Source organism: Pleurodeles waltl, chromosome 3_2, assembly GCF_031143425.1.
Source record: "Pleurodeles waltl isolate 20211129_DDA chromosome 3_2, aPleWal1.hap1.20221129, whole genome shotgun sequence".
Taxonomy (NCBI): Eukaryota; Metazoa; Chordata; class Amphibia; order Caudata; family Salamandridae; genus Pleurodeles; species Pleurodeles waltl.
Genome location: NC_090441.1, coordinates 117,644,666 through 117,859,095, shown reverse-complemented (window position 1 = coordinate 117,859,095; position 214,430 = coordinate 117,644,666). Strand labels below are relative to the sequence as shown.

At 46.7% G+C, this 214,430-nt stretch overlaps 1 protein-coding gene across 5 annotated transcripts; it reads right to left on the bottom strand.

Annotated features, from left to right (window-relative positions):
- Window positions 1-35,755: 35,755 nt before the first annotated feature.
- Window positions 35,756-207,793, bottom strand: PSPH (phosphoserine phosphatase). Of its 5 annotated transcripts, none has more exons than XM_069226939.1 (6): window positions 207,772-207,793; window positions 111,976-112,134; window positions 89,156-89,290; window positions 82,720-82,865; window positions 45,628-45,776; window positions 35,756-35,958 (listed from the first exon to the last, which is right to left on the bottom strand). In XM_069226939.1, the coding sequence occupies exons 2-6, from the start codon at window positions 112,113-112,115 to the stop codon at window positions 35,815-35,817; spliced, it is 714 nt and encodes a 237-aa protein (XP_069083040.1). In that variant the 5' UTR covers window positions 112,116-112,134; window positions 207,772-207,793; the 3' UTR covers window positions 35,756-35,814. The 5 variants fall into 5 exon arrangements, with proteins under 5 accessions (XP_069083040.1, XP_069083039.1, XP_069083038.1 ...); XM_069226938.1 differs by lacking the exon at window positions 207,772-207,793 and adding an exon at window positions 132,932-133,132 and having other exon boundaries at window positions 111,976-112,131; XM_069226937.1 differs by lacking the exon at window positions 207,772-207,793 and adding an exon at window positions 132,932-133,131.
- Between the last annotated feature and the right edge of the window lie 6,637 nt (window positions 207,794-214,430).

Sequence of the window (214,430 nt, the reverse complement as noted above, 5' to 3'; positions counted from 1 at the left end):
CTCTCTCTTTCCCACTTACACATGTTGGCATTTATGTATTCCTCACTTACAATGTGAAATAGGCCTATTTTAGAAAAAACATTAAGCTAATATATTTATGCAAGATTGTGACAAAAAGAATGTTTTGGATTTACGTTTTATAAATAAGATATATTTCCACCTTTTAGTATTGAATTGAGCTCAGAAATAGCTGTAAGGGGCATTCCTTTTAAACAAACGTGTGGAACTCGAGATTACATTTTATCTGTGAGTAAGTCGAAATATAAAATCAATGTTGAAAAAAGTAGAAATGTTGGTTTAAAACAAGCTAACTTAAGGCCTGATTTATGAAAAGTTAGCGCCGCCCTTATGTCATTTTTTGATGCAAAAGTGTTGCAAACTTACAAAATATAACTATATTTTGTAAGTTTGCACTGCTTTCGCGTAAAAAAATGACGCGAAGGCGGCACTAACTTTTCATAAATCAGGTCCTTAGTGTTTGTCATCATTCTTTAATGTGATGTAGCACTACACCGCATGATTAACTTGCTGCTTCATTCTCCGCTAGAATAAACATTTACTAAGGTCCACGGACCAAACTAAAGACTTTACTGAATGCTGTGAACGAACTGTAATTTCCCAAGTTTGAATTTAGCTGTCTCGGGCTGAATAACATGCTATGTAACCATTGTGTCCCCATGTAGTAGACAATGTAAAAACAGAATCCAATGCAGTGTAAGAAAATCCTCAAATATAACATGTTGCAACTGTTTCTCTTTTCTTGATTCCGATTACCTACGTGCCAACATTTTAAAAGAGGAAGGTGGAAGTTTTTAAACAATAATTGGGAGAATGTATTCCTCCCATTGACTTTTATTGAAGCAGAGACAATTTCAGACAGCTAAAAAGTCAGTTTTGGCTTCAATAATTAGGAGTTTCATGCCTGAGCTGGGTCTGTTGACATATATTCATGAGAATCATGTGCTAATGCTGTGAATGTATGAGCCTTTTGTCTAAAATACTACAAAATAATGTGATTTGGGGAAAAACAAAGGAGTCTTTTTTCCACTCTTAGAACGCAAATCTGGGTTAGTTTGGGGTCTGAACGCTCCTCAGTTTAGGACTCTCTGTGTGTGGGCTTAGCACTTTGACTTAATTTCCATTTGAATAATATGCAAGTGTGCCTTGTACTTTGAATAAACTTGAAATAAGTCTTTAAACTTGAGATCTTGGTGTTTGTCCTCCTTTAACTCCATTGTGTTGGCATGACAAGGCATTTCTACACCACTCCCGGTCGGAGATCGCCAGCACGGAGAGGGGTGAACAAAGACAAGAGTGGGCTTGCGCACTGTCACCTGCATTTTTGAGAGTAAACCAAATGTACTAGATCTATTTTTTTTAAACAGTCTAACGTGCTGTTCATGCATGTTTGATTCCTGCTGGTTTTCTTTTACCCAGCTTCAAAGTACAAAATTACTGGTTATTTGATATCTTTGGGAGCCATTCAGGCTACCAAATTAATTTGACCAAATCACTAATCTTTCCCCTGTCCGGGGGAATCCTGAACCACCCAACCAACTGCGTGGCACCTCTGGTTCTAGAGGGCTTCCAATACTTGTGAATCTACATTACCTGGGACCCAAAAGTATATTTACAAAGGTATTTGTTACTGAAACTAGACAGGCTTAAAAGAGACATGGTACACCGGAGGACCCTTCCTCTCTCCCTAATGGGCAGAGCAGCACTCTATAATATGATGACCGTCCCGCACCTCCTCTATATCCTCCAAAATATGCCCTTACCAGTTCCTCCTGAGTTAATCAGGAAAATTGACCATCAAGTCTGTCTCCTGCTTTGGAACGGAGGGGCCCGTGTATTGTGCCGATTACGCTTCAGACGGTGGCTTTGCAGTACCTCATCTCTCAAGTGCTACTAGGCTATGCAGCTGTTAGTGGTTGATGACTTCGTATTCTTGGACCATCAGGAACCAGCCTAATAAGTGGACTGGGAAGCCATGAGTCGCAGAGGACATGAAATTATCCTATACCTTAGGAAACAGGAACAAGCGTTGCCGACACACACTCAGGCGGTGGTCAGGGTATGGAGGGAGGCCACTGACTACGATGACTCCACTGTGGGACTGTGTCTTGCTGTCTGAGGTGGGAGGCCTGACTGGTTTCTCGAAATTGGAGCTAATTGGAATAGAATAGCTGGGGGATGTCTGGCGGGGACAAGCCTTTATACAATTTCAGAACCTTCACCAAGAGTTTGAACAGGCTGAGATGGAGAAATATAGGTACGTGCAATTGGGACATGCCGTTCAGTGTCATATAGTGGAGGGAAAGCAACTTCCTGAGGCATCCCCCCCCTAGAAAACCGTCTCATCATGGAGCCCATTTCCAAAAACGCGATTTCCGTGATCTATAGAAAACTGGTGAATAACTCCCAGGATCCACTGGTAGCACTGAGAAGGGCATGGGGTGAGGATCTAGGAGACATTCAGGACGATGACTGGCCAGAAGCCAAAGTCTGAGGGAAATAGAGATCTGGGCCAGGTTCCAGCTAGTTCAACTGAGGACACTGCACAGGTCCTACAACTCCAAAACCTCCTCCACAAAATAGGTAGAGCACACTCTCCAGTATATCTCCATGGGTGTGACTGGGAAGATACCCTCTTCCATATTCTGTGGGAATGCCCAGTGATATACCTGTGTTGGCTGGAAGCTACGGAAAGGACGTCCTGAGTTCTATCACAAGAGGTTTTCCTGAACCCCAAATGGCTCCTTCTGATGCTATCAATGGAGAAATCCCGGCCGAAATACCAGGGGATCTGGCTACTGATGGCAGCAGGGGCAGCAGGGGTAGTCAAGTGCAATATTGCAACAGCTTGGGGGATGACCACCCACCTAAAATTGAAGATTGGGAGTCTGACCTAGACTAGTGCCAGAGGGTGGAAAAGGTGATTTACCAAAGTTGTGGCTGTCCCAAAAAATGGGAGAAGGTGTAGGGGGCATGGCGAGTCTATCAAGGTTACTGAAGGTAGGTAAAGAGGATCGGGGGATCGGATGGGATAGTTACTGTTAGTTATCACATGGCTGACCTTAGGATTGTGCAGAGGTCTTCTTTTCATCATGAATTGGTAAACATATCTGGTGGATGTTTTACTGTGGCGTGCATATACATTTTGGCATGCTAAGTAACCCCTGGATATTGTTTTTGGATTTTGTTCTGGAGTTGTTCATGGGATCAATGTTTGTTTTTTGTCTGTTTCCCCTCCTTGTTCTCTTGTCTTTGTCTGTCTGTCATATTCCATATAAATTACAGTTTTAACTCTGAAGGGACATTCAGTCCCGAAATGCATTGAGTTTCACGAGTTACCAGCAACGATGTTTGGATGAAGGAATTGTGAACCGTGAATATCATAACACATGTTGTGTTGATTTATTTATGAAAATATGGACATATGATGCAGTGAATTAACTTGCATTGCCATTGAACAATAGATGTACTTTTGATATAGTGATATATTGTGTTTATCTTGTACGTAACTCAACTTTTGGAGAGGTTCCTCACCATGTGGGTGGTTTGGCTGTTCAATGTTGTAATTACGAGCTCTAGCCAGGGCATGCTCCTCTATAGCACGCAAAAATGGAATATAGTGAGGTCGAACATTTGTTGCATTGTACATTTGCTGGTTGTGCAGGTCACATTCTTTTTGGTTAGATACTTTGCCACGTTTCCTTGCATAACCTGGACAATGAACAATGTTTCTATAACAAAATTTATAGAAAAAAAACCTTTTAATTTGCAGTTCTTTAGGCGATAGAGGGGTTAATGGTGTGAAGTTATTTGTGATTTTTTAAGATAACCCCCTAATAGGCCTCTCTTCCACATGGGATGCTACCAGTGGGAAGGAGGATTTAAAAACACTCTGAGACCAGGTTGCACATTCAGGCCCATATTTATACTTTTTGACGCAAACCAGCGCCAGTGCTGGTTTGTGTCAAAAAATGTACTGCCGGCTAATGCCATACCAAAGCACAAGGCGGGCGCCTTATTTATGGATTGACGTTAGCCGGCGCTGCGGGCTGGTCAGAGTAAAAAAAAAATGACTCTAACCAGGCAGCGCCAGCTTAGGGGAAAATGGGGGTTGTGCGTCAAAAAATGGTGCAGGTCAGGTTAGAGTAAAAAATCTTGGCTCTAACCGGACTTGTGCCATTTTTTGACGCACAACCCCCATGGAAATGACTCCTGTCTTAGAAAAGACAGGAGTCATGCCTCCCCTGCCCAATGGTGATGCCCAGGGGACTTCTGTCCCCTGGGCATGGCCATTGGGCACAGTGGCATGAAGCGGGGCCCAAGTTAGGCCCCCCTATGCCACTAAAAATTGTAAAAGAAAATACTTACCTTAACTTACCTGTACTTACCTGGGATGGGTCCCCCCATCCATGGGTGTCCTCCAGGGGTGGGTGGGGGTGGCAGGGGGTGTCCCTGGGGGCAGGGAAGGACATCTGGGGACTGCGTCCATGGTCAGAGACCATGGACATGAGCCCACAGGTCCCTTAACGACTGCCCTCACCCAGGCATTAAAAAACGGCGCACATCAGGCTGGGCGCCATTTTTTAAGGCCCGCCCCCTCCTGTGCGTCAAAATGACACAGGAGTATAAATAAGGCGCACAGGCCTTAAAGTCATTTTTTGGACGGGAACGTCTACCTTGCATGTCAATAATGCAAGGCAGTTTCCCGCATCCAGAAAATGACGCACATGGAGGAATTTTGACGTTTGCGGGGTCAGGCATCATAGTATAAATAAGGTGCAAGGTTTGCGCCGAATGTGCGTCAAAATTTTTGATGCACATTCGGCACCAACAGATTATAAATATGCCCCTCAATGTTTGCAAATTCAAGCAGCTGCTGGCTGCAGTGCAGGGGGTACAAGGTGGTTTCTCTCAACCACATTTGGCTAAGAACATTTGTGCTTTAGAAATAGTAGGTGGGGCACTACTGATCTATTTAGACAAATAGACTTTTATTTTACACACACACACACACACACACAAGTGACCCAGCCCCATTCCCTGCTTTTTTAGGTTTTGCCTGGACAATGCATGTGCTATCTCTTAGAGACTTTTTTTTCTATTGATGGGCTTGGAGACTGCCCACAACTAACCACTGGTTAGCTTCATTGTCGCTGTCATTACTTGCTACCTATAGGTCAGCTTATATAGTCTTCCTTCCTCTTTACATATTTGTACCTCCCCTGGAGCATGGCTGCATTACTTGTGTCCTTCCATTGCCCATTTGTATAGGTGCTACTTTTCTCTTAAGGCTTAAACACTAGCTGAGCGCAGCATTTTCAGTATGCCTCTTTGAGTACTTCTTTTCCCTCTGTTACACGGTTCCTACTGAAATAATAGGACTGAGTATTAGGACAGCAGAATTTCAGAATGTGAGGGACTAAGGACCTGATTTAGAACTTGGCAGACAGATTACTCCGTCACAACAGTGACAGATGTCCCATCCACCGAAATCTAAATCCCATTATATCCAATGGGATTTAGAGTTTGGCGGTCGGGATATCAGTCACCATTGTGATAGTGTAACCCGTCTGCCAAGTGCTAAATCAGGCCCTAAGTACTTCCACAACATCAGAAACCGCCAACCCAATTCTGGGCTAGCTCACAGTGCTTCATCTACATCCCTAACACTGCCGGGGTGAATAGTGATTATGGCAACCTGAACATGACACTCTGACACCCAACAAAGTCATGGACACTGGGCTCACCCTTTCGTTGTATTACTCATGCATGCCCAGGTGAAATACAAGAGAGATACAAGATACGTTTTCAATACATTTATTGTAACAATCATACTCTTGCATAGAGAGAATGAGCTGCAATAATTAAGCAGATGAAACAAAGCAAAGTAACCACCATTATAAACATGGTAAAGATAACGAACAATCCAGCCATGATAAATGATTTGTATCTAGCCATAAATCTATACTGGGAGCATAGCAAGTATACCCTCTGCTTTGCCCGATCTAATGGTTTAGCTGTACCCCCATGCCTGAAAACTGCATCATGAGTCAGAATGTAGTGTGGATGTCAATCCTTTTGGGAGGCTGGTATGTCAGTGCCAGCAAAGCTCTATGTCGACCACAGCATTCGTCCCAGGACAGTTGCGGCCAGAGTGCCCATTTGCCCTTTCCGAGTCAGTGCACAATTTATATAATAAAAGCCACACTGGGTTAGAATAACAGCTCTGATGCAATGCTATGTCCAGATGTTAGAAGCTGTCTCTTGAACGGGCAACACAAGCACTAGGATATTGTATACTGTGTTACTAGCCTTTAACGGAATGTACTGATTATATGTCAAAAAAAGGATAACTAAAACAAGCAACTGGTACAATATATTCCTAGAATAATATGCAAGCGAAATGTGTAAAATGTCACTGCTAAAAAACTGTGATTAAAACAAAGTAGCTAAAACATGTAAAGTATATAACAAAAATGCTAAAATAGGGAACCAGCGTGGGTCCAAGAGGGGCTAACCACACCCTCCCCTCGGTCATGAAAAGATAGATTCTGAAGAACTCATGTTATAACATAAATACAATGTTCACTCCGACAAGCAAAGTAACAAGCTGAATTAAAAATATAAAATCTATCAGAACAATTTGCTTAAGAGTAAAGACCAAATTTAGAAATTAGTGGAGGCTTCCAGGATGTCATCCATATTATCAGTGTCAATAGAATCCAGAATGTATCCAGCTTCTGTAGACTACAGGACCACAAAAGTCTCAGTGAGCAAATCGAAGGAACAAACAAGGTCAATAGCCTTAGCCGCCGCCAAGGTTGCAGCATCCCTATGTGGTGCCTGCGTTGGAAGAACCAGAAGTAAGGAATCCTGGAGCCGTAGCATCTATATCCAGGTAGAATGGCTCATAGAAGGTTTCCTGAGCAATGGCGAAAATAAACCCTTAACAGGAACATCAGCAGATTCATGTACATAGATTGTAACAATTTCGTTGCAAGACAGATGCTGAGTGCATACTTGACAGGGCACCAAAGACAGAGAATATAGGCCACACACAGTAGAAACATACTGGCCGAAAAGGACAAAGACCAGTTGCCATTTAGTTCCTCCAATAAAGGTACACCAAAGTACTGTATCATACATTCACACCACAGCTGGACGTGCAGTGGCTCCATCATCATTTGGCTTTGAGATGGGACATCCACTGCAGGGCAGCAAAAGTAGAATTAACATACCACCAATTAGGAATAACATAAGTTGTATGCCTCTAAATACACTTGAAAACGAAGAATGTATAAAAGATGGAATCACTCCGAAAACAGCCTGAAAAGTACTAACAAATACAGACACAACCAATTAAAAAAAGGTCACAACACCTGTGGTGTTAGATGCATTAACGATGAAACTCAGAAGCTCACCAAAGTGTTGAGGAAAGTTGATGCTTAACACTGATTGCATTTCAGAAGACAACCTTGCAACTTGCAATTCGAAGGTTTCATGGGCAGATGTAAGTGCCACATTTTTCTGAAACATTAGTGCTTTCAGATGTCAATAGGTAGGAATGGAAAGCCACAAACTAGCTACCCTAATCTCATACACGGAAGGAAAAAGCATGTTATTACAGAAGGTCATTATTTGAGAAACAGAAACCACGTAGAGGACACCTGCTCTGATCCCACAACAGCCTTAATCATTCAGCATCAAGTAACTTCCAATTGAAAATTACTGAAACACTGGTCGAATGAGGGAAACTGGTACTCCCTACAAGTAACATGCTACATTGGCCACGGAGACATTATAGACTCCCTGCAATGTCACCTGTTTACAAATCATGGCGTGGCTTAGAGAAGTGTCACATTTGTTTCCACTAAGAAAAACCTCTTTTCCCCACTCACACATTTGTAATCAAAGGGTAATTCCCACACCTCGTGTATGAAACTTTCCCCCGAAGCATCGTATATGCCTTCTGGAAAATGTTTAAAACATGATGTAAACTGAAATGTGGAAATTGGCAGTGAGATAACTCCATGTATTAGCCATACTGCTGATGGTGTTTCAGCTACTGTGAAAGGCAACTTTTCTAATTTCTCCATATAAGCATTGTGTAGGTAACATCTTTCTTTGCCAATATTAGTTGTTTACATGTTAAACTGAATGGCAAGAAAAATTCTGTAGCGTTCCCATGCTATCAGGGCATGCAGTTAAATTTTAGAACCTGTAATGTCCAACTCAACTGCATAATAGATCTAAGTTGACTTTGCTCATGTTGTAAAAAGGGCATATCATTTTGTATAATATCAATTGCAGAAGACACAATGTAATTTAATATGTAAATACTACTCAATAATGCATTCATTCCATTACAAACAACAGCCAATGCTTTTTCCAAATTAGCCTGATCTATTTGACTTATATAGGCAGCATCTTCCATTTGAGAAAGCTTCCAAATTTCATTGTGTATGGAATACAGGAATATTTTGGAGCATGGTGACATAGAACATAACAAGAAATCCTGCAAATCCATGTAATCAGAGAGGAAAGAGAGGTGCTCTTTTACAGTTGATAAACTGGAATGTTGCAACCATTACTGACAAAGCTATCCCACGCCTAGGTAGTGATCACCCCTCGTGCTGTGACTAAATATAGTGAAGGTCTGGTCTGCTTGCTTTAAAACCCTGTGAGGAATTAAAAAAACGTGCATGACAACCATTTGTGTCCACTGGCCACAATAACCACCTATTAGGACCTGAAAGTGTAGAATTAAATGTGCCATACCATACCATACCATTGAACTGCTCTTCAGTATAGTTTCCAAATGTTGCCAATTGTTGAAACATGCTATTGGAGGAATATTGTGCACATTCATTTCTTTAATTTTTGCACAACCTAGGCAAGTGGTCTGCTACGCCATGTCATCCAGTAAAATCATCTGTAGTGGAATTAGGTACGCTTTAAATAGGATATCCATACCCTGCACTTGCCAGCTTTTTGTTCCCCAAACCAATTTTAAAACAATCATGTTGTTCCAATATTCCTAGCCTATAATTACTAATTGGGAACCAAACCAATTTGAATAAACTGATTTAGTATGGGTCAACATAATTTTCCTTGCTTTCAAATGTGATATTTTAAAATAAGTCTTATGATCTGAAGTATCATGCCCAGAAGAATTTGTGAATTTATCTAAATACGTTTTTGAACTTCCAACTGTTGGAGTTGGGCAATGTTCCCATTGTGTATAGGTGAAAACTGTACATCGAGTGCTAGCACTATGTAGGTAATGGTATGCATAGTGATGATGATAAAACATGTCATTGTAATTGTCAGAATTCATATACATATCCTCACTTTAGAATGCAATACAATATTCAAGCTCAAAGAGCTTTGCAGATAACGTCCCATTCATCAGACATCACACTTGGGGTTATTACACCATCCATAGCTACTTTGAAAACATATGTAATTTGTATAGTCTCTGTAAAACCAGAAATATCATTCTGTCAGGAACTGGAATGGCAAAGATGTTCACAAAGGACAGGTCTCCTTGCATTTTGTGAGAAGAAGAATGAGGCTTCAGCACCTCAGATACCAGATACCAGTTGTACAGCAGAGCGTTCTGGAAGATAATTGTCATTTATGAGCAAGAATGAAACAGTCACAAATCCAATCAATGGGAGCAAAGAACACAGTACAAGTGTAACCCACAATAGGACTACTGATGATCAGATAAGTGTGTTTCAGCCAGTGAAGGAAACCACGTACATCATGAAGTGAAGTATGAGAAGAATCAGAAGAGAAGTCATCAATGTTGACAAACTACCCAGAAGCAGTCTGTGTGAAGACAGGAGCTTCAGCAGGTAAAAGAGTAATGGAAGACACCTCCAAAGGTGATTCATGATAAACAACTCTGTGGCTTTGAGAAGTAGTAGAAAACTCTAGACTTACATCTGGTATGTTTCTTACATTTTCAGTGGTAATAGGAATCAACAAAAGTTCATTTTCCGCCCTCCCCAGCTCGGGAGAACCAATATTGTTGTTGTTTAATGTTTGAAGAGCTATTTCGTGTAGGGTAGTGAGAGGGTTTAGGAAACTACCCAGGAGTCCTCAGGGCCTACTGTTTAGGATCGGCCACATGATGCAATTTTACTTGATCAATGGAGACAAAGGGGGTCATTCTGACCCCGGCAGGCGGCGGGAGCCGCCCGCCTAGAGGGAACTGTTGAATGACCGCACCGCGGTCAAAAGACCGCGGCAGCCATTGTGGCTTTCCCGCTGGGCCGGCGGGCGACCCCCAGAAGGCCGCCCGCCGGCCCAGCGGGAAACCCCCCTCAACAATGAAGCCGGCTCCGAATGGAGCCGGCGGAGTTGTAGGGGTGCGACGGGTGCAGTGGCACCCGTCGCGATTTTCAGTGTCTGCAAAGCAGACACTGAAAATCATTATGGGGCCCTGTTAGGGGGCCCCACGACACCCGTTCCCGCCATCCTGTTCCTGGCGGTCAAAACCGCCAGGAACACGATGGCGGGACGGGGGTCGGAATCCCCATGGCGGCACGGCAAGCAGCGCCGCCATGGAGGATTCCCTGGGCCAGGGGTAAACCGGCAGGAAAACGCCGGTTCCCCTTTTCTGACCGCGGCGGTAATGGGCCAAGAAGCACCGCCAGCCTGTTGGCGGTGCTTCCTCTGCCCTCTGCCCTGGCGGTTTCAAACCGCCAGGGTCAGAATGAGGGCCAAAGTGTTTGTCTTTACATCCAGCAAGCAGTGGCAAAATCAGTTTTGGTACCTTGAATTTCAAGTACTGGTGCACGGTATGCTGGACCAAATTCTTTCTTCACCACAATCTTTTCTCAAACCAGATCCCCAACCTTTAGAATCCAGCCGGTAGGTGCTAGTTGCTCCTTCACCCCTTCAACAGCGGCATGCATGTTTGAATGCTCATCTCGGAAGTCTTGGAGTTTCTGTAAGACAGCGAAATGTTAATTGATGTCAAGAGGAGTGTCTGCTGCCACTGTGCCAGGACCATTAAGATCTGGAACATACATCTGGATGCCAAACAAGACTTCATATAGGTTCCGGCCACGCAAAGATCATCTAGGCAGATTATTTGAAGCTCTCTAGACTCCATACTGGTGATGGATCCATCTGCAACCTGAACATAATACTCTGGCTGTTAAGGATTGCTTTAAGACTCAGTTTTACTTCCCCATAATTGAATTTCCCTTAGGATGATATGGGGAGGAATAATGCACAGCTACATCCAGGGTTCACATGGTGTTGTGTAAGCCAGAGAGACAAAAGCAGAGCCCTGGTCTGAGTGGAAAGCAGCTACTGCATATGTCCTGATAAATACTTGCAAATCTTTAATAAAGTGCAAGCGTCAGTTGATCGCAATACCAAACATAGAGAAATCTGGAGCAAGAATCTACAGCAAGTAGAATGTATTTAAATGCACCATTTAAATTTAATGGGCCGCAATGGTCTTGGTACACACATTGTATCGGTTTGTTCAAAACTAAGAGGGGTGTCTGCGGTGGGCATTTGATAGTGAAGCCTTTAATTTGTTGGCAAATGTCACAACTAAGGACATACTGCTTTGTCTGTTTGTACTGACCATGCAACCAATAGCATTTTTGTAAAAGTTAAACTGTGTCCGCCACACCAGCATGGGCAGATGCTACAATCTCATGTGCTTCTTTAATTAATTCTAGCCTGTGGACTTGGTTGGGGATCACTCGATCACCCCCTCAACCTGAAATGGCAGCATAAGTAATGTTTTGGGCACTTAAGTGGTAGGAATATTTTGATGAATATGCTTTTGGTGGAGGAGTGGCATTGCTAAAAGCATTAATGACAGCCATAACTTCTTCATCTACCCTCGTATGAGAACGAGTAATCGCAGCTACAGTAGCAATCTTAACTGCATATTTGACTGCTTCATCAGCCAGTGAATTCTCTACAATGTGTATTCCACTATGTTGGTGACTCAGTGTATGAATTACATGAGCCTGTGGCAGACTGTCCTTAAGTTCTGCCACATTCCCCCAAAGCACTTTGGTGGTCATTATGACCCTGTCGGCCGGCGGTATGTTGGCTGTAACACCGCCAACAGGCTGGCGGTGTTCCACCAGCAATTATGACCGTGGCAGAATTGCCACGGTCATACCGCTGGCCCCTCCACTTTCCCACCAGGATTCCGCCTGGCGGTCATAATCCCCAGGGCAGCGGTGCAAGCATGCCCCGACCGCTGGCCTGTCCATGGCGGTACACACTGCCATGGAAAGGCTGGCGGTAAGGGGACTTGGGGTGCCCCTGGGGGCCCCTGCACTGCCCATGCACTTGGCATGGGCAGTGCAGGGGCCCCCAGGCATGGCCCCGTCGCGCATTTCACTGCCCGAATTTCGGGCAGTGAAATGCGCGACGGGTGCTACTGCACCCGCTGCACATCAGCATTGCCGCCGGCTCTATTACTATCCGGCAGCAATGTTGATGTGACATTTCCGCTGGGCCAGCGGACGGTAACACTGTTACCGTCCGCTGGCCCAGCGAAAATGTCATAATAGGGAGATAGAAATACCGCCGGCAATGGCGGTATTCTGTCTCCCGCGGCCTCGGCGGTCTTTTGAAAAGACCGCCGAGGTCGTAATGACCCCCTTTATGCTTTATTGTATTCCCTGTTGAGTCTCTGAATCCATTTAGGCACCAATAATGAAAGTTTTCATTGAAAGACTGGCCACAGTAATACAAATCACACACTATAAGTGTGGGGAATTCAGGATTCATATGCTCCAGTGGCAGAATCAAAGCTTTGAGTTCAACCAGCTGTGTGGTGCAGTCCCCTAGGGAATGCGTGAAAGTTTGTTGAGGGTGGAACTCTTCATCATTCATTGCTCCATATACAGCTGTACAAACCACTGAGTATTGGTGCTTGGTGCCTAAAGCAGGCTGAGCTTAATCATCAGTATATATATTTATACTGATCAAGAGGTGATGTGTTGGCTGGCATGGGGTATTTTTGTTCATAATGGAGAAATTTGTGAGTTCGTAGTATAGGGTCAAACACTTAGTCCACATCAGTAGCAATCAATTAAGTTGCCTATTGTATCCATCTACGATGCAAGGACTTCACATTCAGATGCTGACCTTTTTGACAGCGTCTAAGGCAGGGATGGGAGTAATGCAATGATGTGTTTCCCTTGAGCCAGTGGTCTTTCCTTTATGAGAGCCATCTGAACTGCAGTAGGAATTTTTTCAAAGGATGCAAAACACATTTCTGCATTAGAATATAAATGGGATTTATATGTAATCTGCACTGTATCACTTTCATTGAATGTGACATATGTGAATGCAATGGCACCCGGTATGATCCAGATTAACAAGTTTGTTTTATGTACATGTTTGTAGGTGTTGTGCTGCAAGCATGTCCGTCTGTAGTGATCTGGGAATTTGTGTATGTTCCTGTGTCCAATGTTTACTGAAAAAATCTGGATGAATTAAATCCTACAGTGGTTTTATGCATTGTGCATAGTCTTTGATATATGTTCGGCCAAAATTGAAAAATCCTAATAAAAATTGTAATTTTTTAATAATGTTTGGTGGTTATAATTGGGCACACTTCTCTAAGAAGTGTCGTGCCAGGCTATTTCCCTCAATTGATAACTTGTATCCTAAGAAAAGGACATTGAGAAAAGCAATTTTACTTTTTCTGAAATTGAATATGTAACCATGTTCAGCAAACCCCAAAACAATGTGATCTACCCTGGCTCTGTGTGTATTTAAGTCATCATCTGCAAGATATATATCATCATCCAATATTGATGTTACGCAGGCAGCAAACAGTCCAGAACTGTTCTTATATACCTGAGGGAGCTAACAAAAATGGCACTGAGAGTAGAGCGCGAAAAAAACACTTAAATCCCTGCTTTCAGGCGCTATGTTTTGGCAGAAAAATCCATTCGAGATATCCAGGGTTGTTTTGTATTTTTTGGGACAATATTGTTAATTGAAGTCATACTGTGTGACTTTTGTATTGCAAATGTATGTGTGTTGCTGCTTAAATGTCTATGATCTAAGTCTATTCTATAGGGGTGATCTGGCATAGCTACTGTAAACAAAGGGGCAAATTTAAGAAAAGTGGCACGGCATCTAATGCAGTGCCACTTTTTTAGCCCCCCCCTACCGCTACCATATGTGCACGGTATTTAATATACGGCGCAAGGTAGGGGCAATGGTGTCAAAATTGTTGATGCTATTGATGTACTTCTCAGGACTAGCGCCAAAAATGTTGGCGCTAGTCCTGCAAAGTACATGGAGGCTTATTTTAATAAATGGTGTGCCTCCTTTTAACACCTGCAAATGCTGCAAAAAATGGAGCATTTTTTTGGCCCCCTCTAATGAAGGAACGACCCCCTTGCATACATTATGCCTGGGAGAGGCATATTGTGGCGCAACAGGTTACAAAGTGGCTCAAATCTGGTGCGGCGATTTTTTGAGCCTAATGCCACATTAGCATTAAAAAAATGAGGCTAATGTGGTGCTAGGGTTTCTTAAATCTGGACCAAAAGATTGTTCATGGGAGATACACAGGGATCAATTACTCCCTGGTACTTGAGTTGTGAGAGAATTTCCTTAATGGGATCATTTGGTTCCATGTTTAATTGGATATTGTGGTTGCACTTGCGGCTTGGACCTTATGGGTATTAAATCCCAGTCCACATGGATGCAGTATAGTGCAGGGGCTTGTGCAAGGGCCCGTTCTGCAGTGTAAGCTTGCTTTACTTCTTCAGTAATGAAGACACAAAAAGATGGTAATATTACACCTTCCCCTTGTCACAGGGTTCTAACAAACTCCTAAGTCCATTATACCTTAGATAAGTTCTTGGTGTCTATATTCGCAGTGGAAGGAAGGTAGGTAGGTGTTCCCCGTTCTATCTTTTGCGCTATAGATGTTTTTGCTGTAATAGCAATTATGATGGCAAATTATGTCTTCTCTTAGTACGCAGTACTAAGTGGGTAGTATTTTGAATCTTATGTGATAGTGATGGTAAAGCTACGAGATACAGAATAATGTTGTGGTAAGCAATGAGTATTCATCTTAGCACCATGCACATAACTGCATGGTGCATGCTGGGAACATGTTGGTACAAGTACAAACACAGATACTGGTGAAGGTAGTGTGTGTAGGGTGCACATGACCATCACATATGTATTTTCTGTTGGCACTCCAACTTTTCCTCTCCAGCTGACCTCACTCCGTCAATAGCTATCTACAGTTTTCTATATATTTATTTATTATTTCTTTTGATAATGTGTGCCTAGGATTTGGAGCTTGTTTGTTTATTATTTTTTGCATCATTTAGAGACAGCCTTGGGGTCTTGCACTTATTCTTTTAATGGTTACGCCCTGAGGAAGGTGGTTCCGCGGAGTGTGGCATTCCACCGAAACACACGTCGGTGCTCAACATCGGTCTGCAAGCTACTTTTCGGATCATCTACTAGTATAGTCATAGTAGTTATTGAAGTTGCCAACTACTAATTTAGACAGTTGGATGACAGACCCACGCATGGCTTAACAACGTGGTCGGAACCACAACCCTGTCTTAACTACGCATGCCTTTACAATGCATGTGTGACACAACCTCCCCGACCCCCTTACCTCTGCCCTAAACCCTAAAACCTATCCTGTCCTAAAAACTACCCCACTCTGTCCTAAAAACTACCCCAACCCCCTACCCTAAACCCTGAAACATATCCTGTTCTAAAAAAAAAACAGCCCCACACCCCCACCCTAAACACTAAAACCTACCATGCCCTGTCCTAAAACCTACCCGCCCTCTCCTAAAAACTACCTTACCCCCTCACCCCAACCCTAAACCCTACCCTGCCCTAAAAACTACCCTACCCTGTCCTAAAAACTACCCTGTCCCCCCAACCCTAAAACGTACCCCACCCTGTCCTAAAAACTACCTTGCCCTTCCCACCTCGCCCGCCCCGCCTTAAACCCCAAAAGCTACCCTGTCCTTTCCTAAAAAAAACCCCACCCTGTCCTAAAAACTACCCGACCCCCGCCCTAAACCACAAAACCTACCCGTCCCTCAAAACTACCTCACCCTATCCTACAAACTACACGACCTCCCCACCCCTGCCCTAATCCCTAAAACCTACCCTGCCCTGTCCTAAAAACTACCCCAACCCCCTGACCCCCCCGCCCTAAACCCCAAAAACTACCCTGTCCTAATATCGACCACACTCTCTCCTAAAAATGACCTGACCCCCTGTCCTGAACCCTAAAACCTACCCCATCCTATCCTAAAATCTACTCCAACACCCACTTCACTCTAAACCCTAAAACCTACCCTGTCCTAAAAACTACCCTGACCCCCTGCCCTGCCCTAAACACTAAAACCTACTGTGCCCTGTCCTAAAAGCTACCCAGCCTCCGCATCAAAGCCTAAAACCTACCCTGACCTGACTCAAAAACTACCCTGACCCCCAAAATAAACCCTAAAACTTACCCCACCCTGTCCTAAAAACCATCTCACCCTGTCCACAAAACTACCCCGACACCCCACCCCTGCCCTAAACCCTAAAACCTACCCTGTCCTAAAAACTCCTCCACCCTGTCCTAAAAACTACCCCGACCCCCACCCTAAACCCTAAAACCAACCCTGACTTGTCCTTAAAATTACCCCAACCCTCGCCCCCACCCTAAACCCTAAAACCTATCTTGTCCTAAAAACTACCCCACTACCACCCTAAACCCTGAAACCTACCTTGCCATGCCCCAAAAACTACCCTGACCCCCCCGCCCTGAACCCCAAGCCCTAAAACCTACACCACCCATTCCTAAAAATGATCCTGCCCTGCCCTGTCCTAAAAACTAAAAACTACCCTTGTCCTTAAAATTACCCCGACCCTCGCCCCCACCCTAAACCCTAAAACCTATCTTGTCCTAAAAACTACCCCACCCCCCACTACCACCCTAAACCCTGAAACCTACCTTGCCATGCCCCAAAAACTACCCTGACCCCCGCCCTGAACCCCAAACCCTAAAACCTACACCACCCGTTCCTAAAAATGATTCTGCCCTGTCCTAAAAACTAAAAACTACCCTTGTCCTTAAAATTACCCTGACCCTCGCCCCCACCCTAAACCCTAAAACCTATCTTGTCCTAAAAACTACCCCACCCCCCACTACCACCCTAAACCCTAAAACCTACCTTGCCATGCCCCAAAAACTACCCTGGCCCATGCCCTTAACCCCAAACCCTAAAACCTACACCACCCGTTCCTAAAAATTATCCTGCCCTGTCCTAAAAATTACCCTGACTCCCTGACCCCACCCTAAAACCTACCTCAGCCTGTCCTAAAAACTACCTCGACCCTCTGCCCTCTCCCTGAACCCTAAAACCTACCCCACTCTGTCCTAAAAACTACCCCGACCCGCCACCCCACCCTGAACTCTAAAACCTACCCCACCCTGTCCTTAAAAACAAGCCGTACTTACCCGGCCGACGCGTTCCTCTTTTGGCTGTTCCTCCTATGTGCCTGAACCACACAAATGCATGGTGCCTTAACCACACATTTACGTGGTTCAGGCACATGTGTGGTTCAGGGCAAGCGTGAGAACGCTTGTGTGCTTACGGCCTGCATAACTCCGGCCGTGTTGTAAAGGCCGCTTCCCAATTTATACAAATTGATCTGCGTATTAGATGGCGTTTTATGTTTATGTAATCATCAAGTATTAGTTTATCTATGTACTGTTTATAGAATGAGATCTTGATGTTATATCAGGTCATTGAAATGTAAAAATTGGCAATAGGTTTGAGCAACTGTATAGACAGTCCTCTGTTAAGTGTATCACAAAATCTATGTTTTATTTAGGTTGAATGCTTTTTGAGTCTGTATAGTTGTATAGATGTGGATGGTGTGATTTAGTTTAGGCTGTGTGAGACTCCCAGGATTGATAAGTACTGGTTTAATAAGCATGTTTTGGGGTTTGATGATTTGTATAGCATGTGTTTATATATGCATATCAGATGTATATACAAAAAAAGCATATATCATTACATAAAGATAATATTTTGATATATATTTCTTTTTTGATCATTTGTGGCTCCAGTTCCAATGCAAAATTGTAAAATTGTATCATATATGAGTTATAATCATACTCAAGTACTAACATTTGTAGGAGACACAGGGCCTCATTCCTACTCTGGCGGGGGGCGGTCGCCGCCCGCCAGGCGGGAACCGCCATATGGCCGCTCCGCGGTCAAAAGACCGCTGGGGCCATTCTGACTTTCCCGCTGGGCCGGCGGACGCTAGCCAATATAGCGCCCGCCGGCCCAGCGGGAAAGAGGCCTGCAACACTGTGTGCGACGGGTGCAGTTGCACCCGTCACGCTTTTGAAAAGCATACTGGGGCCCTGTTAGGGGGCCCCTGCCCAGGGGCCCCAGGACACCCGTTCCCGCCAGCCTCTTCCTGGCGGTAAAAACCGCCAGAAACAGGCTGGCGGGAAGGGGGTCAGAATCCCAAGCAGCGCCGCCATGGAGGATTTGGCCAACCGGGGGAAATCTGGCGGGAAACCGCCGGACCCGGTTTTCTGACTGCGGCTGTAGCCGCGGTCAGAATGGCCCAGGAAGCACCGCCAGCCTGTTGGCGGTGCTTCCGTCATTTTAGCCCTGGCGGTCTTGGACCGCCAGGGTTAGAATGACCCTCACAGTGATTTGTTTTTAGGTGTTATCTATTTTCCCCTGGAGACTGCTCTCCGTACATGTACAGGTACCTTATTTGTTTTGATGTTCCAATCCTTTTCAGCCAAGAGAATGTCATAGCTAAGTGTTAATGTTTCCCAGGAATATTACTTTAATTGTGTGCATTATGTCCCCGTCGGTCTGTATATTTCATTTGTACAGTCTGTTGTAAGGGGTGACCCGATGATCTGGGCTTTCGACTTCTATGTAGTGGTTAGTTGTTTTCACACCAGAAGCTCATGTAGATTCAGGTGAACTATTGTGACTTCTGCGGCGCTTTCTAGCAGAGCCACTGCCCAGGTCTTATCCTTATCTCAGTATGTGCAGCATATTTTGCTGAGATTTTCGTAACCTTCTTCTTTTTGAATTGGGGTTTTGTTGTGGAAGTTTCTCTTCCTTTTTTATGATGATGTCAGATGAGTGTTGTGAGTCCTTTTTCGGTTTCACATACTCTTCTTGTCTGCGATCTGACCGCCCTGCTCTCTCAACCATTTGTCAAATGAGTGCTGAATGAAATGAGAAGGGCGTGTATCAGTATACTGATACCTGTCAATTTTTCTTAAAGTATCACGGCTATCTGCCTGCAGAGATTCTCCCCATGATTTTTTTATTTTTTATTATTATTATTTTTTTGTTTATCTCAGCGTTTCTTAATATCCTGTGGTGCTTACTTGGTACTGACATTTTCAGAACTACCTTTAAGCTGTGGCTTATTTGGTCTGGCACCCAAATTATCTCCACCTATAGTTGTATAGGTTTCAACAATAGTTTTTGGTAACTCGTGCTCCTGGTCTATTAATGGAACCTGTCCGAGGGGTTGGAGAACTGCCAGTGCTAAAACAGTGCTTCAAGCTGGTTTGTTTCTATGAGCAATGCAGAATGGAATTTCCTGCAGTCTCGTGGATACTTTACCCATAATAGCATTAATGGTCACTGGGTTAATTCCAGGCATAGCCAATTGTGGTTGGACACCTTGAGCAGCCCTCACTGGGGCAGCCATTAATGTACGTATAACAAGATGCATTAAACATCTGTATAATCTACTTAAGTTATTATATAAGGGCCGCAAATCGCCCACAGCCAAATTCTGTATATCAGGATATGGTGTGAGGCCAGCTAGAACTGGCCATGTGGCCCGTCATTGCTGAGGTGACCCAGTCTGACATTTTCTAAATTGTGTAGTAGGGCACCATTTAACCTATTTTGATATTCCTGAAATGTTAAGGGTATTTTTAAATTGTGATGTGGTCTGTATTGACCTGGTGCCTAGGCCACTGTATATGTATGAAATGTGCTTGTATTAGTATTTACTGCAGGAAACGTGACCCATGACTAAAATATTTCAGTTTTGCACGCATCGTGTGCCTTAACCACTAAAGTAACATCTTCACCCCCACTGGGTAGCCCATGCATATTTAAATGTGCTGTAACAGCATGTCTGCAGTTAGCAGGGATATTAATTGGATTTGCCATCTCAATATATGGAATTTGGAGAGGGAAATACTAAGGTGGGGTACCATTTTAAAGGTTCAAGCTTGAACAACCTACAGACAAATATAGGTGCCTCAAGTAATGCTGAGGAGGATAGAATCCCTAACACCACGAACCTCTCGACCTCTAGATGTATAGCTTTGAGCAATAGTTTTTGGTAAGTGGCGCTCCTGGTCTATTAATAGAATCTATGCAAGGTGTAGGTGACCAACCAGTGCTGCTGCTTCCCCTGTATTATTTCCTAAAGTAATTAAGGATGCTGTGGTGAAGTTACTAATTAGTTTCATCCTCATATCTAGGGCAGGGGCAGCCCCATATTCATTTTGAATTTGTTTTAACACATCAGGTAAGACAGCAAGAGATGGTGTACCATGAGTTATGGTATAGACAGCAGCAAAGACTGAACTCCTTGTGGCACAGTCATCAATAGAGGGTACCTTCCCAAGTGACAAGTAAATTGTGAGAATTCTATATTTATCTTGGGGCCCATTATGGGGAACAGTGCTTCAAGTCGGTTTATTTCTGTGAGTAATGCAGAAACAAATGTCCTCCCGTCTCGTGGGTACTTTACCCATGATAGCATTAATGGTCATTGGATCAATTTCAGGCGTAGCCAAATGTGGTTCTTGGACCATTATGTTTTCCCTCTTCCCCCTGCTAATGGGCTGTGGTGAAGTTGTTGTAGGGGACTTAGTGGTCTTGTACTCCTATGACTAATCCACAGGCCAGATTGGCCTTTCTTGGACTTGAGCAACTACTTTGCCTGGCACATGCTGTGGGGTCACCTGTGAAGACCGGGCTGATGGAAGCAATGACATCAGTCCATAGTTGCCTTTCAATGGTGGTTCCCTATTATTGGTTATCGTTGTTTTTGAGAGGTGAATGATATTGGGACATCTGTTAAATTTTTGACTCCACCAGACTCAGCCATGGCCATGAGGGCAACCTGCAGGCCTTTTGTCCTGTGGATGGAGGGACACCTTGGCTAACAGTGCGAGGACTCGAGTGAAGGGTGGCTGAGGACCATGTGGTGGAGATGGCTGAATCCAGAGATGCGTGATGAGAAAATATGTGAAGGAACTCCCTTATCGAGCCATAGGTGTTCTGCTTTGGTGCCTCCCTTCCACCAAATCACAAAATAAGAGTACGGGGTTCTTATCACGAAGGTAGGTTGGTAGTGTATCAATTGTGACACTAGACCACTCGTGACCCTCAACTAGAGGCGAAATGTGGGTGAGCTGGTTTGTGGTGTGTGGTCTGGAAGGGGGATTTCCTTTACGGACTAGGTGGTCTCACACACTATATAGTGTCATGCTTCATCATATGACCACCTAGCCCCACCCAGGTAGGACAGTGCCACCAGGGCAGACTCAACCTCACTGTTAAAAGAACAGGAGGGAGTGCGTAAATTAATTTTATTTCTGGAAAAGGGATCCAGCTATGCTAGGGAATTAAAAACACCTACTCCGTTACCCGGGTGAATTTTAATAGAGGGTTCTGTGTGGTGTGATTAAAAAGGACTGGGGAACCGGTGTGAGAGCAATGACTCACAAGGTCACCTATCTAAAAGAAGTAGCCGACATGTTTCTACCCTTGAAATTGAGCTCTGGAGGGTCTCTGGGCATTCATCAGGGTGTTGGATCCCTGTTGCATATGCTTTTTGAGCGCTGCATAAATAATTACATTAGAAAAGGGGTGAAGGAAGGGCCTACCTTTACCAAGGGAATACCTGGAGAGGACCCTAACACTCGAGGCTAGTGGCCTCTGGTATCCTGGAGAGGGAGCTCCCCTTATAGTCAGACTTGCATCAAAGGTGGGCGCTCTCTGTGCGCCTATACCGACCTCTCCTCAGGACCGCTTGCCTCCCTTCCACCCCCAGATCACCAGCCTCAAGTATGGGGGATATAAAGGAAGCTCAGGGTGATGGTGGCATAGGCGGTAAGGGGGGTACATCTGCTTGGTCTGTTTTCCGACACAGGTGTTTCTTTTTGGGCATGATAGCTTGTTTTCTTTTGACTTATGTGGGTCTACTTTTCCTCCACTTTCCCTAGGGAGTCGGGGGCTCTTTGGGAGGCTATTTAGCTGCAGAGCTGTATGGTATGTAGCATCAAAGGGCCAGGTTTCACCATTTCTCCTCACCGCTGCTGCTTGCTACTCACTAGCATGGCTTAATGCAGCAAGATTTCCCACTTCACTCCACTCTTGCTGCCCCTCACCCATCCATCACCTCACCTCTGTTTTGCCGTCACCTCCTTTGCAGTCCCCTGATATCCCAGACAGTGAGAGGGAGGGAGGGTTGGGGTAAAGTGGGGTGGGACGAGGGCACCAGAGATGAGATGCTCCAGGTGAGGAGGAGAGCTTGTTACCTTTGTGCTATTTCTTTCTTTCTTTCTTTTTGTCTTTCTTTCCTTCTTTCTTTTGGTGTGGTCCAGTCAGGAAACGATGTTTAGATAAAGGCAGTGAGGTGGGGGGATTGAGCTGAAGCTCACCAGGAACTCTGACAAGCCACCAGCACCCAGACCTTGATGGGTCGCCTCTGTTGGGGCTCACTCTTGCAGTGGTTATGTACAACCACCAGCTCAGTCCCCACATGCTCTGTGCTTCCTGTCCCTTGCCTTCTCCATGCCTCCCTTGGCCTCGGCCTGGTAGTGGGTGAGCCCCCTGATCCCAGTCAGCCCCCCGGCCCTGGCCGCACAAAAAGTGAACCCCAAAAGTGAGGTGGGAGGAATAGTGAGCGGAATGTGGCTGGCCACGGCGCACGTAGGGTGACTATAGGGTGGACAGCTTCCTAGCGTCGCTCCCCTGTCTGGTAGGAAATGGCCTGGAGGGGCCTCCGTACTGGCTGAGGGTGGTTCCCCTCTCGTTTATGGCCCCCAAGGTGTGAAGAGGGAGGAGTGACGCCAGAAGGCCTTTTAAGGGGCGACCTTACAGGACTGGGCCTCTTTGGGTGAATGGCCTACAACAGGAGGAAATAGAAGGATAAAAGGTCAGGTAGGTGAAACATAAGTATTACATGACTTTCTTTACAGGAAACTTAAGAACCGTCGTAAAGCGGAGTTACAGGGCGATCCTAAAGCTTTAATATTGATTAAAAGGCCTCCAGATGGTGATTCCTGGAGCCAAAGCTATTCCTCAGGCTACTGGGAGCCTTTACGGTGGGGCCCGGGATGACGCAACGGCGCTCCTTAATCCTGCAAGGGACAGTTGGAATCCTGAGCAACTGTGGAGACTGGCCGGGATCTCACTCTGACTTGTCAGGAGCATGACTAAAACTAATAAAGTGGTAAACCACGATAAAGGAACGAGCTGTAAGATGCTAAGCATGTTGGTGCAGAGAACACAAGACGGAACATCTCTATCTTTCTCAGGTTGGGTGTCGGCCAATTTCAATAAACTCATCTCTGACACCGGGATCGCCCGTAAGCTAACCCTACCCGTGTAATCAATAAACTTGCGACATATTATACCCGCAAATATTGTCCTGGCATTTATTATGTTGCATGCATGATATTGTGATAAACGCCAATTGTACACACCCTAAAGGGCTGGGGGTAGCAGCGTTATGCAGGATGAACAATGGGCAGTGGGTAGGTCCGAAGGAGTTGAGGCTTGGTCCTTTCAGGTCACCAAACGCAGTGCTGTGCAATTGCTGGGCCGGGTGTCAGAAGCTGAATCCTGAGTAGCGGCTGTGGATCCTGATGGCACAGTGTGGCTCCTCCCCTGGGTCTCTGCATCTGGTCAAAGGTAACACTCGGAAGTCATGCGAAAAAGGGTATGGTCCACTCTACTCTTATCAGTTCCCATAATCATTCACTATGCTCACATTTAAAGTTTCTTCAATGCCCACAGTGGTCCCATATGCAGCCCTGCCAAGTACCATGCAACACGGAACAGACTAACGCATTTTAGTGATGGTTTTCACATCACCATACTAAAATGCATTAGTCACGCATTTACAGAACTGCTGGACAGAGTCGGGATCATGAGAACCTCCACTGCTGCTGGAATAATTATTGACAAAAGTTGGCCTCGCACAGGCTTCGGCCATAGCTTCCAAGGTTTCAAATAGCTATGTGTGACATTTTCCTAATTTCAGTGACATTTCAACGACTATGAGTGACACTTTATCGTGAGCAAAACATAGCTGCCAATTCTTCAGATTGCTTTTGTGCGACAATTGCATGGTTTCAGTGTACTTATGAGTGACACTGTACAGCCAAACGTGTGACAGTTTGAGTGACACTTATACTGCTAGTAATGCAGTTTTAAAATGATGACTTTCATATTGGCAGTGCCTTCTCAGCCACAGGCTGGAACATCATAGCACAATGAATATACAAGTAACTATTCCTCACTGCGCAAATCAGGATTAATTTCGGTTACTCTTTGTTTACGCATGCCATGCTAACCCTCGCTGTCAGCGGATCAGCACCTGTCCTACAATGTTGCACATACCTAGCAAGAGCCTGGCAGCTGCACCTCAAGGCATGGGTACTGTCCTTGGCCAAGTGGAAGATCTGGTACTCAGGGTGGGTGAGGGGGAATACAGAGGTCTATTTAACACACAAATCTTAGACTGAACACTTCACAAGACCACAAAGGGCTAAACTGTGCCTCTAGAAATAATGAGTGGGGCCCAAATGCCAAGTGACTACACCTTCAAAGTAAAAAACAAAGCGTTGCACAGAGTGACTTTTCTTTACCAGTGTTATGCTGTTTACAGTAGAAATCATTTTCTATTTAACACTGAAGGAATTTGATGAATTATCTCTAACGCCACTAGATGGCAGTGTCTAATTGTAAAAGCTGAAAACGATCATTAAAATGGTGCTTGATGACAGTGAGCCGTAGGACCTGCTATACAAAAATGAAATGGTGTCAGTGCAAGGGAGACGCAAAAAAAGTGGCGCATCGGGACTGATGTGCAACTTTCTCGTAATCTGCCCAAAATATTTTATAATGACACATTCCATATTCAGAGAAGCTGGAAGTGCTACGCATCATTTGATGAGTGTCCCGCCAAATCTCAATGTTTATCTGATAATTGCTCCAACTAGATCATTTATCCATTCATTTCATACTTTCATTGGGAGTTACTCCTCATAATACCTTATATACATTTAACGCATTGGTTATTTTGCTTTATTGAACTATGATGAATTACCAGGAACGATGTGAATCAAGCAATGTTGAACATTTGGGGCCAGATTTACAAGAAAGTGGCGCATCCACTGTGATGCTCCACTTTTCTTGTGCCACTCATGTCATTTAATGCCTGTTCTTAGAAGGCGTTACGCTAAAAATGGCAGTAAAATGTTGTTAATTTCACTGCGCCATTTTTATGGGCCTCCTTTTGGGGGAACACCCCCTTGCATACATTATGCCTAGTGCACACATAATGCAAGCATTGTGCCACTTTGTAAATATGGCGAAGGAGAATAGCCTCCTTAACGCCACAGTAGCATAAAAAGAAATACACTAATATGGTGCTAAGAGGCGATAGGGCCTTGTAAACCTGGCACTTGGTGTTCGTACTGGAGTTCGCTTTCTATCTATCTTCTCTTTCTCCTAACCTCAAGTATCATCCGTAGCCTTGGACTGGAGCATAGGAACATACTGCCACGCACCCACAGCACATTGACAGGCACAGTAATTATCTTATAACAAGAATGCCAATGATGGAATCTAGAGCTTTGAATTCGCAACAGGAAGTATTGTGGGATGGAAGCAAAAAAAAAAATAATGGGGGTCCTGGTGACATTACTGCGTCTGTTATACTTCAAATACTTCCAAAAAATAGTACTTGAAATTTGACAAGCCCAGCCCATGACTCTGCTTTTATTATTCAATACAAATGTAATGATGGCTGAGGTTACATGAATAAAAAAACGAATAAACATATATTGGTAAGGCTCTAACTAAATAAAAAATGTTGGGTAGGATAGACGTTCTTACTAACTTAGCTCAAGAAAATGCTGTCAAAGATATATTAAGCCGCAATTTCATGAGACAACCGCATTCCTACTGCAATTGGTTTTAGTTTTTTTTCAAATAAATACTGATATATATTTGTCAGTACCATTTCTATACACTTTGCATTGCAAGTAATTCTAGAATCTTCAGAAGAACTGGGTCGTCGGAATTGAGGGCCATAGACTGCGGCCAGTATGACCTATGAAGAAACCCAGCGAGTAGGACCCCAGTGTATGACTGGTTGCCTATGAAGAAGCCAGAGAGCAGGACATTCCGACCTGCCTCGTCGCATAATGAGTATTTCAATTACTCCCTGTTGGAGTAGTATAGCATCCCCCTAACCACAGTTAGGCCCATATTTATACTTTTTTAGCACCGCATTTGCACCGCATTTTGACTCAAAAGCGGCGCAAATTTACAAAATACAATTGTATTTTGTAAGTTTGCACTGCTTTTGCGTTAAAAAAATTATGCAAATTCGGCACAAAAAAGTATAAATATGGGCCTTAGTGTAAAGGAAAGTGTAGGACTCCCCGCACTAACGCGCACAGAGTCCGGTGCAGAGGGTTGCGTCAAATGTGTACTCTTGAAGGAAGCAGATGCCTATGCTGTGTCTATTAAGACATGCATGAACTAAATGTGCTTTCCTGCAGTCGTTAAACCCATGGATGTTCCGGGTAAGGCAGTTAAGAGTGGTCATGGCAGCATGAAGAGAGGACGCAGTGGGAGCGTAGATCAATGTGGTGGCATCAGGTGCCTGCAGCAGGGTAAGCATGGAATTAGTCACCATGTCAGGGGTCTGTGATGGAGAAAGAGCAGGAACAAACAGCAACAATGGCAAAATACCCGAACCCCACCACCTCCCACTCCAACTCGAGAACGAGGAGACCAACAAACCCACGCCCCACCCTAACAACCCATGAAAACTACTAGAACAAGGTTGTGAAACATCCCTGGAGACAGAGCAGAACTGGGTGGACGAACCAGCCAAGGTCTGGCAGGGTGGCTGGATGGGTGGCAAGCACCCCAGAGTCAGCCAGGGGGTGCATCAGGACTTAAGTGGAGCATGGTGGACGTGGCGGCAGTCCGACTTGGGGCCCAGCGACAGTCATAGGCCGTGGTGATTGTGGGCCAGGAGTCTCTGCCAACCCAGCAATCTTGACAGGGCCACACAGGTAGCTTCCACAGAAACGCTGGAAGAGGGCCATCAATCAGTCATTGTCGCTAAAAGGTTACCCCTGTTTCTACTGGGGCTTCCGGCGAGGTTCCACGGTAAACTCCAGGGTGACGATTTCTTTGCAGTGATGTGATTGGCAAATTTCAGAGCAGATTTGGCGTCCGTGAAAAATTGACATTTCCACTCATGCGGGATACGCAACTTGGCTGGGTACAGGAGAGCATGGCTGGGTACAAGAGGGCATAGGAAATATATGCTTTTTGGAGGAGCTTTTTGACTGGTAGGAATTCACGTCTGGCTGCCTGCACGGATTGGGTGAAATCAGGGTTAAACGATAGGACATTCCCTTGATGGCTGATTGTCTGGCACTCACGGGCAAGTTACAGTATTGTGCCCATGGCATGATAATGCAGCAATTGTATCACTATCAGACTGCCAGGTGAGCTGGGCGGGGGGAGTCTTGGACCCAGTGAATGATGTACCCACTCGACTATAAACAAAACTGACTACGCACAATAATTAATCAAAACATTAAGGGAAACTGTTCCTAACAGAGAAGATCCTAGAAGGCTACACACTCACTCAGGTCAAACAGTAGGGGAATTGCTCCCTTACGTTTTGGTGCCCTCACACATCTCAAAAGCGATGTCATGTTTCATCATCCGGCTGCTCTTTGTAGGACCGGTGCTGCAGTGTCCTACGGGCCCCACGAAGGGTCCCTTTAGTGGAGATCCTTTTATTAGACGCCATATTGTGAATCCTATAAGTGTGAGGGTGTCCTAAAATATGAGATCAAATATGCAGAACTAAATGTAAGAGAAGGGAGAACTGAATAACTAGAACCGTCTAGGGGTTACCAAAAAATTTCATTTTATTTACATGGTACTCCTGGCAGGATTAAAAAAAAGCCACCAAAGAAAGCAAAAGGATGCTGCTGGATGTCCCCTGCATGATCCTCTGCTCAGAGGCCTGAGGAGAGGATCATGGAGGGTGCTTCGAGGCACGGAAGCCAGTCTTTTTTTTTCTTTTATCTGCTGCAGTACGGAACAAACACAGTTGCACAAACACCGTATTGACACAGTATCAGAGTATTAATCAGACATTATGATACACATTTTTATCCCCATCTACCCCCCTGCTATCCCATATCCGCAATGTCTCTTGACTGTGTGGGTGGCTGATTATAAAGTCCTAATGAGTATTTGTCCATTACATGTTCCCACCTTCCAGTCTTTCCATCATATCCTTGCCCTTTGCCCCTGACTACAGTCATCCACTTACTTGCTGATTAGAGCATTTCCTCTGATTCCCAGGTCCCCTAAATCTTCTCATACTTTTTCCTCACAACCCCTACCCTTGTAGACCTTCCTCTCCAGTGATTTGCAGCGTACCATGCCCTCCTCCCATCCAAGTGTCAGGGAGATCTCATTTCCCCATAGCTGAGTGATGTCCCTTTTTGCCATCATACAACCTAGGTTCACCAGAATCTTTTGATACCTTGTGAGGTCAGAGGGGTCCCATATACCCAAGAGAGCCTTTCGGGCGTCAAATCAAAAGTGGTTCCCACCGCTCCTATAAGTGAGTTCATTACTTGCTCCCAAAAGGGGCGTAATTCAGGGCAGGCCCACAATGTGTGTAGGAATGTTCCTTCTGCCCCACATTTCTGGAGACACAGAGCGTTTCCCGCCTTCCTCATTTTATGGATCAGCATTCTAGTGTAGTAAGTTCTATGGAGGAGTTTCAATTGTATTAACTGGTAGCTAGCCTGGATAGCTCCTTCAGAAGGGAAACTCAGCGCCTCTTGCCACTCCTCATCGTCAAGCTCCCTGACATCTTGTTCCCACCTCTCTTTAAGGCAAGCCAGATTTCCCAAAGTGTTTCTCATTAGCGTGCCATATGTAAAGGATATCAGTTTATATTTCATTTGTCCGTCCAGTACTCTTTCTGTGTTTCCTCAGCTATATCTATACTTGGATGAGTGTGTGTCTCAGTAGTCTATATTTTGAGCCACTGTGCGATAGGCATCTCATATTCCATTTAGAGGTGTTCGAAGGGAGTCATCCCATTACCATCCCACATCTCTGCTGGGGTAGATATGCCAACCATGCGCCACCCTAGAAAGCCCCGTAGAGCGAACACTTGTCGCAGCCGTGTCTCTTCCCAAAGTGGTGTACAGGGAGTAAATCTTGTTTCCCATTTCAATTCCTTCTATAGACCGTTCCATACCTTTACAACTGTGCCCATTGCCGGGTATGCCCCTTACTCAATTGGCCTCCATATAATGCATGCATGCAACTATAATCTTCCGTTCCCCATCTGTCCATTCGGAAAGCCGGATCTTCTCTATCTGCATACACCAAGTCGTTCACTATGCCGATTTGCGCTGCCTCATAGTGTGTTTTGGAGCGCTATCCCTCCCTCAAATTTGGATCTCTGTGGTGTCCATAATGCTATGCAGGGTGGTCCACCCACCCAGAGTAGCATCCTCAGCAGGGCATCTACTTGTTTAAAGAAGGACATCAAAATCTCATATGGGCTATTTAGCAAAACATATAGTAATTGGGGCAGAGCAATCATTTTAAACATGGTCGCTCTACCCAGTAGGTTCAGTGGCAGTGTAGACCAGTGTTTCATATCTCTTTCCCATATCTGTAGCAGCGGACTGAGACTTTCACGGGTATGGGAGGTTGCATCTCTGGTAACCCAGACACCTAGGTATTTGAATTTGTAGTGCTCCACCCTTAGTGGCAGTGGTAGTGGGTTTGGTGACTTCCATCCTCCTATTGGGAAGAGACATGACTTCTCCCAGTTAACTGCGAACCCTGAGAACTCCCCAAATATGTGAAACAGTTCCTGCACACGGGCCAGCGATTGTGCAGTGTGGGTCAGGTATAGCTGTATATCATCTGCGTAGAGTGGCACTCTCTCCTCCCATCCTGATTCACCCATCCATCCCCAAATTTGTGCGTTCACCCTCATAAGTGTTGCCAGGGGTTCTATCGCTAGTGCGAATAGCATCGATGAGAGAGGGCAACCTTGTCTCGTACCTCTTCCAAGATATGCAGCCATTAACCTTGATCCTAGCACAGGGTCTTTACACAGCAATTTAACCCAATTAATGTAGTGAGGCCCAAATCCCATTATTTCCAGTAGCGAGAACAGGAGAGGCCATTCCACCGAGTCTAAGGACACCACAACCCACGGCATCCCCCTGCGTCTGATTGTTCTGCGTTATTGTAGTGACATCATAGGTTCAATTTGGTTAAGCAACAAGGCATGAAGCCCATCTTGTCAGGGTGCACCAGGTCACTGATCACGGTGTGGAGTCTGTTAGCCAATACTTTTGCGAGGATTTTGGCATCAACATTTAACAATGAGATTGGCCTATAGGAATCCCTCCTTTATTCCGGTTTTCCGGCATTATGTAAAAGTACAATTGTCACCATGCACAAATCAGCTGGGGGTGATCTCATTGGTAAAGCATCTTTGTACATAAATAGCATTGGTTTTGACACCCTTCGAGTCTGTTTGCAGAAAAATTCTACTGGTTGTCCACTCGGACCTGTGGCCTTCCCGGCTTGCATCTGAGCCAGTGTCACTGTTATTTCTGCCGCTGTGAGATCTAGATCTATTGCTTCTTGCTGTTCCCGGTGTAGAGTTTTAACCAAACAATCACGTACAAAGCTTTCAAGCTCGGTTTGCGGGGGCTCAGCTGTGAGGGTGTTGAAAGTAGCCATATGTGTCACAAATGTTTCTGTGATTTGTCCGCGTTCCCTCACAATTTCTCCTGATTCTAAGCAGAGTTCCCCTATATGCATGGATGCCCTTTCTCTAGCCACCATCCAGGCTGTCAGTTTACTAGCTTTGTCACCAGCTTCGTAAATGCGCTTCTGTTTGGGAAGATAGGAGACCTTTACCTCATGGCGCGCCACCTTTCGATGCGTTTGCCCTCTACGTTTCACTAAGTCCATGCCGTAGCATGGGTGGTATATTGTTTCTCTAGGGTCTCCATTTTGCGTTCTCGTGTCTTCAGGTGTTGTAGTCTGGCCCTTTTATCACTCACATCTCCTGCTATCGGTACACCTCTAAAAGTCGTCTTGTATGCCTCCCAAACTATGCCGGCACTAGCTACAGTTCCTTCAGTTTCTCTGAAATAGAGTTTAGTGGCCCTGTCTAGCGTCTTCACTACCTATTTATTTACCAGTCTCCAAGTAGCCATTCTCCAATGCTGGATTTCTTTTCTCTACTTGTATTTAGGATGACCTTTAGCGCGATCCCTCGTGCCAGATACCTGCCCTCCAGGTATCTTCCCACTGTGTCCCTAGGAGTTAGAATTGAGTCCGGTCTAGAGGACATGTTATGAAGGTGCGAGTTAAAGGAGAAGCCCCTTTCCTGGCCATGCAGTGCTCTCCAGGCATCTGTCAGTCCAAATTCCCATTTGTGGCCTCTCCCTCTGGTCTGGTGCTCATTCTATCTAGGTACGTATTGTGCACCAGGTTGAAATCTCCCGCTACTATGGTGCAGGCCTGTGGAAACCCAGCTAGGAGTTGTCCTACCTTCTGCAGTGTCAGTGGTTGAAGGCCTGGTGGGGCTTATGTGTTGAGAAAAATCACATCCTTTCTCTCCCACCCTCCCATTATGGTCTAACCACATTCGGAGGACATGGATTGGTAATGACTGCTGGAGCAGTAGGGCCATCCCCCATGAGCTGGAAGCGTGCTGATGCATAGGATGCCAACTTGTATTTACCCTGTCCTAGACTTTGTGTTGCCCATCCGTCAGGTGGGTTTCCTGGAGGAATAGCACATCTGCCTTATATTTGTTGAGGGCCCTTGTCCCCGGTCCTCTCTCTTCACCGCCTTGCCAAGGCTTTTGACATTCCACAATTCCAGGTTCAAGGTTTGTGTCTTTGCCATAAGGCACTCACATGGCTATATGGGCAATCTGTGCCCAAGCAGGGGTTGTACCTCCTGTGTGAGCACAGTGAGTAGAACATCTCCTGAACTCAACTCCCTCCACCCTACCTTACTGTGCTCCGAACATGACCACCCCCCAATTCATAGTATGTGCAACCCTTTAACCAAGTAAACGTGTTTCTAAAGAATCTTGTGCACCATTCTATGCAAGAGTAGGTCCCTGCAGGTGCTGAGTCGAAGATATATAAGAAACACATGGCATGCTGTGCACTGGCTGCCCTATCAGGGATCACAGGCATGCCTTCTTCTTCAGTCTCCGTGTTGGCCCCCGCAGACTCTGACCCAATCTCCCCCCACGCGCTACTGCCCTCCATTTATTGCTGTTGAGAAGTCCTGTGCTGTTTTTGATTGCTTCCACTACTTTCTCTTGTTCTGTCTTCATCTGTGTGTTCGCCGGGAAGGATCTGCTCCTCTACTCTTCCTGAATTTCTGCTGCTGCCACGCGTGGGCGTCCGCCAACGAGGCAACCGGCTCACATCCCAAGCCTTGTTGTTCCATCCACTGCCATGCCTTCTGTGCAGACATCAGAAAGTGGACCTTGTCTTGTGGACTACCCTCAGATTCGCTGGGAAGATCAGAGTATTCAGTACCTAGTTGGTGCGGCGTCTTTTTGACTGGTATAAATGTTCCTCTCTGTCTTTGGATAAATGTCATACAGTCAGGGGAGACCAAGTGTCCGGAGACCATGTTTGCGGGAGAGCTGAAGTATATCACCTCAGTCTCTGGCTATAATCGGTCGCGGGGTGCCTTTGCTGGTATTTGCTTGGGGTGGGGTCCCTCTTTCTGCCCCTTCCTGATGGGTGTCCAGTGGTTTGGTCTTCCTCACTTTTGATTTACCCGTGTTGTGTATGTGAAGGGAGCTGAGGACGTGTGATCTGAGGGGGGTGAGTTTCCTCCTAGGCCATGCTGTCTCTGCCCCTGGGCAGTCTCTACACCCCATTGCCCCTTTGGGGTCCCGGTTGCGTCCAAAGTGTGGGGGCCATACCCTTAACTGTGGTTTATATGAGGTATGCGGCGGCCCCAGGTAAATTCAGATTATTCCACCAGCTGGTCAGTTGTTGTCACCTCCTAATCTTCAATGGGCCTATATGTCTCCAGAGTGCGGCCCCGGTAGTTTCTAGCCTTGCCGACCGGCTCCAGCATCTCCAGAGCCCCTCGGGCTTCCCCCGCAGTTACCGCTTCAAGGTGAGCTTCAGGCTTCGTATGCTACATCCCCGGGACCCCCTCTGTCGCTAGGGCTTCTCTTACCCCTCTCAGGGTGGCAGGGCGCCTGCAGGAACCGAGCAGCAAGCCGCACTGTTTAACCCTCGGCGCCGGGCCCAGGCGCTCGCTCACGTCCGGCCGCTCACAAGCTTCTTCGCGCTTGGTTCTGGGCTTCGGCTGGTTGCACTTCCTGGCGCGCCTCCCTCCCGCCACCGTCCGCCAGGCCCCAGACTGTCTCTAGGAGCTACCGCGCTCCTGTCGGGTTACATGCCCGTATTCGGCCCGCTCCGGCCGTCATCTTGCCGGCCTCTGACGGAAGCCAGTCCTAATATTCCCCCCGAGGGTGCGTCTTTCACTGGGGTTTATTCCCATGGAGGGCGCATACTCCACTGGGGTTTATTCCCATGGAGGGCGCATACTCCACTGAGGTTTATTCTCATGTGCTGTTTGCATGAGGGGCGCATACTCCACTGGGTTTATTCTCATGTGATGTTTGCATGAAGGGCGCATCCTCACTGGGTTTATTCTCATGTGATGTTTGCATGAAGGGCGCATCCTCACTGGGTTTATTCTCATGTGCTGTTTGCATGAGGGGCGCATCCTCCACTGGGGTTTATTCTCATGTGCTGTTTGCATGGAGGGCGCATACTCCACTGGGTTTATTCTCATGTGCTGTTTGCATGAAGGGCGCATCCTCCACTGGGGTTTATTCTGATGTGCTGTTTGCATGAAGGGCGCATACTCCACTGAGGTTTATTCTCATGTGCTGTTTGCATGAAGGGCGCATACTCCACTGGGTTTATTCTCATGTGCTGTTTGCATGGAGGGCGCCTACTGCACTGGGTTGATGGCCTATGTGCTTTTTGCATCGCGCGTGCATAAAGTTGAAACAATCTTTGAAGACTTCTGCGTGAACGTTTCTCTGATCTTTAATGAACATCACTTCTTATACTTTGGAAAAATACACCCAGTGATATACGTGCTCTATATCTATTCTACACCATTCGCTATCACGCCCTTTTCTACCAGTGGCGGTAAGATGCGCGTCGACATGTTTCTTTCTACCTGTATACATGTTAAAGGCTTGCGCAGTTGCCCACTTCTGTGTGGCACCTGGAGGTGGAGAGACAGTCAAGTCCAAAGGATGAGCACAGTCGCAGGAGTGTAACTTTATCAGGTATCACTCATTCATCCATGGGAACCATTCCTTCATCCACGAGGCCTCATTCACCATTCATTCATCCATACATCCATCACTCACTCCCTTGGGAATTTATTAATTTCTGAAATGCACCCAATCTTTGATCTGTTTATTGGTGCACTGACCCACTCCGTTCATTCGTATACTCAGTCATTCACTGTGAACTCGTATAAGCGAAATAGGACGGCTGCTATGAAGCTCTGACCGCGCGGTACAGCGTGTTTACATTTTAAAATTCGATGTGGAGAAGCTACCTTTAAAGTTACACGGTTTTTCTCCACCTCCTCTGCTGCACAGACTACACCCGCCCGTCGTAAACTTGCCGAAGACCTCGGAAAGACTGTTCGGGCTGTGTACATAAACTATGGACCTGCAGGGGGCCTACTAGGTACTGGGAAGAGATGGGTGTGCTGCTGAGGGAATACCATCTAATTCAACATTAAAATTGTCATTCTTGGCCTGAATGTGAGACCTCATAAAAGGAAGAACAGACACCAGTTTAGACCCTTTGCCTGTTATTCGCTCGTTCCAGGGCGCCAACGCACTGGCTGCAAGTGAGTCGCCCCCTCTCTGGACCTGTGGGATAAAGATGCCTCAGAGTGGGTACATACCTTGCTGTACCCTATGGATGCCCCGCGAGCGCATGTACTGCAATGCCTGGGTGCTCATTCATCCACCCCTTGATTCATTCTGGCATTCACCTACTCGTCACTCTGACCAACCACACATCCGAAATGGCCAACCAATGAAAAACACTTTCATTTTAAAAATCCAGACCTATTGGTTATGCCAGTTCGTGTTTGTGAGTATTTAGTAAATTATTAATACTGTACCAGTTAATTGCATGAAAACGGCAGTGTGTTTGCGTAGCTCGTGCCGTGGAATCCGGATCACCTTTTTGTACAATTTTATCTTCGCCTCTCAGATAATTCTCGTGGTGCTGTAATGAAAAAAACTGCACCGCGCATTTTACATAAACAATAAAAAATATTTGTTTATTTTCTATATAACAATCCATAGGAGCAATCAGTAAAATATATTATTCTGTTTCATTTTACAGTTTTTGTTTTCCAGTTCTCTTAGCAGTTCCTCGAAATCTGTGATGTACCATTTTGCATTCTCTTTGACCTGCTGCCTTACGACGTTACCTCCAAATCCAATGAATCCATCCTGCAGAGCAAAATACAAAGAAGAGCAATGGGTGTATAATATTACATTACTTATGTGGAGTTTAGTACAGTGCCATATGTCCCCGAAAACTGCTCTGATGCTTTACTTTATGACATTTCACAATAACCTGGTAACTCAGTCATTAGCATCATTTAAACACTTAGAAATAAAGGAATTGAGAACGAGGCGTGAAATGACCTAATAAATGTTTGATACTTTCTATCACCTGAAACCTATGGGTCCCCCCCGAGCATTTATCACTTCTGGTACCCACCTACTAACCACATGAAACCAAACACTGAGTGAACCTTAGTAGAGGGTGACTTTATCTTTTATATGGCCCCCTTAGGGCAAAACCTTTCTTGCAATTCAGAAACTTCTTTCTCTTTCTACTTTCTTCCAGTCCCTCCCACAACTATGGTCACTGTCTCATCAGAGACATTGTCATCTTCTTGGACTTCAGCCCAGTGATGTGTTGGGAGTGCTCCCTTCTCCTCTCAATGATCCAGAGTCACACCTCTAAAGAGGAGAATGAGCCCCATCTAGGTCTCTGAAGGATTAAGTTACATATCTCTACAACAAGTACTTTAGCCTACCTACGCCTTGACAATGCACAATCAGATACTGCATAAAGCAGGATATAAAGTGTAACGTAGCTCAACTACGCACCATCTCCATCAGTCTTCAATGTCAAATATATTTACCACAGCTCTACCAACCACAAATAGCTATTGCATACATCCTGTTCTAACCCACCATCAAACAAATTATCTGAAAGGCCACATTGCAAGCACAAATACTGACCCAGCCAAACACAAAATCGAAAATGCTTCAAATAAGTCACAAGAACTTTCTGCAAATAATTCAAAGTTTCCTCAGACCCATCTGTACACAATAGCTAATAACCCCATCTCATGATCTATGTTCAAGCCTGAAGAACTTATTCCGGGAAAAAGACCTGCTTAGTCTCAAGATTGTGGCATCTATGTAATCTTTTGAGCAATCTTTACACCAATTTTGAAAGCACATAAGGACAACTCCCTTTCAGTTTTTTTCAATCCTCCCTACCCAATGCTAAGCCTCCCTCCTCACGCCCGAGTGATTGCAAGTTCGAGGTGGCACCAACTCCTCCCTGACTGAAGAATGACACACATAGTTTTAGCATTCCCGTGAAAAGCATTGGTAACAGCTCCTTTGCCACAAACACTGAAACAGCAAAAGGCACACAATTAGAAAACTCTGCCAAAAGAGCATTCAACTAGTTCACTGCAAGGCAACCACTCTAACTAGTTTGGTATAAAGTCCAAGCGGGCACCAGTGCCTTGAGCCTAGTCTTCTCCATTGCCTTTGGCAGTGTCAACCACCAAATGGGTTTAATTATTATCCCAGCATCAATACTGAAATCGTTCACAACATTCTTGAGTGACCAAAAACAAAAGATCTATCTGAACTGTTTTTTCACCGCTGCCAAACATACTACCTGGCTCCATGAGTGAAAAGGGAGAAGCTGTCATATGAAGCTGGATAATATGAGCCAGAAGAGAGAGGCAGCAAAAGGCAAACGTGGTAATTTTCATGATAAACACCATGATAAGTATTTATATAATCATAAAGAAACCCATTACAAGGAAAGTGTTACCTTGACCTTATTACCAAAATACATTGCATTTTTTTTGTTTGTCACCATTGCCCCTTTTATTCTTGGGTGGTTATTGTAGAGGTATTTTTTAATCGCTATATTCATGTGGCCTCGGGCTGTACTTTTTTCCCTGGGCAATAGCTGTATTTGATTATATGGAAAATGTCACTTACCCAGTGTACATCTGTTCGTGGCATGAGACGCTGCAGATTCACATGCTGTGCATTATCCTGCCATCTTGTGTTGGGCTCGGAGTGTTACAAGTTGTTTTTCTTCGAAGAAGTCTTTTCGAGTCACGAGACCGAAGGACTCCTCCCTTTCGGCTCCATTGCGCATGGGCGTCGACTCCATCTTAGATTGTTTTCCCCGCTGAGGGTGAGGTAGGAGTTGAGAGAATACTAGATGTGCCCATGCAATGGAGTAGGTATGTATGTACATAATGGGGGTCATTCTGACCCCGGCGGTCTCAGACCGCCGGGGCCAGGGTCGGCGGGAGCACCGCCGACAGACCGGCGGTGCCCCGCAGGGCATTCTGACCGCGGCGGTTCGGCCGCGGTCAGACAAGGAAAACCGGCGGTCTCCCGCCGGTTTTCCGCTGCCCTTGGAATCCCCCATGGCGGCGCAGCTTGCTGCGCCGCCATGGGGGATTCTGACACCCCCTACCGCCATCCTGTTCCTGGCGGTTCGCCCGCCAGTAACAGGATGGCGGTAGGGGGTGCCGCGGGGCCCCTGGGGGCCCCTGCAGTGCCAATGGCATGGGCACTGCAGGGGCCCCCGTAAGAGGGCCCCACTGTGTATTTCAGTGTCTGCAATGCAGACACTGAAATACGCGACAGGTGCAAACTGCACCCGTCGCACCCCTGCAACTACGCCGGCTCAATTCTGAGCCGGCGTCCTCGTTGCAGGGGCATTTCCTCTGGGCCGGCGGGCGCTCTTTTGGAGAGCGCCCGCCGGCCCAGAGGAAATGTCTGAATGGCCGCCGCGGTCTTTTGACCGCGGTGCGGTCATTTGGCGGCTCCCTCCAGGCGGGCGGCTCCCGCCGCCCGCCGGGCTCAGAATGAGCCCCAATGTGTCTTAAAATAATATTTATTTACAAATTTACAATTCTTATTCAACTAACAATGGCTACAGGCTCCCGGGGAGGTGGGAGGGCGCATGTGAATCTGCAGCGTCTCATGCCACGAACAGATGTACACTGGGTAAGTGACATTTTCCGTTCAGTGGCATGTGTAGCTGCAGATACACATGCTGTGCATAGACTAATCAGCAGTAATCTCCCCAAAAAGCCGTGGCTTAGCCTGTAGGAGTTGAAGTTGTCTGAAATAATGTTCTCAATACAGCCTGTCCTACTGTGGCTTGTTGTGTTGTTAACACATCTACACAGTAATGTTTTGTGAATGTATGAGGCGTAGACCAGGTGGCTGCCTTACAAATTTCTGTCATAGGTATATTCCCCAGAAAAGCCATTGTGGCGCCTTTTTTCCTAGTGGAATGCGCTCTTGGTGTAATAGGTAGATCTCTTTTTGCTTTAATATAGCAAGTTTGAATAAATTTAACTATCCATCTGGCAATGCCTTGTTTGGATACAGGATTACCTGCATGAGGTTTTTGGAAGGCTACGAACAATTGTTTTGTTTTACGAAATTGTTTTGTCCTGTCAATGTAATACATTAGTGCTCTTTTTATGTCTAATGTATGTAAGGCAATTTCGGCTACTGAGTCTGGTTGTGGAAAGAAGACTGGGAGTTCCACTGTTTGGTTTAGGTGGAATGGCGATATGACCTTTGGTAGGAATTTGGGATTTGTACGGAGAACCACTTTATGTTTATGTATTTGTATAAAGGGTTCTTGTATAGTAAATGCTTGTATCTCACTTACTCTTATAAGTGCTTGTGTCCATTGTTTTGCTAGGCACTGTTGTAAGGGCCGCATGTGTAATCTCGCGTTTGGGACAATGGCTATGCATGAAGACATCATGCCTAGAAGTTTCATTACAAACCTTACTTGGTAGTGTTGGTTTGGCTGTATGTTTGATGTTATATTTTGGAACGCTTGGACCCTTTGTAGACTTGGAGTGGCAATCGCTTTTTGTGTGTTGAGTGTTGCTCCCAAGTATTGTTGTATTTGGGATGGCTGCAGATGTGATTTCTGGTAATTTATAGAAAATCCTAGTTCGTGTAGAGTTTCTATAACGTATTGCGTGTGAAGAAGACACTGTTGTTGAGTGCTGGTTTTTATTAGCCAGTCGTCTAAGTATGGGAATACGTGCATGTGCTGTCTCCTTATGTGAGCGGCTACTACTGCAAGGCATTTTGTGAATACCCTTGGGGCTGTTGTTATCCCGAACGGTAACACTTTGAATTGATAGTGCACGCCGTGTATTCCAACCCTTAAGTATTTCCTGTGAGAAGGATGTATGGGTATGTGAAAGTAGGCATCCTTGAGATCTAACGTTGACATGTAGTCCTCTTTTTTAGTAAGGGAACCACGTCTTGAAGTGTTACCATGTGGAAGTGATCCGACTTGATGAAGAGATTCAGTGTTCTGAGGTCTAATATAGGTCTTAACGTTTTGTCCTTTTTTGGAATTAGGAAATATAGTGAGTAGACGCCTGTTCCTTTCTGATGGTTGGGTACTAACTCTATTGCTTGTTTTTGTAATAATGCTTGGACCTCTATTTGTAATAGGTCTAAGTGTTGTTTGGACATATTGTGTGCCCTTGGGGGCACATCTGTCGGGAAATGTCTGAATTCTATGCAATAACCATGTTGGATAATGGCTAGGACCCATGCGTCCGTAGTTATGTGTGTCCAGTTTTGGTAGTATGCGGTAAGTCTCCCCCCCACTGGTGTTGAGTGTTGGGGTTTTATGACATTGAAGTCACTGTTTGGTTTGACTTGTCTTAGGTGTTTGGAATTTTCCCCTTCCTCTTGGGAATTGTCCACTTCTATATGAGCCACGAAACCCTCCCCTCTGGTATTGTCCCTGATAGGTAGGTCTGGTTTGCGAGGTGGAAGGCTCTGGTGTTTGCATTCGAACCCCCCCTCTAAATTGTGGCTTTCTAAATGTGCCTCTGCTCTGTGGGGAGTAGAGCGCGAAAATGGCTTTGGCCGTGTCCGTGTCCTTCTTTAATTTTTCAATTGCTGTGTCCACGTCCAGCCCAAACAATTGTTCCTGGTTAAAAGGCATGTTTAACACAGCTTGTTGGATTTCTGGCTTGAATCCCGAGCGTCGTAACCATGCATACCTGCGAATGGTTACCGCAGTGTTGACTGTTCGTGCTGCTGTGTCTGCCGCATCTAATGCGGACCTTATTTGGTTGTTGGATATTGCTTGTCCTTCTTCCACAACCTGTTGGGCACGTTTCTGGTGTTCTTTGGGCAAGTGCTGTATAATGTGTTGCATCTCGTCCCAGTGTGCCCTGTTGTAGCGAGCCAGCAGGGCTTGTGAGTTTGCGATCCGCCATCGATTGGCTGCCTGTGCTGCCACTCGTTTGCCCGCTGCATCAAACTTCCTACTCTCTTTGTCAGGCGGTGGAGCATCTCCTGACGATTGAGAGTTTGCCCTCTTTCTTGCTGCTCCTACAACCACCGAGTCTGGTGTAAGTTGCTGTGTTATAAACACAGGGTCCGTTGGGGGGGGGGCTTGTATTTTTTTCTCCACTCTAGGCGTGATAGCCCTTCCTTTAACTGGCTCTTGGAATACCTGTTTTGCGTGCTTGAGCATGCCCGGGAGCATTGGCAGACTCTGGTAGGAAGTGTGGGTGGATGCCAAGGTTTTGAACAGAAAATCATCCTCTATTGGCTCTTAATGCATTGCTACATTGTGGAACGTAGCTGCCCTTGATAGTACCTGCGTATATGCAGTACTGTCCTCTGGAGGTGACGGCCTTGTTGGGTAACAATCTGGGCTGTTGTCTGATACTGGAGCATCATATAAGTCCCATGCATCCGGATCATCCTGTGTCATCCCTGTATGCGTAGGTGACTGCATTGGAGGTGTTGTTAATGGGGACAGCTGTGGTGAGTGTAATGGGGAAGGTTGTGGCGAAAACCTTGGTGGTGGGGTTTTATCTCTGGCCACCTTCGCCTTCGGCTGCATTTCTGACTCATGAAATGGCAGCTTTCGTTTGGCTTTGATTGGAGGAAGAGTTTGTATTTTTCCAGTCTCTTTCTGGATATGCAACCTCCTTTGCATATGGTCTGGTTCCCCCATACTTATTTCCTGCTCAAATCTGTGTTTTTCATGCATTTGGCTGGAAAGTCCTTGCTCTTCTGTGTAAGAGCTTCTTTTCGGCTCCGAAGCCGCTTTTTTCGGTACCGATGCTTCCGATAAAGTCTTTTTTGGTTCCGACGTTACTTTTCTCACCTTGGGTGAGTCGAACTCTCGGTGCCGAGATTGTTCGGTGCCTGAATCTCGACCGGAGTCGTATGTCTTCGGCAATTGTTTGGCCTTTTTCGGTGCCGATGTTTGGTCACCTTCTTTTCGATGGGTTAAGCCATGGCCTGCTGGCGGTGGCATCCCCTTGGCCTTAACGATCTTTGTGTGAGTCTTGGACGGGGCAGTTTTACTCACTGTTTTCTGCATCGTCGTGGATCGCTCACTTTCGGATTCGTCTGAGTCCGTCCCCTGGATGGAAATTCTTTCCTCCTCTTTGACGTCGAGTTGTTCTCTCGGTGTCGACGCCATTTGTAGTCTTCTCGCTCTTCGATCACCTAGGGTCTTTTTTTATCGAAACGCCGACAGGCCTCACAAGTATCCTCCCTGTGTTCTGGTGATAAACACAGATTACAGACCAAGTGTTGGTCTGTATAAGGATACTTCGAGTGGCACTTCAAACAGAAGCCGAAGGGGGTCCGGTCCATTAGTTTCGTCGATGGATGCGGTCGGGCCGACCAGGCCCCGCTGAAGAGCGGAAGCCCCGAAGAGCCGCCGAAGCGCTTCTACTATCGTTGTCGATACGCTAACACTAAACCGGTACCGAGCGCGAACAATACCGTCAAATTTTCGATATTTAGCTAACTTTCCCGATTCGAAATACGGAGCGAAGAGGAACACGTCTGAACCCGATGGCGGAAAGAAAACAATCTAAGATGGAGTCGACGCCCATGCGCAATGGAGCCGAAAGGGAGGAGTCCCTCGGTCTTGTGACTCGAAAAGACTTCTTCGAAGAAAAACAACTTGTAACACTCCGAGCCCAACACTAGATGGCAGGATAATGCACAGCATGTATTTCTGCAGCTTCACATGCCACCGAACATATATATATACCACCTAAAATGGCTTAGCTTTATGCTGTTGCCCTGTTTTTCCTAGCTTCAATTCCCTTGTTCCTTATCACTCACTATCCCTTCACATCTCAATGTTTACAACGTTAGGATATTAATCCCATGAGGATTCTATATTTGTCAGCCGGTGACATGACAGTTTTTGTGGGGCGGTTGATGGTATAACTCTATATATATTGAATTTTCTTCAAGACAACCTTGTTGATTGCACATTTTAGGTCTGCGCTAGAAAAGATCTTTTGAGTTTACTAAAATGATATATATTTTATACATACTTAAAGGGGCTTTAAGCCACCTCTCTTCTTCAATTGGGCTTTTGTTGTGTCATTCACATTTTGCTTACACCAACAACAGCATCCAGTATGGCAGGATGGATCAACCTATTTCAACCACTGGTTAACTTCACTTTGCATGACTGCATTTTGCTCTTTCACAATTAGCACATCCGCTCATGAGTCGTTCCTTTCAGTGCCAGGGTTTTTGTTTTGACCCTATAATAGCTTTAGTGTTGCCTTTGTGTTTAGAGTGTGGGGTGAAAGCAGGATTTTAATATGGGATGTAAACACATGTTCCATTCTAGCTTTCAATACCACAAACCACAACAAGAAACCACAGTGGATCTCTACCACACATCAGGCACAGCTCAGCTATTAAAAACTGCCATCACCCACTGTTCGTGGCATGCTTCATCATAGGGCTTTTGCTTCCACACCCCTCGCGCTAACCAACGTCAGGGATGGAGCAATAGGGGGGGGGGGAACAGTTCAATACAAAACAAAACAAACGGGGATCAGTCATACAGAATACCACTAACAACTATTAAAACTATCTCATGGGTGTCCACTCCTAATCTTTATTCCGGGACCACCTGGATAAGGTCAAAAAGATAGATTCATGGTGGTGATATTAGGATACAATCACACTTTCACCCCAAGTCTCTGCTAATAAGTCAACTTGTTTCGGCCGCTTCCGTTGCCCATATGGGTCAGTCAGCCTTCATCAGGACCATCCATCCCCTTTCAATTAAATCCCTTACCTGTTGTCAAAAAAGCTTCGATCAACAGGAGTGCTTGGGCTCAATTGTCCCCTATTGTTGTGCTGCCATTTTAGTTAAAGCTCCATGCACGTTATTTTAGCAAACTAGGCCTGCAGCTGTGCACTTTAATCTAGATATATCTTATTCAGCTTTGTTTATTATTTTAACAATAGCCACATTTGCGCTCTTGTTTTATTTCACTCTATCTAGCTGTTCTTTGCCTAGGTTAGCACTGTGTTCTGAAACAAGACATTTCTTTCACTCTGTGCTTCTCTCAAGGCTGCAGTAAGATAGGTTGCCAGTAAACGTAGTAACGCTTTGTCTCTAGTGTTCATAGAAACATACACATCCTTACCTAGGGACATTTTCTCAGAACATCAGCTGTTTTACTATAAAAACACTTCTCTGTCCCATACTCATTAGAGGGAGATTCCAGCCAGATGACCACGACTGTATGCGGATTGCTGAACGCTTAACTACAGCTGCTTATGTAGGCTACAGGCCTCTTGCTCAGGTATAAGGGATGATGTCTTCCCAGGGGAACCTGAAGGGCAGAACTAGAGCTTAACATGCTGTGTTCTAATATAGCCTAGGTAGGAATTATTTCAATGCTTCTAGTGACAATATGATAGCGTTATGTTTATGCTTTACTCTCCTTGTCACAATTTTAATCCTGTCATGCTTTTTCATCCTGGTTATTGCAGACATGCTTTATTATCTAAGATGCATTTGCTTCATTAAAACCTTATTGAAACATATACTGCCTCTGATTGTCCTTGTACATGTGAGACTAATGTAACTTAGAGAAACAGATGCGATCTGAGTGACCACGATTTCCCTGAGGAGTCAATTGTGTCATGCGCTCGGCTGCCCAATCATCCCTGCTCTTGGGTGGAGATGAGGCACTGCTAGTTAGCCGGAGCAAAACCCGGATTAGGCCGTCAGGTGTCACCTGTAGTGGGTTCAGGCTCAGTCCCCCACACCGCAGGCGATTCTGCCGCTCAAATCCAGTAGTCTCATTAGAATAATGAGAGCCTATGCGACACTATCAGTACACAGGCTCTGGCTTATCGAGTATTCATTATGTAACTCCTAAACTGGAGCTCAGTGGGAGCACCTCCCTGTAGTCATACACTCAAGGGACTGGTGCCTCTTATTAGTCACTCATAGCTCCGTGGAGACATTCAAGCTTTATCAGTTCCTGCCTTCTGCCAATGCTGTTGTAAATTCCTTTTGAAGTGTCCTTTGTTTATCAGACTGCTGGTATTTCACAGCAAAACAGATGTAATCATTTGAAACTGTTCTGTATTAAGATATTCTCTTTTAACTATGCATACAGTAAGCAAAACAAGAATTGTCAAGTGGCTGGCGGACAACGTCAGAACTATTGGCTTTGCCAAAGCTTGTTTATAAAAACGGACCCAACAGCCCCTTCAAACGCCATCCACACTTTACTGTGAAAATCCCAAATGTGTGGTTATGGTTTCAATGGTAAATATTTTGTGGTAGTGAGTAACTTAGGTATGAGTTCGGGATTTTTATATAATTGCAAAAATGAGGCTGAAGGGTAGACGTCTAGCAATGAGGTGGTATTCCTACTTCTAGCACATCTGTGAATGTCGTGGCTGATGCAATCTGAAGATGGACAGAAACCACAGTAAGCACATTTCTTAAGCTAGGTACAGTTTTCTCTTCGTATTACTTACTGCAGGTGGACACGCTTCCATGTCGGTGGCACCGTCTCCAATCATAACCATCTTTTTGAAGCGGAACCGCTCCTTCAATAGTCTTATCACCTTCCCCTTTCCACCAGATTCGGCTGTGAGCTGCGTCTCGTCAAACCCTGCATACTCCCCTGAAAATGTAGGAACAGTCAGTACAAAGTACGCATAAAAAGCAACACGCATAAAAAAGTTATTTCTGCTGGTGAACAAAATATTTACAGTTGTAGAACCAGATCAAATACCGGGCAAAGGTGTTCAAGTCCATAGGGAACATGAAGCCACTTTCTTGCTTTCTTTCCTCCCTTCTTTCCTTTATATTTCCTTCTTTGCTTGTTTCTTTCTTTCCATCGTTTCTCCTCTCTTTCCGTCTTTCCACTTCTTTCCTTCCAGCCTTGTTTTTCATCTTTCTTTCTTTTTCATCTTTCCTTCCCTTTTCCATCTTTCTATGCTTTCTTTCATTCCTTCTTTCTTGCTTACTCTCCTTCTCTCTTCCCCGGATATCCCGTCCTCTGTATTACGATCCCATTATATCCTACGGGGATCCTAAACAGGCGGACGGGATAACAAATCATGTTTGTGATAGAGTATTTCCTCCGTCGACATCTAAATCAGGCCCAAAGTGCGAAAGCAAAATGCGCCTTTCCTGTAGGACCTTAGTATTCCTACTGATTGCAAATGGATTGGTTTGTCCACAAGGTACCAAGATAGTGTCAGATATTAATGGGGCAGTGACAGACAGTTGAACATAAGCTATCTAATGTTTTGTGTCTGGCATCAGAGACTTGCTGGGTGTACCTGAATATTGTAAACTGTACTCAGGGTCGGACTGGGCTATATTACAATCAGGCAGTGCCCGATGGGCTGGTCTGACAGATCAGTATGTAGGTCGTTTTTTTGCAGTTTGTGGGCCTGGGAATTCAGTCTTCCATACCTTGCAAAGTACCTTTGTAGCGTGTCTTTACAAGTTCAAACCTGCCCTGATTTGCAAATGCGGGCTATTTTTCAGCTATCTGGTTCGCTACTTGGTCCCACTTTTATTTCGGTGCCCAGGCCTATTTTTTGTCCCAGTCCGATCCTGGCCATACGCTGTGACAAACGTCATTGTGGAAAGTGTGTGAGAGAGAGAGACTGGCTAGCTATTGACAGCCAATAAGACCAGGTCACTCCATTGCAGTGAGGTTCCGTGCCATTGAGACATGCTATTTACTGACAGCCAATAAGACCTGGACACTCCAATGCAGTGAGGTTCAGTGCCAGGGACAGAGACAAATATCTACTGACAACCAGTTAAGGCTGATCACTCCAGTGCAGTGAGGTTCAGTGCCAGGGAGAGAGAGAAAGACATGCTATCTAGTGACAGCCAGTAAGACCAGGTCACTCTGGTACAGTGAGGTTCAGTGGGGGCGAGTGACAGGCTATCTACTGACAACAACGAAGACCCGGTCACTCCAGTGCAGTGAAGCTCAGGGACAGAGACGTGCTATCTACTGACAGCCAGTAAGGACCGATCACTCCAGTGCAGTGAGGTTCAGTACATAGACAGGATACCTACTGACAGCCAGTAAGGCCCGGTCACTCCAGTGCAGTGAGGTTCAGGGACAGACACAGGCTACCTCCCAACAGCCAGTAAGGCCCGGTCACTCCAGTGCAGTGAGGTTCAGTGCCAGGGACATAGACATGCTATCTACTGACAGGCGGTAAGACCCAGTCACTCCAGTGCAGTGAAGTTCAGGGACAGAGACGGGCTACCTCCCGACAGCCAGTAAGGCCCGGTCACTCCAGTGCAGTGAGGTTCAGGGACAGTGACATGCTATCTACTGACAGCCAGCAAGGCCCGGTCACTCCAGTGCAGTGAAGGTCAGGGACAGTGACAGGCTACCTACTGACAGCCGGTAAGGCCCGGTCACTCCAGTGCAGTGAAGGTCAGGGACAGTGACAGGCTACCTACAGACAGCCAGTAAGGCCCAGTCACTCCAGTGCGGTGAAGGTCAGGGACAGTGACATGCTATCTACTGACAGGCGGTAAGGCCCGGTCACTCCAGTGCAGTGAAGTTCAGGGACAGTGACAGGCTACCTACTGACAGTCAGTAAGACCCGGTCACTCCAGTGCAGTGAAGGTCAGGGACAGTGACATGCTACCTACTGACAGTCAGTAAGACCCGGTCACTCCAGTGCAGTGAAGGTCAGGGACAGTGACAGGCTACCTACTGACAGTCAGTAAGACCTGGTCACTCCAGTGCAGTGAAGGTCAGGGACAGTGACATGCTACCTACTGACAGGCGGTAAGGCCCGGTCACTCCAGTGCAGTGAAGGTCAGGGACAGTGACAGGCTACCTACTGACAGCCAGCAAGGCCCGGTCACTCCAGGGCAGTGAAGGTCAGGGACAGTGACAGGCTACCTACTGACAGCCGGTAAGGCCCGGTCACTCCAGTGCGGTGAAGTTCAGGGACAGAGACATGCTACCTACTGACAGGCGGTAAGGCCCGGTCACTCCAGTGCGGTGAAGTTCAGGGACAGAGACATGCTACCTACTGACAGCCAGTAAGGCCCGGTCACTCCAGTGCGGTGAGGTTCAGGGACAGAGACAGGCTACCTACTGACAGCCAGTAAGGCCCGATCACTCCAGTGCGGTGAGGTTCAGGGACAGAGACAGGCTATCTACTGACAGCCAGTAAGGCCCGATCACTCCCGTGCAGTGAAGTTCAGGGACAGAGACAGGCTATCTACTGACAGCCAGTAAGGCCCGGTCACTCCAGTGCGGTGAGGTTCAGGGACAGAGACAGGGTATCTACTGACAGCCAGTAAGGCCCGATCACTCCCGTGCAGTGAAGTTCAGGGACAGAGACATGCTACCTACTGACAGCCAGTAAGGCCCGGTCACTCCAGTGCGGTGAGGTTCAGGGACATGGACAGGATATCTATTGACAGGCAGCAAAAATTCTACACGTTGCCCTCAAGTGCGCTAAACCAATGTTTGTCTAAGAGATTGCACACAATAAAGGTATCCACTGGCATGTGTGCTCAGGCTGTAAAACGTCGCCTCTGGTTTGATAAAGTACTTGGAAACGGCTTCCTGGTCACATTTCCTAATGAGCGCGCAAGAACGAGATTACAAACGCCGCGCATGTTACGGCGCAGCAGGTCCTATGAAGGTGAACGCGCAGTCAGTGAAAGCGTGCACCGTGCACGTGTGTTTTTTCTCACACAAAGCTTACGGTTCCACGGGTTTATGAGCCATCCCAAGGCGAGTAAATAAGGAAAAATAGGTTAAGGTATTAAATGGCCGATTCCAGTGCTTAATTTGTAAATTAAGAGGTGCGGTGCTCAAAGCCCTTCTCTTAAACACGAGGCTGCTGTAATTAAATCTTGCAGCACTGAATACTGAGGCAGCGTAATCCTGAAGCCATCTCGGGCCTCTTTAATCCATTTACGGCCACCCCTGCCCCTTCAGCTCATCCTGCAACTTTCTACTTTCTCCCTTTATGACCCTTTTTAGTTTTTCCTTCTTCCGTCTTTCACATATGTTTCTTTTGCTCGCAGCAAATTCTTGAGGCATAAGAATAAGCCCCGGCCCTCGCAAATAAGTGCCGGTGCTCAGCACCGGAATCAACAAGCACAAATTAAGCACTGGCCGATTCACAAACCTGTTATTTCGAGCTTCACAAAGAAAGCAGAGGGCTTCTCATGGAAAACTATGTAAATGGTTCCATCCTTCTTCCCCATCCTTGCAGGGTATCAGTCCGCATGTTGCTTCCATTCCCAAAGCGCACCGTGTAGCCCTAGGATGGCTTCCTAGCACTACACGTGATTCACTGCAGTCTGATCGGACTTGTGATAATCTGTTACTATTGTGCGCCAGTGCATCTCTCTGTTTGGCTGTTATGCCTTACTTTCTGTGTGCTGGCAACGTGAATTTGTGCCCCAGAATGCTACAGCAATGTGCACTGTCAAATAAACTATTTCCTGGTTTAAAATATGAATTTCTAGTTTCCCTGTGAAGTATATGTTTGGGGATATTTTCAACCATTTCCCACCCGACTTACACACCTACTCCAACCTTGTGTAAAAAGTATGTGCACCTGTGCAAATGGAGTACAAAACAAACAATGGAAACATATGTTTAAAAACTATAAAGTTCGGTTTGGTACTAGTTTTCTAAAGGGCCTCCACTGGAGACACCCATGTTTCCCCCCCTAAAATGTACTACATTCTGAAACTCCATCTTACCTATGGATTTTCCATGGTTCTAAGTTCCATCTGCTTGTGTAAATGTCCACACATGCTGATTCTCTGAATTAGGACCTACCATTTGTGACCATAGATGACCTTCTGTGCACCTAAGGTGGACAAAAGATGTGTACTTTGGGCTCAAGAGAATAGGTAATGGTTTAACAAGTCTGTTGTGTTATGTGGATTTGTAAAGTGCGCTATCATCTGGTGGGGGGAAGGGTGGGGGGTTATCCTGGCGCTGGGTAGCTGAAAGTCTAGTGAAGCCAAGGGTAGGCAGGGAGCTATTCAAAGAAGAGGCTCTCATGTATAATGACAGAACTTTTCCACGCTTTAGGTGCGATGCAGAAAAAAGCCGGGCTGCCGGATCTGGTTTCGAGGATGCGTGTAATGTGTGCAACTAGGAGTCCGGCCAAGCACATGTGTCTGAACAGTGTGTGGAAGGAGATGCAGTTGTTGAGTTATGCTAGCCAGTGTTGTGTAGTGCTTTAAAGATGTGGGTGAGTGTTAAAGGCTAGGGAGAGGTCCAGAAGGATGAGGGCTGTTGTGTCTCCTCAGTCTAGGATTGCACAGATTTTTATCTTTGGCTCCGACGAGGGCAGTTTCTTTTCTGTGGTTGGGTCTGAAACTGTACACTGTTAGGTTGAGGAGTCGGTGATCGCTGGGATGCACGGTAAAGCACCTGTTGATGAGTTTCTCTTAGGCTTTGTCTGGGTACATTAGTATGGAGATTGGTCTGTAATTAACAAGCAAAAATGAGTCTGAGGTGGGTTTTTGAGCAGGGGGAGATTAGTGACATGCTTCCAAATGTCCATGAAGGTGGCTGTAGAGAAGGAGGTGTTCACAGTGGTTAGGGGTGCTGCACTGATGAGCTGGAGACCTTTGTTGAAGGTATGGTAGGGGCCGTGGTCCAAAGAGGCCCCAGAGTAGATAGACTGACCATGGTAATGGTGGGCCATGTGGTTAAGGCTGCTTCTTTGGGCGAGATGGGAAGTCAATAGTGAGTTCTGATGGGTCCGGTTGAGGGTTGAAGTTGCCCTATATAGTGGTTATCTTCCTGCAAAAAAAATGAGAGATTGTTGCAGAAGTCCTGTGCGGGAATGATGGTATTGGAGGTGGCTGCTGGGGAGGTGAAGTCTTTCTTAACGGCAAAATCTCTTTACTTCTATTGGTGCTGGCATCAATGCGGTCAGCTAGAGCAGTGCGTTTGGAGGTCCAGATCTGTTAGTGGTAGTGTGTCGGGTGGATTTGAAGGTGTTTTTGTCCTTGTTGCTGTTGCTTATTCTCCTTTTGCACTCCAGTTGCTTGCAGTGTTGCTTCATCGTGCTGAGTTCTTCCATGTACCAACTGACGTATGGTCAGAATATAGTGGCTCTGAGTGTTTGAGGTTGTTGAGACTTCAGGAAGCTGCAGTTGTGGCCGGGTCAGTATGTATTGAGTGTGATGGTTCAGTCTTTATCTGGGATGTTGTTCCAGTTTTTGGTGGCTGGTCTTGGAGTTGTAGGTCTGCAATCGTGTAAGATAAGGATGCTGAACTTGATTAGGACATGGTCTGTCAAGCTGATTGGTGTGGTTTTGTCAGTCGAGATGTTGTCGAAGGAGGTAAAGGTTGAGTCAAGGACATTTTTTGCCAATGGGTGAGCCCAGGTTTCCAAGGTCGTTAAGAAGTGCTTTAAAGTTCAGTTTGTGCATGGTCTTCTAAGTGGAAGTTCAGTCTCCGAGAAGGAAGGCGCTTGTATCAAGGAAAAGGGGTACGATGAAGTCAGCAATGGTGTCATCGATCGAAGTTGGAGCGTGGTCTCAGGTGGTTTGTAGATGAGGGTGTCAAACAGGGTGAAGTTGTCTGTGATGTGGAGCTTGAACGAAAAGTGTTCCATGTTGGTTGAGGATATGTTCATGGAGGTGGTGCAGCTGATGGCATCTTTGTAGATGATGATCATTCCACTGGGCTTGTCCTGACTGTCGATATTATAAAGCTCTCCCTGTTGAGCAGTAGGTCCAGTACGTGGTGGAGCAGCAGGTCCCAGATCTCTGTGCCTGATTGGTAAGAGAATGGATGCTGGGAAGCATGCCTGAGAGAGTTGCATGATGTGTGATTGGTTGCTAAGCAGTGCAATTGTCAGTGCGGTTGAGGGAGAGATGGCTGTTGAGTAAAACTGGTGTGGGAGAGGTGGGTCTTACCGACATAACACAAAGGGCGGTAGTTGCTGGAAATCCCAGCTGCTATGGCCATAACAAACAGAACATGAGGTGCTATTATGCTTGTGCAACTCCTATCACTACGTTTAAAAAACCTTTTATGAAGTGCTCACAACTTCCCAGCCCCAGATTTTTACCACTAATTTTAAGGAGCATCTCTTGGGTCAGATACGTTTTCAACACCCAAATATCAAAGAGATGGAATCATCCTCACTGTCTGCAGGTCCTTCTATATCAAAGAACCTTTCTCAGTGCACCATCCTGGACTCTTAATGCTTCCAGAGGGACATTTTTTAGATTCCAATTCAACTGTATTACTTGGTTGATCAAAGGATTTTATAAGACTCATTCTATCATTTGAACCAAACACCACTGTTTTCTGTATGTTTTTCAGACGTTGGCTTGTACACTGGAATGGCCCATTGTAAAAGGAAGATGCTTTGGGTTATATGCCTCTAATGATTGAAAAAACAAGAGGGAAACTCAGGTCATAGATTGACCTGGAAAGAAGAGTACTAATGCCCAGCCGCAATGAAGGCTTATACTTATGAAGTAAGTAAATGTGGAGATATGCCAGTCTTTGCCATTGTGAATGAAAGGACCTGGAACTACAAATAATATAGTGCAATACAAATGGCAACTATAGCCTGCCTTCCCTGATGAAAGGTGGAAATGTGACAGTATGATCATATTTGCCGTTGTGAAAGAAAAGGCTCAGAACTTTAAATACCATAATGTCTTGCTTGTAACTTAAGTGACACCCAACAAGAAAACACTGCTACTAAATCCCTACCTGCGTGTGTTTACCAGTTCTACCAGACAACCCTGTTTGTTTTGGATCTCATGGGTCTGCAGATTCACCTGCACACATCCAGGCACAAGGGTTCCTGTTAGAGAGTGTTGAGAAAACCAAAATTTTCTGTCAGGAACTTAAACATGTTGGCCCTTCTACACCCAAGGGTTTATTGCTGAGCACCACATCCGTCACTTAAACCGGGCCTGTCATGTAAAGTATTTCACAACACAATGCAATTCATTTGATTTGTGGTGCACAGGGGCACTCTGGCCAGGAGTGTTAGGGCCCCACAACATCAAAATTAATACTGTCTACAATGTCATCAGAAAAACAAGAAAGGTATACTTTGATTATGTTTGACTGTTCATAGGTGGAATTTTTATTGGACATTAAGAGCTTAAGATGGTCAGTTTTGGGTGTGGCTTGCTGGCCGAAGATGGCAGCCGAGCTTCCTTGAGCCCCTGTGGTGACGCAGCAATCCGCCAACATCTGTGGCTGAAGCTTGCAGAAACGGGTGGGCGCCCCACATACCCCTTTTTCCTGTGGGAATCCCAGGAAGCTTGTGCTGTGCCATCCTCTGCAATTGCCATACTGTATGTTAGGGCTGAAGTGGAGAGGAGGTGGCCCTGAGGACTGGGGCGTGGTGGGCAGCGGCTTTGGGATGGATTACTGGATGGGAAGCAACCTTTCTCCCTCCCCCCAGAGCACCAGGCAACTATTGGTGATGCGGTGCTCTGATGAGGGAAGGCTGCAAGGCGACGCTCCCAGGGAGGGAGTCCCGAGGTGAGATGGCACTGACGGGCTGTGCAGTCTGTTGTCCCAGGTGCCGTGCCTCTTTCCTCCTCCACCGAGCAGCACGCGCTGAGGGCCCAGATGTGAGGAGACTGTGACCCACTTGAGAGGAGGCCTGAGCAGTAAGGAAGGATCTGGTTGCGCGAGGTGTGCGGTGAGGAGCCCATTGGAGAGGGACAGAAGTGGCTGCTGGGGAGCAGTTGGGGCCCAATGGAGCAAGCAGCTGTATGTGCCCCTCAGGAGCTGCTGAGGTGAGGGGGGCTAAAGATCATCTTCTAGGGAAAGACACTCTTTTTCTACTAGCCTGAGGAAGCATAACAATGTGCCTTGGAAAAGACACCGCTGACCAGGCAGGCCACTGCAGAAGCCTCCTGGGATCTGGACACCTGCCAAAGGACCCTGTCTTCTAGAGCCAAGAGCCATTGGAGACGGGTGCGGTCAGCGACTGCCTCTCACGGATTTGGCAAGGGTCAGCGCTGAGACTCTTCCATATCAGGAGAGGGGGTCTGCGTCCAGACTAGGGGATCAAGAGGTGAAACAATTAGTACTAAAAAAAAATCCCCATCTCTATGTTGAGTAAACATGGCATGACCCACTGGGCAGATTTGTAGGTGTATTGGGCACTAGGACCCGACAAACGTTACTGGTCCTCAGTGTCTACTCTCCCCCTAGTCTTGGTAAACAGGTGTTCAAGGCCTTAAGCCCAATCCTGCTGGGGGCGGCAGCAGACATACATATAGTGGGTGGAGACTTTAACTTTGTAATGGATGCCTCAGTTGACAGGCCTCCTGCAGGCACAGCATCTGTGCAAAACCATTAGCGCAGTTTTAATTCGCAATGGGTTTACTGCACCTGTGGAGGGTTAGACGCCCAGGGGAGAGGTCCTACTCCTTCTTCTCTGGGGCACACAGATCATTCTTTTGACTAGACTACATAATTATGCCCATGAGGGAATGCCCGGATAATAAAGTAGGAGTAGTATTCACACCCAGAGGCATTTCGGATCACACTCTGCTTTGACCAGCGTTTAGGGCCGGCACTAGGACCAGAGGGAGCAAACTCAAGACTAGACAGCTGGGACCTTCAGGATAAAGAGGTACTGTGCAAACTCTGTACTGATTCCAAGCTTTACTTCAAGGAGAATAAAGACTCAGTGAGCTCCATAGTGAAACCCTGGGAGGCGTACAAAGCTGAACTTCGAGATAAAGTTCAAAACATTGTCTCTTGCAACAAAGGCAAAAAGAGCAGGACCTGCTTACACCAGAACACCGAATTAAGCTGTGCCACATCGGGGGATGAGGTGCAGCTGCATCACTTGGCAGTCCTAACGAAAAAATATCACAACTTAACTCAAGACTCGGCCAAACAGCAGTTCCTGGCTACCCAACGCAACTTTAAGAGGTGGATGCCAGGCTTGAAGGTTACTGGCATGGCTTAGTAGAAGGAAACATGAGGCCAGGTGTGTGGAAGAGTTGGAAGAATAAGATGGTTCCCAGATTTGGACGGACAAGAACATAGCCGAAAGGTTTACACATTTCTACCAAGAACTCTATAGAGTGCAAGCCCTGACCTCTGAGGCAAAGATCAAGATCTTTCTGGGAGAGCTGCCTCCAGCTTCACTAGAGGATAGGGAGAGTCCAGACCAAGGCCTTGTCCTGGAGGAACTGACAGAGGCATTGGGGTTAATGCAGCCAGAGCGGATGCCAGGACCCAATGATATCCGACTGGAATTTTATTTAAAAAAAGCCTTCTCAATAGTGGGCCCATACATACTTTGTTCTACGTTCACAGGGGCCCTGGAGAGGGGTGTTCCCGCCGGACTGCCACAGAGCGACGATAGTGGTACTGCCCAAGTCCGGGAGGCCTGGTTCCAGATATTCCTTTTATAGACTGATCTCCTTTCTGAACATAGAGGTTAAGATCCTGGCTAAGGCCCTAGCGCTCCAACTAGCGAAGGTTATACCTGGGTTGGTTCATCAGGATCATACCCAACAGAGCCACAAGACAAAATCTTACTGACTCCACTGTTGGCTGTACCACCTATGGGATACACGACCGCCCCTGGCGATTGTGTCCCAGGATGTGGAAAAGGGGTTTGATTCCATACGGAGGGGCCACCTCTTCCGGGTCCAAGGCAGGATGGGCATTGGCCGACATTCTGCAGATGGCTATAAACCTTATACCCCAACCGGTGGCAAGTGCCACACCTTATCGTAGGAGTTAAGACTTGAAAGAGAGACCTGTCAGGGATGTCTCCCTCTCACCACTACTGTTTGCACTGTGCCTGGAACCACTGCCTTGCTGACTGAGGATCCGAGAGGATGTGGTAGGCTTTCCAGATGTCATAGGGAAACCGGAGAAAGTGGCTCTGTATGCGGACAGCATATTGTTGTATCTCTCTGATCTGGTGGTATCTATCCCTGCGGTCTGGTCAGTTTTCTGTAACTCTGAAAATTACGCAGGATACAAATATGGACTGGGATAAGTTGGTACTCTTCCAACTGGGCCCATGGCCACAGGTGATAGTGATCTTGCCTCAGATGGTGACAGCCAGAGAGGGTTTCTGCCATCTGGGAATAGATATCCGAAAAGCAGTTCTTTGAATGGAATATGGAAGTAGTCTACCAGACCGTCCAATAAGATGTTGACCGCTGAAGACAATTACCTCTCTTGATTATGGGAAGAGCCCCTATTTTTTTAAGATGATCACTCTGCCCAAAATCTTGTATGTCCTCCAGAACACCATACAGCCAGTGCCAGAGGAATTCTTTAATAAAGTTGACAGCATGCTTTAGACCCTGCTCTGTAACGGCGGGCCTCTGCGCACTGCACTCCAAACCTTGCAGAGAAATTATACAATGGGGGTATATTGCTTTCAGATTTAAGGGCGTACTGCTAGGCATCTCATCTCCAGGCGGACAACGAGTAGTGCTTCACACTCAGGCTCAGCTCTGGGACACAGTTGGAGAGGTTGATCATGCACCATAAGTCCCATCTACTCTATCTGTACGGCAAACCATTCCGCTCACATTTGCTTGGCCCCACAAAAAGTGCCCTGGAGGGTTGGGACAAGGTGATTTCCTAAGAAGGCTGAAGGGGCAAACTCTCTCTGATGACCTGGCTAAGGTTAGGGGACACACTAAAAGAGCTCTGAGGCTGTCTCTGTGATACTTACTAGTGATCTTGACACTTTAGGACCTGGGGGGAAGTAGGGGATTAAATCCTTCCATGATTTGCAAGTAGATTATGATCTGCACAACACAAATGTTTCACTAAATTCAAATACATCATGCCCTGCAAGCAGAGGGAATACCGAGGGAAATGATTGAGGGCAGCAACCCCTTGGAAAAGAGGCTACTTGGTGACAAAATACTGCCTTCCAAAGCTATTTCACTAACATATAGTACTCTTCTCAATAGCAGGCCAGATGACCTTGGTCCTAAGTGGGAAACATACTTGGGTCCTATGGAGAATACTGCCTGGGAAGCAGTGCTGATGCATCTTTGGGAGGTGGCAATAAAAGCTCAAACAACTCAACATCCTGCACATGGTATATTGCATTAGATCACGCGTGTTCACAATGGGTACTGCATGAACCCTCAAATGTGAAACGTGTGGGGAATATGTAGGCACCTTTTTCCAAATTCTTTGTTTGCTCGTAGATTCGGGAGTCCTTCCTCCCTTTCGACGACCAGTGACGCGCGAGACCCATGGAAACAGAGTTGCTTCCGGGTCCGCAGCGTCTTTTTGAGCTCCGACGGCGCTCGCCTTGCACTTGTGCGAGACGCCGCTTCGGAGGGTAGGTCCACAGTGACGGACCTGGAATATTAACGTGAGTACAGTGATTGTTAGTTACGCGACCCCCAGGACTTTATAGCTCGTTTTTCGAGCTTAGAAACGCCTATTGTTGTACTATTTTGGTACACTGCGTATCCCAGTGTTCGGGCAATTATTCTAATTACTTACAGTAACGGCCATTATGACACAGAGACTCCAATGTATAATTCTAGGATACACGAGTGTAGGAAGTTGGCTCTGTATGTGCTATTTCAAAGTAAGGAATAGCATGCACAGAGTCCAAGGGTTCCCCTTAGAGGTGAAATAGTGGTAAAAAGAGATAATACTAATGCTCTATTTTGTGGTAGTGTGGTCGAGCAGTAGGCTTATCCAAGGAGTAGTGTTAAGCATTTGTTGTACATACACATGGACAATAAATGAGGTACACACACTCAGAGACAAATCCAGCCAATAGGTTTTGTTATAGAAAAATATCTTTTCTTAGTTTATTTTAAGAACCACAGGTTCAAATTTAACATGTAATATCTTGTTTGAAAGGTATTGCAGGTAAGTACATTAGGAACTTTGAATCATTTCAATTGCATGTATACTTTTCAAGTTATTGACAAATAGCTATTTCAAAAGTGGACACTTAGTGCAATTTTCACAGTTCCTGGGGGAGGTAAGTTTTTGTTAGTTTTACCAGGTAAGTAAGACACTTACAGGGTTCAGTTCTTGGTCCAAGGTAGCCCACCGTTGGGGGTTCAGAGCAACCCCAAAGTCACCACACCAGCAGCTCAGGGCCGGTCAGGTGCAGAGTTCAAAGTGGTGCCCAAAACGCATAGGCTAGAATGGAGAGAAGGGGGTGCCCCGGTTCCGGTCTGCTTGCAGGTAAGTACCCGCGTCTTCGGAGGGCAGACCAGGGGGGTTTTGTAGGGCACCGGGGGGGACACAAGCCCACACAGAAATTTCACCCTCAGCAGCGCGGGGGCGGCCGGGTGCAGTGTAGAAACAAGCGTCGGGTTCGCAATGTTAGTCAATGAGAGATCAACGGATCTCTTCAGCGCTGCAGGCAGGCAAGGGGGGGCTTCCTCGGGGAAACCTCCACTTGGACAAGGGAGAGGGACTCCTGGGGGTCACTTCTCCAGTGAAAGTCCGGTCCGTCAGGTCCTGGGGGCTGCGGGTGCAGGGTCTTTTCCAGGCGTCAGGACTTAGGTTTCAGAGAGTCGCGGTCAGGGGAAGCCTCGGGATTCCCTCTGCAGGCGGCGCTGTGGGGGCTCAGGGGGGACAGGTTTTGGTACTCACAGTCGTAGAGTAGTCCGGGGGTCCTCCCTGAGGTGTTGGTTCTCCACCAGCCGAGTCGGGGTCGCCGGGTGCAGTGTTGCAAGTCTCACGCTTCTTGCGGGGAGATTGCAGGGTTCTTTAAAGCTGCTGCTTTGGATAAAGTTGCAGTCTTTTTGGAGCAGGTCCGCTGTCCTCGGGAGTTTCTTGTCGTCGTCGAAGCAGGGCAGTCCTCAGAGGATTCAGAGGATTCAGAGGTCGCTGGTCCCTTTGGAAGGCGTCGCTGGAGCAGAGTTCTTTGGAAGGCAGGAGACAGGCCGGTGAGTTTCTGGAGCCAAGGCAGTTGTTGTCTTCTGGTCTTCCTCTGCAGGGGTTTTCAGCTGGGCAGTCCTTCTTCTTGTTGTCGCAGGAATCTAATTTTCTAGGGTTCAGGGTAGCCCTTAAATACTAAATTTAAGGGCGTGTTTAGGTCTGGGGGGTTAGTAGCCAATGGCTACTAGCCCTGAGGGTGGGTACACCCTCTTTGTGCCTCCTCCCAAGGGGAGGGGGTCACAATCCTAACCCTATTGGGGGAATCCTCCATCTGCAAGATGGAGGATTTCTAAAAGTTAGAGTCACCTCAGCTCAGGACACCTTAGGGGCTGTCCTGACTGGCCAGTGACTCCTCCTTGTTATTCTCATTATTTTCTCCGGCCTTGCCGCCAAAAGTGGGGGCCGGGCCGGAGGGGGCGGGCAACTCCACTAGCTGGAGTGTCCTGCGGTGCTGTGACAAAGGGGTGAGCCTTTGAGGCTCACCGCCAGGTGTTACAGCTCCTGCTTGGGGGAGGTGTTAGCTTTGTTACTGGCCTCAGAGTGACAAAGGCACTCTCCCCATGGGGCCAGCAACATGTCTCTAGTGTGGCAGGCTGCTGGAACTAGTCAGCCTACACAGATAGTCGGTTAAGTTTCAGGGGGCACCTCTAAGGTGCCCTCTGGGGTGTATTTTGCAATAAAATGTACACTGGCATCAGTGTGCATTTATTGTGCTGAGAAGTTTGATACCAAACTTCCCAGTTTTCAGTGTAGCCATTATGGTGCTGTGGAGTTCGTGTTTGACAAACTCCCAGACCATATACTCTTATGGCTACCCTGCACTTACAATGTCTAAGGTTTTGTTTAGACACTGTAGGGGTACCATGCTCATGCACTGGTACCCTCACCTATGGTATAGTGCACCCTGCCTTAGGGCTGTAAGGCCTGCTAGAGGGGTGACTGACCTATACTTGCATAGGCAGTGAGAGGCTGGCATGGCACCCTGAGGGGAGTGCCATGTCGACTTACTCGTTTTGTTCTCACTAGCACACACAAGCTGGCAAGCAGTGTGTCTGTGCTGAGTGAGAGGTCTCCAGGGTGGCATAAGACATGCTGCAGCCCTTAGAGACCTTCCTTGGCATCAGGGCCCTTGGTACTAGAAGTACCAGTTACAAGGGACTTATCTGGATGCCAGGGTCTGCCAATTGTGGATACAAAAGTACAGGTTAGGGAAAGAACACTGGTGCTGGGGCCTGGTTAGCAGGCCTCAGCACACTTTCAATTGTAAACATAGCATCAGCAAAGGCAAAAAGTCAGGGGGCAACCATGCCAAGGAGGCATTTCCTTACACAACCCCCCCCCAAACGAAAGAGGATGAGACTAACCTTTCCCAAGAGAGTCTTCATTTTCTAAGTGGAAGAACCTGGAAAGGCCATCTGCATTGGCATGGGCAGTCCCAGGTCTGTGTTCCACTATAAAGTCCATTCCCTGTAGGGAGATGGACCACCTCAACAGTTTAGGATTTTCACCTTTCATTTGCATCAGCCATTTGAGAGGTCTGTGGTCAGTTTGAACTAGGAAGTGAGTCCCAAAGAGGTATGGTCTCAGCTTCTTCAGGGACCAAACCACAGCAAAGGCCTCCCTCTCAATGGCACTCCAACGCTGCTCCCTGGGGAGTAACCTCCTGCTAATGAAAGCAACAGGCTGGTCAAGGCCATCATCATTTGTTTGGGACAAAACTGCCCCTATCCCATGTTCAGAGGCATCTGTCTGCACAATGAACTGCTTAGAATAATCTGGAGCTTTTAGAACTGGTGCTGAGCACATTGCTTGTTTCAGGGTGTCAAAGGCCTGTTGGCATTCCACAGTCCAGTTCACTTTCTTGGGCATTTTCTTGGAGGTGAGTTCAGTGAGGGCTGTCACAATGGATCCATATCCCTTCACAAACCTCCTGTAATACCCAGTCAAGCCAAGGAATGCCCTGACTTGAGTCTGGGTTTTTGGAGCTACCCAGTCCAGAATAGTCTGGATCTTGGGTTGGAGTGGCTGAACTTGGCCTCCACCTACAAGGTGGCCCAAGTAAACCACAGTTCCCTGCCCTATCTGGCATTTGGATGCCTTGATAGAGAGGCCTGCAGATTGCAGAGCCTTCAAAACCTTCTTCAGGTGGACCAGGTGATCCTGCCAGGTGGAGCTAAAGACAGCAATATCATCAAGATAAGCTGTGCTAAAGGACTCCAAGCCAGCAAGGACTTGATTCACCAACCTTTGGAAGGTGGCAGGGGCATTCTTTAAACCAAAGGGCATAACAGTAAACTGATAATGCCCATCAGGTGTGGAGAATGCTGTTTTCTCTTTTGCTCCAGGTGCCATTTTTATTTGCCAGTACCCTGCTGTCAAGTCAAAGGTACTTAGGAATTTGGCAGCACCTAATTTATCTATGAGCTCATCAGCTCTAGGAATTGGATGAGCATCTGTCTTGGTGACAGAATTGAGCCCTCTGTAGTCCACACAAAACCTCATCTCTTTCTTTCCATCTTTGGTGTGAGGTTTGGGGACTAAGACCACTGGGCTAGCCCAGGGGCTGTCAGAGCGCTCAATTACTCCCAATTCCAGCATCTTGTGGACTTCCACCTTGATGCTTTCCTTAACATGGTCAGACTGTCTAAAGATTTTGTTTTTGACAGGCATGCTGTCTCCTGTGTCCACATCATGGGTACACAGGTGTGTCTGACCAGGGGTTAAGGAGAAGAGTTCAGGAAACTGCTGTAGGACTCTCCTACAATCAGCTTGCTGTTGGCCAGAGAGGGTGTCTGAGTAGATCACTCCATCTACTGAGCCATCTTTTGGGTCTGATGACAGAAGATCAGGGAGAGGTTCACTCTCTGCCTCCTGATCCTCATCTGTTACCATCAACAGATTCACATCAGCCCTGTCATGGAAGAGCTTAAGGCGGTTCACATGGATCACCCTCTTGGGGAACCTGCTTGTGCCCAGGTCCACCAGGTAGGTGACCTGACTCTTCCTTTCTAGCACTGGGTAAGGGCCACTCCATTTGTCCTGGAGTGCCCTGGGAGCCACAGGCTCCAGAACCCAGACTTTCTGCCCTGGTTGGAACTCAACCAGTGCAGCCTTTTGGTCATACCAAAACTTCTGGAGCTGTTGGCTGGCCTCAAGGTTTTTGGTTGCCTTTTCCATGTACTCTGCCATTCTAGAGCGAAGGCCAAGTACATAGTCCACTATGTCTTGTTTAGGCTCATGAAGAGGTCTCTCCCAGCCTTCTTTAACAAGAGCAAGTGGTCCCCTTACAGGGTGACCAAACAGAAGTTCAAAGGGTGAGAATCCTACTCCCTTCTGTGGCACCTCTCTGTAAGCGAAAAGCAGACATGGCAAGAGGACATCCCATCTCCTTTTGAGTTTTTCTGGGAGCCCCATGATCATGCCTTTTAATGTCTTGTTGAATCTCTCAACTAAGCCATTAGTTTGTGGATGGTATGGTGTAGTGAATTTGTAAGTCACTCCACACTCATTCCACATGTGTTTTAGGTATGCTGACATGAAGTTGGTACCTCTGTCAGACACCACCTCCTTAGGGAAACCCACTCTGGTAAAGATACCAATGAGGGCCTTGGCTACTGCAGGGGCAGTAGTCGACCTAAGGGGAATAGCTTCAGGATACCTAGTAGCATGATCCACTACTACTAGGATGTACATATTTCCTGAGGCTGTGGGAGGTTCCAGTGGACCAACTATGTCCACACCCACTCTTTCAAAGGGGACCCCCACCACTGGAAGTGGAATGAGGGGGGCCTTTGGGTGCCCACCTGTCTTACCACTGGATTGACAGGTGGGGCAGGAGAGGCAAAACTCCTTAACCTTCTGGGACATATTGGGCCAGTAGAAGTGGTTGACTAACCTCTCCCACGTCTTGGTTTGTCCCAAATGCCCAGCAAGGGGAATATCATGGGCCAAGGTCAGAATAAACTCTCTGAACGACTGAGGCACTACCACTCTCCTAGTGGCACCAGGTTTGGGGTCTCTGGCCTCAGTGTACAGGAGTCCATCTTCCCAATAGACCCTATGTGTTCCATTTTTCTTGCCCTTGGACTCTTCAGCAGCTTGCTGCCTAAGGCCTTCAAGAGAGGGACAGGTTTCTTGTCCCTTACACAGCTCCTCCCTTGAGGGTCCCCCTGGGCCCAAGAGCTCAACCTGATAAGGTCCAAGCTCCAAAGGCTCAGTTCCCTCAGAGGGCAGAACTTCTTCCTGAGAAGAGAGGTTCTCTTTTTCTGACTGTGTTGCAGTTGGTTTCCCAACTGACTTTCCTTTTCTCTTGGTAGGCTGGGCCATTTTTCCAGACTCCAGCTCTACTTTTTCACCCTGTGCCTTGCATTGTGCTCTTGTTTTTACACACACCAGTTCAGGGATACCCAGCATGGCTGCATGGGTTTTTAGTTCTACCTCAGCCCATGCTGAGGACTCCAGGTCATTTCCAAGCAGGCAGTCTACTGGGATGTTTGAGGAGACCACCACCTGTTTCAGGCCATTGACCCCTCTCCATTCTAAAGTTACCATTGCCATGGGATGTGCTTTAGTTTGATTGTCAGCATTGGTGACTGTATAAGTTTTTCCAGTCAGGTATTGGCCAGGGGAAACCAGTTTCTCTGTCACCATGGTGACACTGGCACCTGTATCCCTCAGGCCCTCTACACTTGTCCCATTAATAAAGAGCTGCTGCCTGTATTTTTGCATGTTAGGGGGCCAGGCAGCTAGTGTGGCTAAATCCACCCCACCCTCAGAGACTAGAGTAGCTTCAGTGTGGACCCTGATTTGCTCTGGGCACACTGTTGATCCCACTTGGAGACTAGCCATTCCAGTGTTACCTGGATTGGAGCTTGGAGTGGGACTTTTCTTGGGACAGGCCTTGTCTCCAGTTTGGTGTCCAGACTGACTACAGTTTCGACACCAGGCCTTTTTGGGATCAAAGTTTTTACCCTTGTACCCAGGATTGTTTTGTGAAGAGGCTCTGGGCCCACCCTCCTGTGCAGGATTTTGGGGGCCTTTAGAAGACTCTTGACTATTTTTATTTTTGGCTGTCTCACCACCTTTCCCCTGGGGAGGTTTTGTGACCCCTTTCTTTTGGTCACCCCCTGTGGAAGTTTTGGACACCCTAGTCTTGACCCAATGGTCCGCCTTCTTTCCCAATTCTTGGGGAGAAATTGGTCCTAGGTCTACCAGATGCTGATGCAGTTTATCATTGAAACAATTACTTAACAGGTGTTCTTTCACAAATAAATTGTACAGCCCATCATAATTACTTACACCACTGCCTTGAATCCAACCATCTACTGTTTTTACTGAGTAGTCTACAAAGTCAACCCAGGTCTGGCTCGAGGATTTTTGAGCCCCCCTGAATCTAATCCTATACTCCTCAGTGGAGAATCCAAAGCCCTCAATCAGGGTACCCTTCATGAGGTCATAAGATTCTGCATCTTGTCCAGAGAGTGTGAGGAGTCTATCCCTACACTTTCCTGTGAACATTTCCCAAAGGAGAGCACCCCAGTGAGATCTGTTCACTTTTCTGGTTACACAAGCCCTCTCAAAAGCTGTGAACCATTTGGTGATGTCATCACCATCTTCATATTTAGTTACAATCCCTTTAGGGATTTTCAACATGTCAGGAGAATCTCTGACCCTATTTATGTTGCTGCCACCATTGATGGGTCCTAGGCCCATCTCTTGTCTTTCCCTCTCTATGGCTAGGATCTGTCTTTCCAAAGCCAATCTTTTGGCCATCCTGGCTAACTGGATGTCCTCTTCACTGGAGTTATCCTCAGTGATTTCAGAGGTGTTGGTCTCTCCTGTGAGGGAACCAGCATCTCTGACTATTATTTTTGGAGTCAGGGTTTGAGAGACCCTGTTCTCCCTAGATAGGACTGGTAGGGGGGAATTGTCCTCCAAGTCACTATCCTCTTCCTCTGAGTTGCCACCCTCAGAGGGGTTGGCCTTTTCAAACTCTGCCAAAAGCTCCTGGAGCTGTATTTTGGTAGGTTTGGGGCCCATTGTTATTTTCTTTATTTTACAGAGTGACCTTAGCTCCCTCATCTTAAGATGGAGGTAAGGTGTGGTGTCGAGTTCCACCACAGTCACATCTGTGCTAGACATTTTGCTTCTAAAAGTTGGAATACTTTTTAAGAATCTACAACCGGTTCTAGAATCTAATTCAAACTTTTACAAACTTTTAAACTCTAAAAGAAATGCTAAACAGGATCTAACACAAGGCCCTAGCAGGTCTTTTAAGAATTTAGAAAACTTTTCAAATTGCAAAAATCAATTTCTAATGACAATTTTGGAATTTGTCGTGTGATCAGGTATTGGCTGAGTAGTCCAGCAAATGCAAAGTCTTGTACCCCACCGCTGATCCACCAATGTAGGAAGTTGGCTCTGTATGTGCTATTTCAAAGTAAGGAATAGCATGCACAGAGTCCAAGGGTTCCCCTTAGAGGTAAAATAGTGGTAAAAAGAGATAATACTAATGCTCTATTTTGTGGTAGTGTGGTCGAGCAGTAGGCTTATCCAAGGAGTAGTGTTAAGCATTTGTTGTACATACACATAGACAATAAATGAGGTACACACACTCGGAGACAAATCCAGCCAATAGGTTTTGTTATAGAAAAATATCTTTTCTTAGTTTATTTTAAGAACCACAGGTTCAAATTTAACATGTAATATCTTGTTTGAAAGGTATTGCAGGTAAGTACATTAGGAACTTTGAATCATTTCAATTGCATGTATACTTTTCAAGTTATTGACAAATAGCTATTTCAAAAGTGGACACAGTGCAATTTTCACAGTTCCTGGGGGAGGTAAGTTTTTGTTAGTTTTACCAGGTAAGTAAGACACTTACAGGGTTCAGTTCTTGGTCCAAGGTAGCCCACCGTTGGGGGTTCAGAGCAACCCCAAAGTCACCACACCAGCAGCTCAGGGCCGGTCAGGTGCAGAGTTCAAAGTGGTGCCCAAAACGCATAGGCTAGAATGGAGAGAAGGGGGTGCCCCGGTTCCGGTCTGCTTGCAGGTAAGTACCCGCGTCTTCGGAGGGCAGACCAGGAGGGTTTTGTAGGGCACCGGGGGGGACACAAGCCCACACAGAAATTTCACCCTCAGCAGCGCGGGGGCGGCCGGGTGCAGTGTAGAAACAAGCGTCGGGTTCGCAATGTTAGTCAATGAGAGATCAACGGATCTCTTCAGCGCTGCAGGCAGACAAGGGGGGGCTTCCTCGGGGAAACCTCCACTTGGACAAGGGAGAGGGACTCCTGGGGGTCACTTCTCCAGTGAAAGTCCGGTCCGTCAGGTCCTGGGGGCTGCGGGTGCAGGGTCTTTTCCAGGCGTCAGGACTTAGGTTTCAGAGAGTCGCGGTCAGGGGAAGCCTCGGGATTCCCTCTGCAGGCGGCGCTGTGGGGGCTCAGGAGGGACAGGTTTTGGTACTCACAGTCGTAGAGTAGTCCGGGGGTCCTCCCTGAGGTGTTGGTTCTCCACCAGCCGAGTCGGGGTCGCCGGATGCAGTGTTGCAAGTCTCACGCTTCTTGCGGGGAGATTGCAGGGTTCTTTAAAGCTGCTGCTTTGGATAAAGTTGCAGTCTTTTTGGAGCAGGTCCGCTGTCCTCGGGAGTTTCTTGTCGTCGTCGAAGCAGGGCAGTCCTCAGAGGATTCAGAGGTCGCTGGTCCCTTTGGAAGGCGTCGCTGGAGCAGAGTTCTTTGGAAGGCAGGAGACAGGCCGGTGAGTTTCTGGAGCCAAGGCAGTTGTTGTCTTCTGGTCTTCCTCTGCAGGGGTTTTCAGCTGGGCAGTCCTTCTTCTTGTTGTCGCAGGAATCTAATTTTCTAGGGTTCAGGGTAGCCCTTAAATACTAAATTTAAGGGCGTGTTTAGGTCTGGGGGGTTAGTAGCCAATGGCTACTAGCCCTGAGGGTGGGTACACCCTCTTTGTGCCTCCTCCCAAGGGGAGGGGGTCACAATCCTAACCCTATTGGGGGAATCCTCCATCTGCAAGATGGAGGATTTCTAAAAGTTAGAGTCACCTCAGCTCAGGACACCTTAGGGGCTGTCCTGACTGGCCAGTGACTCCTCCTTGTTATTCTCATTATTTTCTCCGGCCTTGCCGCCAAAAGTGGGGGCCGGGCCGGAGGGGGCGGGCAACTCCACTAGCTGGAGTGTCCTGCGGTGCTGTGACAAAGGGGTGAGCCTTTAAGGCTCACCGCCAGGTGTTACAGCTCCTGCTTGGGGGAGGTGTTAGCATCTCCACCCAGTGCAGGCTTTGTTACTGGCCTCAGAGTGACAAAGGCACTCTCCCCATGGGGCCAGCAACATGTCTCTAGTGTGGCAGGCTGCTGGAACTAGTCAGCCTACACAGATAGTCGGTTAAGTTTCAGGGGGCACCTCTAAGGTGCCCTCTGGGGTGTATTTTGCAATAAAATGTACACTGGCATCAGTGTGCATTTATTGTGCTGAGAAGTTTGATACCAAACTTCCCAGTTTTCAGTGTAGCCATTATGGTGCTGTGGAGTTCGTGTTTGACAAACTCCCAGACCATATACTCTTATGGCTACCCTGCACTTACAATGTCTAAGGTTTTGTTTAGACACTGTAGGGGTACCATGCTCATGCACTGGTACCCTCACCTATGGTATAGTGCACCCTGCCTTAGGGCTGTAAGGCCTGCTAGAGGGGTGACTGACCTATACTTGCATAGGCAGTGAGAGGCTGGCATGGCACCCTGAGGGGAGTGCCATGTCGACTTACTCGTTTTGTTCTCACTAGCACACACAAGCTGGCAAGCAGTGTGTCTGTGCTGAGTGAGAGGTCTCCAGGGTGGCATAAGACATGCTGCAGCCCTTAGAGACCTTCCTTGGCATCAGGGCCCTTGGTACTAGAAGTACCAGTTACAAGGGACTTATCTGGATGCCAGGGTCTGCCAATTGTGGATACAAAAGTACAGGTTAGGGAAAGAACACTGGTGCTGGGGCCTGGTTAGCAGGCCTCAGCACACTTTCAATTGTAAACATAGCATCAGCAAAGGCAAAAAGTCAGGGGGCAACCATGCCAAGGAGGCATTTCCTTACAACGAGTGTGGGCATAATTGTGGACATCTGTTTTTAATTGTGTGGCACTTCTGGTGACTTGTACTAAATCTGACGGAGTACTCGTTTTCAATGATTGTTACTAATACTTTTCACGCACATAATTGCTGTGTTACTTTTGGCACCAACCTTGTCTCACAATGCAGCGCACCTATCACAGAGCGCATGGTGCTACTCATATTATTTGTGTAAATGGATTACATGGTTATCTTGTGCTTGTTGATGACTTACATTTACCATTAGGCAACGTGTTTTCAAGTCCCCGAAACGTGCCTCTCAAGGAGCCCTTTCCTGACTTGGGGATGGTAAGCCCATTTGTTACATTAAAGACTGCTTGATCTACCTTATGAGAATAACACAATTACACCATGATATTCACAATAGGAGATATTATTAGGTGTATGAATATACTTCTGTCTGTGTGTTTTTTTGATTTAACACTACTCTGTCCCCTAGGGCGACCTGACAGTGACGTAGCCAGTTTTACTTAAAATGTAAGTGACCGGTATATATATTTAATTTTCGTCACATTTTTTTCCCTTTTTTAATTGGAGAAGAACTGTTATAATAATTCCCTTTTTTGGTCCTGATGAAGCGTCACTGGATCCTTAAGGACCACACGACGCAAAACATGTCGACCCTAACCTGAGGGTACTGTTAAAATTACAGACCCCGGTAGCTTGTTGCTCTTTGAAAGTAATTGAGCATCAACACTCAGTTTATTACTTTCATTCTTTGATTTTAATCTTGGTCTTCATCCAAGTATATTGATTAAAGGAATATAACATTTTCGGGATGAATAACCAATTTTAGTCTTACATCTTATTCTCTCCGAGCGTATGCTGGTGCCTGAATATAGGCATACCTGTCTGATGAGTTACCATTAGAACAGTACGGCTGAGTGCTTCCCTTTTTAGGGAAGCCCGTCAGGCGTTGCAGCGCCGGCCTGGCGAGGAGCAATTCCCAATGATGATGCCAGCCATCCATTGTGATGCTTGAGGGTTTTTGATCCTGACACCTCGGGTGCCCTAGGTTATTTGAGCACGTTTGGAACAGTGTACCTTTTGTATATTACATTATTGGGAGACTGTACACTGGACCATAAAAACTCCGGGTCCCTCTCCTTTGCCTTTTGACCTAGCTAATGTTCTGGAGGTTGAAGTCCCTCCACGCCACAGATTCTACTACTGGGAAGTCCAGGCGATGTAGACCTACTCAGAAGACATCTCATATTCTGTGCCCTGGGCTTCTGTATATCAAAACGAGACACAGCCAGTACTAGGGGAAGCCATGATCCCCCCCCAAGGGGACAGGGGTTGTTCAAGGAAATTCCAGAAAGTGTGGGGGCAGTAGCGGGCCTATCACAGTCTGGAATGCGAGACCAAGGCACCTGTGTATGCCCCAGCGCTGGCAGGAAGGAGTGGGATGGCTAGAAATGATGAAAGGCTGGGGTCGAGTTCAGCTGCATGGGGAGGCCCCCCGGCTCAGTGAACCTCTATGGCAATAGCAAAGCCGTGATGACTACTGTAAAGGACTGTGTTGATGATTTGGCAAATACTGTCAGTGATATGCTGTTTTTTTTTATGTTGCTTTGTTGCTTTTGTGAAACACGAAAGCTAATAAAAATGAATTTTAAAAAAAGAAGGTCAGTTTGGAATTTTATCATAGGTTTGATGTACTGCCCTAAAAGTGTAGACAAAGCTATTACAACTCTAGCCTACTAGATCACATTTCTGTCTACCGTGAATAGTCAGAAATGTGATCCAGTAGGTGAACTGCAAAATTTCAGGGCAGAAAACTAGATCTCCCTTCCTGGCTTCCTCAGTTGAAACAAATGTAATGTTGGGCACATCACTGTTCTTGGTCTTCACTTTCCTAATTGCCTTAAATAGGAGTGATCTGAAACTGACTAAACGAACAAGTTGCTTACGCATTATCTGGTAAAGACTCTATCTAGCTCCAGATTCCTTACCCTAGAATTTCCAGGCATCAGCTTGGAATCCAGAACTTTTCCTGAGCAGTACCCAGACGGCGAGCAGCAATACCCCTGTGTAGGAGGCTGGACTGGCTTGTAGTGAGTACCAAGGGGTACTTACACCTTGCACCAGGCCCAGGTATCCCTTATTAGTGTAGAGGGGTGTCTAGCAGCTTAGGCTGATAGAAAAGGTAGCTTAGCAGAGCAGCTTAGGCTGAACTAGGAGACGAGTAAAGCTCCTACAGTACCACTAGTGTCATATGTACAATATCATAAGAAAACACAATACACAGATATACTAAAAATAAAGGTACTTTATTTTTATGACAATATGCCAAAGTATCTCAGTGAGTACCCTCAGTATGAGGATAGCAAATATACACAAGATATATGTACACAATACCAAAATATGCAGTAATAGCAATAGAAAACAGTGCAAACAATTTATAGTCACAATAGAATGCAATGGGGGCACATAGGGATAGGGGCAACACAAACCATATACTCTAGAAGTGGAATGCGAACCACGAATGGACCCCAAACCTATGTGACCTTGTAGAGGGTCGCTGGGACTGTAAGAAAACAGTGAGGGTTAGAAAAATAGCCCACCCCAAGACCCTGAAAAGTGGGTGCAAAGTGCACCTGAGTTCCCTAAAGAGCACAGAAGTCGTGATAGGGGAATTCTGCAGGAAAGACCAACACCAGCAATGCAACAACAATGGATTTCCAGATGAGAGTACCTGTGGAACAAGGGGACCAAGTCCAAAAGTCACGATCAAGTCGGGAGTGGGCAGATGCCCAGGAAATGCCAGCTGTGGGTGCAAAGAAGCGGCCACCGGATGGTAGAAGCTGAGGATTCTGCACGAACGACAAGGGCTAGAAACTTCCCCTTTGGAGGATGGATGTCCCACGTCGTGAAGAGTCGTGCAGAAGTGTTTTCCCGCAGAAAGACCGCAAACAAGCCTTGCTAGCTGCAAGGGTCGCGGTTAGGGTTTATGGATGCTGCTGTGGCCCAGGAGGGACCAGGATGTCACCAATTGCGTGAGGGGACAGAGGGGGCGTCCAGCAAGACAAAGAGCCCACTCAGAAGCAAGCAGCACCCGCAGAAATGCCGGAACAGGCACTACGAAGTGGAGTGAATCAGTGCTCACCCGAAGTTGCACAAGAGAGTCCCACTCCGCCGGAGGACAACTCAGGAGGTCGTGCAATGCAGGTTAGAGTGCCGGGGACCCAGGCTTGGCTGTGCACGAAGGAAATCCTCGGTGAGTGCACAGGAGCCGGAGTAGCTGCAAAACACGCGGCTCCCAGCAATGCAGTCTAGCGTGGGGAGGCAAGGACTTACCTCCACCAAACTTGGACTGAAGAGTCACTGGACTGTGGGAGTCACTTGGACAGAGTTGCTGAGTTCAAGGGACCTCGCTCGTCGTGCTGAGAGGAGACCCAGAGGACCGGTGATGCAGTTCTTTGGTGCCTGCGGTTGCAGGGGGAAGATTCCGTCGACCCACGGGAGATTTCTTCAGAGCTTCTAGTGCAGAGAGGAGGCAGACTACCCCCACAGCATGCACCACCAGGAAAACAGTCGAGAAGGCGGCAGGATCAGCGTTACAAGGTCGCAGTAGTCGTCTTCGCTACTTTGTTGCAGTTTTGCAGGCTTCCAGCGCGGTCAGCAGTCGATTCCGTGGCAGAAGGTGAAGAGAGAGATGCAGAGGAACTCTGATGAGCTCTTGCATTCGTTATCTAAGGAATTCCCCAAAGCAGAGACCCTAAATAGCCAGAAAAGGAGGTTTGGCTACCTAGGAGAGAGGATAGGCTAGCAACACCTGAAGGAGCCTATCAGAAGGAGTCTCTGACGTCACCTGCTGGCCCTGGCCACTCAGAGCAGTCCAGTGTGCCAGCAGCACCTCTGTTTCCAAGATGGCAGAGGTCTGGAGCACACTGGAGGAGCTCTGGGCACCTCCCAGGGGAGGTGCAGGTTACGGGAGTGGTCACTCCCCTTTCCTTTGTCCAGTTTCGCGCCAGAGCAGGGCTGAGGGATCCCTGAACCCGTGTAGACTGGCTTATGCAGAGATGGGCACCATCTGTGCCCATCAAAGCATTTCCAGAGGCTGGGGGAGGCTACTCCTCCCCAGCCCTGACACCTTATTCCAAAGGGAGAGGGTGTAACACCCTCTCTCTGAGGAAGTCCTTTGTTCTGCCTACCTGGGCCAAGCCTGGCTGGACCCCAGGTGGGCAGAAACCTGTCTGAGGGGTTGGCAGCAGCAGCAGCTGCAGTGAAACCCCGGGAAAGGCAGTTTGGCAGTACCCGGGTCTGTGCTAGAGACCCGGGGAATCATGGGATTGTCTCCCCAATACCAGGATGGCATTGGTGGGGCAATTCCATGATCTTAGACGTGTTACATGGCCATATTCGGAGTTACCATTATGAAGCTACACATAGGTAGTGACCTATATGTAGTGCACGCGTGTAATGGTGTCCCCGCACTCACAAAGTCCGGGGAATTGGCCCTGAACAATGTGGGGGCACCTTGGCTAGTGCCAGGGTGCCCACACACTAAGTAACTTGGCACCCAACCTTTACCAGGTAACGGTTAGACATATAGGTGACTTATAAGTTACTTAAGTGCAGTGTAAAATGGCTGTCAAATAACGTGGACGTTATTTCACTCAGGCTGCAGTGGCAGGCCTGTGTAAGAATTGTCAGAGCTCCCTATGGGTGGCAAAAGAAATGCTGCAGCCCATAGGGATCTCCTGGAACCCCAATACCCTTGGTACCTCAGTACCATATACTAGGGAATTATAAGGGTGTTCCAGTATGCCAATGTAAATTGGTAAAATTGGTCACTAGCCTGTTAGTGACAATTTGGAAAGAAATGAGAGAGCATGACCACTGAAGTTTTGATTAGCAGAGCCTCAGTGAGACAGTTAGTCATAACACAGGTAACACATACAGGGCACACTTATGAGCACTGGGGCCCTGGCTGGCAGGGTCCCAGTGACACATACAACTAAAACAACATATATACAGTGAAATATGGGGGTAACATGCCAGGCAAGATGGTACTTTCCTACACCCTGTGTGCCATCAGGTTGCTCGGTTCGGCTCCATGTGACGTCATTGGCCTCGTTGGAGCCATCTATCATGTCACAGTCAACTATAAAGGTGCCACTCAGGTACGTCAGTTACTTTTCCACAAACATCTACACCAGAAGCACAGAGCCATGGAAGAAAGTGACAAGTTTTGTCTGTGCCAAAACTAGGGCCCTGAAAGGGACAACTCTCTATCCTAGTAAATGAGTCTGCAGAGCGGGAAGGCATGGGTGGGCGTAAGGAACCTGCAGGTAGACAGAGTCTCTACCAGATAATGCATTACCGAAGGTAAGTAACTTGTTCATCGGATAGAGACTTTTAGCTGCAGATTCCTTACCTTAGAATAGATGCCCAAGCCATAACCTCCTGGCGGTGGGCTGAGGACAAATTCACTTCAGACTAAAAATTGTCCAGGCAGTAGTGTTTGGCAAACGTGTGTAGAGACGCCCCCGTTGCTGTCTGACAGATGTCCAGGACTGGTACACCTTGTGCTAACCCTGTGGTATCAGCTTTGCCCCTGGTGGAAAGGGCCCTCCAGGTCTCAGGAGGATGCTTTTTGGCCAGAGCGTAGGAGATTTTTATGCAGAGAAAGACCCAGCGTGACCTTTCTGCCTGACCTTTCTTTGCTCCCACATACCCGACAAAGAGTTGGTTGACCACCCCGAAATCTTTTGAGCAGTCAAGGTAGAATGAAAAGGCTCTTTTTGGGTCCAGTCAGTGGTTGGCTCCTCTTCCTTAGAGGGATGCAGGGGAGCAAAGAAGGTGGGCAGGGTGATATTCTGACCTAGGTGAAATGGGGTCATCGTCTTAGGGAGGAAGGAGGCACGAGTGCGAAGCACTACCTTGTCCGGAAACACTGTGAGATACGGAGGCTTGGATGACAAAGCCTGCATCTCCATCACCCTTCGTGCAGATGTTATTGCCACTAAGAAGGCTGTTTTGATGGTGAGTCGCCAGAGGGGACAGTTGTGCAGAGGCCAGAAGGGAGAGCACATAAGATAGGTGAGAACTAGATTTAAGTCCCGCTGAGGCATGACCAAGGGCGAAGGAGGAAACATCTGTACAAGACCTTTGAGAAATCTACGTACAATAAGTGATTTGAACAAAGAAGGCTGATCAGGCAGCTGTAGAAAAGCAGACAAAGCAGATAGATATCCATTGATTGTGCCTAATGCAGAACCCTGCTGGGCCAGGGATAAAATAAAGAGAAGATTATCAGGGAGAGTGGCAGAAAGAGGATCAATAGATCTTTCTGTACAATAATCTACTAATCGTTTCCAATGGCAGGCATATACCGTCTTGGTGGAGGGACGCCTGGCTGTCAGGATAACTTTACAGACTCTGGGAGGAAGGCTGAAGGCTGTCAATGGCCGCCGCTCAATCTCTATGCATTGAGACGCAGAGTTGACAGGTTTGGGTGGAGAAACTCCCCTGCTGCTGAGACCTAAGATCCTCCCAAAAGGGCAGCCTGATCGGAGGATCGATGCTCATTTTCAGAAGCTTGGGATACCAGACTCTACGTGCCCAGTCTGGGGCCACGAGGATTACTTGGGTCCGGTCGTTCTTGATCTTCTTGAGAACTCTGGGTAGAAGTGGTATGGGCGGAAAGGCGTACAGAAGGCCTGAGCACCACTTGCAACGAAAAGCGTTGCTGAACGAGTGCTGCCTTGGAAAGTCAAACGTGCAATACTGTTGACATTGTGCATTCTCTTTGGAGGCAAACAGATCTAACCAAGGCTCTCCCCATTGCTGAAAGAGTCCCTGTGCCACCTCTGGAGGGAGACACCACTTGTGATCCGCTAGGCATCGACAGCTCAGTTTGTCCACCCTGGCTTTCAGAGAACCTGCCAGGTGTTGAGCCACCAGGGTTTTGCGCTGCTGTTCCAGCCATGTCCTTAGGTTCAAGGCCTCTTGACAAAGGGTCCACAACCCCACACAGCCCTGCTTGTTACAGTACCACATTGCTGTGGTGTTGTCTGTAAACACCTGCTCTATCTCCCACTTGACAAAAGGAAGAAATGCCTTTAACGCTAGCCGGATTGCCTGGAGCTCCAGTAGGTTGATATGGGGTCCGGAATCTGCCAGAGACCAGAGTCCCCTGATCTCCACCTCTCCCACATGGTCACCCCATCCCAGAAGTGAAACATCTGTCACTACTGTGAGATCTGGTTGGGGAAGGGAGAGTAGTCTGCCACTGACCCAATTGTGGTTCGTTAACCACCACCGCAGGTCTTTTGCAGTTCCATCTGAGATCTGGACCGTGTCGGAGAGATCCCCCTGATGATGCGCCCATTGGAACTTCAGGTCCCACTGCAGAGCCCACATATGCCATCTGGCATGATTTACTAACAGGATGTTGGAGTCCATGAGACCCAACAGCCTCAGCGTCTGTCTCATCAAAATCCAGGATAGAGGCCGAAACATAAGAATCATAACCTGTATATCCTGGACTTGCTGCTTGGGAGGATAAACCCGAAACTGCACTGTGTCCAGAAGAGACCCAACGAGAGGGAGCATCTGAGAGAGAGTCAGGTGTGACTTTGGCGCGTTCATAGTGAACCCCAGCGAATGCAGGAGGTTCGTCGTAGTCTGGAGGTGGGGGACGGCAGCCTTGGGTGAAGGAGCCTTTAACAGCCAGTCGTCGAGGTAGGGAAAGGCTGAAACCCCCAACCTGCGTAGATGAGCTGCAACCACCACCATCACCATGCTGAACACCCGAGGGGCACTGGTAAGGCCAAAGGGGAGCACGGTAAACTGAAAGTGCTTGTGGCCTACCTTGAAAAGCAAGTAACGTCTGTAGGCAGGCAGGATGGGAATGTGGAAATAAACATCCTGCAAGTCCTACACTACCATCTAGTCTCCTTGGTCTAGGGCAGACAAGTCCTGAGCTAGAGTGAGAATTTTGAATTTCTCCTTTTTGAGGAAGAGATTGACGCTCCGCAAATCCAGAATAGGGCGAAGACCCTTGTTGTTTTTGGGCATCAGAAAGTAGCGGTAATAACAACCACTCCCTATTTCTGATATTGGGACCCTTTCTATGGCTCCCTTGGCCAAGAGAGCCGTAATTTCTTCCCGGAGCAAAACCAAATGATCCTCCATCAGCTGTTCTTTTGAGGGAGGCATTGGAGGAGGTAAAGACTGGAAGGGGAGGGAGCAGCCCTTCTGTATGATCTGTAAGACCCATTTGTTTGATGTCATGGACCACTAGTGAGGGAGATCATGATGTATCCTCCCTCCAACTGGACAAGTATGGTCTTGCAGAATCACACTAGGAGGGCTTGGACGCTGTACAGGCAGGGGGCTGGGTGGCGGATGATTTCTGGCCAGACCCTCTGAAGGCACCATGACTGCGTCCTCGCACAAGCTGTGGGCCTGGTGCATGATGGTAGCTGGCATGTGGATGGTGTGGTGCCATGCCCCTTCCGTAGCCATGTAAGGGTTGAAAGGCATACAATTGGAGGGGAGTCCTTAAGGGGCTCCAGTGCTGAGTCTTCCTCCTCACCAACTAGGTGAGACCCATCGAAGGTCATGTCCATAAGGTTTGCCTGGACATCCCCCGAAGAGCCAGATGTTCGTAGCGGGTAAGGCGCCGAATGGCCATCGTCAACAAAATCGCTCTGCCCAGCAAATCAGTCATATCTAAGCCACACCGTATGGTGAACTTTGGTGCATCTCTCCCGTCCTTCACTGCCTGGGAGAGAATGGGCCGTGTGTCCTCCGGGGCCTGGGGCAGCACTTGTGCCACCATATCCCACAAAGTGTGGGAATAACAGACCAATAAGCATGAGGTCTTTACTGACTGCAATGCCAGGCTGTTGGAAGAAAACATCTTCTACCCAAGCTGGATTCCCTATCCATAGGTGCGGATGGGAAGGTGCCCTGGGAAGTGGAGGCTTGGACTACCAAGCTCTCGGGGTAGGGTGCTGGGAGACTAAACTAGGGTTGCCTGGAGCAGGGCAATGGTGGTGGCCTATTGTCCTGTTTACAGGAGCCCCTGTGCTGGGTTTGGACAAGGTCCCCAGCAGGACATCAGTGAGGGCTTTCTTAAAGGGCACCATTGGTTTGGAAGAGGAAGACACTACTGAAGCACCTCGGTCAGGAGGTTGGTCCTGACTTGCACCGAGGGCAGTTAAAGGTCCAGGACCTCCGCTGCCCTGCACACCACAATTGCATAGGACAGCCCCTCCTCTATATCCACAGAAGGGGGAGAGAGCAAGCCAGAATCTGGAGGGGTGCCCAGTCCACTGGCTTTTCCTACTGCCTCAAACCAGTCCAAAGGCTCTATCTGGGTTTCTAAAGGGTCCAGAGATGCCTCCCATTCTTCTCCAGTGCCTAGCTGGTCTAAGAAATGCTCAGGCGATGATCTGGCACCTGTGGGTGTCATCCGCGCCAGAATTGGTAATGTGTGTTACCATTCTTGCTTTGGATCATTGGAGATTAGAATGGGTCTGGCGCCACCAGTGGGCGCTGGTGGCACCGAGAGCGTGGACTTCGGGAGCGGTGGCAGAGAAGGTCGACTGTGTGTGACCAGTGCCATTCCAGATCCGGACTCGGATCCATGAGGCCCCATCGAAGCGGAGGCTGAAGCGTCCAGTGCGAAACCCGATGGGGCCTCCTCTGACTCCACGGGGCCCCAAGGAGCACCCTAAGGGGGTGGTCCGCTCAAATATGTGGCACATGGCCTCATAAAATTCTTTCAATTGAGCAGGGTTGCTCTGGCTCCCGGAAAGGGGTGGTGGCTCAGAGTCAGCCCTGGCAATAATTCCACGGAACCGTGCGTGGAATATTGATGTTTCCCCCTTGCCTTATCGGCCGACGGGCAAGTTAAATTTGAAGTCCGTTTGGATTTCTTCTTTTCCTTGTGCCTCTTCCCCGAGTGCCCGAAGGACCTTGAGTGGGATGAAGAGGACTTGGTGCTCCTAGTGTGGCCCCATGACCTTCTCCTCGACCGGGACCGTGACCTCCGAGGAGTCGCGCCTGCTGATGTCGACTGCCAGGCTGCAAGGAACTTCAGGGACCGCTCCCTTAAAGCTTTCAGGGCCATATCCTGGCAGTCCGAGCATGACTTTGAGTCGTGGTCGCGCTCGAGACACCAAAGGCATACAAGATGAGGATCCATCACCGACATAGTACGATGGCAAGCAACACACAGCTTGAATCCCGTCTTCCTTGATAATATCCTTGGCCCAGACAAAAAAATCTCTGACAAAAAGTTTTTTTTAAAAGGCCTGTCAACTGCCAGGACAAACTTTTAGATCTGGTAGGTCCGTTGGCCAGAATCTTCGATATGGCGGAATCAGCCAAAACAGAGAATATAGACATTGATCCTTCGGAACTGTCTTTGTGGATCCAAAGAGCCTCCTCGGCAACGCCAATTCGGCCATCATACATGAGAGACGGAAAGGTCTCCTACTTAAATTAGACCCAAAATTGGCCAATCTAGCTTTCATCGACCCCGGCATAAAAGCAGACGGTCTCCTCTTCGGGGATTCATTCATAAAAGACTTAGGAAAATTTGTCTCCACTTTCGCCTCTATAGACAAGGCACAACAATCAATTAAAAAAGTGTTCCACCAACGGGTTTTTGGAAAGGCCGGTACAGGCAGGAGCCGCTTTACCGGCCGTTCCTTCCGATCACAAGGATCTAGAGGCTCCTACAATTCCTACAATTCCAACTACGACTCACAACCCTACAAACCTCAGTTCTATCCTCAGCGTGGCAGAGGCTCCCGTGGTCGTGGACAACGCGGCTCCAGGTTCAGTTACCAACAAGGTAAGCCACAATTATGGCCTTCCTCCTGTAGGGGGCCGTCTTCGCCATTTCATAGAAAAATTGAAAAGTATTACTTCGGATCCATGGGTACTCAACACAGTTCAAGGTTACACCATAGAACTTTATTCAGTCCCACATCAACGATCCCTTCCCCCCCCCCTCTTCTTCTCCTCAGAGATGGCGTCCCTAATTTAAACAGAAATCCAGTCACTTCTTCTCAAACAAGCCATACAGATTTCCCGACCGGGTCCTTCCGGTTTTCTCAGTACCCTCTTTTTAGTCCAAAAGAAGAACAAAAAACCAAGACCAGTCATCAACTTAAGAAATTTCAATCGCTTTGTCGTATACAGACATTTCAAAATGGAAACCATTATTGACTTAAGAGATATTCTTCTCCCTCACAATTACATGGTTCGTTTGGACCTTCAAGACGCATACTTATCCGTACCCATACACGTGTCTCACAGAACATTCCTCCAATTCCAATGGCAAGGACAAACATACAATTTTTCCCTCCCTTCCGTTCGGCCTTTCTTCAGCACCCTGGTGCTTCACAAAAATAATGAAACCGGTTACGGCTCACCTCATGTCCCTGGGAGTCAGATTGCTCATTTACCTAGACGATATCCTGCTAATGCACCAGGACTGTCGCTCCCTTCAACACCACCTTCAAATTACCTGTTCTCTCTTATCCCAATTGGGTTTTCTTATCAACAAAGAAAAATCTGTCTCTACTCCGTCAAAAAGGATAGAATTTTTGGGTTTCATAATCGATTCCTCAACAGCTATCCTGCAACTTCCGCAACAGAAGGTAAGATCCACGAAATCAGAGATTCTGAAACTGCTTCGGAGCTCTCAAATCTCTCTCAGATCCCTAGCCAGAGTTGTGGGTCTCCTCGCCTCCTCAATCCAAGCCATCTTCCCCGGCCCACTTCACTATCAGGCCCTTCAAAGATTAAAAATCCGACACCTCAGAAGAGGACTTTCCTACTCAGAGACCATCAATCTTGACCAAGAGTCCCATCTAGAACTTCAATGGTGGATAAACCATTTAGATGCCTGGAACGGCAAGACTATCTTTCTGTCAGCCCCAGATCTTGTGTTAGAATCAGATGCAAGTCTGATGGGCTGGGGCACCCGATGTGGCGCAATCTCGACTGGAGGTTTCTGGTCTTCAGAGGAGTCCAAATTGCATATCAATTATTTAGAGATGCTTGCGGGCTCCTTTGCAATCAAAAGCCTCGCAAAAAACAGAGTCCAGTGTACCATCCTCCTCCGCATGGACAATGTGTCAGCTGTCCGCTACATAAACCATTTAGGGGGCACCAGATCAAAACCCCTAGCAGATCTGGCAAAAAGCCTTTGGGAATATTGCCTTCACAACGAAATTCCCTGTTGGCAGAGTATCTTCCCGGTTCCCTCAACGATGTCGCAGACTGGCACTCTCGTTACCTCAGAGATTCCAGCGATTGGAAACTTCACCCCTCAGTTTTCCAAACTCTCTTTCACAAATGGGGTCCCTTCAAAATAGACCTATTTGCGTCTCGTCTAAATACCGAACTCCATCTGTTTTTCAGTTGGTGCCCGGATCCTTCAGCCCTGGCTTCCGACGCTTGCCTTCAAGACTGGTCATCCACACTCAATTACGCCTTTCCTCTATTCCTGATGATTACCAGAGTTCTCGCCCAAGTCAGGCGCCAAAAAGCTTCTTTAATTCTGATAGTTCCATTTTGGCAATGTCAAGTGTGGTTCCCCCCTCTCCTCAAATTAACTATCAACTCTCCAGTTCTCCTTCCAATTTTTCCTTCCCTTCATCGGAATCCTATCGGCTCTCCTCATCCTCTCATCCTCAACAGTACTCTCACTCTATCGGCCTGGAAGGTTTCAGGCATCCCCAACCTCCCATCCCGATTTCGACAGAAGCTTCAGACTTCATTAATAACGCCTGGGCTCCCGGCACAAGAAAGGCATACAATTCTGCATGGTCTCTTTGGTCAAGCTGGTGTATGGGAAGGGATATCGATCCCTTTTCAACCGATTTAAATTACATTATAAATTTCCTTGCTGCACAGGCCGGTGCAGGTAAGTCTTACAGGACAATCAACCTTTATAGGTCAGCTATTTCCCTACAGCATGCCCACATCAACAGAAAACTGATCGGGGAACACCCCTTGATCTGCCGCCTTCTTAAGGGAGTAAAGTTTTCTTTCCCACCGTTACCCAAATATTCCAAACTATGGGATGTCAATGTTGTCTTAAACTTATTTATTTCCTGGCAGGACAATGCAGACCTTTCTCTAAAAATGCTTTCAGCCAAACTAACAATGTTACTATGTTTAGTCTCTATTAAACGTTTATCAGATGTCAAAGCACTAGATATTTCATCTCGCCAATTTTCCCCTACAGGTGTTTTGTTTACTATTAACAGACGTACCAAAACAAATATACGTTCAGTGTTTTACCCTTATTTTCCTAATCAACCCAAATTATGTGTAGGACAATGTCTCAAAGTCTACGAAGACCACACAGCCAACCTCAGAACGTCCTCATCCCAACTCCTCATTTCTTTCCGCAAACCCCATAAACCTGTATCATCTGCTGCTCTAGCCTGATGGGTACGCTGGATCATGACCTTAGCAGGTATAGACACGTCAGCGTTTGGTGCTCACTCTTCCAGAGGTGCCATAGCTTCCAAAGCGTTTTGGGTAGGTTACAGACTCGAGGACATTCTGAGATCGGCTGACTGGTCTAATGATTATGTTTTCAGAACTTTTTATTGTAAACGAATTCATACAGCAACCTCAATAATAATTAACATGCTTTAAAAAAGCATAATAGGAGCCTCCGGTCTTGCCATAAAATGTAGATTTTCCTAGTAATTTATGACGGAAAGTCTTAATTTTATTAAAGACACGGAGGTGAGTATTATCCCACCTCAGATTCTCTAATCTTTGTTGATTCTTCTTCCCTCCCACAGCAACAACCAACCAACCTCAGAACTCTTCCTGATCACCGGATGATGCCTCCAACATCGTCAAGTTTGATCACCCATCTGCCTAATGTTCATCACAAGCTGCACTCATCTGCCTGGGCTTTCCCGCTCCTCAAGTCATGGATGAACTTTTGCCAAGAACTTTGTTCTCTAATTTTGGCGGTTGCCATAGTCGTTTCTATTATTCTGTTATTTTCTCACACAGACTAGCCTCCTCGCATCAAGAAAGAGGGCTGGTTGCAGTCAAGTATAGTGTTTATAGTATGTTCGGTGTTATTATTGGTGGTCATGCCGGTACGTTTTCTTTTCCCATTGGCTGCCTGTTCCTTTAGCCTCCTGGGAAATGTAGTTTTCTTGACTGCTGCTATTTAAAATAAAGCAAGATCGATAAGCATAATACTCGCCTCCGTGTCTTTAATCAAATTAAGGCTTTCCGTCATAAATTACTAGGAAAATCTACATTACAGTGTCCAAATTATCCATAGTCATTTTGCATTTTCCGTTTACCAACACACTGGAATTCTGCCAAATATATAGTTTATGTTCTTCATCACTTTATTCTAAGTTGTGCATCACTTTATTCTAAGTTGTGGGATGAACACCTGCAGTAAATCATTTATAAACACCAATTGTTTTTTCTGTAATGTTCTGTTCGCTTAAATCTTGAGATAATGCCAGGCGGTTACTGCCACCTGTGGGCATTAGCGCCAGATTTGGCGCGAGACTCTGAACAAGGTTGTTAATGTTTTTACCGTTGAAGTAGAATTTCAGCCGGTTGGCAAACACGTTGGTCAGCGGGATGTTCAGCTTGATGGCCACATGCTCCACTATACTCTGGAACCCCCCGGAGATCAAGAACACCTGCACGTTTCGCTGGTGGAGCTTGTGCACCAATTCCCTGTCAAGAAACAACCAGAGGCGGCCAAGGAATTCAGGTTAGGAACGGAACAAGCACACACGTTTCATCAAACAACATGGCAGCTTTGATTTCGAATCTCTAAGCATCCCTGGAAGCCATTAGTAAACTAAAACAAAATCACCCTATGACCTAGCAAGCTCCTTAGGCTCTTTAGGTTCCTGTGAAAACCCTTGGGGACAGTAGCAGCAGATCTAGAGTGTTTCCTTTTGGGCCTGGCCCCATCCTCACTTACCAAATAACTGCTCTCTGACCACTGTCAAACAAAAGAGAGAGAGAGAGAGAGAGAGAGAGAGAGAGAGAGAGAGAGAGAGAGAGAGAGAGAGAGAGAGAGAGAGAGAGAGAGAGAGAGAGAGAGAGAGAGAGAGAGAGAGAGAGAGAGAGAGAGAGAGAGAGAGAGAGAGAGAGAGAGAGAGAGAGAGAGAGAGAGAGAGAGAGAGAGAGAGAGAGAGAGAGAGAGAGAGAGAGAGAGAGAATGAATGCCTATTTAAAATAGAGAAGCGTGATTGCCATTTAAAACTGTTCTAGGTTAAACTGCTTGGGCATGAAAATAAGAGTTAAGCACATATAGAACCACCATTCATTAAATATACAATTTCTTATCTAGAAAGTACTTATAGAGAAATACCACTCACAAGAGTCAGATGTGTCACCATTAGCCAATCACAGTGTTCTTTTTAGCTGACCACTTTTCATGCTGGATTTTGTTTTTCCGTTTTGAACCCATTCGTAATCCATTGTTTCAAGTGAAAGAGGAAATTCCATAAGACCACATGCTCTTAGCTGGACTTCCTGTTTCACTTAGGATGGAGAGGCAGGGCTACCAAGTGGCAACATGGGGTGGACCAGCTCGAGGATTCAGACATACTATGTTGCCACTTGGCAGGTACACAACTCCCCGTATGAAGAATTTTGCAAAACTTGTTCTAGACATTTGCTCAAAAAATGAATGATAATTCGTTTTTGTTTTGGTGCTGAATAAAAAAATGTATTATTTCCATTTACAAAGATCAATGTTTTCCCCATGGCAGGGTAGATTTAGTGAGGCCAAGTGACACCATGGACAGCTGCAGCCAGGCCTTGCAGTCTAGTCAAGAGTACTTTGCATTCTGGGCCTTGCAGCTTTGCTTTCCCCATTATGGGTATGGGCCTAGACGACCCCATTCAAGGCGCTGGAGGCTAAAGAGTCAACACTAGCTGAAAGTCTTTTATTCCTGCAAATATTTGAGGCGTGGTACTTGGCTGTGAGCGGGATCCACTCTTTGCAGAAGACACTCATGACATTGACCCCGCGCCCCCTTAACATGCAGCCTTTAATGTCACTCCAAGCCTAAGCACGCAACGTGAGCTTCCTTCCTGCCACAGCCCTCCAGCTCCCCCGCAGAGTTCCCAGATGTTGCTGTGTATACTTAAAGCTCTGGATACAGACACCTCCTGGGGCAGAAGATGAGGGGTTAGTGTCTTTCTACGCAATGCTTAATGGTTTAACATTACTGTAATTATTTTCGTAACCCCCCCACCCCACTCTCCGCGTTCAGTTCTCTTGTTGGCATTTTCTCTATACTTGGGGATGATGGGTGTTGCTGCACATGGATCACTATTTCACTGCAAACATCTCAGTACAATGCATCAGCTGTAACTGCTGAGCCACCTTTGTTCAGTGCATGCTAGCAGTATGCAATGCTACGGTATGCTCTGTTAATATGCGCAACACTGACAAAGTCTGCAGGGCACCCATGCTTGAGCCCTACCCGGAAGGGGAAGACCAGGCATGGTGTTGGAGGCTCGTTGTCTCCTGAAAGTAATACAGTGCTGCACATGGCACCAGAACAGTGCATTTTCTCCCCAATGCTGCTTTTTTGGTTTCTTTCATGTGCCCTTCTCAGGCTCCCTGCCCTGTTTAGAGTGATGCTTCTCACTACAGGTAGCACCGGGACTGGCTCCAAGCAGGAGTACCCCCAAATGAATGTCAGATCTCTCCTTCTGAAGCAGGAAATAGGGAAGACAATTGGCAGGCCTGGCCTAGAAATGTCCTTGCCTTGAACCACAGAAACTACAGTCTCACCCCTACCACCTACCAAATAGTTGTGCTCAGGAACAACTAACAGACTCCCTCCTCACTTTATTGTCAGGTTCTCTACATTCCAGCTACAGGAATGCAAGTAACGCACATCCACAGCTATCTACACCCCATCTTATGCCATGCCACAACAGGGGTAATACTATGATAAAATCAGAGGATATCCACTCCAGCATCTGCAGAATCTCCTTTTAGATGTTTTCTTTATTTACCCCCAGCGCCGGCTACTCTGTAATAGAGGAGGAGCGTCGCCCCACTGCGCCGGCAGATTAACAATAATGATAATAAAATAATGTTATTATCATTTTATTTTTCACTGGGTGAGCCGATCCGAGTCTATGGTGGGGCGGGCCAGGCAATCCTCGATGGACAGCAGCAGGGACTGGGAGGAGGAGTGAAGGGCACTGTAAGTGTCCATGTCAGTTTGGTCGGCCGTCTTAGGATGGCCAAACCGTCATGCGCACCTATATTTCTCCAACCTAGCTGTGTTACACAGCCGCGTGGAGATTAGGCACAGGCTTTCAGTCCCTTGCTGACCACTTAACCAGGCCACTCAGACCAATCATGTCATTGCTCTCATGCTGGGTAATAACATAAGAGCAGCATCTGGATCGGGTGGGGTGTGCTGGCCCATGGACTTCTGGAGCACTAAGGCGGCCGGCAGCGGTAGCAGCAGGTTAGTCTTTTTTTAATTATTATTTACCCCTCAATACTTCTCGCTGCCCCACCACTTTGTATTGGCAGCAGACGCTACTGATTACCCTATATACTGTCTCACGTTGCTATGATGGTGAAGTTGCTGCTGCCGTTTAGCGCTGCCTAAACTCAATACTTTCTTTTATTTGCGTCCAGCCATAACTTTACGTTACACTTCCAGTCCTTGAGAAGATCGGCTGTTCTTGCTAAACTGGTGGTCCAGCAGTAGCTTTTCAGGGCACAGACTGTTCGGTCCTGCTATACATTGTGGTCAGAGCCTGCTGCACAGACCCTCCACCTTGGAAGGTACTGCTTTGGTGTCTATTCTAAAAGTGAGGAGCATGCAATTAGAAGTATCCATCAGAGGAACCAGTTACATATCTTCAGTAACGCTCTTTCTGGGATATACTCTGTTTAACCATAGATTCCTCACTGCCCTCACACCTCCCCTTTCTGTGTAGCGGTCTGTTTTGACTATGTAAAAAGATCCCAAATTGGAGATCTGCACACTGGTACTGACCACTGGTTTGTGCTCTGTGTACAAGGGCGTGGAAAGTGTCAAGCAAAAAACTGACTCTGGCGAAGAGGGAAGTGCTTATATGTGGCTCTGCTCCTTCACTTCCAGAGCGGATTGAAGTCATCATGGAGCCACATGGCGCCAACAGGTGGTACGTGTGAGTACTGCTATGATATAGTCTGGCGTCTGAGGGATATTTTATTAAAGTCATATCCCCTCACCTCAACAATACCTAAACTCCTACAAGCTCATCTATTAATGCTGCCAACTATTTGTATGAATTTACATACACCGAACCTCCACTAAAGATCACAACTACTATTAATTGAATCTACCACATAGGAAATTGAGAAAATGCATGGGATAGTTTCCTTAAGAGGAGAATAATAATCCCAATAACCAGTAATAACCACTAAAAAAAGACACTAACCATGGGTTATGGAGTTGCTTCCTGTCCGGCATAAAGCACTTAAGAGCGTCACCAGGGGTAATATGTTTTATTAATGCAATTTCAATACAATGGAATATTAATGCACAATCTGGCAATATATTTGCCCTATAACTTCTTCTGTAGACATCCATTTAGTAAACTTTCTAATTCTCCACCCCAAAGAACATGGGCCACAAACTGCACAGATTGCAGCATTGTATTTTTGCACCAAATATTTGGTTACAAAGGCTACTCCAGTGGTTCCCAACCTGAGGTCCGGGGACCCCTGGGGGTCTGAGAAGCCTCCTCAGGGGGTCCGGAACGGCTTAGAAAATTAAATAATATTAACAGATTAGGACCCCAGCTTTCAGTAATGACTCAGTGGGGGGGGGGGGTCCCCAGATTCCAATAATGATTCAGTGGGGTTCCCTGTGTTCCATTAATGATAAAGTGGGGGGTCCACAGAAGTCAAAAGGTTGGGAACCACGCTACTCCCTGACTGTGGAATTTCGCATCTGCTGTAATACCACTTGACAAGTATAAAAACACTTAAACCGAATGAGCATTGCAAACCTTATTTTTTGCACCAGTCGCTCAGTCAAAATGTCAGGGCAAATTTGCACCAGCATCAACACAATCTATGTGATCCACATATATTGGTGTAAAAATGAACACTATCGCAACCAATGCAATATATCCCCAGGATGAATTTTATAGCATGCTTCCCCATTTTTGCCATGCTTGCTACATCCCTGCAGATAAATGTTTATTAGAATAAAGAGATTTGGTGAAGTGCTAGTGCTCTGACAGTCTAGTTATGCTGGGGCAGAATTATACTTAATTCTCTGGCCTTCCCTAAGATTATAATAGGCAGCAGCCTTGTGTAATCACCACAAATGTCCACAAGAGGTCAACTGACTGCTAGAAATGGCCTCATAAAATTGCCTTGTTGTGGAAACTAACAAAACAGCAAGACATAATTTTGTCTGACTCTCTGAAAATGCTTGCACTAGAGTTTTTAGAGCTGTAGGTGTTAGTCAGTGAAAAACACCCACGGCCCCTCTCACAAATAGTTTCATTCCCCTGTAGGTCACTGTGAGTGTAGTGGGTTCAACCGCCTCAGCATGCTTTTTGTTCCATATGAATTGTATGAATCATGAATAGAATGAGAAAAATCAATCCATAAGGAAGACCGGGGAGCAGGTGTAAAAGTCTACACTAGTCACTGGAGACCACTATTGTAGAAAAAATAAACATTTATCAGCAAGTATGCTGCCTCTCATAGGCAGCGAACCTAGAAACATGGCCATGTTTCTTGCAGGCTGCTACAGTCTGCTTCCTCGACTCACGGATGACACAGGGAAGCATTCAGAACTCAGGACCAGGCAGAGTCTGCGTTACCGAAGCCGGCTGGGACACCGGCAGGCTAGGTGGGCTAGTCCACCATAACACCTGTTGAGTAGACAAACCAATCCCTGAGCCAGGGATACTACACCTCCTTCATGTGTCACAACTCATAGAGGTGGAAACTTGCCGTCCACTTTTCAAAAGTGGTATGCTACTTTTCACAAGGTTCTCACTTCACAGAAAAATTTGCTACCTTTTTGATGTGCTCTACTCTCATCCTTCAGACTGTTTTCATGTGCTGCTCCACTTTGATGCATTGCACCAAACCTTCATCTCTCCTCGTTCAAAGCTGTCCCAAATGCCAACGCACCGCTTCAGTATTACTCCTCTCAGGAACCTGTGCTACTGCATCCAAGGCACTGATGATAGCTATGCAAGTGCCACAGAACTCTAGTCTACCACTAATACCCCCATAATCACCACCACTGCCACCAATATCAACACCACAATATCAGGGTCACTACACCAATACTACCAATTCTACACCACCAACACCAAGAACAGCACCACCAATAACAATGCCACCACCAGTGCTGATAGTACCACCAATTCCACCAGCACCAATACACACCACCAACACCAAGAACAGCACCACCAATAACAATGCCACTACCAGTGCTGATAGTACCACCAATGCCACCAGTACCAATACACACCACCAACACCAAGAACAGCACCACCAATAACAATGCCACCACCAGTGCTCATAGTACCACCAATGCCAACAGTACCAATACACACCACCAATAACACTGCCACCAGCACCATTACACACCACCACCAAGAATACCACCACAAATAACAATGCCACCAACAGTACCACCAAAGCCACCAACACCAATAAACGCCATCACTGCCAATCACTGCAAAAGCCAATAGTTCTGGCTTTAATTTGCTATCTAATGGAAACATCATTTCTGCATGTGTTTTCATGCCTTATCACAACAAGCCCAGACCGTACTGGCTTTGCCAGTCATTGCTTTTGTTTTCCTCAGTGATGTGCTGTGGGTTCATGGTGCCAACCAGAGAGGGTTACATCGTTTTAAGAGGCTAACGGCGCTAGGGACGCACAAAAAAGTTTATATACAAGCGATAGCAACCGGTAAAACATGACAGAAAGTCCTCAGACTTGGCTCGCTTACTTTATTCCCTCGGTGAGGCGGGGAGGGTGGTCTAGTATCAGGGACTGGACCTGGTCCCGGGACGGCCGGATGAGTGCGAGTCGCTCCGTTAAGGCGGCCTTGAATGTCACCGACCCACCCATGGCTCGTCGAGTCCTGGAGCAAACACATTGCAAATGAAAAAAATAAATTAAATCACGCATGCCCCGTTACTTCGTAAACGCTTTGTAACTAAGACCGGCAGGATATAATTTTTTGTGCTTTTTATACAAACCTAGAGAGAAAACACGGGGGGGTTCCCTATCAGGATTTATTTTTAAAAACAGAAAACACAGAAAGGTTTTTTTTTAAAGTGACTCCCTTGATGTACTCAAACCACACCAATATCCCTGCAGAACGCCACCACGGGCAGTCAATTCGAGTTTCTTAAATGCTTTAGATTTGCACGTGGTTGTAATACAGTGCTAATTACAGATAAGTGTGTCCTTGCATTATGTTAAATAAACGTGGAATATACTAGTACAGCTTCATTTTGTCCCCAGAAAACAAAATAAATATGAATGAATACCGACATAAGTAACACAAATGAAATATGGATAAATACTTCCAGAAATATTAAAAAAATATTACAAACCCGCAAACCTAAGTGCACTGTTAAACATCCTAAAACGAATCTCTAAAATGTGTGGAACACATATAAGGAACACAACAGGCCTGGTTCTCAAAGATCAGTGAAAGTCATGGCATGGTGACGTGGCACCACGTCTCTTGTGTATCTCTGAAGGGCTGCATGTCCAAGGTCGTCCAACCTGCTGGGATAAGAGCGCCGAACGACCTTGGCACAGCTCCAATGAACGATTCATCAACCCCTGCAGACCTCAACTTTGCTCTGCACACCAAGACAGTCGGGTGTCTCATGGATACACGTGCACTGTCTCAGCCTCTAAGAATGTTTTTGAAACCTTCTCGTCTAGCATTTCAAGGACACAGCAAATATGTTCCAGTCCTTCTTTTGCTGATAGGTATGCAAAGTACACCCCATGGAATCTGTCAGAGTTTTTCGACCTGATTATCCCCTCAAAAGTGTATCACAACATGCACTCTCTACAGGTGTTAACACACTGGGCCCAGCAATGTGAGGGTGCAGCAGTGCTTACTCTGGAAAAAAGTAAGTGCCAAGGCCCTGCAAGAGAGGTCTCAGCAGACTGCACCACCTATTGCCCTTGCCAACAATGCGCTTTAATTTGAGACGGTGGTTTCCGGTGTTGGGGCACTGGCACTTATTTTTGAGGGGTGAAACTTATTTTTCTGCCTCAAGCAAAGCATTTACTGCAAGCAAAATACACATATGGGAAAGACGGAGGAAGAGAAAAATGAAAAAGCATCAACGGAGAAAGCAGAAAGCTGCAAGAGTGAGCTGAAGGGGCAGGGAGTGGCTGTAAATGGATTAAAGAGGCCGAGATGGCTTTAAGATTACCCTGCCTCTGTATTCCGTGCTCACACATTTAATTGCAGAAGCTGCGTGTTTCAGAGGTGGGCTTTGGGCATCGGCACGTTTTTATTTACAAATTAAGCACTGGCATCAACACAACTGCTGACCATCACACACCTACAAGTTTCACAATTCAGATGATTCCACACCCTAAAAGCTATAATCATGGTGTGAGCGGCAGGTATTGTTTTATGCATATTCACGTATTAAAGACTCTCGTTGTGCTCATCTAAAAATTTGACGGACAGCACCACCATGTGGTGGACTGACACTAGAGCCGGTGCTGACACTTAAGTGCTGAGCACCGGAAACCACCATCTCAATTTAAGCACTGTGGTCCAGTCATTCAGTTGTGACGTCATTCAGTTGTGACGATGTAAGAGTCTGTATCATCGTGATTAGTGTCACCGCCTTCATCACAGGTTATACTTGTACTCAGGCTCCACCACTCACAAGTGTGACGTACACAATGCACACCAAATACGGTCAGTCTGACTATCATGCAAAAACACTGGACGTGCAGAGAAGTCCCCGCCTTCAGGATAGAGGGGTAAAGAATCTTGGGATTTTGGGTGTTTCATCCGAGACCATCAGCCTGGTGTGAAACACTTGTACTCTAGCCAACCTTTATGGTGCCAGGGCCACGAAAAAGCAGATTTCAAACCTCACAGTACTGAGCCTCAAGATGGATAGAATATGGTCAAGGGGCCAATATGTAAAAACATACTACCAGCTTCATCATGCGCTTCAAGCATCTCCAGAGATTCATGAGGTGGTCTATCGAGGTTAATTCTGTATCTCTGACATGCCTTTAGGAGGGTTTTGGTTTGATCATTACAAATGATAAAAAATCACAAGCAGGCACAAGAGGGCACAGTCCATGGAGAATAGCTAGACAATATGCCCATGAAAACAATTTAACTACAACAAGGAGCTGCCTGAGCCTACGGTCACTTAATACTCATTCGTGGCAACTCAAACAAAGGAGATTGAACAGTCCACAGAAATCAAGAGGCAGCCATTACACACATCAAGATTATCTCACACACCCCAGATTATACAAACTCAAAGAAGCCACTTTGATTCATGGTTGCAGTTTGTTTAAACGTGCCTCAGATAGGTAAGGTTAGAGATCATAAGATTATCAGTCTGCAGGTCTAGAGGCAAAATTGGCCTCTAAAGCATGATAATGGATTATTAACTGGGGAGTACAAAGCATGAATTCCCACCAAGTTAGTAATCCAGTGCCTTGTTAGGAAACATTTAAACACTAATGAGTAAAATGACCAAAAGCAACAAAAACTTGAGAAGGGGATCAGTGTGTATGGATTTTGAATAGAATGAGAAAAACGTTCATACTGGGTGGTGGGGTGTAAAGGTCTACACTAGTCACTAAAGACCACTAATGTAAAAAAAAATGAAAAACTTATCAGCAAGCTATGCTGCCCCTCATAGGCAGCGAGCATACAAACATGGTCATGTATCTCGCAGGCAGCTAGATTCAAACACCCCAACTTCTTTGAGTTCTTCTGGGGTTCCAAATAATGGAATTCAAGGGGAACATATTTCTTTCCTCCTGCTCCAGGGGAGCAGGAGGAAGAAAGGCAGTATTTTAAGTGGGTGGCTTCCTTGTGGTTACTCTTGAACATTACAAAGTGCAAGGGACAACTTTTGGGATACCAGGGACACTGTCTCAACCATTCTCTTCAGCCAGGTCCCAACCAATGTACACTGTCAACTTTTTAGGTTAGGGACTATCTTCCTCCTAGTCACTCCTAATTCTCCCAACCTGCTATGAACAGCTGGTAACAGAAAGAAGTGGAAAGCAGGCTCAACAACTCACTTCAGCCAAGGCTTCGCTAAGGTCTTAGGTCCCACTGGTCATCTGGTTTCTCCTGTCAATTACACTTGTCAATCAATCAATCAATGCATTTGTAGAATGCGCTACTCACCTGTGAGGGTCTCAAGGCACTTGAGGAGGGGGGAGTGGGAGCTGCTACTGCTCGAACAGCCAGGTCTTGAGGAGTCTCCTGAAGGTCAGTAGATCCTTGGTCTGCCGTAGGTGGATGGGGAGGGTGTTCCAGGTCTTGTCCGCGAGGTTGGAGAAGGATCTGCCACCGGTTGTTGTCCTGTGGATGCGTAGGACAGTGGCGAGGGCGCGGTCGGCGGAGCGGAGCTGCCGCTTTGGGAAGTAGAAGGTGAGACAATCGTTAAGGTATGCTGGTCGGGCGTTGTGGAGTGCTTTGTGGGCGTGGGTTAGGAGTTTGAAAGTGACCTTTTGTTGATGGGAAGCCAGTGTAGGTCTCTCAGGTGGGCTGTGATGTGGCTGTGGCGGGGGATGTTGAGGATGAGGCGTGCGGAGGCGTTCTGTATCCGTTGCAGTCTTTTCTAGAGAGCTGCCGTGGTTCCCGCGTAGAGAGCGTTGCCGTAGTCCAGTCTGCTGCTGACAAGGGCCTGGGTAACCGTCCTTCTGGTTTTGGTGGGGATCCACCTGTAGATTTTGCGGAGCATGCGGAGGGTGTTGAAGCAGGAAGATGAGACGGCGTTGACTAGTTGGGTCATGGAGAGCGATGAGTCAAGGATGAAACCCAGGTTTGGTTGGTGGGCGTTGGTGCGGCTCCCAGCGTAGGCGGCCACCAGGATGCGTCCCAAGAGGAGGGGGTGGGGCCGAGGATGAGGACCTCTGTCTTATCTGAGTTTAGTTTTAGTCGACTGTTCTTCATCCAGTTGGCGACAGCCTTCATGCCCTCGTGGAGGTTGGTTTTGGCTGTGGCGGGGTCCTTGATGAGGAATAGGATCAGCTGGGTGTCATCGGTGTAGGAGATGATGTAGAGGTTGTGAGATCGGACGATTTTGGCAAGCGGTGCCATGTAGACATTGAAGAGTGTCGGGCTGAGGGAGGAGCCCTGTGGTACACGGCAGATGGTCTTGGTGGCTTCAGATAGGAATGGAGGGAGGCGGACTCACTGTGTTCTGTCGGAGAGGATGGAGGTGATCCAGTCCAGGGCCTTGTTGTGGATCCCTGCGTCGTGGAGGCGTGTGCGCAGGGTGTGGTGGCAGACAGTGTCAAAGGCGGTCGAGAGGTCCAGGAAGATGAGGGCTGCGGTTTCGCCTTTGTCCAGCAGGGTCCGGATGTCGTCGGTGGCAGCGATAAGGGCGGTCTTGGTGCTGTGATTGCTGTGAAAGCCGGATTAGGACGGGTCCAGAGTGTTGCTTTCCTCTTGGTGGTGGGACAGTTGCCTGTTGACGATCCTCTCGAGAACCTTTGCCGGGAACAGAATAAGGGAGATGGGCTGGTAGTTTTTGAGGTCCTTAGGGTCTGCCTGGGGTTTCTTGAGTAAGGCGTTGATCTTGGCGTGCTTCCAGCTTTCTGGGAAGTTGGCGGTCTCGAATAAGCTACTGATGATCATACGGAGTTGGGGGGCGATGATGGAGCTCGCTCTATTGTAGATATAGTATGGGCAGGGGTCAGATGGAGAGCCGGAATGAATGGTGCTCATTACTTTGATGGTGTCAGCGCACTGACATGTGTCCAGGAGAGCAGGAGGTTGGTGTGGTTGGGGCAATGAGTTGGAGGTGTTGGTGGCTCCTGGTGGGGTCTTTTTGTTGAAGCTGTCGTGGATGTCTGTGATCTTGCGGTGAAAGAAGGTGGCGAGGGAGTCGCAGAGGTCTTGTGAAGGTGGCATGTCGTTGGTGCTGGAGCTGGGGTTGGAGAGTTCCTTCACGATGTTGAACAGCTCTTTGCTGTTGTGCGCGTTGTTGTTGATATGTTTCTTGAAGGAGGATCTCTTGGTGGCCCGGATGAGCTGGTGGTGCTTGCTGATGGCGTACTTGAGGGCCGTGTGGGTGGCTGGTGTCTGTTCCTGGTGCCACTTCCTCTCGAGTTTGCGGCAGGCCTGTTTAGAGGTCCGGAGGTCGGTGGTGAACCAGGTGGCCTTTCTGATGGCGCGGTTGTGAGAGGGTTTCTTGATCGGGCGAGAGTGTTGGCGCAGTCGTCGATCCATGGTAGTGGGTGGTGGGTTTATTGAAGGTGAAGTGGACACGACGGTGGTCAGTCCAGTGGAGTTTGGTGGTGTGGCTGAAGGTGATGTGTCTGCTGGCGGAGAAGATGGGGTTGAGCGTGTGTCCGGTGGAATGTGTGGGTGATGTAACGAGTTGATTGAGTCCAAGGTTGGCGAAGTTGTCGAGCAGGGCGATCGAGTTGCTGTCACTGGTGTTTTCGAGGTGGAAGTTCAGGCCCCTGAGGAGGATGTAGTCTGTAGATGCAAGGGCTTGAGTGCATATGACGTCAGCGATGGAGTCACTGAACTGAGGTCGAGGTCCGGGGCGTCTGTAGATGAGGGTACCCCTGAGGGTGGTCTTGGGGTCGATGTGGATTTGGAAGTGCATGTGTTCGGCAGTGCTGAGGGTGTCTTTGTTGTTGGTTGAGATTTTGATGGTGTTCCTGTGGACGATGGCGATCCCTCCTCCTGGTCTGTTTATGCGGTCTCTGCGGGTGGTCTTGTAGCCGTCTGGGATGGCTATGGCGATGTCGGGAGCTGAGGAAGGGTTCATCCAGTTCTCTGTCAGGAATGCGATGTCCGGGGAGGAGGAGACGAGAAGGTCCCAGAGCTCGATGTGTGTCGTCTAGATGCAAAGGCCCACAGAAGGCAAGCTGGTTTGACTCTTGGGAAGCACTTCCAAACTTGGATACAAACATAGTAGTCAAGGCCTTATATCTTTCCACATAGGCACACACACAACATGCTCTTCGTGTTCTGTTTTTCACCAAGACCAGTTGTGTTCTGAAGACTCAGATGTCATTTAATAGCAGTGGCTGGCTACTGATTGCTGATAAGACCTCAACCTACCCAAAGAAAGTTCCACACTTAGGTTATCCCTTTTTTGCAGCACCTTGTCTAACTTTTTTGGAAAACAATCCCAGACACCATATTCTGAAGGTCTTCCAAGATAAGAGGCTCTTTCAGCCCTCCCAGGAGCTGGCCTCCCAGGGCATACCTATTAAAATGAAAATCTCTCTTCCCCCATGAGGAAAATACCAACTCAGACTGGTTCTGATGGCACCTCCTGGGGTGATAGGGGCAGCCTTGTAATGGGGACCAGTTATAAATTCTGCACCGCTCCAATGGGGCGTTACCTATGCAAATTGGAATAAACCATTTGTTATCCTGTTTAAGGCGTATGACGTGCGGGTGTTTAGCCACATCCCCGTGCGCAGGGCCAAAATATACTGATAAACTCAGTACTCTAAAAACAAAAATGTAGCAGATCGCAAAGAAGAGCACATTTCTGTACAAGAAGCAACAGCATGACTATCACTTTTAAAATTGAAGGGCTTTGCAGTGAGCATTCAGAAGGCAAGATGGCTCATAGAACCACCATGACGATCATGTGTAGCCAAATAAGGCAGCCCTCTGCCACAAACAGGCCAGCTCAACTTTGCAAAAATCTAGTCACAGTTAAGCTGAGAAGGAAATCGAAAAAATCCTGGGATTAGATTTGCCTCAACGTAATGATGGACAATGGACTAATTATGGTGGCTTTTTTGTAGGTAATCTTAATCACAAAACAGCAAATTATTTCTATAATTTCCAGGATACACTGCCTTGACAATTGTGTTTCAGACATGCATGGGGCCGTGCACCATCCTGGCCTTGCTTCGTTTTACTTAAGATTCTTTCCACTGCGTAGAGTGTCATGACACGTGCAATGATACAAGCCCTAACACTATGTAGAAAGTGGTGCAACCCTGCCTCTTTGTGGACTTTTAGGCTTACTTTCTGTTCCCCGAGTACACTCTGTGGGAAAAGACAACACTGATGTGTAGTTGCAAGTTCACTTTTTGTTTTTTTTCCTAAGAGGGGAAAACGTTTTCCCCTGTGCAGAAATCCCTTTCTTTAAACTCCCAGTAAGTTTGTGGTTGTTCAATTCTCCCTACTACTCTGTAAGTTTCAACCATGTGCAGGGTAGGGAAGGGTCATTCAAGAGATGGTGAATGCTTACAAACAGACTTGCTTGTTAGCATTCACAAACTCAGAAGTCTAATTATCCTTTGCGTGGGATCAATTCCAGCGCAAGTAATAGGATTTCCACCCGCTAGGTATCACTTTGTCAATACCGCCATGTGATCCATAAACAGGCTTATATCCCCAAAACGCCTTTGTGAGTCACTCCAATGATCCTTGAAGCCTGTAATCTGCAGGATTCACCTGACATGGGGACATGGTAGATGACTAGTGGTTCGAAGCACCACTTGTCCTTTGGAATGATCATTGTGAACCAGAGTTGTATGAATAAATGTATGTTTACTGTCTTATGTCTATTTCCTGCTTATGACTTGTTGAGTTTTTGGATGATATATTTAATATTTGAATTGTTACATATATTGCGCCGTATTGTGGGGAGGAGTTTTTTTTTACATATATGGATAGTGATTTGTCTAAAGCGAGAAATTGTGTCTATGAGAGAAAAGTCCAGTTAAGATGCTTTAATGTATTATGCATATGATTATGTCAATACGATGTGGTCGCTATAAATGTGATATCAAATCTTTGTGCGAATTTAATGTTCATGTTGTATGACCTATGTTTTGAAGCCTCCTGAGGTGCATAGTGGGAGGTGGGAATTGTATATTTATAGACTGAGAAATTGACCGGTGTTCCCAATGGAAGAATTTATTTATTTACGGACTATAATATCATACACGCCAATAGACCTGATTTGGGCAGGAGACTCCCAATTTTCGAAGCCAAAAATGGCTTATTTTTGGCCGTATCTTGCTTGAAATTGTCTCCGTTTCAATAGAAGTCCACGGGGAAAATCCATTCCTCTGATTTTTTTCCAAAAAAAAAACAATTTCTTGCTCTAAAATGTTGGCATATATCATAATTCAAAATGCATTAAATTGTTCTGCAGATGTTTTTTACTTGGCAGAGGTGCGCAATAATTTAGCTTCCCTTGTAGTAGTATAGTTCAGTATCCTTTCCCAAATAGTTAAGTCCTACACTGTCACATAATCTAAGTGGCCTTGCACAGAACGAAATACAATGACAATGATTTATTTTGATTCCAAATACATGTTGGAACTGATATGCATTTTTGCCTTATGGTTTCAGAAGTTATATTTCTAACCCCGAGGACTGGCAAAACCCATTTGCTCTAAGTAGATTTAGGAGCACCCATTTTCAGACAGCCGTTTGCCCATGCCTTTTCATGTCACAACCGGACTCTTTGTAGGGACAATCTAGCAAATATTGTCACAGTGGGTTTCACAACCAAACCAGAGAACATCAAACAAAGAGGCATTCCAGGACTCTTAGTGCTGGTGGTTGTGAGTGATGTAAGATTGGGTAGGAGGGTATGCTTTTCACCTGGCAGAGTGGGGGCTGGTATGACTGCTCATGAGGGCCTGTTTATTAGCTGGGGACGGGGTGCCCGCGTTTCCTGAATACAGTGCTTTGGCGCTTTCAAAATAGGCAATGGAAAGTAACTGTTTTTAACACATGCTTTAAAACTTTCAAACTGCATTTGAGTGGTTACTGTCACCTGCACCATTGGTTAATTTGAGATGGTGGGGCCCACCAGCACCTATTGTTGGGCACCGTAACACTTTTTAACTTCGACGCACAGCACATGAAAGCTGCAGTCACTGCTTTCATTTATTTTCCAGAAAGTTGTTCCGGTCAGCACTTCCCTTTACTGTACTCTGAAATAGATGACTGTGCCACATGAGGAACTTTCTCAGTTTCAGCTTTTAAATAAACAACGCACTGAAGTTTTGCCCCACCTCCCTTTCATTGATACATTCATTCAGTAACTAAGCTCCGTCGGGGAAGCCATGCACACATTTCCCCCTGTCCTGCAGTCTGTGCATGCCTTTCTATCTGTGAGTTAGTGCTTAATTTGAGCCAGTGGTTTCCGGTGCCCAGCACTGGCACTTAATTGTCAACACCAGCAGTTATGACAGTCTGCCACATGGTGGTGCTGTTGAACTAATTTACATATAAGCATGAAGGTTGTTTATTAAGTATACATATAAAATGACTAATACCTGCCACCTTAGGCATTTTATAGCATAGGGCTGTCTGGAATAGTCTGAATTGTCACACTTGTAGGAGTGTGATGGTCAGAAATGATGTTAGTATTGTCATTAGCAGCTCTGGCAGGTGCTATGGGTGGTGTGATCTACAGCTAGCGTCCTTCGGATCTAACAAGGGTCCTGGCACTTTTGTTTTTAACAAATTAAGCGCTGCTGTCTGCATCCAAAAGTGTGCCCATCCTGTACACAAGACCACCAGGATTCTCTGGCGTGGAACGTCGTACTTCTGCACCGCACTGAAGAATAGTTAGCGATGCAGGGACAAGTATAGAGAGATTTTAACAGCCACTTTTGCTAGGGAAATTATCTTGTAACAATAAATGTATCTTTCATGTTTTAAGAATTAATTCCTTTGGCTGACTGGTATTCTTTTTAAACAGTGTGATATTTGATACAAGAGCATCAGTGCATCCTGCTCCCTCGAGGAGGGTTTCATTGCAGGAGTGCAGCTGCATCATGTTCTTATAACTGCAGTTGCTTCCAAGAGTAAGCCTCAGGGCAAAGCACACTACAGGGTGCAAACAATCTTAGTGGTGTGGAGGGTGCAAACAACCTCTTCACCAGTATAGTGCATGAACTACATTGACACTGGCAAACAGTGTGACTTACGAATTTGATGGATGCTGAATGGGGTTCTTGGTTTTGAACTTCAGGTGCCCATGATGGCAGCGACGACCATTGATATAGCGACCGACTCTGTAAAGTCAACTTTTTCAGACACTGTTCCCAGGTGTAAAAATGACATCTATAGTAGGTAGTACTATAACGATGTGGTATTATGCTGCACAATTTGCCTGTTCTTGCCGCATAATTTAGTCAACCTTGCCACATAATTTAGTCCTCCTCTGCTGCATAATTACAGTGGCCCTGAATATGTAGCTCTGAATGCAACAGCAGTGGGTGGTGCCAGCAACAAAAGTGGCTTTGCTGTCTAAACTGCAGGCAGTGAAAAAAAACTGCAGTCCAACTTGTGTGCAAGTCCCCATCTGGTTCTCTCTCTGCTCCACTATTACATGCTCTGTATTGGTAACCTACTAGCAAAAGGTTAATTTTTAAGGTGTGCCGTGTCACCTTACCCATAAAGCCTTGAATGGCAATGCTCCATCCTACTTACAAAACAAACTAAGATATTATCACCCAACTCGATTGCTGAGATCCACAGATGATGCCCTACTTCAAATTCTGCAGATCCTTACTTCCAGATTCAGCGGAAGGTCTTTCTCGTATATGGCCCCCTTCACTGGAATAAACTACCCCTACAAATTTGTCTGTGTACAGCGCAGAGAAAGTTTTTAAAACATCTATAAACGTGGCTGTTTAGTTAGTCTCGCTAGTCTCATACTCCAGCTGAGCGCCAAGGTATTTCTCCGGGAATGATTCGCTGCGCTCTACTAAGTGTTGCTAACATAACAAGCAACAGATTCTTATCATGACCTTAAAAACATTCATGTCCCAATATCTCTGCTCTGACAACGATGCTATTAGTGAACCAAGAGCAAAAAGCTGTCTTTTGCACCCTCTATCTGGCATATGGCATTGCTATAGAGTAACATTGTAGTCTTTTGCTTTTGTGCAGGGCTCATCCCGAATTGATCTATTTAAGGTGCTGCCATGTGATGGTGATGGAAAAGGAGGCACTGTGAAAAAGGTAATTGCCTAGGATCACATAGTGTGGGCAAGTGAAAGCTAGAATTGATGCAAGATATTTGTGCAACTCAGCTGCTGCATGATTATCTCATTCTCTCTCGCATTTCGCATTTCACGTGAAAGCTTATTGCGTTGTTGTTAATTCTTTGAGGTGCTAGTTCAGTACACTTTGTTAAATGCATCCTGTGCATATTCATAAGAATTGGTGGTTGCAGTGTTGGGGGAGGGTAATGTTTTAAAGCTGAAGCTAAAATGAAAGCAATAGCACCCGCTCTTAGTGCATCGAGATCATTTGCTCCACATACCTAAAGTATTATTTCATTGTCATCCATTCTTGAAACAATTAGTCCACCCAGTCCTTGCCATTCAACTATTCATTCACTGAGGCATGCAGACCTTCCTCCAAACTCTATCTATCCATTCAGTGACAGTGCAAGGTTTTGCAAAACACACATTAGCAGGTTTTTTCAAACATTTCTTGGGGGAAGAACACCCCGCTCCTGCAAAAAACCCTCTGTAGTGGTCAGGCTTGCTGTGCTCGCTCTCTACATCAGGAAGGGGGGTGGTCTGAAGAAATCTGCCAGGGTGCTTTTGGTTCCGAGCCCGGCCCTGATTTCCACCAGGGAGATCTGACAGGACTACATGTGCCATTGTAAATAAAGTGCTAGCTACAGGAATGAAAGAAAAAGTGCTATTATAAATAAAATGGGTTGCCATCTGGTGAACACAGGGGAAAGGGTGTGGCGTAATTCCTAGAGCTGCTGCTGACTTTAGAACTGAGGAACCAGGTTTGAGTCTCGGCAATGGCACAACATCCTGTGATTCTGGGAAAATCACTTAATCTCCCCTTGCCAAAAAATACATTAACGAATGTGTCCTTGTGTAATGTAACTAGTGCTCACATACATGCCAACCCACTGATTCAGGAGGGAGACTACCAGTTTCAAGGCTAATCTTTCACCTCCTGATTCCTATATGCAGAATTCCAATGTTTGCAGAATCATGATCTGCTGGTGACAGGCAAGGCAGCTTGTGTATAACCCCTTTGTCACCCTCTCTTCCTGCCACAGCGCTGACTCTGTGCTCCTGCCAGGTAAGGGAAAAACACAGTATATATGTTGCCATTGATCTGATATCAGATACTGAAGCAACACAAATCCAAAGGGTCCTTTTGCTGTGTTAATGCAGGTTCGAATCACAGGCCTCAGATCTAAAGTCAGGGGTGGTTCCTTTATAGGAGCATTGGGGGCATTGCCCTGCTGTTTTTGTGCCCCCAGAGTGACCCTCTCTTGCCCCTCCCTTACTTAGTATAAATAAATAAATATATTTACAACATATTTTTTGGGCAGCAGCCTTGTTTTTCAAGCTGCAGGCGGGGTGGGAGGATCTGAGTGTCTGAGAAAGAACATGAGGAGTGGGCCTTATACTTAACGTCAGAAAGCCGTGACTGCCATGCAGGCTCCAGCTTACCTGTGTCGCTGACACATACTCTCAAAGTGGGCATGTCAGGTTGGCCAGCTGCCTTTCTACGACCAGCCTGATATGCGCACCAGAGGCCTTTCACTGCCAGCACACATAGAGAGACAGGGGAGGGGGAATCCCAGCTGCAGCCCCCGGACTCCAAATGAGACTGGGTTTATATGACCAAGCGAATACTGATGCTGCTCTCATGTTGTTCTGTTAACATAACAACAAGAGAGCAGCATGTAGATTAGCTCAGGACCTGTGTTATGCCTCTGGCCTAGTGGTCCTGCACATGAGGCAGCAAGGGAGTGGGGAGATTCAGGTCCACGGACCAATGGCAATCCCTGCATGGCTTTATTATGAAGCCATGCAGGGATTGGCCATTTCTGTTTCTTGCTCTCTTCCTCCCCCTTTGTGTGCTGCGCCAGTAACAGCATTGCGCACAGGGGAGTGGTGCGGAAAACAGATAAGTGTATATTCATGTATTTTGTCAACTTTGTAAAGAAGTGCATTTGTACTCATAGAAGAATCCTCATTAACTGCAAAACGTGGGTATCAAGTAGAGTTCCAAAATCATGTTTTGTTTGCATTACGTAACACTTCCAAAAATAAAATGTGGATACCTCATGAATGCCAACAGACCCGATTCAGACGGGGGCCTCCCAAATGTTAAAACCATGTACGGTTTAATTTTAGCAGTCTCCCGCCTGAAATTTCCACTGCTTCAATAGATGTTAATAGGGATGATACATCACTCCGATTATTATTTTTTTCAAAATCTCCCTCTTTCTAGTTCTGAAATCTCCCAAAAAAAACACTGGATCGGTGACTCTGATAGGTCTGGGTGTCTGAGGCACGCGGATGCCACGAACCTCAACCCTCCTGCGTGGTGAGTTTTTGAGTCTTCCTGATATACCCATAGGCTGGCCTCAATTATTATGCCATTTCCAGCGGGATTTATACGCCTCACACGCCGTGATAATGACGATGATATAGTCGGACAGGACTGCAGAGAAGGAGATGCGCTTGAGTTACTCGGAAGCCGGTCCACACACGGTGCCCGGCCCGGAGCGCGCCAACTGGTGCATGAGCGCGAGCCTCTCCGCGGGCTCCTCGGTTGCCATGGCAGCGGCTGGAGCCTCGGCGCGCGCAGCAGACTCGCGCCCTTCTTCGCCATTTGCTGAGTCAGGCCGGGCTGCTCGGCCCGCGTTCATTCCGGTCCTCTGGCCTCGCCTGCTCCCGCTGCGAGCCGAGGGAGTGCTGCGAAGGCCAGCTGTGATAATATTCATGCGGCGCTACCTTGTTATCGAGGCCTCTCCAGTCTTGGTCTTGCGCTTCTGCAGAGGCGGGGCTCTGTGGCATGTCTGATGACGTTACTCGACCTTCGGGTACCAGGTGATCTCTGATCTTGGCGTCAGAGCACTTATGCTTTCAATGAGAAAAAAGATGGGGTAGGGCTCTGCGGCATTTAGTATTATTGTATAAGACAGTGGGAATATGGCATTGTGACATTCGAGCATGTTTGCATCACTATGCATACACTGCTAATCAAAAAACTATGAAACAATACGAAATATTGTGTAGCAAAATTTACTGAATTACCATATTACCGTGTATCCATATAATAATGGCCAAACGAATGCCCTTTAGACATCGAGCCGAAAAAATAATTCCCCGTTATACTCCCTGCCAAGCCAAGATAAAATGTACCCGTAAGATTTTCTGTTATATCAGTGCTACTTCTGCAGATACTTTGGTTGTAAAACAACCCCTTAAGATTAACTACCTGGCATGGAGAAAAAATGCAATTGGTAATGGTCTACTAACAAATATATGGTTCCCTGATCTCGTTCCAGCAGAAGAATGGGCATCTGATACCACGCTTAGAGGACAGTGCTCTCCAGACTGCGCAACACAAATGTTCTTCCAGTACGCTGACGGGAGAATCATTCCTGCCATGGTCTATGTTATGATGCATGAGGAAATGCCCATCCGATGATGTGCACAGAAAATAATGTCAATCAGTTATTTTGCCAGGAGCATAATGTCATTAGATACTGTGTCAGGAGAATAACTGTACATCCTGGACGGTCTCACAGAAAAATCTTCCTCAGATTCTTTGCTGGAAATATAAAACCCAACAGGTATTGTGCCCGGAGAATATCGCCTTTCATGTACTGAGTATCTACAGGCTGCGCCTCCAGCAAGGTGGCTTCAGCAGCATCACCGACCTTGGAAGAGCTGCTCCTATTCTAACCACATTGGGCGGATGATGCCTCTGTGGATCAAAGTCTGTTTAAATCCACAAGGCATTGCATATCTTAGGTGTCAGCATCTTCTAGCTGCAGAGGAACTTCAATTCAAGCCTTCAGTCATTTCCTGTTTGATTCAAAATCACATATCAGAACATTATTACAAGACTTTATCATTATCTAATCTTTATATTTTCAGATTATGTCAGTGGGTGGTTGATTACCAGCAAAGTCAGTCATATACTACACAGGCCAGTATAGCTAGGTATAGCAAATGCAGATGCAAATGCAGATATAATGTGGGTGGAGGTGATTTCATATCGTTGGACAATCATTTAATTATATATTTATCTGACTGAGTTAGGCTGAGCTTAATCCATCCTTATTGTAGCCAACAGTACTGCCAAAATCTTTCCTCCCATACCTGAGCCAAGGTCTTCTATCCCTCAATCTTGCAATGCTCTTATCACCCAAACTCTTGCCAAGGCCTTCTCTTCCACAGCAGGGCCAAGGTTCTGTTCTTGACTCCCTGGCCGAGGTATTTTCTTTCATAACCTGTCATCAATGTCTTTTGTACCACACTACAGTCAAGATCTTCTATGCACTGTCTGACCAAGGCAGCCCCTTTCCCACAACATGGTCGACCCTTCCAGAAGTTGACCAGTTACTTATCTCACAACCCTCAGCCAAAGCCTTTGCTAACCACACACAGGTTACGGTCTTCTCTCGAATAGCCTGGCAATGATATTGTTTTTCAATTCTCTGATGGTATTTTGTCAGTCAATATAGCCAAAGTCTTCTCTCTTACACCGTAATGCAGGCCTTTACATCAACAGCCTGCCCAAGGGACTTCCCTCCCATACTGTGGAAAATATCTTCCCTACCACACTCTGGTCAAGGCCTTCGTTCCTACACCCTCTCAGAGGACTTTTCTTCCACACCCTGGTAAAGGTCATCTCTCTCGTACCTTGACCGAAGATTTCTCCACCTCCCTCAGGCCAATGGCTCTCTCCTACCACTTTTGCCAGGGGGCTCTCTCCTAAGACTTTGGCCAGGGTCAACTCTCACACCCTGGTCTAGGTTTAATCCTTAAAACTCTCACTAATGGCTTCTATTTTACACTCCTGGCAAAGTATCCTCTTCCTCATGGTGCCAAAGAGCTCCTGTAACACACATTGGCCATTTCCTATTCAGAGTTGGTGACCTTTCAATATTGCAAAAATAGGAAAAACATATTTTTGGGTGGGGTACCAGTAGGATGTATCATAGAGTTTTTACATTTTAATGTTTTTGCCCCTTCTAGTATTTGAACAGGCTCTAACGTCCTTTCTGCCCACAAACCCTCCTGTTTATCTTCTTTTTTTCCATCTTTACAGAATTAGTTGTTCCTAAACTGCCACCCCACCAACGGGTCTTTTTTTCTTTCTTTTTGTCATGGAGGAAGAGCATTATGTCAGGCGGGTGCCAGCTTTTTAGCCCCCTCTTGGCGTACTTTGCTTTTTTTTTTTTTAAATAAAAAAGTCCTGATTCTGAACTTTTCTCCTTGTATGCGAGGGGCAGTGAATGATTGCAATGCACTGATGATTGACCATCCACGGCAGGGTGACCATCACTACGATCTGGCAGGCTGATTGGCTGTCAGGTTAAGGGTTTCCAATCGAGGTGAGCTTTAGCCCCGCACTTGGGTACTGTGTAGCGTACCTACCCTAACCGGGGTGGAGGAGCTGTGTCTGGCAGGCGGTACATCTGCCCTTTGATGAAGGATGCCCTGATCCGCCAAACTCAGAATAACCCGCGTCATCTCCTATACTGTGTCCAAGAACAATCACTGAGAATGCCCGAGTGATCCTCAGAGTACTACCACGGTAGTTTTGTTTGACAGATTATCAGGCATTGGTGTCGCCTTCAAGGGAAGAAGGAGACACTGATGGCAAAAAGTGAAATCACGGTTGGCACTTCAAGCTCCTCTGGCTGAGTTAAGGTGTCATGCACGGAGAGGAGAAAACAGATAAGTAAGAATGCAGTGGCAATCACTTATGTGAGCAGGAATTAGTCGAGTTTGTGAGAAGTGGCCGAACAGGTAGGTAGGCGTAGAGCAGTAAGTGGCATAAGAGGTTTTCAAAGTACGAACTTAAGAGACCTAACACAGTTATGTAAGAGTGCAACAAAGTGCACTGGGTCACAGGGGATGCTGATATTGCCTCAGTTGGCTCTATAAGACTTTGGTAGCAGCAAGCAGAAGAGAGGCGGCGGGATAAATGCCAAAGCACTGATTTGTGAAGAGAGTATAAGCAGTGCAGAGAATTTTTACTGGGGACTGTGAAATGGATGGGGACAGGGGAATGGCAGTGGCTGAGTCACTGCGCTGACTGTTAGGGCGGGTGACTTCTATGGTAACATATTTGGTTTGTGCCCTGAAGGTGAGGGAAGTGTTCCACAAAACCTATCCTTGCCTAAGGAATAGGGAAGAGAAAACATACCTGTTAATCAAGTGCCAATGACGAACGAATGCAAAACGCCTATGTGGGTGCAAGACTCGCACAATTGACACCAGAAGGATAAAAGGGTGAATGGCAGGGATTGCCATGGGCTACAGGATAGAATGGTGACAGAAGATCAAAGTTACTGATTAAATATCATATTAACCAATGGCATGCAAAGGGCACCTCATACAAAATTGACATCCACTTGAGTAATGGGCAAGCGATCATCAAGGCATTAAGATGAGTCTTCAGCGTGTGTGAAAAAGTTGGTTATGGTTCAACCTTCAAGGTAGTTATTCAATAAGAGAGTCTTAAGCTCTTTAGGAACAGAATGGCGGATGGGCCAGAGCCCTGGGTGCAGTACAGTCCCAAATCTGGGGCAAACCTGAGATGCCCTAATTAAGTGTTTGGTGTTTTCTAATTCTCAGGGTCCACAGCCACAGTTCTTCCTTAGAAAGTCGGGAGCATGTGCATGACTTAAGAAGTTAAAAAGATGATGACATCATGCTTTCCTGATGCTGAAGGCAGGGCTGGCTTTAGGGCAGTGCGACTGGTGCGGCTGCATTGGTCGCTGACCTGGAGGGGGGCACTGACCTCAGGAGGGGCGCTGTATTTAGCAAAAACTACAATTTGAAACACCTGCTGCAGAGTTCCTTGTGTGTCCAGCTTTAAGGTAGCAACAAAAATGTCATGATAACTCTTGTGATTAATGTTCCTGCCATAGAGAGAGAACAGAGTTTTGTCTAGTGGCAGTTTGATTTGCAATAAAATAGTGCCAAGGGTTGATATACCTGCTCCAAAGAGCAGATCTGTATTTTACATAGGTAGCTGAGTGGATTAGTAAAGCTGTCCTTTATCACGCTTTAAAACAAATGCAATGTATTTGAGAGATGGGCAATGGAGAGATGAGGGGCACTTTTGCTGAGCTGTAGTGAGGGAATCTGAGGAGGAGGTCATATGGGGGGGTGGTGGTGCCAAAAAAAGTGTCACACTGGGCGCCACCAGCGCTAAAGCCGGCCTTGGCTAAAGGCAAGGGAAGTGTACAACAAAACCTATCCTTGCCCAGGGAACTGGGAAGTGAAACCATACTTGTTAATCAGGTCCTACATTACAACAAGGAAAGTCAGGAAAATGCTGATGTGGGTGCGGGACTTACACAATTGACACGTGCATGACTAAGCAGTGAAACAGAAGATAACATAATTCTTTCCTAGTGATTTACAGCTCAGTATCACCAGTCTAAGGTAAGAAAAAAATAAAGCACCTGGAAGAGGGCTTTCGGCCTTCAAGCAATTGCAGAGGAGTTATCTCCTACTTAGCCAGTTGAGCTTGGTTTTGTAGGACAAAAAGAACCAAATGAGCTATAGATGGCAGAAGCCCATGATAGACTTCAGAGTTTGAAGGAGTGTGTGTTGAGTGATTAAGTGTATTAAATGCACCAGACAGGCTTGGCAGGATAAGCAAGCAGGCCTCCCTTTTTCTAGTGTAAGGGAATTTCCTTCATAGCTTGCATAGAGACAGCTTCTGTACGGCCGCCAGATTGTTACTCTGACAGGCGTTACTTGTGACATGCTTCTCCAAACACCAATAGGACATACAATCAGCAGCAGGGTCCTTAAGCAGATAACTGAAATGTGTCATATCCAAAGAGGCAGGGTTTATCCAGAGTTTACAGCAAGTGCAATATCACTTTAAACTATAAGATGCTTCACTAAGTGAAACAGAGCTAGAAAGGAGGTTTCATAAGTCATGCACTTTCAGAAGCAACATATATTAAATTAGATACATTTGGGATAGAGCCAGTGAGTATTAAGAATATTTGACGAATAGCAGCAGTTCTTTGATGGGCAGCGGGGAAATGGTTTTGTAGGGATGACGCTCTCTGAGCATTAACTAAGGGGAGAGCGCGAGAGGGAGAGACAAGAATGAAAGAATATGAGGACGGCAATCCTAAACTGGTGAATCTCTAATTTGGTGAATTGCCAAAATGGTGAAAAACATTCTTCACTAAAAGCTGATGATTTTTGGTAGAACAATTTACGAGATGTAGTACTGAATAATGGGTCAAGTAAGACAACAAAAATAAAGTAAAACTATTTAAATCATAAAGATTATTAAAAAAAAAAAAAAAAAAAGAATGGGAAGATTTCTCCCCTCCTAAAAAAAAAAAATCACAGTAGTCTGTTCTCCTTGCGTACTCGTAAAACTCATGCAATAAGAAGAAATAGGGAAGGACATGCCAAAGGAGCAAGACAACAAGAGTAAATCGAGTGCAATAGATTTCTGGTTGGGCATACAGAGAAGGAGAGGAAGAGAAAAACACGTAGAGACAAAAAGGATAAAAGAGACAGGGAACTGAGACAAAAAAGGTACTTAAGAAGAATTTCAAGATGAAAGGTATACTCCATTTTAGACTCGACAACTAATGACTGTCTTATGTTTGCAGAAATCTGTGGAAACAAGGTTGTGCAGGAAGGAATCTTCAGAACAGATGACCACAAATCAGAAACCAGAATGCTGTGGTTGAAGGCCATATGAGTGAAATAGAGTAGGAAGAAGAAAGGAGAGCTCTGAGGGAAAAAATAGTGAAGTCAGAGCCAGTAATGGTGATCACCTTGAATTAGACTTGCACAGCAACTGAGAAAACAATGATAGTCTCTGTTTTAGTGTAGCTTAGCGTGAGCTTGGATTCATGTAACTTTACATACATTTAAAATACAGCAATTTCTGGCAGGAAGGGAGAAGAAATGTTGCGAAGGAATAGTTGAGAGAGTTCACTGATTAAACTCTTCATGTCAAGTGAATTTAGGGTTCATGAGGAAATATGTCAAGCGAAGTCCACGAGTCCACATGCCACCTTTCACAGCTACACAGCTGTAATAAAAGCAAAAGTCAAACCTACCTGAGTGAAGAATGCAGGTGGTAGGTAGTAGCTACACAACTCTCCACAATTATCCTTGACCAGGAGAATTAGAACTGATCAGGGGATTAGTGGTGGGCAGTGAAACCACCGGGCAGCCAGAAGATAAATCTGAAATGGAAGTGGAGATAAAATGTTAACAAGTTTGAGACAAGGTGCTCTGAGTCCAGGTGGGTATGGAGAGGATGCTAATGCTGGATACCAAGAGCATTAAGATGCTTGGGCCTAACAAGTCTGAGAATTCAATCCTCTTGGAAGAGATTAGGTGAATTTGTACTGTAGGGTAGCGGAACAGAACCTCTCAAGTGTACCAAACACAAAGAGGCAAGGCCAGTACTAACTGGCAGGTGGAATGGCTAGAAACAAGCCAGCAGAAGCAAAGATACCAAAGTGCTTAGAATGGTTGGAATCGGTGGTCAGAGTCCCTGAAGTACAATATTGCAAAGGTTTTAATACATCGAGGAATGACCGATTTCTGTGGCAGGTTGAAGTACAACCTTTCGGAGGCAAACGTCGGGCTCCACAGATTGGCAATCAATGCAGGTGCAGAAAGACCTCTTCCTACAGAAAAGACAATGAAAGTTGTGAGGATGTATAGTGTTTGAATATATTTAGCATTTTTCGCCAAGGCTTAGGTTTGTATGCATGAGGACGAACAGGGGCTAAAGAGAGAGAAGATACTAGAATGCAGTCTGAGTGTGTCTGAGCAGCAGAATGTATAGTAAATAATCTCTAATGGGTTTAAGGAGAGTGATGCATGTATGAAGCATCCAGCTGAGAGAGTGGGAACTTGGGGTTTGGGCAGCGGTGGCTCCTCCGCTATGACCCCACTAGCAGCAGCTGCTGCAAATCCTTTAACAGGGAAAGGATAATAAACTAGGTTTATTATCCTTTCCCTGTTAAAGGGGCGGGACAATGGGAATGACAGGGAAGAGGGAGTACACTGTGCACTCCCGTCAGTTCGCTTGTGTGTTTGGCCAGTCGTCTCGGGCCGGCCAAACACACATGCGCACTGTGTTTGTGCTGTCTCTAGCCCGGCAATGTGTTGCTGGGCTGAAGAGAGCAGGCACAGGCTCCCAGTCTGCCAGGGAGCGCCCTGGCTGGGCACTCCCAGCCAATCCTAACGCCTAGAGCAGCATCAGGATTGGCTGCAGGGCAGGCTGGGAGCCTGTGTTTGCCTGATGAGAACACGGATGAGAGGCAGCGCGTTGTGCAGGTAAGTTTTAAAAACATATATTTTTACATTATTAATATTCCCCTTCCCCTGCACGCCGCCCCACCCCTTGTGACCCCCGTGAGCCGCGACTGAGTTTGGGAACCAAAGAGATGAGACAAATATTTCTGTTGGGTGTGAATTCTAGCCATTCCAAAAATAAGATGAAAAGAAAATGTGTACAGCTTACACCGTTGCGAGCAAAGAGGTGAACAGCAAATGACTGGTTGTAGTACATGGTCCTAAATATAGTAGAGTGGATTAAATACATAATAAATGGATGTTAGCAGAATATATCAGAATAACATTAGTTAGAACGGATGAGAAATTCTAAATTCTAGGAAGACTTACATATATGGAAAGAGGTGGCTAGAAATTTGGAATACCCCCTGGCATGTTAGCAGTTAATAGAAAATTACCTCTTTCTGCTTATGATGTAAATGCACGTGGACACTTGCAAAATATACTACAATGACAATCTTTTCAAACGGTTGTTGTTATAAAGGCAAAACACATTACATTTTTTGTAAAAAAAAAAAAACACAGCCACAATCTTCAGGCAAGGAAAGAGGATCAGTGTGATTATATTTAACAATCGGTAACATTCCTATGCAGGCAGACACAGCTGCAGTCAGTGCTTAATTTGAGGTGGTTGCAGGTGGGGCCCAGAAGCCCTAATTTCTATGCACCAGAACTAATTTTTCATCATCAGACTTTGACCCAGAGCAAGACAGAGAAAGGCAGAAAGTAAGGAAAATAAGAAAACAGTAACAAAGGGAGAAAGCAGGCAGGAAAAGGAACCACCAAGAGTGGTGGGTGAGAGGGACATGGAGTGTACGGTGGTGAAGGTCTGAGGCTTTAGATGGAATCAAGAGGAGGCAGCCTTGGTATTTGGCAATGCTGGCGGCGGACTACTAAGAAAAACTTAGAGCACTGGCGCCTGAGAAAAACTTCGGGCCCGGCACTTATTCCTCTGCAAATTAAGCACTGGCTGCAATGAGAAATTAGATATAGGCATGGAACCCACCACACGGCATGTTTCCTGTGACATGTGCAGTGCTTTCAGTATACTAACATATATGCTATCTGAAAAGAATTTATTATCAAGAAAGTAAATATTGTTCATTTTAAGATATGTGAAGGACAACATGAAATATTGCATGAATTCTCATTTGCAAGATGCACAAGTTGCATTACTATTGTAATTGTTAACTATTTAATGCATTCAAATATTTTAAAAAGGATCAAAACGGAAGTAGGTGCTATGCATACATTTCAGCCACGGCATCCCCAACGCCACAGAACTTGGCCAGCTCGTCGATGCCCTCTTCTTTGATGACGGTGCTATCCACATCGAAGCAGACCGCGTCCGCGTTGCGAAACAGTTCCTTGAGCTCCGTTGTGGTGGTCATTTTGATGGCTTCGTTTCTGCTGCAAGAGAGCGAAAACAGTGGTGAGATAACCTAACCATCAGTGAGAACAGACTGCTGTTGCCCTCACCTGGAGATTGGGTGCTAAGCCAAACCTGACGACCACCCTGCCACGAGGGGCGTAATGCAAGCCCCTGCGGCCTGTGGGACGCAGGAGGGCCTGCAACCCTTTGGGGGACCACCCAACACTTCAGGGGAGCTCAATGTGGCCCAAGACTAATGGATATCTGTGAGATATGGGAGATTCAGGGCCCCCCAATCACATTCTGTGCGGGGTGGGGGGTATCATGTTTTGTTGCACCACTGCAGCTAGACTCTACTACGTTCAGTTGTCTGCTGACCTCTTGGAAAGGTCACGTTACCTCAGAAGGACTCAACTGTTGAGCACCTAGAAACTGGATCATCTGTTTATGAACTCAGATAAGTTCTATTCAAGAACTGTCAGCTGAGGCGGCTGTGGTGGACTCCCTCCCAGACAGGCTCACCAGTAACTACATTTCTTACATTATTAGTGAATACGTAAGGATATGTACACCATGTGTACATCTTAGTGGCATTGATACATGAGCGAAACCAGTGCTTGGAACAGCAGGCCTCAGGCTCCACTGTTTCACCGATGCTGGGCGAGGGCTGGCAGAAACTTTTTCAAAAGCTCCTAATGTCATCGATGCCGTCTGGACACAAACACCGGTAAACAAAGGTCCGGCTTCACCCGAGGGCATTCTGGGTTTCAAGCAGGCGCCTCGCGCTGCCTCAGCAACGAATAAGAAACTAGGGATTTGGCAGCAGATAAAGAATATCTGGCTTCAGATAGTCACCTTGGTTTCTTCAACGACTGGACAAAATATTTTCGAGTTCATTCATTTTTTGGTGTTCGTGGCTGTGCATACATAGGGGGCTTGTATGTATGTTTTGGTATTCACGTACTGGAAACCTATCTCGAGAGCAACGCCTTAGGATTTCGAGTCTGCGTCCGGAGGGCTTTTAAGTTAATAATGTTCCCTCTGCATTGAGCTGTCTGCGCGCTGCCTCGGTCTTGCAGTAAAGGTGGGCTTCAGAACTGAAGAGAGTCCAGAAATGGAGGCAATATTACAGACGGGACCCCCAGGGCTGTGCACAATATTGCAGATGTAGTTTCAGTACTGAATACAATACTCCAAAACCGGACACTTCGTTAAACATGCGACCTCGACAGCTGGGTACATTACTTCAGATGGGAACTCCAGGACAGGACACAACGCTCCAGGTGCAGCCGCCAGAGCCGGACATGACAGGACAGATGTGGCCGCTAGAACTGGACACACTAGTCTACGAGTGGCCTCCACGACAGGATACACTCACCCCAGATGTGACCTTTAAAGCTGGACTCGTTACTACACCTGAGGCTTCGAGTATTGGACTCTCCACTCCCGAGGTAGCTGCAGAGCGGGAAACTGTAGTCCAGGCGCGCCCTCCAGAACTGGACATGTTACTCCAGGTCTGATCATCTGAACTGAACACATAACACTAGATGAATCCTCCCAAACTGAGCACATTAATCCTTATGTGGCTCTCAGAACTAGACACTATACTCCACGTGTGGCCTCCAGAAATGGACACAATCCTACACAGGAGGCCTCCTGGCTCCATGTCATCACAGACACTTTCCGGAACTTTAATGTGGTAACTACAGGCATTCTGGATGTTGTAGTCTAAGTTTGCTTCCACTGATTTTATCAGACTAACACACCTAATACCAATGATTTGTGGCTTTAAAGACTGGAAACAATATCCATGGTGGCATGGAGAAAGGCGATAGCCCTATCCAGATCTGTTCATGGCACTCCAGACGTGCCCCCTTCCTGGGCACAATAGTCCAGAAGTACTCTCCAACGCCGGGCTCAGTGGTCCAGACGCAGCCTCCAGGAGTGGACTGAATATTCTACGTGTGTTCAGGAGCTGGACACAATACTTTATAAACCCGGGCTAGACAGTGGTGTCAGTGTGGTAACACAACTTACCACTCTCCATGCGTCCCAGCATCCCCCTTCCTTGCCTCAGAGCCCTGTCAGTAATTCTTTATCTGTTTGAGGTCAGCACACGCTGCAGGTCAGCAACAAAATCTCTCCCTTGTTCTATAGCCTTCAAGCCCTCAACTCCCATCATGTCCTGCGTACTTGGCACCCACACCCTAAACCCACATCTTTGCACTTGTCTGCATTACACTTTGGCTCTGCCTGCCTGACCACACTCTTGGCACTTGTATTTCAAGCCTCACATTTTCCTCTCCCTCTTATGTATAACCCTGAGGCAGATCTTTGCTTTATCAGCAAGCAGGGCTCCAGGACCTCCCACGACCTCTGTAATATGCCACATATGATGCACTGAAGAGCACCAGGTCAGGACAAATCCACGCCACCCTTTCACAGCACTCATCACCTCCTTCTGTGGCTTACACTCAGCGATGAGCTTGCCTTGTTTACAAACTCATCCCCCATCGAAAGGGTGCTCAACCTGTTAGTCTTCTCACACCTCTTGATAACTAGTTGTAGGCCTCAGGAATCCATGCACGTCATATAATTGGCAGCTCTGCGTGTGCTAACGGCATCTATGTGCTGTCACCGCAGGGCCTGGAAAACAAACAGGAAGGCGACAAGATGTCAATTAAGGGTAGTCAACTGCGACCTCTGTCTTGCTCTTTGGTGCCCTGGCAATGTCATGCAGGTGAGGAACAGAAGATAAAGAGGAATCTTGGGGACTGAACTCCTTACCCTTTTCCTAGCCCTCAACTGCTAGCTGGAGGCTGTTGAGGGACTGAGCTTGAAGTAGCACAGGTGACGATGCTCATTAATTTGTGAATTAATTACAAAGGAGTATTTATTCCCACGTCATATTAGGACTCCCCTTGGCATATCCTGCGGTAAATGTTATAGAAGGACAAATAACCTGTGTCACTAAACAAATGTAATTCTTACCAGAGCATAACCAGCAAGTAAACCAGGGTAACTTCCTATCTGAAATCCCCGGAGTGAAATGCGGCGTGCCCCACGGGCCTTCTTTACCTCCCGGACCCTTTAACATGCACTTGGCTCCTTTAGTGACCACCATTGGCCACAAGGTAGATCACCATGTGCACACCAACAATACCCACAACCATACTAGGATGTCACAAATGTGGCTAGCCACTCTACTGTGGATGTTTACTGCCCTTCCGTGCACAACAGCCAGTGAGCTGGGCTACACCCCACAGGAGCAAATAATGAGAACATGGTAGGTCTCCAGATTGTGCTCCAGGGGAGGGTCCAACACAAGATGGACAAGCTGGGACAAGCAACGCCTTTGATTAAGAAGCAAGCAAATGAGAGTGGCAATAGCGTGAACTGTAAGCCCCTGTAAGGTCTTCCTAGGCCTACAATAGGCATTTTGCAACAAGACAGCGTGCGATGTTTTGCTGCCGCAACCTAAAAAGGTGGAAAGATGAATGTGTTTGCTAAGTTCTATGTGAAAACAGTGTAATATCCTTGTAGGAAGTTGGCTCTGTATGTGCTATTTCAAAGTAAGGAATAGCATGCACAGAGTCCAAGGGTTCCCCTTAGAGGTAAAATAGTGGTAAAAAGAGATAATACTAATGCTCTATTTTGTGGTAGTGTGGTCGAGCAGTAGGCTTATCCAAGGAGTAGTGTTAAGCATTTGTTGTACATACACATAGACAATAAATGAGGTACACACACTCGGAGACAAATCCAGCCAATAGGTTTTGTTATAGAAAAATATCTTTTCTTAGTTTATTTTAAGAACCACAGGTTCAAATTTAACATGTAATATCTTGTTGAAAGGTATTGCAGGTAAGTACATTAGGAACTTTGAATCATTTCAATTGCATGTATACTTTTCAAGTTATTCACAAATAGCTATTTTAAAAGTGGACACAGTGCAATTTTCACAGTTCCTGGGGGAGGTAAGTTTTTGTTACTTTTACCAGGTAAGTACGACACTTACAGGGTTCAGTTCTTGGTCCAAGGTAGCCCACCGTTGGGGGTTCAGAGCAACCCCAAAGTTACCACACCAGCAGCTCAGGGCCGGTCAGGTGCAGAGTTCAAAGTGGTGCCCAAAACGCATAGGCTCCAATGGAGAGAAGGGGGTGCCCCGGTTCCAGTCTGCCAGCAGGTAAGTACCCGCGTCTTCGGAGGGCAGACCAGGGGGGTTTTGTAGGGCACCGGGGGGGACACAAGCCCACACAGAAATTTCACCCTCAGCGGCGCGGGGGCGGCCGGGTGCAGTGTTAGAACAAGCGTCGGGTTCGCAATGGAAGTCAATGAGAGATCAAGGGATCTCTTCAGCGCTGCAGGCAGGCAAGGGGGGGCTTCCTCGGGGAAACCTCCACTTGGGCAAGGGAGAGGGACTCCTGGGGGTCACTTCTGCAGTGAAAGTCCGGTCCTTCAGGTCCTGGGGGCTGCGGGTGCAGGGTCTTTTCCAGGCGTCGGGACTTAGGTTTCAGAGAGTCGCGGTCAGGGGAAGCCTCGGGATTCCCTCTGCAGGCGGCGCTGTGGGGGCTCAGGGGGGTCAGGTTTTGGTACTCACAGTCGTAGAGTAGTCCGGGGGTCCTCCCTGAGGTGTTGGTTCTCCACCAGCCGAGTCGGGGTCGCCGGGTGCAGTGTTGCAAGTCTCACGCTTCTTGCGGGGAGATTGCAGGGTTCTTTAAAGCTGCTCCTTTGGATAAAGTTGCAGTCTTTTTGGAGCAGGTCCGCTGTCCTCGGGAGTTTCTTGTCGTCGTCGAAGCAGGGCAGTCCTCAGAGGGTGCAGAGGTCGCTGGTCCCTTTGGAAGGTGTCGCTGGAGCAGAGTTCTTTGGAAGGCAGGAGACAGGCCGGTGAGTTTCTGGAGCCAAGGCAGTTGTTGTCTTCTGGTCTTCCTCTGCAGGGGTTTTCAGCTAGGCAGTCCTTCTTCTTGTTGTTGCAGGAATCTAATTTTCTAGGGTTCAGGGTAGCCCTTAAATACTAAATTTAAGGGTGTGTTTAGGTCTGGGGGGTTAGTAGCCAATGGCTACTAGCCCTGAGGGTGGGTACACCCTCTTTGTGCCTCCTCCCAAGGGGAGGGGGTCACATCCCTAATCCTATTGGGGGAATCCTCCTTCTACAAGATGGAGGATTTCTAAAAGTCAGAGTCACCTCAGCTCAGGACACCTTAGGGGCTGTCCTGACTGGCCAGTGACTCCTCCTTGTTTTTCTCATTATCTCTCCTGGACTTTCCACCAAAAGTGGGGGCTGGGTCCAGGAGGCGGGCAACTCCACTAGCTGGCGTGCCCTGGGGCATTGTAACACGAAGCTTGAGCCTTTGAAGCTCACTGCTAGGTGTTACAGTTCCTGCAGGGGGGAGGTGTGAAGCACCTCCACCCAGAGCAGGCTTTGTTTCTGTCCTCAGAGAGCACAAAGGCTCTCACCGCATGAGGTCAGACACTCGTCTCTCAGCAGCAGGCTGGCACAGACCAGTCAGTCCTGCACTGAACAATTGGGTAAAATACAGGGGGTATCTCTAAGATGCCCTCTGTGTGCATTTTTTAATAAATCCAACACTGGCATCAGTGTGGGTTTATTATTCTGAGAAGTTTGATACTAAACTTCCCAGTATTCAGTGTAGCCATTATGGAGCTGTGGAGTTCGTTTTTGACAGACTCCCAGCCCATATACTCTTATGGCTACCCTGCACTTACAATGTCTAAGGTTTTGCTTAGACACTGTAGGGGCATAGTGCTCATGCACATATGCCCTCACCTGTGGTATAGTGCACCCTGCCTTAGGGCTGTAAGGCCTACTAGAGGGGTGACTTACCTATGCCACAGGCAGTGGGAGGTTGGCATGGCACCCTGAGGGGAGTGCCATGTCGACTTAGTCATTTTCTCCCCATCAGCACACACAAGCTGGCAAGCAGTGTGTCTGTGCTGAGTGAGGGGTCCCTAGGGTGGCATAAGACATGCTGCAGCCCTTAGAGACCTTCCCTGGCATCAGGGCCCTTGGTACCAGGGGTACCAGTTACAAGGGACTTACCTAGGTGCCAGGGTTGTGCCAATTGTGGAAACAATGGTACATTTTAGGTGAAAGAACACTGGTGCTGGGGCCTGGTTAGCAGGGTCCCAGCACACTTCTCAGTCAAGTCAGCATCAGTATCAGGCAAAAAGTGGGGGGTAACTGCAACAGGGAGCCATTTCTTTACAATCCTTTTACACATGACTTCCGCCATTCCATTCCGAGAGCCAGCTTTTCTAGAACAGGCATTTGTTTAGACTGCCACGTGTGCCCCTCGGCAGAAACTGGCGCTGGGTAGCATCCGCGACACAGCAATGGCCTTCACCTGCAGCAAGATACGAACCAGCTATCTAGGGGTGAAAGTCTGTCCAATCTTCACTCAAACTGCTGAGTGGCTGGATACTGGGCTATAAACAAAGCTCCTCCGCTGAGAAGCAGGTGGAACTCACTAACCCACACCCAGCAGCAAACACACGGTGCACAATCAGCAGACATAGCATCGCAGTGAAGGAGATGACGGTCCTGAGTCAGAGGAAGATGGGGACAGGGGTGCTACCATAGCAGGCTGGACCCCAATCTCCTGTCTTCTGCATCTCCACGTCCAAATACAAGGGCGTACCCAACTGCAAAGCATCCAATGGCTTCGCCATCGGGTCGTAGTGATGCCAGATATGCCAGCTTGGCCTTCCAATTTAGGGTAGACACACTATCGCCAATTCCACCTCCGTGGAAGGGGCACAGTTTACGCCCTCCTTGCTTTGCACACCCAGAGTATATGCTGCTTCCCTCCCTATGTTTGTTACACTGATTATAGAACAGACTAGCTGCAGGAGATGTATGAATGAATGCATGAATGACTGGAGGCGTTTACCATCGCAAGAAGAGGTGACTGATCTAAGAACTTACTGCTGACATCTGTGTGTGACCCAGAGGTCACGAGTCCCCACGGGCCTGCTTAACTTTTCGTACCTCTTATATCGATAAACTGGGTGATGGTAACATCCGTTACTGATAGTGCTCGGAAATACAAAAAAACAACATTAAGCACTATATGAAGAAGTTATTTTCCCTCTACCATGCTTCGCCATTTGGAGGTTGTACATTGAGGAGGTTTGGCAAATGGAAGATTTGAAGAATATTAGGGCAGCAACACTTGGTCATGACCATCTACTTATTATAGTTATATATTCTGGGGGATTTGTTAAGCACAGCACGCAGGCACTAGATCACCTCTAATGGTTGGTGGGGACGCAGGGTAAGAGGTTTAGCAAATGCACTGACACACACATTCTTGTGCATGAGAGAACTCCTGAGAACACTTGTTCCTAGAGTTCACTGTGAATTCTAAGAAAGTCAAACCACTATGGCAACTATCGAAATAATACAACTTTTGTGAATTTCCGACTTTGCGACCAGGCCTGTTATTCTCAGTGAAGCACTGACTCCTCCAAGGAATCCAAAGAAACATAGATGCTTTCTCAAGGGAGGACAATTACTTTCAATACCAAGGGAAGAGCTGGAGCTGGCGCCCTCTATCGTGCTGTGTTAAAGTAAGGCAGAGTGACCTACTGTTGTGAGAATGAGGGGAATTCTGAGTCTAGGGAAGGAGCCATTGAGGCTAAATTATACTGCCTTAAGGGGAGGCAAAGAATGTGTGGAATCACACAAAACAGGTTAGAGGCAAGCTATGGCACATGGCGGTTCAGAGGAAAGACGTCGAGTCCCATCTGAGTGTGTGATAGAGGATTAAGGGCCAGATGTAGCAAGCGTTTTGCATGGTGCAAACGGCGAATTTTGCTGTTTGCGCCATTGCAAAACGCACATCGCGATGCTCATTCCCATTTTGCGAGTCGGTAACCTGGTTACCGACTCGCAAAATGGGAATGCGACTCGCAAATAGGAAGGGGTGTTACCCTTCCTATTTGCGATTCGCATCGCAATCTAGAATTGCTTTGTGACCGCGAATGCGGTCACAAAGCAATTCGCAGTTAGCACCCATTTCAAATAGGTACTGACCCATTCGCAAAAGATAAGGGGTCCCCATGGGACCTGTTCCTCTTTGTGAATGGCTCTGAAAAAATTAAACAAAAACGTTTTATTTTTTTCGTGTGTATTGCAACTCGTTTTCCTTTAAGAAAAACGGGCTGCAATACAAAAAAAAAATGCTTTATTAAAAAGCAGTCACAGACATGGTGGCCTGCTGTCTCCAGCAGGCCACCATCCCTGTGAGTGCTGCGAATCGCAAGGGGGTCACAAATTGCGACCCACCTCATTAATATTAATGAGGTGAGTCTTTGCGACCTCCTTGTGATTCGCAGATGGTGTCAGGGACACCATCCTGCATCTGGGTTTGCGAATTGCAAATTGCGAGTCGCTCAGACTTGCAATTGCAAGTCGCAAACTCAGACTTACCTACATCTGGCCCTTAGTCTCAGCTGAATCAGGTGTCTTGACTTCTAGCCTAGAGACCACCTTAAAGCCATCACTGATAGGGGCATGACCGAACGTGGTGCCCGCCATCACTGCGGGGCTCGTGCCAGGCCTCACTGATGAAACACAATAGGACTGCAGTGCTCTGGAAGACACTTGTGTTCCCATGAAGAATGGTCGTGGACCGGGCTCCTGTGAGTGCAGACGGATGTGCATGCCATTGGTTAACCTGTGTAGTGGCATAGATGAGCAGGGATTGTTCCTTGTGATTACGAATTATAGGCTCCAGGCAATTAATGTATGACTTCTCAGTGGGTCTCCCTAAGTGTGAGGGATATGCCCAGAGCTGGAAACTGAGCGCTGTGTCTGCAAACTTAAGATGCAAATGACTGATAAGATTAAATGCATCGGTGTTGCCTGTTATCTTGTGCACGGGACACATTGTCTAGCAATTTGTCCTGGGCAGATCCTCGAGGGTAGATTTACATAAGGGTGAATATCTTTGCCTTGACAAAGACAAGCTAAAAGCAATGAAACTGAATGCACAAACTGAAAGCAAAAACAAAGTAAAAGTGAAGTTATGTTCTAGTCCAGATTCCTTGTAGATTTCAGGGACATCGCTGTTGTGCTCATTTTTCATGAAGGCAACTATTGTTAAGCTGTTTACAATTAAGTTACCGTTGTGGTCTCTCTGCAGTCCTACGAGTCACCTCATGTACCCATACAACCACCATCCCACAACAATATACCAACCATCACACATTCACACAGATGCCTAACAACTGCACAATTATTATCATACATCAACACACCCATCATCATACATTCAACCATTATGTACATACACACACCATCATATAGCCACACATCTACCATCATAAAACACTGCGTAAGCAACTACACAGACCAGCACACACACCATATACGATTACTGGTCCACATGCCCACCTTCACATGAAAAGGGCACCTGCCTTTTGTTGCCTTCTATTATATACCTCCATGCAACCAATAACATAGGCCCACACACTCACCAAGAGATACTGACACACACATCATCATACAACCATCCACATACGCCAATATACCCTCACACAACCACTATAAACATTCACACACTCGACATGTCGACCCACCCACCATCATATGGCCATACACCTGCCACATATATCCATGTACCCACCATAAAATGGCCACACAACTAACAACCTATGTCTCACATAACATACACAGTGTAAACTGTTCTATCACACACCAACACACGCAGACCGTCATTTATTTATTTATATAGTTTTATACAGCGCGGTCAGTGTCTAATTTGTAAAAGAATGAGTGCTGGTGTCCAAAGGTCTACTCAGAACATCAGGGATGGTGCAATTAAATATCAGTGCGTCCAGTACCAAGGCTTCGTAGCGTTGAATCCACCTCATGTCTCTTTCACTCACTACCAAACACTCCTTACACGCTTGTAGGCTCCTGCTTTCTCACTTTAAGACGTTTTTTACGTCTTTCTCGTTCTCCTTCTTTCTGTTTTGTTTGCTTCTTGTTCCCAGTAAATATCTGATGCAGGAAAACAAGTGACTGTCCCCCAAAATGAGTGTAGATGGCAAACACTGGCTCAAATGAAGTACTGGGCATGGACAGAACCCGATGGCGATGGAGCGCTATTCATCGAAGTTTGTTTTCCAAGTAGACTTTGTAGGTTGCTAAATTAAAAAAAGTTTTAGTCGAGTTTATCCATAGCATGTAATTCAAGAGGCATAACATTTACATCCATAAGACAGTGCAACAGTATTAACAGTTACAAAATAAACATTCTTATAGTGCCTATAGTAGCTATCAAGGAGATCATCTCTCCAAATGGTAGAACACCTTTGAAGAAAAACTATAATGTCTATACGCAGGGGCGGCTCCTTTGCTATGGCGAAGGAGCGTCGCCCCACTGGCTGAGCAAGAAGCAGAAAAATAAAACAACAGTCTACTATTGTTTTCTTTTTCTGCTTCTGGCACAACCAGCAGTGCAGGGAGGGGTGGGGCTAGTCCACAGTAGGTGGGAGGAGGGAGGAGGGAAGAGTGCACCTAAGTGCACATGTGTGTTTGGCTGACCGTCTGAGGCCAGCCAAACACACATGTGCACTTAGGTTTCTCCAGCCCGGCTATGCTTAACAGCTGGGCTGGAGAAACTGCACAGACCCCAGGGCTGTGTCTGAGCAGCAGTCCTAGCTGCTCAGCCCAATTCTGGCACTGCTTTCATGCTAAGTTTAGCATGAAAGCAGCACCAGGATTTCTGGAAAGCCTGTGCTGGGGTCCCAGCAGTGAAGTCTGGGACACCACAAGAGGAGCGACGAGCGAGGTGGCAGGGACGGAGGCAAGGTAAGTGTGTTTTATCTTTTATTTTTTTTTCTCCTCATCTCCGTTCCCCCCCACCCGTCCCCTTCAGTTAAGCAGCAGCCACCACTGTCCATACGTGGACGTGGTGGTGGGACAGCAGCTTTTTCAGTTCCCTTTTTAAATAACACAGAGGATTAAATGGTTCTGCTGTCCAGAGGAATGGAGTTGCATGCTCTGGCAGCGGTTCCAGAGAATGGTTAGTTTATTGGGTTTGATTTCTTCATGATCAGCATGTCAAGAAGATGGGCAGAGCACCTCAGCTTCAAAGCTTCCACCACACACCAACACATGCACACCCAGGTGAAATCTTTTCAGCAGTTTTTGAAAAATAAGTGTGACTAACAACCACAGTTAAAAGGACACAACTGATCAAAATAATGAGCACATCAGTCACGTCACTGGTGAGATCCTGTGATGTCATAAGTGATATCATCAATAATGTCATCAGTGATGTCATATGTGAGTACCCGGCCGGGTGGCGAGTTATGGTTTGAGTAATGCACCATAACGAATTATAAGGATTTTTCATTTATGTTATGAACTATAAACTCGATTTAACTATGTTTTTTGCAGTATATAAATTTTAATTATATATGGAAAAAGCCAACCGTATTAGTAAATACACTAGGGAACACTGAAATATGATGTTGGGTAACTCATGCCCATAGTACATTAGGACAAACACAAGATACAGTAGACCGCTGAGTGCAGGGAAATCACACCCAAGATAAGGTTGTGCTGCTCTCTCAGAAATCTTTGGCCATGAGATTAGGAGTGTTGAAGGTCAGCACTTGTAATAGAACTGCTTGAATGCAGTATAATGGCTGGTGCGATAGCTCACCAGGTTAAAGCAACTGCTTCAGAGACTGCGTGTAAAAGTGAGTCTGGGATACCACAAGCTTTTCTTCCTCTCAAGGTAGCTAAAATTAGATGTACAGTTAGGTGGTATCAATGTCTCTAGTCAGAAGTTTGAAACTTTGGTGCCGTAACACTACATTAAAGAACAGTTATTACAACTCAACTCTGCCTGGAAAATGCAATTTCTACTTTGAGATATTTCAAGCCAACAAGTAGGAAATGTTGGACAAATTGTCGTGCAGAGGGCAGCGAATCAACTACTGAGTTTATTAAAAAAAATACATGGCAACCACTGAAAGTATGGATCAAAAATGCAAACGGCATTTTTATATGTCCACAAACATATTGGGCCTGATTACAACTTTGGAGGACGGTGTTAATCTGTCCCAAATGTGACGGATATACCACCCGCCGTATTACGAGTCCATTATATCCTATGGAACTTGTAATACGGTGGGCAGGATATCCGTGACATTTGGGACGGATTAACACCGTCCTCCAAAGTTGTAATCAGGCCCATTGTTTCTAAAAAAAACCTAAGCTGTCAAATAAATGCGAGTAAGATAGATGAGAAGGTACAGTGCTTGCTGCTGAGATAGAGTTGTTTTCTGCAGATCACAGATTTGAACACAGGTAGAGGCTGGCCTGTAATCCATGCAAAATTGATAAAAAATAGTGCCATTGTGAACAATAATATCATTATGCATATCAATATTTAAGCTGTTTTTATTTCTTCATCTCGGTTTTATGTCAACTGCATGTCCCCATAAAGTGCAGGATTGTGGGTCAAGTTGCATGTATTCTGTTTGAAAATGATCAAGGGAGCATGCTTAACTGTAGTGTCCATCAGTGCACTTCGAGTACTCTCCGGATGTGGAGAAACGTTTAAATCACAGCCTAGATTTTCACTGGAAAAGTGTTCCTGTAAAGTGCCTTATTATTAGGGGCGAGCACAAAACGCTCCACCACCTTCTGTAATCTCTCTTTGGGCTTCTAACCACGCTCATGTCAGTCACTTTCATTGGTTCGTGGGCTTGCCTTTTAAAATCTGCTTGCTTTCATTTGTAAAAGGCATGCATACGTTATGCCTTTTCCGGTGTTTAGCCCACCTACACAGCACCAGTAGACTACTGAAAACATACGAGGCTCAGTGTTTTCAGCATGGTTTCCAGACTACTTTATCTTTTTATTTTGCAGGCAGTGCGATCGCGCTGGGCTTTACATAGCACAATAGTTTTTTCAGTTTTCAATTTCAGTGCGGTCACGCTGCATTTTACATAGCACGATCGCGCTGCATTTTTTTTCTTTTAATTTGTGTGGCAAGAAACGCCTGGTTCGGAGTTTACAAGCTAATAGCTATAACTCGAGCAAATGCGAGACCCATTGCATTGCAAAAGCTTGTTATTCTATTTACCATGACTGAAACTGAATGTTCAATGATTACTGAACACAGACAGTGACACAACAAACGCTCAATTTCATTTCAGAATGTATCTTTTTTTTCAAAATTGAAGAATCGCAAGTACTTGGTTACTGTATATGACAATGTAACCATTCATTAAAATAAAGCTGAACAAGCAATATTTAATGGCAAGCTGAAAATATGATTTCAACATGCCTGAATTGAATAAACTGTCCATAATCCTCTAGTTCTATAAATTATTAAAATGTAGCTGATCCTAGCTTAAATCACAAAATAATTAAGAGAAACAAATATGTTGCAGGGCAACGTATAAAGGCTGAAATACAGACACAGGCAGAGGCGGTCCCTTAGCTATGGAGGAGGAACGTCGCCCCACTGCTGAAAGGCAGCAAAAAGTAGAAAAATAAAATGATAATACAAGTATTTAATTTGCATCTTATTTTTTTCCAGGACTGTAGGACGGGGTGGGGCCAGCTTCCTCTGTGTCAGCAGGGGGGAGTGGTACTAGGTGCACTTAAAGCGTGCATGTCAGTTTGGCTGGCCATCGGAGGCCGGCCAAACTGACATGCGCACTTAGAACTCTCCACCCAAGCTTATTTTACAGCTGGGTGGAGACCAAGTACAGGATCACACTCCCTAAACTGAGCGGCATTTCAGCCAGCTCAGGCCAATCCCAGAGCTTCTCTCATGCTGGGTAACAGCATGAGAGAAGCGTCTGGAATGGTGGGGAGGGGAGCTACAAAAGAAGAACTGAGGCAGCGAGGAACACAGAGGCGGCATCCAGCAGCAGCAGGTAAGTGTTTTTTTTCTTTATTATTATCATTCCACGCCTTGCATGACCCCCCAAACCCTGTGCGCTGCCCCTCCGACCATTCCTGGCAGCAGCCGCCCACTGGACACGTTAGAAAAACTTGACGCATCCTATTCTCTTACCTTGAAGACATTCATCGTCCACACACTGGTTACAAACCTCTGTGGTTGGAAAGGATGAATACTGGGAAAGTGGAACTGATGCTGCTTAGGAGTGTTACCGTCCAACCCTAGTAAAGCTTAAAGAGGGGTTCATTTCAATAGTCCCTCCCTGTTCACAAGTAAGGACCTGTAATGCAAGGAAGGCTGCATCCTTTAGTTATATTATATGGGAATAAGCCCAGTGAAGAACACTGTAAGCCAGCAGGAGAACATTAATGCAAAACTAGCAGGCTAGAGAGGCAACAAAAAGCTTTTATCATAAAGCTGGATTAGTTAATGTTTCCTCTAAGGCACTGGGAAAATAATAAAAAAGTTAACTTTCACGGTCACCACAATGTACAATATGTGTCCAAGCCAGACAAGCCGTGTCTGACACATGAAGACGGTTTAGGCTCCTGCACTGTGAATTCTGAGTCTTATAGTTTATTATTTTCTGATTATAGGCATAAGCCTAACAGACACATATTAGAAAGTGTGCAGGATACAGGACAACGTGTCCTGCATGCCAAGAGGCTGCCTGATGACTTTGCAGCTGGTGTATACTGTATTTGAACTGTGAAGTTTTCACCCATCTCTAAACATTATTAGATATTCCTAAAATGATGGCACAATTCAAACTGTTAAGTGACTGCACAGAGTTTAAAATAGTAGGAGCCTTAGTCGTCAATATCCCTGTAAAATGGAAGACAGCTATTTTGGTAGAAAATGTGTGTGACTTGAAAGACAGGCCCTTGACCTTGCCTCACCTTAGACAGCGTTAAAAACTGTGTAACCTGATGGAAACCTCTGCAGCCTGAGATGTGTATGGTGGAAATCCTGATCTTACATAACTGAAGGTGCTTCTATACCTGGTAATGGAGGTTTAACGGCATGTGGGGGGTCTGCAGAAGCCACGTGAATGCCCGGTTCGCTTCGGGCCCGGGGAGCGGTTTCTGCCCAACCTTTAACCAACAACTTGAGTTCTACGCGTCCTTCTGGGTCCGCGGACAATATCTGCCCATCAGAATGGATAAAACGTTTGATTGGCTCACTTCCTGGCATGGGAACCACTATTGTAACAGCTCTGCAGAATCTGGCATTATACCGGCTCAATGAAAAAAACAGTTGTTTAAAAAAAAATTTAAAAAAAATTCTAAGAAGTCCACTCTAAATCCAAAAGATGCAAGTGATTATAGGCCCATTTAGTTATTCCATTTCTGGGTAAAATTTTGGAGAAATCGCTCTTCTCTCGATTGCTAAATCATTCGAGAGGAATAACATTCTGGAGAGAACTGGCAGTAGTGTCTGTCCCGGATATCCATCGCGGAATAGTTGATAAAGGTTGAGTTGGGTCATCACTTTTGCGCGATTGGCATTCAACACCACGGATCAGCCTACATTTTTCTCTAGGCCTTTAGATTGAGCTATAGGTGCTCCCTGGAATTAAACAAGCAGGTGGGGGGATCAATTCTACATGTAAGCCAATGACACCTGGCTGTTGGATAGTCTACGCCTCTGCGCCACCCTCCAATGTGTTGGTCAGTCAGCCGTGGCTGTGTCTCTTAGGAGGATGACCTCGAGCTTCATGAAACCTACCCTGGCAACATCTGAGCTCCTCCTTTGGCCTCAGAACACAATCAAGGCCAGCTGAAATTTTCAACAGGCCTAGTATAATGGGTTCTCAACCGCTTGGCAGCTTCAGTTACAACTGCGGCATCCACATCAATGAAAGTCTGTCACTAAAGTATACAAAACATGTTTTGGGTAACTCAGAATGTGTGGTTTTTGACCCGCACAAATTCTTCCAGGTTTTGCCAGGCAAACTTTGCGTGTGGCATGAAGAGTACAGTAGTCTCTCTAAAGGTTGTATTCTCCAATCAGGAATTTTGGGGCAATCAGAACGGGGTCCTAAGTGCGTTAATAGTAGCATATTTACAGCGCTATTAATAACAAAACTGAGACAAGAGGTGCTATATAAACAAGCATTGGCAAAGCCAACAGGTCTCTCTGTTGGCACCTATTGGCACAGCTAATGGAAAAGCGCCCCCCCAACATGGGGGGAGCGCGGCCCCTTAGGGGTCAGGGACGCCGGGGGCCGGACCCTCCGCACTAGTTGTGCGTGGGCTGGCCAGCTGCTTCCGCCTGCACGCCTCGCGAGTCGTGTAGGCGGAAGTAGCGCCTCGGGGAAGCAATGTTGGGCCGACGTTGGGGCCATTCCGGTTTGGACCGTCGTGTGCCAGCGAGGGGCTTGTAAGCGCTCCCCAGAAGGCTCGGCCTTCTTCTTCTCGGCGCGGCGGCCTGAGCTGTCAGGTTCTTGTTGACTCCTGGTGGACGCACTCGGCTTTGGTTGTTCGGCGGCAACTTATCAGGAGCACGTGTTCAGGACGACGGATTTGGAGAGTGGAGCCAGCAGCGAGGTCACTGGGAGCACAAGGAATCGGAGACCCGGGTGCGCTGGTTTTGTATTGCTGCGCGTAACCTGATCCCCGGAATTGAATAGATTGCAGAGGTGAGTGTGCACACGGTGGCTGGGCTCCGTTTTTAGGAGTTAGTTTATTCTCTGTGCGCGCTCTCACCTGCTAGGGCTAACCCCCCTTTTTTGGTAGTTGGTTTCTGGCAAGGGCGCTCGCCCCCCTAAGCTTTTATGTAAACAGTTACTATTACCGGCGCAAGGTACGAGCGGGTGGGGGGGGGTTCCTTTATTAGTTGAGGATCCTTACCCATTTAAAGCACAGCGAGGAGCCGCAAATTTCTTAAAGTGGGCTAATTTGCGAAGCTGGGCGTTTTTTATGCGAGTTAATGCAAAAAACAATGGAGTTATAATGAAATAAGAATTGTATTGGTAAACTGCATTTGGGAAACTGCACCAAACACTGATTGCTTGCTTGGCATGTACCTTATTTGAACAGTATATGTAATTTTATTAACCTTGTTTTTTCTCTTGTGCATCTGGGGACTTTACACTAATTTTGTGGGTATTGCGTTTTAAAAGCTTTGCCTTTTACTGTTGCTAGGGTGTTGTTTTAACACTAAGGGGGTCATTCCAAGTCTGGCGGGCGGCGGAGGCCGCCCGCCAGACTTCCCCCCTCCGAAATACCGCTCCGCGGTCAAAAGACCGCGGAGGGTATTCTAAGTTTTTCCCTGGGCTGGCGGGCGGTCACCAAAAGACCGCCCGCCAGCCCAGGGAAAAACTCCCTTCCCACGAGGATGCCGGCTCGTAATCGAGCCGGCGGAGTGGGAAGGTGCGACGGGTGCTGTTGCACCCGTCGCGTATTTCACTGTCTGCCAAGCAGACAGTGAAATACTTGTGGGGCCCTCTTACGGGGGCCCCTGCAGTGCCCATGCCAGTGGCATGGGCACTGCAGGGGCCCCCAGGGGCCCCGCGACCCCCCCCTACCGCCATCCGGTTCCCGGCGGGCGGACCGCCGGGAACTGGATGGCGGTAGGGGGGGGTCGGAATCCCCTCGGCGGCGCAGCTAGCTGCGCCGCCTTGGAGGATTCCAAAGGGCGGCGGTACACTGGCGGGAGACCGCCAGTGTTGCCGGTCCGACCGCGGCTTTACCGCCGCGGTCGGAATGCCCTTGGGAGCACCGCCGGCCTGTCGGCGGTGCTCCCGCGGTCCTCCAACCCAGCGGTCATTGACCGCCAGGGTTGGAATGAGGGCCTAAAAGTTATTTGAAGATTAATTTTCCAGCTTGTGAATTTCAATATCGTTTTACTAAGCTTTGCATTTCACTTTTTCTGTTGGTGTTGTATTAACACAAATTTATTTTCAGGTTAATTGCCTTGTTAACAGTGTGTTAGTGCCATCTTGGAACTATTTGAACCGGCACGAGGCTTTTGTTAATTGGTGTAGTGTGGGTGTGTACTTACTTGTTTGCGGTTTATTACCAGCCTCTTGCATTATGGCTTCTAATAGGGTTAGGGTGGGCAAGAAGAAGGGAAGCGATCCAGAGTTGGTGCAACTTTTTAAATTGGTCATAGCAAAATTGGGTGATGGGGACACAAATGGGGGGATGCCCCTTCAGAGGGAGAGGACTGTGGGGAGGGCCCCCTTCCCGTCCTCGGCGGACACATGTGGCCCCTAGCACAGCTTTTCCTCCAGTCAAGCGGAGGAATAAGAAGCAGGTCACAGCAGCCCAGCAACCCATGCCCTCGCATCCGGTGGGTACAGTTACCCCCCCCACCCCGTCCTATGGTTGGTTCAGTTACAGTTGGGACCCCTGTTCGTGCAACTGCTTCACCCTCTGAGAACATTCATGCACCTCGCTCAGGGGGGGTGACAGCTACATCAGGACCTACGTTAGGGGTAGAATCTAAGCTGGCCGATATAAGGCCTTCTCTAGCAGTCCTGGCAGCACCCCCTAAGGAGTTACCCGTCTAATCATCCCCCAAGCCTCAGGTGTTGGCACCAGCGGTGGGCACAGCCTCAGAGCAGGGGCAGGTCGCACTTGCCCTCACAGGAGCATCACAAGGCCCAACGACCCAAGTTTTGCTGGCGGTGTCACAGATGTTAACCAGTATTAATGCAACAGCCGCCCTCCCCCTACGACTCCTTGGGTTAGCGATTCATTGCAGAATTCGGTTCAAGAACTTAAGCGCCAGGTCGAGGCACTGGCGACAGCACGTAATGTTCCTTCTTTACAGGTGACGACTCCAAGCCCATGTGTCAGCCAGGCACCGGGCTCGCTGTCTCAGGCTACTCCGGTGGAAAGAGAGCAGGGTAAAGTTACCGAACAGGCAGCTAGTGCCATGAAAACACTTAAATCTGCTGAGGGGATGGGATTGGACACATTGCTATCTAGGCCAGGGAAGTTAGCCGCACATGTGGCTCCTGACATTAAAGAAAAAATATGGAAAGGTGAATTTGTGGATATTTTCAGCCTGATCAGTGCTAAGAGAAGAGATGTAGAACCAAAAGACAAGGCATCCCCAATGTTATGTAGCATGGCTAAAGAAACACAAAATTAACGAAAAGCAATAAATGAAATTGTGTAAGAAAGCTCTCCATGCAGGCACATGTGGGAAAGCTGTTTTTATTTTAAGCAGAGATGGCAAGAGTAGCACGAAGGGCAAGTATGGGTGGGGTGAGCAACAAGGAGGGCTGGGGTGAGGGGAGAAACACAGAGAGCGCAGGTGGGGGAAGAAAAACAGGGGATGGCGAAAGCCACCTGAAGGGCAGGGTGGGGAAGCAACATGTGGGAGAGAAGGAGGGGTGCAGAAGTGGGAAAGCAACACGGAGGGTGGGGTGGGGAGGAGAAGCAAATAGCAAGAGAGGAATGTGGAGCAGGGGAGAAGCACACAGGCTAGAAAGCAAGAGGGGAAGTACGAGGGTGAGTGCAACACAAGGGAGTACACATGAAAACTGCAGTACTTTAACAACACGCAGTGGAAGCATAGAAGCCAGCCAATCAAAAAAAAAATGGTGAAGAGACTATGCTCCATAGGAGGGACAAAGACAAGATGGACAAACTGGGACACAAATTAGAAGCAGGCAAATTAAAGTGACAGGAAAGCCAACCAATGGGCAGACTCCAAGCTCCTGTATGTTCTTGGTGAGCTCCCAGGATGACTTTCACAGCCAGATAGCATTGCTGTTTGGTAAGCCTGACCTAAAAACAAGGACGCATGACTTGAATGACTGTCAACCAAAGACGAACATCACTCAAAGACGTTCAGCAATCACAGAAGCATTCCGCCCTGTTCCACGGAACGTTGTTTTAAATTGCAGGGACTTTACGCAACGGTATGTGCTTGCTAATAATGTCTCACAAGTCTCGACGCCATGGAGTTCAACCAGAACAACAAATCGTTTTTCTTGTCAGACGTGTTATCTAATGGACGGTCTCTGCATCTTGGCAGCTTCCTTTGGCTAACATTAGCCTTGCGGTTCAGAGGAAGTTATTGCACCGAAACATTGCACGTTACCTTTATATCACATCTTAGGGGTGCATTGTTATTAAAGTCCAGTGCAAAGTGTGTCATCAGCAAAAGATGCAGAAACGTACGGAAAAACGAAACCTTCTATTCCAGTCTGTCTCAGTCGTTGCAACGTCATGGAAGGCTTGCCAAATATTGTGCATTTTTTAAAAGGACCAACATACGCAGCTCGTGCAAGCGCAACGGTGATTAATTATTCGTAAATTATAAAACGTACAAATATGTGCAAACTACTGTAAAAATATTTCTATCTGCTCATATTTCAAACCAGTTTTCAGATATGATATACAGGTCGTGTCGCTCGCTCCATTAAGGTAGCTGCAATAATCGAATTATTAATATTAATAATCGTGTGTTGTAATATTTGTGTTTAATATTGCGCTTATTAATGTAAGTTTAAACTATCGGAGGAGCAGCTTCTCGTGTGTGAGGCAAATTCAGCTTTGTATCCTTCTTGGGTTGATTAACTGAGGAATCTGTTATAGTGCTGAGAAGCTAAGACTGTGGAAGCAAACGCTATGCAAAAAGTTAACTTCTAAATGAATAATGTTAATAAGTATAAAAATGCACATTATTATTTTTGCCTATTTTGATGAGCGGGTTTTCCACACCTGGCTGCCTGCAGCAGCACTCCTCATCTTCTGCATGGATACAGGACAGGCAGCTGCAGAGCTGTCAGGTTGCTGATGCCTGCACTGGCAGAGATTGCATCAGCACTAACATCACTGCGGAGCGGAGGCACAGGCAGCTGCGGTCTCTGCAGCAGCACAGAGCAGGCAGAAAAGAATAAATGTTGCTGCTTACTCACATGGGCCCCTGTCGTTGTCAGGCGCTGTGTTCTTCTCTGTCACAGTGCAGGGAGCTCGGGCCTCATCCCCTGTGCCGACCGGAGGAGTTTTCACCGTCTCTGCCTTAAGTGCATGTTACAAATGGTCCTGTGCACACTGCTGAACCAGCTCTAATCCCCAGCAGCCGGCTTCATGGCAGAGCTTTTAAAGGAGGACCATCCCACCTTAAGAGCGGCTCGGACGTCAGTGGTTCGATCGCGAGGAGAGGGGCGGGGCGTCGGCGAGTGACGTCAGCGGGCGGCCCTGTCACTTACGGAGTACAGTAGCCTGTCAGCGGCCAGAGGGGGCGGGATCACCCCTGCAGCTGTGCAGCCCCTGGAGCACAGGCTCCTGCAAGAAGCGCGCTCACAGCCCCTTCCACAGGCAGCGTTTCAAAGTGAGGCCTTTTGGGCAAAAATGACAGGATTTTAATGCCCAATGCCAAAGCACATAATTCTTCTGAGTGTTTCTTATGCTTTTAAAATAGCTTCGTTCATTATTTGTCTAAAATGTATTGTCTCTGGATTGCATACGTGCGCATATAACTTGACCTTTGGTTAAAATGCAGCTATAGTCTGTACGTGAGCGGGATGTCGGATGGACATGAGGGTAGACAGCGAACTGCAAGGTTAAGGCCTGAGGGGAGGGAGGGATGGAAGGGCGGAGGGCAGAGGAGTTAAAGGCGAGAGAGAAGGGCTCAGGAGAGAAAAGAAGAGCTGAGTGGCTGAAGAGGGAAGTGGATCAAAAGCATGCTAGAGGAGAGTAATAAATGGGCCAGGGACTGAACTGATTGACGAGGAGAAGAGGTGCGTGGACAAAATGGGGGACTGTACAACTGTGTGGAGAAAAAAGAGGGATAGGAGCTGAGAGAAGTTTTAGATCTGACCGGAGAATGAGAGGTTGTCGGGAAGAGAAGGAAAGGCTGGGGTCGCAGTTAAAGTCCATTAAAAACAAGCATTTGCAATGCAATGGGTCTCACATTTCCTTGAGTTACAGCTATTGACGTTGTAAATTCATAACTGGACTTTTTTTGCCACATTAATTGGTCTTTTCCTGCCACATAATTCCAGTGGCCCTGCATATAAGTAAAGCTCTTCCATTTACCTTCTTCCCCTATCTGCAGCCAAAAATTAAAATGTTGCCATTTAGCATCCTAATTTAAATCTGCCATGCTACTTCCAATAGAATACCACTTTCACCAGCCAACCATCACTGTTGCTGTCTGGCTAATACAATTCCCAAAACAAGACAGCCACGGAAGAGTAACAAGATAAATAAACTAGAAGGGCCACCCAAACATATCAAAAGTGTTCAAACAGTCATAGTGTAATAAGGATGTTAAGTTGGCCTGAATCATAGTCATGACTGCAATAACGAGAGATTAATAAAACATATACAATTATCACATACACCCAAAAAATACTTTATCAGAAATACATGTTTGGCATTAGACTATAATGCTCAGAACAGCACCCAGAGGAGACTACGATGAAAATAGCATTTGTAAGAAACATGGTTCTGTTACCATATAGTTAGCCCCTAGAGGGCATAATCACATGAAAAGAAAATGACTGAAAGTACTGCAGTGTAACCATATATTTAACCCCTAGAGGGCATAGTGCATTACACATTTTCAGTCAGCTGTAAAACAAAGGTTCCAGCCATGACACTGAATGGAGGGAGGGGTTATTATTTTGGGGTCCCCACTACCTAGTATGGGGGCGCAGAGATGATCTAGACAGAAAGAGGAGGTTGTGGTGAACATTTTGAAGGTAGTCCCATTGTCTATCCTAGGACCACAGTCTGAGTTATGAGCAAAAATGGTTTGTAAAAGAATAACCTGCAAAGCATTATGGGACGATTTAGTGCAGCAAATACTGTAGTATGTTGACTTTAATGCTCGGAAAAGCCCCCAGAGAACACCACAAGAACATTATCATTTGTAAGAAACATCGTCACGTAACTATATATTTATCCCCTAGAAGGCATTATCACATGAAAATAGAATGGCACAAAGTAATGTAGTACAACCAAATATTTGGCCCCTAGAGGACAAGTGCCTTACACATTTTCAGGCCTAGCAGGCCTACTGTAATAAGGTCATTAGAACACCAACTACTCCAAGTTGTAAAACAAAAGTTCCAGCCACAAGAGAGCGCAAAAAGAGACTGAATGGTGGGAGGGGTTATTATTCTGGGGTCCCCACTAACCTAGTGTGGGGACCCAGAGATGACCTAACCAGAAAGAGTCACAAACAGTTAGGAGCGCACCTGCCTGACATCCCAGCAATTAATCTGCCCCATTGCATCATGGTAGATGTAGTATCTTCAAAAAACGAACTCCATTAATTTTTAAATATTTCACCTTTAAGTAGGTACAGCCTTTACTGTGCATCTCTGGACACATGTGTTTCTGGGTTAGTCCCTTCTTCAGCAGAGAACATATTTGCGGGGTGCTGGGAATGCTGCCATAAATCACCCGGTTTCAGTACCTCTTCCCTGGCCTGCTGGTGCCTGCTCCAGAGCTCGTCAGCCCAATGGCTCAAGGGAGCCTTTAAAGTCACAAACAGTTAGGAGCGCACCTGCCTGACATCCCAGCAATTAATCTGCCCCATTGCATCATGGTAGATGTAGTATCTTCAAAAAACGAACTCCATTAATTTTTAAATATTTCACCTTTAAGTAGGTACAGCCTTTACTGTGCATCTCTGGACACATGTGTTTCTGGGTTAGTCCCTTCTTCAGCAGAGAACATATTTGCGGGGTGCTGGGAATGCTGCCATAAATCACCCGGTTTCAGTACCTCTTCCCTGGCCTGCTGGTGCCTGCTCCAGAGCTCGTCAGCCCAATGGCTCAAGGGAGCCTTTAAAGTCACAAACAGTTAGGAGCGCACCTGCCTGACATCCCAGCAATTAATCTGCCCCATTGCATCATGGTAGATGTAGTATCTTCAAAAAACGAACTCCATTAATTTTTAAATATTTCACCTTTAAGTAGGTACAGCCTTTACTGTGCATCTCTGGACACATGTGTTTCTGGGTTAGTCCCTTCTTCAGCAGAGAACATATTTGCGGGGTGCTGGGAATGCTGCCATAAATCACCCGGTTTCAGTACCTCTTCCCTGGCCTGCTGGTGCCTGCTCCAGAGCTCGTCAGCCCAATGGCTCAAGGGAGCCTTTAAAGTCACAAACAGTTAGGAGCGCACCTGCCTGACATCCCAGCAATTAATCTGCCCCATTGCATCATGGTAGATGTAGTATCTTCAAAAAACGAACTCCATTAATTTTTAAATATTTCACCTTTAAGTAGGTACAGCCTTTAGTGTGCATCTCTGGACACATGTGTTTCTGGGTTAGTCCCTTCTTCAGCAGAGAACATATTTGCGGGGTGCTGGGAATGCTGCCATAAATCACCCGGTTTCAGTACCTCTTCCCTGGCCTGCTGGTGCCTGCTCCAGAGCTCGTCAGCCCAATGGCTCAAGGGAGCCTTTAAAGTCACAAACAGTTAGGAGCGCACCTGCCTGACATCCCAGCAATTAATCTGCCCCATTGCATCATGGTAGATGTAGTATCTTCAAAAAACGAACTCCATTAATTTTTAAATATTTCACCTTTAAGTAGGTACAGCCTTTACTGTGCATCTCTGGACACATGTGTTTCTGGGTTAGTCCCTTCTTCAGCAGAGAACATATTTGCGGGGTGCTGGGAATGCTGCCATAAATCACCCGGTTTCAGTACCTCTTCCCTGGCCTGCTGGTGCCTGCTCCAGAGCTCGTCAGCCCAATGGCTCAAGGGAGCCTTTAAAGTCACAAACAGTTAGGAGCGCACCTGCCTGACATCCCAGCAATTAATCTGCCCCATTGCATCATGGTAGATGTAGTATCTTCAAAAAACGAACTCCATTAATTTTTAAATATTTCACCTTTAAGTAGGTACAGCCTTTACTGTGCATCTCTGGACACATGTGTTTCTGGGTTAGTCCCTTCTTCAGCAGAGAACATATTTGCGGGGTGCTGGGAATGCTGCCATAAATCACCCGGTTTCAGTACCTCTTCCCTGGCCTGCTGGTGCCTGCTCCAGAGCTCGTCAGCCCAATGGCTCAAGGGAGCCTTTAAAGTCACAAACAGTTAGGAGCGCACCTGCCTGACATCCCAACAATTAATCTGCCCCATTGCATCATGGTAGATGTAGTATCTTCAAAAAACGAACTCCATTAATTTTTAAATATTTCACCTTTAAGTAGGTACAGCCTTTACTGTGCATCTCTGGACACATGTGTTTCTGGGTTAGTCCCTTCTTCAGCAGAGAACATATTTGCGGGGTGCTGGGAATGCTGCCATAAATCACCCGGTTTCAGTACCTCTTCCCTGGCCTGCTGGTGCCTGCTCCAGAGCTCGTCAGCCCAATGGCTCAAGGGAGCCTTTAAAGTCACAAACAGTTAGGAGCGCACCTGCCTGACATCCCAGCAATTAATCTGCCCCATTGCATCATGGTAGATGTAGTATCTTCAAAAAACGAACTCCATTAATTTTTAAATATTTCACCTTTAAGTAGGTACAGCCTTTACTGTGCATCTCTGGACACATGTGTTTCTGGGTTAGTCCCTTCTTCAGCAGAGAACATATTTGCGGGGTGCTGGGAATGCTGCCATAAATCACCCGGTTTCAGTACCTCTTCCCTGGCCTGCTGGTGCCTGCTCCAGAGCTCGTCAGCCCAATGGCTCAAGGGAGCCTTTAAAGTCACAAACAGTTAGGAGCGCACCTGCCTGACATCCCAGCAATTAATCTGCCCCATTGCATCATGGTAGATGTAGTATCTTCAAAAAACGATCTCCATTAATTTTTAAATATTTCACCTTTAAGTAGGTACAGCCTTTACTGTGCATCTCTGGACACATGTGTTTCTGGGTTAGTCCCTTCTTCAGCAGAGAACATATTTGCGGGGTGCTGGGAATGCTGCCATAAATCACCCGGTTTCAGTACCTCTTCCCTGGCCTGCTGGTGCCTGCTCCAGAGCTCGTCAGCCCAATGGCTCAAGGGAGCCTTTAAAGTCACAAACAGTTAGGAGCGCACCTGCCTGACATCCCAGCAATTAATCTGCCCCATTGCATCATGGTAGATGTAGTATCTTCAAAAAACGAACTCCATTAATTTTTAAATATTTCACCTTTAAGTAGGTACAGCCTTTACTGTGCATCTCTGGACACATGTGTTTCTGGGTTAGTCCCTTCTTCAGCAGAGAACATATTTGCGGGGTGCTGGGAATGCTGCCATAAATCACCCGGTTTCAGTACCTCTTCCCTGGCCTGCTGGTGCCTGCTCCAGAGCTCGTCAGCCCAATGGCTCAAGGGAGCCTTTAAAGTCACAAACAGTTAGGAGCGCACCTGCCTGACATCCCAGCAATTAATCTGCCCCATTGCATCATGGTAGATGTAGTATCTTCAAAAAACGAACTCCATTAATTTTTAAATATTTCACCTTTAAGTAGGTACAGCCTTTACTGTGCATCTCTGGACACATGTGTTTCTGGGTTAGTCCCTTCTTCAGCAGAGAACATATTTGCGGGGTGCTGGGAATGCTGCCATAAATCACCCGGTTTCAGTACCTCTTCCCTGGCCTGCTGGTGCCTGCTCCAGAGCTCGTCAGCCCAATGGCTCAAGGGAGCCTTTAAAGTCACAAACAGTTAGGAGCGCACCTGCCTGACATCCCAGCAATTAATCTGCCCCATTGCATCATGGTAGATGTAGTATCTTCAAAAAACGAACTCCATTAATTTTTAAATATTTCACCTTTAAGTAGGTACAGCCTTTACTGTGCATCTCTGGACACATGTGTTTCTGGGTTAGTCCCTTCTTCAGCAGAGAACATATTTGCGGGGTGCTGGGAATGCTGCCATAAATCACCCGGTTTCAGTACCTCTTCCCTGGCCTGCTGGTGCCTGCTCCAGAGCTCGTCAGCCCAATGGCTCAAGGGAGCCTTTAAAGTCACAAACAGTTAGGAGCGCACCTGCCTGACATCCCAGCAATTAATCTGCCCCATTGCATCATGGTAGATGTAGTATCTTCAAAAAACGAACTCCATTAATTTTTAAATATTTCACCTTTAAGTAGGTACAGCCTTTACTGTGCATCTCTGGACACATGTGTTTCTGGGTTAGTCCCTTCTTCAGCAGAGAACATATTTGCGGGGTGCTGGGAATGCTGCCATAAATCACCCGGTTTCAGTACCTCTTCCCTGGCCTGCTGGTGCCTGCTCCAGAGCTCGTCAGCCCAATGGCTCAAGGGAGCCTTTAAAGTCACAAACAGTTAGGAGCGCACCTGCCTGACATCCCAGCAATTAATCTGCCCCATTGCATCATGGTAGATGTAGTATCTTCAATAAACGAACTCCATTAATTTTTAAATATTTCACCTTTAAGTAGGTACAGCCTTTACTGTGCATCTCTGGACACATGTGTTTCTGGGTTAGTCCCTTCTTCAGCAGAGAACATATTTGCGGGGTGCTGGGAATGCTGCCATAAATCACCCGGTTTCAGTACCTCTTCCCTGGCCTGCTGGTGCCTGCTCCAGAGCTCGTCAGCCCAATGGCTCAAGGGAGCCTTTAAAGTCACAAACAGTTAGGAGCGCACCTGCCTGACATCCCAGCAATTAATCTGCCCCATTGCATCATGGTAGATGTAGTATCTTCAAAAAACGAACTCCATTAATTTTTAAATATTTCACCTTTAAGTAGGTACAGCCTTTACTGTGCATCTCTGGACACATGTGTTTCTGGGTTAGTCCCTTCTTCAGCAGAGAACATATTTGCGGGGTGCTGGGAATGCTGCCATAAATCACCCGGTTTCAGTACCTCTTCCCTGGCCTGCTGGTGCCTGCTCCAGAGCTCGTCAGCCCAATGGCTCAAGGGAGCCTTTAAAGTCACAAACAGTTAGGAGCGCACCTGCCTGACATCCCAGCAATTAATCTGCCCCATTGCATCATGGTAGATGTAGTATCTTCAAAAAACGAACTCCATTAATTTTTAAATATTTCACCTTTAAGTAGGTACAGCCTTTACTGTGCATCTCTGGACACATGTGTTTCTGGGTTAGTCCCTTCTTCAGCAGAGAACATATTTGCGGGGTGCTGGGAATGCTGCCATAAATCACCCGGTTTCAGTACCTCTTCCCTGGCCTGCTGGTGCCTGCTCCAGAGCTCGTCAGCCCAATGGCTCAAGGGAGCCTTTAAAGTCACAAACAGTTAGGAGCGCACCTGCCTGACATCCCAGCAATTAATCTGCCCCATTGCATCATGGTAGATGTAGTATCTTCAAAAAACGAACTCCATTAATTTTTAAATATTTCACCTTTAAGTAGGTACAGCCTTTACTGTGCATCTCTGGACACATGTGTTTCTGGGTTAGTCCCTTCTTCAGCAGAGAACATATTTGCGGGGTGCTGGGAATGCTGCCATAAATCACCCGGTTTCAGTACCTCTTCCCTGGCCTGCTGGTGCCTGCTCCAGAGCTCGTCAGCCCAATGGCTCAAGGGAGCCTTTAAAGTCACAAACAGTTAGGAGCGCACCTGCCTGACATCCCAGCAATTAATCTGCCCCATTGCATCATGGTAGATGTAGTATCTTCAAAAAACGAACTCCATTAATTTTTAAATATTTCACCTTTAAGTAGGTACAGCCTTTACTGTGCATCTCTGGACACATGTGTTTCTGGGTTAGTCCCTTCTTCAGCAGAGAACATATTTGCGGGGTGCTGGGAATGCTGCCATAAATCACCCGGTTTCAGTACCTCTTCCCTGGCCTGCTGGTGCCTGCTCCAGAGCTCGTCAGCCCAATGGCTCAAGGGAGCCTTTAAAGGTGATGCACCTGTTCGCCTACTGAGTGGTACAAAAACCTGTGAAGACGTTCGGCGGCACTTCAAGCAACCCCTTCAGATATATTTTCTCTCTGCTGATGACGGCCGAAAGCCAGAAACACGTGTCCAGAGATACGGCACTTGCTGCACCTACTTAAGGTGAAAGACTTTTTGAAAAATGTCTCTATCTTTAAATCAAATGACTGCATTTACCATGATGCATAGGGGCTATTTTATGCTGGAGTGTGAGGCAGTGTGCTCCCCTTTTTTTGTGTGTCTAATTGACGGCTCCCGTGAGCCTACGAGCTGACGAGCTCTGGTGATGCACCTGTTCGCCTACTGAGTGGTACAAAAACCTGTGAAGACGTTCAGCGGCACTTCAAGCAACCCCTTCAGATATATTTTCTCTCTGCTGATGACGGCCGAAAGCCAGAAACACGTGTCCAGAGATACGGCACTTGCTGCACCTACTTAAGGTGAAAGACTTTTTGAAAAATGTCTCTATCTTTAAATCAAATGACTGCATTTACCATGATGCATAGGGGCTATTTTATGCTGGAGTGTGAGGCAGTGTGCTCCCCTTTTTTTGTGTGTCTAATTGACGGCTCCCGTGAGCCTACGAGCTGACGAGCTCTGGTGATGCACCTGTTCGCCTACTGAGTGGTACAAAAACCTGTGAAGACGTTCGGCGGCACTTCAAGCAACCCCTTCAGATATATTTTCTCTCTGCTGATGACGGCCGAAAGCCAGAAACACGTGTCCAGAGATACGGCACTTGCTGCACCTACTTAAGGTGAAAGACTTTTTGAAAAATGTCTCTATCTTTAAATCAAATGACTGCATTTACCATGATGCATAGGGGCTATTTTATGCTGGAGTGTGAGGCAGTGTGCTCCCCTTTTTTTGTGTGTCTAATTGACGGCTCCCGTGAGCCTACGAGCTGACGAGCTCTGGTGATGCACCTGTTCGCCTACTGAGTGGTACAAAAACCTGTGAAGACGTTCGGCGGCACTTCAAGCAACCCCTTCAGATATATTTTCTCTCTGCTGATGACGGCCGAAAGCCAGAAACACGTGTCCAGAGATACGGCACTTGCTGCACCTACTTAAGGTGAAAGACTTTTTGAAAAATGTCTCTATCTTTAAATCAAATGACTGCATTTACCATGATGCATAGGGGCTATTTTATGCTGGAGTGTGAGGCAGTGTGCTCCCCTTTTTTTGTGTGTCTAACCAGAAAGAGTGTGTCATGCGGAATGTTTTGGTGGTGGTCCCATTGTCTTAGGACCACCACAGGGTGAGTTATGGGCAAAAATGTTTTGAAAAGAATGCTTGCAAAACATTATGGGTTGAAGAGAGCTATGTTGCAGATTTCTGTGTTTTTTAGTAAAACATTTATCAATTATAAGTGTTTTTGGGAAAGATATAGAGCGTGAAGGGGAGAGCCAAAAAATGAGACTGATTAGGTAAGTGTGAACAATGTGACCAGCGCTCTAATACTGCCAATGGAGTTTGTGCTGTTGGAGCTGTGAGCGCTGTGAGCTCTGTGAGTGCCATGGCTGCAATGGAGCAGGAAGGGGAGAGACAAAATCAAAAAGTAGTTCGCCCTCTGCAAGTATATTGGCAATCGTGCAATAATCCATGTAACAGGATCAGTCTGCAAGGAGGTAACAAAACAGCCCCAAGGCGGGACAAATGTAAATCAATTACTGATGACATCAAGGGATTTTTGAAAGGCAAGTCCACAAACAAGTGAAAGTGATGGGCGTGAGGTGGGCGTGGTTAAAAGCCCACAATACTTATAACAGGTCAAAGGGCATGCACGCTCAACCTAAAAAGAAAAGTATGAGACCTGTGATCCTAAGTTCAATGTGGGCAAGGTGGTGGGATCAAACGCATGGATAAAAACTAAAAATTGTCCTTTACATATTTTGTAGGTATTTCACTTTCAGGTAATTGCATGTAAAATAACGCACATCTTAAATGAACAAGCACTGGCAAAGCCAGTAGGTTTTGCCTATGCAAGATCTATTGGCTTTGTCAGTGTTTTTTTTAGAGATGTAGCACAGCAGCATGGACTGCTCTACAATATGGCTTAAAGTAAAGAAAAAAAAGAGCTATGACATAGCCAGCGTTAACCACATCATATCACTTTTTATTCTTTAAGCCTTGTTGCAGCGCGGGCTGCTATGCAACATGGCTTAAAGTAAAAGAAAAAAAAGTACTATGACGCAGCCAGTGCTGACCACGTAATAGTGCTGTTTTTTTCTTTAAGCCATGTTGCACAGCAGCACATGCACTCTTCTAGGGTGCACTTCAATAAGTTAAAAAAGCAGTACCTGCAGGAGCCAGTGACCAGTGGAAGGACACTATTGTAGTAGGATACACAGTCAGGATTCATATCCATTCTAGGAAGGTATCACAGGTACAACAAAAATGTCTCAAGTGTGTGAAGGTGATGCAGGAATCAAATTTGGGAAAATGACCAAATGAGAGAAAAAGGAGAAATTAAAACACCCGTAATGGTGTCAGATATAGGCTGGTAGTGTACACCAAATCACTGTATGGCACTTGTTAGACCTGGCAGCTTTTTGGCGTGTCTCCCCTGTCTTTTTGTCTTCTGAGCTCCTGTTTTTATGATATACTGGACTCTGTTTTTGCTGGTTTATTTTCTCTGCACACTTTACCACTGCTAATCAGTGCTGAAGTGCAAGTGCTCCCTATATAAATTGGACTGTCGATTGGTTTTTCCATGATTGGCATATTTGATTTACTGGTAAGTCCCTAGGGCCTGTAAATCAAATGCTACTAGTGGGCCTGCAGCACTGATTGTTTCCACCCACACGAGTAGCCCTGTAAACATGTCTAAGACCTGCCACTGCAGTGTCTGTGTGTGCAGTCTTGCCCTGCCATTTCGACCTAGCAAGTGTACCCACTTGCAGGCCCAAACCTTCCTTTTTATACATGTAAGGCACCCCTAAGGTAGGGCTTAGGTAGCCCCACGGGCAGGGTGCAGCGTATGCTAAAGGTGGGACATGTACTGATGTGTTTTATATGTCCTAACAGTGAAATGCTGCCAAATTAGTTTTTCACTCTGCAAGGCCTATCTCTCTCATAGGGTAACGTGGGGGCTGCCTTTAAATATTTTTTACATGTAGATTCCCTTTGAGAGCAGATAAAAATGTGGAGTTTGGGGTCTCTGAACTCACAATTTAAAAATACACCTTTTTGGTAAAGTTGGTTTTTAAATTGTTTGTTTGAAAATGCCACTTTTTGAAACTGGGCATTTTCTGACTTTAACCATTCTGTGTCTCTGCCTGCTTGTATATTCCATGTCTGGGTCAGACTGACAATTGGGCTGTTGTGAATTCCCTCTAGACAGTGACACAAAGGGAGATGGGGTGTAGCCTGCATATCCCAATGAGTCATCTGGGCTAGAGGGGAGGGAGGAGTGGTCACTTACACCTGAAAGGGCTGTGCCTGCCCTCACACAATGCAGTCTTCAACCCCCTTGACTATGTCTGGGGCCAGGCCTCGGCAAGGCAGGATCTTGTGAACAACAGACACTTTCCTTTGAAGTTTGCTTACTTCAAAGTCAGAAAGAGGCATAAGTAGTCGTTCCAAAACCCCTGACTTTTAGAATTTTTCTGGATCAAGAAGAACCTCTGCCAAGGAGAAGAGCTGAAGAGCTGGAGGAGGAGTACTGCCCCTTTGCTGTGTTGCTTGCTGTGTTGGCCTGCAGTTGCTGCTTCTGCCTTAAAAGAGAGCAAAGGGTGAACTTTGCTGTGTATCCTGCTTGAGAGAGTTCTCCAAGGGCTTGGAGTAGAGCCTGCCTCCTGCTGGACGTCTCAGGGACACCAAAGTCTTCCGTTTCATCTGCCTACAGCACTGGGAACTATGTTTTGTTCTGTTCAGGAAGAAAAACCACAGCCATGCTGCTAACAACACTGCTGGCCTGCACAGTGACTTGTCGACAGCGCTCGGAGCTGCACCGCCCCGCTTTGCATCGCAACCCTGGTCTTACCAACGGCGCCATCTGACGCCGCCACCGAGCCGCTGCTTGCACCGTGTCCTGTGGGCCCCGCACTCCGGCATCACCTTGTTCACACCGCAGCCTGGGCACACCGATGATGCCGATCCTGCTGACACCGGCGCCGCGACCTGCACCGTGGCCAGTGGACAACGCCTGTGAGGTACACAAAGCACTGTCCCATCCCGCACCGCAGCCCAGGCCCACCAACACCAGCACCATTGACTCCAGTGTTGCCAACTAACGTCCCTGTCTGCACTGTGACCCGTGGATGCTGCACGGAGTCCGTCCATTACTGCAGTACCGACTTGGGTCTACCGATGAAAGTGCTTCAGCAACAACGACGCTGCTGCCTGCACCGTGACCTGGTGATACTGCACATCGCACCACCTTGCTTCACACTGCAGCCCTGGTCTCACCGACGCCGCTGGACAACGTCACCGAGCCGCTGCCTGCATCGTGACCTGTGGGCACCGCACGTCGCATTATCCCGCTTTGCCCCGCATCCCTGACGCCATCCACGGTGGTGCTCCTGACTTCATCAGCCCGGAGTTTGATCTGCAAAGTCAAGGGACCGACGACCCCCACATCGACCTCCAGAACCGACGCCCGTGATGCCAGCGACGCCGCTCTCTAGATCTCATCGCGAGGATCACGACGCTCTATATTTCCAAGGTACTGTTTCCATGTCTTCCCAACACCGTAGCTGGCCCGCAACGGCGTGGCCGGCCTGAACTGTTGGATTTGTTGTTCACCATGCATGATGGCACCAGGTGGAGCTATTGACTTCAAGGAACTGTATTTTTAAGTTAATTCTTTAAAAGTTCATATCTTTATTATTATATATTGGATTTTTCTAATTTTGGTCTGGTTTTATATAGATAAATATCTTTCTAAAACTGGTGTGGTCTCCTTTTGTAGTGTTTTCACTGTGCTACTGTGTGTTATCTGCACCATCCTCGTCACTAAAAGAGCTGCAAACACGATAATGTACATATAAATCTTCTTTAATGTGAGATTAGATCCACACATCCAACCCTGGCAGATCTCAGGGAAGACTGAGTCCACCTCATCTGGTTCGGATGAGGATGAGAATAGTGATGAAGACGATGTTTTTACAAGGGCCTTGGAAGCATTGGAGGAACATTTTGGTCGCAGTTCACATTGGACTGTCCGGTGGTGGCAGGAGCCACTACCCACCCGTCTGTGGCTGCAGGACCAGATCAACGGTGGACGAGGACAGTCTGTAGTGCAAGCACGGGAGCAGATGAAGAGTTCCTGAAGTGATGCAGTCGACGTCCCATACTGGAAGAAGGATTGCAGTCAGTCAGTGGTGTGGAAAAACCACCAACAAGCCTTGGCAAAGACAAATTTCGTGGATGAAGAAAAGTGGAGCTGCCGGCGTCCAGCAAGGACCGGTGGGACTTAACCCATGGAGGGGAGTCCAGGGTGTGCGTCAGCAGTGAGGAGAGTCACAGGAAGAGGAGATGGCCCCCACAAGTGACCCACAGGCAGCAAGCACAGGAGTCGACGTGAGGCCCACGCAGCACACCTAGAAAGGAGCCCCACGTTGCAGGATAAGCAGGCATGGCAGGGAAGGGTGCTGGGGGCTGGGGCTACATGGAGCCTGAAGATCAGCTGGAGGAGTTACTAACAAGCCTTGGTAGCTGCAAGAGACATGGTGCACCGGGGTACTGTCCTGTGTGGAGAGGCAATGACTTGCCTTCTCCCAAGTTGGATAGCTGGTAGGGAGGACCAAGGGGACCACTCCAGACCACCACCTGTGATGCAGTATCCACGCAGCTCTGGAGGAGAGGAGATCCACACAGCCGGTCGTCGTTGCAGTTAGTGTCTGCAGGTCCAGGACTCCTTCACTCCAAGGGAGATTTCCTCATGCTTCCTGGTGCAGACTGAAGACTTGCCGCCCTCAGAGGATGCACAGCTGGAGAAATGTTGCAGTTGCTGGAAGGAGCCGGAGAAACAGGGCTGCAGAGCGGAGCCGTTGATGTAGCTGCAGAATGTAGGTTCCTGTGGAGTCCAGTTGAGGTTCCAGTGGCCAGAATTCATAGTAAACATTGAAGAGGAGTACTGCTGGAGTCTTGCAGGTCGAATCTGAGGACCCACACAATAGGGAGACCCCAAATAGCATGGAAGGGGGATTGGTCACCTAGCAAGGTGACCACCTATCAGGAGGGGGCTGTGATGTCACTTGCCTGACCTGGCCACTCAGATGCTCCCAGAAGCCTCTCCCCATCTTGGATTCAAGATGGCAAAATTAAGTGTCCACCTGGAGGAGCTCTGGGCACCACCCCTGGGGTGGTGATTGACAGGGGAGTGGTTACTCCCCATTCCATCGTCTAGTTTTGTGCCAGAGAAGGGACTGGAGGTCCCTGAATCGGTGCAGATGGGTTTATGCAAGGCGGGCACCAAATATGCCCTTCAAGCATACCAGTGGCTTGGGCAGGCTACCCCTCCCAAGCCATGTGACACCTACTTCCAAAGGGAGAGGGTATTACATCCTTCTCCCAAAGGAAATCCTTTGTTCTGCCTTCCTGGGCTTGAGCTGGTCAAGCAGCAGAAGGGCAGAAACCCGTCTGAGGGGTGGCAGCAGCATCGGCTGCCCGGAAAACCCCAGAAAGCTGGTAGGAGCAATGCTGGGGGTCTTCCAAGGAGCCCCCAGAGTGCATGGAATCATACAACCAATACTGGCAACAGTATTGGGGTATGATTCTGACATGTTTGATACCACACATGCCCAGGTTTAGAGTTACCATTATGTATCTGGACATAGGTCCAGTACATGGGTAAATGGCTTTCCCGCACTTACGAAGTCCAGGATAATGGAGCTGAAGTTCGTGTGGGCACCTCTGCTCATGCAGGGGTGCCCTCACAAACGGGTACCTGCACCCTGCCCTCTGGGCAAAGAGGGCTTACCATAGGGATGACTTATAGTGACCTGGTGCAGTGACCTGAAGTGAAAGGGTGCATGCGACTTTTCACGCAGGCTGCAATGGCAGGCCTGCAAACACATTTAAATGGGCTCCCATGGGTGGCATAATAGATGCTGCAGCCCCTGGGGAACTCGTGGTGACCCAATTCCCTGAATACCATATACTAGGGGCTTATATGGGGGCACCAGTATGCCAAATGTGGGGTGTGTGAAGTCCCAGCAACTGAATTTAGAGGGAGAGAGCACAGTCACTGTGGTCTTGGTAAGCAGGATCCCAGTGAACACAGTCAAAACATACTGACACCAGGCAAAAAGTGGGAGTACAAATGCAAAAAGAACAAGTGATGGACGGAATGCTGAACAATGTCAAACATTCACCCCCAGTACAGAGATCTGGGCCTAAATCCATCGTTTTTTTGCTGCCCATGCCATTCCAGTTTGGACCCAGCCATATGCAAATCAGTCTTGACCCTGTTCCCCATGGGAACAGTCCAGCCCGAACTGCCAGGCCAGGTCTTCCCTGGACTGGAAACAAGCATCCTGGGACCGGTTTCGGGGTTTCACCCCTCATCAGCCAGGCTAGCTTGAATCCAGTGGCATGGGAAGCACTGGACCCACTGCAACTGAATTGGCTTATATTTTTATTTCTTCTATACTCCTTTTACCATTTTATGGCTATATGCTAAAACACTAATAAATCTGAATCGGAACTAAAAACAGCCCTGGCTAAAATGCTCAAACCGGCCCGCTCCATGTACTCACACAACCGCTTTCTTTCCATCCATCCAGTCCTCTCTCTCTTTCTCTCCTCTCTCTCTGATTGATTTAGCTCAATCTTTCCTCTCTCTCTCCTCCTCTTGCCTGATGAAATTAACCCAAGAGAGTGAGGAAAGTGACTAATGTACCAGGGGTGGCCCTAGGTTTTCAAAACCAGCTTCTAAGAGTTGCAGCCCACCAAGGAAATCCCCAGTCATGGACAGTGTTGTTAATAATGATGTAATTGCAGATGTCATTAGAGATGTTATCAATGCAGTCTTTGAACATGAGTGATGTAATATGTGAGGGTACAAGCAGTGCATGCTGAGGGCACGAGTTAAAGTTACTTCAAGGCATGAGTTATAGTGACTTGAGATAATTATAACTGGTGAATTTCAGTGGTTTTGTTACATTATGGCCCTCATTATGACATTGGCGGTAAATACCACCTACCGCCGCAGTGACGGCTGCCAACATATCGCCATGGCGGCTACCATCCGTTCGCTATGTTATGAGCACATCCTGACTTCAGCCACAATAAGGGTGGAAATCTGGCAGTGTCCATAGTGGCGGAAGGTGGTAACCTGGCGCTGCTAACACCAGCACCACCATGCCAGTAGAACGCCACCAGCCTTATTATGACCAGTCAACTCCTACCATGCAAAAGCAAACAGCTACTCCCCGCGGGTGGGCACCTTGGGAGGTAGCAGGAGTCAGCTCTGGGTGGTAGTGGTCTCCAGGGCCATCTATGGCTCCACGAGGGGGGCGCACAGCCCCCCTCCATCTTTATAATTTAGCTAAGGTGAGGTGGGTGGTCCCCGGGGTTGGGGATCCGTGACAGACACCTCCTCATATGTCCGTATAGCTCCGGTGGTTCCCAGGGCTAATATAAGCCCTAGGAGGGGGGCCCCATGCGCCATCCGCTGATTTTTCTGATATTTAAAAATAAATGCTTTTTATCCCTAGCGGGGTCCCTGGGGACCTCTGGACCAAGGCTAGGGTCTCAGAGTATCGCTACCCTGGACCCTTTTTCTTTTTTTATGGTAGCCGAGTCCCAAAATGGCTGCCAACACTTCCTTGTTGAAGTGTTGGCATCCAATCAGATATCAGCACAGGGATAGTTGGATCTGCAGATCCTCTGCCTCCCTAGCTATTTATGGGCCTCATTATGAGTGTGGCAGTCCAAGGTCCACCACACTTGCATTGACGGTCAGGCCACCACACTCTGGACAGTCTGAACGTCAAAATACAACCCTTGCAGGCTGGACCCGCCAGTGGACCACCGTCCACGCCGGGATTATGGTTCCGGGTGGCATGGCAGTGGTCAGAGTTAGACTCAGCCAGAGCGGCGCTGAACTCAGTGCCACCTGGCTGATTATAACTCCCCCTACCGCCATCCTTTTCACTGCAGTTTCACCGACATGGAAAGGCTGGCGGTGAGGGTGTGCTGGGAGGCCCCCCTGTCCAGCACCGCCGGAATGCGCACTGTCTGCTTTGCCCCCTCTCTGCTGCAGGATAGCACTCTGCTCCTTTAATGCTCTATTGAGATGTTCCTGCCGTTCAGACTGGCCGGAACATTGTAATTGGGCCATGGCGGTGGCTACCTACCCGCGAGTTTGACGGCCCCGCGGTAGGACCATCAAACTTGTAATGAGACTGTATATTTTTTGACCCTTATTATCTCAGAAACTACTGAACGGATTTACACCAAATCACAAAAAGCACGCTTTCTGGACCAAAATCTAGTTTTCTGCCAAATTTGGTGTAATTCCTTTTGCCGGTTCAGACTGAAGTCATGTTCAAAATCTCAATGGGGAAATGGATGGGGGAAATACGTTTTGGGATTCCACTTATTTTTTTCGGCCACACGCTTGATGGATCAACCCGAACTGGTCAACATAGAAGCCAAACTGACTGTAGTATAATTTTTATAAAATTTCATGAAGATTCGTCATGCAGCGTCAAAGTTATTGGCAAAACAAAAAACGCTCGTCCTATGGAAACTAGGTCCTAACTATGACTATATATATTTATGTATATATTTTTATATATCAACAACATTCATGAAATACTTCACGAACGACCGCACTCCGGGATCTCTTATTTCACAAAATTCATTTATTCAGGCTCCGTTAACTTCGTTTACAGCTCAACAATCACCTATATATATATATATATATATATGTATATATATATATATATATATATGATCTACTGGCGGTCGCCAGTGGGTACTCATAGTGAGGACATACTTTCCATAGAAAAATCGTTTTTTGTTTTTGTTTTGATTTGCTAATAACTGGCGCCGTTTGACAAATCTCCACCAAATTTTCACATTTTCAAAACTAGTTTGCCACTCACTTCAGCTGGTGTTTAGAAAATTTCATGGTGATTTGTCCAGCAGGGGTCGAGTTAAAATAGGGAGTTCCTCAAAATGCAATTTCACCAAGCAAGTTCCCATACGGATTTTAGACACGAGTACAACCCAAATACACCAAATTTGGCAAAAAGCTAGATCTTCATCCAGAAAGACTGCTTTTGTAATGTGTTGTATACCCATTCAGTAGTTTTGGAGTTTTTAAAGAATAAATATTTATATATATCTAGAGACGTCCGAGTCCCATGAAAAAACAGACAAGGGGGCAGGTCCCTTATGCCTGGGGGTGAACTCCTAAAGAGACCCCACCAAGTGCAAACAAAGTTAAAAAATGTTTTTTTATTATGAATCAGGGAGGATCAGCCCATTGTTTAACGCGCCCTCCAGTTGAGCCAGATCCGGGGGGAGGAATTCTATTGTATAACTGGGGAGGGGGTGCACGGTATCCCTGGGGCATGGCTGCTTTTAAAAATGAGGATGGGGATGGGGCCATTCAACCCCTCCTCCCGGGCCAATTTTTGCCCGGGGTCCAGTCAAAGTATAAAACATGGAAGGAGGTCCCATGTGGCCCCCGTGACCAGTTTAGACCCAGGGGACCCCATCCCCCAGTCGTGCTTTTAATAGTGAGGGGGCTGGTCCTCGAGCCATTAACGGTCCTGGTGATCCCGTCCCCTAGGGCCAGCTACTGCTATGTCCTTGGTGCCCATCCCCAGGATATAGTGGTTTCAGGAAACCTGCGTTTGCTCTCTCTGGGTGAAAGCAATTGAAAAGCTCCCGTCAAGCATGAGGAAACACTAAGTTCACCCCCAGCGGGCGGGATCATGAAAAATGGGAGCAGACTTTTGAAAATAGATGAAAATATTGCCAAGGCCCGCAGGAAGCAGCATTTTTAGCTGCTCCCTGTGGGCGGAAGCAATGCAGCCCCAACAAGGATGCAGTGGGTGCACTAGGTGGGCTCCAGGGCACCCACACTTTATTAGCCGGGCCCTGGGGGATTGCATCCCGAGCCGCAATCTGCCCATTATTAATTGGCTAGTCCCTGGAAGATGGGGTCTTCGGGGCCAATATTGGCCATGGGATGGGGGCTGCATGCCCCTCCTCCCTTTATAATATGGCCGGGCCCCAAAGATTAGGTCTGTGGGGCTAGAAATCAGCCCAGAGAGGGGCTGAGCCCTGGGAGAATGGGTCCCCAGGGCCGAAATAAGCCTGGGAAGGAGGCTGCGTGCCCCCCCACATAAACCTAGCAGTGGACCCCAGGGATGGGGTCATCAGAGCTGAAAATGGCATGTGGAGGGGGGCCATGTACAATCATCTAAAAAAATGTGGTAGGCCCCAGGGGACAGGGTGCCTGGGGCCAAAATCAGCGGGTGGAGGGGGCTGCGTGGCACCCCTTTCGGTTTGGCTGCCTTTGGGGTGTTGAGCATTGGGCAAACCCCCCACCATGCACTACCGAAGGCGTTGCACAGCGTGGGGTTGGCTGTATGCGGAGGGTTGGCTGAAGTGCCTGGCATGTGGCCAGGCCCTTTTACCATGCGCAGCATGGGGTTGGCTGACTGCATGGCAGCGGTTAGATTAACGTATGGTAAACAAAAATTACGTTAAAAAAACCCTAGAAATTTACTGAAAAAAACAAAGGTTGCAGAAACGTTATAGTTAGGAAACAGAATTAAAAAAACTTAGAAATTCACTAAAAAAACAAAGGTTACAGGGACGTTATAGTTAGGTTCAGATTTTAGACACATACAACTATACAAATTCAGCAGTTATAGTTATAGTTGAACCTACAGCTTGTGTCGCAAGGTAACTATAACTTGCACCCGCGCCATGCACTGCTAATTACCCCACATATTACATCAGACATGATATCTTTTATTACAACATTGATAATATTACTGCAACATTAGCAATGAAATTATTGATGAGAAAACTGTGCATGGTAGGGGTGCGAGTTAGATTTACCTTAGGGCACAAGGACCTGAGCTGGTAGCTATGGCACAGAGAGGACAGTCTTAACTGATAGGCAATGTGTACAGTATTTATGCAGTACTAAAACAGTAAAAAATGAACTGCAAAACAATAAAAATCTCAAAATGAATGAGATAAGAAGAGTAAAGTTTAATAAAGAAAATTGTAAAAATCCAATAAGGGGAATGGGAGATATGACATCTTTAGGCCTTATGTAGATATAGCACCAAAAAGCACCAACACCAGTCAATAGTCATAGATTAATAATACCTATGAGCTTTTGGCGCTGACCCTGCTGGAGTGTGGGTCGGACCCACAAACCATGTATGTCCTGGTCAAAGATTTTAGCTTCTGATGTTAGTCCTGTAGATATCACAAAAGTATACTTCCAAAGCCTCACATAAGAGGCAATTAGGGGCTTACTTAAGAAAAGTGGTGCTGCACACAGTGAAGCGCCACTTTTCTTGTGCCCCTTAGTGCCCCCTTAAAATATGATGATTTTTACGCTAGTTCAGAGCTTTGCAGGATTAGCGTAACAAATGTTGACACTAATGCTGCAAAGCTCATTGAGGTCCATTGTAACCAATGGCGTGCCTCCTTTTAAAGCCTACTCTGAGCAGGCATTAAATGTGCCAAAACAAATGACGCAAAGAAATCTGTTAGATTTCTTTGAACCATTTTTTTGCCCACCCCCTAACGAGAGAATGCCGCCTTTGCATATATTATGTCTGGCGCAGGCATAATGTAGCGCAAAGGGTTACAAAGTGCCGCAATGCAGGCATTGAGCCACTCTGTAAATATGGCACAGGGATTTTGGCCTCGTTGAGCCACATTACCTTAAAAAAATGACGCTAATGTGGCGCAAGGGGCTCCTAAATATGCCCCTTAGAGACTCAGAGGGTGGGAGGCAGAGGCCAACAAGAAAGTCCAGTCCAGGTTCAGTTGCCATCTGCAGGCTTTTTTACCTTTCTGTGTCTCTGTATTCTTAACAGGAAGTCAGCAATGTGAACCTTGGAGACCACTTCTTTGTCTTCATTACAAGGGAGGGAGCAGGCCCAGTTCTCTAGGGCTCTAAACACATTGCACACAAACTCAGTCCTCTTCTGATCTTCCTCTGGTCCATGAGCATTTTGAAGTAAGTACCTGGAAGTGTCACATGTCAGGGGTGTGGCAGCGTGACAACAAGGGTCAAGGACAACAAGTTTTCATATTCCTTTGGTCCTTGGGACAAATTGCCCAAACCCCTGCAGCACAAAACGTTTGGATGCCAGTTTACACAGGGAAGGGAACTGTCTGCAGTTGAGGCAATATTTGAGTTTATGCTGTTCAAACTTGTATTTATGGTTCATTGATACACAGTCTTTATTATTAGGGTGAGCACTGTAAATCCTGTAAGCTCGGACTGCACTACTGACAGTGGTCCCAATAAAAAAAATGTGTATAGACACGTTTGAAAAGTTTAACAACATGGGACTATGTATAATGCTTCCAGGATGCTTTCTTATTAGTTGCAAAGGTTGCAGAAGCTTGTAATCAGGACTAATTCTTTGCTTTCAAAATAAATTGTTCAGAAAAACAATGAAACCTGGAAAAAAAAGTTTTGCTAAATTACTGTGAAATTTGAGGTACCATTTCTTTAAATCATTATTTAGTAAAATGTGTTGATCAGTGTAACCAGTTCCAACAATATTATGGGAAACATGAAAATAAGCAAGCATTGGCAAAGTTAACCAATCCGAAATTGGTGGTCAGTCTTTTGGTTTTGGCAACTCGTGCCTTGTATTGACATGGCTTTTGTAAAACTTTATCATTGTGGAAGCTGCCAGGCTCCCACCATTGTAACAAACATTGGCAAAAGCAAAAATATTTTTTGGTCTCAAAAAGCAAATATATTCCACAGTAGTTCCTGGTACTGAACAAAACTACTCTGTGCCACAATATGCTCCTTGTGAAACACCAGAATGCTATAGCTCACAGTAAAGCCAGCCAATAGATGGATAGAAAGAGCAATAGAATTTTACTAAAAACAAAAGGTCTTGGTTAACACCAGAGCTAAGTAAGGGCCCAATTCTTAAAGTCACAAAAGTGCACCCATGGTATATGTCTTTGTATTAGTGCAGAATTATGGCTTTCATGAATTAACAAGAACTTCCAAAAGTAGACCAGGAAATCGTACACCTAAAAAATATTTGTGTACTGTATTTTGACACGAGGAAATATGCATGTGTAGATTTTCTCAAACTAAAATCTATTGAGCGTTTACAAGTTCACTTTCCTTCCAACCACTTTTTTTCCCAATCCTTCTACTTCTGCCCTTAACAGGATTAAATCTTCAGCTGTTCTCAGTGTGGGAACATATAAGACAAGAGCTGGTGAAAATCCTTAAAACATGCAAGCTAGTAGGTTTGCACAGACTCAAAGGCATTCCAACCCCTGGAACTATTGCTTACTGCTTCCTCCAGCCCCAGTATGTAGGTCTGTGGAAATGTGGTTAAATAAGGAAATTGCTAGTATTCAAGCCCTAGTATAGTATTATTCCTGGCATAATCAGAGATACTATTATCAGAGCTCTTTTATAATGAGATCGCTGCCATAATGTGTTGGTGCACTACATGTTACCAAAGGGACAAGTAGAATTTGTTTACAGGACAAGTAGATTTATGAAGCAACCTGTCCCATTGACAGGTAGATATTTTATTAAATTCCACATCCATGCATGTAAACCTGGCATGAGCTAGTGAATAGGAATTGCCATGGAGATACCGTAGAGCATGTGATAACTGCACCCAATTTAGGCACTATCAAGATGTCTGAAGTCTTTGGCCACACTAAACATGGGCTCTGAGGACTGTGTGTGTGTGTGTATGTGTGTGTGTGGAGTGTTTTATGGTAACCCTGGTGTCCTCCCAATCTAACACTAAAATCCAGCGGTACCCCCAACAAACTCAGAGACTGAAGCTTGGTAAAGTCAATGCTGAGCTGTCGGCAACCAGACTGGGAATACCCACAAATTGTTTTGGTATTCTGTTTCTCTCCTTTGAAATGCACCCTACATGTTATATGTAAACCGAGCAGACCTGTCAAACAGGCTGAGACAATGCAATGTCAAAGAGAGTCCCAATCTGATTGAGACCTAGCTAGTTGGCAGGACAAAAGAAGGGAACCCAAGTGTCAGCTGACATTTGCCTGTGACAGGGGGGGTCTCTTTGAATTGACCCCCAAGTACCATATGGAAAACCCCAGCAGACCTGTCAAGCAGGATGTCACATTCAAGCAGAACTTGACACTCTAATGTCAAAGAGGATCCTCACAGTCTCACCTATATATTCTATCAGGTTCAAATGGGTCATCTTTACCCATTGAGGCCGGCCTATTGTTTGGTCCTGGGAGGAGTTCACACCTCACCACAGGGGAGCGATCAGCTGACAGGTGACAGGTAGAGGGCTCTGAAAATCCTTAAAATCTTTAGGCAGGCAAACAGTACTTTTCTAAAGTACCTTTTCTGTAATAGTTAGACAAAATTCAACTTTACCATTAAAATTGATTTTTAGCCATTAAAAATAGTTCTTGAAATATTCATCTAGCTGTTTCCTAGGCAGATAGAATATTTAGTAAACTTAATATCGCATCCCAATGCTTTCTTATGCAACAGCTAAACCTGTTACAGTGAAAATGGCATTTTGGGCCTTTTCTCTATAAGGACATGCTTCTCATTAATATTTTACATGCCATGCGTTTAAATACCATGCACCCTGCCTTAATGGGCAGTACGGCCTACTTATGGGTGACATCTTACCGGAGGGTTTAGGCATGCTGAAAGGGTTTATTTGGACTAACCACATTTATAGTTTAAACCTGCAGAGACAGTTTACCGGTGGCCGGTCTCCAGGCATGTTTGCATTGTCACTGCAGTGGATGGCACAATGAGGGCTGCAGTCCACTGGTGACATTTACCTTACAGGCCCAGATACCTGGTGGGTACCATATACAAGGGATACCAGGGGTTTGCCAATTTTATCATGTTGAAAGGAGGAGCACAAGCACATTTCCCCTACACATCAAAGCCTCACATATTGAAAAGAGAGTGAAGGGTTGGGTAAATCAGGATGGCACTGGGGAAGAGGATCTATCGCACTTAGGAAAACACACATGAAGAAAGCAAAGCTGACACTCAAAGGGTGGCTACCTATTATGCTGCTTAAAATATTGAAGAATTAGGATGTGTGAATATAAATAGAAAATAAGTTTATTTATGTCCGGAGCAACAAACCCCATACACATCTTCTCTGTGTCCGCTCTTCCTGCAACTGCCAGCTGCTCTACCGAGGTCACATCTAGAACTCAGCAGGTCAGCTAGAGTTGCTAGGATAGGAGGTCACATCTAGAAGTCAGCAGGTCAGCTAGAGTTGCTAGGATACAACAAAAATCATGTCAGAACACAAAGAAAAAAAATGTTCTTCATTAAACCTCTATATAAGAATTTGAAATCAGGAACACCACTACCTACCAAACAAACAGATTTGTAACCAATGTTTAAAAGCAAGCAATGGGGTGATGAGGAGGAAAGAGCACTGCATTGGCCTGTGTTTATTTTCATTTGGCAGGAGCGTGAGTGGGTTCCTTTCACATGATTCATGCAGCTCTGTATTTTTAGCCAAATGTGCTCATGCGTCTAGTCCGAAATAACAGGTGAAGAGCTACGACAACTGGCCCAGTGACCTGTCCACCGTTAACCCTTTGTCTGCTGTGCTCAAACCTGAAGGAGGTTAGACCCTGTCTTCAAACGTGCGCATCTCTGAATGGTGTTACTGGCATGGGGGAGACGTTTGTGTTTTGAGAAACAGAAATGCTAGCAGCAAACCCACATATCACACGTTTACAACAATTAGAGAAAATTGTGGCTTGGGGCCTTAGAAATCCACAAAGTCATCATTTTATGGTCAGCTCAGTATTTATTTACGTATTTTATATGCTGCAATTTAGGTGATTCTTAACAGGACAAAGCTAGACGTACATCAAGGTTCATAGTGAGAAAATGAACTGACTGAATATCAACAACAACTACATCGTGGCAGAAGAATATCGAGGGTCAAAATATCGAAAGGTAAGTGCTTATAGGAAAGAACAGATTACCTATTCATAACTCCTCTTCTACACACTCTAAACATATATATATATATATATACTGTGTAGATACATATGTGTGGAGTTTGGTTTAGAAAATATAGACTTACCTGCCAATATTCTTTTTAAATATTTTGTCTTCGGTGTGCGTTTGATATTCAGGTGGCCTCGTAATGTTAAGTACATTGTCTGGTGGGTTCTTGATATTCACTGTGCTGTAAACATATAAATCAAAATTTGTTCCCTCGGCATTGTATGGCCCTTTAGCCATTTTGCTGGTGTCCGCCTTTAAGTTTGACAAACTTTAAGGGAAACCTTTGAAGAAACCTGAAGCTACCACTATGTATAGTGATTACGGCTGGAATTGTGACTTCAGACTCTTAATGTTACTGTGGATGTTCAAGCTTCAATATGCCACAACAGTTTATAAAAAGATTATGTACAGATCGGTAAGAGGCATGCATTTTTCAAAAATATAGAATGAGGAGTAAAGCTGGACCCTAAACATATTGGCACCATCTAATACAACTAGCACTGAAGTAAATTCATGTCAACTTCCAGGTCCATTTCTCAGTGGTGCACATTAATAAGGATCTCTTGAAAGAAACTGAATCATGAGGTCAAGCCTGGATGATGCGGACTTTCCTACCCCTATTTGTCTTGACCCCTCCAAATGACCACTGCTTCTTTAAATGCTTCTTCTTTTTTCTAATTACACAGATTGAGTTGGGTATTGTGGACTGGAAAAATTACTGAATGCAACTGACACCGAGTGAATAGCCCATTTAGCTAATGTGTTGTTTGTGTGTCCTAAATGACTGAAACCGCATACATGTATTACAGTGCTTAATTTGTAAGAGATTGAGCGCCGGGGCTAAAGGTCTTGCTCAGAAGCCTGCGGCCAGTGCTATCGGCGCTAGCGGTGCAGCATACCAAGGTTATGAAGTCTTGATTCAACCTCAAGACTCCTTCGTCCTCCAGCAGGCACTCCATGCCCCCTTATCTCACTCTTTCTGGGTCTTTTTCATCCTTGCTTTCTTTCTTTCTCACTGCTTTTCCTTCTGTTTCTTCCTCCTTCTATCCCACTTTTTCATTTTGCTCTCTCTTACTTTGGGTCAATGTATGATGAAGAAACATATGGCCCTGTTCCCTAAAAATTAACATCGGTGGGCCCCACCTGCAACTTCTTGCTCAAATTAAGTACTGCCACTACACCCTTTATTCTGCACAAAATCAGTAAGAGCAGTAACAGCAGCGATGCATTTATTATGGATTTAGATCCTTCCAGAGTTGTGTTATCAGTGGCTCCCTCTTTATTAAATATAGTGAAGAGTAGTTTATTGATTGTGCTGAAGTTGCAGTGATTAGCAAGATGATACTTGTATTACGAGGTAATATTTATGTTTCAGTAATATTTCTTGTACTGTTTATAAGGACTGTAACATGAAGAGAATGAGTCAGTGTTTTATTATATTACATTTTCCTTATATATATAATATTATAACATAATATTATATAGCTAACTTTAATTGATGCGCACTTTCTCTGTTTATAAAGAGGTGTTTTAGTGTCAAATCAAAAACAGTGGCTGGAACTATACTACGAAGGTACTGCAAGCAGGAAAATGGTCATAACTGTACACAACTAAGTACATCGGCATATATCATCATGGTACAAAGACATAGTTGCAGACTAAATGAAGTCTGTAGGGTTGCAGGAGGCCTTGTGTTACATGCAAGTCACAAGTTACAACCCTTCTAATACAGCTCAGTGAGTTACGCACCAGCCTCAGACAGTACACTGCATGGCAAGAGTTTGAAACCTTGCACAGTTCATATCTATCTTTCATCATTTTAAGGTTGATAAAAATGGTTCCTTTGTGTAATATTAAGCACTTGTTAGTGAGTCCTACAGAAAGGGTTAATGCTAGTGTAATTACACACAAACACACACCTGACATTCTCATATACCATGCATGGACTTATGCCTCTTAGTTACAAAGTGTTATATGCAGAAGAAGGATGCTGAAGAGTGTTAAGAGGTTGCCAGTAGTTACAAGCCTGCAGGTAGCACAATCCTTGCTCGGTGTGTACTCGGGCACTCCCACTGCACAGACCACGCTGGTGTTTCTGCGCTCACAGTCACCCAGAGGAGTGACTCCTGAGTTGTGGGGAACATCGGATGAGAAGGGATATCCGGAGCAGTGAAGTATAATGGAGAGTGTAGGATGTGAAATTTGGGTTTCTTGTTCATATGCCCGAAACCATGAGTTTCAGAGAGAAGGTGTGGAAAAGCCTGATAATCTGCCTCTATAATGTCCTTAATCTGCCTATATAATGTGCCCTTTCCGAGGTGATGGTGTATCAAGGGAAGCATATCTGAAACTCCCCAGCCAAGGTGGAAGAAGGGTTATAAATGTGATGTCAGTTCCTGTTCAAATAATATATGTAAGGAGGCACACAGAAGTGATGAATGTGTCACGATGCATTAATTCCCTTATTTTCATTGTGCTCACACCCATCTACTACTATTTTTATCCCTGGTTTGTGATCCTTCGTAGCTGGAGAATCTGCTGGATTTCCCTTGGATCCACCCTGCATGGCTCTTCCTTCCTCCTGATGTCAGGCAGAGGTTGGTGCCTAGCGATTCCTCTCTACATTCCTCTTTGGCCCTTAGGTTTGACACCAGGCAAGTTCACTTTCATCCAGTCACCAGGATTGACTCTCACCCTTCCACCACCAGAGGCAGCAGTACTTCAACAGGGCCTCCCTCCTCTTCACTTCATCTTCTTGCAGTTTCTCCACAGGTATCCTCATACCTATCTATACACGATTGAACTTGGACCCTAGAGTCCTGCCCCTCAACAAAACAAAAGTAGAGACACCAGTGTCCGCCTTGAGTGTGGGTGGAAATGCCCACAATAATTTCTTCAATTCCAAAGCCCAGTTCAAATCATTTGCCAAAGGCACCTGAACATTGTCTTCAATGTCTGTACCAAAGCTCTTTACCAAGCATTACTATGTGGTTGACGGAGCGAAGCAGTAACACGTTTCACACCAAGATCGTGCAAGACATTTGCAAAGTCCACAGATGTAAACTATGGTTAAAGGTCTGTGAAAACCTGATGGGAAATTCCTTCTCCAGAAAATATGGTGTCTAACAAGGCTGTAACGCTCCTGCAATTTGTCTTTCCACAAACACGACCCCCCAGCTACTGAGAGTAATAGTCTGCGGCCACAATGCAATACCTGATATTCCTTTCAGTATGTTCAAGAGACCAATAATGCCCAGACCCAACTTAGACCATGCTTTATTCTGTGCTGGCACCGACTCTACTGCACTGGAAACTGCCATCTAAGACTTGTCACCCACTGCACGAGACATCGAGATCTTAATGAAAAGTTCCACACACATGTCCAAAGCAGGTCACCAAACACTTCTCTGGAGCCCCCACCTCACGGCTTTCAGACGGATATGACTTTATGAGCCAAATGCAGAAGATCACAGGAGACAACTTACGCATCTCCCCTCCACACCGAACCAAGCCATTCATCAATGACAACTTTTCAGCAACCTGGAGGAAAGCACCAACCTCCTTATCCAGATTTTTAGCAAGAGGCCAATCAGACTGTAAATACCGTACCACTCTTCTAAGCATTCTCCAAAGCGTTAAGCCAACCAGCTTCTGTCACAGCGTTATCTGTGATACCAGTCAAAGCACAGACAATGACCTCATCAGCAATTCATTTCAATAAGCTCCCCCAAATTACTTAAAGGAAATCTAGGCAAACAATTTTACATGATGAGGCACCAGAGACCAAAATGGCAGAAACAGAAGCGGTGCTGGAGGGCAAGGCAGTGGAGGTCACCAGCCATCCCAACACAGAAACAGGCACAAACAGACAGAGCAAGAGCAGTGGTCGATCTGCAGCGCCACACTTCTTTGGAGGTCACCAACAGATGGGAAGCCCAAAAAAATGATCAGAGGGGCTGGTTGGTGGAAAACCTGCGGATGGCAAACTGGGGCCCCCTTGCGTGTCACCACAATGACATCGGAGGGGATGGGATAGATGGGGAAGGCGTAGCGCGGAGTAGTGGGGAGGGCCTGGGATGGATATGCCACGTCTCGTGTGCCTCCTAGGAGTGGGAGTATGGTTACTGTACTCCAAGTGTGTGTGATTTGTGGGCTGATGAGGGGCTGATATGCTCCTCTCTCAGAAGGATGGAGAGAAGTGCTGTTGGGAATGTTGCTTGGGTTTTTTGAGTGTATTAGGTGACTGAAGTAAGTACACTGGCTCTTCTTGTTCTTTCCTTAAAAGTTTATTTCCAGTTATAATGTACAGACAGAGATACATGAGCTTGCCATCCCCAAACCGGCACAACTCTGACCTTTTCATATGAAAACATTCCAATCCCCAGTCACAGCCTGCCCCAACATTCCACTGCCCCAACATTCCACTGCCCCTGATGTCATAGCATTCTTCTTTTACATACAAACCAATACATCACTACACATCCCCTTCCCTTAAAAAAACAAAAAAAAAAACAAGAAAAAAATAAAATAATAATATGTATATAAATAAATATATATATTTTTATTTAATCACACACAACATTTTCTAATACCTTAGGTTTTCTCAAAACCCTGCCGAAACAACTTTTCTTCACTTCACCACAAACTACATTTTTATTCTGTTCACGCTCATTCACATTACATTCAAATTCTCCCATATTAATACGAGTCTGGACACCTTCCTGACAGCCCCTAGCTCCCAATTCCCCAATAACTCTAGAATCTTTGTTACCATCAATATCACACTCCAACCACCAATATTTGTTATTATTACCTTCCAGCAAATCATACTGCACAAATTGTTGTTTGCAAGGCTTAGCAATAGCAAAGCGACTCATGTGACATACACTGCCATCATCCAAAATGACAGTATTTCTCATCACTTTCTTAATTCTTATAGGCTCGCCAAACTTGCTCTCACCTTTAGTCACTTTCCTTACGGATTTCACTCTCACCCAATCTCCCACATTCAAATGTGCTTCTTTAGTGCCATATTTATTATTAAAATATTCCTTGTTCTTTTCTTGTGAATTCTTTATGCACTTTCTTACATGTTCCTTGCTCCAAAGTACTTGTCTGCTTCTTTGCATCCAACCAGGGTTAATCTTCGAAAATGGAATTCTACCTCGCATTATATCAAACGGACTTTGACCTATTGTCTCATGAGGTGTCACTCTATAAGCCCATAACATTTTCCTTAACTCAGAATCTATATTACTTTTGTTTCCATGCTTTGCAATTTGAATGATGCCCTTGAAAATCCTATTTATACGTTCCACTACAGCATTCCCCCTGCGATGATATAAAGCTGTAAACCTTTGTTCAATACCAGTCATTTTAGCAAAAGTTTTCATTTCCTCAGATTTAAATTGAACACCATTGTCCGTCAATAAAATTCTGGGAAATCCTTCCCTCAAAAATATTTCCTCCAAAAAATTAATCACTGCCTTGGTATCAATTTTTTGTAACACACAAAATTCAATCCACCTTGAAAACAAATCAACTAAAACCACAATAAACTTTGAAGTCCCATCATGCCACGTAATAGGACCCATAATGTCTAAAGCAACTTCTTCCCATGGTATATTAGGACAACTTGAAGAAGAAATTGGCGGGTTAAGTGTCTTTTGAGATTTGTCACTATTCTCACACTCCATGCAGTCACGTACATATCTCTCAATTTCTACATCAATTTTTGGCCACCAATAAAGTACTTTAATTCCTCTTTTGGTGCGAGATATTCCTGAATGACCTTCATGTCCAATAGCAATAAGTTTATTTCTAATACCACAGGGGGGAATAATCTTCCCACCTCTACACACAAAATCACCTTCAATGCTCAATTCATCTCTCACTTCCCAAAAAGCTCTTAACATATCACTGCTTTTTACTTTCTTGTCATTATACCAGCCGAACATCACTTTGTTTTTAACTTCTTTCAACACTTCGTATTTCTCATACTCCATGATCCATTCTTCTTTTTGCAATGAGCTTAAAGTATTCTCATCAAACACACCAGCTACACACCAGTCATTCCATGGATGTTGATCCAACTCTCTTAAAGGTAAGGACATTCTACTTAAAAAATCTGCAGTAATTTTTTTTATCCCAGGAACATACTGCACTTCATATAAGAAATCTTGTAGTCTCATAGATAGTCTAGCTATTCTCGCAGATGCTCTACATAAACCTTCTGTAGTTAACAATTTAGTAAGAGGCTTATGGTCAGTCCGTATGATGCATTTTTGTCCCCAAACAAATTTCCGAAAATGTTCTAATGCCCATACACATGCCAAAGTTTCTCTCTCTATTACAGAGTATTTTTCCTCTGTGGGAGACAAAGAACGGGATGCAAATGCAACCACATATTCTTTACCCCCATTGTCACTTTGTGTTAATACACTACCAAGGCCCTTACCACTCGCATCCGTAGTGATAATAGAACAAGCTTTTGGATCGTACCCATGCAACATTGGAGCACTCACAATTGCATTCTTAATTTCCTGAAAAGCCTTCTGACAACTTACATTCCATTCAAATTTCACTTTGTTTTTTAGTAACAGTCTCATTTGGTAGGTTTTAGCTGAAAAATTTTCTACAAATTTCGAATAAAACTCGGCTAGACCTAAAAAGGATCTCAAATCATCCTTAGATGTGGGGCATGGGGCATTCTTAATAGCTTCCACCAACTTTTTTTTAGGTCTTATGCCTTCATGATCAATCTCATGTCCTAAATACGTTACTTTTCTCTGTGCAAATCTACATTTACTGATCTCTGCGGTCAAACCTTTTTCTTGTAAGATGTTCAAAACATTCCTCAATTCCTTATCATGATGTTTCTAGCTACTTTCCATAACTAAAATATCATCCTGAAAGAATGTAACATTAGGCAAATGTCCAAATAACTGCGCCATCAACCTTTGAAAGACGGCAGCCGCCGACGCCAAACCAAATGGCATACGTTTGAAACGAAAACAACCCCATGGTGTACAAAAAGTTGTAAGATGTCTGCTATGATAGTCCAACCTAACCTGGTGGTAAGCAGACGACAAGTCCAAAGTGGAAAACCATTTAGCATCTCTCGTGGCAGACAACATCTCATCAATACGAGGCAAAGGAAACTGATCTACTATGATATTATTGTTCAAACCTCTCAAATCCACACACAAACGCACTTTGCCATTAGCTTTACGCGCAACAACCAAAGGTGAAACCCACTCAGAAGCTTCAACTGGTTCTATAATCTGTGAATTTTGTAACCTGTCCAACTCTTTTTTTACCTCTTCCCTGACAATAAACGGAATATTCCGTACCTTATGAATTTTTGGTTTGGCATCCTTTTTGAGTCTAATCTGATGTATAAAGCCTTTCAGTTGACCTACTTGCCCATTGAACACTCCTGGAAACTCTTGTGTGACCCATTTCTTTGTGTCTTCTTCATCACACATTACTAAGACTTGCTCTACACTGTTAGGATCAAGCACAATATGCAGTTTCTTTTGGTCTTTCCAGCCTAATACCGACGGACCATCCTTAGCCACATATAATTTACATACGGCTTGCCTTTGCTTAAATTTGAATACCAGCAATCTAAAACCAATAATATCTATTCTATCACCAGTGTAACTTTCAGGCGAAATGTCAGAGGTTTCTAAATGTTCCCCTAAACTATGTACAAAATGCTTTTGCCATGTGCATTCTGAAACAATACTGTATGGGGAACCAGAGTCTGCTGCCACCTGCAACATAACTCCCCCAAATGATATCCAACACAAGGGTTTGTTTGACGTTTGTCCTGAAATGTTCAAAACCACAGTTTTGTGACCCCTCAGTTTATAATTTACGTCTTCATCACTGTCATCAGAACAGTCTTCCACCACTTCCTTAATGCAGGCCACTTTACTGTTCACCTTCTTCAGTTGTTTCTTCCTGCACACCCTAGCAAAATGGCCTACAATTCCACATTCCAAACACTTAGCATTTTTAGCTGGACACCCATCAAATTTTGCAGAATGAAAGGAACTCCCGCAACGGAAACACTCATTTCTGGATCGATCAGGCATGTTAGATTTTAGATTTTTTGCAAAAGTTTGATTTTTCTCTTTTTTAAAGTCATTATCCCGCTTATCCATGGACCATTTGTTGTGCTTGCGATCACTAACTTTGGCAACGACTTCTTCAAAGTTCTTATCCTGTGCCAAAGTGATTTTCGCACATCTTTCGGATAATTCTGCTTTCTTTACTAAAGCAATAATATCCTTTAGACTGGATTCGCCTTCAATCCACAACCTCTCTTGAATAGATTTGTTTTTAGTATACATTACAATCTGGTCCCGTACCAGTTCATCATGTAGACCAGCAAACCTACATGAGCTAGCTAAATGTTTTAAAGCAGAAACGTAGCTCTCTATGTCCTCGTGTTTCTCTTGTTTCCTGTGGAAAAATGCGTGACGAGTAACCACAATGCAAACAGCAGGAGAAAAATGATCATTTAAATCCAAAATAGCACTTTGAAACACATCTTCGTCGCCTCTATCGTGTTTTTGTAGTTGATTGTAAATACGAAGACCTTCAGGGCCTAAACAGTGCATTAAGATCCTTTTTTTTCTTTCAGCAGAGATTAAACCATTGCAATCTTCTAAGTTTGCGATGTAATTCAAAAAATATTCCTTCCACTCCTTCCATTGTACAGCTGGTTCACCAGGAGACGCAAAAAATTCCTTTGGTGTACTCAACTGCAAAGAAAGCGACGTCCCTGTACCAGAAGAATCTCCACTCGAAGACTTGGTGTACTAAAAATTATAGCTGAAAAATATAACTCTTTAGCTTACTTCTTCAGCAAGACATGTATCTCTGTTATAATAATTTCTGTTAGTATTCCTTTGTGCCGGATAAACTTCAGCAATGAAGTTGCTAAAAAAATTAAGAATAGTAAAAATAATACCATGTACTTGGTACTAATTAACATTAAAAGGGCGCTGTTCCTGCTCCCATGTAACTTCCAGCGCAAGAACCAGCACGTTCACAAGACATTGTTATTAAGCATTATGTTGTCCAGGCAACCAGAAACCAAGCGGGGGTGCACGCGAGGACCGAGGCGATGAAAAATCTAACGTTTGAGCAGTACACACGCGCCTCAAACAAAGTAAACAAACGGCAACTGTATTAGAGAAAGAGAAAAATAAATAAATAATAATAAAAAATAACAAAAAAACTTCCCTCACTTGCTTAAAATAAGTTGCCTTTAACAAAGCAGGTCCGAAAATAGCTGCTCTCCAATCCTCAGTCTGATGTCTGTAGCGTTGCCTTCCAATAATTGCAGTTTTCTCAGTCCAATGCTTGCTGCTTTACGATCCTGCTCGTCGCAATGTGAAGTAAGTACACCGGCTCTTCTTGTTCTTTCCTTAAAAGTTTATTTCCAGTTATAATGTACAGACAGAGATACATGAGCTTGCCATCCCCAAACCGGCACAACTCTGACCTTTTCATATGAAAACATTCCAATTCCCAGTCACAGCCTGCCCCAACATTCCACTGCCCCTGATGTCATAGCATTCTTCTTTTACATGCAAACCAATACATCACTACAGTGACAGACACATTGGGGTGTCGGACAGTTTTGAGACCACAGCATGTTAAGGTAGTGTGGAACGGGAGTTGGGTCATTGTTGTGGTTTCAGTTAACTATAGTTGAGTATGAGGGGTTGGGGCTGGGACCTCCCCATCCGGAGACACCTGCTGATGCTTAGGGAGACTACTAGGTCGTATGATGAACACACACACACACACACTCTTAGGTTGCTCAAGTAAAACATTAATGAGTTAGGCAGCACAATCAAGGGAGGGTTAGTGACCAAAGCTGTTGCATGCTATGCGGCGGATGTGGTGTTTCTACAAGAGACACATGTAACGTAACAGGGTCCAACTGTGCTCCCCTGGCAGAGGGCTATACACTGTGGCAGGGCACTCTGGTTACACAACGGGATCCAGAGGGATAACGATCCTTATTAAAAATTCTGTTCTGTTCCAGGAGATGATCAGATGATCACGGCTGCTACATGGTTGTGATAGGCATGTGGGAGGGAGAATCCCTGGTGCTGATTATTACGTATGTTCCTCCGGGACTACAGAGAGGCTCTGCACTCTCTGGGACAACTAATCTGCCACAGGTGCTGACTATCATTGGGGAACACTTTAATATGACAATTTCAGTTAAGGCTGAGTAGGTTAACTCCCCTGCAGACTTGCAACTCTTATGTGAGGAGACTGGGGGAGTTTGCCGAGGCTCTGGGACTGGGGGACATTTGGCGGTCACTGTGTAGCATGGACAGTGAGTACTCCTACTACTCTGGTGCGCACAACACTAATTCCCGCCTTATTTACTTTCTGACACCACTGCTTACCCTTCATAGGTTTGTAGAGGTGGAGTTTCAAGTGAGGGGGATCTCAGATCATTTCCCATTGTTTATCACCTTGGCGACACAAAGCCAAGAAGCACGACGGAATTGAGAATGGCGCTGTGGCATCTGGTGAATGAGGAAGCAGTGGAACGACTGGATAAGGCAACAGAGCAGTATTTTAAGGAAAACACTGGGAATGAGACAGATTTATTGATCCAGAGGGAGGCATATAATACCACCTTATGGAGGGTGATCACTGCTGATGAGGTGGGGGGGGGGGGCAGAAGGGAACAGTCCTGGTGCTGTTTAGAGCCGGAACAGGAAATTATGGACCTGGAAGCTGATTATCACTTAGCGCCATCAGCCTCTACATGACTGGGAGTCTTGTCCAAAATCGAGGAAAATGCAGGAGATCAGGAACGGGGTCGTATTGGTGGCATCATGCACCAGATGAGTCAACGGTCATGGGTAGTGAGGAAATAGCAGATACACTGGATGCCTATATGGACGATTTTTATGACTTTCGGGGGGGGGGGGGCTTGGGAGCCGGATGTGGAAATAAGGAACTTCGCATTGGTTTGGGGGCTAGGAAATGCTGTGGCTCTGGAGTTAGAGGCTGTTCTTAAGCGAGGAAGTGCTACTTGTGCATCAGCAGCCTCACGCTGGGAATGCCCCGGGTCTGAGTGGACTCCCGCATGAATTTTTTTAAAGGATGGCAGGGAGGACTGCAGGCCCCTTACACTAAATGTATATTACAGCTTATCAAGGGGGCAGTTGCTGGCCGATTTCAGCACCACCACTGTTGTGCTCATGCCCAAGGAGGGTAAGCCCCGAAACTGGAGGGACTCGTACTGACTGATCTATATTCTAAATTCGGATACGAAAGTCCTGACCAAGGCCTTGGTGAATAGAATGGAGGGTGGTATCTCTGATTTGATCCACCGAGACCAGAACGGGTTTGTCCCCCATAGGTCGACCAAACTAAATCTCTGACCCTTACACAACGGCATAGCAGCAGCGGATGGACTGAGGACCCTTTTGGCTATCGTATCCCTAGAAGTGCATACGGCTTTTGAGTTCATTACAAGACCGGAGGCTCCCATTATGCATTATTCCTTTAATGCTGCTCCACGCAATACTTAAAAGCAAATCAATCAATCAATCAATCAAATAATTTCTTAAGCGCACTACTCACCCGTTAGGGTCTCAAGGCGCTGTGGGGGGGTTGCCGGTTACTGCTCAAAAAGCCATGTTTTAAGGTGCTTTCTGAAGGTTAGGAGGTCCTGGGTCTTGCGTAGGTTGGTGGGGAGGGAGTTCCAGGTCTTGGCTGCGAGGTGGGAGAAGGATCTGCCACCGGAGGTGGTGCATTGGATGCAGGGGACTGTAGCGAGGGCGAGGTCGGCGGAGCGGAGCTGTTGAGTTTGTATGTGGAAGTTTACTCGTTCGTTGCGGTAGGCCGGTCCAGTGTTGTGGAGGGCTTTGTGAGCGTGGACGAGGACTTTGAAGATGATCCTTTTGTTGATGGGCAGCCAGTGTAGGGATCTGAGGTGGGTGAATATGTTTGTGGCGAGGGAGGTTGAGGATGAGACGTGCGGCTGCGTTCTGAATTCGCTGGAGTTTTCTTTGAAGCTTGGCTGTGGTCCCTGCGTAGAGGGCATTGGCGTAGACCAGTCTGCTGCTGATGAGGGCGTGGGTGACTGTTCTTGTTTCTAAAGGAATCCATTTGCAAGTCTTGCGTAGTATGCAAAGGGTGTTGAAGCAGGAGGATGATATGGCGTTGATTTGCTGAGTCATGGAGAGAGATGAGTCTAGAACGATGCTGTGAGAAAACAGGGCTGATTGCAGAGGCCCCCTAACTTTTTGCCCCCATTTTCCGCTTTTTGCTGGTGTTTTCCTGACTCTGATGGTGCCCTGGGTACTGCTAACCAGTCCCAGGGCCTGTGCTCTGTGTAAAATGGATATGCAAATTAGGCTAATTATAATTGGCTAAGTTAACCTACCTATAAGTCCCTAGTATATGGTAGGGCATGTAGGTTTAGGGACCACAGCATAGGTGGTGCACCCATAGGTGCACTGCTGAGGTGCCCAGTGTCATTTTTAAAGGCAGGCCTGCCTTGCTGGCTGCTTTTAAATTAAAGTTATATGCAAATTCGACTTTGGAATTAAAAGTAGTTACAAAGTCTTAAACTACCTTATTTTTACATATAAGTCACCCCTAAGGTGTGCCCTATGTGCCCCTAGGGCTGGGTGCCATGTAACTATAAGCAGGGACTTTATAAAAATAGTTTTATAAGCCCTGGTGAGGTAAAAACAGCCAAATTAGTTTTTCCCTCATTGTAGTAAATGGCCTTCATAGGCTAGAATGGGGAGACTTCATTTCAGTTTTTAAAGTCTCCTTAAATGATGCATACCAAGAGTTTGGTATCAAATTAATTGTTGTAATAAATCCCACAACTGGAAGTTGTGGGGTTTAATATAACTTGTTCAGGTAAAGAGTTTTAAACTTTACCTGAAAAGTTACCAATTTCAGCCCTGCATTGTTTTTGCTGCTGTGCTCCGATTGGCCAGCCTCAGAGCAGCTTGGCCAAGCTGCCTTGATGAGGTGTGAAGTGGCCTGGCTTCACACAAAGGAATGTGCCTGTGGGAAGGAATCTCCCCTCAGAAGATGGTGAGGCAGGAAGGGGGAGGGCTGCCAAACTGGTCTTCAAAGGCAGAGAAGGACATTTGGAGCAACCAGCAACACCCCCACATCCTGCAACCCCAGACAACTAGGTGCCCCCTTGATTAGATTAGGAGAGGGCAGGAGAGGGGTGTGTTTATGATTTTTAGCCACACCAGTGGGTGGGCTCAGCCAGATGTAACCTCCAAAAATCAGATTCAGCCATGATGGATTTTTAGAGAATGTTGCCCCCTGGGATTGATTTTTGCCACACTTCCCAGGAAGTGGTCATCACAGGGGGAAGGACCATGCACCTGATTGGAGAACCAGGACCCCCCTGCTTTTCACACAGGAACAAGGATAAAACTGGCAGACCTGCACCCACACCTCAGTTCCGTACCACATCCAACAAGGAAGAACAACAGAAGAAGTAGGACTGCCCTGCTGGACCCCTGGCCTGCACCTGGAACCTGCACTCAGAAGGACTGCACCAGCTGCACACTTGGGCTTCACCACAAGAAGGACTTTGCCTGGCTTCAACTGGTTCAAGGAGGGACTCCCTGTTTGCTACAGGTGAAAAATTGCTAACCGGAGTCCCCTGCACCAACTCCTGAATAAAGCGACCAGCTGACCACTGTCCAGTGGCCAAAAAGGAGTTTGCGCCAGGTGCATTCTGGGAGTTGTAGTCCGCACCCCCCAAGGACCATCTCAGAACTTCTGGACCCTTGGGGTGAGCTGTGGACCCCAAAAGAACCTTAAAAGGACATCTGGGAGAAGCCCCAGAAGTTTGGAGAAGTTTGGAGAATTTTTGTAAAAAAGCTCCATAGAGGGACCGACCCGCCGCGGCAACTCTAGCCGGCTTGCCTCAACCGCGACCCGGCCTGATTTGCTGGTTCGTCCCGGTAAAGACAATCTCCGAAAAAGAGACTAAAGGGGTCATTCTGACCCTGGCGGCCGGTGACCGCCAGGGTCACTGGCCACGGGAGCACCGCCGACAGACCGGCGGTGCTCCGAAGGGCATTCTGACCGCGGCGGTTCTGCCGCGGCCAGAAAGGGTAAACCGGCGGTCCCCGCTGCCCTTGGAATCCCCCATGGCGGCGCAGCTTGCTGCGCCGCCATGGGGGATTCTGACACCCCCTACCGCCATCCTGTTCCTGGCGGTTCGCCCGCCAGGAACAGGATGGCGGTAGGGGGTGCCGCGGGGCCCCTGGGGGCCCCTGCCGTGCCCATGCCAATGGCATGGGCACAGCAGGGGCCCCCGTAAGAGGGCCCCGCAAAGTATTTCAGTGTCTGCTGTGCAGACACTGAAATACGCGACGGGTGCCACTGCACCCGTCGCACCTTCCCACTACGCCGGCTCCATTCGGAGCCGGCGTCCTCGTGGGAAGGTTGGTTTGCCCTGGGCTGGCGGGCGGCCTTTTGGCGGCCGCCCGCCAGCCCAGGGCAAACCTCAAAATACCGTCAGCGGTCTTTGGACCGCGGAGCGGTATTTTGACGGGGGAACTTCGGCGGGCGGCCTCCGCCGCCCGCCGAAGTCAGAATCACCCCCTAAGTCTGAAGGTAAAAAGTTGACCGGGACCTCCCAGCCAGCGTATCCGAGGAGGGCTCCATGGACGTCGGATCAAGATCCAGGTTTACCCCGGTCGAAGGATTTTCACCTCGAAAAAACGACTAAGTCCGAAGGTAAAAATCTCCACTGAGGATTCCAGCATCGCGTATCCGGAGAAGGGCTCCAGGAGGTCGGATTGGACTGGCAGGTTCGTCCCGCTGAAGAAAATCTTCGAAAAAAAGACTAAGGGGGTTATTCTAACTTTGGAGGAGGTGTTAATCCGTCCCAAAAGTGACAGAAAAGTGACGGATTTACCACCAGCCGTATTACGAGTCCATTATATCCTATGGAACTCGTAATACGGCTGGTGGTATATCCGTCACTTCACCGTCACTTTTGGGACGGATTAACACTCCTCCAAAGTTAGAATAACCCCCTAAGTGTGAAGGTAAACTTTTAACCGAGGCCTCCCTCGGCCTGTAGCCAAGCAGGGCTCCATCGCGGACGGGCTGAAACTTTGACTTTGCCCCGGTCGAGGTGCAACCAGATGACCCGATTGGCGCTTTTTGTTTCTAGGCGCAAAAAAATAATAATTCTTTAAAAATTCATATCTCCGGTTCCCCTTATCCGATTTTATTAGTTTTGGTGTCATTTTAAAGATAAAAATATAATCTATTTTTTGGATTTTTAAACTGTTTCCTGTGTTTTATTTAAATACTGGTTTGTGATATTTGAATGCTTTACACTCTGTCTCCTAAGTTAAGCCTTGACGCTCGTTGCCAAGCTACCAAGGGTTGAGCTGGGGTTAATTTACTGAGACCTAACTGCACCTTAGTGGAGGTTAGTGGCCTATTGCTAAGTGTAGGTACCTACCTACCCTTACCAATGACCCATTTTCCAACAGATGCCAAGGTTGCATGCGTGGGAGGTGGGTGTTGGGGGTGGTCCGAGGGTGTTGGGCCACCAGGAGTCGTTGCATGCCGTCTAGTTGGGGCCAAAGATGATGATTACGGTTTTGTTTGAGTTTAGCTTGAGGTGGCTTGCTGTCATCCATTTGGCGATGTCGAGGAGTCCGGCGTGCAGGTTTATATTGGCGGTGGCTGGGCTCCTGGTGAGGGAGATGATGAGCTGGGTGTCGTCTGCGTATGAGATGATGGTGATTCAGTGGGGGAGGAGGATGTTGGCGAGAGGGGTCATGTAGATGTTGAAGAGGGTGGGGCTTAGGGAGGATCCTTGGGGGAACCCTGCAGATGATCTTGGTGGCTGGAGACCGGAAAGGAGGGAGGCAAACTCTTTGGGTTCTTTCGGCGAGGAAGGAGGTGAGCCAGTTCAGGGCCTTGTGTTGAATTCCTGCGTTAAAAAGGCGTTCGCGGAGGGTTTGGTGGCATACAGTGTTGAATGCTCTAGAGAGGTCTAGGAGGATGAGGGCGACGGTCTCGCCCTTGTCCACTCTGGTCCTGATGTCATCTGTGCAGGCGATGAGGGCGGTCTCAGTGCTATGATTGTTGCGGAATCCAGACTGGGAGGCGTTGAGTATGTTGTTTTCTTCTAAGAAGTGAGACAGTTGAGCGTTGACTATATTCTCAGTGACCTTTGCGGGGAAGGGGAGAAGAGAAATGGGAAGGTAGTTCGTGAGGTCTTCCGGGTCACATCACAAAGAAAACATTCTAGAATAGAACCATCAGTATTCATTACCAGTCAATGTAGGCAGCATTCTGCCTCTTTTAAATGCTTCTCCTTACAGATAAGTATAATTTTATACCTGCTCTTGTATATTTAACTATTATACTTTTGTATGTATTTATTGTGTTTTTTTCTTTTGTAATGTTACAGTTTCCAATTTATGGTTACCTTTTTGAGTTAGCATTTAAATGTACTTATTTGTAATATTTATTTAATTTGGTATTACATGAAATGTAGACTGTACTAGTGAGCGCATAGGTGAGACTGAACACTGATTCTAACCCGTTTTTGTGGACCGTTCTAAGAATTACTTGTAATCTAGTGGTCATGATCACAGACTCACACACTCAGAAATGAGGGTTCAGTTCCACATGTATTAGTGGACGTTCGCTTACGTTTATACTACCCACTTCACCACTCTCTCTCGCGGCAACCTCACAGTGGTCAACTTTTGTCACGACACGATCGGACCGCGATCAGGCTGCAATCAGCTTCAGGTGAAATGCATAGATCTGACAGGCCGCGATTGGCTTCAGAAGAGACACGTAGGCCTCAAAGGCCGCGATCGGCTCCAAACGAAATGAGGAGTGCACACAGGCTGCTTAGAGCCAGTAGAGGAACCATCCCAATGCGAGATCCCAGCTCTCCGTCGGATTTCCTGATATTACGCTGCCGTTTTGGGAGATCGTAACGCGTCATGTATGACAGTTGACAGTTGTGATCTCAGCTGATCGTTATTCCTCTCAGGTGATTCCTGATCACTATTTTGTCGTTCTGCTCCTTTAACTGACTAACTTAGACTAATTCTTGTCGCACTTGCTGATTAATATTTTTTCCTTTTCAAAATATATTATTAACACTTTTAAAATAACAGAGCCATAAAAAAAGGTCTACTACTACGTTAAATTGTAATACTGTGCAGTATGTCTGATGATGAAAGATAGTCCTCTGACCTTTTTTAATGCATAATTAATGAAAAAATTATTTACAAAAATGATTCCACATAAAATGCAGACATACGTTAAAGTTTGGACCAAGTCATGTCTACCAGAGACCCTCTTAATAATGAAAAAGAGTGTGAATCCTTCTTAAAGGTTTGTGAACCCAGCTCGCAGGAAAGGAGCATTCCTAGCAACAAAGGAGGTAAGAGAAAAATAAAAATAAAAAATATTGATGAACCAGAAAGAGAGAGCCTGGTTTATAAAAAAAAAAAGGGAAGTCGAAGCACCTCAAACAAAATGGAGGCCATAAGCGCCTCAAAGAGAAGTGGAGGTCTAAGCACCTCACAATGAATGGATGCCCTACACAGCATAAAGGTGAATACTACCTCCAGTGGTAGATTTGACTTAGACACTCCTAGTCACATGCATTTTTCTGATGTGGGTGAGGAGGAATTCCATACTTAAAAGCCTTTGGACAAATATGTCCTGGACCTTGATGGTGATGATGAGTTTGATCTGGACACTTTATTCATGTAAGAGGATCTTTCCTCTTCCTCAAAGGATGTTATCATGGATCCTCTGGAGGAGGAGATGTTTTCACCACACAATATTAAACATCCAAGAAGTGCAGAATGGTGCCTACAAAAACATGTAGCAAAATTAATTAAAAATGTGCCTGACACCCAACCTAGACCCGGAACTGATTCAGGTTAGGTAGAGAAAGGCCTCGAAACATCACTAAAATCATGCCAAGCCCACCTCCTAGACATAGTGGGTGCTTTGGCTAGGATCATTAATATGATTGAGGAGGCTCACATCAATGAAATACCTTGAGACTTACCTTTAAATAGAGGATGGAGCCAAAGGGCAACGGTCCTACTTGCCAATGCTAATGCCACACTAAATACTGAAAGGCAAAGAGTTGTCTTACTAAAGATTATTCTGAAACTTGGTGATCTGGCTGAACGCAAACCTTCTGTAAACCCAAATGGACTTCTCTTTGGAGAAGATATGATTAAGACTTTAAGCAAATACGTTGCAACATTTACGGCCTTAGACAAGGCTCAATCAAATATTGAGTAAGGTTTTTAACCAGCATGTTTTTGAATGGGTCAGCAGAAGGGGACCTTTTGCCAGCCAGCTGTCACAAAGGTCCCATTTCTACAGACAATCAAGAGGCTTTGGTAGGGGATACCAAGGTAAACATTTCTCCACCCAGAGGGTAAGAAGCTTTTGTGGCAGAGGCGACAGAGCTTGTGGTAACCCTTACTGAGGCTATCAGGGTAAGTACCACAGAATTTTCTTCTTCCCAGGTAAAAGTGGGAGGTCGCCTCAAATTCTTTTTCCACTTTTGGCAGACAATAACACAAGATCCTTGGGTTTTAGATCCCATCCAAGGGTTGAAAATATATTTTTTCGAAGAACCTTTCCAATTAGTTTGCCCAAGAGATATGCTCCTAAATCATGCTCAAAAATCAATTGTTGAGGAAGAGATAAAAAGCTTGTTACAAAAGAGAGCTATTGTTCAAGTTCCTTTATCAGAAAGACTATTCATAATTTCGCTATTCTTAGTAGAAAAAAAGGACAAGGGTTGGAGACCCGTGATAAATCTAGGTAATTTGAACAAGTTTCTAGACTACAGACATTTCAAGATGGAGGGAATCCATCTTCTAAGGGACTTGCCGTTGAAAGAGGATTGGCTTGTAAAACTAGATCTGAAAGATGCTTATTTTACAATTCCAATGGTCAAGGAACATTAACCCTATCTTCAGTTCTTCTGGCAGGGTCACCTTTTTCAATTCTATGCTCTGCCTTTCAGTCTCTCATCAGCACCATGGTTCTTCATGAAAGGTATGAGGGCTGTAGCTTCCTATCTTTGAGAGAGAAGCACTTGGATGGTCATCTAGTTACATGACATTTTGATTATGTCCCAATGTTATACACAGATTGTGGAAGATTTGAATATAGTCATCTCCTTCTTAGAGAATTTGGGTTTTATTGTAAACAGAGAAAAACCTATACTAACACCTTCCAGATCCCTAGAATTCCTGGGTTTACCCATAGACACATGCAATGCTCTTCTTTTCCTACCCTTAAAGAAGATTGCGAAGATTCAAAGGGAGATAAGGTTTGTACTCAGACAGAAGAACATTTCATTAAGGGAACTAGCCAGACTTTTAGGTCTTTTATCTTCTTCTATTCAGGCAATCTTTCCTGTCCCTTTACACTACCAGGCATTGCAGAGTATAAAAGGCAGAGCCCTTCAGGAAGGATTGTGGTACAGGAACAAAGTAGTCCTAGATGGAGAGGCGAAAGCAGAGCTGTCCTGGCGCTTGGAAAACTTGGATGCATGGAATGGCAGGGTGATTTTTGTTTGTTCTCCAGATTTTGTACTGGAATCGGATGCGAGCTCACTTGGTTGGGGTGCTCGCCTTGGTTCACAGGATATTGGTGGCTTGTGGTCATATGCAGAGATGTCTCATCATAGAAATATTTTAGAATTAACAACCGGGCTTCATGCCTTTATGAGTTTCAAAGAGTGTTTGCAAGGCAGAGCTGTATTGCTCAACATGGACAATGTTTCTGTCGCTGCTTATATAAATCGTCTAGGTGGGACAAGATCTACAGATCTTGCAAATGTAACAAAGAAAGTTTGGCAATTCTGCTTAGAACACAAGATCAACTTTAGGGCAGAATATTTTCCTGGGATTTGCGCATTGGAATTTAAGGTTTTTGCGAGACTACAGCGATTGGAAGCGGAACACAGATTATTTCAGAAGGATAGCAAAGATCTGGGGACCCCTAAAGTTAGACCTATTTGCGAGCAGATTGACTCATCAAACAGAAAGTTACTTTAGTTGGATGCTGGATCCGGGAGCCCTAGCTGTGAATGCTTTCCTTCAGACATGGAAAGGAGCCAACGCTTATGCGTTTCCCCCATTCGTAATGATTCAGAGAGTTCTACAGAAGGTCCAGATGGAAAGGTGCTATCTTGTCCTAATTTCTCCATTTTGGGTTCACAAGGTTGGTTTCCAACGTGTCTGGAACAAGCTTGCAACACACCTTTCTTGATTCCCACAGAGTGAGGGTTTCTGCTAAACGCGGATGGAAAGGATCATCCTCTTGTCCCGAATGGGACTTTGAACTTTCTTGCCTGGAAAGTATCAGGAGATCTAGAGATATGTCAGGCCTTTCGCATAGAGCTGAGGAACTACTGGAGGAATCCTGGGCACCAGAGAAACATAAAAGATATAAAGGAATCTGGAAATCAATCATGGGCTTGTTGGTGCTTGGAAAGGGATCTGGATCCCGTGGAGGCTCCTATAGTGGAAGTGGTAAATTTTCTAGTAGAACAGTTTGAGAGGGCTCTTAGTTATAGAACACTGAACTGTTATAGGTCTGCGATTTCTGCAGGACATAGTTTGGTCTATGGTAGATCTGTTGGAAAGAACATTTTAGTCTGCGGGGTGCTTAAAAGCATTAGATTAAGAAGACCTCCAAGATCAAACTACATAACTCTCTGGGACATTAATCTAGTCCTTTCAATGTTTTCCAGTTGGCCTAGCAATAGATATTTAGACTTGAAGAGATTCTCTATGAAGATGGCCTCTTTACTATGTTTAGTGTCTTGTTGACGATTTTACAGGTAAGTAACAGAGATTACAATGCGTTTGTAGTGACATTTGAGATTACCAAAAGAACAAAGACGATGTCTGAAACAATCTTTTACCCAAAATTTGATTCTTGTAAAAAAACTTTGTGTTGTGAACTGCATGAAGGAGTATGAATGCAGGATGAGTGAATTTTGCAGTGATGGAACCGAACAACTTTTGATTTCTTATGTAAAACCTTTTAAACCAGTTTCTACAGCTACCATTGCTGGAACTGAGTTGCAGAAATTCCAGGCACATCATATGAGAGGCACAATGGCTAGCCAATCATTTTATAAGGTGGCAGATTGGATGATATTTTTAGAGCCCCTGATTGGTCTAATTCTTCTGCCTTTGCAAAACATTACTGCAAACCAAATGAGCACATGTCTGATGTGGTTTTTACGGGACTAAAATGCACAATAAGAGCCTCTGGTCTTGTAATGATCTAGGCATTCTCCAATTATAATGCCAAGAGAATCTGAATTTCATTAAAGACACAAGGGCTAACATTATCCCCCCATCCTCCCAAATGCATATGAGTGTTGCATTAAAAAAAAGGGAAATAAAGTAATAAAATAATAACACCTGATAATGCTATTCATTTATTCAAAATGTATTATTTTAAATGTATTCTGAGTTATTTCATTTAAATATACATCTTTTAAGCTTTGCAATTGTTTGAAGCACAAAATAAAATTATTAAATATACCCTTTTTTCTTCTAGATAATTATGTTTCTGTTGGATTGTATGTTCTCTAAGGAGGAAGGAAGGAGATATCCACATGGCTGGAAACTTGTTGAAGGACGTTTTACGTTAATTTGAAATTTATGCCTCTCAAACTTTTCAATTTATTCATGACTCAACAATTAACATAGAAGTACTATGAAGCAGTGCAGGCACATACTGTTAACGAGTGGACATATGTTCCAACGTAGGATCCCACATATCAGATGGACAGGGAAGCGCTAGGTCATATGGTCTACCTTCATGTGCTGTATGTTGCTACCGAATGCCCCAACGGCTACCACCACTGTCATATCGGTTTGGCGCAAACTGGCCCAGACACAGGAGATGGGAGTGGAGATTGACGTCCCATACCCTGTTGTGGGTGTGGACAAGGATTCACCCCATTTCCAAATTACAATGGTTTAAAAAAATGGGACCTGATGGCCTTTCAGTGATGGCGGATATATGGGATACTAACGGAATGGTCCCATTCACGCATCTACAGAGGGAATATGATATGGTCCCCTCTCAAGTGTTTAAGTTTTGCATTTTGCAGCACACATAGAAAGAGGAATGCGCCTCCCAGGATATTTTTGTGCAGGAAGGTGCCCCTTGGACCAAGGGTGCCTGCGTTGACATTAGGCAGCCCATTGTGCACCAGCGCATGGGGAAAAGTCAGAAATGCGGCATATGCTTTAAATTCAGCATATTCCTGCCCTTTCCCTGTCACACAGTGCAGCAAAGCAAGTTTACTGCGCTGTGTGACAATCTGATAACTATGCCCCATGTCTTTTTTCAGACCACCAAGGAATAACCCTAAAATAAAATTCCAGTTAATGAAGAATGACCCTAGTTTATCCTTATTATTTGGTATGGGAAACTCAGCAATTACCAGTATCGAATTGTCCTTAGGTTTAATTCTATAATTCGCAGACAAATGATGGCCTGAATAATCCTCAGAAGGCACTGCAAATTTACATTTACTAGTTTGCAACATAATTCCTTTCTCCTCTAACACACACAAAACCTAATCCAACCACCTGTCATGCTCTTTCCTACTATCAACATAAACAAGAACAACGTCTTGGAAACAGACAACTCCATCCATCTCCTTAAATAATGACTCCACAATGAAAGGAAAAGCAGCGGAGGCCTACCACACCAAAAGGCATGTGCTTATAGTGAAGTGCACCTCCTGGAGAGACAAAATAAGTTCAAGGATGTGGCTCATTGTGCAGTACCATCTAGTGGTACACAGACATCCTTTCAAAAGAGAGTTAAAAACTTTGGCACTCTTCATCAAAGAAAACATTTGTGTGATGCTCGAAAGGGCATGTCTTTCGACCTAAGTTTTTGAATTCGGATTCTGCAGCTCAACACACATCTTCAAAGTTTGATTAGCCTTATACACCAACATCACCAGGGACATCCATCTTGAATGTTCAATCAGTTCTATTACATACTGTGGGCACAACCTGCACAGTTCTTGCCAGTTCTTGAGGATATCACTGACTGCACTTTTGCAAACTTTGTCAAAATGCCCTCTCGTCTTACATTTATTGCAGTCTGTCCATAGCTGGACACACAGCATAATACCCTAAGTGACTGTTACTACCAGTGGTAACACTTGATACTTTTAATATTCTTTCCGGTCACACCCACACTTTTTTGTTACAGTTTTATGTTAAAAAAGTACAGCATGAACTATTTGAGATTGAGAAGTTAATGACAATACATTATGCCAATTTAATTGTCTAGCCCGTGGTAAGATTTGGAGTAACTAACAGTTTCCTGAATCTGTTTACTGTTTCTTCTTACTTGTATTTGGTCTCAGATCATCTCCTCTTTTTAATTCCCTGTACTCTAAAGTAGTAGATAAAACCCTTAGAGCTCCTAGAAACCTTCCAATCAGTCCTACAGACACTTGCTGTCTCTTGGACAATTTATGGTGTTCTATTATAACGTTCCTATGAGGTTTGGAATGATAGTCAAGCACTTCTACATCAGAAATATATTCAACACCACTGTCATCCAGAACTGTCCCTGGAAGAAGATGTCTACAAATCTTTCTGCCCTCTGGCCATAAACAGTGGCATAGTAAAGTATACCTATTCTGTGTAAAGGCTTCCCCTTCTACAGCGCCTAAATATGCCTCCAAGCCTTCTTTCCATCATTCCCAGTCAAGGCCAGGAAACCCTGGAAGTGGAAGAAATTAGGGTGGTGGTACAACACTATGCTCACAAAAAGAAAGCAGTCCCTTTAAACCTAGAGGACATAACATAGTCTTAATTGACACTAAAGCAAAGGGAGATTCCCCAGTTATTTATTAGAAGTAATATAGGGCAGTGTGCATAGTGTACAAAATAACATCACAACAAAATTACAAAAATATACATTTCATCTATTACACGCAACAAAACTAAAAAATATTCAATACAAATGAAAACACTCTTATGTTAAAAACCATAAATGGGAAGACAAAACATAGGCCCATATTTATACTCTTCTTGCGCTGGATTTGCATCATTTTTTAAAATGCAAATACAGTGCAAAACTTACACCATATTTATACTTTGATGCTAGACCTGTCTAACGTCAAAATATCTCAGTGTGCATAATTTTCTGGATGCATGAAACCGCCTTGCGTTAATGAGATGCAAGATAGGCGTTCCCGTCCAAAAAATTACTTAAACACCCGTACGCCATATTTATCCAACCGCACTAAAATGCCGCATGGCTGGGAGGCAGAGCCAGAAAATAGCGCACATCCCGATTTGCGTCAAAAATTAACGCCTGGGTCAGGGCAGGTGTTAAAATGGGGCAAACACACCAGTACTTAAGAAAAACCCACAGAAGCAACATCAGAGCTCCAAAAGGAAGACATGGAGGTGCTATTCATCCAGCATGCACGAAGACGTAGAGCACAGGAGCAACAGCAGCAGCTTCCACCACACCAACAGGGACCCCAAAGGCAAACGCTGAAGGCAGGAGAGGATATTCCGGACCAGGACAACCCTTCAGGGCCTCAGGGAACATGACATCATCCAGAAGTACAGACTAAACTGGCAAGCCATACAGCAGCTGCTGCGCCACATTGAGCCACAGTTGGCACCCAGATTGCAGACACCCCACATCATTCCACCAGAGACCAAGCTGCTGGCTGTCCTGCACATGTTGGCAAGGGGCTCTTTTCAAACCACTGGGTCCCTGGTTGCCGGGATCGCACAGCCCTCCTTCTCTACCTTCCTTCCCAAGGTAGTGGATGCCATCATCTCCCTCACACCCCGCCAACACACAGCAGAAGCAGCAGGAGACCAAACAGGGCTTCTATCAAATCAATGGCTTCCCACATGTGCTTGGTGCCATTGACTGCACACATGTACGGATTGTGCCATCTGCTGCAACGGAGCATCTATACCGCAACAGGAAGCACACACACTCCATCAATGTGCAGGCCATTGTGGATCACCGGGGATTGATCACCAACATCATGGCAAAGTATCCTGGGAGTGTACATGATTCCGCCACAGCACCATCAATCAGCACTTCCAGGATGGACGATGTGGAAATGACCTACTAGTTGGTAAGTACAGAAACCTAGTTATATACACACAGCACAACAACCCTGTAGGACACACAAAACATACACCACTACATTGACACGTGGCTGGGAAGACACTGAGGTTGTGACACTGGTAGTCATGTTTGATATCCTGACCAATGGGATACACACCAATGGACAAATGACAGATGCAAATAATAACAGATGCCACTCCAGAGCCACAAGGGACCAATTTAAAACCACACAGTGACAATGACATGGCCTTAACTGCCAGTACAACTTGGAAGATGAATCTTCCAATATCACATCAATAACACTCAATCACACACCCTTCCAAGCAATACGTACTGTGTAAGGTGCGTGTAATGTGTTTCGCTGCAGGTCAAACACCATGAGACACATAGCATGATGATGCTGACTCTAATGAAGGTTACATGGAATCTTTGAGGCAGTACCAACATCTCACATCACTCCTGGGGTGATATTGCCCGCTAGCAATAAAGAAGTGGACTGTGCTATGAACACATATTGATGTGACAATAATGCAAAGTGCACACTGCTACACATACGGATTGAGACAATTACACATATACATAACAGATGTACAGGCACATGGACCTTCTGACACTTAAACCTTTATCCCCACGACCAAGTTATCCAGCTTACCTGGAGCAGATTCAGTAGTGTAGGTACACGTTTGCACATGAGCCAACTTGGTGAGGGCACAAAAATAGGTTTGCATAGAACTTGTCACACATGAGATATTTGTGCATTGTCAATTGTGAACACTTCAGTGCTGCCAACTTATGGAGATGTGTTGTACATTGCCACCTAGCCAAATCAAAGGGCCACACTGTTGTTTTTCACATGCTATTACATATGTTGAATTGGATGGGAGGTTCAGGCCATATAGTGCAACCGTGTTACCACCACAGTGGAATCAATTGTGTGTGTGGAAGTATCATGTCACCTCCAGTGAAGGCACATTGACACTTCTTTCACATGACATAATGCATGGGAGATACACAATGAACTGCAAGTTTACAAATATACCGCTGATATCAGGTCAATCAGCCAAACAACAGTTTTGATAATTAAACAACCCAATGCAGAAAGAACATCATAGAAGCCTAGGATGCCACACAATAACACAAACACAGATGAGTCACAGACGACACAAGATAACAACTGCCATGCAAAGTGATAATCAAGGTGCAAGCAACATCCAAATTTTTACACTCATTTTCTCTTTCAGCTGATCAGGGTTACGGGATCCAGCCATGGATCATGACCCCATTTGCCAACCCAAGCAAAGCATCAGAGCGTGCCTATAATGAGGCACATCAGAGGACACGCACCATAGTAGAGAGGACTTCTGGCATCCTGAAGTCCAGATTCCGGTGCCTCGACATCACCGGAGGCAGCCTCCTATATTCACCTGAAATGGTCTGCAAGATCATTTTGACCTGTGCCATCCTGCACAACATTTGTGTAAGGAGGAACATTCCCCACTATGAACCAGACCCACAAAAGAGGATGATGCTGTTCGTGAAAATGAGGGGGACCATCCAAACACTGCAGCAGGATTGCGTCGGAGACAACACCTTGTACAAAACTTCTTCTAACTATAGTCACCATCACCACTTTGTTATCAAATGTCATTAAACACCTACCTTCATCACTCAATCATGCTCTGGGTAATTTTAATGCATCACATGATCCCTAGGAATCATAATCAGAGTTTAGCCTCATGGAGCATTGCAGAAATACAGATTAGGATACTGAAAAAGCCACATCACATTTGATGGGTATGAATGTACACCCAACATCACACACAGTGTAAATGACATATATCCTGTCTATTTCACATGTGAAGGGCAATATCAGAGGATCACACACATCCATGTTGCCAACATGGTCCATTGCAGCACATGACACACAACTAAGACACCATCAATCATAAGGAAAACAAGTGTCTCATACATGAGGTAGTGGATGTGCTATTGCATTGGTAATAGGAATGTATGGCCAGACCCTTGACACCAGTAAGTGTGACATCAGCTATCTCTACAAGGAGCATGTGTGACAAGGAGTCCATCTAAGCAGAAAATGGATAGCACGAGTGCCCTAGATATGACAAGCATTGCTCACAAGACATGCCCTGCGCAGTCCATAACAGGTAATAAGTCCTGCCGCTGCCATGTTTTCAGTCTCTGACCACCCTTCTCTAGGGGGCTCTGTAAATGGACTATCTGTACCCTGAGAATCTTCATCTACACACACCCAGACTCCCATTCTGACTCCTGTGTGCTTCCCTCTTCAGTATGGCATGCCATAGTCATAGTTCATCAGTCTGAATGGACTTCAGGTCCGATAATGCACTGTCTGGTAGATGGTGGACCTGTAATCAGCTGTCCATTGCTTCCCATGTGAACGGTCCAGTTGGTCCTTTGAACTTGATTCTCAACTCCAGGAGACTGAAGCTGCACACTCCTGTGAGCACTTCCATGCAGAACAGCCAAATTGAACCTGCCCTGCCATCGCTGCTGCCTGGAACTGCTTAGAAGCTGCCATTTTCTGAATCTCCTTGTTGTGCATAGGTGTACAAATCACTTGTGTAACAGAGGCCTTGGGGGATTGTGTAACGTTGCAGACCACAGCACAAAACAGTTTTTAGTTCCCACAGTGTTGTTCCAGCTTTTCCCAGTCAGAGTCTGCTCACAGTGTATTTGCCATGTTCATGTTAGTTCCTGACAGAGCCTGCATCCTGTTAGCCTGACTGGTTCCTGTCTTTGTGTTAACCATAGAGGTTCTCTGCGGCTACATTTGTCTCATAGTTGCTTTCCATACCCTCTCTTTCCTCCTGGGGTATTGTGTCTGGTAGGTCTATGATGAATCCTCAAATATATAGTATAGTTTAATCAGTTTCCTTATCATATTCTGTTCTGGGACATATATTCAAATTGCCGAATCCAGTCCCCATCCCTTGTCTGGTTTTGCATGTATTCATTAGTGCCAAACAGTGACAGTGTGCTATGGCTGTATGCATGGATTCGGTATGGTGCCTCCAGCACAACAAAAAAGGGTTGCCAATGTATATGTTAGGACAAAACATGTTTGTGCCCTGACGGTCCACACACAGATTCACTTCTGCCGCCACCTTTTGATGGTGCTTGCATGGTGACTAGCTGTGAGATTAATCAGCACAGAGGCACTGATGTTCCCTGTTTGGGAATTTTAGAGGCCACCCTGTGTACAAATGTTGTGATGAAAGCTGCATGTTTCCTATTACTGATCCATAAAGTGTTTAAGCACACCAAGGTGGCCCTGTCGTCAGCCTTATTAGAGTTCTGCAGTGCCATAGCTGTACTATCCCCATGTGTGTCATTAGTTGTTCTTTGGCTTTAGTTCAAATTTGCTTTTAAAGATACTCTGTTAATTCAGGGAATGGCTCCACAGACTCATGACTAGACCTGCACGTAACTGTGACAACACGGAGGCCAATACTGATACAGGGTACACATGGCCACACACTTGAACTGGACACCTTTGTGCACTGAACCACTGGAAATATGTGAACACATGCAGGATGGTCGGCTGGTCTTTCACAGCCATAGGAGAAACATAGGTCATTTACATGACTCAAACTGTGGTGTACCATAACTTATTTCAATTGGATTTGGGACTCTGGGGGTCATTCTGACCCTGGCGGTCAGTGTTAAAGCGGCGGCCAACCCGCCAACAGGCTGGTGGTCCACAAAATGGAATTCTGACCCTGGCGGGAACCGCCAACTCAGGCCGCCGCTTTAACACTCCGACTGCCACGGCGGCACAAACAAACAACGCGGCGGTCACCGCCAACAGACAGGCGACAGACAATGTACCGCCCACCCTATCACAACTCACCAATCCGCCACCTTTTCTGGGGCGGGAGCCCCGCCGATAAAAACACGGCGGAAACAGACATTTCCAATGGAAAACGCTCACCTCGACACACTCCACGCGGAATCGGGACAGCATGGAACCGGAACTCCACATCCTCCCAGTCATTGCCTTCCTGCTCTTCTTCCAGGATCACGAACGTCGCCGCAGACGACAACAGTGAGTACTGCACCTACGACACAGGGGAGGGGGGAGGAGGAAAGGTTACGGGCACACACATACGCCACACACCCACCCCCACCCTCAACCCCACCGAAATACCTACACACCAATGCAGATTGAAAAGTCAGAGTGACACCCCCAAACCCCCAAAACAAAAATGCAAAGACAAAAGGCAATGATTGTAAAAATAGAACTATATTACATCAATAATTAAGTATAGCGAACTTACCAATATATAAAGAATTTATACACATCTAGAACTATATATATACAAGTAGCAAAAGTCCGGCACAGTTTTGCAAAGTCCAAATGTCCGTGGGCCAATGTGCACCAACACATGGGCAAAGCCCACACACGAGATCGAGTTCATTGGAGAGAACACTGCTGGGGCATCACAAAAATAAAAAAACTGGCACCTCAGGGGGAAGGGAAGGGGGGGCACCTCAGCCACATGAGTCCACGACGCCAGATCCACGAAGGGCCTCCATGCCCACTGTGCCATCCTGGGGAGTGCAAAGCCACAGTCTCTCAAGTCTCTACAGTGGGTGGATTGCCCACTGTGCCCTCATGGGGGGTGCAAAGCCACAGTCCATCAGGTGGATTACAGCGGAGCGGTGCTTGACAGGAGGGCCCAGCGGAGCAGTGCTTGACAGGAGGGCCCAGCGGAGCGGTGCTTGACAGGGGGGCCCAGCGGAGCGGTGCTTGACAGGAGGGCCCAGCGGAGCGGTGCTTGACAGGAGGGCCCAGCGGAGCGGTGCTTGACAGGGGGGCCCAGCGGAGCGGTGCTTGACAGGAGGGCCCAGCGGAGCGGTGCTTGAGATGAGGGCCCAGCGGAGCGGTGCTTGACAGGAGGGCCCAGCGGAGCGGTGCTTGACAGGAGGGCCCAGCGGAGTGGTGCTTGAGATGAGGGCCCAGCGGAGCGGTGCTTGACAGGAGGGCCCAGCGGAGCGGTGCTTGACAGGAGGGCCCAGCGGAGCGGTGCTTGAGATGAGGGCCCAGCGGAGCGGTGCTTGACAGGAGGGCCCAGCGGAGCGGTGCTTGACAGGAGGGCCCAGCTGAGCGGTGCTTGACCGGAGGGCCCAGCGGAGTGGTGCTTGAGATGAGGGCCCAGCGGAGCGGTGCTTGACAGGAGGGCCCAGCGGAGCGGTGCTTGAGATGAGGGCCCAGCGGAGCGGTGCTTGACAGGAGGGCCCAGCGGAGCGGTGCTTGACAGGAGGGCCCTGTTCAGCGGTGCCTGTCTTGGCGGGGCCCTGTTCAGCGGTGCTTCTCACGGCGGGGCCCTGTTAAGCGGTGCTCTTCACGGCGGGGCCCTGTTCAGCGGTGCCTGTCTTGGCGGGGCCCTGTTCAGCGGTGCTTCTCACGGCGGGGCCCTGTTCAGCGGTGCTTCTCACGGCGGGGCCCTGTTCAGCGGTGCTTCTCACGGCGGGGCCCTGTTCAGCGGTGCCCTTCACGGCCGGGCCCTGTTCAGCGGTGCTTCTCACGGCGGGGCCCTGTTCAGCGGTGCTTGGGGCCCTGTTCAGCGGTGCTTCTCACGGCGGGGCCCTGTTCAGCGGTGCTCCTCACGGCGGGGCCCTGTTCAGCGGTGCCTGTCTTGGCGGGGCCCTGTTCAGCGGTGCTTCTCACGGCGGGGCCCTGTTCAGCGGTGCTCTTCACGGCGGGGCCCTGTTCAGCGGTGCCTGTCTTGGCGGGGCCCTGTTCAGCGGTGCTCCTCACGTCGGGGCCCTGTTCAGCGGTGCTCCTCACGGCGGGGCCCTGTTCAGCGGTGCTCCTCACGGCGGGGCCCTGTTCAGCGGTGCCCTTCACGGCGGGGCCCTGTTCAGCGGTGCTTCTCACGGCGGGGCCCTGTTCAGCGGGGCCCTTCACGGCGGGGCCCTGTTCAGCGGTGCTTCTCACGGCGGGGCCCTGTTCAGCGGTGCCTGTCTTGGCGGGGACCTGTTCAGCGGTGCTTCTCACGGTGGGGCCCTGTTCAGCGGTGCCTGTCTTGGCGGGGCCCTGTTCAGCGGTGCCTGTCTTGTGTTTCGAGTGAACCACACCTGGCCAATACTTCCTGCTCAGTCAGCATCGGACCTTTCCGTTGCGGGGCCCTCCTGTGATGGAGTCCTGGGGCCCTGGGTCTCCTCCGATACCCCCGGAATGGGGCTGGTGGGGCCCTCATGGCCAGGTCGGCTGCTCCCTGCCTTTTGCGCTTTGCTGCCCCTGCCCTCCTTGGCAGACTCTCCGTGGCCCTTGGCTCCCTTACCCGATGTGCCAGGTGACGGTGCAAGGCTACCCTCCTTGGGGGCAGGCGTATCAGGCCTGTCGCGCCTGCCCTTCAGTTTTTTGCTCCTCTTCCCGGGGGGGGGGAGCTGGCTGTGCCTTTGCTGCTGGCCGATGTCCCTGCACAAGGAAAGGGCGGACTCCAAAAACCAGCCACGACGTTCTTGGGAGTTGCTGGGCTGGTGGTGGCTGAGGTGTTTTTGGAACTCTTACGAGATGGAGGGGGTGGGTCAGGTGAGGAAAAGAGGTCCAGTTTATAGAGGATTCGTTTTTTAGGAGCCATGGGAAGGGTAGCTGGAGTGGGTATGGGAGTGGAGGAAGAGGATGTGGTTGTAGGAGAGTCAAGTCTGGTGTCTTTGGGTGCAGGTGCTTGGGCTGGAGGCTGACGTGAGGTGGATGGCTGTTGGTTGGGTGCCTGCCTGCGTTTGTGTGGTTTGGAAGCGGGGGTGACAGACACACTGGGAGAGGACACAGGGGACGTGTACATGGCAGTGGGGGTGGTGACTGCACGTGTGCGGACTGGTGTGGAGGGTGTGCTGGTGATGGGTGTACTGGCTGATGGTGGTGTGCATGCAGGTGTGAGTGTAGACGTCACAGGGAGGGAGGAGGGAGACGAGGAGTTGGGGGACACAGAGGAGGTAGTGGCTGTTGGCATGTCTGCATCTGTATGTTGCTTGTGTGAATGCTTGTGTGTTCTGTGGTGCTTATGTCTGGATGAGCTTCCCTTGGGTGTTGAGGTGTGTGCAGGCTGGTCTGTAGGTGTGGATGGGATAGGCAGAGGAACAGGGGAGTGGGACTGGGTGGAGGGAGTTAGAAGAGGGAGGCTGGAGACAGGGACAATCGCTGCCGTCAGTGCTGAGGCCAGAGCGTTGAACGATCGCTGATGGGCAGCCTGACCCGAATGAAGGCCCTCCAGGTATGCATTGCTTTGATGCACCTCCCTCTCCACACCCTGGATGGCATTCAAAAGGGTAGACTGCCCAACAATGATGGTCCTCAGGAGGTCAATGACCTCCTCACTGAGGGCAGCAGGGGTGACTGGGGCAGGGCCTGAGGTGCCTGGGGCGAAAGAGATGGCCGCCTTCCTGGCCGTGCGGGTACGGGCCGAAGGCCGAGGGGCTGCTGGGAGGGCGGAGCTGGTGCGCTGGGTGGCGGCTGTACCTGTAGTATCGGTGGGCACGGAAGTTGCCGCCACCGCAAGGGAGCTCCCATCCGAGGACGTGTCGGTGTCACTGACGTCTGCACGGGTCCCCGTGGTGGAGCCCCCCTCGCCCTCCGTCTCACTGGTCATGTCGGAGTCCGTTGCATGGCCCTCCGGGGCCATGTGAGATGCAGCTCCCTCTTGCGCCGATGCCACTTCTCCTCCGCCTGATGATGCTAATGCACACATTCACCGAAAAACAAAGAAAATGGGGGGGGGATGGAGAAATAAAGACAAGTTGAGTGCATGCATTGGGGACACTGTTGGCGGAGAGGACAGAAGCCCCCTGCACTATGCTGCGCACTTGGGGTACACTACTCATTCCCTGGGACATGCCCTACAAGCCTATGGGCGACAACTGCCCACACAAAATACACAGGTCCATGAATAGCGTTACTAGGCACCCTACAGAGGTGGGGGGCGGGGGCACAGGACCATACCTCACGGAGGGGCCTAGCCTACAGAAATCGCCCTGGCCTAGGGATACCCACAGCCCTCCTCCCCCACCCAGGCACCTCCACTGCGCGCAAATTTAGCTGAATGTGCTGGTACTCACCCCCTTGTGTCTGCTGTGGTTTTGTCCTCAAGCGCCCATCTAAATCAGGGTAGGCCACCGCCAGGATCCGGGACATCAGGGGGGTCAAGGTACGACTGGCACCCCTCCTAGGTTGGGAGGCCATCCCCAGCAGAGCCTCAGCGGTCTTCCTGCTCCTGCGGCGGATGTCCTCCCACCGCTTGCGGCAGTGGGTGCCCCGTCTGTAGTGGACCCCCAGGGCCCGGAGGTCCTTGGCGATGGCACGCCAAATATCGATCTTTTGATGGGCGCTAACCTATGTGACATGTACAGGGGGAGAAAAGAAACATCATCACTTTTCTGCATGCTCGATGTGAGTGGCCCCCCCTCCCCAAACTTGCCAGGTGGCACATGCTCTCATCTGTCGTGCCATGCATTCGTAATTTGCTCCCCTCCCCTCCATCGTACATCCACCCCACTCATCACAGGCATTGCCCACTATGCATTGGCCCCGTGTACTCACCTGTTGGTCTGGAGGACCGTAGAGTAGCGCATACTGGGGGAGGACCCCGTCCACGAGCTTCTCCAACTCTTCGGAACTGAAGGCGGGGGCCCTTTCCCCAGTCGCAGCAGCCATTGTCACTTCCAGACCGAGGTCACAGCAGCACTTGCAGTATAGGTCCTCTCCTGTGGATGGTCAGGTCTCATGTGATTAAGCAGAGAGAAAATGGCGGTCACGCCTGCGGCGGTGCGTAACGCGACCGCCGGCGCACATCGTCATTGGCTCCTGAAACCCATAGGGTTCAATGTTAACCAATGCTGGTTTGCGCCGCGGTCTTCGACCGCCTACCGCCACAGCGTGCCACGCCAGCGCAATGACCTCACTTCACATTGTCACACTTCACAGGTCAGGCAGCCGCCATTTCAAGGGCCCACATGGCTTAATTCCTACTGCGTCACACATGGCTAGGCCTTGCATCGACACTCATACAAGCTATTCAATCCAGAGAGATTCGTGTACTGTGCAGGCTGTGGGAACTTACCTGTGGGTTGATTGACTCTGTGCTCCATGTTGTCCTTCCTAGGCACCGTCCGCTGGGACTTGCGAGGAGACGGAGGAATGTTCCCGTGTACAGACCGCTGGTGGACCTGTCGACAATGGAAGAACGACATGTCATACTCACCTACAGACTCAACAGTGCCACTATACAGGAACTGTGTGCCCAGCTGGAGCCAGACCTGATGTCACCCATTCGCCAACCCACAGGGATTCCGCCTCTAGTGCAGGTGCTGTCAGTACTCCATTTTTTGGCTAGTGGATCATTTCAAACTGCAGTGGCCATTTCATCTGGGATGTCTCAGCCTATGTTTTCAAAGGTATTGTCCAGAGTGTTGTCTGCCCTGATGAAATACATGCGATGCTACATCATATTCCCTGAGGTGGGTGACTTGCCTACAGTGAAGGGTGATTTCTATGCCCTTGGACACATTCCCAATATCATTGGTGCCATTGATGGTACCCATGTGGCTTTGGTCCCCCCCAAAGACAATGAGCAGGTGTACAGGAACCGAAAAAGTTATCATTCGATGAATGTCCAGGTGGTCTGTTTGGCTGACCAGTACATCTCCCATTTAAATGCCAAGTTCCCAGGGTCAGTGCATGACGCGGACGTCATGCGAAATAGCAGCATCCCTTATGTGATGGAACAGCTACAGAGACAGCGTGTGTGGCTAATTGGTGACTCTGGTTACCCCAACCTGCCTTGGCTATTGACCCCAGTGAGGAATCCCAGGACAAGGGCAGAGGAACGGTACAATGAGGCCCATGGGCGTACTAGGAGGGTGATCGAGTGGACCTTCGGCCTCCTGAAGGCCAGGTTTAGGTGCCTGCATATGACAGGTGGATCCCTAATGTACTCACCAAAGAAGGTGTGTCATATCATCGTGGCCTGCTGCATGCTTCACAACCTGGCTTTGCGACGCCAGGTGCCTTTCCTGCAGGAGGATGGTCCAGATGGTGGTGTTGTGGCCACTGTGGAGCCTGCGGAGAGTGAAGAGGAGGAAGACAAAGAGGACGACACAGACAACAGGGACAGAGTGATACTGCAGTATTTCCAGTAACACACAGGTAAGAATCTACTCCTGCATTTTATTATATCTGTAACAGTACTGGCTCTCTACTGTCTGACCTTTCACCCCAATGTATGGTAACTTAGTTGTGAATTTGCCTTCCTATTTCAGTGATGTGGTCCCCACGGAGTGCCCTCTGGTTTATTTCCCCATGGACTACCGCTGTGTGACACTGGTATGTTGTCATCACAATGTATTTGGACATTTTTGGTTGGTTATATCGAATACATTTGGTTTAGAAAAATAAATAGCAGACTCCTGATGGTTTTTGTGCAATAATTGTGTTTACTGAAGTGCAAAAATTGGTGTATAGTTAAAAAAGGGTGATGGGTGATGGTGGAGGCATGTCCATGGCAGAGTCCAGACTCACGTTCGCACAGGTGCATTGTCCATATGCCTGTGGAAGGTGGAGCAGGGGCAGTTCAAGGTTGGACAGGGTGAACAAGTGGGACAGTGGGATGACATCCGGGGGGATCCGTGCATGGCGGGGGTCTTGACATCCTACTCTGTCTTCTTCCTCGATCTCAGGCCTTTCGTACGGGGTGGTTCATGTTCTGCAGGGGGTGGGGTCCGGGTGGGCCGTTGCTGTTGTGTCGGGCCTCCTGACCACTAGCGCCAGCGGAGGTGGTGGGCTGTTCTTCCTCCATGCTAGTGGCAGGGGCCCTTTGGGGGGCCACATGGTCCCGCAATGTGGTGACAATCTGATTGAGTGCCACCACGATTGTACCCATTGCGGAACTGATGCTGCGCAGTTCTTCCCGGAACCCCATGTACTGGCCCTCCTGCATGGCCTGGATCTCCTGGAACCTGGCCAGGACCGTCGCCATCGTCTCTTGGGAGTGGTGGTACGCTCCCATGATGGTGGTGAGGGCCTCTTGGACAGTGGGTTCCCTAGGCCTGTCCTCCCTCTGTCGCACAGCGGCCCTCCCAGTTCCCCTTTGTTCCTGGGCCTCTGTCCCCTGGACGGTGTGCCCACTACCACTGCCCCCAGGTCCCTGTTGTTGTTGGGGTGGTGGGTTGCCCTGGGTGCCCTGTAGTGGTAGACACACCGCTGCTTGACCTGTCCTGGAGACAGAGGCATGGGCCCGCTGGGTGGGTGCTGTGCTGGGGTTTCCATAGGGGGGTAGGTCTGCTGTGGCCTGTGGCTGCCTGAGGGGAACCGACTGTCTAGAGGTCCCCGATGGTCCGGGCTGGTCATCAGGTTCTAGGTCGACAGAGCTGCTGTCATCACTGGGGGCCTGTTCTGGGGGTGGGATGGACATTTCTGGACCCTCCGGGCCGGTGTCTTGACGTTCGGGCCCTGCAGGGGTAAAAGAGTATGGTTATTGCTTCTGTGTGTGCCATGGCGTGCGAATTGTGGGTGCCCTTGTCCCCCAGTGCTGGCATTCCCTTGTGGGAGGAGTTGTGAGGGTGGTTTGGGGGGGGTGGATGGGTATGTGCAGTGGTCATGCTTAGGTGATGGGTGTCCATGATTTGTGTTGGCATTCAGGGGTTGGTGTTGGTTTGGGTGGGTTGTGCTGGTGAGACATTAGCAGGGAGGATATGTGCTGGGGTGTTGGGGGTGAGGGTGGGGGTTGGCATGCTGGTGGTTGGAGGGGGGGAAGTAGTTGAGATTAGACTTACCAGAGTCCATTCCTCCGCCTACTCCAGCGAGGCCCTCAGGATGCAGGATGTTCAAGACCTCTTGCTCCCATGCTGTGAATTCGGGTGGAGTGGGTGGGGGTCCGCCGCCAGTCTTCTGCACAGCGATGTTGTGTCTTGACACCATCGCCCGCACCTTCCCCTGTAGGTCGTTCCAGCGCTTTCGGATGTCTTCCCGATTTCTGGGATGCTGTCCCACAGCGTTGACCCTGTCGACGATCCTTTGCCATAGCTCCGCCTTCCTGGCTATTGTGGTGTGCTGCACCTGTGTGCCGAAGAGCTGGGGCTCTACCCTAATTATTTCCTCCACCATGACCCTGAGTTCTTGGTCCGAGAACCTGGGGTGTCTTTGGGGTGCCATGGGGTGGTGTGGATGAGGTGTGGGGTGGTGTTTGTGGTGATGAGTGTAGTGGTGTGTGGTGTTTTGTGCGTAGATGTAGTGTGGGGGATGATGTTGGGTTCCTGTGTGTGTTGTGGTTTGCGTTCCCTGTGCTCTCTCTCTGTGTATTGCGCCTTGTCTCTGAATTTCGATTTGTGGGGGTTTGTGGGTGATGTGGGTGTGTGTTTTATATCGTATTGATTGTGTGGGAGTGGTGTTTGTATGTGTATCAGGTGTGTGTATTTTGAATTATCCAATGTGGCTGTGTTTTGTAAAGGTGTGTGTATTTTGAGCGCGGCGGTGTGTACCGCCAATGGGATACCGCGGTTGAAAGACCGCCGCGTGGATTGGTGGGTCGTAAAGGCATGGGCGTATTTCTGTTGGCGTGACGGTGGAGGTTTGGTCATCTCCAGTTTATCGTTGACCGCTGATGTGGCGGCCTTCAGTGGAGGTCGGGTTTTTGGCGGTTTGGCAGTTGTGGGTCAGAATGACCCTGGCGGGTTACCGCGGCCGCGGCGGTGTTATGGCAGTCTTCTGACCGGCGGTAACTGCCTTTTACCGCCAGGGTCAGAATGACCCCCTCTGTGTCACAAATACTGTACCTACCTAGCATGTTCAAATGCCTGACTCATGGGTAGTATACACACAAGTGACCATGAAGTGGTATCCAACATTCCATTACATGTGATAGCTTACATTTGTAACATTGCCATTATCAACCGTCCTCTATCTATCCTGTGTATAGTTTGTCATGGGAGATGTTTTGCCCCCAAAGTCAGGGAAGTTCACACAGCATAAGACTCAACAGATATGACAAACACATATCATGACTGATGTACCTCAATGAATGGCATCTGATGGATATCCACAATTACAACGCATGCATACAAGCACATTATGCAAAGCAGGTCTTGTGACGTTCACACAGAGGCCCAACAACAATTGAAATAGCCAATTCACAGACATAAACACACAGGCCATGAATGAATTTTTAAAGTTGCGTAGCCTTGCTATTGATGCACCACCTGCTCAAACTAGGGAATACCAATTTTATTTCCAAATGTTTGGGTTACTGTTGAGTCAGTTAAGAGTGCTAATCCGGCACAACAACATGAGTATTATGGTCCGCAGTAGTGTGGTCTGCCACATGGGCCCAAACACTAGAACACACACAGTAGGCCCTAACAGCCTATCTTTGCATAGTTATAGCCTTCATGTATGTTAAAAATTAGAAAAATGACACAAACACAGTTAAAGACAGATATTTTGACGCAAAAGTGTAAAAAAAGACGCATATGTGTCAAAAAATGCTGCACATGCGTTAAAAAATGACGCTCACAGCCATTATACATCAATTGGTCCCTAGCGTTAATTCCAACAATTGGTTATCCATGAAAAATATATTGATCTTTGAATGCAGGGGAATTTTTAAGCATATGCATCAAGAAATATTGACGCAAAGCCCATAAGCGTCATACAATTACACACATCGTAATAAAAACGCATTTGAGACAGGAAGTGATGTAATAGGATATCCTGTTTACAGAAATGGTACAGTGGGTGTACTTTCACTTTCAATTTGCAGTCTGTGATTCTTCTAGACTGTGTGGCTGTGTAGAGAGTTGTGTCTGTCAAAATTGTGCTTTTGTCTCCTGTGTGCCATTTCAATTGTCATCTGTTGTGTTTGTAATTATCTCTGTAAGTCAGTGTAAGTGTGTTTTTGTCATTTTTTGCATCTAATCTTGTATTTGTACTGTTGGGAGTGTGTAGTGGGTATTGTTAGTTGGGGTATTGTTGGGCTGTTTGTGGGTTCTTTAAGTTTCATTTTCATACCTCCTTTCCCTGTATTTCCTTGTTTTCCCTTTCCTATCCCTATTATTTTTGTGATGTTGGGAAGGCCACGTCTGGGGAGAATGGGTGAGGAGGAGATGGGGGCTTTCATTTGGCTGGTGTGCCACTTTCTCCCCCTGATGTTAGAGCCTGGTGGCAGGGTGATATAGGGGTATCACACCGAGGCGAGGAGGCTCAGGTGGTCCAAGGTGCTGTTCCACCTAAAGAGAGTGTTTAACAGCCAGCGCAACGACCACCAACTTAAACATCGCTGGGCTGACCTTGTGGCCAGACAGCAAGACCTGCTGGACCACCTGGGTGTGGTGATCAGTTGCCCTGCTGGTGAGTACAAATTAGACTAATGTGTATAGTAAAATGCTCTGTAGTGACAGTAGCAGATTTGGTGACATGCTGCATGCAATGTTTGTGGACATGTGGAATGCAAGTTGAACATACAGTGGCCCTGATTTATACAATATTTGCTACGCATTACCGTCATTTGTTGATGCAAAAGCTGCACAAACTTACAAAAGACTACTTGATCTTGTAAATTAGTGCCGCTTTGACGTCAATAGATGGGTAATGCGGCACAAACAAAAGTATTATTCATGGCCTGTGAGTGTACCAGGATTGAGATGTATTTCACATGCAAATCAAGGAACGAATGTAGTCCCCAATTATTTTGAATACATGTCTGAACTGTATTCATGGCCATTACTCTGGTAATATCTTAGGCTGATATTTTGACTTGGTTTGTGCAGCATTTACATTAATTATGGATGCCAAAGTAATACACACTTGATAATATCTAAATGTTTGGTGCCACTTTCCATAGCTGTAGTGTACAAAAATGAAGCAAATGCTACACATAAAAAAAAAAGATCTGGGCCTATGTTCATTGTTCCTGTGTGTTTTATTTTGCCTTGGGCACAATTGCTGGTACAGAGCTGATGCATTTACCATCTGTGTCACTTTATAGCCAAGCAATTTTCATAAGTTAATGAGTCATGATGGGATCCCTGAACTTTGTGACTACATGGTCACAGATTATTTATTTTCATGATGTTGTGCAAGGGACCCCTGACTGCTTCCATCATACATTTAGAGTGACAAAATAGTTTGCTAGTTCACGTTTGGTACACCCCTGCTGATCTAGTGCAGCATATGTACAATTGTTAAGGTCTCAGTATGAAGGCTATCACATACATGGGTGTATGCTAAGATCAGCAGGCCAGCATTCCTGTGAGTGCTGCCATTCCCAAGGTGCATACAAATTGAGACTTACCTCATCAAGATTGCCAAAGTAGGACATTTGCTAAACCATGTTTCAATTAGGGGACAGTGTCAGTTCATTGTATAACCACTGATCACCCAACGTGGCAATTGTAAGATAATGAATGTGGCTAACAGTGGTGTACAATACCTGATATAGGTACACGGGGCCCTGAGTAACAAAGTTCAGGTGCAATGACTACACCTGTGCCCATGCATTCTGTCATGGATGATCAAATTAGACACTGTCAGCATATATTTCTTTGTTGTTTTGATTTAGATAAATGGCCAAGCCATGTTTATCTTAACATTGTCATCAAGTAACACACAGGATACATGCCATCATGGTGTCATAGTGGGCATATACTGCCCTGGGTACACTGCCAATGTGGCATATGTAACCTACATACAACACAGACACACATATAATGGACCATAGAAAGCACAATAATTCCTGAACTAAACTCAACCCACATGAGCATCACACAGTAACTAATTGTCCCTTGATGCACAAGCCACAATACCTGAGTGACTGGTATTGCAGTGCACCAGGAATGTGGCTTTGCATGTCTCTCATAACAACAAATGAAGAAATGGAGTACCCTCTAGAAATAATTCTGCACAAAAATGAGTAATCATGTTTGGCACTACATGATTGTTAGGGCCAGTGCATTTGTACATATGTGTGTCTATCACTCACTGGAGTGACAGGGTCAATACATGTTTGAGGTAGTATGTCTGTTGGGGGATGTACATGCCTGAGGTGCTGCTCTATCATATCAAATGTCACACACAGTGATTTGTTGTTCCAAGTTTTGTACAGTGAGCAGACATTGAGCACATTTCACCCTTCCATGTTTTACAGGTGGACCAGCCCCCTACACAATTGGAGAAGTGGCTTGATTTGCGGACCCAGACATATCCAGTATGTGTTTATATGTTAGTTCTGTGTTGTGTTTGCAGCTGTTGTGTGATTGACTCCTGTGTGTTGGACACACTGCAAGGTATGATGTGCTGGCACATGATCTGATATGTGACTTGCCTGGAGTTTGACATTTTGTTCCATGTTTGAGTTGGACAATCAGTGGCGGAGAGTCATATTTTGGGATTCTAGTGCTGCGCTATAGGCATGGGCAGGTGAACAGGGTGATATATGTTGCTACATTTATGCCAATGATAAATTTGGAGGTGGCCAATTTCATGATTTAGTCAGCAAGTCATACCCTGATTCACACAAACCAGTGATGCCGAAATATTACCCACAGACTTGAGCCTCCCTGTTAACTAATGAACATGTAGGACTGTATGTTTGACTTCCTAGGAGCATCTAGCTCCACACGGCGCAGTTTTGCATCAAAAAGTATAAATATGGCCCTCAATGCGCAATTTAGACAAAATTATTCAACCCTATAATAATTCAACTGGCAGAGCCCAGGGTCAACAGGAACTGATGATAGAATGCTCTTGCCTTTAAGAAAAACAAATCTATAATGAACCCCCACATGCACACAAACGTGCTACATTGAAAGCCAGAACCCAAAAAGTATGTTATGTTATTTTATTTGTCTTCTAAAGCACAGAACTAATACCTGCCACCCATCCATAAGGTTTTCTACGCACTAAGTAAAGCAAAATCACTGACAAAATAAGCAGGGATTAAACAGCAAAGTTTTTCATCTCTGTGATACAGCACTAAGAAAACACATCCAGCAATGGTATTTGAATGAAATTTAGGGATTGTTAACAAAAACATATCTTTGGATCTTAGCAAATGAGGTGGCTGGCACAACTTAAAATATGAACTGAGGAAGGTAGTGGCTGGAGAGAAATAATTTTGTACTAGGTATAACAACTTGAATTCAATCAGATTTTTACCATAAGCCAGTGTAACCTCAGCAATGCAGGAGAGATATCATCTCTGGGTCTCAGTTTTAATGCCAATCTAGCTGCAAAAATGTTACATCAATTCCAATGTATGAATAAGGTTGACCGGCAAAGGGGTGTGGCCAAGCACACCAACATGACGGCTACGCTTTAGGTGTGCTCCCAATCCCCCACCGTAATCCATTAAAATAAGTAGGCATCCAAACTGCTAAAGTCCCGGTATCCCCAGCTGAACCATGGGGGAACCGCCTGCAGACCTTGTGACTCCACAGAATCGCGCTTGCCAACCCGCAACTTGCTGGCGGACCGACGGCCGACAGACCCAACATGGCGGGAGGGAAGATCTAGCGGCAACCTGACACCCTTTGTGCAGAAAGAACGGTGCGAACGAAGGTGTGTGGATTAGAAACCTGGTGCTGCACCCAGTCATCCGAAACCTATTGGGGTCGAAGCACCGTCCAGGAGCTGCAATGCTAGAACGGTGAGCAAGAGGTGCGCACTACCAGCCTCCCCACCCTGAGACCTGGGGTCTGGAACGGCTGGAGAGTGAGCGGGCCTGGGGCACCCAACCTGGGGAAGCACGACCTGGAGGCAAGACACCAGCTCTTGTGCGGTCTTGGACCCTTGAACGACCCGCTGCCTAGGCATGGTAGAGAGCCAGGGCCTATATGACAAGGAACTATGCAGTGCTGGAGATGCTTACCCCTTTCCTGAGCGTCAAACAGCGGAACTGCTGGCATTACAGTTCCATTAATACTGGGGGAGACTACCCGGGACACTTGAGGAAAGCGACTGCAGTGGGGAGACGCAGCCTCCCACAGCCTAGGACAGGGGTGTTTGGCTGCCTGGGGCCCTGGAGCGGCTCCACCGAGGGAATGGTGCATGTGCTGTGTGGACCCGAGCAGGATCCCGGTGCTGGGCGGTAGTTGGTGGAACCACTGGTGGTCGTGGTGCCACTAAAACACAGGGCCGGACAGGAAAGTATTGCTGGGGTTGACTGCCTTAGGCTGGAGGCCCCCAGGAAGGGGCCTCGTGACAGAGGGGCTCGCCGGAAGTGCCCATTGGAGGTGAGGGGGGCTCCAGAGTGGCCTTAGGGGACGAGTGAACTGGGAGGAAACCGGTTCTTCCTCCCTCTCCCCTTTCTTGAAAAGACCCAGTCCTCTACCAGGAATGATCCCCACAACCCTGAGATCAGGACCCACATGCAGAAAACATATGTCATCCGGATGAACCCTGAAGGTGACAGCTGGTGTTGAAGACCAGAGGATACTCCGGTGGGGAGTGGCCACTTTGATTGCCGCGTACTTGCCGCCAGGGCACCCCATGTCCCACCTACTTGGGGCCCAACAGCGGACCCTGCAACATAGTCATTGTACGCTGGGTACAACGTACAGTGGGCCCGGCATCTGGAGAAACAACAACAAGTGGTGTATGCGCCAACACCCCCTGAAACCAGCCGCTACAATGGGATAAGTCACTCAGATCGACCACTGCCCAAACACGGATGTATCAATACACTACCAACCATGCAGCTACAGCCGCCAGTGATCCAACAGGAGAGAAAACACCAAGTCCCGCCAATGAACTTAACACTATTCTGCATGCAATACAATCCTCTCAATTAGCAGTGGAAACAAGAATAGGCGTAGTGCAGGAGGACGTGGCCCTGCTTCCGCAAGACCTCAGAAATGCCTCTGCTAAAATCACCGACACTGAGTCCCGAATCGCGATAGTGGAAGATGAAGTAGCTACCCTTAAAACCCAGGTGACAAGCCTATTCACCAAAACAACAGAACTCCACCGCCGGGCAGAAGACGCAGAATCTTGTTCGAGGTGCAATACTATATACGTGTGCTGGGAGTGCCTGAGGGGATGGAGGCACAGCAGGCTGCAGACTTTCTGGAGGCATGAATAAAGAGTTGGATGCCACCCCAGCACCTATCGACTTGTTTCATGGTCGAGTGAGCCCACCGGGCCTTAAATCCAAAACCACCTCCAGGGGCACCACCGAGACCCATGATAGCCCGCATTTTAAACTACAGGGACGCTATACTCCATGAAGCACGCAATCATCCAGACCTCCAGTGCGAAGGTACCAAAGTCCTCCTATTCCCTGACTACACGTGTGAGGTCCAACAACAAAGAAGGTCTTTCACAGAGGTTAAGCAAGAAGTGAGGGTGATGGGTCTCCAGTACTGTCTCCTCTTTCCTGCAAAACTCTGAATGCTTTATGCAAATAAGACCCCCTTCTTTGCTTCACCAACCTTGGCCTGGCAATGAGTCACAGAGGAGCGCCTGTGCAGCAATACCTGGAAAACCCCAATATTCACCTCAGAAAGATCACAAACTATTGTTGCAGGCCCACAACCCAAGCCCCAATGCAGCAGAATTTATCTCGGAGACAACACCGGGGCCCCAACAATGATTCCTCTTTGGACACATCACTGGACCGAGAAATCTTCTTGTCAATGTCTAGCGATTCGTAGAGCTCAGGCGAGAAATCTAACCAGGCATCGGACAAGGAGGAACTTATTGGCTCCCCCTGAATGGTGGACCATAATACTCACTCTGACATATCACGCAGCCCCGTGATCTAACTGCATTTACATTGACGGCTACTACTTATCATTCACAGAAGGGGGACTACTACCATCCCCCTAACTGAACTTAGTGCTAACTGTTGTAGGTTTTGTTTTTGTTTGTAGTGTTATTTTGGACTTTTTCATTAGGGCGACAGATGTTTCTGGGAGGCAAGTATGAGGTGGGGCAGGAGTTGGGGGAAAGGGATTCTGCAGGTTTACCAGGGTTTGGGAAAAGTTTGTTTTAACCTATCTTTTGTATGACATACTAGGATACAGTTGTACAGAAATGTATTACTTATGTCTCTCGACCCAAGGCGCACACTATAGCAAGCATAACACATTACATACAGACACACGCACTGTAAACTGGGAGACACAGAGAGGAACCCCTGAGATTCGCTGTCTCCAAATGGTGTGCCAACTAACAAGAACTCCACAATGGCAACAGTGAGGGTCCTGTCTTGGAATGTACATGGCCTGTTATACAAGGTGAAGCATACAGCGGTGCTCACATTTGCCCACCGACACTCTCCAGATATCCTATTACTGCAAGAGACACACGCCCAATGGGGCAGATCTGCCAGTTCCTGGCACATAGAGGTCAGGACAGGGTGTACCATGCAGGGCACACTAGAGGCTCCAGGGGGGTGGCAATTTTACTGAGGAAGTCCTGCCCACTGACAATCTCCCATATGATATGTGATGTGCAAGGAAAATTCTTAATCTTGACCGGTACACTTGAGGTACGCACCCTTAATTTAGTGACTGTCCACCAGCGACCCTGCACTCTTTCCTTCAGCTCCTCTCCAAACACCAACTGAAACTGCCCCAAGGACTAACGTTGAAAGTGGGAGACTTTAATGCAGTCCCGATACCAGAGGCAGATGTTCTGGACCCCCCCTCCATGGCCCGCCACACAAACGCTCAAGATCTCTCAAGACAGGGATGCCCCCTATGGCCTCTATTTGGGGGTGGAACTGGAGCAATGGGGAGGAAATCAAATCGCTTTATACTCGGATGAGGTCCTGCTCTACTTGGCCAACCCAGCAGTAATGGGCCCTCACTGCCTAAGTCCACTTCAAAATTTTGGCGCAGTGTTGGGCCTTTGCCTAAACCCCTACAAATCAGTGCTGATGCCCATACCACCTGCGAGAGACTGCTTTCACTGTCAGGACACCATACCTCTACACAGACTCAGCATTAAAAACCTGGGCATCTGGGTGACGCTGTTACCAGAACTCACATGGAACCTTAATATGGAACCATTAGTGAAAAGGACAAAACAAGACCTTGAAAAATGGCAATCCCTCCCACTGAACGTACTGGGCAATATTTCTCTATCTAAAATCATGATCCTACCAAGGGTTTTATACGTCTTTCATGGTTCTGATCACAGTAGCGTATAGCCACTTACTTCCTGTGGTGTGGTGCCCGATCCCACCTAGCCCTTCGGTCCTGCCAGCGTGCCCCATATGAAGGGTGCCTGGGGATGACAAATCTTATTTTTTTACTATTTAGCCTCACACCTAGTGGCAGTGCATGACTGGTTTAATGAGAGATGGTTAGACCCAGCCTATCTTCTGGAGCTATCGTTGATGGGCTTTCCCCGAATGCTAAATATGCTTTATGGATCTCCTATCCCTTGGGACACCGCCACTATCATTAGCCTAGCGATCTCCTCATGGAGAGCAGCACTTAGCCACACCTGCTGGGCAAACATGCTTTCTTCCCTTCTGGCATGGTACCTGGATTGGGGACGCTACGAAGTTTCAGAGCTTCAAGAAATGGGACCTGATAGGGGTATCGATATTGGGTGACGTACGGACAGGAACACACATGAAATCCTGCCAAGAAATTCGAAAGGAATATACGCTCGCACCCACACAATTTTATAGGTACTTACAATTGCGAAGTGCCCTGTCAGCATGGGTCCCACGCACTGACCCAGCACCAGATTTTAACCCCTTACAGGCTAAACTCCTGATGGGCTCCCTGGGGAAAGGACACCCTGGACCGCCTCCGGGCCCAATAGGAGGATTGGGTGGGCCCTCTAGAAGAGGATGATTGGACAGACGCCCTGATGGCACCCAAGATTCTCACTATCTCTTCCCGACTGAGGATGATTCAGACCTACTACTTCCATGGCGTGCACTTAACACCAAAGAGACTACATTGGGCGGGTCTACTCCCTGAGCCGAGTTGCCCCTGCTGTGGTTTCTCCCCAGTTGACTTTTATCATGTCACCTGGATCTGCCCCCAAATCCAAAATTACTGGTCAAGTATTCATGGGAGCTTACCGAGATACTAGGATGGGAGTTTCCCATGTCCCCCCTGGTGGTTCTGCTGTGGGTCCACAAAGGTGTGGAGGGCACAAGAGCAACAGCTCTGCTAATTGCCAAACACGATACAGCAACAAAATGGAATAACCCTGTGGCTCCGGGACTGGCGCAGTGGCGCAGAGGGGTTGACTGGTGCTGCCAACAAGAAAAAGCAGTTTATGATCCTAGAGGCTGCCCTAGGAAACATGAATGGGTGTGGTGAACTAGCTGGGGGAACTTATGGAGAACTGAATCAGGGAGTTGGGGGTTCTGGCATGGCTGTACCACAAGCGGGTGTTACGAAAGATGCTTTGGGATTACTTGTACACTGTAATTATCCTTTGCTTCTATATTGAATGCAACCTATGTCCTCCTGTTTTATTCAGATGTAAAATCAATAAAATTGGTTATGAAAAAAAGGTTGACAGGCAAACCAAGATACATTGAACTGCAATAGTATAACTGTGCTGAAACACATGAATTTATAATCTGAATCTTATGTGATAAAGCAAACAAGTGAAGAATCTGTTTTAGTGTACTGAGCTGGAAAGCACAACTATTGACTACAGTATTATCTGATCGACCACAGTTAGTCTGGAATAAAGATTTACACAAAATCTTGTTACACAATAGGATATAGTGGGCTGTAGGGAGCAAGGATGCTGGCCAATAACAGAAGTTCCAAAAAGCAGATGCCTAGCTTGACAAAAAATGTCAGTCTTCTCACCATTAAGCTTCAAATGGTTATTGCTCATCCAGCATTCTATTTTCGTGAGATAATCATACAATCATTCAATACGTTGCCGGAAGCTACATCTCCCTTGATCTTCAGAATAATCTGTGTATTGTCTAATAGAGAATTAATTCAATACTGCAAGACTGAATTAGGAATGTCAAGATGAGGACATATAGATTAAACAAAATGAGTGACCAAATAGAGCCCTGCGGCACCCCACAGTTACAAGAAAAAGGAGTTATTGAAACTTGGCGCTCCTGGTTGGAAAAACAATCTGGCAAACCAAGGTAGTACAGTGCCTTTAATGCGAAGCTTAGACAATCTTTTAAGTAAGATGTAATGACTGACAGCATTAAACACGTCAAGTAAAATTAAAGCTGCTGGGATTTTGTTATCTATGGATCTGCGTAAATCATCTGCGGGCATAATAAAGGCTTGCTCTTTACTATGGCTTCATCGAAAACCCAGCTGGGAAGGATGGACGATTGAACTCGTTGAGATGTAGTATTGAAGCTAATTAAAAACTGCCAGTTCCATTAACTTGCAGCAGCAGTGCAGATGTGCTATTAGGTAGTAATTGGCCAAATTGTCAGGTATAAAGATGGCTTCTTTAACAATGTTCTAACCACAGCTCAAGAAGGAACTGATACACTTTCCAGCGATGCTAGAATAATGGCTTTTGAATGAGAATGTTTTATTTTTGATAAATCTTTATGTATTTTTGCTGGAATAGGATCATCAGGTGAGGCACATGGTTTACTACCAGAAATAAATAAAATAATAATCATCCGCTCAAAGAAGAGACCAATTTGTCAAAGAATCCAAGTACATAAGTAATACAGTAGTTTTGGGTCCAGGGCTATCAGTTGTTGCAGGGGCTAGCAAACCTTTGAAATTGTAGCAATTTCTTCTGTAAAGAAATCAGCCAAGGCATTACTTCGTAACTTTGAAGCCTCAGAATCTGAACCATTTTGAGGATTTATAATAACTTTTGTGATACTGAAAAGGATTTTGATATATTAGGTGATTTTAAAAGCTTTTGAAAAAATATAATTTTTACCTTCTTAATAAATTATTTCGTTTTTTCCATTCAAGTTTAAAATTAGGGTCATAATTGCAACGCCATTCACATTCTGCTGTCTGCAGAACGCATTTATGTTCAAATCTGCCAAGCAACCATTTTACTCAGGTCTCTGAGGACACGAGGAGGCAGTGGAAGAGTGGGGAGGCAAGTGCTTCTCCGAGTGACATCACAACAGTGACAATGATTTTCACTGTTGTGAGTGATAATTAACAGTTTTTTCATTCTGCCATTCAAGCTATTGGCTTCCGGTGGAAGCCAAATACAGCAAAACAATCTCAGATCCCTTCTCTCCATATTGACTTTTTTTCCCAAAGGTCCAGAATCATTGGTCTTGAGTCGTTTCTTCTCCCATCTCTCTTCTTCACCTACTTTAATGTACTCACAGAATGACTCCTGTCAACTTCACTACTCAATCCACTGCAACATCCCTTACAAATTTCTCACATATCCACACATTTTTCCACCCCAGTCCTCCTATTTCTTTCTGTATTCTTTGTCACATTGACCTTCTCACAGTGCCTATTTGGGCATCCATGCAAAGAAACTAGAATGTTTAATCTCTCACCTGTCTAACAGCTCTTTCACTGTGCCCCCTTACCATGCATAGTACACTCAGATCCAGTGCTGGACATTTTAGTTTTCTCCTTTTATGGTACCACTGTCGCCAGTGTGCTTTTGCTGCTCGAATGAGAATTTACCTTAAAAAAACAAAAGACAAGAGGTGTCGGGCAAAACAGGAACAGTTTGTTAATTAAACATTACGGACGGGAGAGCAGTTACAGAACTGGGTTGTGAGGGGTCTGAGAACTGTCTCTCGTTGTACATCTGATTGAAGCAAGTTTTTATACATTTCTTTGAGTGTCTTAAAACCATAAAAGATATTTTTTTCTTGGTACAAAATGCAAACAGTTGTCAAGGAGTCGTAAATACACTTCCAGAAAGTAAACGCACATGGGCCTTGACCTGGCATGGACTTTGACCTGGTATGGACACAATGTGGGCCAGTGAGTATGAGTCCAGATGTCTGGCCTGAGGAGTGCGTGGTCACTGCGTGTGCTGTGGTTTGATTGGCTATGAGTTCCTAATTACATGTGGCATTTAACTTTATGTTTTGGGGAATGTAAACAACCCTCTGGCCATGTGTGTTTTTTTTAGGCCAATATCAGGGCACCACTGTGGTGCTGCTGCCTATCAGTGGGATCCAATCTAAGTTTTCCTTTTTTTGTATTTGGCTGTGTTACCCCACCTGTGACCTGTCAGTTGTCAACCTCAGGCCTAGGTCTCAGAGCTTGCCTGACCACATACCTATGTGCTGGGGTTGATGGAGAGTTCATGACAGGGGAATCTAACAATAGCGATGCGCCTTCGTATGTGTATATTAATGCATCACCATAAGGATCAACATCAATTAATCCAATATTAACATTCCCCCTGTCAATTAATTTTCAGCGACACCATCAAACCCACACATCATGATAGTCACATTGTCGGTACCTTGTTGTCCCACTTCCCTCGCTATTTGTACTCTACCCAATTTGGACACTGTGGGCCTGATTCAGACCTTGGCGGACGGCGGAGGCCGTCCGCCAAGGTTCCGCCGCCGAATGACCGCACCGCGGTCAAAAGACCGCAGCGGCCATTCAGACATTTCCGCTGGGCCGGCGGGCGCTCTTCAAAAGAGCGCCCGCCGGCCCAGCAGAAATGCCCCTGCAACGAGGACGCCGGCTCAGAATTGAGCCGGCGTAGTTGCAGGGGTGCGACGGGTGCAGTTGCACCCGTCGCGTATTTCAGTGTCTGCAAAGCAGACACTGAAATACTTTGCGGGGCCCTCTTACGGGGGCCCCTGCAGTGCCCATGCCATTGGCATGGGCACTGCAGGGGCCCCAGGGGCCCCGCAGCACCCCCTACCGCCATCCTGTTCATGGCGGGTTTCCCGCCATGAACAGGATGGCGGTAGGGGGTGTCTGAATCCCCATGGCGGCGGAGCGCGCTCCGCCACCATGGAGGATTCAATTGGGGCAGCGGTAAACCGGCGGGAGACCGCCGGTTTACCCTTTCTGACCGCGGCTGAACCGCCGCAGTCAGAATGCCCTCGGGAGCACCGCCAGCCTGTTGGCGGTGTTCCCGTGGTCGGTGACCCTGGCGGTCACCGGCCGCCAGGGTCAGAATGGCCCCCTGTGTTTTTACTGCAGGAAAGTCCCAACTGCAAAAAACCACACAACAACAATAACACAATAAAAACAGGCAACAATAATGTGCACAGACCAGTCAGGCACCGGGGAGCTAGGAGAATCAGTTTGTGAACCACTCCTGCTCAGAGGCACCTCCCTCTTCACCCATGTCTTTCCATTGTTCACATTATTGCCAGGTATAAAAGTGCAGCAAGATGTACAGATTTTTAGGCACACCCCACCCTCCATTGCAGTCATGAAGTCCAAAACATACCGATGTTGCATCACCATGAGGTTGGTGGCTCTCAATTCCTCCTTGATTTCATTAAGGCCGAGCTCAGTACTGCTCATTATTTTGAACATTTCCCACTGAGTTATTTGCAACGAGCAGGCATTTGAGTTTGTCTGCAAGGTGGAGAAGGGTATAGACCCTCCTGCCGATACTTGGGGAACAGTGAACAGTCTAAATTCCTCTGGAATGCCCTTGTACCCGAGCCCAGCCAAAATAATCAGCAGCTCTTTTCCTTGGAGCCTGATACAACAGTGCTGTTTTCTTCCTCAGCTGGTGCTGGTACAGTTCAGATAGATCTTCTACTGGGATGACCAGGGTTGGGGTGTGTATGGTGATGAGAAAGCAGAGGCCCCGCCATCCAGGAATGAGCTGGGTGTAAGCAAACTCGCTGCACTGCTAGTAGGTGTCCATCAGCGTGGAGGTCACAGACCCATGCATTCTCCACCAGCTGCATATCGCCCATGTCAAAAATCGGTACCAAAGGGGCAAAGATCTCCCCCACGGCCGCACGCTTCAGCAACGCCATCCAGTGTCTCGCCGTGCACGTCACTGTGTCCACCCCACGTGGTCTGGGTCTTGTTGGCCCAACCAACAGCCTTAGCAATCTATCTAGCCACACAGCATCGCCCTCAGGTGCCAAGTGGGGTAGGTATCGAATAGGGTGTAGCCAAAAATCCGCAAAATGTCCCTGAGCGCACTGATAGTGTAGTGCCAGATCAGGGGCAGCCAACCCACCTCGTTCAAACAAAAGTGTCAGTTTTTCCCATGATAGTCTAGGTCGCCGGCCCGCCCAGGCCAGAGTCACGAGGGCGGATCTAAGCTTTTTTTTAAAACTAGCAGTAAGAACAAGAGGTAGATTAATAAAAAGATATAAAAACTGTGGCAGAATGACCATAATCGCTATTGCAATGCGCCTTGTCAGCGAAAGCGGCAGCGAACGCCACCCCTCTACCTTTTTTTCCAACCACATAATGGCTTTGCCATAATTAGCTGACCACAGCGTTTCCACATCCCTGCTGAGCCATATACCCAGATATCGCACCAGTCCATCAGCCCAGCAAAGGGGGTACCTAGAGGGGAACTGCACTGTAACCTCAGAGAGGGGTAGCACCACTGATTTGGACCAGTTGATGGTGATCCCAGAAGCCTGACCAAAGCCCACTATCTCATCCAGCAAGACATCAAGGTGCAGTCGCAGGTCACGAACATAGAGGGCGATATCGTCCACATACATGGAGACCAATATTGGGCGCTGCAGGAATGCCAAACCCCTATGATTATGATGGTGACGCAAGCAAGCCACAAGCGGCTCCATCGCAATGGCAAAGAGTAACGGAGAGAGCAGGCACCCCTGGAGAGTACCCCTAGCAATCGGAATTGGGTCAAAAATGACGCCGTTGACTCTCAACCGGGCAGACGGCCACGAGTACAGCAAACGAATCAACTGAATAAACCTAAAGCTCAACCCCACCCGAGCCAGCAACGCAAACGTATAGTGCCATGCCAGAGAGTCGAAGGCCTTGGTGGCATCTAGAAACACAACTGCTGCGCAATCTTCACGTCCAATCATACTTAATATTGGAAAATAAGTTTGGAGGTTATATAGGGTGGAGCGACCCAGCACAAAGCCCAATTGAACCGGAAATACCAGTGAAGGGAGCAGAGGCTGCAAACAAGCTGCTATAAGCTTCGCCAGAATCTTATTATCAATAATGATTAATAAGAGAGGCCTATAAGAATCGCAGAGGCAAGGATCTTTCCCGGGCTTCAAAATTGTCACAAGGAGAGCCTCTTGCAGCGAGGGCGGTAGGAGCCCGGTCTCTGGAGCTTCCGCGTAAACCTCTGAGGTGAGGAGCTAATATATCAGCATATTCCTTATAGAAGGCCGGCGTTACACCATCCAGCCCAGGTGCCTTATCCCCGGGTAAGCTGCGTATTGCCTGGACAACATCGTCCACCGAGAAGGGAACATCTAAATACTGCCTGTGTGCATTCTCAAACCACAGGAGGCTAATATCCTCGAAATAGTCAGCAGCAGCTTCCGAGTTCAACCCCGGGGGTTCAGCGTATAGAGCTGAATAAAAGTCAGTGAGGATACGCTTGATCTCACCTGTGCCAGTGTGTCGCGTTCCAGACGCGTCATTCAGCTCCACAATATAATTACTTGCCCACGGATTGCGGAGCATTACGGTCAGAGTTCGGCCAGCTCTGTCACCCTCACCGTATTGCCTCGCAGTAGCGTTCTTCCGAAGCTGACCTCGCGCAGGACAGCCTCCTCAAACTGTGTCATCTTCCCCCTCAAGGCCGCCAAAAGGTCCTCCGACCAGTTCAAAGCCAAGCGTTTTTCAAGATCAGCAATCTGGGCCTACAGCTTTGTCAGCTCTCGCCTTAACACCTTCAGCACGCCGTGCTGTTTAGAGAGACAAATCCTGCGGATCACCACCTTAAAGGCCTCCCATACAGTGCCGGCCGAGGTCACCGACCCCCGATTCTCTGCAAAGTACTGAAGTATAGCGTCACAAACCTCATCCCTGAATACCTGGTCCCTAAGCACACCATGAGGGAGCCGCCACATAAAGGCACGGCACGGCCCAATCGGAACAGCCAGCTCCAGCATTTACCAGCAAATGATCTGACAGAGTGCGGCCCTCATGCTCAATGGACTGCATCCAGAGCTCAACATCCCTGGTGCCGAGCCATCCGTCTATGCGGGACCAGCTACCGTGCACATAATTGACGCAGGTACCTTCCCTGTCAGTCCCGTGCTTTTTCCTCCATAAGTCCACCAAGGCACCCTCATCCATCACCCATGTCAGAGCTCTGGCAGCCGCCTAATGCTGGGGTCTAGCCCCGCTCTCACGATCCGCCTCGAAGTCCAACACCACATCAATACTAGTATTGGGGTGGTTTAAAGGAGAATTGGCGCTCACCTTTACATAGTATATTGAATATCCTTAAAGGGCAAATCTTACTTCCAGCCGACGGTGGTAATGCAAGGTCCCTCCCCAAAAACAACCTTGTAAATTGACAATCCGAAGATTGTTCTCCTAAATATATGTAAGCTAAGCACACGTCTTACTGTATATATTAATGCAATAAAATTCAGTCCCAATAGATTCCAAGTATTCTTCTTTATTTCTTCTTATCGCCCTCCAATGTTCGCAGAATATTAGAGGGCTATTAGACAGGATGATGAATGAGAGAGATACTTCAATGAACAAAGGAATAGAAGGAGTAAATTGGCAAGACGTGATTGGATATTACGGAGGAATTAATACTAATGATGAATACTGGAGAAGAGCTTATTTGGAGATGTAACAATTAAAGACAGCCGTAGAAAGCCCTGAGGAAGTCCCAGATAAAACACGTGTTGGCTTGGCTGGAGCGAAGAAATAAAGAAGAATACTTGGAATCTATTGGGACTGAATTTGATTATATTAATATATACAGTAAGACTTGTGCTTAGTGAACATATATTTAACAACACCACATTAAAGTTGCCTCCCCATAACAAGGACCCAGGACCCAGAGAGTTGATTAGTCGCCCCAGTTCCCTGAAAAATTCAGGGTCATCAGTATTTGGGCCATATAACGCTACCAATCTGCAAGGCCTGTCAAGCAGCGAACCACTCAGCATAACATAGCGGTCATTGGGATCTACAAGTACCTTCTCAGTACGCCACGGAAGACCCTTCCTGATCAGAATTGCCACACCTCTCGCATAGCCCGAATAGAACACAGCGTGCCATTCACCAATCCAGCCAGCCTTCAACCGATGCTTAGTGGCCTCCACCAGGTGAGTTTCCTGCAGCATGCAAATGTCCACCTCATGTCGTTGCATATAAGCAGATACCAATCGCATCTTGCACCCACCATACAACCCGTGATCATTCCAGGTAAGACAGCGCACAGGAGTCACATTTTCTTGCGCAACAACAACGCCTTATCCGAACATACATCTCCCCATAGCATCACAAATGAGGCTTCCGCGGCTTGCAGGGAAAGGAACAGGAATAGAAGAGAAGAAGCAGAGGGAGTAAACCAAGCATAAAACAGTCCCAGCCCCCACCCACGCTGACCCCCCAAACGGGTCAGAGTTACAGTCCCTCCCATCCCCCAAAACATTTCCCACAACATATTAGCAAACAGTGTAAATGGACTCATGCAATGGGGCATCAGCGAGGCCATCCGGAGCTCATCCCAGGTGGGATGAAAGGGCAGGGGGCCAACGATAAAGGAACATACAGCAGAACAGCCCGCCCCAGCAGTCAAGCATCTAGAGATTTACAGACCGCGCGGCCCCGGATACGGTCACAGGGGCCTGAGTAGAAAAAGAATAGATTTAGTCATTGTCACTCAGAGAGCCGTCCTCACCATCAGTGGCCTGTGGACTCCCCGACGACACCTTCTTAGGGATAGATTTAGCAAATTTCGCAACCAGTTTTGGGTCAGTAAAGAAATGTAACTTGCACCTATGTTGGACCCGCAGCTTAGCCGGGTAAATGAGGGAGTATTTCGCATCAGTCTGGCTAAGCGTACGCTTAACCAGCAGAAAGGCTTTTCGAGCCGCCTGCACCCCAGGAGTATAGTCAGGGAAAATGCTCAGTCCACGACATTGTACACCACAGGCTGGCACTCCCTGACTAGACGAAGAATGGTGTTCCTGTCTCTGTAATTCAGCAACCGCACAATAATAGGGCGTGCAGGGGCCCCGGAGGAGGCCGCGGTCTCAGAGATCTGAAGGCCCTCTCCACCACCAACATCCGAGAGAGCTCGCCCGCGAAAAGCTCAGAT

Excerpts from the sequence above, each read along its gene's own strand:
- PSPH (XM_069226939.1), bottom strand. The coding sequence starts at position 112,115 with ATGACCACCACAACGGAGCTCAAGGAACTGTTTCGCAACGCGGACGCG. Across the intron at positions 82,866-89,155 it reads CGCCTCACCGAGGGAATAAA|GGAATTGGTGCACAAGCTCC; the intron begins GTAAGCGAGCCA and ends GTTTCTTGACAG. Across the intron at positions 45,777-82,719 it reads GCTGAAATTCTACTTCAACG|GGGAGTATGCAGGGTTTGAC; the intron begins GTAAAAACATTA and ends CTACATTTTCAG.